At 47.7% G+C, this 205,972-nt stretch overlaps 6 protein-coding genes and 1 long non-coding RNA gene across 13 annotated transcripts; 6 read left to right on the top strand and 1 right to left on the bottom strand.

The window, feature by feature from the left end:
• The first annotated feature begins 3,289 nt into the window (after positions 1 to 3,289).
• LOC137157277 (uncharacterized) lies at positions 3,290 to 10,815 on the top strand. 2 transcript variants are annotated; one of them, XR_010921045.1, is made up of 4 exons: positions 3,311 to 3,367; positions 8,384 to 8,528; positions 8,641 to 8,939; positions 9,676 to 10,815. It is a non-coding gene; the product is annotated as an uncharacterized lncRNA (long non-coding RNA). The 2 variants fall into 2 exon arrangements; XR_010921044.1 differs by lacking the exon at positions 8,384 to 8,528 and having other exon boundaries at positions 3,290 to 3,367.
• Positions 10,816 to 16,994: 6,179 nt separating this feature from the next.
• On the top strand, positions 16,995 to 94,795 carry DNMT3B (DNA methyltransferase 3 beta). 4 transcript variants are annotated; one of them, XM_067553960.1, is made up of 22 exons: positions 50,635 to 50,731; positions 61,420 to 61,564; positions 62,781 to 62,887; positions 64,907 to 65,059; positions 65,342 to 65,533; positions 70,148 to 70,306; positions 71,734 to 71,841; positions 73,217 to 73,358; positions 74,419 to 74,550; positions 75,225 to 75,269; positions 76,983 to 77,062; positions 77,612 to 77,724; positions 78,593 to 78,776; positions 79,110 to 79,194; positions 81,144 to 81,289; positions 81,505 to 81,595; positions 82,060 to 82,208; positions 83,225 to 83,310; positions 86,682 to 86,751; positions 87,656 to 87,774; positions 90,747 to 90,911; positions 94,277 to 94,795. In XM_067553960.1, the coding sequence occupies exons 2-21, from the start codon at positions 61,426 to 61,428 to the stop codon at positions 90,886 to 90,888; spliced, it is 2,442 nt and encodes an 813-aa protein (XP_067410061.1). In that variant the 5' UTR covers positions 50,635 to 50,731; positions 61,420 to 61,425; the 3' UTR covers positions 90,889 to 90,911; positions 94,277 to 94,795. The 4 variants fall into 4 exon arrangements, with proteins under 4 accessions (XP_067410060.1, XP_067410061.1, XP_067410059.1 ...); XM_067553959.1 differs by lacking the exons at positions 50,635 to 50,731; positions 94,277 to 94,795 and adding an exon at positions 16,995 to 17,268 and having other exon boundaries at positions 90,747 to 94,249; XM_067553958.1 differs by lacking the exon at positions 94,277 to 94,795 and having other exon boundaries at positions 90,747 to 94,249.
• On the bottom strand, positions 29,783 to 35,888 carry COMMD7 (COMM domain containing 7). Its single transcript, XM_067553963.1, has 9 exons — positions 35,727 to 35,888; positions 34,512 to 34,565; positions 34,308 to 34,410; positions 32,482 to 32,538; positions 32,366 to 32,403; positions 31,723 to 31,813; positions 31,519 to 31,568; positions 30,973 to 31,021; positions 29,783 to 30,380 (listed from the first exon to the last, which is right to left on the bottom strand). The coding sequence occupies exons 1-9, from the start codon at positions 35,754 to 35,756 to the stop codon at positions 30,304 to 30,306; spliced, it is 549 nt and encodes a 182-aa protein (XP_067410064.1). The 5' UTR covers positions 35,757 to 35,888; the 3' UTR covers positions 29,783 to 30,303.
• Positions 94,796 to 97,090: 2,295 nt separating the features above from the next.
• Positions 97,091 to 108,582, top strand: MAPRE1 (microtubule associated protein RP/EB family member 1). 3 transcript variants are annotated; one of them, XM_067553956.1, is made up of 8 exons: positions 97,091 to 97,270; positions 98,619 to 98,742; positions 101,944 to 102,089; positions 103,114 to 103,321; positions 103,653 to 103,730; positions 103,915 to 104,033; positions 104,823 to 104,975; positions 105,317 to 108,582. In XM_067553956.1, exons 2-8 carry the CDS (start codon positions 98,622 to 98,624, stop codon positions 105,371 to 105,373), a joined length of 882 nt encoding a protein of 293 aa, XP_067410057.1. In that variant the 5' UTR covers positions 97,091 to 97,270; positions 98,619 to 98,621; the 3' UTR covers positions 105,374 to 108,582. The 3 variants fall into 3 exon arrangements, with proteins under 3 accessions (XP_067410057.1, XP_067410056.1, XP_067410058.1); XM_067553955.1 differs by lacking the exon at positions 97,091 to 97,270 and having other exon boundaries at positions 98,038 to 98,742; XM_067553957.1 differs by lacking the exons at positions 97,091 to 97,270; positions 103,653 to 103,730 and having other exon boundaries at positions 98,043 to 98,742.
• Positions 108,583 to 112,399: 3,817 nt separating this feature from the next.
• Positions 112,400 to 144,514, top strand: EFCAB8 (EF-hand calcium binding domain 8). Its single transcript, XM_067554540.1, is given in 29 exon segments — positions 112,400 to 112,416; positions 112,886 to 112,964; positions 112,967 to 113,046; positions 113,669 to 113,726; positions 114,834 to 115,008; positions 116,611 to 116,729; positions 116,950 to 117,053; positions 118,342 to 118,522; positions 119,390 to 119,495; positions 119,769 to 119,853; positions 121,352 to 121,473; positions 122,373 to 122,446; positions 124,929 to 125,059; positions 129,285 to 129,352; positions 130,162 to 130,310; positions 131,404 to 131,541; positions 133,661 to 133,768; positions 133,953 to 134,180; positions 134,661 to 134,731; positions 134,975 to 135,179; positions 137,374 to 137,628; positions 138,060 to 138,203; positions 138,297 to 138,515; positions 138,901 to 139,062; positions 141,112 to 141,280; positions 142,201 to 142,333; positions 143,173 to 143,377; positions 143,500 to 143,598; positions 144,050 to 144,514. Coding segments are annotated over 29 exon segments (3,879 nt in total). The 3' UTR covers positions 144,245 to 144,514.
• Positions 144,515 to 154,429: 9,915 nt separating this feature from the next.
• LOC137157246 (BPI fold-containing family B member 3-like) lies at positions 154,430 to 169,848 on the top strand. The gene is made up of 15 exons (XM_067554539.1): positions 154,430 to 154,457; positions 155,095 to 155,185; positions 155,451 to 155,555; positions 156,359 to 156,514; positions 157,163 to 157,226; positions 158,048 to 158,111; positions 159,083 to 159,168; positions 160,973 to 161,149; positions 162,670 to 162,723; positions 163,827 to 163,997; positions 165,082 to 165,149; positions 165,332 to 165,374; positions 166,828 to 166,891; positions 168,226 to 168,305; positions 169,502 to 169,848. Exons 1-15 carry the CDS (start codon positions 154,430 to 154,432, stop codon positions 169,538 to 169,540), a joined length of 1,290 nt encoding a protein of 429 aa, XP_067410640.1. The 3' UTR covers positions 169,541 to 169,848.
• Positions 169,849 to 185,760: 15,912 nt separating this feature from the next.
• BPIFB2 (BPI fold containing family B member 2) lies at positions 185,761 to 204,557 on the top strand. The gene is made up of 13 exons (XM_067554538.1): positions 185,761 to 185,857; positions 190,701 to 190,806; positions 192,453 to 192,599; positions 193,386 to 193,446; positions 194,095 to 194,155; positions 195,432 to 195,523; positions 196,541 to 196,594; positions 199,186 to 199,356; positions 200,264 to 200,331; positions 201,328 to 201,373; positions 202,135 to 202,198; positions 203,394 to 203,470; positions 204,486 to 204,557. Exons 1-13 carry the CDS (start codon positions 185,761 to 185,763, stop codon positions 204,525 to 204,527), a joined length of 1,086 nt encoding a protein of 361 aa, XP_067410639.1. The 3' UTR covers positions 204,528 to 204,557.
• The last annotated feature ends 1,415 nt before the right edge of the window (positions 204,558 to 205,972 follow it).

The following is a 205,972-nucleotide window of genomic DNA, read 5'->3' as shown; positions in this document are numbered from 1 at the left end:
TCTTCGGCAGGGGCGCACGTGTGCCTGGCCCCGGCCGGGCCCGGGACAGGGTGCGACTGGGAAAGCAGCCACCTGTCGAGCGTCTCTGGCTGGGAGCCTGAGCCCACAGGCAGACACAGTCCCTGGGAGTGTCAGGGGCCCTGAATCCTCGGAAATAATCCTCTCAAAACACCCTCTGACTTCCCTGAACCCTTCGGGGGACCCTCCCTCCAAAAACCACGGGGAGACCCTTAGAATAGCTCGGGACCCCCAAACTGCCCCAAGAGACTCAAAATGGACAAAATCCAAACCCTAATATGTACCTGGGACTGGCCTAAATGGTCCCAGGGCATGGACCCTGGCTTAAATAATCCTGAGATTGCGCTGCAAATCCTGGTTTTTCACCCAGCCCGTGAAACAGTCCAGTCAGCACCTTTTCCCTGCCCCCCTCCCGCCCCTTCCCCCCTCAAAAGTCAAGATCCCTGCTCAAACTATGTCCTTTGAACCCAGTCTCCTTCCACCAGTCATAGTCCCCGAAAGCAAACTGTGCCTGAAATGGTCAGTTTCCCCTTGGTCGGAATTAGCCTTTTTTGATACATTGAGCACATGTACCTTGGTACCTTTGGTACTGGAGCTAAGCTCCCCTCATTATTGTGATCAATGATTTTGCCAATATAATGAAGGTTACCACCATATTCTGCCTGATTCATGTTTCCTGTGTCAACTGGCTGGCCAAGAGACAAAGGTGTTGAAAACCAAGCCTGCGACTTCATGCCATATTGCTCTAGGGAAGACAGATGGTCTTGTGGTTAAGCCCCGGGACAGAGAGTCAGGAGATTTGCTATCTATTGATAGCTCTGCCACAGACTCAGTGAGTGACCATGGGAAAGTCACTTAATCTGTCTATGCCTCAGTTTCCCCATTGGGAAAGTCATGAGTACACCTATCTCAAGATTTGTAAAAGGCTTCAACATGGGTGGAAATGCTGTAAGTGTGTAATTTATTACTGATTATCTGTATAATAGTATAAATAGACTACCCACAACCTTTTCATACATTGAGACATTGTCAGGGTAATTCATAATACAGGTGAGCCAACATAAAATAAGGCCTGGCCCAAATGTAGCACAGCATCAAATTATTATACGTTTGGGTTTTTAGTCTTCTCCCTCCCCATGATCTTCAGCGGGCCACTGATGGTGCTTTTGCTGAAACCCAGCTCTGAGTCTGGGCAGATCTGGCTATCTCTGCTGGGCCACCTGCTGTCTACACATTGGATACATCCTGGGGCAAAAGGGTGCACCTCTGACCCAGAAATAGCCGCCTAAAGCCCTTCACAGGCCCTTTTGTCCCTCTGTTATGCTATTACAACAATCTGCAAGTTCCATAGTTGCCGTTATGCGGCACACCATGGGCATGATGAAGAGGACAGAATTCGGATCTGCTCCGAAAGCTCAGGCCTCCATCACTCGAGCTAAAGAACAGTGCTATTTATTGGACCCATGGCACACATCTGAGCTGTTCTAATGCTCGCCCGTAGGGGTCAGTGGTACACATACACACTAATTAGTCATTGTGTTGTTACCAAAGGGAGGGGTGGGCCAGGGAGACAGGAGCCTGTGTGGAATCTGGGTAAAGAATTTGGAGTATCAGAGAACCATTTGGGGCATAGAGAAATTGATTTGGGGATGAAGGAGCTGGTTGAATTGGGAGGAATGTGGTGAGTAGAAAAGAGGAGAGGAAAGAAGAATTTTGATAAGGTTCAGATAAGCATGAAATACTGATAGGAACTGGGTCCATTCCAGATGTGGTGTGACAGGATAAAAAGCAAAAAGTAATTATAGGTGCTGTCTGGTCTGTGCTTACTAGGAGCTTCTTAAAGCACTGAGAGTCAGTCGTGAAATACATAATGACAAAGGTTGTTGATTGGCACTGTGTGGGTCTCCATGTAGCACTGACTAAACTCCCACAGTCCTGTCCCACCATGCACCAGGCTCAGCAGCATAAAACCTGGAATGGATATTTGGAGCACAGCCTCATCTCTGGTTGCTCCAAAGATGTACAAGATGGGAAGGCTGGAAGGGAAGTCCTCGGTATATCACAATATTTGGGGTGGTCACTACAAAGAAAATGGACACCTTTTCAAGAATCAACAGGCCATGGAAGTACTGCTTTGACCAAATGACAGTGCTGCAGGGGACAGCTAGGATGGTGGAAGTGGCAGGAAGGCATCATGGAAAAAAGTATGTGCATACTCATGATTCAACAACCAACCTCCTTGCAAAGAATGTCTTGCATCCCAAGTCAAGTTCAGCCTGTGAGACACTGAGCAATGAAGCAGCCCAGCTGAACTCCGTGTCAAGGAGTGGCAGGCACAAAAAAGAAAGATAAGAAAGAAAAGAAACCCTTTTTATAAATTGGCCATGGTAGCAGGTATGGGGGTAGCTAGCTGGACAGGAATGTAGAGGAAGGAAATACTGGGGCACTGTAGTCCAGCTGTTTAGCAGAAGGTGTTTATTTGGAAGGGGAGAAAGGAGAAACTTTACTTTTATTAATAAAATTAAGTATGCATTTGCACTATGATGGTAACAGAAGGGGTTTTTCCATTCTTCTTAGCAATGATCAAACCCCTTGATTGAGATAAATCACTTAGTTTTCTGTCTTGCAGTTTAACCACTTAGGAGCGGGACTGTTGCCAAGGGAAAAAAAAACAACACCCCCCCACTCCCACCTTTTATTCCCATAAATTATAAACTCTTGTCTGAATTACCTTTGGGGAAAGGGAGTGAGCAGACATCTTCTCCCACCCCTGTTCACCCACTCCAGAGTGTGTTTAAGAGCTAGCATGACCACAGAATCTGGTCGTTTTCCAATCAACTGAACTAATTTGCGATTTATCACTGCCAGTTCATGGCAAGCATCAAACATATGGGCTCCATCACCAGGAAGTAGACTAATAAGCATTATTATTATTTATTATTAATAGACACCCTTCTTACACCATAGACATGCATGCCACTTTGCAGAATATGGACTAAGGCAGAGGCTGTGCCCTGAAGATCTTAAGACCTAGCTTAGACGGGACAGAGTAACCACACACACATGAGAATTCCCATTGAGTTCAGTGAGATTGTTTGAATGAATAAAGTTGTTTGCATAAATCTTTGGAGGATCGAGCCCTCCGGGCTCTGTCCAGCAACCACTGACACAGGTGAGTAACATTACTCACATGAGTATCCCATTGAACAGATAAGACTAGTCATGTGAACAAAGGTATTCCTATGCATAAAATCAGGGTCTAAATGCATAGGTGAGCATCACAGGAAGCAGGATGTAAGGACCAAGAGCAGAGATGAAGGTGGGGCTGAGATTATTTAAAGCCTTAAAGGTGAGGAGCATAAATCTGAGATGGTGAAGACACGGGAATCCAGGAAATGAATGATTGCAAGGGGGGGGTTGACATGTTCCATATGCTAGCCAATTAGTCACAGATTCCTTTAGCGACCATTCACAGTCAGCAGGCTGTTTGGGTAGCGTGTGTGCTTCGAATGTATCAAGATGGCTCAGTCAGTGCGCCCGGCACACCATGACAGCGGTGGATGGTAAGGAAATATCTTAATGGTCTTCTCCCTGACAAAGATGGACATCGAAAAAATGGAAGATTGCAGGATTTGTAAATTGGTGTCCATGGATCCAATATGCAGTGCTGTCTGGGTTTGGGTTTTTTTAATTGTCTAGATCTTGAGAATCTTGGCCTGTTTGCTTTTTCATTTGACCAGATTTTTCTCCCTTCTTCCATCTGGTCCGATTTGTTAAGGGTTCTGACTAGCTGCTTTTGCCTGCTCTTCCATATGATGATCTGAATCTGTCTGTTGTTTCTAATGAGTGGGTTTGGGGCTTTCTCCAGTAAATGATACAAAGGATCTTTCCCCTGAGAGTTCGGGGCTGAGTTGTTCTGATAAAACAGAGGCAGCACATTAAACAAAAGGAAGGAATACCATTTTCTGGATGAAGATTTTTGAAGGCCATTTCCATTCAGGATCAGCATAAAGATCAATATCTTAGGCCTCAATCAGAATAATACACTCACATATGGGTTTAACTTTGAGCATGTCAGTAATCTCATTAGGACGACATGCTATTCCATAATAATGCATGTCATTGGGACCACTCATATGCTTAAAGTTAAGAATGTGTGTAAGAGTTTGCAAGTGCTGGGTTGTAAACTGTGAGTTTTGGCGGGTAGAGAAATTGATCTTTGTTCAGCACATTTTATTTCTTATATATTGCCATGTGAATTTGCGTAGATGATACATACTATCAAACTAGATGCATTATTATGTACATATATAAATAATCATCATGCTTAATAATATCTAATAAATATAAATTTGACATCAGCTCTTTTCATAATGGCATTCTACAAATTAATTGTACATCTTCACCTGAGATACTGTGTTCAGTTCTGCTCAGTCTCTGTCACAAAGGACGGTGCAGAACCAGGAGAAAATTGGAGATAGATGATGAAAATGTTAGTGTGGAAAGACTGGAACAGTTTAGTACAAGAGGACAAGACAGAGGTTTGCAAAATAATGAATGGTACAGAAAAGGTGAATCAGGCAACTTATTTACCTCTTCTCTTAATGCAAGAACTAGGGGCAACCCATGACATTGAAAGGCAGCAAAACTGATTAAAGCACATTTTTTTTGCACAATGTATAGAGTTCACGTGCAGAATTCAATTCATTGCCATAAGATAACATGGAAGCCAAGAGCTTCATAGGATTAAAAATTTGGATAAGAAAAGTTTTAGGGCTATAAACCATCACACTTCAGGGCATGAGTCATGGGTAGAGAAGGAATTTTCCCCTAGCTGAGATTGGGATTTGTTCCCCTTCCTCTACAGTGTGGGGTGCAAATCACTTGCTAGGATCATCTGGGTATCTCTCACTTAACCAATACCCTGCTGTTTTTTTACACCTTGATTCCTCCTGTTCTCTGCCTGTGGCACACAGTAGTTAAGTATGCTGAGGGCTGTAATACTTTGTTCTAATTCTGGCTGTTGGGTGTGGCGTGCCAATGGCTGGCTGAGGGTAGCCTGTGATATACAGGAGGTCAGACTAGATGATCTGATGGTCCCTTCTGGCCTTTCACTTCTCCCTAAGCCTAAAACTAATTGCCTGGGGCTTGAAAGAAACTTTCTTTGTGAAATGAAATATCCATAATCACCCACTCTGGGGGTTTTTGAACCTTTCTTTGAAATCTCTGGTATTTGCTAGTGCAGAGACCACAGTCTGGACTAGATGGGCTGACTGAGTATGGCAATATGGCAATTCCTATGTTTCCTACAAATGTATATCCACTTCTATATCAGACGACAGCTAAACCGTGTTAGACTAACTGCTAATCCTTGTCAGGGTCCATGCAGTGAATCAGTGCTGGTCTAAGGGCCTGGCCCCGTCTTGTGAGTGTTGAGCATCCTCAACTTCTATACACTGACTTCAGAGGAAGTTGAAAGCACTCAGCTCCCCACGGAATGGGAGCGTCCCAAGCAGTGAGATTAGTTATAATTCTAAACTAGTACCTGAGAGTATTTCTGTTCTGGACAACTGGAAAATTTCCTCTGCTAAAAAGTGTAAAGGAAAAGAGGATCAGGTAAGTTCATTGTGGACATCAGCCTGTTTCATGTTGCCGTCTTCTACAAGCCCCTTGGCTGACTGTCAGGAGCTGCTCAATGAAATCCACTGCTCAGACAGAGAAGTTACAATTTCTCATTTGAGTGAGAATGTTTTTTTTTTTTTGTTTGTTTTGGTTTTTTTTTAAATATTTTGCAGATAAACTGCACCAGGGCTCTAAAACACTTCCCTAACATGGTCCACATCTTAATGGAGATCTCGTCCTGTGGACACTTCCTATCCCACACAAGTTCCTATAACATCCTGTGGCAACTACAACTGTGGCTTACCTGGAAAAGTGATATGAGGAAGGTACCTAAAATATTTGTAGCTGTTTTTAAATGCAGTGTAGCCGCTGGAAATAGGGACAGACAGCATCATCTAAAAGTCCAGCCTCCACTGGCCGACAGCAAGTGCGTCATGGATTTCAGCTTGCGAACAACTGACTTATACAATAAAATAAAAACTAGGGCCCTTGGTGCAGTGGATTATTTTGTTTTTATTGGTCACTATCTGGATTGATATTCAGAGTTGGACCCAAACTGGAACCATTTATCTGAAGCTCTTGACCTTTGCTGGATTTGGGTAAAATAGGAATTTGGTTTCACCCCTGGTTTTGGCAAACTGAATCTAAGCAATGAGGTTTTACAAAAGCAAAACTATTCCCAGGATTTCCCCAAATCTAATGCAAACCGAGGTAAGGTAATGAGTCAGAATAGTTTTGAGTGGAGAGCCAAGAGGGTGGTTTTCTTCTTGTCTCTATTGGACTTCTATCCATATCACAACACCAAAACCCAATTCACTGTGGCTTTCCTCAGGAGAGGCCTAGGACTACAATAGGCAGAGGTGTTGCAGAAAAAATGGAGTCTGAATGGCAGAACTAGCTTAATAGCTGATCCTACTTTTCCTAGACCTAGCTCAGCTTATCATCCTCTTTGCCTGAGAGGTCCAAGACTTGAACAGCTCAAATGCTGGTTTGAGGTGCATTGGAAGAGCTATGTGGGAGCTCCGGACTGGAATAGCTGAGATGCTTTGGTCTGGACTGAAATACCAGTACAATGCCTGAGTTGTGTGGGAGCCTGGGATTGGAACAGCCAAGCCGTTGCAGATCAGGATTGAGTTACATTTCCAGAGCTGCATGGGGGAGCTTGACAGCACCGCCCAGATCATACATGATGTGGGTGATGCCACCCAGCCCTCATTTTCACGATCAGCAGATTTACCCCTTTCTTTTTAAAGCAGAAAAATCTGAGGATCAAAGTCTGAGAGCTTCCCAGGATAGGCTGTGTTGGTGGAGTAAGAGCCGTCATCAGGGAACCCTAAAGAGATAGAATGCCCCCTTGATAGTTAGATTTTTCATAGTCTGAATGGCAAAGAGCAAAAAAGGAAGTAATATGGATCAAAAATAGTTCTACCGTTTGGGAAGTGAAACCTTGTCACTGAGACCTCTTGCATCTGCATTAGTTTGCAGGATGGCAGGTTATTGCACTGACCCCACACAGCGCAGCCACGAGGTTTGCCTCCCTCTATATGTCACTCATCCCTGTCATTACAGAGGTTCGGTTGTCTCCCTTCTAAAGATCCTCTCCTTCCCATCTTCCTCTTTGGAAATCCCCGCCTGCAGCAGCCTTGGTAGCTGCCTCCATCTGGGGGGACTCTCCTTAGAGCGGCTCCTATGTGGTCAGAGGGATTGCCCTAGAGTGCCAAGAGGAACCCCTGTCTCCCCACAGCTTGGCAGGGCTGCCTCTGTACAGCCCCCAGCTATTGCTGGCATGGGAGTGAGAGATCAGACCTTTCCAGGGCCACTTCCTCAGTCGGTGGCACTCTGTTGACGTCACTGGAGCTTTGCTGATTTACACCAGCTGAGGATCTGGCCCTTAGTTTTGAAAGTTTTAAACGCTGCTGCTTGGTTTAATTTTTAGAGTGGACATCAACGGCTGGCTGGGCTGGTGGCCCTGCAGACCTTGTGGCCCCAGGGGGTTGCCTCTTCCCAGGGGGCCTTCAGTGGAAGCAGAGTTTACAGAGGATGGTGTTTTCATTGCTGTGTGCAGGGCACAAAGGCCCTGATGGCCTCCCATCAAGCCAGGCTAGTCCCGGAGCCGCTGCGCAGCCACGCAATGCTGTTTTCTCCTGGGTGAATCCTGCACCCCCATATCTCAAACCCTTTGTGCGGCTTTTTAATTGAACAGTGGGTGCTCCTTCAAGTGATCCTCCCCCCCCCCCTCGCCCCTGTTTGGATGCACAATGGAGTATCTTGTGTGACCACATCGCCACGGAGAATGGAAACCTTCACATGTTATTAAGGGGCATCCCCGAATGGACACCGCTCGGTTCATCCACCTTCCGGTACTTGCTGCCATCCACCCGTGCACCAGACCTCAAGCTGCCTCCTGGCAAATGCTTTACCTTGCTGGAGCTGCTGCTTACTCTCCAGGCCTCACGTCACCTGGGTCTGACTCCTCACAGCCACTGCCCAGGTGCAGACCCTGCATTTCAACCATAGCTTTGAAGTGACTCATTTGGTCTTTCCCCTGTTTCTGGTAAACAGCTCAGACACCAAAACCATCTCCTCCAAGTGCTCCCCGCCGGCCCCCGCCCCCCAGTGTGGCTGCACGGCACAATAGCTTTTGTGACCACCCTGTAGTTAGCGACCACAGGGAATGGAAACCTTCCCATGTTATGAATACACGTCCCAAATGGACACCTCTTGTTTCCTACATAACCTCTAGAATTACACACTCAACACCTGATCCTGCAAGGACCAGCCGCCCCCTGTGAGACACCGAGCATCTGTCGTTCGCGCCAACTTGAGCAAGCGTGCAGGGTCCGCAAGTGGCTCACAGGTTCAGGCCCCACGTCACCTGGTAACCAGAGGTAACCATTAGCTTCCTCTATACCAATGTTTGATGGAGCGATGTGATTGGGTGAATGTGGGGATGTTTTATTTATTTATTTCTCACTTCTTTTGTTGTATCTGTTTTCCCAGGATACACTAGGAGACATCAAAGTCCTCTCCAGTCCAGGACTAAAATGGATTCCTTGAAGGCCTGGGCCTGAAGAGGTTAATTTTTGTGCTTCTTTCCCCAGCTCACTGCAGGCTCTGGCTGGGACAGAACATCTGTCTGTTGCTATGGTTGCAGTATACTTGAAGGGGATGACTGGATAATTATTGCAAACATCCATCCTGCCCGATGCTGCTCCTGGACCCTCTCTTGCCAAAATTAAAGGCCGATGGACAAAAGGTTCGGAGTGGAACTTCTGTCACAGGGATCCTATCCAGAGATGGTGTGTCTGCAACACCTTTCATTTGCATAATTAATGAAGCTGAGACTGCAGGGTTCCTGGGAAATATAACGTAGGCTAGAAACAATAGGATGGCAGCGAGGACTCCAGCTTCTTGTTGGCTGGTTAATACTCTGCACTGTGCTAACACTCAATGGGGCACCTCAGTTTGGTGCTAAAAGGGGGAGCAGCTTCCATTTCCACTGAAAGTAACTGTGAGAGATGAACTAGCTGAACTGATTCCTTAGGGCCCAATCCTGCAAACACTTCCTACCAAGCATGGGACTCAACCCTGCCAGCTGATGAGCTGCCTGGCCTGATCCTGTGACGCATTTAGGCCCGTGCTTAACCTGAAGCACAGGAGTTGTCGCATTGTCTTCAGTCAGATTACTCACATGCTCAAAACGAAGCATGTGCTTCCGTGCTTTGCTCGGTTGGGCCGTCCGCGCTGTTCCCTTCCTTCGCCCAGAAGGTGAAATCCTGTCCTTAGAGCAGCCAGCCAGTGATGAGGGGCGGGTCGCCAGGTGCATTTCCTGCGTGAGGAATCCTGACAGCACAAGGCAGGTTGTTGCAATGCAATGAGAGGCACTTTGCTGGTCCGCTGGGCATGGCGAAATCCAGGCCACTCCTCTGCCAGCTAGTGCTGGCTCAGACACCGGGCGGTAGGCACTGTAGAAATGCCATAGATCGACAGCAAATGTGCTAGTCAGTTAGGGACAAACATCTCCTCTCTCGGCAGACTCCGCCTCCTTGGGATACTGGCAAGTCCCAGCATGTTGCCTCTTGGGCACTCCTGCCTGTGCGTTGGGGAATTATTCTGCACGGCTGGTTGTATGGCAGGAGCTGACTCACAACACCAAAACCACCCCTGATCTAGAATTTGCAGTTGGCCTCTTTTTTTCTATGAGGCTTAAACGAAGACTCTTGATCCAACTCCCTGGGAACTTTGGGATGTTTGAAATCCAGATCTGGACCCCAAATGTACAGCCTGGCTCCCTATCGGCCAATTTCTGCTGTTATTTCCAGCCCACTAGTGCAAAGAATGCACTGGCTACTCTTGCACCATTTGTTTAACTACACAACTGCAGTGCATCCATGGTACAGTTTTTCTGTTTACCCTCAAGTGGTAGGTGGGTGAGTCAGAAAATGGAACCACAATGAATACAGATCTTGCACAGCCACTGACTAATACACAGAGCTACACAGTGAAGGGACCTCAGCCCCAGACAAGCATTAACTCCCAAGAAGTCTGGGTGGGCTGTGGAGGACAAGACTGCTCCTCGCCCTCCAAGCGATCGGTAACAGCAGCAATAAATAACACAGAGCATTTAACATCTGCAAACCCTCTGTGAGGGCTCTTCCCTACACCCCATTTTACAGGCTGGGCAGCAGAAAGGTTGAGTCACTTGCCCAAACCTGGTAGTAGGTGTGGGATTAGAACAGACACGGTCTGACTCACTCCACAAGTGAAGCTGCCTCTTTAAAGAAGAAGAAGTGGACAGTACAGAGAAAAACATGGGCTGCCAAGTGGGTTCCTCCTGAACGTTATCACCCATCCACAGCATTTCATATATGACTCAGGAAGAGCCAAGTCCCGCAGTCCTGCCTTGCACATCGTGCTGATTTCAACAGACTGACTCAGATGCATGAGGTTGTAGGATGGGCCTGGAGAAGCCTTTTTGGACTGGTGAAGGCAGAACCAAGTTCTTCCGTCCCAGTGGCTACTGCACAAGGAGAATGGGATAAACATGGGTGGAACTGCATGCACGGCAGTTACGATACACAGCCAGTATGTAAAGTACAGGTCTCCGTTTGTAAAGCAGGCAGAACGTCTGCTTTGCTCTCTGGTGTGTCTGTCCGGCCACAACCTTCCGCTAGGGCTGTTGCACTCCTGGCCAGCCCCGGAGGAGCTCCGGGAAGTATTGTCCTTGAGTGCCTCCTGGAAGTACAATAGGAGCTCAGCCATGTCTCCTCAAGGTCGGCGCCTCCTGATCTGGCTGCAGTGGGAACTGCAGGTGCTCAGCACCTCTCAGAATCAGGTCACTTATAAGTAGATGCCTAAATATGGTGTGAGACGCCTGCTTTCACTTTGGAAGAAAGTGACTTGCCTGAAGGTCGTTGAGTGAGTCCGCAGTGGAGCCAGGAACAGAATCCAGATTGCCAGGCCATCTGGCTGGTGCTTTGACCACTGGAGTCAGCCCATGCTGCATTCAAGTGATGGCGTCTGAAAAGGGCGCAGGTTCCTTTAAATGGTTTACAGTAGGCTGCCCTTTGTACTCTGACACCACATGGTTTGATCTGAATCAGTCACTGGAAACTCACTCAGGAGCCTTAACCGCTTCTGCTGGGGCTGCAACCTTGGAGAGCTGCAGGAACAGATCCTGGTGTGTCTGTGGAGAGGGTCTCCTGGACAGGTGGGAGGAAAGCGCACCTCACTGATGGCAGGTTTTGAATCTGAAGCCATGGGGCTACTTCCCCTTTCCAGTCATGGGCTGCAGGTACTTTGGGAGACTAATTTTTGCAGCCTCTAGAACAGGACCCAACTCACAGGGGTGTGACTAAGGCTGACTAGTTCATTAAACACTTCGAGATCTTCAGTAAAAAAAGCCAAAATAATCAGACATTGTTATTGGTTACGTTAGGGGGAAAATGAACACCATCCTCTGAACCTTTCCCTGGGCGCAGGTTACCCCACAGCTGCCTGTGGGGGTCCATCACACCTTCTTCTGGAGCAGCTGGTGCCGACCACTGTTGGAGACAGGCCACTGGACTGCATGGACCCGTGCTCGGGTCCTGCCTGGTGATTCCTGTGTTCCAAGCAAAGGCCTGGTAGGATAAAAAGCTCTCAAAGGACAATTCTGGTCTCTGAGCTGTTCACTAGAAATAGGGAAAAGGCCAAATGAGTCACAGCAAAACCACGGCTGAAATGCAGGGGCTGCACCTGTGCACTGGGTGTGAGGAGTCAGACCCAGGTTATGTGACACCTGTAGAGGAAGGAGCAGCTCCAGCCAGGTCATGTATTTACTAGGAGGCACTTCATGCCGGCGTCCAAACCCAGGAGCTTCCAGCAGGGATGGTGGAGGTTTGGGAGTTGCTCTACGTTCTCCTTCTTTTCTTGCTCCCTGAAGTTTCTGCAGATCAGTGAAAAGCAGGACAGGCCCTGCCCATCTGCTTTGGGATCAGGCTTGCCTGTCTAAGGCATTGGTACAGCACCCATCACTGTAGAATCTCAGCACTGCACAATCTTCAATGTATTTGTCCCCATAATACCCTGTGGGGCAGGGCAGTACTCTTATCCCCATTGTTCAGATGGAGAACTGAGGTTCAGAGAAGCTCAGTGACTTGCCCAAGATCACACAGTGAGTCTGTGGCAGAGCAGGGAATTGAGCTCCTCTCCCATATCCTCGGCTAACCCTAACCACTGCGCCATCCTTTCTCACTGCTCCAGAGCAGCCAGCCCTGTAGCATCCCCTGAGGATCACACATGTCGTTCTGGAGCTAAAGCGACAAAGGGTTTGTGTGTAACTTGAAGCAGATCATGAGGGTTACACAGACACCGAAGCAGTCTCCAGTGACGGGACAGAGTCTGGTACGAGGGAAAAGCAGCAGCTTTGGAACGCACAGGCTGCAATCCTGCTACAAGGAGGTTAGAATTGCCCAGGACGAAAACATGCAACTTTTCAATACACTCCACCCAGCCTTGCCCCTGCGGGGGCGAGAGCGAACCTTGTCTGCAATGCCTGCCATCTGGAAGAGCCGCTGCCTGTCTCTAGCTTGACTTTCTCTCCCTTCTGCTGTTCAGCGGATAGCTCTCTGCCATGTAACTCAGCCAAGGGTTTTGGCGTCATTTGCATGAAAGATGCAAAACAAGGGCCCATCCCTGCAAGAGATGTGTGCTTTCTGCCCACCCCCAACCCCAGACAAGTCTGTGGGGAAGTTAACGCTTCTGCTTCCTTCTCAGGATGATGCTTCTGCTGCTGGGACAGCACAAACTGCGAGTTAAAGGGATTGTCACCCTGCCATTTCCACGTGGGGCCTACTGCACTCAGAGCGTTTGCGTTGGCTTGTGGGGTTGGAAATCCCTTGTGCTCTCCTGTATTTAACAGAGAGATTTCTCTTTGTTGCCTTGATACAGACAAGGCTTTCCATGGTACTGACTGAGGGCCAGCACCTGCTCCTTTTTACTCACGTGAGCAGCCCTAGGGGTGAGAAGGATTTGGCCTACAGTACAAACCTGCAGATGTGGGTTTTTATTAGAATTTCCAGCATGTTCCTCGTCTTGTGTATAATTTAGTCACATGAAAAGAAGCTGTGGAAGGAGGGGAGAGTTGCAAAGTCAGCCATGGAGAGGAATCTGTGTCAGAAAGCATTACAAAGAGAGCCGAGGGATTGGCTCCAGTTGCTTCCAGTTGCTGTTTATTTGTGCCAACCCCTTAGGAGATTGCCCAGTGCGATGCAAGGCTCTTTCTTTCCCTGCGTCCCTCTCTCCTTTTATTGCACTGCAGACTCCGGCTGGGACAGCCCATCTCTGTTGCTATGGCTGCAATATGCTGGAAGGGTTTGGCCGGATAGTAAATGCAAGCATCTCTCTCTTTCCTGCCTGGTGGTTCTCCAGTCCCCTCTGTCCAGATCTTGCAGTTAAACGGCATTTGGGAATCACTCCGTCCCCTCCATGGTAAAGCCACAGCCTGGATTTTATACACATTAGGTGAGACAGGACTGTGCACGTTGCTGCCAGAGCTCAGCTTTCTGGCTGGTCTCCTTTTCTAGGAAAATAGGAGCACGAAAGCAGGAGCAGATTAACGGCCGCTCGGAACTGGGAGGCAGTCTCTGAGCTCCCAGAGGGTGGATCTTAGGCTCCTGGGACCGGTAGCTGCTGATTCCCTAAGGTGGGCAGGGAGAGGTGACCCATAAATGCATGTGCAGAGTCACTGCACGCTAGTGAGTAAAGCTCAGACCTTGTCTGCCCTCCCTGCACAGGGATGTAGGTCTTGCCACTGTCCACTGGGACCAGGGAGCAGGAGGGACCAGCTGAAAGCTCTGAGCACAGCTGATCCTGTGCCCCAACACGCAGCTGATCTTGCAGCCCGCCCACCCGCTCCCCGTCAGCTGCTGCAGTGCACGCAGCTGGGTGCTGGCTGAAAGAAGGAGCCACTGTCCAAACCAGCTCCCCCATAGCCTGGCCCACGCTCCACCAGCCCGCAGCGACAGCCAGGGTTTACAGCATCCCTCCTCCGTTCCTCCATCATGGCTCAGGGGCCGACGGGGCTTCCAGCCGGCATTACCCAGCTGGCGGGAGACCAGGCCTAATGTCAGGATCGCACGGAGGGCAGTGACTGTGCTGCTGGGCCCGCTGCCTCGTCTCACCCCAGGCCCCTTCTAGGAAGCCCCACAGCCAGGCCACGCGGCCACAGAAGAAGGCGGAAAATCTCTGCGGGTGAGGGTGTGTGGGGGAGGGAAAGGGGCCTCGGGACTGAGGTGGGGAGGAGAGGCTGGTGAAGAGGAAGAGGCTCTGAGGCAGTGACGGGGGAAGGAGCGGGGCAGAGGAGAGGCCAGATTGCCAGGGTCGCCCGCCCGAAGTGTTCCAGCGTCATGAGTCAGGCCCCCAAAGTCACGAGACTGGCTTCACAATAGCCAGGTTTTTCAAACCAATTCATCCGGGGTCGATTTCTTTGCCTTCGGGTTTTGAGCCCGTTGGGGCCACGGCCGCCAGCTTTTCTCCACGGCCGCAAGGGGGCAGGAGAAATGAGGGCTGAGATTTGCCTGCCTCTAGGAGCCAAACGCCAAGAGCCTGGCGCTGACGGGCGCTGGAGCCCTGGTAGGAGTCGCTTGGGAGGGTGGATCTGGACCCTGCTGGGCTTTGCCCTCTCCCTGTATGAACAGGGGTTAAAGCAGATTGAGACAGGAGGGGAAGCGCTCACTGCAGCAGCCAGCAAGGAGAGGGGAGCTGGGGTTGGTGCCGCTACTCAAGCTCTGCTTTTAGCACAGGAGGGGGGGTTTCCACCCCTTCGGTCCCCCTTCCTTTCACCCTGGATATGAAAGCTTTGCTTTCCCGGTCCTTGCTAGCTGCTCAGCCGCGAGGGTTCGCTCATCACCACCAGGCCACAGCCGGTCTGCAAACGTTTTTAATTTGGCTACAGGTATTCAGCCAAGGCTGCCTGTGCACCTACCAGGGCTGACCCTGGAGTGGGGATTTTTCTCGGGTGCGATAGCTGAAAGCACCAGCCCTCTGGCAGGGCATGTTAAGACCCAGTCGGAGGAAGCCCCTGAGTGCGGGCACGTGTATTTTTATGGAAAGTTTTGGTGCTATGGGGGTGATGCATTGATGGCTCTGGAGCCTGAATTCTGCTGCCCGGGCAGCAGCACCACAAACTCCTTGCCACACTGTTCCATCAGGATGCCTCTGCTCTCTCCTGGAGGGACCATCTGTAACTCGCCTCTCCAGCACACTGCCGGGAGAGCCCTGGTAGCACCCAGGCTCTGACATACTCGTCGGACGGTGTTCACACAGCAGCATTTTTGGCCTGTCCACACTTTCTGCCCTGTCACTGTGTTTGTACTAGAGTAACTGGGCAACTGTCCCACACTCCCTCAGCTGCTGATGCCAGGGCCAGAGGGCTGTGGGTGTTTTTCACACCACACACATGCTGGGACATCCTTCTCTGCCTCTCTGCTGAGTCTGCCTATCTAGCAGGAGCTTTTCTGAGACGAGCAAATCCATTTCATGCGGGGCCCTTATCAGCCACCTGCTGACAAAGACTTTCATTCACTAGCAACCTGAGGAGGCTTTGACCCAGGGACGGTTTCCTAGCCTGTCCCTAATGGCCATCGAGTCCAAAAGAAGAACATTTCTGCTGTTTTGCTGCATCATCTGCCCCAGATGGAATCTGGGGAGTGTAAACTACCCACCATCCTATACTGGTGCCTGGGTTGGAAATGCTCCCACAAGGAAAGGATGCTTTAATGGTGCTGCCAAAATAAGTCCCATTTTTGTCCAAGAGAGACATGTACATTTATAATAACGGGTTCATTTCTGTGTCCCCATCCACACTGGCTGGGAATCGAGTCCAGGAGCTAGGTTCAAACTCAGTGTAAATACAGTTCCAGCTCCGCTGGTTTCTAGCACTGTTTGGAGACCAATGAAGGCAAGGCCAACGCACCTTCAAACCCTGGATCCTTAACTCCATTTCCACTGTAGCTAGGTCCGTGGCCTGATCTGCACTGCAACGCCTGCATTTCTTCCCACGGCTTATGCACAGTCCTGCTCCAGAAGTCTGGCCAGAGCCATGCCAGAACCATGTCAAGGGCCCAGGCGCTGGCTCTGGAAAAAGCCCACACAGCCCAGCCTGGATGACTTTCTGTAGCACGTTTCAGCACTCAGGTGTCGTCCCCTATTGTGCAGTGTGATTGTGGAAGGGTGACGCCTTCCCCCTCTGCTGAGTGTAGTGACAAAGACAAGCTTTTACTGCTATTGACTCTTCACAACCCAGCCAAGTGTGAGGGAGCTGCATTCGGCCCCCTCGTCTGAATGAAGCAAGGAGAGAATTATTTACAAAGCCAGTCAGTCGCACCCGTGCGGCCCTATGTGATGGGCATCCAATATCTCCAGCAAGAACGGGTCTGTATGACCCAGAGTGCTGTGTCAGTCTGCCTGTCACAGGGCGAGTCCACCCGTCACCTCCCGGCTCTGACCTGTACTTCCAAGTCACTGCCAAGCTGCTGCCAGGCCTGCTCGGCGGTGGGGTGGGGGGGATAAAACCCAAGCCACGTTCCTAGTCTGAGGGAAGAGCTCGACCGGTGCTTCTCAACCTAGTTACCATCCTGGGCCGCATCCGCTGCTACCTGTATAGCCCTGACGGGATCACATGGGCCGCAGCTGTGTGCTGATTGGCTGCAGGCTAAGAACCACTCAGCTATAAAGAGCAGCAGCGAAGGGGTGCTGGAGTGAGAGGAGGCTGTGTCTGAGTGGGACCTGTGCTGGGCTCCCTGTGGTGTGAGAGCGGGTGGCCGTGGGGCAGGGCGGAGGCAGGCTGGCCCAGCCAAGTTAGGGTAAGAAGTAGGCTCAGGAAGGCAGAGGGAAGTGCAGCCGCCTTCCTGTGTGGAGCAGGGGCCTGGAGTATGGTCCAACCCCAGAGGAACGAGATGGCCCTAACACCTCCGCTCTGCCACCTGGAGGTGTGGTGCAGAAGCTCCAGCAGTCACGGGGCAAAGGGACTTGCTTTGATTTGTTTGGACTCTGATTCTGCCCCAGGAGGGGAGGACTCTTGGCACAGCCGGACAGCTGAGCCTTCCAACCACCAGGAGACAGGCAGCAGCTGCACCCGAGGGAAAGGTAAGCCAAGCCCTCTCACTGGTCCAGGGAACACCTGCACAGCTGCCCCGCCCGGCCTGCCTTCCACCGCCCGGCCTCAGAGCGCTTCTCCTCCGTCCTGAGGCATCTATTTCCCCCCGCCCCCCCATAGTGCCCCCGTTACAAACATTCTCTCTTTCTTCTCCTGGGGCTGCACTGGCCTGTTGTGGGTTGTGCACAGGGCATCGCTGGGATGATTTGGTCTTCAGCACTTGTTTTATTGGTGGTGATGTCCCAGAAGGAAGGGCCCAGTGTGACTCTCAGATCCTAGGATGAGCTTCTGGAGCTGGCAGGTAGAGGAGGCATGGTTTTGCTCTGAAGCTGAGCATACCAGCTGAGGCCCAGTAAACATGGGCATCCTCCCTTCCCCAGGCCTGTTTTAGGGAGTTGCTTTGCAGAGCAGAGCTGCATTCAGCATGGTGTTCACGCAGCTCTGTGACATTCTCTCGGAGGAAGCCAGCCTGTTCTAACCAGCGCTGTGTAAAAATGGGCTCGTGCTGCATTGTCAGACGCAGCTCTGCAACGCTCCCGAATTCAGCGGTCTATGGCACTAGCATTTTGGCGTGGTCTGTTATAAAGTCAGGGATCATTTGCAGAATCTGAATCCACAGATGGGTTTAGATCTTAACACTTCCCCTCACCTAAAGTTTGGGACCGTGAGAGATGCTTGGGTCTGGGGCTTGCTTCAGATCCATCTCTACTCCTGGGCTTCAGCATTATTTCATAGCATGACAGGCTTTAGATGAGACATGCCCACATAATAGTTCTATGCAATAATCGCACCTGGAGTGCAGTGATCTACTTATGAACCCAGACAGGTCAAGTAAAAGGCCTTTGAAAATGCACATATTTGTCCTTCTCCTGCACTCTGTTAATTTTAGGAACATTTCTGCGCCTCTGGCTCTGCTTCATGTGTGCAAAGTAGCATTCTTTTTCTGTGGCTTGTGGAAGTGAATTTGCAGGCAAGTATCCTGTGATAGGAGTAATGACACTTACTGAGTTCATGAGAGGGGTTGTGAGGCTTAATTAATCAGTGTTAGTGTGAGATCCTGGGGGGCTGGGGAGAAGGTGCTACAGAAAAGCAGAGCAGCATTACTGCTTCTTGTTCTAGCGGCTGTAGGGGGAGTGTCCCACACAGTCTGAATTATGTTGCTGTTTCATGTCCCCTACGACCATACAGGGGAGGCTTCTAAGGTACAAACGAGGGGGGGGGGGGTGCCAAGTCTCTTTGAAAGCCAGTGGGAGCTGGGTGCCTGGCTGCCCTTGGAAATCTCCCCTACATCTGTGGGAGACTCCATTTACAGGTCAAAAAGTGACTCAGGGCCCAGTCCTGCAAGGTTCTGAGCACCTCCAGCTCCTGCTCAGGTCAGTGGGAGGTGGAGCACTTGGCATCTTACAGGATCAGGCTCTGAATAAACAATGGATCGGTAATTTACCTATAAAACCTGGTTCCCTGGCAGTGGAAGAAACTAACAATGTCTCTGCACCTTCCAGCCTGCTGGTGTCTGTAACAGGATGCTTTGAGAGAGCCCCAAATGAACCAATATTTTTTTTTCTCTGCTGTTAACCAACTAGCTGTGACAGGTGAAATACTATGTCATTGGAGGGGCTTAGCCCATTTTTAGGCTGTCATGGGGTGCCCAGAGATGGGGAATGGAATGGAGATGGATTGCCTCAGGCGTCACCCTTGCACTAAAGAGAAATGGGGGCTCTAACTCTTCAGGTTAGTTTAATTTTTAAGAATCCTGTTTAATATACTGGGTGAAATAATGTCAAACAGCTTTGCCTGCCCTCTTTCAGACGGGAAGTCAAACAGCTGCTTTTACCATGAAGGATGCTCAGGTTTAATGGGAGTTTGTTTGTGCAAACACTCGGATGTATTGCTGGAATGAGTGGATGTGGATCATTGGCTGCATCTTCAGCACCACTTCCACCATGCGGCCCCATTCGGGATCTGGCCATGATGGAGATGGGAGAAGAAGCATCCCACGTTGGTGCAGCTTGCTGGAGCCATTGCCAAACGACCATGTTGCCTATGACATTTAAAGGCATCAGGCCAAATTCTTTGCTGCTGTAACTCCACTGATGTCAGGATTAACTTGGCCCATTATGGTCAGTGGCTCACGCGGGGAGTAGCAGGACAAAGTACATGGGCTAAATCCGTAGTTGTGCCTGAGGAGCGCACACCACACCGCTCAGAAGGGGCTGGGTGTGTGCTGCCTTGATCCTGGAGCTGCTTTCTGCAGGACTGCTCTGTAGGTAGAGGTTAGAGCTACCTGAGGGCTGCTCTAACTTATTCCCTGCTAGTAACAGCCCCAAGCTGCCAGGACTGCAGCCAGGAATTGCTGGGGCTCTGGCCACGCCCTGTCCGCTTTGGCCATGCACGTCCCCTAGATTGACAGCAGGGAGGAGGGTGGCACAGGGTGTGGTGCGAACTCTGTGGCACTGCGTACGTCTACACTGCAATGGGGAGTGTGACTGCAGCATATGCTGGCAGCCCTGTACAGCGCTAGCTTTAATCTAGCTAACGCAGCTAAAAGAGGAGTAGAGAGGAGGTGGCACAGACCCGGCGGGGGATAGGAACATGAGTATGTACCCGGGGCTCCGGGCAGGTTTGTATGGCCCACGCTGATGGCTGTGCTGCTGCATCTTCACTGCTATTTTTAACTGCCCTAGCTAGATTAAAGCTGGTGCAAGCTGCAGTCACACCTCTAACTGCAGTGTAGATTGCTTGTTCCTGGAGCGGGATTCTTCAGCTAACACCTAGAGGGGCTGGTAGAATCCTTTAGCTGGTCTGTTTCTAACGGCAGCTGGAGGGATTCCCGCTAGTGGAGCTGTAAGTGCCGGCTCTAAGGGCAAAGCCGGCCATGCACAGGAACGCAGAGGGCTACGTCTCCCCAGGCTAGAAAGCTGCAGCCAGCGAAGGTTTTGTTAGAATGTGGTTAATCACATGGTGATCCTGGTAAATCTGTATCTGGTGGAGCGTGGGGGAGATGTGGGGTTAGGGTGTATCACATGGTGCTGTAACCCCACATGCTCACAGTACTGCCAGGGCCCACAGTTCTGGGAGCCATTGCATGAGAAAAGGCAGCAAGGGAACAGTCACTCAAGTCAGCCACTTTCCTTCTTTGCCTTTGACCTGCCAACGCTGTGCAGAATTCTCTTGGACAACGGTCCTTTGCCACCATCTGCTGCCTGGCTCTCTGCACTGCAAGATGGAATCTCTCCTACGCTCTGAATTATGCTTTGTCCATTAGGGGCAGTTACTGTGCATGAGGGAAATGTCAGGTACGATTGCGCAGCCAGCAAAAATGGTAACGCTCCATACACCAGCCGGAGAGCACTTCAGTCTCCCAGGACACTCTGTAGCTGACTTGAAAGTTGCCATACTTCTACAAAAAAAAAAAACAACTTCAAAAACAGATTGCAAAGAGAAACTGCAGAGCTGGAACTCATCTGCAAACTTGACACAATCAGACTGGGTCTGAACAGGGACTGGGAATGATTCTCTCATTACAAGAAGTAATTGTCACTGTTCACACATTCTCCCCTTCTAATCAGTGGTTGTGCATAGGCCTCATCTACTGTAACTGAATGGACTTTGCTTATACCTACCCTCCCCATTGTTGCTCCTTACCCTTGGATGTGTATATATACCCCCTCTCTGATTTCTATTCCTTCCACCTGACGAAGTGGGTTACAGCCCACGAAAGCTTATGCCTGCAGAAATTAAATTGGTTAGTCTTTAAAGTGCTCAGGACTCTCGTTGTTTGCTGTATACAGACTAACATGGCTACCCCTCTGGAACGCTGGGGAAACACTTCTTTGTCCAGATGGGCCTGCACTAGATCAAATGGCTCCTGTTCTGAGCTCCCTCCCAGTCTGGCTGGTGGGGGTACTTGGTGTGTCCCAGTGCTGATCCATAGAGATCAAGTTCGTACTTATGACTCAAGCTCAAGTTCCCAGAGTCTGAAAGATTTGGTGCTCAGTCCCTGCGTCTCTGCTGTGGAAAGGCACACACTTCTCTCTGGGAGAATACTAAAGACTCCGTAGGAAAAGGGAAGCCGGAGAAACCAGCCTATTGGGTTGGATGAAATGTACAGACTGCGCAGCTGCTAATGGAGGTGCTGCAGCCTACTTGCTAGGACTGCAACTCAGGAGAGCTGGGTTCTGGTCCTGGTCTGCATTGCTTTGCCTTGTGGCCTCAGGCAAATGATTTAGCCTCTCTCTGCCTCCGTTTCCCTATCTGTAAAATGGGAATGGTACTGACCGCCCCCCTCCCCCCCTTTGTAAGAGGCTTTGAAATCTCCAGTTGAAAGGAGCCGTACCCAGTAAGTGCTAAGCGTTGTGTTCAAACTTCTGTGCATTAAGAGTATGAGCATCATGAATAGAAACGCTTGTGGACTGAAGCATGTGTCCCGACTCCTCACGTCTTTAGGCAGTGCGGACGTGACCCAGAAGGAGCAGTCAATGCAGTTCCTGCCCACACTGTGGAACCTGGTGATGGAAAGCGGAGATGCTGACTGCGTCTTTACTCCTGTAGTAGGAGGGAGGCAGGGAAAGTATTGGGGAAAGCTCTGGAGTGAAACAGAGACTAAGGATAGGACTGCCAGTTTGGGTTGGACGTATTCCTGGAGGTTTCTTCACAAGACATCCTCTTTAATTAAAGATTAATCTTTAATTCCTGGAGGGCAGGCAACCCTAAAATCTGAGGAGCTTCAGGGATGACCATATTTTCCCCATTTCCAGTGAAGTCTCTTATTCAGCATTTGAAGAAAGCATCTCTCTGGCTCGCTGCTTGCTTTGTCACATGACATTGAGAAACAGATGTTTGCTTTTAAATGGCAGTAAAAGTTAGCTGGGAGCAGATGACTCTGGGGAGTGTTAACAAGACACATGCGTTCCCCCTCTAGGTGACGGGATGAATTCCACCCTGGGTAGGTAGTGAATGAAAGCTGTTAACTCCGGGGGTCTTAATCCAGTTTCCACTGGTGCTAACTGGCTCCCTTTGGGAATCTCAGCACAGAGGCCAGGACCGCACGGGCCCTGGAGACTGAACTCCAGTGCTTCATTTGTAAAGAAAGAGGGGCCGGGGCTCAAGCAAGTTTCTTACATTCGTAACTGATGCAGCAAACCCAGAGGTGCTGGGGCTATGACCTGCCCAGCCAAGCCCTGGCACAAATGAAGCACTGCTGACCTTCCCGTCCCCCCTTCAGGTCACTGCTGTGGGACTAGGGAGCTTGTTCTGCTGCGGCCTGCGCTGTATTTGTCCTCCAGATGAAGGGAGGAGTTCAGCCTCCATGGCTGTCAAGCTGCCAGCACCTTCCTGAACATCACACTGACACTCCGGAGGGAAAGGGCTAAAACAAAGCGGAGTCCTACCTCTGCTGTACCCAGTCACTGGCAGTAAAAGAGTTAACGCCTGTCCTCTCTTTCTTTGGCTACTAAATCAGGTGGCATGGTCTGGGGATAACCTTATTAGTGACTCAACTGTGTGTTCAATCAATGCCCCTGGGACAGCGCAGACCTATCGAACGGGGCTGTTTGAACTGCAGAGAGAGCCCTGGAACACGGGATCAGTTTTTCCTTTGCTGTTTGTTACATGGAGCTTTCCAGCCACTAAGAAGAGTTAAATATGTGCATTTCCCCAAAGCGATTACAAGATCTGCAATAGGTTTAGTTTATTCTTGCTGAAAAGTCTGTGCAGTTACATTTGGGATGATTCATGACTTGTCAAAGCAGAGCAGCTGCCCCTGAGTGATGGGGGCACTGGATCGGTCACTGCAGGGACTTGGTTTAGTTGCTCTGGGATGTTTTCAGCATGGTGGAGTCTGAGAAGGGGGATGAGCAGTGCTCCAGAAGTGACTATATAATGGGTATTTTGGGGTGAAGTCCCCCGGTCTCCACTGTTGCCACTCTCCCTTCCAGAAATGAAAGGTTGTTCTTTTGTGTTTGGAAAAATCGCAAAAAGCCCAGTGTGTCTGAATTAGATACTAATGTGAGAAGTAATTATTAGAGGTGTGTCTGAGTTGACACTGGAGCTGAACATCCCTGAACTTGGATGGGCTTCTGAAATCCAACCTGGACATGAATTTCTCAAATGGGCCCAGTTGCATAATGGGCCAACACCAAACCCCGCCTTTGCCTTTTGGCTTGAGACACCCAGCCCCTCTCCCACTTGCTGCAGTCCCACCGAGAGACTGAACGGGTTCTTAGGTACGCACTAGCACTGATTATTGTGGACAGAAGAAAACAATGCTGTACGATGGAGTTATAGTTCATAGGCCAAATTCACCCCTAGCGTAACAAGCAGGCATCATTCCCATGCTGGCAGCCAGCTTGGCTTTCAATCCTAGCTTCAGGGGTCTCACTTGCCCTCCTCTCTGCCCTCTGACCTATGGCTTGGATTTCTTCCTTCTCCGATAGACAGTGCACCCAAATTCTGGCAGTGCAGTTACTCTGGACTTACTCTGGTATGATTGAAATCAGAATCTGACCCAGCTGTCTCTTGATGTGTTGTAACAGGCTATTTCTGGGAGCAGCTAGACCGCGACACCTAACATTCAATTGTGAGTGTGTATTGACGCATAAGACATTTGTCTGGGTAACACCCATGTTGGGTATGAGCAAAGGGGCAGTTTCTTCAATTAAGCACCTAGTCAGGGCCCCTGGATGCTAAAGTAGCCTCTCATCCAGACGAGCTGTGCATACAAAATGGTGTCACAGAAGCACCAAAACTTCTCTCCCTCCCCCACCCCCATTTTTCTCACAAACTTTCCACTGGGAAAACAATTTCGTATCCCGTCAAAGTAAAACATGCACCCCTGCAGCACTGCAGCCTGAAGATCTGCTTAGGTAGTTTATGAATCCATAAATCCCCCTCCATGGGTTCACCTTGATATTCAGGGACACTTGCCTGATAGAGTGACTCTTGACTTGATTCAGGGTTTTAGCATTTACTCTCTTGCTATGCTGACTCTGACCAGTACAAATGGGCTGTGCTAACCCAACTGAAAGCCCCAGTGCTGACATCTGGCCAGACCCCTTGCTGGTGGTGTGACATGAATGACATAGGAGGCTGACCACAGCAGGACTAACTGTTTTGCTGATGGAAGTGGATTTGGGACCATAGCGATGGGAGTGGATATGCAGCCTGGAACAGAGACAAGACCGTGCAATGGTTAGACAAGATTGGCAGACTGACTGCCTGCCTGCCTGTCTCACCTGTCTGTCAGACTAGACAGACCATGTATATAGATACTAGTGCATCAATTCCATTGGGAGGAATTTAAGTCCAATGACCTCTGGCTAATGAAGTTCTGAATCCAACCACCTTCTCCTCCACAGAGACTTCTTTCTTAGAAAAGCTTTTGGCACTCCTCCAACAATTCTTTGCACTTATGGGTTGCATTTTGTGTCTAATATTTGTTTTCAGAAAAGACGGGGAGGTGGAATTGGATGGGAACAGAGAAGTGTACTCAGAGTACAGAGCTTTAAAAAGACAAGGCGAGGGAGGTAATATCTTTCATTGGACCAACTTCTGTGGGGAGAGAGCTTTCGAGCTTACACAGAGCTGTTCTTCAGGTCTGGGAAACATACTCAGAGTGTCCATTTGAAATATGAGCTAATTACTTATGCTAAACAATCTGTTCCACCTTGTATTTAGCTGTGATGCTGAGTATGTTTCCCAGCTCTGAAGAACAGCTCTGTGTAAACTCCAAAGCTTGTCTCTCTCTCCAGCAGAAGTCGGTCCAATTAAAGATATTACCTCATCCACCTTGGCTCTCTAATATCCTGGGACCAACACGCGACAACAACAGCGCACGTGAGCTTTAAAACAGCAAGCAGCGTGCTCCCCTTCTGGCCCCCTCTGACTAACCCAGAGTTAGGTCTGTGGTAGCATGGTTGTAAAGTAGTCCGTGTCCCAACGGAACTGGGAATCTGGGCTAGAGCTGGGCTAGCAGCAGGGATATTGTGAATCAGTTCTCCAGCATGAATCAGGATGCCCCCTTCTTGAGCAGGGGCTGTTAGTATCATGGTTCAAGCCATAGCATGGACAGGGTATAAAAGGCTTGGTGCGCGATAGGGATTTGTAATTGTATGTGATAAAGACTGAAGCAAGTCCAGAGCATTATTCAGAGGGCTGGAATGACACCAGAATTACTACTTGGAGAGATGCAGAGGGGTAGCCATGTTGGTCTGTTTTTAGCAAAACAGCAAGAGTCCTGTAGCACCGTAAAGACTAACAAATCTATGCGGGCATGCGCTTTAGTGACAGAAACCCACTTCATCGGATGCGTCTGACTAAGTGGGTTTCTGCCCACAAAAGCTTATGCCCAAATAGATTTTAGTCTTTAAGGTGTCCCAGGACTCTGGGTATTTGGAGAGAGATTCCAGCCAAAGGGCCATCAGCTTGGGTAAGAAGAAGTTCACCTGTACGCGTGCAGAAATCAGCTCAGCTTTGAAAACACAAGTGGTATTTCTGGAATGCTCGGGTGCCGGGGGGTGTGTGTGAATGGGTACATGTTCTCCATTATGAAATGGAAGTGATGAAACTGAGCCTCTGGGAGGTTAATTGACTTGCCTTAGGGCACATAGGTGGGCAGAGGCAGAGATCAGAACAGAACCCAGGGGTTCAGGCTTCCAGTCCCCTGCTCTACCCATTAGCCTTCCTCCCTCCTCCTCAGCCTTATGAACAACGCTTGTTTGAGTTATGGCTTCCCCTTAGAATCAAGCCAAGGAAGCCACATGACTCCTCTGTAAATAGAAACTGAAGAGAGGTTTGTTCAGAGGAGGTGGAAACAAAACCACTGTGTATTGAATGGTTCTGCCATGGTTCCCAGAACTGGTCACTAATTTCCTTCTCCTCCGATCCGCCCTGTGAGCACTAGCTTTGTCCCCTGATGTAATGGCTGGAGAGGTGTGATACTGAATCCCTTTCTCTGAGCACTGTGGCTCCTTCTGTAGTTCACATGACCTTTGTGATACTTGTCTAGTAGGCAAGTGGAAGGACTCTCTGTTGTGTCTCTTGCTCCGGACTTGGGAAAGCCCAGCGAGATTAGCAATAGCACCGCCCTCTACCGTGTAAGTACAGAAAATGCTTGCAGTAATTTACCCACATCTTTTGTTTTGTTTTTTGCTAGCAGGTCAGAGACTCTAGCAGATGTAATTCACATCCATTAGCAAGGCAAGCAGTGATGGCCTCCGGCTGCCCTGGCCGGCTGCTGATGGCCTGGTGTTACTCCCCACATGCCCTCTGTATTTCTCAGGAATTCCAAATGCAGTATTCTCCCCCCTCCCGTTCTAGTGAGAGAGTCACTGAATTACTCCCCCTTCCCCTCCCAACATCACACCTTTCATTGTGAAATGCAAAATAGTCTACCCAGCTGATTTCAGACTCCACAAAGAGGAGCCCCATAGAATGAAATGACTATGCAGCATGAGAGTACGCAGGGCACATCGGACAAACAAAGGGGCTCAGACATTGGGGGAGATCATCGGGGTAAGAAGGCTTCATGCAAGTGGGTTTCAAAGAGAAATCTGGAGCTGCAGGAGGCTGCAGGGTGCATTTGGGACGTGTTCAAACCACAGCGTGAAAGGCTGCAAAGCCACTCCAGGTACTTTTGTCACTTGGGGGTGTGGAAAAAATACACCACTGAGCGGTAAGTTTTGTTGGCATCACTGCTTGTGTGGACAGCGCAGTGTTGGTGGGAGACGCTCTCCCACCTACACAGATCCTGCTGCTCGTTTAGGTGGTTTTGTTATGTTGTGTATCGATACAGCTGTGCCTCTGTAAGTTAAATGTAAACTAGCTCTCTGAAGGATTTGGCAAAACTGTGTGTCCAGCATAACTCACAAGTCTGGCCAACGTGGGAAAAGACGATCATCCTGGCCTAGGTGAAATTCTCTTGTGCAGAGCCTGCACAAAGTCTAAGCACTGCTTGAGCAGCGCATTGTCACGTGCTGGCCCTCTGCACAGGGGAGAACTGCAGTCACAGGACTGCCTCCTATGCTCTAAGTATTTTGGGCAGGGTAAATCCGAAAACTAGGCCAGGCTTACTGCTGTAGCTTTGGCCTGAATTGGAGCAGAATGGCTCAAAGGTCTGGTAGTAGAAGAGTTAGCTCTTCTTCCTTCACTGCTTTCAGACATGCCTTTCCTCAGGGAAGGAGGGAGCAGCCCAGCCATGAAGCGTGAATACGCAGGATTGACCCTGCCCTGCCACTGCTGCACAAGGGAGTTGGGGAAAGCCTCCTGCTTTGGCTGCTTGCTACTGAAAAGGAGTCGAGATCTACCCAAGGGTCCTGTGTCTGTTCTGAACTGTGAAATTGTAACTTTTCAGAACTGTTCATATCAGAGGTCTGCAAAACAAAGCGGGGGGAGGGGGCGGGAGTTGCTGCTGCTACTCCCTAAGGAAATGGGCTGAGAAAACCATCAGGGAACCAAAACCACTAAAGAAATACAGTTAGCTTTCTCCCCAAGCTGTAAGAGGCCCTTATTTCCCCCTAAGGCCGCTATCCTGGAGAGATTAGCTCTCGGCTCACTGGGCTTGACTGGCAGCCGGAAAAGCCGGTCCCACACTGAACACAACAGGAGGCCAGCTGAGTCAGCCTTTGTACCTATCAGGAAATCATTCATAAAACTGACACAGGGACCTGGACACAACAGTACTGCCCTCGCCTGCCCTGCCCCCCACCCCCACTAAGGCTGCTGCAGTGGAGCAGACTGTTTCTTGAATCTCTCTCTCTCACACACAGTCCCCCTTCCCTGCTCAGTGTGGGACTCCAGCATTCCCTTGCCCCCGGCACTCCTAAAGTATTCAGGAATAAAACCCACTCAGCCTTCATTGCTGTGAGTACAGGACCAGCGGGAGGGTGGCCAAATGCCGCTCCCCACGTCACTCTTGGAGCAAGACCTGGGAGTGGCTGTGGAGGTGATGCTTGCTGGGCAGTGAAGACAGTTGTCTCATGAGATTTCTTGTTGCGCTCACTGGAGGCCAGGTCTCCTCCCAGACCTGACTGTCCAACGTAGAGCGATCCAATTCCGAGTGGGTGTTCCTTCATGCTCACAGTCGCAGCATCCAGGGCTCCTCTCAGGCCATCTACCGGAACTCATTTCAAAGAGGCACTGCTAGTTCAGTCATGCGCAATCAAGTGCCCAGGATGAAAAGGGGTATTACTGGGCCAGCAGAGACCTTTGGTAGCACATGAAGGTCACTTCACATTAGAGGCATTGTGGGTGCAGCGGCAGGGCTCTACTGCTGCCAATCATTATCGGAGAGTCCCTCCGGGATAGTCAGGCTGCACAGGAGGGAGCCCTTGGCTGGAGGTCATCAGGCCTCAGTGCTCACCAGGCCAGGAGACCTTAAGAGGAGGGGAGGAACCAGGTTAGAGTGTTCTGGACCTGCAGCTGATAGTGGCACCTTTCACGCATCATCGTATTACCCCTCCCTCTACAACTGACTATCCTGTAATAGTGACAGCCTAGGAACAGTGGAGCAGGGAGAAATAATAGGAACAAGCAGCAGAAAACGTAAGGCAGAAAAGCCCCTCTTCTTGACAAAATGACCCTTTGGATTTTCTATGAGATGGGGTGGGAGTAAAAAAATAACGGAGAAAGAATGTTTTCCTGGAAGGATTTTTATTTCAAAGGGCTTTATTTTCAGTTTACATTATGTGACCAAGCAGGAAGCCTTCTGAATGGACAGACACCAGGAAAGAAAAATGCAAATATTGTCCATGAGTCAACCTGGGACGTTTCATTAGGATTCCCTCATGTTACTCTCCCTGCTCACAAGATACGGTTCTCATTTGTCACTTGGTCCTAGTTACTAAAGGTAATGTGGAATGTTTTGTATTTTCCTGTAACTGATTAAAATTAGCATGTATATAATGGCACTTGGAGGGCAACCTCTCGCAAGTTGTGGTATTTATTTACAACTTCATTGTGCATGGTTTTATGGGGTGGGAATGTTGTAACCGGAAGAGAAGCAATTTAAGAAAGGAAGGTCTTGTGTTTGATCATTCATTGAAACTAGTCAGGAAGGACTATCTGCTTATTGCAGGACTCTGAATTGTTTTAGCTGTTGGCTGCATGCTAGTTCAGGCTCTTATTCCTACACATCACAGTGCATTGGTTCTTCCCATCATGCATGTTGTGACTGGGAGTTGCACAGGAAGATCTCACTTCCTCAGGAACACACTGAGTGTTTGGAAAAAGGGTACTTTGCACAAGGGATCACCTCTCAGAAGGCCTGTCCCAAGAGGTGTGCTTAAAGTGAATTTAGGCTGATAAAAGGTGCTAAAGTGATGATCCTGTATGGTGGTTCTTAGGCCATGGACTCCTCTCCATTAGGAAGTACAAGGAGACTCCTAGGCTCGTTTCATACAGGCCAGTCCTAAGGAGCTTTCCATTAGACTCGTAAGTTTGTTCACATTTGTTCCAAAAACAGGAGGATTTGTTAGCAGGGTGAAATAATTTCTTTTAAAAAAAAAAAAAAAAAAAAAAATCCCAGAGTTCCCCTCTGTCCATCATTTAATAAACACTTTTCCATAATGAGGCATGGAGAGGCGGTACATTATCAGCTCAGTTCTCAACACAAGAATGAGAGCTTTGATGTGGAACATTGCTAAGTAATTCATCTAGTTAAGATTTTTTTTTAAATGCTCTTCACTCACAAGTTTGCTTTATCCTTTTTATGTAAGCCCAATATAACGGAACAGGACATTAAGATGGATTCCTAGCTCGCATACCACTGTAAAGTGCCTCTATAGCTCTGACAATACTTGCTCCTAATGGTTACTACAGAAAAGCAAAATGAGTGCTCCCATGTTTAAGGACAGAAATATAACAATTTTAAAGACCAGTTCCGTTCTGGGTCCAGAACTATTTGACAGTGGTGTTCATTATGCAGTGCAATCTTTATCTAATACATTACAGATCAGCAGAGTTAAGATCAGACACGTTGGCCCCCAAGGAGAAATTGCCCCTCTATGGTATAAATGCAGTCCTTGGGGATCTCAGCTGAAACATTCCAGACTGGTTTTGACTCGTTCCATCTCGTGCAGAAAACTGTAGAACTGGGGCAATGTTAACTCTGAGAAAGGGGAGGAAAAAACCAGCTATATTTAAAGTCACATTTCGAACACAAAGCTATTCACATCCATATCAAGAAGCATTTTTCATCCACACCTGGGCTGGATTGTATTAGAGATTCTAGCTCTTAACATACTTTTCTATACAAATTCACCTGAGGTATCAGGATTCCAGGCAGAGATTTTCATAATGACAGATACTGGGGTTGCTCTCATTTCCTTTAGGATGCTGCTTTCTCTATAATGATTACTCCTAAAGGCTCCGATTGTCAGAGCTAGATGGCATATATTTTGATATGCATAGATATAAAGACCCTCCACACAGCCCGTAATACTAAATCATTTCCTATAGTGCCACCAGCTGGGAGAGGCCAGGGCTGGAATAGTTGTGAGCATCTACAGTCAGTGCTTCTAAAGTCTGCTGCTGGGAGCTGGGTCTGTTTCCAAAGCTCATTGAGACCCAATGAATACATATGACTTTTCTGTAAATACTTGGAATCTTAAATGCAGATCAAAGGCCTCATGAAATATTTCATGAAGGGAGTTCAGAAGTGTTTCTGCTCTAGAACTCCCCTCCAAAGTTAGTTAACTCACCTACATACATGGGCTCCATTTGGTTTCCTTTTTTAACCACCAATTTCAACTGAGAAGAAACCAGAGACATTGAATTGAAACATCCTAGCATCATAAAAATTAAGGCATCAAACTTCAGTTTCAGACAGCACAGACTATTGTAGAGAAACCATTTCTTCAATTGGTTTCCCAAGAAAAGCTACTCTAGGAGTAGATCCTTCTCAGAGATCGTTCTAAGGAGTATCTTTAATGTAAGAAAATCAACCCAACCTCTCACACACACCATCAGGACCTCTGCTAGACTGAAATGTCTGTATGACTCATCAACCCCACTGTTGGCCACAATTCTCCTGAGATAAGTGAAGCATTCAGAAAAAGCAGCAGCAGTGCACTTGTTTTAGCTGACTTCAAGAAATCAGAAGCAGAGCCAAATCCAGAAGTCATATTCTTGGGTACTCTGAGTTCCCACTGGACTCAGCACCAGCAAGTTCAAACCTTCAGCTTGTCCTTTACCAAGTGATGAACTATAACACATTTCCTTAAACTCTCACATTGTTGGACACTTACCTGTAAAAAGATACTGCCTGCTTTTTCCAATTCACTGCTCCCTGCGGTCACTGTGAAACGGAGAGAAGAGATGGCAGATAACTTGCCTGAGGTCTAAAGTCGCTTTAGTTGAGTGAAATTATTTCAAGAGAGTCTATAGATGAGAACTGCTGCTGGATTTCAGCTTTGATATCCTACTGCCTATTCATATCTCACATCCATTACCTCCAAATTTCCACTCCATATCTATCAGCTGGTTAATCATCACCGTCTGTCCAACAGCCAGGCGTGTCAGCGTGGGGGAGTTCAGCTTCCACTATAACAGCAAACAAGGGACACCTAACCAACTGATGCAAAATACTTCTCTTTACCATATTACCTGTAGCTCCAGCAGCAGCATAAAGCAGAGTTACATGCAACATGTATCAAGTGACTGTGCAAATGCTGAAGAATGAAAATAGACTGGGGTATAATTTTAAAAATCACTTGTAATCTAGGCATTTTTTGAAAATTTTGCCATGGGTTCAATTTAACATATTAATGGAAAAAGTCCTGTATTCATTTATCTGGATAACACTGAGATTCAGTGCAAGCAAACGCAGAAACAGAATCAAAGCCACACTTAATTCTCGCAGTCAACAAAACTGTTTAAGGTGCTTATATGCTACAGTGCATATGCCATGCAAAAATCAGAAGTATTGCTTAGACAAAATGTTTCAGACCAGTTGTCATGGCATCTTCAGTTTGACTTTGAACTAGGTATGAAGCAATAGCCTAACTTCTTGGCATCTCTGCCACAAGTTTATTAAACCGCCCCCTCCCAGTGAGATTTTTTTAAAAAGGTTAAGAAGTAAAGGAATTCTAATACCTGCTCCGCAAAATAACTGGCTTTCTCTTCATTGAGTCCTGTAGGAGAAAACCACACAAGATTAACAAAATAAGAACTGATTAATATTTAATATTTAGTAAAGTCAAGTGACCTACCCAGAGCGATGAAATCTGCTCTGACTTGTTCAGATGACAGATTCCTCTTCAGGGCCCCTAGAATAAACATTGTAAAAGGAGTTAATTGTTTTTACTGAAATATAGCATTGCAATGTGTTAATTGAATAGGATTACTTCAAACAAACATAGGGACAGAGATGCTTTAATAGGATGTGTTTGTTCTCCAATTGTACTGAATAGCAACTTGCTACTCACCAAAGCAGGAAATACTGTTGTGTCTCACTGTACCTTTGTCGATGTCAATGCTTTAGTCAGTTGGATGCATGTGCATGCGAGCAAGATGAGGCTGCATTGTTGGTCTCCATGGTAATGCCAGCAGCAGCTTCATTTTGAAGTTACTGCTTTTTCCCCTATAGAAGCTTTGCTTGTTAAAGGCTGGCAAGCTACTAATTTTGGACCTACCTGCTGTGTTTTGCATTGTGGGTGTGAACATGTGCCTATAACATTGTCTCCTGCTGTGCCTGCTGCTTTGTTCTTGGGGAGCAGGCTGCACACTGAAGTTTACAAGGACCCTGTTCTCCGAAGCCAAGAGGAGTCTGGTAAATTTTGATAGACTGCCTGCCCTACATGGCTTTGTTTCCATATTGTATATAAGCATTCAGTGAAGTTCTCAGAACAGATGGCAGGTATCATTGATGGAATCTCAGCCCTTACAAAAATGATACAAGTATTTGAGGCTAATGCACATAAATAGTAACCAAGGCGAGCTAAATGAATGTTGTCTAGAAAAGAAAAACCTCAGGATCGGGAAAATTATTATTTCTGACTGTAAATACCTTCAAGGTAGCTATATAAAAGGAGGAAGGAAATTTTTTCACTGCCTTTTATGCTAGCCAGGACAAGGAGAAATAGCTGAAAGCTACAAAAAGAAAATTTAGGACAAGGAAAATGCTAGAAGAAAACTTTAAGGACTACGGTGAAGGGAACTACAGGAAAATCTAAAACAGAGTAATTGAGTGACAGGATAAACTCCCAAAGGAGGTGGTTGAAGCACAGTCACTGCAGATTGCTGAGAATAAGTTGGCTATGGTGATAACAGGATTGCTGTAGTGAGTAATCTTGTAAAATAAAGTGGTCAGACTGAATTACTTGGTTGATTTTCTGGCTCCAATAACTGTGATTAACATACACCTGTTCTGGTTAGCTGCCCGATAGATAAGTGCTCCTCTAAAAGGAGGCTGCAAGGATAGAAGTCACCTTAACACAACTTTGAATTGTTCTGATTTCCTGTATCCTCTAATGGGGCTTCAATTTGCTCAGTCCTCTCTGTCTGATGAAGCTCATCCTCCTGCTGGAAAGCACAATGCTGCATCATGGAGGTGGCAGTCGCTACGACGTTTTTGTCTAAAGATAAATCTGCACTAGTGTAACCACAGCTGCAAGTAAAACTACTGTAATCAAGTGTTAAAGCTACAGATATGTGTGTCTGCACCATGGATTTGTGTGGGTTGAACTAAAATACTTAACATATTTCAGTTAAACCAGTGGAATTGTGTATAGATGTGCCTTAAGAGAGACAACAGCCCCATTAACTGAACGGGGATACTTCGACAGATGCCTGAAAATTCATTTTTAATTCTTGATTTCTGCTTTCTTAGCAATCATGGGCTCTATCCTGCAAGCTGATCAGCTTAAGTCAGGGGGGCTCTAGGTGTTAAGGTGACAGTTAAGTCAGGGGGGCTCTAGGTGAATTGGTTTGAACACAACAGGTTTGCGCTGCAGCTACAAACAGCAGTTCAGTTTTTCTTTCTGACAGGCCATGCGTGACATTCACACACACAGCCATTTCCAGGCTAGATACTCACCACTAGGTATCAAGAGGATACTTTTGACAATATTTTTCAGAGGACCGAGGCTGATTTCATTCTTGGTGGCAAATTCAGAGAGCTGAGTCAGAAATCTCTCTACCTGCAGACAGCAAAGAGCAGAGACAAAGCCTTAACTCTGCCCTCTTCTCATCTGAATGCTGTAACCCACTCCCTCTCCACATTGTGCTGCAGAGGCCTTACCTCCTTGGGCTCCGTGAGAAAGCAGAAGACTACTTCAGTCAGTGCTGAGAATTGCTGTGAAGAAATAGAATAGCATCACTAAGCCAGGGACTGGCAGGCTATATACTCTTCCCAATTCTCCCCACAGATCCTTGAGAGAGGAACATCTGCTGTTCTGTAACACCCTTATCCCGTTCGGTGCAGTTCTACAGGCCCAGATTAATTTGCCCGCTATACAGTTTACCTCTCAGCACATCCTTGGCCACCTCTCTCCAATGGCAATGAGGAAGCGATGCTTCCCCCCGGCAGGCCGGGCTGGCTTTGTAGAGGTCATTCACTGCTGCTTCTAGAACACGCTGTCTTCAAGAATATTCACCCAGCTAGTAACTGTCACTACAGAGGGGTTCGTGCATGGCTCGGAGCTGAGACAGCAAAAGGTTACACATCCCAAGTTGAGCAGGCAGCAGGGGAGAAGGGATGTGCAGCTACCCTGGTGTTTGCACAGCTTTACAGGGTACCTGGCCCGGTGTTGTACTAGCTAACGCTCATTACCTCTCCATCATCCGAGCATGCTGTAACTTTTACCTGGACATAGAGACTGAGGGCTGGTCTCGATTACAAAATGTTACCATCTTCAGAAAGTAGATGGCCCGTCGCTGCCCTGGGTCTGGGCCTGGAGTAGGCCAACTTAACCCTTGTTTGCTGCGGGGTGTCTGCAGGGGCTTCACCCGGCCCTGGGCTTGTGGTCCCCAGCGGGGCAGAGAAGCAGACCCTAAAGAACTGCCTTCAGCCTGCATGAGGCAGGGGAGGCCGGCAGGCCTGTGAGCCTGGCCCGGCCGAGAGGAGCCCCTCCGTCCACCTCAGCGAAGGGGGGTGAGCGACAGCCGCAGTGGCCTGCGGCGAGATGGGCAGCCCTGCCTGAGGCAGACCGACTCCAGGTCCGGGGCGATCTCCTGCGGCGGGGGGAGCCGCTTCTCCGCGCAGCCACCCCCGGCCCCGCGCCCGGCCTGCCGCCGCCGGGCTAGGAAGCGGGGCGGGAGCCGCTCAGCCTCCCCCCGGCTCTGACCCGGCGCTGCGGGGCTCGTGTGCGGCCTGCCTGAGCTCGGGCCAGGGGCTCCTCATCTCCCGGCCGCACCGGCCCCGGCCCCGGCCGCGGACAGAGCCCAGGGCGCAGCAGGCCCCGGCCGAGGCGCCTCAGGCCCCGCCAGGCCCCGCCTCCCCCCGGCGGCCCCGCACCTCGGCGCGCAGCTGGTTCAGGTTCTGCATGGCCCCGCCGCTCCTCGCCGCCGCCGCCGCCTCCTTCCCTCAGGTCCCGGCCGAGGCGGCGCTGCCGCTGCCCCATGGCCCGGCCCGGCCCCGCCCCGGCCTCCGCGCCGCGCCGCCCGCCTCAGCCTGAGCATTGGCGGCCGCACTTTCCGCGCGACCCGCCGCGCCTCCCGGCGTGGGCAGGAGCCCGGCCAGTGGGCACCCCCCGCTGTGCCCCCCCTACCTGGGCACCCCCCGCTCTGCCCCCCCGGACACCCCCCGCTCTGCCCGCTGCCCCCCCCCACCCGGCACCCCATGTCCCCTCACCTGGGCAGCCCTCACCCAGCCCCCCACCCACCTACCTACCTGGGTACCCCCACCTCACCTGGACACCCCACTCGCTGCTCCCCCCCCCACTTGGGCATGCTGTGCCCACCCCCACCTGGGCACCCCACGTCCCCTTACCTGGACACCTCATGCCCTGTCCCCCGCTCCCCTGGGCAGCCAGTACCAACCCAGCTGTCTGGCATCTAGCACCCTGCCCCCTCACCCAATAGTCTGCCCCCCCAACACACCTGGTACCTGGGCAACCAGTACTTTGTCCCCCACACAGTTGGCACCTGCGTAATCTGCCTCCCACTCACACAAAAATTGCCTCCCTGGCGCCCGTACACGTCTGATACCAGAGCACAAAATAGCCTGCTCCCTCCATGTGCACCTTTACCGTACAAACACCTCCTGCTGCTCCTGTGGAAGCCTGCCTTGAGCCCCGGCAGGCGCGCCCCACGGGGCTGAAGCCCCAAGACCCTCCTCCGCAGTGGGCAGAAGTCCCGAGCTCCCCCGCAGTAGACAGAGAATGCAGGGCATGGGGGGCTCCACGAGCAGCACTTTAATGGTAAAAGAGCCGTATGTGGCTCGCTGTCTGTGGTTTGGCCACCCCGTTATAGACTGTAATCAAGTCACCCCTTAACCTTCTCCTTGTTAAGCTAAGCATATTGAGTTCCTTGAGTCTGTCCTTCTAAGGCATATGTTTTCTAGTCCTTTGACCAGTCTCGTGGCTCTTCTCAGAACCTGCTCCAATTTATAAACATCTTTCTTGAATTGTGGACACAGTATTCCAGCAGTGGTCGCACCTTTGCTAAATATAGAGATACAATAACCTCTCTACTTCTACTAGAGCTTCCTCTGTTTATGCATCCCAGAACTGCATGAGCTCATATGGCCGCAGCGTCACACTGGGAGCTCATGTTCAGTTGATTATCCATCATGACCCCAAATCTTCTTCAGAATCACTGCTTCCCGGGATAGAGTTCCCCATCCTATAAGTATGTCGGCATTCTTTGTTCCTAGATGTATGCATTTACGTTTAGCTGCATTGAAACACACCTTGTCTGCTTGCACCCAATTTACCAAGTCATCCAGATTGCTCTGAATCAGTGACCTGTCCTTTTCATTATTTACCACTTCCTCAATTTTTGTGTTATCTACAAACTTTATCAGTAATGATTTTAAGTTTTCTTTCAGGTCATTGATAAAAATTGTAAGTAGATTAAGGCTAACCCCACTTCTAGTCTCCCTGACGTACACACACCCATTGTTACCAAACAAACCATGCTCCCATGCTCTCCTCTAGAGTCCTGCAGCAGGACTGGGAACCCGTGGGTCCCACAGGACCTGCTACCATGATAGCAGGAGCAGGTAAAACGTACTTTGTTGCGAGTGGAATCGGGTGGGCAAAAAACCCAGACTACGGTAATTTGCGGGAAAACATTAAATCTCTGATCAGTTTACCACATAAAAACGGTGTCTGAATTCCGTTTATATTTGTATATATTTACTATATATATATTATAATATAAACTATATATAGTATACAATATATAATAATATATATATAATAATATAAGCGTATATATTTATTATATATTTATATTAACTGACTTTTTTGTAAGTAGCCTGCAGGAATTTGTCTCTCTTGCGGGATTTGCGGGATTGAAGGTTTTTGTGGGTGGGAGGAGAATAAAAATGCAAGAAACACTGTGTGTGGGAATGGGAGTGGGTATTGCGATGTGGGATTAAAAAAATAGTCCCATGCAGGGCTCTAGTCTCTTTTTCTCTCTAGTGGCATGGTTCAACAGAGCAATAACAAATACGCCACATGCCGTATACTCTCGGCACTTCACTCAAACCTGGGGATTGCAATATATCTGTGATGTCACCTGTGTGCCAACAGCCTGAGCATCCAGTGCCCTGTGCGCTGGGTGGGAATTACTCATTTGCTGCTCTTGCCTTTCAGTGGTTTTGTCCGGTTGTGTGGTTGCTGTCATTTCCCAAACTCTGATAAGTGATTCTGGGAGAAAGACTTTGTGGGTTTTCATGATTATTCCCTCTTGGGTCTTCTACCTCCAACTTGCTTGCTTTAAAGTGACACTGGTTACAATTTGCTCAGTTCAAAGGCCTGAATTTAAATCTGTTCTCAATTTTTTTTTGTAACATGGAGCCATTGCTATTAATGCTAGCATCGACTCTAGTGACACCATCACTGGTCCTAACCATATTAGCCACACCATCAGGAGCTCATTCACCTGCACACCTACTAATGTAATATATGCCATTATGTGCCAGCAATGCCCCTCTGCCATGTACATTGGCCAAACTGGACTGTCACCACGCAAAAGAATAAATGGACACAAATCAGACATAAAAAATGGTAACATCCATAAGCCAGTCGGAGAGCACTTCAATCTCCCAGGACACTCTGTAGCTGACTAGAAAGCTGCCATTCTTCAACAAAAAAACTTCAAAAACAGACTGCAGGGAGAAACTGCAGAGCTGGAACTCATCTGCAAACTTGACATAATCAGACTGGGTCTGAATAGAGACTTGGAATGGTCATCTCATCACAAGAAGTAATTGTCACTGTTCACATATTCTCACCTTCTAATCAGTGGTTGTGCATAGGCCTCATCTACTGTAACTGAATGGACTTTGCTAACACCTACCCTCCCCATTGTTGCTCCTTACCCTTGGATGTATATATATATCTCCCCTATCTGATGTCTATTTCTTGCATCTGAGGAAGTGGGTTGCAGCCCACGAAAGCTTATACCTGCAGAAATTAAATTGGTTAGTCTTTAAAGTGCTACAGGACTCTCGTTTTTTTTCTTTCTTGTTACAGAAACTAAATCTTGACCTTAAAGGACTTGCCAGAGCCCTACCGATGCAGCTGCTTCACTGTAGCGCGTCTGGTGAAGATGCTCTAAGATGACAGGAAAGAGCTCTCCCATTGACTTAATAACTCCACCTCAGTGAGAGGTGGTAGCTATGTTGGTGGAAGACTCCTGCTGTCCTGCTGACATAGGACTGTCTACACCAGCGCTTAGGTCAGTATAACTACATTGCTTAGAGGTGTGGATTATTCACACCCTTGAGTGACGTAGTTAAACCGAAGTAATTCTGTTGCGCAGACCAGAGCTGAGACACACAATCCTGGCCCCTCTAAAATCAATGGCAAAACTCCCATTGACTTCAATAGGGCCAGTTTTTACCCACATGAACTAATCCAACTTCCACTAAAATCAAGGTAAAACTCACTTTGACTTCAGTGGGTGGGAGGATGTGCAGAGAGGGCAGCTATCTGTAATGAGGGTAAGAAGGTGACACTTTTACAATCAAATAGTCACTTTTCCAGTCATAGCTACCATTTAGGGCCTTCTCCAGCAAAGCACCTTAGCATGTGCTTAACTTGATGATGGGGAGTATTCCCACTGAAGACAATGGGACTGATCGTGTGCTTAAATACTTGATTGGGGCCTCCAACTACCACTTTGCAACTTTCCCCGAGCAGGGAACATGGGACTTCCCAAATCTGTTTCACAGTCAATGTGTTATCAGATCCATTTTTGTGTGAAAGTTTCTGAAGGTGCCTGAGCAGCTGGTATGTATGTATTGCCTTTGTGAAGAGTGAAACTGCTGCAGATCACAGTGCTGCCGCCTTATGACTGTCACTTTCAATTGCAAATGAGAACATGGAAAATTTTATAGGGCCTTTCATTCTGAAGAGATCCCAAATGGTTTTACAAAGCAGTGAGTTAAGCAGCAAAGCACCAGTGTTAAAGGTGATGTTTACTGATGGGCTGACTAAAAGAATCACCTGAAGATTTTTTTTTCTATATCTGTTAGTGTAACAACAATTACTTCTTATACAACCTGAACTCAGTGGGTCTGATGATGTGGGAAAAGTTAGTTGCATGTGGTAATGTTTGCAGAAATTTGAGTCCTAAATATATGAAACACCTTAACTATATTGTATCTGAAAAATAAAAGAGACTCCTGTGTGCCGTTTAAATAATGTGAGTTAATGTTTACAGCTATAATCCTCCAAACCCAACAAAAATCCAAGCAAAATTACATCGAAGATTGCACTACAGAAACAACTGTGAAATAATGGACAGATCACTTCCTGTAAGACACTGGATCCTGTGACAAGTTTCACAATATAGCACTTAACCATTGTTGTGCTTGCATCCTTCTCCCTTTCCCTAGGGAATGTTTTAAGAAAGTTAATAAAAGAATTTGGTAATGAGTGGGTGGTCGTATGAAGTATGGGGAGGGTTGGGAAGTTAGCACTGTTCCAATATTTCTGTGCAGCAAATGGAATCCTTGGGAAACTTTGAGTGTCCAAGAATAAAATTTCAAATCAAAGTACGTGTTCATAACATCCTGTTTTAGCAATCAGCAGGAAACTCAGCAATTACACCTCATAGAATGGATCCTGGTCTCTTTGAAGTGAGGTATATTACAGAAATCCATGGTGCTGCACTAGCATTTAATAAAGCAATGGTCAGACCATATTTTGGTTTTGGTTGCGCTCTTAGAAGAAAGACAGTCAAGGAGGAGAGAGTATAAATTGGCCAAATAATGCAATAAATAGAATGGAGCATTTTACATATGAGGAGAGATTGGCACCTTGTGGGATTGTCGTGTGTGGAGCTATGTGACTGAAAGGAGACAGTGTCCCTTGGTTTTCTTTCAATGTAGAAGACTCTCTTAAGTCCCATTCCTGCATTACTTGCATGTCTACAACTTCCTTTGGCTTCAGTAGGTGCATGGAAATTCAGGCTCAGGCTGAAATAAAGTTTCTGTAGTTAGTCATCAGATGTGGGAACATGTGCATGTCCTGAGCCATTCTCATGCAGAATTTGTCACTGATTGACTCATCAAGGTAGTAGATATCAACAGCATGTGCTGTGCTGGAGTGTAGATAAGCCCTTTGTAACATGTAACCATAAATATTCGAGTGAAAACAGCAAGAGGAAATAGGAGGCAAAAAGGAAACAAGGAAGCATAAAAAATGGTTTGCTTCAAAATAAGTCACAGGATAAGCATCTGCTTTGAAAATAAATGTATTATCTTCAGTTCAACATCTATTTTCTGTAAATTGAAAAGTGTCTTCTCAGCCTTTACTTGGTGGGTGGAACCCATTATCCTGTGACAATTCCTTATGCCATTTCTGACAACATCAAAATGCCATACATCAATGCTTTGCACTTTGATAGCACTTTCTATCCAAGGATTTCAAAGCACCTTACAAACATTCATGAATGGAGCCTCACAACACCTCTATAAAGTAGGGAAATGTGATCTCCATTTTTTTGGATGGGAAAACTGAGGCACAGAGAGATTAAGTGACTTGCTCAAAATCACACAGCGAGTCTTGTCAACGAGCCAGGAATAAAACTCCGATTTCCTGATATCCAGACCCATGGACTAGACCACTTATTTTCTGTTTGTGATGTCTGATCTACGGTGAAATCTCACTTGGTGTAGATCTCGGATAATATCTGTGCCCCTACGGGTATGTCTGCGCTGCAGCTGAAAGCGTGTCTCATGTCTCCCAGCCTGTGCACACAGACATGCACTAGCTCTGTTCAAGCGAGTGCGCTAAAAATTGCAGTATGGACGTTGCTCCCCATTTCTCTGAGCCTATACTTGGGCAGCTAGCCTGTGCCACAACATCTACACTGCTATTTTAGACTGCTAGCTGGCGCAGAGCTAGTGTGTATCTGTCTCCTGGGCTTGGGAGGGGAGACAGGGGACGGATACCCCAGCTGTGAAGGAGACAAGTATTTCTAACAGATCTGCTCTAGAAATAGTTTTGGGGCAGGTCTCTGGCCTGTGTCACACAGGAGGTCAGACTAGATGATCACAATGGTCTCTTCTGGCCTTGGAATCTATGAATCCATGAAATCCTTTCCTATTTGTCGTATTGACTGGTTGGTTTAAAGAGCCGGTAATGCCTGATAAATAAGGCCCTATGTGAATTGCGGGATGATTGTCAAAAAATTGCAGCAGCGTTGCTGACAAGCCATGGAAACTTGCAGAAAAGTATTAGTGGACTTTATTATTTATGGTAATAAAGTCCATTATTACTTTTCCACGATTTTCCACTGTCGAGTTCCCGGGGCTGAGAGTGGGGGCTCCTGCTTCCAGCCAGGGTGGCTGGGTCTCCCACTGTCAAAATTGCAGTAGAAACCTAATATTGTGGAATCTGCAATTTCTGCAATATTGCAAGTTAAGTAGGGCCTTACTGATAGAGAAATTGGAAACGACTTTTCTACTCACACCAGGTGACTTATATGAACAAGTTTTTTGTTTCTTAGGATTTCAGCTCCTCCTCCAGGTTATTCCCCTCTGGATCCCATCATCCAGTGTAACATCACAGTCTTCTGCAGAGGCAAATTGGTATGAATACTGCACTGTAGGTGTGCATAACATAGAGAGAGCAATGGCTGGCAGTCAGGACTCCTGGGTTCCATTCCCAGCTGCCACTAACTCACTGTGTGACTTGAGGCTAATCACTTCTCTCCCTGTGATTCAGTTTCTTCATCTGTGCATTGGGGTTAACAATACTTGCCCAGAGTTGTAAGAATTAATTCATGCTGAAAAGGGTGATTGGGTCCTCAGATGAAAGACGTGCTAGACAGGGAGAATATTCTGCCAGTAAATATTATATAAACCCAGAACAGCAGTTCAGGGAGTCCCAGTCACTTTAGTTTAGGCCCCTGGTTGCCGCATTCACATTCCTCTCTCTGGGAAAAAGGTTTTGTGGTCAGCTCTGAGTTGCGTTGACGATTTTCCTTTATATTCCTTTCTCTTTTGAGGTTCTAATACTGGGTGCTACCGTCTTTCGGGAAGCATACAAATTGATTTTTAACCTTTTTTTAAATTAAAGGATTATATGATGTGGTCCTGCCCAGCCCCCCAGGAAGGGCTATTTAGGAGGGGTAACACTTCCTATCTAAGCAGAGCCAGCCCAGCTACGAGCAGAGGCGAGTGGCTGATTCTCACACGCGGTAGCATGAGGGGACTTTTGTAGGAGCAGAACAGAGTTAGATCTAGATTTAACCACAGAGGGACAGTACAGGCACTGTGTAGTGTCCTTCATACAACCTGGGGAGAGAGAGAAGAGAGGCGTGGGGGAGAGATTTTTCAGAGAAGATTTGAAATGGGATGGATGGTCAGTGAGATATACAGAGGGGCTGTCCCACTGCAGAGAAGAAAGCTCTCTCACCAGCAAGATTGTGCAAAAGGAGCGAGTGAAGGGTGAGGCTAGATAAACACTGGGAATGGGGTCCATGTGATAAAGTAGGATAGAAATTCACAAAATATTTTAAATTCTAGAAGGCAGCAGATCTCAACTGGGTCCTGAAATGAGTGGGGAATAATATAATAAATAGTAAATATTATTATTAGATTTTTTTGTGGGGAGGGCCATTATGCTAGGTGCTTTACAAATGCCTCAAAGAAATAGGATGAAATCCTGGTGTCTATAAAATCAGTAAGAGTTTTGCCATTGACTACAGTGGAGCCAGGATTTCTCCCTGTCTCTGTCCCAAAGAGCTTACAGTCACAGAGCAATGTTGGTTGAAGAGAAGAGGATGATGTGATGGAGCACATTGGTGCTTCTTTATACATGTTAGAAGGCAGAAGAAGCCCGCAAAGTCTAAGATAATTCTAGGGTGTATTAACAGGTGTGTTTGTATGTAAGACATGGGAGGCAATTGTCCTCCTCTGCTCCGCACTGGTGAGGCCTCATCTGCAGTATTGTGTCCAATTCTGGGTACCACACTTTGGGAAATATGTGGATAAAGTGGAGAATCCAGCGGTGAACACCAAGACTGATAAAAAGGTTTAGAAAACCTGACTGACGAGGAAAGGTTAAAAAATGAGGCACGTTTAATCTCAAGAAAAGAAGACTGGGGGGGTGTAACCTTTATGTTGAAATGTTCCCAGTTAATATTAAGTTGTTAAAGATAAGGGTGCAAGAAAACCAACTTAGTTTTCAGGTTTGAGCTTTTAGTTGGGTTACAGAAAATGTATTTAGTAGAGGACCATAAGGTGATACTTGGAATGATGCAACCAAACTTCATTTAAAAGGAAAATAATTAGTTAAGAAGGCAGGCATGTAATTACCACTTACACAATAGCACAGTTATACTTACACTCAAAGATGAAATAATGTGTCAATGGGTCAGCCGTCTGCTGACAAAGTCCTGGAACCTAACGGTACCCTTTGCATGTTAATTGGAGCTCTCCTGCAGTTTGGCAGAACTACTCCTTTTATACTCTCTTTTAATACTAATTAACATTAAACTGCTCTTTAATTACACATTATGTAAATTAACATCTGCACCAATGTCCTCCCCATACTATCAACACAGATAGCATTTTAATAAAACATTCACAATTCTCAAAAACACTACAGACCTTGCTTAACCCAGTCATAACCAAGAGATAATGATAACAGAACCCTGGATCATGGCCTTGCTGACGCATACTTTCCTCTAACACTCTGTCTTCAAATTCTTTCTAACTTTTTCATACTAGCACCTTCCATTTACTATACTCCTTTACACCATGGCTAATTTAGGCCCAAAACTTAACTTCTCCTTATATTTTTAACCTGAACTACACTATGGGCTACATGGGGACCTGATAGGTTTCCAGTATGTGAATGGCTGCTATAAAGAGGATGGGGAATCAATTGGTCTCCATGTCCACTGAATGGAGGATAAGAAGTAATGGGCTTTCTCTGCAACAAGGAAGATTTAGGTTAGATGTTTGGAAAAAACAGGGTTTAAATTCTCAGAGATTATTTCCTCGAACCCCCCTATGTTCCCCCCCATTCGGGGCTCCGGAGTTCAGCTGCAGGGTGGGGGGGGGGGGTCTCAGGGTGTTAGTCCCATGGGAGCAGGGGGCGCCCCAAGGCTCTGAGCTTCGGCCCTGCAGAAGGTGCTGGGACTTGGGGTTTCAGCTCTGGGGCTCAGCGCTTCAGCCCATGGGAGGCGCCAGGCTCGGGTTTTCAGCCCTGCGGGGCCACCAGGTCTCAGGGCTTCTGATCCGCAGGAGGTGCTGGGGCTCCCGAGGGTTTGACAATATGTACTGGAGCTCCGTTCTGGATGGCTCTGGCTGAATTTAGGGCTGGAGAAAATCTTTCTACTTATGAGGGTAGTTCAGCTCTGTAATAGGCTTCCAAGGGAGGTTGTAGAATCCCCATCGTGAACAGGTTGGACAAATGCCTGTCAGAGACGCTCTAGGTTTACTTGGTTCTGCCTCAGCACAGAGGGCTGGACTTGATGACCCTTCGAGGTCCCTTCCAGTCCTACATGTCTATTGTTCTGTAGTATTGGTCAGCAAGATGGGCAGTGGTCTCAGCGGAGCAGCAGCCTAAGTGCTGCTAAGTTTTGTGTGGGCACAACAGCAAAGGAGAGTTTGACGAAGGGTTCTGAAAGAAGACAATGGGGTAGATAAAGGCCTATGAGGAGTGCAGCAGAGGTGCTGTTGGTGCAGTGGTGCACACAGGTGATGTTGCAGAAAAGGCAATAGACTGGTCTGCAGGCAGATGAGATCATAGAATCATAGAAGATGAGGGTTGGAAGGAACCCGAGGAGGTAACTAGTCCAACCCCCTGCTCAAAGCAGGACTAACCTCAGCTAAATCATCCCAGCCAGGGCTTTGTCAAGCCACACCTTAAAAACCTCCAAAGATGGAGATTCCACCACCTCCCTAGGTAACCCATTCCAGTGCTTCACCACCCTCCTAGTGAAAAACTTTTTCCTAATGTCCAACCTAGACCTCCCGCCCTGCAACTTGAGACCATTTCTCCTAGTTCTGTCATCTACTACCGTTGAGAACAGCCTAGCTCCATCCTCCCTGGAACCCCCTTTCTGGTAGTTAAAGGCTGCTATCAAATCCTGCCTCATTCTTCTCTTCTGCAGACTAAACAAGCCTACTTCCCTCAGCCTCTCCTCATAAGTCTTGTGCTCCAACCCTGTCATCACTTTTGTTGCCCTCTGGTGGACTCTCTCCAATTTGTCCACATCCTTTCTCTAGTGTGGGACTGGACAAAAATGGACACAATACTCCAACCGCGACCTCACCAATGCCGAATAGAGGGAAATAATCACTTCCCTCAATCTGCTGGCAATGCTCCTACTAATGCAGCCCAATATGCCGTTAGCCTTCTTGTCAATAAGGGCACACTGTTAACTCATATCCAGCTTCTTATCCACTGTAACCCCTAGGTCCTTTTCTGCAGAACTGCTGCCTAGCCCGTCTGTCTCCGGTCTGTAGCTGTGCATGGGATTCTTCCGTCCTAAGTGCAGATGTTGTAAAGAAGGAGTTCAGGGTCAGGGGTGACATAAGAGTGACATGTGGAAGGGCTGAGATGATTACTAGAGAGACAAGGTAAGGGAGGCAATATTTTTTATTGGACCAACTTCTGTTGGTGAAAGAGACAAGCTTTCAAGTGTACACAGAGCTCTTCTTCAGGTCTGGGAAAGGTATTCCGAGTATCACAGCTAAATACAAGGGGAACAGATAGTTTAGCATAAGTAGTTAGCTCATATTCTGAGGGACCATTCAAGGTAGAGTGGCCTATTAACAACTCTGCAGTCATAGGACAAAAAGAGGGGGTTAGTGGGTTACAGATTGATGTAATAAGCCATACATCCAATGTCTCTGTTCCATTCATGACTTTCAGTGTCTCTCAGAGTTATGAATTTAACCTCCTAGGCTCATCTTTCAAAAATGTTGTGCAGGTTTCCTTTGATGATGAGGACTGATAGGTCAGACATAGAGTGATTGCTTTGTGAAAAGTGTTCACACAGAGGTAATAGGATATTTTTGTCTTGTATCATTTTCTTGTGAGTTCATTGGAGTGCATAGTGATTGTCTGGTTTCAGACACACCTAGTTGTTAATGGGGCATCTAGTGCACTAGTTGAAGTACTCCAAATGTTGTGATAGGCATGTGTCGGATCCGTGGATCTTGAAAGGCGTGTTGCGGGAGGTGTTGATCATTGTAGCAGTGGAGATATGTCGCAGGTTTTGCATCTGTTGTTCTGGCAGGGTTTGGTGCATGATTACTAGAAAGCAGCTGCAGTGAAAGCTGATGACATGTCCCTTTCGTTATGAATGAATGTTAGAATCATAGAAGATTAGAGTTGGAAGGGACCTCAGGAGGTCATCTAGTCCAACCCCCTGCTCAAAGCAGGACTAACCTCAGCTATATCATCCCAACCAGGGCTTTGTCAAGCCTCAGCTTAAAAACCTCTAAGGATGGAGATTCCACCACCTCTCTAGGTAACCCATTCCAGTGCTTCACCACCCTCCTAGTAAAAAACTTTTTCCTAATGTCCAACCTAGACCTCCCGCCCTGCAACTTGAGACCGTTGCTCCTTGTTCTGTCATCTGCCACCACTGAGAACAGCCTAGCCTAGCCCATCCTCTCTGGAACCCCCTTTCAGGTAGTTAAAGGCTGCTATCAAATCCCCCCTCATTCTTCTCTTTTGCAGACTAAACAAGCCCAGTTCCCTCAGCCTCTCCTCATAAGTCCTGTGCTCCAGCCCCCTAATCATTTTGGTTGCCCTCCGCTGCACTCTCTCTAACTTGTCCACATCCTTTTTGTAGTGGGGGGCCCAAAACTGGATACAATATTCTAAATGCGGCCTCACCAATGCCAAATAGAGGGGAATAATCACTTCCTGTGATCTGCTGGCAATGCCCCTCCTAATGCAGCCCAATATGCCATTAGCCTTCTTGACAACCAGGGCACACTGCTGACTCATATCCAGCTTTTTATCCACCGTTACCAATTCACTGTAATTTAATTATGATCATTGTGATAAAGACAGTGCCTCTTTCAGCTGAGTGGTTAATGGGTGGCTCCACGTATTTGAAGTGAGGGCTGAGGAAGACTAGCAGAGTGAGAAAACACTTCTCATTACTGGAGAGATCTGTCTGTGCAGACGTAATTCCACTTACCAAACTTCTCTGAATCACCTTGATAAGTATGTGCAGGGAAACTCAGCTCCAAGGCGCCCGTCCTGCAATGTGTTCCAGGCAGCTGGACCCCAGCCAGGGCTCCATGTGGAGCAATGCTGGGACCATACAGAACCTTGGGGTCCGTCTGCTTGGAACAAGTTGCAGGATCAGGACCTTATTTGGCAGGAGTGGCTGAATTAAAGAACCATGCATATTGGAAAGTTTATAAAGAGTTAATTTAAGTACCTAATCCTCTCAATAGGCACATGCTTTCTCCTGTGATCCACAGACAAATGCCCTTTGCTGTAGAGAAATAGAGTCACAGCATCATTGCATTGTACCCAGTAGTGTTGCTATGGGGGGATGGAGGGGAAATGGGGAGTCAGTGTTTACATTATAATCCAGTACAATGCAGCTTTGTTTTGTATTGTGCCTTTCATACAAACGGTCTCCCCCAAAATGCTTTCCCTGAGTTAAATAATAACAAAAGGGGAGAGGATGTGAAAAGGGGCGTTTTCCAATGAGATTTGAGATAGATAGAGAGTCAAGGCAGACGAAAGAAACAGAAAAGATTTTAGCAGAGGAGCAGTTTGTGGCTTCATAAAGCAGAAGAATGTGGCTTGGCCATAATCACTAATTCTGCTCTGAAACATGGCCTAGAATATCTCAAGAGTTTGGCTTATGAAAACATTTTATTTTCCAGATTTGGAAAAACAAACAAAAATAAAACCTATTTGCCTGGTTTTTCTCTTCCTAGCAGAGGGCAAATTAGCTATAGGTTTAGATGGCTTTTTGTTTATTTAAACTGCAATCTCCAGTGTTTCAGAAGACTTATCCAGGACTAGGTTTTTGGACCTTTTCCTTTATTCACTTGCAAATTTTGCATGGGCAACTCCATATTTCATCTTTGTCTTTTGCATTAAGTGGAAGAAAGATCTTGGAGCTAGAGTCCCAGTTCTATTAAAGATTTCTGTATTACCTTGGCTAAATCAATTTTCCTCTGTAAAATAGGGATAATAATATTCCTGTCTCTTACAGGTCTGTAGCAGCCTGCTGGTGAAACAGGAACAGAAAATAATGATAATTAGACACAAGGCATTAAACCCCAAATTCCCTCTGATGCCCTGTTCTGGACAGAAACTGGGCACATTGTGTCTCTCTCTTACACAGATTTCAAAAGTTCTGCCCTTTTTTAAACATTGGCAACCTCAGCATAGCTGTCATGAGACTTTTGAATTTGTCGTGAGGCTTAATTCATTCATGTTTAAAAACTGCTTTGAAATCCTCAGATGCTGTAGATTTGCAAAGTACTGATGGGGAAGCAACGCTCTGTGTTGTGTAGTCTGGTTGATCTGAATGCCAGATCCTTTGGCTCCAGCAGGCCATAGAAGTGGGATGACTGGCTCTTTATTTTGATTGCAATGTGTTTTTGTTATTGTTATTTACCATAAAAACAAAAGAACCGCCATACTGGGTCAGTCCCAATGGTCCATCTAGCCCAGTGTGCTGTCTTCAGACAGTGGCCAGTGCCAGATGCTTCAGAGAGAATGAACAGAACAGGGCAATTATCGTGTGATCCATCCCCTGTTGTCCAGTCCCAGCATCTGACAGTCAGAGGCTTAGGGACACCCAGAGCATGGGGTTGCATCCCTGGCCATCTTGGCTAACCGCCATTGATGGACCTATCCTCCATGAACGTATCTAATTCGTTTTTGAACCCAGTTATACCTTTGGCCTTCACAAAGGTAGGATCCCCTGGCAAAGAGTGCCACGGGTTGACGGTGCGTTGCGTGGACGACTTCCTTTTGTTTATTTTAAACCTGCTGCCTATTAATTCCACTGGGTGACCCCTGGCTCTTGTGAATGGCTAAACAACACTTCCATATTCACCAGAAGTGCACCCCGTATTCCAGGTGTGGGCCTGCCATGGAGTTGCAGAGTGGCATCATGATATTTACGGTGTATTATTTTATTACTGAAGCGCCTTCCCTCTCCCCAGGGCTACGGAGAGTTGAGTTGAGGCTCTAAACTGGGCATCCAGAGGGGCCGTAAAGACCAGCAGAGACGGGGGAGGGGGGGGCAGATCCCAGCTGGGAGCAGCGTGGCTGGGGGCAGCACGTTTCACCGAGGGTGGCGTTCATTGTCCAGCTCTGGGAGACACGGGATGGAAAATAGCAACACCCAGGGCAGGGTCTGCCCCGAGCAGCCTGGCCCGCCCTGCAGCGCCGGCTTCACCCCAGTCCAGGCCGGGGGTGGGGGGACGGGACTGGCCGGGGGGGGGGGGTCTCTCTCTCTCTCTCTCTCTCTCTGCTAGGGCTGGAGGCAGAGATTCCCGCTGTTTAACTCTGCCCAGGGCCGGGCCGGGTGCGTGGGGGGGGAGGGAGCCGCCCCCGCCCCCCGCCGGGGGGGATGTGCCGATCCCCGCTGCCCGCCCCGCCCCGCCCCCGGGGCTGCCCCGGCCGGGCTGGACGGGACTGGCTGGAGCGGCAGCGGCAGGGGCAGGGGCCGGCCGCCGGCGCGGGGAGGGTTAACGCGCCAAGTAAATGTAGCCTTGCGGTTGCCAGTTTCCGATTCGAGACCCGGGAAAAGTCACGCCTGGCTCCGAGCGGCTCCGCCGGGCCGGCTCCGTGGACGCCGCTGGACAGCGCCGGGGGCCCGGGCGGCCGGAGGGTGAGTCGGGGCGGCAGCCCCCCCAGCGGCGCCCGGAGCGGGAGGGCGGCAGAGGCGGGGGGAGGAGCCGGCGCGGCGGCGGCGGCGACAATCGCTGCAACTTTGTATCCAGGAGCGAAACTTGCTGCATCCATGTGAGTGCGCGGGGGGGGGGGCTGGGCCGGCCGGGGGGGGGCAGAACCGGGCACGGAACCTCTGGGGGGAACCGGGCTGGGGGGCAGAACTGGACGGGGGGGAACCGGGCTGGGGGTGCAGAACTGGACATGGGGGGGGACCGGCCGGGGGGACCGGGCTGGGGGGTGCAGAACTGGGGGGGGCCGGCGGGGGGGCAGAACTGGAGTGGGGGGCGGCGGGGGGGGGCAGAGCTGGCGGCGGGGGGAGCCAGGGGGAGTTGCAGAACTGGAGTGGGGGGGGGGGGGCAGAACCGGGCACGGAACCTCTGGGGGGGAACCGAGCTGGGGGGTGCAGAATTGGAGTGGGGCGGCGGGGGGGGGAGTAGAGCTGGTCGCTGGGGGAGGGGGGAGGGGGGAGGAGCTGAGCGGGGGGCGAGATCGGACTCAGGAGCCAACAGCCGCTGGCAGCGCCCCGCCGGGCGCTCGCCTTTGTCTGGGGTCCGCCTGGCTCGGCCGGGGAGGGGAAGGGCAGGGGGCGTCTGGGGTGAGGGCGCTGGGGCGGGTGGGGGTGTTGGAGGCTGTGTTGATTTGGGGGCTGTTTTGGGGGGTCACCGCTGGTCTTCGGAGGGGCTTGGTTTCTGGGCTGGGGGGGCTGGGGTGCGGATGTGCTGGCGTGGGGCTGTTGCAGGGGGAAGGCGATGGAGGCTCACCACAGTATTTGTCTGTGTTCACTACCAGGAATCCTGGCGGATGCTCCATCACGGGCCACTTTTAAATCAAGATTCGGTGTTTTTCCTACAGATCTGCTCTAGGGATTGTTGTAGGGACGTGCCATGGCCTGCGTCAGGCGGGAGCTCAGCCTGGACGATCCCTTGGAGTACTCTAGGAATAAGAATGTAACACTGCAAAAAGAGCTTCAACTGGTGCCCGAGTAACATGTCCAGGAGGGACAGCCCAGCCTTTGGGGGGTTATCCTGAGAGTTTCCTACATCTCCAGCTGTGAATTTATACAGCCCCTGAGCACACAATAGATACATTTGATCATTATTTAGTTCACAGGTTAATACAGGGGCCCTCCTGCTCCTGTATATTAGTACTATATTTGTTTCAACCAGACTTTTAGGTGGGATTTTTCCTTCATGTTCTGGGTGAGAAATGAGCAGAGAGATGGGAATTAGTTGGAACAAAATGCTGCAATGAGTGTGGCTGGGGAGATTAAACGACTTGCCTAAGGAAACCCAATGAATCAGTGGCACTGGCGGAGATAGAACCCAGGAGTCCTGACTCCCAGTCTGCTGCTCTAACCTTTAGGAAACATTATATTAAGTGTTCTCTGAATTCAGGCATAAAGGGCCATATTTTTAAAGGAACCTCAGTTTGGCCTCCTTTTCAGAGTCTTGCATATGCCAATGATTATTTGCAGAATTGTGTGTGCAAATATAGAGTTTTGTAGCCTTAAAGTAAGGGTCAAACAGCTTGATTGTCTCCAGTTTATTTAATGTCAAGTCTCTCTTGGAAGTTTATGCTTCTTTCTGGAAAGAGTTTTTGAGTTTTTACACAGAGACGAAAGCTGGCCCTGGGGATACAACAGTAGGCAAGGACTCAAGGAGATGTGTTCAGTTTTCTGCCTCAGACTGTGTTCCTGCCTCCCATTGCTGGCGTAGTGGGAGCAATGTAGGGCTGCCTATGATGGCACAATGCAGTGTCCATGGCAGGGGAATTCTCTGGCTGCTGGTGGGCTGGTACTGGTTTGGAGTGGGGGGACGGACGACGCAGAATGCCACCTTGGGTAAATTATTTAATCTCTCTGGGCCTCAATTTCCTATCTGTAAAATGGGGATAGTAATCCTTCCTTTGTTTGTCTTGTCTGCTTAGATTGAAATCTCTGCAGGGTAGGGACTGTCTTTCTCCGTGAGTGTGTACAGCACCCAGCACAATCGGGCCTGATCTCAGTTGGGACCCATAGGTGCTACTGAAATACAAATGCATACCGTAATAACAGCTGTAATGGTTCCCCACTGGGACCTGAGTTACGGCGTTTGCGTGCTCAAGTACCTTTGGATACATTCCTAGTTTTTTGACGGGTTGTCTGGAAATACCTTTTTAAAAAAAAAAAAGGAAAAAAGAAAAAAAACAGATCTCGGCTGGTTACTAGGGCATCGGGTTACCCCTGGCCTGGGGAAGGAAGGGGAGAGGCAATTCTTCAGTGTTGAGACATTGCACTGCAGGTTCCAGACACAGACAGAGTCTTCAGGGAGTAGTGACGGAGTTAAAGAGACTGCAGAGAATCTCTCTCTGCCAGGAAAGGCTTATTCTTCCTCATCCTTCCAAAGGCCAATGAGAAAAAACTCCTTTTGATGATATAATGGGGAAGGGGCTGGGTGGGGTCTGAGAAACAAATTCTGAAGCAGCGCCGGTGTTGCACTACGAGTCCCAGGTGGATGGGAAAGGCAGCTGTATGGATATCCATGGGGAAGAGCTGAAAGTTAGGGTCTCTGTGGTTGGTAAATGTGTATTAGAGAAAATGAACCAGGAAAACAGAGACAGTAGGAGACTGGACAGAAGCGAAGGTTCCCCTGGGCCCAGCTGCAGGGCGTACACTGACTTCTCTGCAGGTATACCCAGTTACTTGTTTTCTTCCTAGATGACTGGCTTATTTATTGCTGTGGTTGTTATAGCATTGAAGTCTGAATGAAGGAGAGAAGTTTTTGTCCCCTGCTGCAGGACAGGTGTGGAGGAGAAGGATGGGAACAGTGAGGTTTCATTGCATTATTTCCCTGTGCGCTGTTGCTTGTATGCATTTAGCATAGGTGAAAGGTGAAAAGGTGTCCAGCTGACAGCTCCAGAAACTAACAAACTTTTTTTACAAAGCAGGCGCATCTCCCTGCCACTTCACCAACGGGCCTGAGCACTCCCAGATTCTTCTCTGCATTGGGTATTATCCTTGGTTAGAGAAGTCAGAGAGAACAAATCACATGTGATAGAGCTCCTCATGGTTGCTGAAAGCGTTACTGGAAGATGCTCAGATACTGTGGTGATGAGCGTGGTATAAGAACCTATGTAGAACAGAGTACAGGAGAATAGTGACTGGCCATGTGTGTAGCTGCTTCAGAGCAAAGACTCAGGCCTTGTTTTCACTAGGCAACAAGGTATTCTTTTCACCACTGGTTAGCTAACACAGGGTAACTAACACATTAGTGAAATCTCAGCGTGGACAAGGCAGCTGTAGTTTTAAAATGTGAAAGCAGGTTGGGATGAACACGGGTGGGGATGGGGATGAAATAACCAAAAAAGACAAAGACAGGAGTGATAAAATTGGGGGAAGTCACCAAGCTTGTGATTGTGGAGGAAAGGGGGAAACCAAATGGCAGCAAGGGCAGGGACTGGCCTTTTTAATGAGCACATCTTGCAAGAATTGGTTCCTTTTCTTATTAAACTGCAAATCCCAAGCACCTCTTTACTTGCCTGGATTAGAGGGAAATGTTCTGTTTTAGGGAGAATTAAAGGCCATTTGGGAGGGTGATGGTTCAGAGCAGTGGCAGGCCAGTGCCTGGCTGAGGGTTTTTTGTTATTCAAACGGATTTTGGGTCATGGCTGATGTCCCAGCCATCATGTAAAAATACTTCCCTGTGGCCTTTTGACATGCACACAGTGGTATCTACAGACACAGCCGGTGTTTCCTGTGCAATGTCTACACCTGCAGAGGAAATGTACCTGAGAAGGGTCTCTCTGCTTTCTCTGGAATTAAAACTGAAACTAGCCCAACTGCATTTTCAGTGAGGGTTGGGAGGGTGTGAGCCAGGCTGTGGGAGCTGCAGTAGAGCAATGACCACCAGGTGGCCTAGCGGGGCAAGCAGGTTAGAAGGGAGGAAAGGCATGGGATTGAATAGGGTTTCCATGGGAAGTCCTAGCTCCTCAGGGTTTAGAAGGCAAGGCTGGCTCTGCCTTCCTTGTCATGAATGCAGGCTGTGAGCACTTCAGGGCAGGGGTGCATTAGTGTTGCTCTGTAAGCAATGAATAGCACAGCATGATCTTTACCCAGCATGGCAAACCTTAAATGGCCTGGGCTGCAACGCTGGGCTCTGCATTCGGTCTCGACGGGATGTAACTTTTGGGGGAGGTCGTGGTTCCAGATGCAGAAGCATTTCAGGAGTAGCTGGGCCCAGTCTCTTGGAGGGCCTTGAGTATCGGGACCAAGACCTGGAACTGTTCTGTGCTATAGAGGTTCTCATTGTGCTCAACCCTGTAATATCTGAATGTCTTCCTGTCATGCACTAAGCAATGTGTGTGACTACACATCTGTCACGTGTGGGTTCCCTCCTCCTCCTCCTCTCCCCAGGGAAAGAAGTGTGTGCACCGGAGTGTTTACTTTTGGATTTTTAGAGTAATATTAAATAAGTATATATTATTTTTATTTATAATCTAGCCATTCATTGCTACGTGTCTATACTAGAGGACGCAGGGTGAAGAAATGTGCCTTGTGTTTGGAGCAGAAGATGTGGAAGTTTGGGATGGTGCTTAGCTCCTGGGGGAGTCTGTTCACAGACTGGAACTGGCCCCTGACAAAAGCTGTCTCCTAAATTCACTGGGGAGCAGTGCACTGGGCTGGTGTGTTAATGGCCATGTGTGACGATAAGCAGACGGGCTGTTGGAGATCCTCTTCTGTATCAGTCGGAGCTTTTTCAGGGAGTGCATCTTCATTCCTAGATGTGATGGGCTGCAATAAACCAGGGCTGGCAGCCACAAAAACTTGGGTCACCCTGGCCGGGTCTTGGTTTGTAGACCCTTGCAGTTCAACTTGCTTTGCACTGTTTGGGCTGGTTGATTACAACCCCCTTCCAAGCAGTATTTTCCAAAAGTCAGTTCTGAGGATGTCCCAGTAAAATGTCCATGCAAATACCCCTCTGTTCATGCGTGTATATATTTTGCAGGCCCAGCCTCCAGGCTGTCATTTGAAAATTTGGCCCTGAAACTCATGTGGTGTGTTCTGCCCTGCTTCACCGGCTGGTACAGTTGTGGGGTAGGGGATTCTAGCTCTGTAGGACAACGTTAACTTTCAAACAAAACAGAATTCCTTTCAGTGAAACTCTAATGAAAGGTCAGAGTGCCTTAGTTCGAATGCTCACCGTGCAGGGGAGTCCTTTCTGGAAGGCATGAGGGTCAAAGTAACCTTAGACGCCCTTAGAGAGCTACGCTGTTGGTGGAGACTGACCGAGGTACGCACAAGAAACCACAGCCCTCTTAAAAATAGGAAGGCATTTTACAGCAACCGCCCAGAACATACCCTTGTCTGACTAAGGATGACAGGTTTCAGCTCTTTAATGATTTGGGCCAGAGTTATTGTAGATTGCTGCATTGCACGACTCAGGGCCTGCCTTCGCTGCTGACAAAGCTGTGGTTTTTACCCCGGGGTAGCTATGGCACATGGCCGGAGGTGAAAACACAGTGAAGACGGGCACTGTATTTCGTTTTGCCACTCCCCGAGGCCAGCCCTGTGTACCAACCTGGGGCTGACCTCAGTGTCCTGGTTAAACTCAAGTGCCTGGTCTTCGCTGTGGTTTCCCTCGGGATAGCTCATGCATGTTCGGAAGGTAAAACACAGCTGGGGCAGCAGCAAAGAGAAGCCCTCAGTAGCAGTGGTGGCTGGGGCGGCCCTTACTGCCCACGGCAGACGTCCAACGTTTGTGTACTAATCCGCTGTCGTGGGCTGAGGCAGCAAAAGCCAGCTGCAGATTTTGGACGTTCCCGAGTTCAGGGCCGTTCGGAAGCCGGGAGGTTGGCGTAGCTCTGTTACAAAGATAGAGGTCATTTGCAAAATTTGGACCTGCTTGTGGGGGTGGGTTTCAAGATGTTTGGGGCCAGGCTTCAAGGTCTGGCCTGTGCCTGCCTAGCAATACCTAATATTCAGTAATGAGCTGAAATCTGGCGAGGGATCCTGGCGTCCCTAGAGAGAGAAACTGTGACCGGTGCTGCCTTTGTGTGTGAGGTGTGTGCTTCTGTTACTCTCAGCTTCCGTGTGAGGCATCTCTGGGGAGGAAATGCGGCTCTGCCGAAGCTGCAGCAGTCTCTAAGCCTCTCAGGTCTCTCAGTAGCTGAGGTGAGTCCAGCGAGTCTGGGCAGCTCCCAGTAATTGTTCATTCGGTCTGGGAGCAGATGTGCCGGATCACTGGGATTTCCGCAAACAGCTGTAGGGGTTTACTCAGCTTGAGACGCTCTCTATCTTCTGTCCCTGCGTTAAGAAGCTGTTGTGCTCTGGGGAGAGGATCTGAATGTGCTCTTCGTGGGCACTGTTTGGTTTTGGAAGGTGTGGGCTGGCACCTGGCCTGACTACCTGTGTTCAGAGCTAATGGGACGTCAGGCCAAAGCGCCGCCTCTGAACGTTCAGCCCAGATGGCTCCTTTTTGTTTGTCGGATGAGGTGAAAGAAGATCTGAAAGCAGAAACCTCAGTTGTTTCTGTACTGCCTATAACTCACAGATCGCAGAGGCGTTTGTGTTCCAAGTTTAGAGAGAGAGACAGAAAAGGAAAAGAGAGAATTCTCCCAGCCAGGCTCTGACTCTAAATCCTGGAGAGGACGTCGGTGACGTGGGCCAGTGGGTGCCAGCTCTGATCTGCTCCTAGGGGAGGTTTCACTATGTCCTGAGTCAGGTCAGATACCATTGACATCAGCAGGAGTTTGTGCCAGATTCTGAGCCAGGGGGAACTGCAGGTACTTCGTGCTTCTCAGGATCAGGCCCTTCGAGCTGAGTTATAAATGTCCTTGGAAAACATGAGTTTACAGTGGGAAAAGTTGTGGGCAACGTTCATGCTGCGATATGGCTCCTCGAACACAGCAAAGAGATGGCTTCCTTCATTGGTACGGGGGAAGCTGCTGGACTGCAGCCTTTTGGTCCAGGGTGCTTCTGAGATTGTCTGGGAGCTTCCATCTCCTAAAACAGGGCCAAAGAAAGACACATCTGGGAGGGCAGGAGACACGCGGGCTCAGATGAGATGCCCCTTGTTGCGTAGGAATTGCTGGACCGGTTTAGGAAGCAAACTTTACCTCTTTAAGGAATTGCATCAGAGAGAGAGGAAAAAAACCAACCCGCCCTGTCTTTGTTCTTTGCCTCAAGACCGTATCCCAGCTGACAACCGGCAGCTAAGGAGGCCCCGGGGTGACATTAAGGATGTGAATGTTTGCAAGGATGGTGAGACATTCTGGTGACACAATTCGTGGTATGCTGAGCGCTCAGCATAGCCCACCCCGTTTGGAGAACCAGTGTGGTGTCGTGCTGGCGAGCGAATGCCCTGAGCACCCACTCTCCTGCTTCTGGGGCAGGGGAGATTCTCTGCACTAGTGGGATGGGACAGGCCTCAAATAGCAGAGATGGGGGCCCTCCCCAGAACTCACTGTGGGCCCCCCTTTGTTCCCATCCGTGTGTGTGCTCAGGGAAAGGGCATGCCCTCTTGTGGGGAGCTGACCGGAAATGGAAGGTTCTGGTTTTAGTTTTAGGCAGAAGTGAAGACTTTTAGATCCGATTGTGAATTGAAAAATCACTTGCATGGTAACACTGCTGCCTGCACCCTGCATGAGGCTATGGGATCCGACTCCTCTTTCCTTTGCTGAGGGAGTGTGGAGACTTTTGCGTATTTAAACCACCAGTTTGCCTAAGTTATAAACGTTTCATGATTTCTAAATGGGTGATGGGTCAGCCTGGGCCGTCCGGGAGGCAGCTGCAAGCCCAGTGAATTCACTGGCTATGTCTGTAAGGTAGATGTTATTCCATTTGCTGTTATTAGTTAGTTACTGACGTCTGCAAAACACTTTGAAATGGCAAAGCTCCCCTTGGATTCAATGAGAGAGAGGCTGGGCTCTTGCTAATTATTAATATTTTAGAGCTGGGCCCTGGTAACTTAGTGCTTATTTCAGATATGGGAGCAGGATCAGGCGCAGAGCTGCCCCCCTGTGTCCTTGAGATCCACAGTAGCGGTGTCGTTCTCTGTGAATCTTTGCTGGTTAGGAAAAGGTCACGCTAGTGCTGCTTCTGAATGAGGGGACGTTAGACCGAGGCAGAGGAAATTCACCCTGGTGATTCTAAGACGATGCGAAGGACGTGTGTCTCACCTCTAGAACTGATGTGCTGTGTCCGTCCAGAACGGGTCAGATCCTGCTCCCGCTGAAATGACTTCAGTAGGAGTAGGATGGGGCCCAGCCTCCGCTAGCAGACACAGCTGAGCGGGAACACTGGCCTCCGCTGTGCAGAGGTGACTCTACCTTCCTGCCAGCTCCGAAATGGCTGTATCTCCCTGTGAGCAGTTCACTCGGAGGCAGACGGCGCTGGACTTGGTTAAACAGACGGTTCACGTGGTTTGGCTGAAGAGAAAACCTTTGAAGTTAACAATTAGGCGAACTCTATCAAGATGGGCCCCTGGTTCAGCCGAAGCCGTTCCGCATCATTAAACAGGCATTGCGGTGGAGCCCCTGGACCCCAGCAGCTCACTCCCCTTTGCCTCCCGGGATGCGTGGAAGGGATGCAGAAAAGAGGCCCCGCTTGCTTCTGTGTTGTGGAGTGTACGTGAAACGGGGGGTTTGCTCTGCAGCCAGCGCGCTGCATGACTGCTCTGCTGGGGAGGGGAAGAATGAGGGAGACTTGGGAGCCCTGCTCGCAGTCCCACCACCTGTGTGCGCCCTGCGACTTGAGCGGGCCGGCGCCGGTGTCACAAAGAGCAGATCTGTCCCTGGCTCCTGAATCTCCTGTGGAAAGTGGGACTCGCAGGCCTAGTCTGCTGAGGGAGAGGGGAGTGTAAGCGGCCCTTGAACGGGAGAGAGAACACTTCCACTGCCTCCCTGCCCAGCTTCTCTGGTCGGTTCTTTCTCTGTCCCATGTGGACAACCATGAAAACCATGCACGAGAATGATGCTTGGTTAAGCCAGACATTAGGGAATAGAGTTGGCAGATGGCGAGAACGGATTGGAAGAGGCCTGAGGGAGAGTCAGGGTAGGGCTAGAAGTGTATTTTCTGGACCAGATTCACTCCTCACTTACCGTTAATCCAGCTCTGCACCGATGTGACTGGAGCAGAATTTGGCCCTCTGGTTTTCAGCAGACATATTGTATGGGGTGGCAGTGGATGCTCCCTGGTCATCTTGAAGCATCCCATAGTAAGATCGCTTTTTAATCCCCTTCATGCCACCTTCTGTGAAAAGACCCTCTTCTTTCTGACAGGTTGCCTGCTGCATCTCAGCTAAGGAGAGGAGGCCTGGGCGGCTTAGTGAGAATCAGAAATATTTTAAACGGGGCAGGGTTTGAAAATGCCCCTGCCCTGCGCTGTTCTGTATTTTCCACTCTCTGGCTCATTCTGTCTCCAAAGTAGCTTGGATAAGAATCGCACAATGGCTTTGGTTCAGCTGGCCCTGCTGAGAAGGGCTGTGCAGTATTTTAGGGGGAGATGTATATCTGTTTAACCAGACACTAACAACTGCTTGTCAGTGCATAAAGAGCATTGCTTAAGCTATTGATACTAGTGTAAATACCAATACCTATGAATGTTGGTAATTAATCTTGTGCTGACTTCAGGTTTTGCAGTTGCAGCAGTTGGCTTCCCAAAGTTGCTTGGAGCCAGGCTCCGCTTGTGGAGACCTGATCTGCCAATCTGGTGCATTTATCTGTTTGTCTAAAGAGGGTGGATTTTTGTGCAGAAAGTGCGCTGTTGGTGCAGGTGTTGTCTGGGCTCCCCTGACAAGCTCCTCACATTGGAAATCAAAGTTGTCGGCTTTTTTGTGTTAGAGCTGGAATAAACCGCATGTCCTGGGCCAGCTTCTGCAGCTGTCGCTCGATCTCTGTTACCGCCAAGCCTCCTCGGAATTCATTGGAGCTGTAGCGGAGTGTGTGCTCAGGGCTTTGCCCTGCTGGTTGTCTGGCTGGTGCATTTTGATATCACTGTCCCAGCTCATCCTATTGCTTGGTTTGTTGGGCTGCAGGAAAAATCCCCTCTGTGCATTTTTCAAAGGAAAATAACCAGCCTAAGGGCAACATGGGGACTTGGTTTTCCCTGGTAATCTAGGCTGTTTGGAAACTTCTCTTTGTTCCTCCAAAGTGATTGGGGATGGCAGCTTGAAATCCGGCACAAAAAACTCAGCCTTAGATTAAGGGGTCCAGTCTGAGTTGGACTGGTAATTCTCCTCTCATGCACACCAGTATAAACTGGGAGCAAATCCACTGAAGTCAGTGGGGTTACACCCGTGTGAAACTGGTGTGACTTCAAAATTAAGTGCAGTTCAGATCATTATCAGGCTCCATCCAGAGTGATGCGAGGAGGTAAAGAGTCGGGTGTGAAATACACCATCTGTCCTCAAGGATCTGAGCAGGACAGCGTACAGAAAGGCAGTGATGGAGCATTCATTCAAGTCAGTAGAATCGTCCCATTAAGTTCCTTGGGCATTGGACCAGGCCCTAAGAAAGCTGCTGAGTGGGTGTGAAGTTGTGACTGCGTTTAGTAGCTTACGCAGTCCAGTTTGTCTTTCCCAGACTTCACTTGGTTGTATTTAATGGGTGCCTAAGTTTCCCTCCTGTTGTACTTGCAAATCATTTCCACAGGCTAGCATGAAAGACAAGTGCCAAGGCGATGGGGAGACAGACTGCGGAGAAGAGCTGCTCTTTGTCAACGGAGGCTGCAGTGACTCTGCTGAAGACAAAGCTTCTCCCCCAGCTCTGGAAGCAAATGGGAGGCCCAATATACAAGGTCAGTCTCCTCTTACTGTACTCACGGCATGGGCTGGGCCCTGGATTTCTACAGCTGACCTCCTGAAGGCAGTGCTGGGTGCCTTGGAGATCATTGCACTGGGGGCTTGTATAGGCTGGGCTTCTATAATGTGGCTCTCATCTGTGTAAGGAGGCCTGCTCCTGCTCCGGTTGAAGACAAAGGCAGTTTTGCCTTTGACTTTAGGGGGAGCAGGACTGGGTCCAAGGCAGGCAGTGAGCAACAGCGAGACAGCAGTTTTGCATGCTGGTTTCGGGCACACTCGATGTATTTCACCGATGCTGCACAATGTAATAATAAACTACTGACATCTTCGGAGCAGCAGAGTACATTGCAGGTAGTCACAAATAATAATGGCCACACATGCTACTATTGCAAATCACGTGCTGCCCGGAGCCAGGTGGCAGCTGTGCTCTGCCTCCCCACGTCATCTGACTAGGTCACCCTGAGCCAGGCAAGCAACCCAGAGGAAGAATAAATATGCACCAAAGGTGTGTAGCCAATTCTTGCGATTCTATCGAGAGTCTTGTGATAGTTGATAGATTTTCCCAGTGCCCCAACTCCTGGAGTCATGTGATTAGGTGAGAATCTCAGCTTTGATTAAAAAGAGAAATGAGTAAATTGCTATCCCATATGGCTGTGGAGAAAAGCTTAAAAATAGAAAGGAGGGGAGGCAGCACGGCCTTGGGAATTGAGCACTGGATTGGGATTTAGAAGATACGGGTTCCATTCCTGGCTTTGCTGGTGACCTTGGGTGTTACTTCCCCCTCTGTGCCTCGGTTTCCTCATGTGTAAAATGGGGATAATGAGACTGAGGTCCTCTGTAAAGCGCTTTGAGATCTGCCGCTGAAAAGCTCTGCTTGAGCAAGGTGTTATAATTATTTCACCCTACAGGCCCAAAATTTATCATTTAAAAAAAAACAAAAACAAAAAACCTTTGCAATTTTTAAGGCAATCTCATGATTTGTTGACAACCAATTTAGGATTTTTGAATGCTTGGGGTTCGCAATCCTGCACAAGTGAGGTTTGGGAATGCCAAGATCTTCAGATTTGGGCCAGATTTCTTCCCTGCGGTAGGACGTGGGTGAGCTCTCTCCCTTCCTCCAAATCAGGATTCAGATTACGTGCTGAGATAACGGGATCCCATTCTAGAGTGACTGACTGAGGGCAGGATTGCTTTGGACTTGTTTTCCTGCAGATGCTGTGGACCTAGAGATAGTGTCCACAAGGAGCAAGAAGATCAGCAAGGAAGACCTCTCCAAGGAAGTCCTGTCTTGGCCCGTGAAGCTCAGCGAGGCTCAGGAGGTCAGTTTTTCCTCCCACAGAATGTTGTGCTAGTTTCCAGGTCTAGTTTCTTTGTTCTGTACTGCAGGATGTTCTGATGTGTCTGTATGGTGGTTTAATAGCCCAGTAATTTAAAGAGGCGCGCAGCTCATTTGTGAAGTGCTGCTAATCACGGTGCTCCTCCTTCATTCTTTACTCCCATTGCCTGAGTAGGTACTGCAGGAATTGGCCCTGTGACAAGACTGGCAGCTTCCTAGATGTATTCAATACGGACTGTGCATTTGTCGGCAGACTGGTGGCCAAACTTTCTCGTACCAGAGTAATTCTGAGGGGCAGTTCAATTAAATAAATAAATACAGACATTCCAGCGGTCACGTACCCAAAAGCCAAACAGCGTTCAGCCATCGCTGGGTTATCTGCTGTTTACAGAACGAAGAGCTCGTAGACAATGAGACAGTAAGTCAATAATTCTCTCCCCCCTCGGCCCGCGGAGTGCCTTGGAGCATCGGAGTGCGGTAAAGGAGGTGCAAGCCGTACGTTCCTTTACAAGGCCGCAAGCTCTGAGCTCTAATCCCAGCTCTGCCATGGACGGTGAGACCTTGAGCAAGTCACTTCCCCTCTCTCCACCTTAGATTCTCTGTCTCTGAAATGTAGGGGAAGCACCTCCCTCGCAGGTGCTGAGAGGGCTCTTTCGCTGATGCCAGTCAAGTGTTCTGAGATCCTTGTCTGGAAGGTGCTATGGAGAAGGTCAAAGTGTTGCTGAGAGTGGAAGACTGGAAGAAGGAACTGGAGTCAGCTTGCAAACCTCCGCCTCCCCCAGACAGGAGCTGCAGCAGTGCGTCACTGGGGCTGATTACTTTTGCCTTTCGCGTCCATGTATAAAATGATGAATTCAGAGGCTTTTCTGGCCTCCAGCATGACTGGATTGTGTTGACTCTGAAACCTCAAAGCTAGAGATCTGCCTGGGAGCGTGGACCTTCCGGTGGTAGAAGCCCTAAAATAAACCCAGGGGTTAACATGCTGTCTGCTTGCAGGGCCTGGTGACCCACAAGCAGGCGGCTTGGAAGACTCATTTTGTTTTAAAATCCTGTTACACCAGCTGCAGGAAACATGCCTGGTTTAGTGTTTTATTGAACATGACATCTACAAACCACAGGGGAAAAACTGCCATGGGAGCCTCTGCAGAATCATTGTGCGCCTGTGTGTGTGGGTGTGTGTGTGTGTGTGTGTGTGTGTGTGTGTGGTGGTGGGGGACCGGACCCTACAAAGGGACTGCAGAGAAAGAACTTTCTTCCCCAAATACAGCCCAGTCAATAGCATTCAGAATGGCTGACAAATCTCAGAGCGTCATTTCAGGTCGTTTTCATTGCCTTTTAAACATGCTTTTTAATTGCCTCTCTGCCAAGAAGTGGTGGTGTTAGGAGAGAGATACAGTCCAGTGAGACACGATGACGGAAAACAAACGTTAATGTAAAAGGATGTCCCTCTAAATACAGATCCCTTCTAGGATCTCGGCTGGACTCTCTTGGGACAAGGTCGCAGGGATTTCTCAGGTCACAGCAATGGGGCTCTGTTGGGTGGGATGTCGAGTGGCTTAGAGGCACTAGGCCCATGCAATGAGATGCTGAGTTACCACGTTGTTACTGTGGCACCTGTTGGTTCTAGTCAAGATGAGGGCCCCATTTTGCACTGTACAGTCTACCCATGAGAGAGAGTCTCTCCCCTGCAGTTTTTAGTCGAGGTAACAGGAGAAAGCAGCCCAGAGAGATGCAGGGATTTGCCCGAAATCACCCAGCAGGTTTGTGGCGGAGCTGGGACTAGAACCTAGGTCTTGTCTGCCAGGCTAGCGTCCTGCCCACTGGGCCGTACACATTGTGTAGCCTCGGCTGCTGCTATCGCTCACAATTCAATCTCCTACTGGTATTGGCCGTGCAAGCAGAATGAAACTGGCCTGGGATCACAGCACGTTCTCTGCGTTGGCTCTGTGCTGGGGAAAGAGCATGGAGGATGTCAGGAAGGCCTGTTCTCTCTGGGTTCCAGGTACGACCACGCGGCGCTGCCGGCTGGGAGAGCAGCCTGAGGCAGAAGCCTCCAGCTCGCGTGATATTCCAGGCAGGACTGAATCTCCAGGAGACGAAAGTCACAGAAGAGAATGAGGTGGAGAGTGACAAGGAGTCCCCGGCTCCCGTGCGGGTAGGGCTGTGTCTGGGGTAGGGGGCGCGGACAGGTTGTGCTTTAACTGGGGAGAGCAGGACTTGCTCCTTGCAGGGCTCTGCAGGAAAAGGGGGCTGGGGAGTGTCTGGGTCTCTGGTTCTCAGCCTGGAAACTCCATTTCAGGGTGTTCAGGGGATGCAGTTTGCAGGGACGATGTGACGCAGGATGTTTCTGTGCTGCCTTCCGGGCCCTTCACGCTTTTCCTCTCTCCTCTCCCTCTCCCCCCTCGCTGGCTGCTCCGTGCCCTGCTCCCTCCCCCAGTGCTCTAGGAGGAGGATGGTCGTGTCAGTCCAGGCTCCCCTGATCGACCTCACTGAGGAGGATTCCAAGGAGTCCTCGCAGAGCAGCAGCGCCACATCAGCCAGCGGCGCCCAGGAGGAGCAGAATGGATCCGCCAAGCTCCTCGCCGGGGAGCAGGAGAGCAGCGCGGGGGGAGAAGTGCTGGAGTACCAGGTAAGGGAGCCAGCCACCCCTGAGCAAATCATTGTCTCTGCGCCCCGGAACAGTGTTGAGTCCTCGCTGAGCTCGGGACAGCAAGAGAGTCCCGAGAGCTGGGACAAACTCCACAGAGGGGCAGGTGGCGCCGGGGTTTTCGGTCCCAGACCCACCAGGCGCCCGATGAGGTTTTCATGGCAACCTCCTGCTTCCCTCTGACTCCTCTGCCCTTGCATGTGTCACTGCTCAAGGTTCCTCTTCCAGCCAGGAGGGCAGGAGACACAGGGCTCTACTTATGTGTCTGGGAGCAGCAGGTCGGCCTGGAGGGGGGTTGAGTCAGTGCGAGGTGGCTTGCAAGCCCTGCTCCCGGCCATGGAGGGAACCGAGCCAGGACGCCCAGCGGATGCTCTGGTTAACCCTTCTGCACAGCACGGTACAGCTGCTCTCCCCCAGCAGAAGCTCTGAGGGCAGGCAGTGGGGCGGAGGGTTAGATGTTCCAAAACAGTCCCATGTGCTGTGGGCCAGGGTACCTCTCGTGGAGCTGCAGTTGCATGCACTGATGTTTCCAGCAGAAAGCGCCGAAGAGGGCGAAATGGTTGTTCCCGTGAAGGGGGGAGTCCCAGTGCCGGGGCGTGGTCAGAGGCTCGCTGGAATTGTGGGGTTGCATTTTGCCACACAATCTGGCTGTTTGGAGACCGTCAGTCATTAAAGGCCGTTGTGTAGTTTCTTTATATTGCTCTTCGCACCACTTCACTAATCCACGAACCACGGCGTGTACAGCGTTCGTTTCTCCTCAGCCCTCTGCTGAGCGGAGAAGAGGCGAGACCTCTCCTTCCAGAGACGGTGGTTCTGGTTCCACTAGCCGGCCGGCCTTTCTCCCCAGCACCTCCTTCCTGTGCCGCCTTCTGCGCTCATGGGCTAATCAGCTCCTTAGTCCTCCCTAACCCACCCTAATCTACTAATCAGCCACATTCAGGTTCACTCTGGGGCAATTCATTGGTGTTTAAGTGATCAGGGTGTTGGCTCAGCGGTTGGGTCCCAGCACTTTGTCACACCATCAATGGTCTCTCTGTTGATGTCTGTATTATTCTCTCCTTCACGGATGAGATTGCACTGGCATGGAGTGGTGCAATTCATTTGGAATGAACTCACCTCCCTGGAGTCTTTCTGATGCAGTTATTGCAGCACTGAGTGATGAACTGCTCCAGCCTGTCATAACTGATGCAAAGCCCACGAAGGAGCTGCTGCGAGACCCAAAGTCGTGGTAGAGTTCTGCAGCAAGACTTATGTGCAGTGGTGTGACACTTTCGGAACGGTTAAATACTGTGCACGCTGCACCTTCTGGGAGTATCTTCAGAAGGATGGCACTCATTGCTGGCTGAACTGTATGCCTGCTTATCTATCAAAGAAAGAGCAATCTCCTGCACCAGTTGGGGCACAGAAGTAGCTGACCTCTGTAAACGACAATCCCCTGGCTTGGGATAATATTCTGAGGCTTTCATTCTTGCTATTTCAGACTGAAGGGTTGAAGTGGTATAATATGGAACCACTTGATCATTTGAAAGGAGTTTATTAGGCTTACTTGCCAGAAGAGCGTCCACAAAATGTTTGGATGACTTCAGTTCTTGCTTCAGCTGACTAGCAGCTTGGACAGCATCAGCGAATGTTTTTGTGCTGCATAGCACAGTGGAAGACTTGCCATGGCCATGCTGTGCATGGAATGAAATTGCAGAACCCCATCCTGTTTTTCTACTCTTGCCTGTAATTTGCTATTGGAATAGTTTGCAGTTTCTGCATCTGAGGGAAATAGGGCTTTATATCTTTGTAGCATCTTGGACAGGAGATGAGCCTTTTTTGTTAAACAGAAGACCATTGTGTATCTTTTCAACCAGGTGATTAAAATCCAGTGCTGTAAGGTGACTGTATTGTTGCTTTGATTCATTGTTCTGAAGTAGGAAGAAAGGCATGGGGAGTGATAAACTGCATCCTTAGCAATTAAGTCTTCCACAGATATTCTGCGCAATATATTGTCATCTCGGCTTTGAATTGCTGCTTCCCTTAGATTGAAACATTTCTATTTTATGGAGCGTCTTGTCTTCCATGTATGTTTTCTCTTAAGCAAACACTGCAGCAGGACCAATTGCAGGAGGGCATGTTTGCTCTGGTGGCTATAGAAACAGGTGAATGTGATACTCTCTGATCAGTTTCAATCTGTTTTCCTCCCTGGGTTCAACACAACTCGGACATGTGCCAAGTCTGACTTGCTTGTGTATTTCTGAAAGCAACTCATGGTAGAGCATTGGTGGCACATCACCTAAACTAGAAAACTCACCTAGTGGGCGCTGATACAATTCACCCCTCCTGGCTTCTGCTGTCGGCACCGTGGAATTCTGTCCAGCACTGGTGGCTTTTGACAGTTTTGCATTCTTTTGATTTTCTTGACAAATAACATATTTTTCAACGTTTGGGGAAATTTTTTTTTCTTCTTTGATGTAAGCTTTAAGGGGTTTGTATCCTCCATAGCTTCATATACTGCAACTCCCTGCAAAGGTAAAATTCCCAGTGTTTATTGTTAGCTTTCCCACCATCACTGCCACGATTTTTCATTTCTTAAAAGCGTTCGGACTTGTGCTAAATTAGATTTATGTGTTAGTATCAAAATTGCTCCTTTTGTTTACTGAGCACTTCGACTGAAACCCAGTATAAAGCTGGGTATTGTCTCTAACCCTGGTGCGTAAGTGTCACTGAATTTAAAAGCTCATTTCTAATATTTCAAAGGTTAGTATGGCATGCACAGGGAAGTACACATTAAAACCGTCTGCCAGGCACACTAGATGTGACGTATGTACAAAAGCTCATCAATGGAGAAGCATTACATGGGGAATTCACGTATATTTATCCACTGTGCAGTACAAACTTTGGGCATGCAATCTACTGCGACTGGTACACAACCTTCAGTGTGAGACTCAGCTGGTCAGCAAATTTCAGTTGAAAATGTAGAAAACTCTTCTAGTCACTTGGGAGATACTTTGACAAACTAAGAATATACGACGTGAAAACAGTTCATGTTAGTACAGTGCAAAATGTTGATATTTGCCATTTTTGCCACAGGCTAAACAGCATCATCATTTCTGAAAAAACCCCAACTTGTCCATTGAAAACCCCTCCCGCCCCCCAGTCTTTTAATGCACTGTTGTCTGGTGTTGAAATTAACTTAAAGAGTAAACGCTGTAGTCATTTGTTATGCTGCAGTGTTTCTGGAGCTATGCAGAAAATGACACTGTCTGTCTCCTGTTGGGTACCATTGTTTCACTTTGCCTACAAGCTTCCGGCACCGCTGGAGAGCTCCCCATTATACCTCATTTAAACGTACAGAAAATAAACTTTCAAATGATCTATGATGTGGTGAGTAGGGTGGATCTAGTGCACTCCAAAAATACGGCCTTTTTTGGAGAATTGCTGCGTGCCAAATAATATGGGCATAATTCATCCCTGTGACAGAATCTGGAAAAGAAAAAAAAAAAAAAAGGCCTCTGCTGGGGAAATGGGTGCAGCTCACTCCCCTCACCAATTGCCACCAGCTGAGGACGTGGCCAACAGTAACAACCGATGATAAACCTGTGTGTCGCGGTATCCGTGAAACCAGGAGCTCCTGAGAGCGGCTTGTTTGAATGCAGAGGAAAGGCTGCTCTGGTTTTTGTTGCATAGTGCAAGCAAGGACACAAGCAGGAGGGAGCCTGCACTGTATGTTAATGTGTTCGTGCCCAGGAGGCCTGGTCGGGTGAGTGCAGGAGGAGGCGTGCGCTGTACGTTAGTGCCCAGGAGGCGTGCTTGGGTGTGAAGCTGCCAACAGAAAAAGTTTTCTCTCATTCTTCTGAAAGTCTTACACCACTTTCTACTGACGGTTGCTTGGAACCAAAATTCCCTGTTCGCTGGTGCTGTAGGGCCTGACTCTGGTCTCATCGACACTAACGGCAGTTTTGCCCGTCATTTGGGAGGGAGTAGGATCTAACTTTAGGGCTCAGTCCTGTAAACCAGTGGTTCTCAACCAGGGGTGTGTGTACCCCTGGGGGTATGTAACGCAGAGATCTTCCAGGGGAACATCAACTCCTCTAGATACTTGTCTAGTTTTACAACTGATTACACAAAAGGCACTAGCGAAGTCAGGACAAACTAAAATTTCATACGGACACTGACTTGTTTGCACTGCTCTGTAGACTACATGCTGAAATGCAAGTCCAATATTTATATTCCAGTTGATTTATTTTCTAATTATACGGTAAAAATGAGAGTCAGCAATTTCTCCGTACTCGTGTGCTGTGGCACTTTGGTATTTTTATGTCTGATTTTGTAAGCAAGCAGCTTTTAAGTGCGGTGAACTTGGGGCATGCAAGACAGAGCAGCCTCCTGCAAGGGGGAGAGTGGTCTGTAAACGCTGACACACATGAGTAGCTTTACTCCTGTGAATGGTGCAAAGGGGAGAGCGGTGTGAAGAGAATGCTGCATGCGCACATCGCAGCTGGGCAGTTCTACTGTATCATTCGACCGCTCTCGTTGGCGGCTTTTCTGTGGACTCCTCAGACAAGGTGTGGCTGGTGTTTGATTTCTTCTGCTGATTGTGCTGGTTTTCAGGATGGAAAGGACTTTGGAATTGGGGAGCTCGTGTGGGGGAAGATCAAGGGCTTCTCCTGGTGGCCTGCGGTCATCGTCTCCTACAGAGTCACGTCCAAGCGCCAGGCGATCTCCGGAATGCGCTGGGTGCAGTGGTTTGGTGATGGGAAGTTCTCCGAGGTGAGTCTGAAAGCACAGGGGCTGCTGATGGCCACTGCACCCGCTAGCAGTTTTGCTCAGCCTGGGGCAGAGGTCCGGCTGGGGACTGGTCTCTTGCAGACTTCTCTGACCTCAGCCTCTTTGAAACTCAGCTGCTGTGCGCCCTGTGTGAGGTTTCTGCTGCGCAGCTGCAGCGGCAGCGAGATGGCCAGTAGAGGGTGCAGCAGCCTCGTTTTTCGTCGCCTTGCCCCTGCTTGCAAACCTGGATTGGATTTCTTTGCCTGGTTTTGTTTTCAAAACCAAGACTCTGATAACAGGGAAAAAGAGAAAACCATCCCCTCTGCAGCAGAAGGGCCAGTGGTGACATGCACAAGCCTACGAGAGCGGCGGGAGGGACAGCTTGTGATGAAGGACTCGATTTTCCCATCCCACGTCTCAGGCTATTGAGGTAGAGCAGAATAAAGAGCACTCTGCCACAGCGGCTGGGGCTCCTCAGCCCCCCCTGAACGTGCACAGGTGCAGCTTTCACCTCAGGCCCATGCAGGATGGGCCGGGGAGTGGGCAGGTGCTGAACTGCGAGTGCAGATCGCCTGTTCCGCTCATGGGGAAGGGATGCCCCCGTGAACATTGTGGACGATGCTGCAGAGGCTGGTTGAAAACATGGGCGTGGGCGCCCTTTTATTTAGTTAGCCTGATTAGAGCCTCTGAGACCACTTGGGCGCCTCGAGCGTCAGCCATTGACTCCTGTGTTCTTTACACGCTCCCTGTCAAAGGCTGCCCATTGCACGGACCCTCCCTCCAGCAGAGAGAGGCTGAGCGAGTCTCCCTCCAGATGCCCACTAACCACTCTGCTGATGTTGGCTGTGGGGGGCGGGTGTCACTGGAGAGCAAGGTGAGGCGCTGTGCGCCCTCCCCCCCCCGGGACAGCACATGGTGGGCAAGGTCACTGGCTGCATCTGTGTGGAGCTTTCTAGGGGGAACCAAACCATGTAACACAGGCACCTCTTGTGACCGGATGATTGAGAGTAAACAACAATCTGACTCCCTCGCTGGCTGTTCAAGCACCCTTTGCGCGTGCTGCTGATCGCCTTTCTGTGCGTTCCAGGTTCCTTTTCTTCTGCAGGACTGAATCTTGTAAATACGGATGTGCTCTAGTGGGAGTGACTCCTAGAGCCAGGGACTGGAGCTAAAACACCTGGGCTCTCTTCCTGGCTCTGCCATTAAGTCACTGGTTAGCCTTGGGCAAATCTCTTAGCCTCTTTGCCTCGTTTTCCTTAGGGGGTGAGATAATGCAGCTCACTTTGATGGGGATGTTGCAAGACTAGTTAACGTTTGTAAAGTGCTGAGAGGTCCTTCGATGGAAGGCGCTAGAGAAGTGCCTGGTACTTCTTATTATTATTTTATTAACACTAATATCTGTTATTAAGTATTGATCTCTCTCTTGCTAGGTTTCAGCAGACAAGCTGGTGGGTCTGATGGCTTTTAGGCAGCATTTCAACCACTCCACATTTAATAAGCTGGTCTCCTATCGACGAGCCATACACCATGCCCTGGAGGTAACTGGAGAGCAGGGTTGGGTTGGGTTGTGTTGCAAGATTGCTCACTCAGCGGGAATCTTGGCAACCAGGAATCTGTTGGCAACCCAGGTCGGCATAGCATCTCCCAGGGCTCGGGGCTGCGTGGGGAGCACTGGGAGCTTAGGAAGGGAAGTCGGAAGCTGCCGTGTTCCGCCCACGCTGAAGCTGTAATTAGTGATCTGCCATGCGATGCACACACTTCAGCCTGCCCAAAGGGACTGGTGCAGCTAACACAGCTGGGCTGCGTAGCAGTAAGCAAATACTGAAGAAACTAAAGAGGAAAAAAATGCTTGGGCCAGGAAACTAGACACCCTCACACCGAAAACCAGCCCCGCCACACCCCTCTGGGCAGAGCAGGTGCCTGGGAACAGGAGTCCTGGGTTCCATTCCCTGCTCTGTCACTCACAGCAGGAGAGTTCCTTGCTTCCCAGCGGCGAGGCTTTAGTCAGGTGTGGAAAGCGCTTTGAGATCGGTGGACGACAGGGGCTCTCCCCGCAAAGCGCCAGTGGTTCTGCCCGGCTTTGCTATGGGCTTGGGGATGCCCACCCTGCTCCAGTGCAGGCGGTACGCTGGGGGGATCAGAGGAACTCCGCTGGCTCCTCCAGATTCACGCTGGCCTTGCCGAGTCTGGCTCTGTGTCTGGATCTCTGCTTCCCCCGCAGCAGCTCCCTGATTGCTCGGGGGCGTTATTCAGGGAGCAGTTTCTCCGTGCTGCTGATTGATGAGCAGCGGGCCCTGCTATCGGCCCCGGGGCTCAATGCCTTGTGAAGCTAATATCCGGTGCGCACAGTGGGACACCTTCCACTCTTGGTTACTCACTGCAAACCTGCCGTGACCCCGCTGCTTTTGGAGCTTGGGCCGGTGGCTGTGGGCTGATCTGGGGCTCGCAGTCGTGGCTGGCTGAAGGCGTGCTCTGCCTGGCCGACAGGGAGGGAAAGCCCTGGAGGAAGCAATAGAGGCCTCCCTCCGCAGCTGGGACCCCCACTCCTGGAATTCTTGGCAGTGCTGCCCGCAAGGAAAGGCCTGTGTCCCCCCCGCTCCCCGAGGAGCAGCTGTCGCTGCAGGTGCTGGCATGAATGAGCCCAATGTGCACATATGTGGGGTGGGGTGGGGGGAGGGCTGGCACAGGAGCTGCAGCCAAGCAAGAAAAATCAGGCCATGCAGCGTTGCCTGGTTCAGCCTTTCAGCCTGAGACTAGAACCCAGAGAGCTTCACAGGATTCCCCCCGTGACTCTTGCCCTCACCCTTGAGTGCTTGTTTCGAAGGGAGACTGTCACTGTGGCGCCATCAGGAGACGCTTTGACTTGTCAGCCGGCTGTGTAGAACGTGGTAACTTCTCCCTTCTCTCTGGAAGGTTGCAAGGAACCGGGCAGGGAAGACGTTCCCAGGCACCGCCGGGGAGTCTCTGGAAGAGCAGCTAAAGCCCATGATCGACTGGGCGTTCAGTGGCTTCAAGCCCATGGGATGCAAGGGACTGAAACCGCCAAAAACTCCAGGTTTGCTGCTTTTGTGAGCCGGACAATAGAGCTGGCCTGGCCAGGACTTGCTCCGGCACCTGGCCACTTGCCCTCCTTTCCTTGGCTCTGGGTTTGCATTTGATTAGCTGCTGCTGATCCCACAATATAACCTGCCGGGGGGGAATTCATTTGCTTTGGCCAGCCCCTGTCTGCAGCAGGATCTGCTCGGTCAGACGCACCATTGCACACGGGGGGCCAGAGCCATCTCTGGAGGTTGCCGTGGAGTTGTCCCAGCGATGCATTCGCCCCAGGTTGGGCAGGAGCACAGTGGGTGCCCTTAGACAGATGCCCGGCAGCGCGTAGCAGGAGGCCAGAGGAAAGACATGAAGCACCTTTCAGTTGCCATAAAAATATTGCTCCAGGAACTGAACTGTCGTTTGGTTGTGCTCACCCCGGGCAGCAGGGCTTGGGTCAGGTGCTATGGGAGGGGCTAGGGGGGGACAGGCCTTGCTGGGTGCCCCAGCTTCCCCTTTTTTGGAAATATTTCAATTGTGATGCCCAGCAAAGGCAAAAAGTAAGAATGGCCCTTGAGATGCGTCTCCTAGAGTCATGGCTGGCCGGGAGAGCTTAGGCTGCAAGGAAGAGGGGGGCAAACTGTGCTGGGTGCAAGGAAATCTCCCAGCCCTCGTCCAGGTCCGGCATCGGGATTAGCTCTCCTGGTTGCTTCCTCCTCCGGCTCGAAGTGCACAGCTGGAGTGCTAAGGGTCTTGCCAGAAGCTCAGGCTAAATCCTCGCCTACAGGACGGGGTGGGAGCCACACTGCCAAGCGCTCTGGGGACCATGGCATCGGGTCAGGCATGTCTTAGTGGAAGAACACGTCACACGGTTCTCGTTCAGCGGTGCCCTGGCCGTGTCTGTTTGCATGGGCCTCTCATCAGACCAGGCTCACTCTGGCTGTGGGAGTAGCACACTTACTGTTGGGGAGAAGGAGAGAGAAATTCCACGCCTTTCTTTAAAACTCCGCACACTGTAAAGTGCCGGGGGGGTGCGCCAGGACCAGGCAGAGTCTGGGAAGACTGTGCAGCTGCTCTCTTTTCAGAGAACGGAGTGGCTCCCCTCAAGAACAGCGTCGAGGAGATGTGTGCCCCTGAATACTGTCCCCCGGCCAAGCGGCTAAAGACCAACTTCTGCAACAACAGCAAGGAGCGGGCAGAGGAGGACCAGCGCAGAGGTAAGACGGGGGACGGGGGATGTGGCAGCAAAGGGGGGGGGTGTGTCCCAATTCAGCAAAAACTTACACGTAGAAAGCACCAAAGAGAAACCCCTCTGGGCAGATGACGTGTGACAGGCTGTGATTTCATCCCAGTCCGCACGGAACGGACCACGTTTTGTGGTGTAGCACCAGAAATGTGGGAGCTGGAGTATTTGTCTAGCTGTGTCAGTACAATATCCACACCACTGCATGAAGACACCATGTATCCACACCCACCCTGCACACATCCTAATCTGCACACAAACACACTTACCAGGACACAGCCTGATCTCTGCACAGCCATACGCACACAGGCTCATGCTTCCTGCTAACGCACACACACACGTAGACAGAATGTTTTCTGCCCAAATATATTGAACTGTATCATCCCCCTGGTTCGTTTGGGACTCTCTGGATTGTTGACAGAGCAGTGAAGCCCTAGAGTAAAGCTCCTCAAAGGACACATGGTCTGTATAAGATAAGTACAGAATATGTGACTAGATACAGTTTATCTCCTTCGTGAGACTATTCAGTAATGCTATAATGGTCGAAATTAAGGAACTAGGGTGTTATTAAATAGCCCAGGTGCAAAGTTTGCGACATAAAATAGTTCAAGGACTGAGTATATTTTCCTTGTGTTTTTTATTTGAAAGAGCAAATGGTTTCCGAAGTCACAAACAACAACAGGAGCCTCGAAGGTAATTAGTTTCCTTTCTTCTCTCAGTCAGAAGTCAGTGACTAAGTTGGGTGCTTGGATACAGCCTCAGAGGAGAAATAATTGGTCTCCCCTGTTTCATTGCACGGTGAGATTTTTTGGAAGAGCTCCAGATTGCTGGAGAGGTGACCATCCTTCCCGCAGGGTGAAATGCATGAGGGCTAGTCACCATCAAACGTCTCTTATAGCCCAGACCCTGCACAGTTACGCGTGGTTAACTTGAGACTCTTGAGTTTGGTGAAGCTGCTCTCCTTGTGTAAAGGGAAGCACGTGTGTGCATCCTCGCAGGATTGGGTCCTGACTCCTCTCACCAGGGTTTACGTGGTGCACACACAGAGCTCTGGCTGGCCCTTCTGCACAGCAGTACATTTTCACTCTCGGGGATCAATATAGCGCTTCATGGTGAAGGGCGAAACTCAGGTTGGTCAGAAATTGGTTTGTTCTTGAAATGACGCTATCCCTAAAAATACTGCAAAATATTTGATGGGGGCAAAAAGGCCCTATAACAGTCCATGGAAAATGGACAGAACGAGTGGGGGGAGAATAGTTCGTCCAGTATTAACTGGGATGTAGCAAAGGGGAGAAGTGGCCTGTCTTTATGGGCAGTGTCTCCTTCCATAGTAGACAAAACTGAAAACCAGGAAGGGACAGGAGCTGTGTTAAGTATCAAAATAGAGCGAGAGTTGCCAGGGCCGATGGGGAGTGGGGGTTAGGAATGATCGCAGGGGAATGGGGATCTAAAGCACGCTGGGTTCTATTCTGGTTCTTCCACTGACTCAGACCTGACTCACGCTCCGTGCCTCTCTGCAAAGTACTAATAACGATCACGCCTACGTCACAGAGGCGGCGGCTGGCTCTTCAGCTGCTTCCTTCTGCGGACTAGCAGATAGGGTCCTGTGGCGCTCTGGTGGGGGGTGTGGTTTGGCATGGAGGGAGGTGACATGGCTGGCCTGGGGGGAGGATAAGGATGGCGGGGTGCGTGGGAGAAAGCTCAGGAGGGTGAAGCGCGTGGTGGCTGTGGAAAGGAAGGCGGCGAGCGTGAAGATGAGGAGGACCCTGGTGCTGAGTGTGGGGACGGGGCGTGGAGGAGCACGGTTTGGAGGCAGAGGCGAGGAGAGAGCGAAGGTCCTGCTGAGAGCGCAGTTGGGGGGGACAGAGGAGCAAGTAGCAGTGCTGGCGTGGCTTAGTGCGACCTGGTCTGGGGAGGAGGAGAGTGGGGCCAGGGAGAGGGAGAGGACACTCGGGCAGTTGCAGTGACACTGTCCTGTTGCTAACCGTAGGAGTGACACTGTAACAAAGGAGGGGGCAGTGATGGACAAAGGGCTGCCTTTCGCAAGGAGCTGCGGCCCTGCCATTCGATTCTTAGGGACGTGTTTTCACCCATTACAGCAATGAAGGGAAAAGCTAAATGGGTGCTGAGCTGTCTGGAAAATCTGGCTCGCCTGGTGGGTGCTGAGCACCCGAAACGGGGCCCGTCATCTCTCTGAGCTGCAGCTCCCGTCTGTAACATGGGATAATCCTCCTCTTCGACCCTCCTTTGTCTGTCTCGTCTATGTAGATTGTGAGCTCTTTGGGCCAGGGCTGTCTCACTGGTGCAGTGCCTGGCACCGTGGCATCCCGCTGTTACTCTGGGCCGTTCGGGGCTGCCGGGATCAATAATCCTAGTTCTAAAAGGGGTGTTCGTTGTATTAAACAGAGAGTTGTTTATCGTGCGGGAGAAAAAACCCGGCCACGTTCCACCCGCTGTTTGAGGGGGGCCTTTGCCAGACGTGCAGGGTAAGTCACTCGTCAGCGTGGGGGGCCTGGGGAGAAGTCTGGGTCAGGTCATTGTCAGCGGGCAGTGACTGGCGACTGCAGCCTGTGAGGCGCTGCCAGCAGCAGCCACGTGGAGCGGGGTGGGGGAGAACCAGCTGGCGTGGGAAGCCCCAGGGGCGCCGCAAACCTTTCCATGCTGGGGTTACACTTAGCTCTGCCGGGAGGGGTCCTGCTGCGACCATTCGCTGAGGCCGGGATGGGGTGGAAGGAGGTGGAGCCATGGTGCAAGACTCTTGTCCTGGCCGTCGGATCCAAAGCCCGTTGAGACTTTCCATTGGCTCCCCTGGGCGTCGCATCAGGCCCGTACGTGAATGTGACGATGCAGCGCCTGCTGCCCCGGCACCGAGGAGGTGCAGCTCCATGCTGCCTCTCAGTATGAGCCAGAGCCTGCCCAGCACGGTGGAGCCTCGGGGGTTCTGGCGAGTGCCGTGTGCCCCCTGCGTTCTCTCCAGCTGGCCTGGGGCTGGCTCCAGGATTCTGACTCTTTCTGTTTGGCGTGCTTCCTGCTAGGATAGATTCCTGGAGCTCTTCTACATGTACGACGAGGACGGCTACCAGTCCTACTGCACCGTCTGCTGCGAAGGCAAGGAGCTGCTGCTGTGTAGCAATGCTAGCTGCTGCAGGTGGGCACCCCCACCTGGGCACCCTCCCCTGGTGTGTCTCGTTTTCCAGCAGATCCTGGGGCAAAGACGCCTCAGAGCCGGGGGAGGGGGCTCAGCACTGCTGGAAAATCCAGCCAGTTGGGTTTTGGTGCCTAAATACAGGTGTAGAAGCCATGGGATAAGCACTCAGACCTGAAAACGTTGGCCTCCAACCGTAACGCGTCCCATAGTCCTGGCCAGGGCTAGGCTGACACGTGCAGATGGGAGCTCAGAGCAGTCGTGGGGCTGAGGTTGTCAAAGGAGACTGAGGGAGTTGGATGACTCCGTCCCATTGAAATTCAGTAGGGGCTGGCTGGCTGGCTCCTGGGAAAACCCCAGCCCGCGAAAGGGAGAAGCCACTTAGACAGAAGATGCTATTTTAAACCTCCGTAATATTTTCCTAGTGGCTCCTGACCCTCGTAATCCAAACTAAAAGCCCTGGCTGACCTTGCTGTGTGTGCAGTGTTATCTCAGAGTCCAGCTGGTCAGACGTGGCTTGTGGACAGGTGAAAGCTCTGTTCTCTGGGCCTGGCCGTGGTGCCTCGCACCTGAGCAGGTCTCTGCACATAGCCCTTAATGCCTCGCCTGGGATGCCGGGCCCGAGTCTCCTGGCTGAACTCATAGCTGGGGTCATCCGCTCGAAGCACCTAGAGAAACATGGATTTCACAATGGTGCCAGAGGAGACCCAGGGGCCGCCTGCCTTCCTGCAAGATGAGAGAACTGGGCTCCGAGGTAATGACCTGTCCTGGGAAAACTTACAAGCATAACCTTGGAGGTGGAAGGTGGCTCCTGCAGTGAGGGGCTTGAGCGGAGGAGCCTGTGGAGTTAGTGTTCTCCTGGTTTGTGCAGGTGCTTCTGTGTCGAATGCTTGGAGGTCCTGGTAGGGCGAGGTACTTCAGCAAAGGCCAAAGAGCAGGAACCCTGGAGCTGCTACATGTGTCAACCCCAGAAGTGCTACGGGGTGTTACAGCGCCGCCAGGACTGGAATACCCGGCTGCAGGACTTCTTCACTAGCGACAAAGGACAGGAATATGTAAGGAAACGGTCCTGGGGTAGGCGTGCAGCCAATCATACGTGGGGGTGGGGAAGAGTGTGATGCTGCGTAGGACGCTGGGGGTGGGGATTTGCACAGAAATCCGTAGCCCCGTGGCGTGGGGAAGCCGCAGGCCATACAGCAGGAGGGTGAGCAGCAGAGAGGAAATGTTAGCTAAGCATGTGGACGTGAAGATGGAGGGGCATTGGGGCGCAGGGCCTGCCTCGTGGAGCATCGAGTTGTTACCCAGAGCAGGGGAGTTCTGCTGCAATAGAAGCATGCGCCCCGGCCGAATGTGCTGCCTGCTTCATTTCTCTCTCGGTTTAATTGCAGGATGCACCTAAAATCTACCCGGCAGTCCCTGCAACAGAAAGGAGGCCAATTAGAGTGCTGTCCCTATTTGATGGCATAGCAACAGGTGAGGAGCCAAGAGAGCTTATTTATGAATGATTAACATTATTAAATATTTCTGATTAATACTGCTGTAGCACCTGCCATCCAGGGAGCTCCAAGCACCTCGTAAGCTGGAATGAACTCAGCCTCATGGCGTCCCATTGTCATTGTACCCATTTCACAGATGGGCAGACTGAGACACAGAGCCAGGATTCTCAGTTCTGCGCTTTATCCACAAAACCATCTCTTAAAACTACATGGGGAGGGCACAGAGTCCAGAATCTGTAGTTGTTCTTTCTGCTGGGCAGGGGGAGGTTGCGGTGCGACAATTGCTGTTGTCACAGCCATTTGCCAGGTGAGCCTGAGTGCAGACACAGCTTGCTTGTTAACTGATCTGGAGAATGTGAAAGAAAACAAATCAAAACCCGAGGCTGATGCCAGCATTGTGTCCCAGGGAGAGCTGGCTGGAAACCCAGAATTCCATTTCGCAAAAAAGAATTTGAAGTGTCAAAATGTTGCTTTAGTTTTGCATTGGAATGAAAATGAGAACTTGTGAAATTTTTCACAAAAAACCCCAAGAGAAAGAGACCAACTCCCTGCAGAACAGCCACTAGCCTGGTGGTGAGGACATGCCCCTTGGATCAGGGAAAGTGAGGTTCAAATCCCTTCTGTGAATCTGGCAGAGTGGGGACTTGAACTTGAGTTTCCTACATCCTAGGTGAGTGCCCAACCTCTGGACTGTTTTGGGGATCGGTCTCCTCATTCTCTCTCGCTCTCTCTCCTTCTGACCAGAAATGCCATCCTGGGCTTGACAAACCTTCCCCTGGGAAGTTTGACAGAAACGGACCCTTTCCCGCAAAAAGCTTCTGTTTTGACGAATCAGCATTTTCCATCAAAAAATTCCCAGCTAACTCTAGTCCCAGGGCACTTGGAGCCTGGAATTAATAATACACCAAGGGGCAAATTCAGTTCTGCTGTATGTCAGGTGTAACTCAGGTGGACAGGAATCCAAAACTCCCACCATAAATGGCATTAATATGTTGGCACCTGCTGCAGGCAGGTCCAGGACGGAAGTCAGTGGAGTTGTTTGTTGACACCAGGGCTGGATTTGACCCTGTAATTCAGCATCAAGATAAAGAACCATCAGCTTGTTGAAATGCGCCCAGTTTGGTTAAAAGGCTAGTTCATGCTCACTCAGCGCTCCCAGGCCCTCGCACATGATGTGTCCTATGCCACACCGGGGATGAATTTGGAAGAACCTATAGAGTGTGTCCCTGACAAAGTCCTGGTCTGGATCTGGGTGGGGAATGGACTCTATGTAACCGACTTGGGAGATAAATGCTGTGTTTGGGTGTTAATCTCAGCTGATGACATGTCTTCAGCAAAGGCTAAATTAATGCTAACCAGAGCGGCGTAGAACGTTCCTGGAGTCCCTACTCAATGAGAAACTTTGCCCTGGCAATACTGAGAGGGGGGCTGTGGGGTGGTGTGTCCACGTTTGGTTTTGGCGAGGAAGGTGGAAAAGTTGGGCCCAATTTTCTGAGATGCTGAGCACCCTCTTTGCCCACTGACTTCAGGAAGAGGTGAGGGAGCTCTGGGGGTGCTCCCTGGAAGATGGAGCCCCACCTGGGGGAAATATTTCAGTGCAGGTGGTTTGACTATGGAAGATCCAGTTCTGCACACATCTCCCTGGCTCTGCTTCCTCGCCCTGGAGGGAATGAATGGCTGCTCCTGGGAGAAGTCCAATGTGTCCTTTGAAGTTCTTTCTCCATGGAGAGGAGCTTGAAGGGCTGAGGGTGGGGTCGGGGGAGAGCTTAGAGGAACAGATTCTGCCACCCTTACTGACATACAGAAGATCCTTAGCCTGCACTTGCTCGTCATGCACAGAGTGTGTGTTATGGGCTGGCAGAGGAGGATGAGGGACTGATCAGAATACACGACCAGAACGCAATCTGGGTATCTTTTCCCCAACAGGTTACTTGGTGCTGAAGGACCTCGGCATTAAAGTGGAGAAATACATTGCCTCCGAGATTTGTGAAGATTCCATCGCTGTGGGGACTGTCCGGCACGAAGGGAACATTACATACGTGCATGATGTCAGGAACATAACCAAGAGAAATGTGAGCATGATGAGTTCCACAGAAGGGCTGGCGAATCCACTCGCCACACCCGGCGGGATTTTCTTTTTTCTCTTTATTGTTGAAGAGGGAGAATGTAAGATGGGAATGCAGACCTGGGATATGATTGTTGTCGGGCCACCTGTGGCACATACTTTAATGGGAGCGAACTTGGTTACCGGTTGCTCACTGACATTGCGTCTGACTGTCTGTCCTAGATTGAGGAGTGGGGTCCCTTCGACTTGGTGATCGGTGGAAGCCCCTGTAACGATCTCTCTATTGTGAATCCTGCCAGGAAGGGTCTGTATGGTAAGACTGTTTGTTTGTTTCTGGCGGGGCTGGGTGGCTAGTGGGGTATGGAGCATTTCACCTCCACCCCACTGGGTTCAAATCCAGCCGGGGTTGGTGCTGGCCAAAAGATTCTACCATCTGGTCTGGGGGCTGTTCGGTGGCTTCTGGGAAATACCTTGGTGTCTCATTCCAGTTCCTGGTGGACAGGAATCCAAAACTACCACCGTAAATGGCATTAATATGTTCCCCAGTTGGCACCTGCCACAGGGAAGTCCAGGACTGAATGAACCACGGAGATTGAGCTTGTCTTACCTCTGGAAGTGGTCCCACTGCTAGGTCAGGGTGGAGGCACGTTTGCAGTGCTGTGTGCAGGAAGCTCTTGTTATTCCTACTGGTGCCGTCACTGTCCCGGGAGACAGGAGTCTGTCCCTTCTCTCTGGGCTGTGGCGAGCCCTCACCATCTTATCCGTTCCCTATTGCAGAGGGAACTGGGAGGCTGTTCTTCGAGTTTTACCATCTCCTCAATTACGCACGTCCCAAGGCGGGGGAAGAGCGCCCCTTCTTCTGGATGTTTGAGAATGTCGTGGCCATGAGAGTTAATGACAAAAGGGACATTTCTCGATTTTTGGAGGTAGGAGTCACTGGGGGCCATTCCCTGCATTTCTTCTCCCCAGACGAGGGCCTAGAACTGGCAGGCTCTTGCATCCTTGATGTGCTTTATCATGCTCAGCCACCGCCTCTAACTCAGCAGTGGGATGAAGCTGGGGTGTAAGAGTATATATGGCTGGTGGATGTACATGGACCTGAGGTTAAAAAGCTCAAGCAAAAGAACTGGGGAGGAAGGATGTTCTTGAGGATGGTACACAGAGCTGGGGTTTGGTGGATATATGTTCTATTTCTGGCCCTGCTGCAGATTTCCTCTCTGACTTTGGGCAAGTGGCTTCTCTGTGCCTCAGTTTTCCCATCTGTAAAATGGGATTAATAGTTCTTACCAGCCTGGCAGGAGGACTGTGCGCTTCCGTTCATCAATGCAAAGTGCTTTGATATTTCCAGCTGGAAGGTTTTTGGGAAGTGCAAAGCATTAACTCTCACAATAACAAAACAGTGCTACAGATGAGGCTGTAACTTCTCTGACATCATTTGCAGCCTGTCTATTGCATGATGTCAGCGTCTCTACCTAGGAAGATGGTGCTGTCCGTGGCCCAACGTAATAAACAGCGAGGCACTGGAATTTTATCAGTGTGTATAATTATTTTTTATTTGCGTTGCATTGGTGCCTAGGATGGATGAGGACCTTACTGTAGCAGGCACTGTACGGACACAGAACAAAAGCACACTTACGCTGGATCCCTCTGAGAGGATCTACAGAGGTTAAATGGCATGTCCTAGAGAACGCACTTCCCGTGCTGGGCATGGGCAATAGGGACGTCAGTTGGTTAGAGGAAGCGGTGGCAGCCCTTGGAAGTGTCAGGTCCTAGACAGAATGCTTTTTAAGGCTTTGTTCCTTGATCACCTGATGAGCAGGAACATTTGCCAGCCCTCTCCACGTGGTGGGCTGATGTGGAATGCCGCTGGAGGTGGCTGCGGTTTATGCTGGGCCCTGGCCTGTCTCTTTAACCGTTTCCCTTTTTCTCTCTCGGAATGCAGTGCAACCCGGTTATGATCGACGCCATCAAGGTGTCAGCGGCACACCGAGCGCGCTATTTCTGGGGCAATCTTCCTGGGATGGACAGGTAACGGTTCTATTTGTGACGCTCTGCTGGGTCTTTCCTCCTCTGCACCAGCTACAGCTCCGGAGACTCATTAGCCTGCGATCCCACAGCCCTTTGTGGAGCTCAGTTATCTTAGTAACAATGTTTCTGTTTCTGCTTTGCACCCTACCATTAGCAATTATGTGAATCTGGAAAAATTGTCGAGTCGGGGCCTGATCCAAAGCCTACTGAAGTCAATAGACCGCTCCCTTGATAGCAGGGCGTGCTGGCTTAGGCCCTGCGTGCAGTTCGCTGGAGCTGTAATAGGAATTTCAAACTCCTTTATCCTCCATCCTAACGGGTTGCTCCAGCAAACTTCCACTGATCTGACGGGACAGTGAGTAATCTGAAACCGCCCCTGCCGCAGCACAGGGTGCTTGGTTTCTCTTGCACAGTGCTGTGAGACTGGGATACGGGCGCAGTCAGCACCCTGGGCTTGATGCATTTAACAAGACCTTGTGATAAACGTACCCAATTCCCTTCAGCAAAACACTCTCCTGCTGCCATGAGGCAGAGATTTTCTCGCCTCTACAGATACCAGTTCAGTGTTTGTAATCACACATGCACATTTGCCTTTTTAGAAGGACACTGACAGTCCACTTCCATATGGACCAAAACCCACCACTGGGAGTGGCAGTGACGGGCCTTCCCCCTGTTGACAGCCTCAGCACAGGGAACAAGGGTTTAGATAGGCGGTAGAGATCAAAGTAATCTCTCCATCCTGGAGAAGGTCCATCCAGGGCAATGGTGAGGTCCATTTGCAGGGCAACGTAGCGGAAAGCTGGCATTGTTGCAGTCTATCAGTAGCTTTCTGAGGCTGAACAGAGGCTCCCGAAGCCTCTGTCCAGCCCCTTTCACCACCCGAATTCACAGGATAAAATTATAAAAAAGTGGCCCTGCAGTTAAATAAAATGATGCTAATCGTGACCCTTAGCAATGGCAGATGGAATTTTCACATATCAAAAGCCTCACTAAGGAAATACAGGCGACCCGAAATCAGTGGAATGTCGTATGGATTTCTGAACTCTATATGCTCGTCTGTGCTTCAGTTGCAGATCATTGTAGGAGTTAAAAATAATTAAAGCTGAACCTGATGGAAGCAGACCTTTGAAAAGTGAAAGCAGTTGCAGAGCCTCTGTTATGTCATGCATTTGGAATATTGTAGGGGCACTTTAATTTGGCTGTAACTGAGCATAAAATGAAAGCGTGAGGTCTCAGAGGTATTCCACTAAGGCGAATTTGGGGTAAAATTTTCAAAAGTGAGTAAGTCCCGTTTTCAAAATCGATAGGCACCTAGACTCCTAAATCCCACTGACTTTTAAGGAGATGTGGGATCCTAAACGGCTAAGTGTCTTTTGAAAAAGGGACTTAGGTGCTCTTGAAAATATTACCCACAAAAGCCTATCCAGGGCATTGCAGAAAATGGGTTGCCAGCTGCACATCCCAGTATAGAACATGTACCTGTGGACAGTGGCTAATTAAAAGAGGCTGACTGTACTGCTGTTATTGCTACTTGACCGGCTTCTAGTAATTTAAAATTCCCAGCTCTCTAGGACAGTTGTAACGGGATAAAACCTACAATCACTGTTGCTGTGTGGCTGTAGCCATGTTGATCGCAGGATATTGGAGAGACAAGGTGGGTGAGGTAATATCTTTTATTGGACCAATTTCTCAAAAGCTTGTTTCTCTCACCAACAGAAGTGGGTTCAATTAAAAATATTACATCCCCCGCCTTGTGTCTCTAATCACTTCTGCTATTGTTTTTGAAAATGTTTCCTTCAGGCTATTCAAAGAGACTGTCCATGACTCACCAGATTTTATTGTTGTGGATCATTCCCTGAACCTTTAATAATTTCTGATCACATCATGATGTGTCTGATGGACAAGGGCAGCCCCTGTAAATTGCATAACCATTGTACGTGGGCTGAAACGAAGTGAACTCCGCCAAGAGACAGCACCAGCAGCCTGCAAAAGAGATTGGGTTGGTTTTGTAATACGGTTCACCACAGCCAGTGAAGTTGAACAAGGGCATGTGCAGTGTCATTACAATATGGTTGCAGAGGAGGTATGGTCTGGAGAGGGAGGGGGGCACTGGTCCTCTCTGGAAAGCGTGGTATGAGAGAGACCCACAGACGACCTAGGATCTATGTATTCAGAGGGCTGGCAGCTCGTTATAGGAAGGGATAAGCTGTAGCTCCCTTCTGCGTTACGGGTGAGGATGCTCTAGCACTTTGGAAAGGAAGGGAGCAGGCAGTGAGATGGGGCATGGGCACCGCAAGCGACATAGATCCCAACGATTCCCTGTATGCAGTGGGAGATTGTAAAGTCCCATAGGACAGCAGCAGTGAGAGCAGCCCTTGGGCTGGGTTCCTGGGTGTGAAGGAAGCAGCTGATTTGTTCTCTTGGGAGATGCGCTGGGTTGTTACACTTACTTTAAACAACCCTGTGGCCCAAAGCTCCATGCTGCGGGGGTGTGATTAGGAGAAATTGGTAAGTTGTTTTTTGCTTCGGATATGGTCTTGCATCATCTAGTGAATAGGCATGTTCATTAAAGCCTTTTAAGTAATCAAGGAATGTCAGTCTAAGTCTGAGCATCAGTGGGTTGTATCTTATCACGGGAACACTCATTTTTCTGTTTATATTTCTCAAGTCGGCTGAGGTTTGGTTTCCATCTGTCACTGACATTGTAGGAAGAAGGAGTCTCACAACCCCTCTGCTCACCTTTGCCTGCCATTTTAAGGTGGGAAATGAAAGGAAACAGCAGGCCAGGGTTACAGTTGCTAGGCGTGACACAGAAAGGACGCGCACAAATCCTAGAAATCAGTTGCCAGATTTTTTGTGCAGGTTATTTCCATTCACAAATACATCTCCACCAGTCACACTCACTCTCATTGGAAAAAATCCAAGAAACCCCCCACTGATCTCTTGGTTTTGTTTGTTTTGGGTTTTTTTAAAGCCATAAACATTTTTCTTAAAACTGTAATTAATAAACAGACCCAGAAGCCCCCGCCAGCCGTTAATTTCATGTTTCTCCCATGACCTCTGTTAGCTAGTCTCTTTTGGGAGGTTTCTGGATTCCATCGCCTCTTTTGTGTAAAGCCTGCTTCTGCCGAGCGGGACGGTGTGCGGCTAACGGCTGTTCATGCGTATGACATTCTAATGGTGAGGCTTTATTTTCACTTGGATTCCAGGCTGGGATTATATTTGATTTTCACTTTTTCTTTAAATTATGCCGCATTCCCTGCTACAGCGGAGGAAGCAATGGATTTTGCACAAGAGTTAAGCTTGGTGGAGGACTAGAGAACGGAGTTAACTGTGGCTTTTAGAATGTAATGAGCTTTGCCTGTTCTCAGGCCTCTGGTAGCTGCAAGGACTGATAGAGTTGAGCTTCAGGACTGCCTGGAGTACAGTAGGATAGCAAAGGTAAGACTCACTGTTCAAGCCTTTCCCTTTCCTTCCTCGGGGCAGTCTGGTATTTCTCATCTTGCCATGAATAGCCCTTAGCAGGAGCTCGGGCACCTCTCAGGGCTACGTCACGTAATGCTGCAGGATGTGATCAGGGACGTTCTGTCCGGTGGACACTCTAGTTGATTTACTCCCTAGGATTCTCTGCCTTCTCCTGGGCTTGAGGATATTCTGGGACTCTCTCTCTTTTCATCCTTAATGAGGTACTTCTTTGTGGTTCCAACCTCTCTCTCTCCCTCCCTCCCCCACACCTCCCTGACCTTCCCCTCTGCTCTGCTTTGTGGATCTGCTGAGACAGGATGCTGGGCTTTTCTGTTGAGGTGTTGTCCGCACTGAGCCAAAAATGGGACTGTACCAATGAGGCCCAAAGCTGAGTGTTTGGCTGTGTGTGTGGGGATGTAATGCCCTGTGACACAGGCCTGGTTAATGGGCACACACCCTGGCCTGCTACCTTTCCTTGTTCCCAAGAGGCCAGCACTGTTCCTGCAAGAGCCACAAATTGCTGCTCTCTCTCTGGATCTCTGTACAGATACGTTTAATTCTTGGGAGCTATGGATTTCAGAGCCCAGGAAGGGCAGCTCCATCTGTTTCCATATTTTTTAAAAAATACCCTCTTCTGGGAGTTCAACCGCTTCTCTTAAGAGCTGAGGTAGCGGCGGTTGCATCTGATGCATATTGTTGTAAATACTAAAAATGCTGGCATGCAGAATCCTCACCCCCCTCCCTCCTTTCATCATTCCCTGCCAAGACCAGCCCTATTCTCAGTACCAGGGCTTTGTGGGATAGCCCTCAGCACGTTCGTTTGATTCCCCAAGACTAAAGCCCAAAAGTTCACATCATCTCTTGTTGTTTTGTTCTTCAGTTGAGGAAAGTGCAAACCATAACGACTAAATCCAACTCCCTCAGGCAGGGGAAAAGCCTGCAGCTCCCAGTTCTCATGAATGGGAAAGAAGACAGTTTGTGGTGCACTGAGTTAGAAAGGTGAGCGTCACTAGCAAGGGGCGGCTCAGAGAGAGGTGGAGGGATGGGAGAGGAAAAAAGTGGGGACTAGAATAGAACCATGCGCTCAGGGCATGTCTGTATGGAGAGTTAGTGCGCCGCCGGCTGGGGTGTAAATCCACTGTGCTGTGCACTAACTGGCTCTGTAGGTCCTGTTCCTGTATGCTAGAAGAACCGTGGTGCGCTTTGATCGACTGCTGTTCAGATCAGAGAATGCGATGGAACTTTTGGTGCACCGTCCACATAGCCAGTCAGACACAGCAGGCTAGAGCACTGTAGATTTACAGCCTAGCTGCTGGGCACTAAATCTCTCTCTAGACAAGCCCTTCAAGACCTGTGGGAGGAGCTGCATGGATCTGCCCGCTCTTTTTCCATGGGGAGTCTGAGATGGAGTTTACTGGCTCATCAGGGTGAGTCTCCAAAAGGGCAAGGCCCTGGTCCTGAAGCCCCTTGCCTGAAACTGGTTCCTGGAAAGGAAACTCGCTTCTCCAGCACACACTGGAGGGGGGTGTTAGGTGTGCATGGGGGTGGCCTTTACTAATCTGGCAGTTCCTCAGAAAGAAGCAGAACCTGCTGATTCTCCTTGGAAGGAGCCTAGGAGTTCACCGAGACAAGCCAGAGAGTCTGCAGTAAGGGCAGTGGCCAGGAAGCCAACAAGGGGGACTTCTCGATGGTCTGGGGACTCCATAGGTTTTCTTTTTGCTTTTGCCTGCCTCAGTTTAGTGACTGGAGGAGCCATAGGGCAGAGAGGTCTTTGGTGTGTCTTCTGGTTCTTTGACTTCCCCCTTCCCTGGTCAAGTTTTAAATAAAGCTGGCACCCCAGGCAAGGGGGATTTGGTGTTAATCAGAGTGAGCGTCTAGGGTCTCTCTGTCAGCAGAGAAAGCTGGCTCTGTTATGGGGTGCTCCCAGTGGAATTAGTCCATGCACTTGTTGGCGGAATACAGTTCTTCTTTAGTGTAGGGGGATTCCAAAAGTTCAGTTCTTGTGGAAACTGGTTTTCACGTTAAGCCATGATTCTCCAGGACTGGACACATCTGTTCGAACTCTTCAGGCAAGAGATTGCATAGATTCATTTGCCTTGTATTTCAGTGGACAGCAGCAGTAATGATGATGATAATAATACAAGAGCCTGCCATTAAGATGAATTCATGACTGCATTTCGGTCAAGTGCGACACAGTCGCTGCATTCCCCTTCCTGATTGCTCATCAGGGCTTTTCAGTACGACAGGATCCCAGTGCTGTGTTTCAGAAGACAGAGATTATCTCTGCATTTTAGTAATACAAGAGAAGCAAGATCATAGATGCATGGAGGAAGAAATACTTTAATAGTAGTGTGGATCGCTAGATTTCAGCACCTGAATGCATTGATGGCAGCTGGAAAAACCCCTTAAATCTGAGTTAGATTTGTGAAAACCGTAAGTATGAAAGAGCAGGATACCCATGTGCAAACATAAAAGCCATACCAGAATAATGTGTCTAGACAAGCTTTTACAGAAGGGGGCAGGAGTGATTTTTCAGGATACAGATCTCTATGGGAAAGAAAAAATATGGAGCAAATATGGAACACTGCCCTAAATGTGAAGTAAAGAGCCTACTTCTCCCGTTGGCTTCAGTTAGAACAGGGTCAGGGTCTTGGGACCGGATTTGTAAAGGGGGGGCTTCTTTAATGTGAGTGCAGCATGCACCTGCAATGGAACTGTGGGCACGAATCAGAGAGAGGTTTCAGTACAGAAGAATCCCATGCACAGCTACAGACTGGAGACGGACGAGCTAGGCAGCAGTTCTGCAGAAAAGGACCTGGGGGTTACAGTGGATAAGAAGCTGGATATGAGTCAGCAGTGTGCCCTGGTTGCCAAGAAGGCTAATGGCATGTTGGGCTGCGTTAGTAGGAGCATTGCCAGCAGATCAAGGGAAGTGATTATTCCCCTTGATTCGGCATTGGTGAGGCCGCATTTGGAGTATTGTGTCCAGTTTTGGGCCCCCCACTACAACAAGAATGTGGAGAAGTTGGAGAGAACCCAGCGGAGGGCAACAAAAATTCTTAGGGGGCTGGAGCACAGGACTTATGAGGAGAGGCTGAGGGAACAAGGCTTGTTTAGTCTGCAGAAGAGAAGAATGAGGGGGGATTTGATAGCAGCCTTCAACTACCTGAAAGGGGGTTCCAGGGAGGATGGAGCTAGGCTGTTCTCGGTGGTGGCAGATGACAGAACAAGGAGCAACGGTCTCAAGTTGCAGTGCGGGAGGTCTAGGTTGGACATTAGGAAAAGGTTTTTCACTAGACGGGTGGTGAAGCACTGGAATGGGTTACCTGGGGAGGTGGTGGAATCTCCATCTTTAGAGGTTTTTAAGGCCCGGCTTGACAAAGCCCTGGCTGGGATGATTTAGCTGAGGTTTGTCCTGCTTCCAGCCGGGGGTTGGACTAGATACCTCCTGAGGTCCCTTCCAACCCTAATCTTCTATGATACCCTCACCTATACTGCCAGGGCAGAAACTGGGCCCACAAAGTGGGGGTCTGGACCATGGCCCTTTGTAAATATGCTCCTTCGTGAGACAACACAGTGACCAGCACAAGAGTCAGCAGAGTAGAAATAATGCCTTGAGGCTATGCAAGGGGACTCCATACAGATTGTGTATCATACTCTGGGGGTTGTCTCCATGACCACACAGAAGTGGGCATAGGTGAGGGCATGATGGACATTGGCTGTGCAACTGCAAAGAGCCACAGGCCAAAACCCCTTCAGTGCAGGAGCTGTGGAGTTGCTCAGCTGTCTGTGGGTGAGGAAGTCCTTCCCCTGGAACATCCAGAGAACCCACGCACAAAGCCCAGTGACTTGGGTGATGCAGAGGGTCAGGGCTCTGGCCCTCAGGAATAACCCAGTGACTAAAAGGACAAGACATCGTCAAAGTGTAATGTCTGTTCTAAAGGTTCCACTTTTCTTCTTTCCCCCTGCAGGATTTTTGGCTTCCCCCTCCACTACACGGACGTGTCCAACATGGGGCGTGGAGCTCGTCAGAAACTACTTGGGAGATCGTGGAGCGTCCCAGTCATCCGGCACCTGTTCGCCCCGCTCAAGGATTATTTTGCCTGTGAATAGCAGGGATTCTCTCGTATCTTCTGGTAAAGATGCACTAGCTCAACTGCCTGTGTGGAAGAGGGAAGGAAGAGAAAAGCCCACAAGCTCCATTACTTCGTAGGAATGGTTCCCCGAGCCACACGCTTTGGGAAGGAAGTGTGGCCCTGCAGGGAGAGTTTAGGAAACTTTCTTTAACCAAAGAACCTGTTAGGGTGACTTTTTCAAAGGGACAGAAGACAACAATCTTTAGAAAATACTGAACACAGAACCTAGCTTACCCACCCAGGAGACCGTAGACTGTTGTGTCTCACCCAGAGCATTAAGCATTCTATTTTACTGTACCGTTGAAAAGTAGCGATTCAGAGGCTGAGTGGTGAAAGCCGCTGTTTGGCGTGCTGCAAACAAACTTGAAATAGGTAGAAACGATGCTTTTCTTAAAAACAAACCTCTCAAAACAATTGCTAAGAAATCAAACCTCTAGCCACAGGTATAAAGAACCCTGTCAGGTTCCATACACTGAACGAACAAACGGGATACAAAAACCAAATAGCTTTTTACATTATTTTTTTTTAAGTTTAATTTTGTTTTTAAACTTGTGTTGCTGCTTTAAGGCATTACATGAGAATATGGAAATTCCTAGACCTGAATGTAGCTGAAACCGAACTGTGAGGTGATAGAATTACTTTTCTAGTTAGAGCTAAAGAAATGTTGTTGTATGTGTTTGGCTGTAGGTTACTGAGATTCACTCCTTCCTTTTTAAAACATTCTTTTCATTTTTACATTAAGAACTCCTGCTGAACAGCTTCACAGGTAAACTATTCATCAGATCGTGGCGAGCTGGGGCTCCAGGTCTAAAAAGAAAACGTTCTCTTCGCATTTTGGAAGTGAATGCGCTGAAATGGGCACAAAGGACAGCACTCAGGGTTAAGGCTGTTTTTTAAAACCTCACAAACTATTTTTTATTAACTGTTTTATAAAGCTGAACAATGCTGCCAATGCAAATGAAAAATGACACACAGTCCAGCTGCAGAGAAGCAGTGAGAGAAACCAAAATTGTGCAATGAATCTTCAGTCTGTGAGAAATATGCCAACCTGGCATCGTAGCGACCTCATCCAACGTAGCTAGGCCCAGTCCTGATGCCACTGAGTCACTGGGGTGAAATCCTGGCTCCACTGAAGACTCCCATCGACTTCAGTGTAGCCAAGATTTCACTCTAGGAATTTTGCCCGTGGCTTTGGCCTGATTCTTCTCCTGGTTTCGTCAGTGGTGCTTTCGCTGCTGGCTGCAGTGGGGCAGGAGCTGGCTGTGTAAATGGAAAAGGGAACTCTCCTGCCATGGAGTAAACTCTCAAATCCTCGCCTCTTCCTCCCTGCCCCTGAGAGTCAGTTTTTATTATAAGGCCTATCAGACTTCCACTGTTCTTAACTCATCCGCCCTCCCTCCCTCCCTGCACATTTAGCTAGTGTCAGTTAAGAAGCAGAGAGACATTTTTACTAAGTGTCACTACATCTGATCTGACTGAAAACAAACGCCACTGCATCTAAGAAAAGGCTCGAGCAACAGCCAACGTATGGATTTGGATAGCAGTTGGAAGGGCTTGCATTTCTTCCCTAGCCTTCAAGCATCTTTTGCTTTTCCAAGTTAAGAGAAGACTCTGTTTCCTATGGCAAAGTCAAGTATTGCCTGGCCCTCAAACCAATCTTGCAGGCTATGTGAAAACCTAGGCAAACAGAAGTCTTTCTGCATTGTCCTCCGCATTCATAAAGGCAACCTCCACTTTAACAAGGATCCATGAGAAATGAGAGCTTCCCTATCTCTGCTCCGTCTGCCTCTCCTTGATAACAGAAGACTTCTGGGCATCTCCTTGCCAGGTACTGGAAGAGGGCATCTTCCCCAGTGGATGAAGACCCTCCTGTTTCCCACCCCTCTCATGGTGTAGCTTGCCCTGCGTTGAGTTGGTTTTGATCTACATGCGGGTTGTTTCCCATCTCCAACCGCAGCTGCAGCCTGCCTCCTCTTGATGCCCAGACTGAGAGTTCGTTGGGAACTGACAGCAAGGGGCAGCAGGTCACAGCCATGTGAGGCAGGGTTTCCCCACAGAGAAGAGACTGAAGGGCTCTCGTCTCAGTCCTGCGTGGCACTTCCTCCCCAGTTGCACTTGGAAACCCTGTCAGTTAGCATGTTCCCAAGTGACAGCCACTTGAGAATGCACTGATTTCGAAAATGCTGAAGAAAAGCCAAGCAGCGCTCTCCTGTGTGCTACCTCCATTCTCTCTAAGCAACTCAGGGACAAGAAGCAGCGATCATCTCCCTTAGTCATCTCACACACACAGACTACAAAGATGGGACTCAGGAGACACATGGGGCCAGATTTCCCAGTGATGTAGGTGTTCAAAGTGCTCCTCTAACATGAGCATGCAACTGACAAGACTGCATGCATTAATGCACATACAGCTGGCTAATTGGCTGCCTCTGTGTAAAAAATTGGAGTAACTCCACATGCATTTGCGTGCCTAGCTCGTCTGAAACGCTAAAGCTAAACTCTGAACCCTAAACCTATTCTGGATCCGGATCAGAACACTAATTCCTCCACCCTACTCTTGTTTACTGTTACGCGAAAGCATTTTATAGTCCCTGAGCCTGCAGTGAGCTCCTAGTGGGTGGAACACAGAACCCCACAGAGAAGAATAGGGGTTTGCATGTTTGTAGGAGTCTGCCCACATGGAGCTCATGGCTGAGCTGAGGCTTTAGATTCAAATGGGGTAAGGAGATTACAAAATCTCCATGCGAATCCTCCATATCTTTGAGCCTTTGACCTTTTTCCAGACTCAGCTTCATCTTTGAATTCTCTGCCCTGGTTTTCGTATCCTTCCCTTCCTCATCTAAAGAAAAATAAATAAATACAATGGAGAAAAGATTTGGAAAGCAAACAAAGATCAGAAGAATAAGAATAAGAGTTGCCTTGGCATTAAAGGTACATGGAAAAAGTGGTAATCTTCCACAAAATATTTTTCCCTGTAAAATCTGCCTTTTATGACGTGTTTATAAAGATGTTTTAAGGAGAGAGCTGCATTTCAGGAATGCCGTTTTAATGATTCTTAAAGGCCCTTTACTCTCATTGGTGCTATTTTTTTAGACTAAGAATTTTAATGTCTAAACTTTTGTGGGTTTTTATATGATCTTTTAAAATCACGACAAACTCGTATTTTGTTTTGTTGCAATATTTCACATGTTTTCTGTAGGAGGGCCCAGTACCAAAGTATGAAAAATCAAAACTGTGCCTTGTCTAAACAGTTATTTTCTTATGGAAAAGAAAAAGGATCAATGCCAAGAGTTTACCTTAACCTTTATCACAGTTTAATTAAAATCAGTATTTCTATATGACTGGACATTTTTTTTTTTTAACAGAAAGAAGTAAAAACACAGAAACATGCTTAAAATGAACTAGCTGTCCACTGAGCATACCCTGCATGTGCTTACAAGCATTATTACCACACCCACCCCTACCAGGTTCTCTACCCAGCATCTTCAACACCTAGCTGAGGTTTGATTTAGACTGAAGATTCTTACTTAGGGTGAAATCTGCCTGGGGCCAGCACATAGGCCCACAGACCATTTGCATCCTGCTGAGGGCTTAAAATAGACAAGGGATGCCTTGAGGTCATGCTGGCCCTCAGTGAAGGGGTGTGTGTCACAGTCTGAGTCAGTGGGACTGCCCACACCTGTAAGGGGAGCAGGACTCAATCGACAGCCTGATCCTGCAAGTGCTGAATGTCTCACCTTAAAATTCAGGATGTTCTGTTCCTTGCAGGACTGAGCCAGAAGCATGAGCTACTGTCCAAAGGACTTTTGTCTATGCACTAAGGATATTCTTGCTGATGAAATCATGTGGCAAGGAGCATCATCACTATAACTATAGTGTCTAGTAATCACCATGGATCAGCCTCATAATGGAGCCTGTGTTGTTCTGTGCTATAAGCCATGGAGAGCTTGTGTTTAATTATTAAATTGTTCCTTATTTCACACATTACATAACACAGCAATGCCAGCCGTCCCATTGGCTGCAGCCTGCCACACAGTTCTGCCCCTGCAAGCCAAAGCCTTGCCAGTGACAATCAAGTCTAACCTTTGGCCTCTGCACCTCACCCCACATCCTTGCATAACAGTAACAGCTGCTCAGTACTCCTGGAGTGCAACCTTAACTATGGAGCAACTGTTGTCTTTTCAGATGTATTTAACTAACAGGACCCCTCAGTGTTTAGGTCAAGGAATCGGAATTGGTGGCCTTTGATACCCAGGAGGTCAGAGTGGGTGAGCTGGTGGTTCTTTCTGGCCTTAAACGCTATGCCTCAACACGTATCTAGTTATTCACACTGGGCAAAACTCCTACTGAGGTCAGGAGCAACAGGGTCAGGACCTTGGTATTCAAGTAGTCCTAAGAACTATCCTTCCCATCAGCTGTCAGGGTACATGAGCAGGAGCACTATACCAATGAATATCCACATTGTTCCTCACTCTGAAGGTGATACAAAACCAATGGTATTTTATTAGTTACAGCTGGACTTTTCTTCATACTGATGTATTTGGTCACCTGGAAGCCTTTGGTCCTGGCTGTGAATTCTCTGCCAGAGAATTTGGTCTGGCCTCACTGAAAACTTTCCTTATTTTCTTAAAGCCTGTGATACTAATTAGAAGTTTTAACTGTTTTTCTGAACTGGTTTTAGAGGTGTGTGACGCCCTTAGAGAAAGCTGTTGCAAAAGGAACTATATATAAATTATAATTGGCTGAACCATCTGCTCTGCAAAGCATTAGAAATTCACATGACTGGGCAGGAATTTCTAAATAGTTATTGCTAAGGGAACAGTCCCTGTTTGTGTTCACCATGCTCCTTATATTACACTGCTACATATCACATGAGCAAAACCAAGTCTTCAGGATAAACAAAAAAGGAAACTAACAGCAAGATATGTTAAAATATATATATATGCATCAAGGAGCAGCAGGAACTTTGTATTTTTGTTGTTTACTTTTGCACATTGTAGTCATAAAGATGAAGTATTTTCTATTTTATGTCTCCAACTATGTGCAATGGAGAGACGAGGAGACACAATTCTCCGCTGCCTGACATCTTGTGTCATCATCTACATCTGTACAAAGTGAGTGCAAAGCACAGGTGAAAATTACAAGACAGGATGCAGAACAAAGAATCAGGCCCTTGGTTATTAATACATACCCCTGGTACCGTGGTCTACAACGCTATAAGAAGTTCGTGAATAAATGCAGGGAAGACAGAGTCATTGAGTGATGGGAATGAGGTAGAGTACTTGCAGATTTTAAGAATTTACACTTTCATCTCATGGGAGAATCTCTCTCAGCCCTGGATGGAGGATGAGCAATGGCTACCCATTTGTCGTACCCACTGATGAGGACTCGTGATGCCACATTTTCCTGTTGGCGAATCGGGGAAAACTTCTCGTACCCTGGGGAGTCGAAATGGCAGATGCTGTGTTCCCAAAGGGTGGGGCAGGCCCTGCCGCTTTTCTCCTGGCCTAGTGGGAAAGGGCTGAAATGGGGAGAGGTGACCTGTGCTCCTGGGGGTGGGGGTGGACGACCATGGTCCTACATGGGGTATTGGGGGATGCCAAGGTCTGGACTGGGCAGTGGGGATGGGCCACAGGGCCCCTGGGCACAAGCCAGGCCTGGGACTGTGGAGACCCATTTCAAGCATGGCTGATTATTTGACCGTCCCCTGCCCCTCCTGCTGTCAGGGGAGCAGCCCAGCCCTGTCTGCCAGGCTCCCTGGGCAGCGCCAGCGCCAAGAAAAGGGCTGCCAAGGAACAGCTGGCCCAACCCCTGGAGGGGTCTGGGTGCAGGCTGCAGGGTCTGCAGGGGGCTGGGGTGAGGAGGAGGAAATGGGCCTGGGGGGGTGAGCAGGTGGGGGGGGGCTGAGGAGTGGGGGGAGGGGCTGAGGAGGGGGGAGGGAGCCTGGGGGCAGTAGGGCCTGGAGGAGCACGGGGTTGGGGGCGGGGCCGGACACCACAGGAAGGGGGCGGAGTCTGTCAAGGTAACCCCCGACCCCACCAATCCCTTAGCGGCATCGGGGCTACAGATCGTCACGTGACTCCGGGGGGGGCGTGCCCCGCCCTAGCAACAAGGCCTCGGCCCCCCGCCCCTTGGTGACTACTTCCCCCCTAGCCCCGCCCCAGTTCGGGGAAAGGTGACAGGCGACGCTCGCCGGCTGTAACGGAAGCGGACGCTGGGCCGTGACGTGAGCACGTACGGTGCGTGCGGGTGACTGGCTGGCTGACGCGATCCCCAGGCGGGCGGGGCCGGTTTGAACGCGGAGGAGGAGGAGGAGGCGACGGCGCAGAGCGGAGCGGAGCGGAGCGGAGCGGGGGCAGGTAACGGACGCGGGGGAGGGGCCGGGCCGGGCCGCGCCGCCCCGCTGAGGCAATGCCTCGGGTGCCGGGGGGCTGGCCAGGGCCGGGGGCCGGCGGGCTGTGAGGGGACCGGCACGAGGCCCGGGGCGGGGCGGGGCGGTGTGGCGGGCCCCACGGGCGCTGAGCCCCGAGCGGCCGGGCTGTGGTAACAGGTGCCCCCGGGGCGCTCCCCTCTCCGGGCAGCCGCCCGGCCAGCCCGCGGGGTGACCCTCCCTCCATGCCCTCCCCTTCCCGCCCAGCCCAGCAGCTGCGGGGAGAGGCCGGCCCGGCCCGGCCCTGCCCTGCCCTGCCCTGCGGGGGGGCTGCGGCCGCGTGCAGCGCGCCGTCCGCGGGGGGTGGAGGGGCTGCCATGGCCGGGTGCTGCGGGGCGCTGGAGGCGGCCCTGGGGCGGTGTGCGGCCCGGCCCGGCCCGGCCGGCGCCCTGGGCTCTGCTGCTTCCTCTCCGGGCGGCCTGGGTGTGTGTGTGGGGGGGGGGGGGAGGACCCGGCGCGGGCTGTTAGCGGGGAGGAAAGCGACGGGCCGCGGGGGTGGGCGGAGACGCTGCCCCGGCTCTGGAGCCCTGCGCTCCCCGGGGCGGGGGGCGGGTATTTCTGTGGCGAGCTCTGCCCGGGGGAGAGTCAGTCGCTGGGACCGACGGTCCCCAACCGCCCGAGCGGTGGGGTTGTGTCTGCCAAGGGTGTCCGGCCTCGCCAGTGGCTAGCGCCAGGGAGATGCCTGCTCCCTTTGAAACACAGACTCCCCGCGGCTCTCGCCTTGAGGTGTCTTCCCATGTGGTTTGTAGTAGGGAGCTGGATGGTGGCGGCTACTTGGAAATGGTGCTGGCGGCCGGTGTCTCTGACCCAGCTCTTCAATATCCTGTGGAATGGTTGGGTGGCCTCAGCCCTCTGTGACCTGCACCAGATATAGTCCGTCAGGAAATCTGCCTGGCAGTGTAGTGGACTGTCCGTCTTGGCAGTCTTAATGGAGATGGACAAGAGGACTGAATCAGCTTATCCTAGAAGTGGTTCCTTTAGGTTAGGGTGGAAATATACGAAGGGACTTTGGGTTGCCACTTCCTGATGCGTCTCCCATGTCTTTCACAAAATACTGAATCAACTCCTCTCTGTTTCTGACAGCGTGAGGGTACTTTCAACAGCTGGTTTTGTTACCTGGCAGTGTTGACTCCATTGCTTGTTGTGTGTCATCTTAAAGCTTTCTGTAGGTAAAGAAGGCTGTAAATCAGGGCGTACACTATTGTTCTAATGAGCCAGATCTTCTAACCAGAAACAACTTTACTATGAAACTTCCATCTGTGGTTTCTATCTTTCAGAAAATGGCAGTTAATGTGTATTCTACTTCAGTGACCAGTGATAACTTGAGTCGACATGACATGCTTGCCTGGATCAATGAGTCTCTGCAGTTGAACCTGACAAAAATTGAACACCTGTGTTCGGGTAAGAGCCATGATGATGGCATTACTATGGGTTTTAAGAGCATCTCTCTGGGGGTGACTGCACAATTATTAACCTTTTAATAAAGTGACAGACTGCAAGTGTACAAGATAGTAGTCTGTCACTGGATCTTGCTTGATTTGAGACTTACTAACCTTGAACCCCAAACTAAAGTTGCAAAGGATCTCTTCTATAGCTTTGTGGAAGCTGAAGACTTGTACATTCCTACTCTAGCCTTAGAACATAGGCAATGAGATGGAAGTTCAAGGCTGTTTCTTTTGACCACAAGAGTAAAGCTGGACATTGTAAAATATGGTTATGATAGGCCTCTACACTGGTATAGCTACATGGTTGGCTAAAATCCCACTATAGACAAATCCATAGTCAGAGTTAAACTGTCCTCTTGCATTATAACTTGGCTGTGAAACTGTCACTAAACATCATTTATGTAATACCATAAGTTTAATGTAAAAGGTGTATTTCTCTTCTAAGATATTACAGTTTAAGATATAGGACAAAAGTTCAGGGAAGAGAGAATGAAGTAAAATCAATGGTGTGGAGCAGAGAAGATTCCTGGAAGAAACTAAGTTCTTAAGAAGTGGCTTTCATAGACAGGAAGTAGACTTTCCAAGCATTTTTTCCATGTCCGCATGAAAGAAAGACGGAGAAACTAGATGGTGGCCACTGCTTATAAATGTTGGTGGTGCCCAGCTTCTCTGAACAGTTGGTTATTAAAGAGATGAAGAGAAGAGTAAGGTGGGAGGCCTGGGAGGAGTTTAAGGATGGAACTGGGACAGCAGGCAGGCAGGTGAAAAAATATACTGGTAGGACCTTGATGGTGAGGTTAGGGAGCTCTAACTTGATGTGGTAAGGAGGCGCAGCCAACAAGAGGATTTGAGGTGACATAGTTGGAGTTGAGAGGATTTTGGCATGGTGGTATTTTATATAGACGTGGAAAGGGAGAGAAGGGAAGTGCCTCGGGTTATGGTACTGAAGAGTCCCATGTTATGGGCGTTAGGTCTGGAGACTGAAATGAAAGGTTCCTTTTGATGCTGGTAAAAATGAAGCAACAGGCTATTGGGAAGGAGAAAAGAGTTGAAGACTAAACAAAGGTTTTGAACATGGGATACAGGAAAGGAGTGGAAGGTGGAAAGGACTGGGAGAAAATAGTTCAGTTTTAGAAGGTGAATTTGAGACCGTGGCAGGACATCCAGTAGGTGGGTGACATGGAATTTCAAGACTGGACAAAGGAGGGGGAGAAGTTGAGATTGGTTTGGGAATTGTCAGCAAAGCTTGTGGCTGATTCCATGGAAACAAACTAGTTCAACAGGACTATAAAGAAGCAGGATTCTTAGGACAGAAAGTTGAGGGGAACTAAAGGAAAAAGGAGGAATGAGGTGCTTTTAATAAGATGCTGCAGAAACGGTCAGCAAGGGTGGAAAGAACCAAAAGTGCAGTGTTACAGGAATCGAAGAATTGAGATGAGTTACCCAGTGTCCTAGGTGTTAGATCAAAATAAGCATTAAAACTTTTGTATTGCTAGTGACTTTCATTTAGGACCAGAGGATTTTGAACTCCATGAGAACCTTGCCCTGGGGAGTGAGAGAACCTACATCAGCTTCTGCAGAATCTTGATTAAGTTTTAAAGGTCTTAGATCCTACCACTCACAGTTGCAAATAAAAGCTTTCCAGTTCACTCTTGGTATAAACTGAGCAGTGTCACTTTCCAGTGTCTGCAGACAGACCTTTCTAGTGCTGCTGCTCATTTCTCTATAGACTGAAATAAGCAAGATGGAACAGCTTCACTGCTGTTCAGTGAAAACTGATTGGTCATGCCAGTTTCCTCCTGGAAAATGTCATGAATAGTAGAGGCAAGCACTGAAGTCATTCAGTGAATAGGAGAAAAAGATGTTAGAAGGTTCAGTTGCAGACATTTCTTTCCTAGCTTCATTTGCACTATCAGGAGGCTATGAAGAAGGGAGAAGAAGTGTCTTTTCCAATAACAGGAGGAGACAGTGGGAGCCCCCAAGCAGGAACAGTGCCCTTACTGATATTCCTTCATTCTGTCCCTTCCTAACAGCTGTGGGTGGCATGAATAGATCACACATTAGGACAAAAGGCAACTTAGAATTCTATGTTCTTGGCAGTTAAACAGACTTCTTACAAAGTTTCCACAAACGTGTACCACCTGTCTTGGTGTGATAGGTCAGGGTGTTTGGCTGCTGTTGCCACCAGTGAATGTGGACTTAGATTCCTCTGGTATATTAGGAAAAAAAAATACCCCCTTCCCCAGATAGGCACTTACCGTGTATGTGTCATGAACTGTTGTAGCTAGTTAACCTTCCAAACATATTACCTCTGCAGCCATCCATAAGGGCTGGAAACTATATTTTTAAATGAAAACGTTTGCAGAATCTAAGTTAACACTTGCTGGGAAAAGATTTCTACTTCTGGGCGATAGGAATTTCCTTCCAAGTTCTAATTATAGTTAGGGTGGGATTGGATGGGAATGAGAGATCTTTGACGTGGATGGAATGAAGCATCGTCTTGTTTTTGTTACTTTTATTATGGCTGAATTTTTGTTAGGGAGTCAGGCTGGTTGACTCTTGAAAAACATAGTGTGATATGTCCTTTTACCTTCCAGGGCACCAAGAGCTATGGATAAATGCTGTTTATTTTAGAAATTAGAATAAATAAGTAAAACAATGTCTAATCTATTCACTAGTTAGAGAACCAAGTTTTCTTGCCTAGCAGAATATAACGTTATCTGTCATGCGCAACCCCACTGAGTTTATTGTTGTGGGAATGTCATAATGCAGATCTTCGTTACAAGTACAACTTGTTTGCTCAGTGAGTTATGGAGGCTCTGTTGCAAGGGTTCAAATCAAAACAGGGACCAACCTTATAACCTTCATATTTTCTCTGTCTTGCAGTAAATAGTGTGCCAAGAAGTCTCTGCTTCTGACTGACCTTTGAATAAGATGATGTTGTAGCCATCACAAGTTGGGTGAGGTAATATCTTTTATTGGACCAACTTGTGTTGGTGAAAGAGACAAGCTTCTGAGCTACATTTGAAGAAGAGTTCTGTGTAGCTTGAAAGAGTCTCTCTTGAACCAACAGAAGTTGGTCCAGTAAAAGATATTAAATCACCCAACTTCTCTTTGAATAAGATGGCTTATGGAAACTTTCTGTTTTTCTTGGCAGGTGCTGCCTACTGTCAGTTCATGGACATGCTCTTCCCTGGTTCTGTAGCACTCAAGAAAGTGAAATTCCAAGCAAAGCTGGAACATGAATACATTCAAAACTTCAAGATTTTACAAGCGGGTTTTAAGCGAATGGGTGTTGACAAAGTAAGCTGGAATTGTAGTTGGTTCTCCTTGCACTTGGGTGCACACGGTTAAGTTTCAAATTATCAGAATGGCCAACGGCACTGCTGTATGAACCCAATAGCTCAGAATTTGGTTTCTGTTTACATCTGGGTGTCTGTCCGTCATCATCTTAGATGGCAGCACCTACCCTTCCAACTTCTGGCTCTTGCTAACCGAATGAGTTTCACTACCTGAAACATACATGCTTCTTTCAGACTGCTGCTGCAACTTTTCTGAAGTATAGCAATTGAGCTTCCTGCTCTGTTTGTGCCAGACATGTAGCCACAACCAATTTGTGTGGTAGTCACAAGGATTGCCTCTTCCCACAGATTCCAAGCTGCTGTAGAGTAGACGTGAAAGTGGAGCTTCATAGTTTAAGTAACTTTTGTGTTCATGGAAAATGCAATGTATTCATGTAACGGGTACTGTATAGGAGTATCAGTACAAGGTTTCAATATTAACATTCCAGTGTTCTCTTATTTTGAGGGAACCTCATCTCAGGGAGAATGGATAGCCCATTCTCTATATCCATTCAGTCCTCCTAAGACTACTACTTAGTGTGACAACTGTATTAGTTTGTGCAATTCTTGTCCAACCCAGTTCTTACTAGTCTGCTATGTCTCAGATCACTGAATAACATCAGATGATTCTCAACCTCTGTTCTCCCCAGGCGGGTGGGGAAATCACCCCAAAGCTTAAACAGTGCTGCGTGTCATGGAGTATTTGTGAAGATGGGCCAACAGGTCAGACTTGGAATGAAGTTAAGGTGTTAGCATGTGGAGAGATGGCCAAACTTCAGAAGAGAAGGACTATCTCTCCATTCCAACTTGTGGAGAAAAATCTTTGATTATTCCTGTGTATTAAACACACAAGAGAAATCCTCCCTAGACTTGGACTACAAATTGCATGTACACAGTCCTGACCACAATCTATGACTTTGTAGAGCTTGCTCTTCACTGTAAGAATGTTTCCCTTCTGTTTAACAAGCTTTAATTTTTTCCCTCAGATAATCCCTGTGGACAAACTAGTGAAAGGAAAATTTCAGGACAATTTTGAATTTGTTCAGTGGTTCAAAAAATTTTTTGATGCAAACTATGATGGGAAAGACTATGACCCCGTTGCAGCTCGACAAGGCCAAGAAACAACAGTAGCACCTCCCCTTGTTGCTCCAGTTCTGAACAAACCCAAGAAAACTCTCAGTTCCAGCAGTGCAGGTAACAGAAATATTGAAGGGATTCTGAAAGTCTTTCTAAGTATTAAGAGCATTATTAACCTAAATTAGCAAAAGTGACTCATTGCTTAATTTCAGTGCAATAAATTATGGTAGTTCATAGCTTTTCCTCTATTTCACAAAGATTCCAATCTCTCAAAACACAGAATCAAACCATGATATATATGCCTCAGATCATACTGTAATACTGAACCTCTTATTTCATGGTAGATAGTGTCTCACACGGAAAAGAGATTCCTATCTGTACATTTGGCATGACAGGCGTCTTCAGGTCAGATAGTGTGTAACCACTAGAATTGCTATACCTCTTATAGATGACAGTTACCTGGGAGCCACAGAAATGAAGGCTGCAAGAACAGATGCTTCTTCCTTAAAGAAAATGGCGATGATTGGTACCAGCATCTTTTCCAGGGAGAAGGGATTCTTCACATGGGGAGCTTGGGGCATTTCTTGCTGCATTACACTGGCTTTCAAATTCTTCACTGTTCTGTCTAAGCATGGATGGAAATAACCCCTGAGGGAAGTTGATTCTAAAAACTAATAGGCTAAGAATTAACACTGAATCTTACCTTGTAGCTCCACAAAGGCCCATTGTCACTCAAAGAACCACAACAGCTCCTAAAACTGGCTCTGGAATGATTAAAAAGGCTCCAGTAGGAATAGTAGAGGATGAATCAGCAGAGTTGATCCAACAGGTGAGTATTAAACTTGTAGACTGTGCCAGGTGAAGTGGCATATTAATTCAAATTCATCTACATGAATCTTTACTTAAGGACTGACTGGGTCTTGAAAATATAGTAAAACAATTCAATTGCTTGATGTAGCAAACTGTCAGAATAAAACTTTTCACTCCAGGACTAAAATTTCTTTTGCAACGTGGCATACACAAACACTACCTTAAATCTACTACATGCTGATACTTCCTCCTGCAGTACTGTTGCAGGCAACTAGCAGAATTCCAGTTAAAGTATGAACGTCTGTTGCTACACTCCAGTCAGTGTGAGATACCATGTCACACTGTTATAAGCTAAACTGATCTCATGTAGGGTGACCGGATGGCAAGTGTGAAAAATTGGGATGGGGGTGGAGGATAATAGGCATCTACATGAGATAGAGTCCCTATGAGATTGGATATCTGGTTACCCTAACTAACCTCATATAAATGGTAATTTAGCCTCTAAAAGAATAAGTCCTGTAAAGGAAAACTGCAGATAGTTGGTTTTTTACCTATGTGAAGTAGCCCTTTGTATTTGCAAAGAGAATGACCCTCATGTGAATTGGATGTCTAGCACAGAAATAGAACATAAGAACTAAACCGACTGTCAGTAATAGATCAGTGCAGGTCTTGATTATGCCCAAAGTGCTTTTATACATTGCAACAAGCTGCTTTATTTTGTGAACTGTGAGAATCTTGCTTTCTCAGTAAATGCTCTGAGGACTTGTTTCTGGTTGAGAAATTGTCATGTGTGACTACTTTTTGGCAGATCAATGTCTTGAAACTTACTGTTGAAGATCTGGAGAAGGAGAGGGACTTCTACTTTGGCAAACTGAGAAATATCGAATTGATCTGCCAAGAGAATGAAGGGGATAGTGATCCAGTGTTGCAGAGGATTGTTGAAATTCTTTATGCAACAGATGTAAGTCTGCCTGTGCCCAATGTCAGCGCTTGCTTTCTTCTATGTGCTTTGGGTCAGGCATCCTTTGTACTAAAGCTCTAGATGTTATCCTTGTGGTTGCGCAGCAAATTCAGTTTGAATGCAAAACTACTTATGCTCTTGAAATTTCGTGTCAACTAGATCCAAGATTTAAGGGAGGGAATATCTTTCCAGTATTGTCACTGGTCTCTCCTAAGTGAGTGTACACCTCCTTGACAGTATCCCACGTAAAACTGCAAGGAAAGATATGTGCAACCAGCAGGATCGGTGGGCCTGATTGGATATCCACATCCATTAATGCATTCTTTCTTTTCCCTCTTCAGGAAGGCTTTGTGATACCTGACGAAGGAGCGCCACAAGAGGAACAAGAAGAGTATTAATAGTCCACATACTGTACCAGCAGAGCAGCAACATCAGAATTCTTTGCCCCAAATCATGTGCTTAACTGTAAAATCCTCCACTTTATTATTCTTAGAGGACTCACTGCACTTTGCAGAAGTTTTACTCTTTTCCAATGGGTTTGAGTTAGGAGCTCTTTCTCACTTCATAGAAGAGCAGTATTAACATCTAGTTGGTATATTTAGGGAGCAAGAGGTTGAATATTTGGAGTTTGTTGCAGAATTGTTTTTTTGCTGGTAAAACAGTGGTTTGTGGAAAGACTTTTCTTCTGTACCATACTGGGGTGGAGTGTGTAGTAGAGAAACTGAAGACTGACTCACGGAAAGATTCAGTTAATGTGAAATTGCAGCAGAGAACTTTTTAATAAAAATGCCTTAAGAGTATTTAAAATATGCTTCCATATGCCAAATTATAAAGTAATGTGACAGGAGATTTTATGTGCTTCAAACCGGGGTTAGAAAGTGTCTAACTCTTACACTGCTGTCTGGGAGACCTTGTGCAGCAAAAGGGACTAGTAAAATAAAACTCCATCCCTGTGTAAAGACGCTCACTAAGTGGTGAGTTCTCAATGACAAAATAGGCCTTAATGTTGCCTGTCACAAGATCGGAAGGAATATGAAGAGCTCAGACAAACATGTACAAATTATCTTGAAGAGCGCTAAATCCTTCTCTGGCATTGTGGCTAACAACTTTGCCACACTCGTGTACTGTATTTTCTGAGAAATAATATGGATCTAATTGTATTGCCTAAAAGGTTCTTTAAAAGTTTCTCACTTCACTCTCTGGATCTTGTTTCTACTTGTCCTGTCTCCCTCTTCGTTGTTGTTGTTGTTGTTGTTGTTTTCTTTCTGTTTTCCCTTCTCTCCCCCATCCCAAAGAGTACTGGTTTAAACCAATGGATCTAACAGAACTTGTATAAAAGAGAGTGAATGGGATGAGGACATACCTCTTTTGTGCATGTTGGGTAGTCTTTCTCAGCCCTTGGTGTATCTTAATAGTGATACTTGCCAGTACAGTAACTTTCTGGGGACAAAACTAATAGCTGTTAGCTAATAGAGAAGCTAATGTTGCAGAAAATACAGTACCCAGACTAACTTTAATATTAATATTTAAAATACTTTATTCTCGAACTGTCCCTTCCTTTGCTATCAAGCTCCTCTTGTTGCTGTCTGTTTGGCAAGATCCCACAGGACATCTGATCTACCCACACTGAGGTTGATCAGTCCTGATGTGCTTGTATGCATTTGTTTCTGGTCGTAGCTTGTCCTAAAATGTGTGTAGAAGGCAAGCATTTTATGGTAACTGTTGTGTAGTGCATGAATCTTTGTGAAATTCAGAGGAAAACCCAATTTCAGTGAATGCCAAAAAATGCAAGTAACTAGCCATTGTTTAAAATTGCAGTGGTGCTATTTCTCTTGTGGCCTTCTAGACTTCTGTTGCCCTAAAATTCCATTTTACTGAAAAACCATATTTCCACCTGGATTTTTCTTGTCAGGTTTTTTCTACTTTAAGCCGTTTTTAAATAAAGTTCTGTATTTCAAGAGTGTCATGTCTGCTGGAGTCTGTCATGTTCTGGGGATATGATTAGACTAAGCAAAAGATCCTGGTATCTTCAGTCTGAATCTACACAACTTGCCACATTGGTCTTCATCCTCAAATCATAGCTCCATTCCTTGCTCAAATTACTGCTGCCTAGATTTTCCTTGGAGCTCCCTTGTATTCTGTTGGGAGATAACTTCTTTCGGTATTTGCTTACAGTGAATCCAAACCACAGTTGGACTGTAGGCTTCCCCTTCCTTGGGTGTAATGTAGTGGTGCAGCGTAACAGCAACATTTGGTCTGTTTCTCTGTATCTGACTCATGAAGTCTAATGCACTGCATTACTAGAACACCAAAGTTAAAAGAATACCATGGTTCTTTACCTTAGATTTTTTTAGGTTTTCTCACCAGCCTCTCTGAGCAGACATAATCTCTTGTAATTTAGTCATCTTGTTAAACTTGCAGTAAGTTTCAGTGAGCCCAGCCTTAATGGTAGACTTGCACAGGGACAAGAACAAACTAGCTTCTGCAGAAACAAATGCTAATGTGGCATATTTCGCCTTCTAAAAGTTCTGACCAATCCCCAAAAGCCTTGCCAGTATTCAAGCTGGCAAACTTGGAATGGTCTATAGATGCCTTATTCTAAGGAATAGGCATTGATGGCAACAAAACTAGTACTGTGGTGTGAAAGTGCATTGGTAAAACAGGGTTTTTGATGCACATAAAATCTTCTCTGCCATTACTTATTTGGTATGAGGTCAAAAGCTTACTGTCTTTCAACTTCTGATAGCTGTGTACGTCACGTTATCCTCTCTTCGTACTCAAGGCAAAGTAGCAAAATGTGGCTTGTGTGACCTGCCATGGGAAATTTATTTAGGCTTTCCACATTTTGTGAAGGGTTATCTGCGTGCTATGGATCATTGTAGTTTCACCTCTATGTTGCAAGATCACAACTGGTAAGGAGCAAGGACGGGTCCAGATTTGCCAAGACACTAGATGAGTTGCACTGTGATCAATTTGATCTCTGCTTCTGCCGAGAGCAAATCAATCTCTTATGCTAAAGGGAAAGGAATGATGGGAATCAGAAATACTAGTGGTGCTCCTTGACCGCATAAAACAGTCAAATGTACAATTGGTGTCCAACTCAATGTGGAAACTTCCAATCTTGCATGTCAAACTCCTGTGAAATTCCGGATTGCTTCATCATCCCCAATATACCAAGAAATTGAGTCATAAATAGAATTGGGAAATTCATAATACAGGTAACTTATTTACAAATCTATATCATAGACTTTTTGGCAGTCTTTTATAATTTCCTTGTTGGATACAAATAACCAGAAATAAACATAAAACTCAAGTGGCTACTCTGCTGACTTGGTACAGTATTTGTTGATAGATGTTAAGTGCTCGCCTGCTGAAATGATTCAGAAAACAATCAGCCTTTCTTAAATTTAGTTTTATCAGACATCTGAAACAAACTAAGTGGAACATCCAAAAGCTTACATCTATCTTTCTGTACCCAACATATCTTACAGGTGCGCGTGCAAATTTTTAACTTAATTGTTCAATCTTTTCAAAATTCCTGGTTTGCAATGACAATTCTTACTGTAACTGTTAAAAGGCTCCAAATAAAGGCCAAGAATTTACATCACTCATTTATCTGCTATTAATATTTAATGTGACCACTGTTGCATTGACAAATGATATCTTCTTGTTTTTTGCTTTTGATGTTAGCACTCAAGAACACTATACACAGAATTGGCTGACGTTAAACTAATATTTGGGAATCTTCTTAGCCTAGTGATCTGAGCAACACTGGGAGGTAGGAACTAGTTCTGATCATAGCTCTCTCCTGCCTCTATTGTGCTTACTAAGATGGGGCAATATCTCACAGGATTGGGGATTAGCTGGGAGTTGTTTGTACCATGCTCTGAGCAGAGCTATACAAGTCTTAGGAACCCAATTTAAAGAAAAATGGCACTGTGCAATGCTCTATGAATTTGTGAGTTTAGTAATGACAGTTATGCAGCTACTCCCATCATTAGTGTAAACAGCCCATCTACATTTGTGCAATTGAGAAAAGAACTTGGCCTCGTGTGGGAAATTCTTAGTCAAACTGCTTCCACAGCACTGAAGGCATAATGTGGAAGTACTGAAGTCCTCTAATACTGCCCACTCCTGGTCTGCAATACATCTATTCTGACAGAATGGGGCTCTTAAGCAGGTACATTATAGTTTGTGATACAGAGAACTGCCAAGTACATTATAGTCTGTGATACAGAGCAGAGGATGATAGCAGCCCACCTAGTCATATGTAAGATAAACTACTGCATTTAGATGAAAGGAGGGTGCCAGTCCCTTGTTTTTGGAAATTGACTGACTTTCCAGAGCGGCTTCATTACTTTGTTATAAAAGATGGCAGCAGTTTGTCAGTAGCTAAGAGCAAACTGAAGTCTTAAATATCAGAGACCTAAACAAACGGTGTGGTATGGGTTCCAGAGCAGCATAGCTTAGATATGATGATTTAAGCTAAGAATTGCCGGGTATAAAATCATGGCTGAGTGTTTTTCCCCTTCGTCTGCTTTTTCTTACAAGTTGGGTGGTATAATGGATTCAAAAGTTAATTTTCAGAGTTCCATCTGTGAAAGACAACTTGATTTTTCCCTTTGCAGATCATCGTTGGGTTTTGATATATGAAGATTTGAAAGGACTTAAAAGCAAACCCTGAGCTCTTGTCAAGATAAATTAGGTGTTGGTGGAGGATCATTAATGGCCTGTGTGCATTCTGCTTTTCTCCCTTCCCTGATTATAGGACTCTTCTCCGCATTAGTGCGGTATCTGTGTCTTGTTCTCCCTGTGTTATGGTGGAAGACCTTTATGAAAGAGGAGGGTGGTCTAGCAGTATGTCCTAATGTGGATAATATACTGGGCTATCTTAGAATCTCTGCCTCAGCAAGTTCCTCTTGCTCATTAACCGCTCCTGTAGAGTTAGGATGGGAGTTCCTTGTATCACTGGTACTTGGGACACATGATGGGATTCTGCAGCCACTGTTTTATTAGGGAGGGTAGTTCTGCCAGCTGATGACGATGGAGTAGAAGGTTCTCTGCTTCCTTAACTGCCATGGTGTATTCCTAAGAGAAGCCTTTGTATTGTTGTCAGATGGGTTCAAAAAGCATGCCTTGGGCCCTGGCATTCTAGCTTTCCACTTATGCCAGCGGTTCTCAAACTTTTTTTGCTGGGACCCCCTTTAAAAATATTTCAAATGTCCCAACCTCCCCTCCCCCCAACAAAAGTGATGACCCCCATCCCATCCTTACTGGCATGTACGGGAGCTGATAGCTCGCGACTCCCCCATAATAACCTCAGAGTCACGACCCCCAGTTTGAGCACCCCTGACTTATGGGCTTCATTTCCTGATGCTCAATGGTGAACTTTGGTGATCTTCCTGCCCTGAGAGGGGTCATCTGGTGATCCTACTGTTCTATTAGCTTGTTAGTCCCTTGGCCTCACAAGTGGACAGTTCTGCCTAGTGTGTATTGAAAACTTAGGATACAAACCTTTTCACAGGGCAGTCTGCTTTAGTGGTTCCCAAGAATGGTCTGACTCAGTATGGTCAATGATCCAGCTAGCCCAGTATCCTGTCTTCTGATAGTGGCTGATGCCACATGCTTCAGAGGGAATGAACAGAACGGGGCAATTTAATCGAGTGATCCACCCTCTATCATCCAGTCCCAGCTTCTGGCAGCCAGAGGTTTAGGGATACCTGGCACATGGGGTTGAGTCCCTGTCTATTTGGCTAATGATGGATCTATCCTCCATGGCCTTATCTAATTCTTTTTTGAACCCAGTTATATTTTTTTGCTTTCACAAATTCTCTAGCAATGAATTCCATAGGTTTTGTGAAGAAGTACTTCCTTATTTTTGTTTTTAAACCTGCAGCCTATTAATTTTATTGGGTGACCCTTGGTTCTTGTGTTATGTAAAAGGGTAAATCACACTTTCTCTACATCATTCATGGAATTTGTAGACCTCTATCTTATCCCCCCTTTAGTCATTGTCTTTTCCAAGCTGAACAGTCCCAGTCTTTTAAACTGCTCCTCATATGGAACCTGTTTCATGCCCCTAATCATTTTTGTTACCCTTCTCTGTACTTTTTCTAATTCTAATATATCTTTCTTGAGATGGGGTGACCAGAACTGCACACAGTATTCAAGGTGTGGGTGTACCATGGATTTACATAGTGGCATATTTTCTGTCTTACCTATACCTTTCCTAAAGATTCCTATGTTCTGTTAGCTTTTTTGACTGCCACTGCACGTTAAGCAGATGTTTTCAGAGAACTATCCAAAATGACTCCAAGATCTTCCCTGAGTGATAACAGCTAATTTAGATCCCATCATTTTGTATATATTGTTGGGATTATGTTTTCCAATGTTCATTACTTTGCATTTATCAACACAGAATTTCATCTGTCACTTTGTTGTCCAGTCACTGTTTTGTGAGATCCCTTTGTAACTCTTTGCAATCAGTAGCTACTCAAGATAGTAGTTTATCATCATCTGTAAACTTTGCCACCTTATTTTCTACCGCCTTTCCCAGATTACTTATGAATGTTGAACAGTATATTCTCCAGATAGGATGGGAGAAGACCTTGCTATTTAAATGGTGGCTGGAACTGGAAAGTAGGATATGTGTGATGTCCCCAGTAGCAACAGTACCAAGAATTGGAGAGCGCCTGGTTAAAACCTATGGCTTTCATGTTGGACAAGGGAATGGGATGTTTAAAACTCATTTTGGAAACACCTACTTTGCTCAAATGGCTGAATTAATAGTTGGAAGAGAAAAATTAAAGGTTCAACACCCTCTTCTTTTTTCTCAAGACTAAGAGCCTCTGGTGCACAAGTCCCAGAAAGGCTTCAGCCAAGACTGGTAAAAAGCTTAAGCTTAACATTCCTGAAGTTACTAAGGGTAAGGAAGAAAACCTCTGTTTAAGGATGAAGCAACCACCTTATTTTTACACCATATAGAAGCAAAATAATGGCACAAACCCCTTCTTTCTCTGCAGACCATATTTAACTGATCTGGAAGACACTGGTGTTTGTCAGAAGATATGTTTGTCCTTTTAAAGCAAATTTTGGTCAGTCATTTAGTGAGCTGGGCTAACTTGTAAACAGCAGCCTTTTAAAAATCTCTGGCTGACCTGTCAGGAAATGTAGAAAACAGGAACTAAGCGTGTTTCTTCTAAGGTCTGCAAGAAATTTCAGCAAGGCCGGAAGAGTGACGTCCTTTTACAAAGTAATTTTGTAAATGGTTACCTCTTTATCTTCCAGCATCTATCTGAATCTACTGCTGTTTCAATAGAACAGTCATCCAGAAAGCTTTCAATAATGTGGGATGACTGTTGCTTAACCTCAGTTTCGTGGTTCAGTATTTTATATCGAATAAACAAGAAGCGGGTTGGCTTAAAATGGAGGGACAGCTGAGGTCAGAGCACCTCAACAAATCTTGCAACTTCAAAATCTAAATACAAACCCCATTTCAACTTGGCTTTCTCTCAATCAGTCTGTCACTGGGAGGAGAGGGGAAGGTTTAATGACACAGACTGATTGGGGTTCTGATTGTGGAACCATTGCAGAGACTGCTTTCCTAGCAGTCCTTGGAAAGGGTGGGAAAGCCATAAATCCCTGCCTGTGCCATGTCCCTCTCTTGAGTTCCATGGATCCTTTGTAGAACCCTTGTCTTCAGTCATCTCTGGTATGTGCGTTAGCTTTGTAGAGCAATTGAAGAGGAACTTCCCCCGCACCCAGCTGCTCTGAGTGAAAGGGATAGAAATGGACTGCTCCATGGCTTCTTGCCATGGAGGGAGACCTCTTTCAAAGGAAGAGAACCCCTTCCAACAGAGACCGGGGAAAGAAGTCTGCCTGAAGTTCTGTGGGTGATGTCACAAATCCAGAGGTGACATCATAGTTAAGTTGGCTGATGGCCTACTGCTGGAAGTCCCCAGTGGGTATGCAGCAGCAGGAACAGGGAGAACATGTCTACCTCTGAGAGGCTGAGCAGATTTTTGGTGGGCTCAGAGTCTCCCAGGATCAGTATCCATCCCTCTATAGCCTGGTGAGTGATGAAAGATGGGAAACCCAAGGAATTTTGCTCCTCACAATACCTAGGTTACTGCTGCTTCTCTGAACCATCGTCCAGTATAGTAACCCCTTGTCTTAATCCATCCTAGCTCCTTGCTGGGATGTGTGGTGAGTTAATGTGTAAGTGCTTTGAAATCCTGTCTTAGTTTCCCCATCTGTGAAATGGGAATAAAAAAACCACTGCCCCATGGAGGTAGAGAGAGGGTCAGTTCAACCTTGTAAAATACTAACGGTCCACACGCTGCACCCATTGACTTTAGCTGAACTTTAAAAGCTGCATATGCCTGAAAATCAGGCTTCATTTCATGACTTCAATGTGAGGTCAAGGACCTTAACACCTCTCATGGACAAACCCTTCTGTAGCTACTAGGAAATGAGTTCAGGATTACATAGCTCTACATACCTAAGGAAGAACAGAATGGGTCAGGTCCCACTCCCAGTAACACTAATTTATACTGGAATTACTTAATTAGTATGAATTTAATACCTGAATAGCCATCTTAAGGCTTGAAAAGCTTACGGCCTCTGTAATGTTTACAATCTCTTTCCCACACTCAGTGCAAATACAGCTACATTTTATCTGTTCAAAATTTCAGGGTGGACAACGAATCTGAAGATGAAGACAGTCTTAAACAGTACCAAACGGGGCAAAAGGTAAATGAGCAATAATGGTTTTGATAGACACAGTGTGAGGTGAAAAAAGGCTGTTATCCAGTGCTGCTAAAATGCAAATTGAATAGGATTGCTGTGGGGTTCATTCTTTTCTTACAAACACACACCTCAATCTTTGGGAAGGTTGAATGATATCCTTGCTTCTCTCAAGTGCAGTATTTCACATCTCCTTTAATAGCTGCATCCAGATATATATTTTTTCTCAGATTTAAATGTCCTTCAGAACTGCTGCTTATGTTTTTCATTAAAAATAAACAAACAAAAAAACTTACTTACCTCTGAATGTATCAGATGGGGAAGGAAACTATTCTGTTTTAAAGTTGAAACTTACCACAGTGCTTCCTGATTTGAAACCACCAGGTGGCCAGTTCATCCCTGCTGAGCTCTGTGCAGACAGTGGGTGCAGGGAACATTGGCTTTATGCTCATTTTGCACCTTTCCTATCCTGGACCAATGAGGGGTCAATTCAGCTCGCTGCACAGATTGAAATAGCCTGAGTGCTGCGCTAATTTGCACCCAGCTCCCTGTGACACAAGTGGGCTGCCATAGCAGCTGGGAACAGACAGAATTTAGTTTTGGGGAATGCCTTTGATGCACCCCTTGTGCCAGGGTTTCCTGCAGTGGATGGCAGAGAGCTAGCTATGCCAGCTTTACCCCAGCCAATGAAGCCCTCTTTATAAAGTTAATTGCTGGGTGGCAGCTATAAATCGGGTCCTGTATTCCTAAGTGAGTTAAAATTAATTCTAGAGTAGTAATGAAATAGGGCTTACGTGAGACTTGTAGTGCATCAGACTTTGTGTGAAGTCTCTGCACTGTCCTGGATTTACCCCCATTGAAGTCTCTGGGAATACTATCAAGGGTGTGGACTACTTCCATGGATTAGAGTTTATAGCACTGGACCTTCACTTTCTTCACTTAGGGCAGGGGCCATTCTCTCTCTCATCCGTATATGCTCTCATGAGGTTACTGTTTATAAGAGGTTTCCTGTCCTGCTCCTGCCCTGTGGAGGTAAGATGTGTTTGAAGAGGACTCTCCTGGGTGTAATAGAAACTCTGCACATGGTGTTCTTGATCCCAACTGTTTTTGCAGCTCACTGGACTTCTGAGCAAAGCTGGCTTGTGCTGCTCGTCTCACAACCAAATACTGAGGTTCCCAGAATTCACTGATACATCCCGTGCACAGCAAGTTGAGGACCAGATCAATTCTGAGCATTTGCAAAAACTGGAGCGATTATTCCGGGAAGCGGATTTAGACAAGGGTGGAGGTGATGATGCATCTATTTCCCAAAGCATTTCAGTTTCTAGATAGCAGTGCTCTTTTGGTCACTTGTTTAGTTTCAGAGCTGTCTCTGCTGTTAAGCATGTAGTCTACACAACAGCATCCACCAGATTAGCCCCTTCAAGTCTCATCAATATTTTGGACCTGCTTTTTCCACTGAAGAGATCTCCAGTTTACCTCTCACAGGGAGTTTATAGGCACAGATTCTCACTCATTCTTTGTGATGACTTTGGGTTTCTAAAGGGTGAGGCAGACACAATTTCCTCTCCCTCAGTTGTTAAACGTAGGTTTCTGTCCCCTAGTTCTATGGTGCAGATGTCAGGGTTCATGTTTAGGAAGCGAAGAGAATAAATTTACCACTCTCTAGGTTAGATTTGGGTTAAATTAGGGTAAAACCACACATTGTAATAATGACACTAATACGTCTATAGTATCTTCCAGCTGAATATCTTGACTTTATGAACAGGAGTTAAGCTTCACGCTCTCCCAGTGTAGCAGCATGGTATTATCTGTATTTTACAGATGGGAAAATGTGGCACAGGGTATGTAACTAATTGAAGGTCACCCAGCAGGTCAGAGGCAGGGCGAAAACCCAGCTCTCTGGTTCCCAGTCCTGTACTTATCTAGACGTGTCTAGATATTAACCTTCCTCAGTGTTTTGGCTTTTTCCCCATGGCTGAGACTTTTTTTGTTTTTGTTTCTTTGAGAAAAGGTGTTCTGTAGCCCGACTTTCAGATATGCTGATTTGGCCCTGCGTGCTCCTGGGTGTAGTTCTCTGAGTATTGGCGAAAAGCAGCCTAAGTTTAAATACTGGATGACTTAGACATTGTACGTAGCGTGTCTCAGATCCGCATACTTAGCCACCCCCAGCAGGATGGTTTTCCTGCAGTAATAAAATGTAGCTTTCAATGGGATTATATTAACAGCGGTCACAACGGGGTACACGTGAAAATAGAGCAGTCTGGAAAACGTCAGTTGAAGTGAAAAGTTGATGAAAACAGAAAAGCATATCCTCTTATTTTTCTCCTGTTTTATGACCTGCTCCCCATGAAAATCTGTAAGGCAGCTTCACTTCCTTCCTTAGGCACTGAACCATAACTTGTAGGCAATAAAACTTGGGCTAACACTTTGTAGAGGCAAGAGCATTGCTGTGAGTTGTGACTCAGATTTAGACACACAAGGAAAGTCTTAGTTAGGGGCCCCTGTTCAAAAATCTATTTCAATGCCTAAGAGCAGGCTTTCAAAGAACTTCTGCACATATTAGGTGTCGACCAGTGTGCACAATAACTGCAGATTTGCATGCAAATTGGGAAATTGCCTATGTAAACAGCTAATTTATAAGCATTTGCACACACCAATGTCTGTTACTTACACAGTTGCAGTAAATTGTGTAAGCAAATTAGACACCCAGCTGCATGCATTTTTGCATGCATAAACTATCGAATAAGTTGCCCCTGTTGTTTTTTTGGGGGGGGATTGCTTTTGAAACTTAATTGCCATTTTAATGTGCTCTGTTCAGTCTATTTTTTCAAGAGTCATAATTGTCTGGAAAAGTTTAGGGCTGAACATATTGTGCTTGTTTTCCCAGGGCTGGATATTAAGGCGTTCCGCAAGGCAATGAAGAAGATAATGGACAATATTACTGAAGAAGATATTGATGTCATATTTATGAAAATTGACGCTGATTGTGATGGCTCCATGGGCTGGGTAGTATTTTATGCTCTAATCAAAGATGATCGTGGCTGTGTAGCAGTTGCAAAAATAATTTCCTGATTTTTATTTAGCTTGCTTTAATGTTGGGGGAAGGCCGTGTTTCTGTTATCTTTTCCATAATTCTTACAGTATCTGTCAGCACCATAGAACTTAAGATAATTAATTCTGCTCTCCCTTTTATACTGTGCTAATGCAATTGTTCTCTCTCTCACAGGAAGAGTATCTGAACTATATATTGCGAGAGTACAGAGGGAAGGATGATATGCTGAAAAGCAAATCGCCTCTGCTATTTCAGATACCCATGAAAACCATTCCAGTGTAAGATGTTAGTTATTACTCGCCGAGGAGGAGGGATCTACATTAAAGCTGCTTGTATTTGCCATCCAGTTTAGTGTGCTCTTGTGACATCCTAGCTGTGAAAAATGTCTTTTTTTTTAAATCAGGTATTTAACAGCAAATGGCAAACATGAGCATCTTCCCATATGATATTGGCTTAATAAACTAGCCTCTAATTATTTAAGGAGCAACCTCTATTAAGGATAATAGCCTAGGTGAAATGGCTGCTTGAGATGGTTCCCTTCAGTGTTTAATCAATCTCAGTAGGATATTGTGAGTATAACTAGGGATGCAGCAGATTATTGCTGTGATAGCAGCAAACCAGAACATGAGAAACAACAACTCTCACCTTTCTCCCGGGATCACTTGAAAGTGAGATGTTGCCTCTTCCTCAGACCTGCCGGTGTGATGCCTCTTGGGGCTGCTGGTAGGATGAATAGCAGAGATAGGTGTGGTGACATACGGCTAACTTCTCCTGCACATTTGCATCTGACTCCGTTTTGTTTAAACTCAAATCCTCCCCAAACTAGCTAAATCTCTCCCCCCTTTTCCCTACCCAGATAGAGCCAGGGAATGGATGAGCTTTGCAGCATGAACTGGTTAGCAAATTCTGTGACCGAGAAACCAATGGGGGAAGCATGCTCCAGAGCCATGGAGACTTTGGGGACTGTTGGTTGACAGCCCAGGTTGTCTTCAGTTTCTAGGGTGTTACACAAAGGGATAGATGTCCCTTTATGTTGTCCAGGCCTCACAGAAATGGGTGCACTGAACATGCTGCAGACATTGGTCAGAAGAGACACTGTGATCATCTAATCTGTCCTGTGTAATACAGGGTTTTTAAAGCTGCACACACAATCTCAGCCCACCTGCACTCCCAATCTGTGGCCAGCTTGAAAAAAAAGTCCCATAGGAATGTGTCTAGGTTCCAGTTTATTTCCACACAGGCCAGTCCCTCCAACAGGTATTTTCTTCTCTGTATCTTCGTGCTAATGGGTTGGAGGCATCACAATGTGAATACCGATTACCGTACAGTGCGAAAATCTCCTTCTCCCTCCACCACTTTGCAGGCTGTCTTTTCTGACTCCCAGAGCCGTGCTGAGACTTACTTAACTTGCATCAAAAGCTCCTTACCTCAGGAACTCCCCATTAGGCTGTATCAGGCCATCACCTTTCAGTCCTTGTCTTCCCACCTCCTCATTCCTGTCCTTTTACAGGCCTATGTTACCCTTCTGCGCCGTTTCCCCTATCTCACTCCTTTTCCCTTGCTCAGGATCCAAGGCCAGGAAATCATCAAGGTGCAGTTTTTCCCAAGCCAGGGCCGGGCAATGGACAGGAACGAAAAGGCCAAGAAAAGTAGCGGTTGGAATCTGTCCGGGCGATTCCTGACAGTCAGCAGGGATGGAATCCTACTCTACTGGAGTGACGCATTCAAACTGCTCCGCACTGTCCAGGTACGCAGCTCCTGAACCGGATCGAAACGAAGGGCTGGATTCTCTCCACTCAACCTTTCCCATGCCATGACCCCCTCCCATTTAGCCATCTAGGAAGAAGAGCTCGATGTGGCCTCCCTCGGGGTCTCAGCCTATGCCCAGTGGAGCTCGTATGCACAGTGCAGGTGTCTGCCTATTTAGTGCTTGTTCTGCACATGCAGCATCCCATTGCCATGAGTGAGAGACCTGGAGAGGAGCATTTTGCCCATCACATCAAGTATTTCTAAGCCACCAAATCACCTTCCATCTGTTGGGAAGCAGTGCTGTGCTCCACTGCAGAATGCGAACTTAGCTCTGAGGGTAGCCTCAATGCCTCTTCTTTTGGATTGCTAGCACGTGCAAAAACCTAATACTGAGGGCGTACAAGGGGAAAATGAACCATTTCTCATAGAAGGAATATTTTGCACTAATTTCCCTGGAGAATTTAAACAGAAGCACCTGATCTCAGCTCAAGTTATGATCTATCTGCTAAGTTTTCTCTTCTTATAAATTGAACATAAGATAATGAATCGGGGCTGAGCACAATGGGACAAGACAAGTTAGACCCTTGAATCACTGCATCTTTCTACTATGTCAACAGTAAAACTCTTCCTGTTTAAAAATAAGTGCTGGTCTAGGGCTCCCATTCAGGATGGAAAATGCCAGAGCTGCTGCTTGTTTGGGGTGAAATTCTCAGGTTAGACAGCGAGTGCAAGGCCTATGCATCGCTTACATCCTGCTTTAGTTCATAGACTGATGGACGGTAATGCCGTATGTGAGCTTTGAGCAGGATTTGCACCTAGTTTTGAGTTATTTGAGTTTTCAGTGCATGCTTCCTCTTCCTTGCAGCTTGACCAGTCCGGACGACGGCCTGGTCAGCAGATGTGGGTTACCGACATGGTGTGTCTGTCTAATATCAACCTATTGGCGATAGCATGTACTGACCAGATTATTGGTAAGTAGAGACACATCCCATTGTGAAGCTGTGGATCCTAACCTGTGCCACTGATGTCAATGGAAGCTGTGCCGTTGATTTCAGCGCGCATGAGGTCCTACTGTGCGTGTGTGTCATAGTATCAGTCCGTTGCAGGACATGTTCAGCATCAGGCATGCGTGCACGGCAGACTGTCTGAATAAACACAAGTGCATGCGACAGGTTCAAAAGGTCTGTCTTTGAATGAACACCAAACGCTCATCCAGAGGATTTCTCTTTTTTTCTGTTACACAGAATTCTTTGACATCAGTGGCAACAAATGCGACAGGCTCTTTTCCCTCATTGAGCTGGACAGCTGTGTTACAGCCTTGGATTACTGGTAGGTTACCTGCTTCTCTGAAGGGGCTGTTACCTATTTAAAACAGATCCTGGCATCACAGACCCATGTCTCCTTTGCTGTGCGGGTTGGGTGACCAGATAGCAAGTGCGAAAACTCGGGACAGGAGGTGGGGAGTCATAGGCACCTATGTAAGACAAAGCCCCAAAAATATCGGGACTGTCCTTATAAAGTCGGGACATCCGGTCACCCTATGTGCAGGTACTCCAGAAATGAGTCCCTGCATATTGTAATGAGCAAGGTGATGTTTCTGTGCACAGATACCCTCTACTGGAGGGAGAGAGAACTGCTCCCTGAATCACAGCCCGGGTTCTGGTTAACACCTGTGCTCGTTGGAGTAGACGAGATCTGAGTGCTGTACCTACTGCTGCTGTGAAGCTCTGAGTGGCCACTGTATATGTTGTAGAAACACTGGCAAGTCATGAGAAGCCACAGATTTGTCACATATGTACACTGTTCATTCTCTTACTGTACATTGTGAGACTCTCCTCTTCGATTTGCGTACTAAATAATGCAGTGACAGGAGTATAGGGATGTTTGTGTGTGTCTGTGGGTTTGTGGTTTTTTTTATACAGACGCACACCTTTTTTGATTGCTTGTGAACCTTTTTAAAAACAAGAATGTGTTTTGTAAGGGGCCTGTCTCTTGTGTGATTCCTCTGGTTGGCCTGACACTTCTATGTCCCTCCAAGAACTCCGTGACTTTCCCAGAGGACTCAAAGTCTTTTATCTCCGTGTCGCTGTCTCCAGGATACTGCTTGTGCTATCACGTATCTCAAAGGGACAGTGAATATCAAGGACACCAAATTATTCTTGAATGTTTTTCTTTTAGTTGTTCATGGGACTTTAATGAGTATTGGAGTCTACCGAAAGCGTGACCAAGTGGAAAATCTGTTGGATTCTCCCTCCTCACCATATTTAGGTTGCTTAAGTGTAGTGTTGTCATTGGGTAATTGCTGGAGTCTGTTTTATGATATGTATCCTTAAAACTTTGTCAAAGGGCCCTGAATTTGGGATGGACACTTTTATTTATTCAGATTCATACTATAATAAGTAAATACTGTTGTATCTGAATTGCAGCTGTGCGTAATGGAGCAATATTTCAGCTTTCAGATACTACCTTGGCTGAAATTTTTTTCCTATCTGAAAAAACCTGTTTATAGAGACATGACAGGCCTGGTTTCTTACACCTGTCTTGTGCCTAGTGCACATCTATGGTATCTAGGGATTCGGTTTCCAAAGATACAGGTTCTCCATGCCCTGCATATGCATGCTCAGATAGGCATTAGGTGTGTGAGATGATGGACATTTACTGCATGTGTCTCTGAGCCAGTTGGAGCGCACATGTTCAGTTAAGACGGCTTTGTTTGAAAACTGGGTTGTCTGTTTATATACCCGCACTAGTGTCCTGCTTTAATACCTGCCTGAAATGGCAGTGTACACGGAGCTGATCTGTTTTCTTTCCTCTCTCCCTGAGTCAGGACGGATGGGTACAAAGGAGTGTTTTGTGTTGGCGATGTGAAAGGAAACATTCTGGTCTTCACCTCCCTGGATGTTCTAGCAAATGGGATCTTCAACGTTCGTCGCTACATAACTAAGCCAGGTACAAATACTTCATAGCTATGGCTGGATGGTAGGCATGTTCTCTGACTGGCCAAAAGACGCTAATCTCGAGTGCATAGGGTGCACGTGCTCCAAGAGTGGACTCAGATGGACAAGCACTTGAAGGAAGAAAAGTTACTTGCAGTCACAGCAGTTCTTTGAGATGTACAGTTCATATATCATATACACTCATTCCACCACCCATCCTCCTTCCCCATTAATGGAGGCCATTTACACCTGGATTCTGCAGTGGGGAAGGAACTGAGTGACAGTTGGGCCTGCTTCACCCTCATGCTCTTGGTAAAGGAGCATGAGGATGCTCCAGGCACAGGTGTAGCCCCAGTGACCGCTGCTGGCTAAAAGACTGATCTCGCGCGCATGGGGCATGTGTGCTCCAAGAAAGGAATATACAGAGACCGCACATCTCACAGAGCCAGTTACTGTAGAGTAAGTAACTCTTTTCCTTTTTGGCCCATCTTTGTTTGAAACACTGGTGGGACCAAACTGGAACCATTTCTCTGGACCTCTGTGAACTTTGAGGGGATGGATAAAATGCAACCTGGATCCAAATCCACCCCGTTTTTGCCCATGTCCTGTTGGAATGCATTTGCTAATGTTAAGCATAAATTGTAGCTAACACTTTAAACCTTTTAGTGCCATGCTCGCGTCTCGACATTTAAGGTGGATCTTTGAAAATACCATGTAATCCTTCTAGGCATTAATGAATGTCCCTTGTGCCCAGCTATACTGTACACTATACATCCTAGGGCACTGACGGGGTCAGACTGCTACTATTGCTTTAGCTGTTCTTCAGCACAATAAAAACACTTTCTTTTGAAAAATGTGGCAATTGCTGGGTCAGGATTAATATATTGCTTTTACTTGGCCTCTTTCTGTCAGGTGTCTTAGCCAGAATTCCAGTGCAACTTCTCCTGAGAGGAAAGGCCAGCCTATACAGAAACTTCCGAGTGCCTGTGAGTTTCTCTGTCTAAAGTTATGGTTACATTTTGGGACAAACCCCACTCTCCCTACTGAGATTCCTGCTGCTCCTCTAGCCTGAAGAAAGTTGGGGAAGGTGGATATTTATTAAATTACAAACTAAAAAACTCGAAAGCAAACATGTACACTGTCAGAATTGTCTCTTTCCCATACCCTTTGTGTGTTGTTCGCCTTCTTAATCTGTAAGCTCTTCGGGACAGAGGCCTTATCTACCTCTGTGTGCACAGCACCTGGCGCACAGTGGGGTTTCAAGGTACTGCCATGATATAAATATTACTAATAGGTCTGTGGGCCGCCCATTGCTCTCATTCCTTCCATCTTCCTACATAAAAAGGAAAAGTGTACTTTGTTGCTGATGCTCATCGATGAAGAACCCTGGCCTTTCAGGTCATGTCTACACAGTGGGCAGCAGCCCACGGTGGCGAGTCTCAGAGCCCAGGTCAACAGAGTCAGGCTTGCAGCCTGGAGAACGGGGTGGGCTTCAGAGCCCAAGCTCCAGCCAGAGCTTGAACTCCTCCACAGCTATTTGTAGTGCCGTAGCGCAAGTCCCGTGAGCTCGGATCTGCACCGAGACCTGCTGCCTTCACTGTGTGGACTCACCTTCAGGGCATGGCGTGTGGGCTGTGGAGTGCCAGGAAGGGGCCTCACTGTGTACACGTCCTGAGGGTGGCCCTGCAAACAGAAATGACTTTCCCACGGACACAGGGGCCCTCTTGTATCATCCCACGTGTGTTTCTGGAACACAGCCGGCCGTGCAGCTCAGCAAGCCGCCAGTTCACACCATTCTGGATGGCTAATGCACTGGCAAAGCACCACTGCTTCCTGGATCCTGGAAGAGCCTGGTCTGCAAGAATCCCTTGGTCCGAACCCGCTCAGCCCTCGTGTCTGAGTTCTGACCCTCTTCCGATGCCTTGATGTACATAATGAACAATCTTCTCTGAACGCAGAACTCCCTCAGCCACACCCAATGGTATTCAAAGAACAAATATCACAGGATCTTTTCCAGGGGATAAGGCAACAAGCCACGTTTATTGTGAACACAGACATTTGGAAAATAGTATCAATAAAAAAAATCAACACTGTTACAACATCAATATTGTTCTTTACCTGGTGAAATAGGATCAGTAATGTAAACACTGGGAAAACAGGATCAACATTGTATCAATATTACAATTGCAGAGATTCTTGTTAATAAAATATACTGCGTTGACACGTTTCAATTGGCACTTTCATTCACACTCACACACACTGACAGGCATACACAGACGGAGACAGACAAACATACACAGGGGTCTCACACATGTTATAGCTACCAGCCTCTTGGTGCTCGTGGTAGTCACTGGCCAGGTGACTGTAGCACGAGGGTGAGGAGCAAAGTTCTGCCGATGTGCATCGGTACTTCTGGCTGGTGTGGTGATGTAGACCCGAACCTCCAGCCTTCATCTTTCTGTCCCATTTTATAGGGAAAAGATCCCATGTAACTCTATGGGTTTTTGCTCTGTCATGCTGCATCTGCATTTGGTGTGATCCTTAATCACCCACATTGTTGCAAGCCTGATCAGATTTTGTCCTTTGAAGTGGGCTGACTCCAAAGTTATCAGGGTGGGCTCCTCTTCAGCCAGTTGAGTGGTAAAAGTTATTATCTTCGCTCCTTTCTTCCTCGCTCAAACGTTTTAGGTGAGGCTGGTGTTTTCTTCCTCTGTTTCGACATTCCTTACTCAGACCAATTGTTCAATCACTCTCCCTGTCTACACCCACCTCAATTGCTCAGCCATTCACACTTCAATCACTCAATGCCAACTCCTAGCTGAAGAATTCACATATTATTTTTAAAGCAAACATTATTTCATTTTTGCCAGTGTCTTTCACAATTAGATAGGTATATTATATTTTACAGTGTGGCTTTTTATACTTAAAATCGGGTTTTTACAAATATATTGAAAGTGTGTAAAATTAACAGATAAAATGGTCAGTGGAGTGGTTTTACAAACAATCTTAAAACAAACAGAATTATAGAAAGTACAGACAGACTTGAATGTTGTGCAGTAAATGGATATTTTAAAAAGGCTGAAGTGAAGTGCCTCTCAGTAGGAAGAGGGGGTGTGTGTTTGTGGTTCTGTTCTTTCATGCATTTCATGAAAACAGGATTGGGCCAACAATGAGGCCCGTCCCTTTCAAGGGTTCTGCTGTGTGTGTCACCCTGATGTTTCTCTTCTCCTTTCTGCTGCTCCTTGTCCCGCTTTCCCCACTTTTATCATTCCTCAGCTTCACATTTCACCTTGATTTTTCACTGGAGTTGTTCTGTCTTCTTCAAACTGTACGTGAACTCAGGAATGTCTGAATGGGAGTCGCACTGTTGAACCCGTACTGATGATTGTAATGAAGCACCAGGAGCTCCCTGTGCCCTGGTTTATGACCTGCAATGCCATTAAGCAAAGTCTTTCCTCTCTCTTCCAGGCTCTCCACGGGGACTGGTGCCACCAGATAAAATTCATTCCTCAGCTCAATCTTGTTGCCTCCTGCTCAGCAGCTGATAAGAGAGCCCTGATGCTTACTTCACTTCCACTACATATCATGGGTAAACCCCAGTAAGACAGGTCTCTTTGTCTGTTCTGTAAATTATCCATCATTCAACAGTAGCAGGCAATGTTACAGGTCTCTTAAAATTCCCTTTCCTCCAGGAAAAACCTACCAGGGACTCAACTTTCAGGCAGGGTTCAGGAAACAAATAACAGAAAGTGGGTAAGGGGCCCGTCATTTACACTGTTCAGTGACCTGTAAATAGATGAAGTTTCCAAGAGACTTCTCAGGCTGTAAGTACAGTCAATACTGGGAAAATTTCTTGAGGAAAATTGCAGAAAAGATGGGCGGACACTGCTCCAGCTGTATTCTTCCTAGATTTTATGGAGTTGAGCCTGACCTGAGAAGTCTAGTCTAGATCCAAATGTCCTCAAAGATGATTGGGTTGCGGGGTTTGGTTCAATCTGTCACAGAGCAAAGATCTAGCTGGGAAGTCCCAATCCTGGAGTCTGAGGCTAATAGTTTGGTTGGGTGGGGCTTTATTTCTAGTGTCTTGTAAACCTCACCTACTGCCTGGCATGTTTACTCCATGGAGAAAGTGAACACCAAGCGGAGGTCTTTTAGACTTTTTCCTTTTTAGCTACAAAGAAATTATTAGATTTGCTGAAATGGAAAATAAGCAAGATACAGCCATGGGGGGGGGGGGGGGGGACACAGTATTCTGGGTGTGGATGCTCCTCCGGCTGCTGCTATTGCTGCTTCTGGTCTGCTGGGTCCAAGTGTGCTGTGCTCGTTTGCAGACTGTGGTGCGGAGTCCCAGTGTTGCTGGAGCTGAGCTGCCAGTGAGGGAGCAGCACAAGTAGGACTCTCGGTGAAGTGCGGAGCCAAGGGGTGGGAGTAGGGCAGGCTCAGCAGATCATGGGGGAAGTAGGGGAATGAGCAGACGAGTGTGTAAATTGGATGGAGCTGGGCAGCAAAATTGTGATCCAAAGTTCAGCACGTCCCAGCGTTCACCTCAGATGAGGAGGGGTGTATGTACGCAGTGTTTCCAGTTTGGGCCCATCCCCGCTTAAAATGTTTCAGGGGTTGGATCTAGAGCAATACGCGTCCGGCAGGACAAGGACAGGCTGGGGCCATGTTTCTGCAAATGCCTGAGGAAGGGGAAGTCTAGCTCCCAAGGAAGGATTGAGGTCGTCCTGAGTACACGGCAAGCGTTTACCAGTGGGATACACTGGGTACCCCACTGCCATGCACCTCCCTCATTTCTCTTTACCGTGCACTCCTTCCTCTGGTTATCTTCTTTGCAGCCTTTGCTCATCTCCCTGTCCTTTCATTCCCCTTCCCTGCTTCTTTCTCTCCCCTTCTGGTTTCCGTATCTCTCACGCTCCTTCTTCCCTTTTGGTCTTTTCTTCCTCAGTCCTTTCTGCCTCTTCCATTCCCTCACTCCTACCCCTTTTCATCTCTGTATTCTGTCCCTTCCCCTTTTCTGCTTTCAAAGTGCATTAGGCCTGGCAGCAGTCCACCGCCTCCTGAAAGCTAATGGGGTGCAGCAGAAAGCTCCGTAGCTGCTCTCTAGTATCCTGGCAATAGGCCAAATACATATTTCAGCAGTTGGCAGCACTGTAAATTGTGCAGATAGCTGACAGTGATTTGGATCCACAATTGTATTATCTCTGCAATTTTCCCTGCCCCCTGGTAATCACCATTTCCTATCCCGGGTTACCAATACATGTGACACTTTGCTCTGGAACGTCACACTGCCCAGATCTGTATTTCATTTCCTTCTCAAAACCCATTCCCTTTGACAATGGTGGCTATTGTTCTTGAAAAGACTGAATTATGCGTTGGCCTGGAAATTGCTGGCCTCAGCATCTGCAACCTGTCTGAAGGGTCATGGAATAACAAAAGATGTGAATGCTAAATAACCATCTCCAGGAGTGGAGTCTAAACTCTCAATCACATGCTGCTGACACCTGGGTGTTTAAACTCACTATTTTTGGAGCCCATGGAGACAGTAATGTCAAATCTTCTGTTGATGATTCATATAATTTAGCTGTCTGTCTGTCTGTCTCTTCGGTCCTGGTGTTCTTACTGGAGAAATCTGTTCCTCTAGTATCCGTTCCATGACCGATGACTTTAAAGAAAAGGAGCCCATTGATTTGTGAATTTAAAGAGTGGCCCGTGGACTACACGATTGGGTTTGTCTGCATTTAATATTACACAGACTCACTTTATTAATGGATTTGTCTGCAGTTCTGGTAATCGTGCATTCTTAAATCCAGAGACTTTGTCCCACACGCTGTCTGTGTGTTAGGTAATTTCTGAAGAGCGGTGGTGCTTTGTCTTTCTCGCTTAATTCAAGAAAACCTGGATTATTGCTAAAATAGCGATTTCAGAATTTCACTGCCTCTGGTTGCAGTGTGAGGGATTTCCCAGCAGGTGGTATTATTGGGCTTTCCTTGACCTGCGAAGAGAGAATTACTGGGTTTTGTTCTTTTATGTAGATTAAAGCTGTGTGAGCAATTCGCTTTCGCCTGGGTCATTTCAGCATTTTTGTTGCTATTTGTGTGAATAAGTTCCAGGCTGTGGGTCACTTGTTAGCTGTTCTCTACTCCCTGAGCGTTCAGAGCTTGGTATTTGAATTGTGCTGCTGGTCAGCTAAGTTTCCTGGTATTGTTTTGGTTCCTTGGCAGGGGTCTAACCCTGGTGAGCTCTATTCCAGCTTTCTTTCAAACCGTAGCTTCGTTAGTGATGGAATGAACCTTGGGACACACGGCAGGCTTAGAATTTGCTCTGTGACCATTTGTATATGCAAATCTTTGCTCACGTGAATGCTCATGAGGGGGGGATAAAAGAGACAGTCCAGAGGCGATTCATCTAATTGTTTGCATGCTGCTTTCCTCTAGTGAAGACAGACGTCTTCATTTCTAATGATCTCCGCTTGTGAGCTAGGTATTGTGGTTACTGCTCTACCCCAGCTGCACCTCTTGCTATGCACCCATCCCGTTTGTATCCCGTTCACCTTTGTGCTCTCCCCACACAAACCCATTATTTTAACCACTGCTGCTTTAACTTTTAGAAATGGGTTTGTGTCCCTTGAAATGGGTTGATGGAGGCCACTGAATTGACGGCTGTCAGTGGGGTGAATTGACATGCCTGGGGTCCGAATATCAACTGAGAAGGAGCTTCAAGTACTCAAAAAGAAAACTAGAACAGCACATGCCCCGATATTTATTTCGTTCCCTGCTCAGAAACCAGCCCTCTGACAGTGGTGGCTGTACGTGAGCCGAAGCTTCTCTTCAGGTGTTTTCTCTGCGTGACCAGGCAGTTATTCTTTTGTTGTGACCCTTTGCTCTCAGGGTATAAATCACTGCATATTCCCAGCCAGGGCCTTGTCCTGACCATTGTACTGTCCATAAGAGTGGGTTAGGGGATGGTTATATTCAACTCCTTCCTTACAGCCCTTCCAGTTCTTCTCTTTATATGAATGCTGTGGCCTTTCCTCTTTCCAGCAGGTGGCTTCCCAAGGGGAAGATTCTCTGTGATCCTGCCTCTCCTGGTTCCCTTCTCTTCCCATCACACTTCTCCCCCTTCCTCCCCTTGTGTCTTCACACTAGCAGGACTCACGCACCAGTCACCTCTATTTCCCTTGTCATCTTCACCCTGTTCTTCCTCTCTCCTCTCCGTGCAACTTCTTTCTTGCTCGGTCACCCTAACAATATGCAGAAACCCAATGCAAGAGCTCCTAGAAGTCGAGAAGTGAGTCTGCCTCCCCTTTCTGTCTTATTCTCGCAGAGAGGGAAGGGACCTGCAGAGGGGTATTTTTCCACTGGGCTCCTTCTGGTGGGGGTAGCAAGTTACAGAGCTTGTATGGGATGTGGAGATCCAAGCAGTCCCTTGCTTTGCTTGTGTTGAAGACCAGCCCTGGCCCCTTCTCTTCCATAACCATTTCTTCCTAAAGATGGGTCTGAGCTGCACTCTTTGGATGAGAACTTTTCCAAAGTTTGGGGATATTTTAGATGGGGTGTGTGTGTGTTTCAGTTTGAGCCCATCATAAGGCCAGTTCCAGAGTTTCTCTAATTTTACAGAGATCTCTTGCTGTTCATTCTGCTTCTCTACACTTCTGTCTGTGTTCCCACCTATTCCGGAGCTCCCCTGCTTAATTAGCAGAGAGTGTCCTTCAGACAAGCAGATGTATTTTCCACAGCCTTGCCCACCAAATCTGCATCACTTTTAAAAAGGACCAGCTGTAGGTCTTGCACAAGTCTGTTCATTTTATTTTCTCTCTTCTAGATCATCAACGATTGCTTTAAAGAAAGGCATTCTTTGCTTTGATTACTCACCTGAGATGAATGTGCTTGGTAAGTTGCCATCATCAAAGCCCATTTTTTCACCCCACTGATCTCTGCACTCATCTATAGTTGCTGTGTTGAAAGCTTTGATAAAAAAGACACGTGTCCAGAAAGTATAACAGTTAAAATACAGAGAGCCATGTGTTAAGCAGCCTTGTAGGAGATCATCAGAAACTGGTTACTTTAATGGCAGTGGCCTCCTAATATAGGTGGTGCAGAATTAATATAAGAACATAAGAACGGCCACACTGGGTCAGACCAATGATCCATCTAGCCAGGAGTCATGTCTTCCAACAGTGGCCAATGCCAGGTGCTCCAGAGAGAACGAGCAGAACAGACAATCATCAAATGATCCATCCCCTGTCGTCAACTCCCAGCTTCTAGCAACAGAGACTAGGGACACCTGGAGCATGGTGTTCCATCCCTGGCCATCCTGGCTAATAGCCATTGATGGGCCTGTCCTCCATGAACTTATCTAGTTCTTTTTTGGACCCGCTTTAGTTTTGGCCTTTACAACATCCCCTGGCAACAAGTTCCACAGATTGATTGTACTTTGTATGGGTGAAATTTACCCCTGTGTAAAAGCCAGCACACAGCCTATGTAGTATTCCGTGTAAGTCTCATTGAAACTCTCAAATAGGGGGTTAAGTGGAGCATGGGCAATGAGAATTTTCTTCTCCCTCCTGCTCTTAGTGGTGTTAGTATAATTTTCGTTGAAGTATCAACCAGCAAAAAACTTCATTAATACATATTCCTTACGTCGTCATCTGTAGAGAAATGCCTTCTTTTGTAACCCAAATGTATTTTCTTTTCATTAGTGACCGGGGGGTTGGATCCACTGGTTAGAATATGGAATCCCTTCGTTACCAACAGCCCCATCACGCTGATGAAAGGCCATGTTACTGCTGTGACTCACATAATAGTGAATGGCAAGAGAAACACCATCCTCAGCATCTCCAAAGACAAAGTACGAAGTCTGGGTTAAAGGAAAAATGGATTGTTGCATTTGCAGCCCTACGTTTCTGGGCTCGGGGACTTGGAAAGCTTCATTGTCTAAATATCAGTAGTACTTAATAGATGATACTTCTGGGGGTCTGGTGTGTGCAGGAGCTGCTGTGCTGAACAACCAGCTTGATTTGTATTAGTTTTGAGAGAGATTCTTTTAATGCTTGACCCAGAAACGGGAGTGAGGGAGGAGCTTTTGGTATCATTAGTGTGTGTTCCTCAAAAAGAAGTTAAACGTTGGTGAAACTGTCCTGGGTGAATGGAAAATTACATCTTTGCGCTACTGAGGGGCACCAGAATCAGTTAGTCAAATATTATAGCTGCCATGAGGTTGGGAAGCTCCTACGTCTGTTTAGTTAGGGGCTTCCAGTATATGAAAGTGCGATTAGCTTCTCCTTGCCATCCTCTGGTCCTGTTAGTCTTAACCCCGCCAAAACCCAGAGGGAAGCAGTGTCACTGTCCAGTCCTTATCCATCTTCAGTGATGCCATTCTACCTTTGTTTGTAGCTACATCTTCAGTATATGTCGGGTACAAGGAGACTTTTTTTATTGTGTCCTGGTTTCTTGTGCTCAGCTCACTAGCACTGGTCGGGGGAAGGACCCAGGGCAGTACAAAAGGCTGAAACATTAGGACTTTAGCTTTAGTTTTGAATCTCCTGGTAGGTTGTGGGTTTGAATCAAATCCCCTAAGCATTCCAATCACACGGCTTGTATTTTAATGTAAAGCTAGCGCAGTGTCATCCGTTAATGCAATCTTCTCTGGAATTCTGCAACCAAAACAAACATTTCTCTGAGAATGTTGGTATTTAGTTTCCTTGGTGAAGGCTGTTCCTATCTGGCAGGTCCTTGCCTCGATTCCTGGGCTATTGCAGTGAACAGAATTCTGTAGGGAATGCATTGGGATTGTGCATGTTTGGACATTAGCATATGGGAAGTGAGCATATGGGAAGTGTTTATTTCCTCTGGTTTGAGCAGTTAATCAGCATGATCTCTGTAATGTGCTTCACAAATGCCTTAATCCCTTTGACTTCTGTTTTTTTCCCTGCATCCTTCAGAATATCCGTGTTTGGGATTTGCTGGATCATTTTTGTCTCCAGTCCATTCCTGGCAGGAGTATCTCATTAGGAAATTGCCCGATTGTTGATGCCTATTACAGCATGTTAAACAACATCCTGATCTGCACCACCTTCTCCGTGAGTTAGTTATTTTATCTTTTAAGAGAAGACATAATTAATTTTTTTTTTCACAAAAGGAAAACACATTTTTGGGACGACAGATCTCCTTTCTTTGCTCATCTTTCCTGACTGTCATCAGTGAGTGAGTAATTCTTGACTGGCGTTCAAAGACTTTAATCTTGTTGATTTTAAATTCACTCTTGTGCAAAAGCCCAGCGCCAGGCTTCTACATCCTTTAAACCATTAGGACCTCCATGGGACTGGAGCTGGGTAGGATGGGTCTTTCCCAACCTGCGAGTGTTTTTGAGAATTTGAGTATTTTCACCATCGGAATGGAAGTGAAAGATTGACATCACGAGAATGTTCACAAGTAAAAAAAACCTGAAACTACGTCTATGTTTGAGCTGGGAGACGTGATTCTCAGCTGACGTAGCCATACCTGTGCTAGCTCTGCTCGAACTAACACGTAAAAATAGCAGTGAAGCTGGGGCTAGTGTGGGCTGGGGCATGAGCTAGTTGTTCGGGTACAAATCCAGGGAATCCCAAGATGCTGCCCATGCTACCCTGGCGTCGCTGCTATTTTTAGGTACTAGCTTGAGCAGAACTAGAACGTTTTTTTCCCTACACGAGCAGGAAATCACCCCACCCAGCTCAAAGGCAGACACAGCACAAGTGCTTGGCTTGGGTTGATTGAAACGTTTCCTTTTGATGATGACGACGTTTTCGATTTCGCCCTTTTTTCTTGTTAGCCTATTTTCAGTCTGACTAGCTTAAATTTCAAAAAGAAAAGTTGTTTTGAACTGGAAAACCGGCGTTTTTCATTCTGAAAATATTGAAATGAAATGTTTTGACTGCTTTCAAACTTTTTTCTCTACGTTTTGTTGAGCTGGGGAATTGGTTGACGCTGACCCTGTTTCACCAGCAGGTTGGGTTTCACCAAATTGACATTTCTTCTGAAAAAGGATTAAACAAATCCCAATCCAGTCTTACATGGAACCTTGTGCATGGGATGGATGTCCATCCTCTGAGACATAGCATGGCTTAGTGGAGACAGCATGAGACAGGTGCTATCTTTCTAGTTCCATCTCTGCCGCTGGCTTGCTGTGTGGCCTACCGCAGGTCAACTAATTTCCGCCTGTGTACCCATCTGCAAAACTGGGACAGTGATACTTCAGCTACCTCCCAGGGATGTTGTCAGCAAGATTTGGATGAAAATTCTCACTGTACTCATGTGAACAAACAGAGAGTCAGTGGGGCTGCTTGCATGAGTCAGGGGAGCAGGGTTTGGCCTGATCCTGCAGAGTTCTGCGGGCTTCCCGTAAGGTGCTGAGCACCATCAGTTCCTATTGAAGTGAGTGGGGATTGCATGAACACAGCACTTTGCTAGGTCCTGCCCCTTAAATGTTTTTACGGAGCTTTGGTGACATAAAGTGCTAAATACTGTAAGTGATACATGGTGGTGGTATTAGTCAATGCTGGATTTTGGTTCAGTAGTAGGTTCTGACTAGAGATGAAAGCTACGCAAGTGAAAAAGGTTTATTTAAACAGCTGAGTCAGAGACCCACCGTGGGGAATTTGAGCACTCAACCAACTAATGAATCTTGGGGTGCAACTGTCTAAAACTGTCCCTAGAACTGCCCCCTCTTCCCCCAAGTAGTTGTTTAGAAGGTGCTGTTTAGAGGTTGCTGGCTGAGCCAGTACAAACCGGCTGATACTGTGACATCAGTTCCCGATATCCCAGCCCTGAAAGAAGCAACATCTGGATGTAATCTAAAAATAGGGTGGAAAATTCCTCCTAGTGTATCTGCAGAAGGATGGTCATTCTGAAAGACTATTACAGGTTGGGTATTTCAGTGGACTTTAGTGGTACTTTGATGTCAGTAACACAGCAGTGCAAATATTCTTGAGATACTGATTTATTTTTCCTTGGGAGCTTTAGTAATATTGTGGGGCTATCTTTGCTGACAGTCTCCCTATTCTTGAAGCATCTAGTTACCTTTAGACCATGTTCCATTTACTGCCTGGAGGTAGCCGCGCTGATTCATATATTTCATCTTTCATTCCAATCCTGATTATTCTTTTTGCAGAAATATTTATTTTTGCAGTTTGTGGTTTGTAAAAATCTATTTCAATCCAGATTGGAATTCTGTATGGAGAGACGGAATTCATGGATACCTTTAACTCAGAAGTCACATCCCATGACCAGCCCCTATGTACAGCACTGTATAACAGGAACTTCAAACAGGTGAGTGTCAGGAGTACAAGCAGGATTATAAACTGTCTTAATATCTGTGGTCACTAATAAACTGCAGTAATGACATATCAATGTCTAATGCAGTGATCTGTTCCCTCCATTATGTCTTATGACCTAGGAATGCTGAGAGCTCAATACACTAACAGTGTCTCTTCCTTCCTGGTGTTCTATGCAGGTGGTGAGTGGTTGCCATCACGGGATGGTCAGAGTCTGGGATATCATGACTGGGCAAAAGATGATGCAGTTTATGACCTCGGAGGGGAAGCATACCGAAATAACAGCAATGACTTTTGATGGGCCAGAGAGACGCCTCATCACCGCTTTGAAAGATGGGATGATCAAGTTCTGGAACTTCAACAATGGAGCCTGTTTGCTTGAGATGCCTCACTTGGATAAAACGGAGGTCAGCACCTCGTGAGAGGAGAGAGGTGTTTTATTAGCACTTGTCATGTCCATCTCTCCTCTGCCCCAGCCTGGAGTAGAAGCACCATTTCATTATGCTCTGATTCAGCCTGCCAGGAAGCAGGGGGTGATGATATCATAGCGGTTTTTGTCCTAGGATAAGTAAAAGGGAATAGATTGACAAATTGAAGTACCAGTAACATTCTTACTTGCTAATGGGATCCTCTCAGGGCCAGACTTTCAAACTGTTTGAAAAAAACCCTGCAAACATTGCAGAGGCATCCATTGTGCTGCGAAGGCAGGTTCTCTATGCACAAATTGTTTTGTTTGGCCAAGTGTGACACCAGTGATAGGTAACTGGGTGCACAATTACCTGATTTGTGCAAATTTTGAGCAAAAGAAGTGTGGATTTTGCACGTGTGAGCACTTTTTCCAGGCAGTTGCTTGTTACACCTTAGCATCGTTTCTGTCTTTCCCATAGATCAGCGGAATTCTGTATATCAATCTGAAGATATATGTGGCTGGGTGGAATAAAAGAGTTACATGGTACCAGTAAGTAGGAAGTGGACAGGGGTTATGTGATCCATTGTAAAAATGTATCTCCTTGGTTCCCATTGCTGGCTCATTAACTCTAACCCAGATGTGTACCAAATGTCTCCATGAATGTACCAATGGTAAAACGTGAAGCTGATTATGCTCTTAAGAGAGGGATTTGTTGTACTTTACAGTCCACTTCCTTCTAACTTCATTAAATGCACTGTTCTTCCTGGATGACTGTTCGATCTTGCTCACCAGAGATGTTAAAGAAGATGAGGTAATTGAATACAAACACTGGAAATCTTATCACTCAGAAGACATCTTATCTATAGCCAAATATAACGATGAACTCTTTGCTACTGCTTCCTGCGATGGAGATGTAGTGATCTGGAACATAGATTCGGGACAGGCCGTCTGCAGGTTTAATGCATCCCAGAGTCCTTTGACACTTACACCAAACAGGGTAAGTTCAAGAACAGTTGCCCAGCTCCGTTTCCTACACAATACAGTGCTACAGTATGTTAAATGTGCCATCTGGTTAATGTTACATTGAAGGGATGTGTGCACCAAATTATAACAAGGTCAGCTAATCAGATTGCTCTGTCACTACATACAAAATGATGGGATATAAGCTATTGCCATTCAAGAGAGAGCTCTTCGAATCATTGTGAATAGTTCTCTGAAACGATCTGCTCAATGTGCAGCAGCAATCAAAAAAAGCTAACCGAATGTTAGGAATCATTCAGAAAGGGATAGACAGGATGACGGAAAAGATCGTGATGCCACTATATAAAGCCGTGGTATGCCCACACCTTGAATCCTGTGTGCAGTTCTGGTCACCCCATCTCAAAAAGTTATATTAGAATTGGAAGAAGTACAGAGGAGGGCAGCAGAGATGATTAGGGGTATGGAACAGCTTCCATATGAGAGATTAAAAAGACTGGGACTGTACGGCTTGGAAAAGAGGCAACTAAAGAGGGATGTGATGGAGGGCTCTAATGTCATGAATGGTGTGGAGAAAGTGAATAAGGAAATGTTATTTACCTCTTCACATCACACAAGAACCAGGGGTCACCCAATGAAATTAATAGGCAGCAAGTTTAAAACAAACAAAAGAGGAAGTGCTTCTTCATGCAACACAGTCAACCTGTGGAAGTCGTTAACAGTGGCTGTTGTGAAGGTATAACTGAGTTCAAAAAGAATTATAGACTTTAAAGCCAGAAGGGACAGTCATGATCATCTAGTCTGACTTCCTGCACATGGCAGGCCACAGAACCACACCCACCCGCTCCTGAAATAGACCCATAACCTCTGGCTGATTTACTGAAGTCCTCAAATCATGGCATAAAGACTTCAAGTTAGAGAGAATCCACCATTTACACTCGTTTAAACCTACGAGTGACCTGTGCCCCAGGGTCTCTGCCAATCAGTTCATGGAGAATAGGTCCATCAACGGCTGTTAGCCAAGATTTCCAGGGACACACTCCATGCTCTGGATCTCTCTAAACCTCTGACAACAAGAAACTGGGCCTGGACAACAGAGGATGGACCACTTGACAAATTGCTCTGTTCTGTTAATTCCCTCCAAAGCACCTGGCATTGGCCACTGTTGGAGGACAGGATAGTGGGCTAGAAGGACCATTGGTCTGACCCAGTGTGGCCATTCTTATGATTTACACTTAAAAATATTTTTTATCTAAAAAAAAAGTTTCATTTGTTGCTTGTTAAAATTAGGTATGGATGTGAGCTGGAGCCAGGCTGTGTGCCTTTAGTTCTGCCAGTGTTCCTCCATCCTGCTTTAGAATGTCCCTGTTCTTCCCGTTTTATGGTTTTGGACAGGCATCCTCTAGACACTAAGCTGGGAGTGATGGAGAAATTATCCAAATAAAATAATTATGAATATTAATAGTACTCCAGCCAATCAGAAACAAGATATTTAAAGTACAGCCAACTGTGTTTTTATTAAATATCTTGTTTCTAGTTGGTTGTGGCACAGGACAAGGCTGTTCCTGTCCAGGTCAGAGTGCGCATAACTCGTTGTGAGACAGCAGCTGCCATACCACTGCACCAAATTTAGATTGAAATCGTGGAGTCTGAAGAGTCACTTGGTGTTTCATTTGCATGTCAGTACCCAGAATTCTCTTGTCGCTCCTATAGAACAGAGCTAGCACCTGCACACTGGGGGACAGAGTATAGATTTGTGCTGTGCTTTATAAGTGAATTATGTTTTGCTCCAATGCTTTACAAGGCTGGACTGTGGGACGTTTTGACCACTATGAACCTCCAAAGCTTTTATTGGCAATCTATTTGCATGTGGTATTTGTTCCACGTATTAAAGGCTCAGTCCTTCTCTCACTGAAGTCAACAGAAGTTTTGCCATTGACACAAATGGGAGGTGGATCAGACCCTAATTTAGTCACACTGGCAGCTACTTCTCAATACAAACAGGGATTCTACCTCTCCTTAAGCTACTGCACCAGAAAAGTGGTGCTACTGGCCTGAATGGCTGGGTCTGGTTTGCAAGTGAAGAACTCATGGCCGTTTCAGTAATGCAGCCCAGCAGGTGGGATGGGATGTAGCAATGTGAAAAAGGAAGATGGGAAAAGTCTCTAGGGATCTTTTCACATTGAAATGCGATTTTTGTTCCCATTGCTTAGGTCTTTACTGAGAGTAAAGAGGATCCCAGCAGAGGAAATATCCCAAAGAAACCATCATTAGCAGTAAAGCCCAGCAGCCATGCTGAGTCTGGGAAAAAGCGCTGGGCAGACTCGAGGACTAGCGTCTCAACTAGGCTTTTAACTGCTGAGGATCCTTCTATTTCCTCTTCTGGCCAACGCGGAAATTTGGCTCCTGTGCCATCTGTTATAAGACAGTCCAGAGAAAAGCAACAGGATCAAACTAAAGAGCAGCAGGTATGGTTCTGTGAAGGCTCTTGGGATTTTTGGCTAAACCCATAACAGTCTCTGGCTTGTTCCAAGATGGGGTGAAGACATATCACTGCATAAGCATGGTCATCTTTTACACAGTGAAACCTACCCTCAGCATCCAATGGTAAAAATTCAGTGTGGCCTCCTGGTGCTCTTGCTTCTTTCCCTCCCCCTTGCATGCTTCTGACATAACTCTCCACCTCTTTTGGTCCTTATTCACCTCTGTAAAAGGGTCTCAGGACCTGGCCTTATAACAGAACTTCCTATAGTTAAGGTTGAAAGAGCAGTTGGCCCCTCAGAAAAGCACCGTCACGTCTTACCACCCTGTGGAGTCTGCTGCTGAGAAGAACAGAATCTAACCAGACTTCAGCGTGAGGCCTGGTTATAGGTATGTGGTGGTGCTTTTGACTCTGTAGGCAGCCCAGCCTCCAGGAGGGCAAAGCAGTGAGATGGAAAGTGATTCTCCCAAAGACCAAGATGCTGCTGAAACCAGCAACCAAGAGAAACACTGTCCAAATTGGCAGGAAGAGTTGAAGGGCCTCCCAGCTGCCGTGGAAAAGGTTAGACAAGACGTTTCTCGCTGACCTATCCAGCAATCAAAGTGGAAGTGAGAGTAGGCAGGGCATGTGTTGCTATGGCTTTCTCTTTTGCAGGTTCTTTTCCTGCACACACGTGAGCAATCTCCTGACACAGCCATTCTGCTAACCAGCTCTGCAGGTGGCTATATCTATGCCTGGTCAGTCAGTAGCAAAGGAGGGATGTTGGGCAAATTTCGGGCAGTGCATGGTGATGTGAATGCAGTAGTCGGTACCATGTCCACGGATCCAGAGGACTTCATCTTGCTGACTGGAGATTCCCTAGGCTACATTAAGGTGATTGCTTTATTGTGTCTGAGTAACAGCCTCTTTGAAGGTCTGACTCTGGAGATAAGGAGTAAAGTCATCAGATTGGTAACTTGTGCGCAGTTCAAAACAGACCCAAACCAACCAGGCTGGGAAAGTAATGAGTTGTGTGAAAACTTGAGATCTTAATTGAAAACCCAGTGAATGAATGAATAAAACTGGAGAGAAAATGGAACTATCTCTTGTCTCCAGAGATGTCACACAATGAAAACTGGGGGATGAGTTACGTGCACCGCTCAGACTCTGGTGAACGGGGGAGGTATGACTGGTCACTTCCTGGGCGGCCTTGGGGAATGTACAACATGGTGGTTCTGAAAATGAAAATGGAACAGTTACTAACCACATCTTTCCTTAGATCTGGGATATCGAGAGTTATTGCACAGCAAAAGAGGTAAAGAAACTTCCCAGAGCAGGAAAGACGGAAACATCGCGTAGAAATGAGAACACGTTTCGTGACTTAATCCCAAAGTACTGCAGAGTTCGTGCCAGAAAAAATCCATCTATGGGAACTAATGAGGTAGAAGCATTGCAGAATCTGTGCTGAAAAGAGTTTTACATATTGTTAATTAGCAGTAGCAGAGCCTTGTTTCACTAAGCTTTCCTCATCACATTCGGGTTGGGTTGGCATTTCAAAAATTGTATGGTATGGGCTGAATTTTCAGCGGGCCTCTAAGATGTACCTGCGTAATAAGTGGGATTTATGTTCCTAAATAACATAGGTGCTTTGGAAAATCCCACCCTAAGCCCATAAATATTGCCTCTGTATTTTTAGAAGCTTATTGGAAGTGTGACTGTCACGCTGTCTGGAGTGGCTCACGAGCCTGAGTACCAACTTCAGGGCAGACTGTGTAGAAGCAGGGCACAAACCTCAAACTGGTTGTGAATTCTATACTTCGATTTCACCAGCCATGTGTCAAGTGTGAACTCCTCAATCACTTATTAACAGCCTTACTATGGAGTCACAGACAGTCCCCTCGGGTGCTATCTTGCCACCCAGGATAGCTTGCCTTACACCAAAAATCGCAACAATATTCAGGTTATTCCCAATCCCAAAGGACCAGACACTTACCCTAGGTCAGTCGCACCTTTGATCCTACACCAAAGACCACACTTGTAGCCAATCCTGTAATAAATTAACTAAAGATTTATTAACTAAGGAAAAGAAATGAGTTCTTTACAATGTTAAAGTAGGTAAACGTACACACACAAATGAGTTATTCTTAGGTTCCAAAGGTCATATTAGCTGCTGTAATACGCAAGCTCTATAACTCTTCTAAGGCTAATCCAGGCCAAACAGCTGGAGATCCCTTGCTTATGCTTCGAGATCTTTGCACTCAAAGACACATCAATCAGCATAGACATATCAATTTCTTCTTGACAAGGATTTTTATTCCATTCCTCTCAGAGCTCACGCTGATGGGATAAGTGCTTGTGCACATCTCCTTTTCATGGGTGTGGGGGGGAGCAATCAGCAAGATCTTCAGACAATGGCTTGTCTAGTGTCCACGCTCCTTCTTTTGCTGGGCAGGAAGTGACACCCCTCTAGTATTTCACACTTGGTAATGATTCTTTCCTGACAGGGGGGATTTCCACTTTCAGAGCAAACACTTACAGACTGCCTTATAACGTGGGATACAGATATTATACATGAGATTAATGCATGCAGCAACTCACAAGCATTTCATAAAGTCTAAACACCATTTTATAAATCTGATACCTATTTTAACAACATTAACACACAGGTGAGCTAGACTGGCTTCCAGACATGCCTTTGTCATTGTACAATGAGGCTTAGGGAGCTTGGCGTGAGCTGGCACCCGGTCCGCCAGTGTCTCAGTGACCACATCTTGAAACTCTTGGTAGATTAACTAAGCTGTGTATCTGGGTTGCTCTCATTGCTTTTGGGAAGGTATCCATAGATGTGCTGATGCATGAAATTATTTTCAATATAACTACCATGATTATTTCTCTTTCTGGAGTGGCATTATGAAAACTTACCCTTTTCCCCACCCTTGGAGGTGACCTGTATTAAACTGACACCACCTGCATGAGGAAGGGGGGGGGGGGCGGGACAGGTTCTTCAGCCCTTCCTGGCTCAGTGAGATGTGATTTCATAGCAAGAGGGAACACAAAAACAATTGTCGTCTTCGAATTGAGAAATAGGGGCAAATAGGATCCTGACTCCCTTGTGTTGTATTGGGTGCAACCCATTTGGAGATTCCCAGTGGAACTGGGGTACAAAAGGAAGACTTTGCCAGCTGATCCATACAGCTATCAACATAATTACGATTATGGTCAAAAAGGTGTCAGAACTATAGAACCCTACGAGCTTTGTACTATTATCATTGCTGTCCACAAACCTGAAGGGACGGCAGTTTTTTTTCTTAGTAGATTATGTTCTCATGGTATTTAAATTCCACGGTGATAGCTGCCATAAAAATAGCTTAGACGGGGAGTGGAGATGATTATAGGTTAAAAATGACCCAAACCTTTATAAATGAAGCTTCTGGGCTTTTCCCAAGTGAGCATCTTCACAAATTAATTTCTCACGTCATCTGTTCTGCAGGTCCTGGATGGCTGGAGTACCACCCTCGTCCCCCCAGATCTTCTAAACTCTTGGAGGGGTCATCTGAAGAATGTATCCCACATCGTGTACGTGGAAAAGCTCAGACTGATTGTCACGTCCAGCTATGACTGCAACGTCAAACTCTGGATGCTGTCGGGAAGGCACATAGGTACGCTCATTTGGAATGCTAAGCCGTTTGCACCAGTGGGCGTTGTCTAGAGACTGGCCTTGGTTATGAGGCAGAATAGTCCAATCTTAGTGAAGTGTATCACTCTCGCTGTCTCACTAGATAAAACTGGCTTCCTAACTTCAGTGCAATTTAACTCTAAAGGCTTTTATTTGGGTGGGATGGCTGGCTCTCGGCTCAGTTTAAATTGATCCCGCCAAAAATTACATCCTTAGAAATATTCTGAGTCCATCAATACAGTTTTGGTTATGGTGTGAGGCAAGTGCTGCAGAAGGGACTTGACAAAGACTGAATCTAAAACTACAAGGATGTCGCCTCATGGCTCAGGACCCAGATGAAAATGTTCAGGGAGAACACTGCACCCTGACCTCTCCAGCTGAGCTACAGTGTCCGCCTCCTGTCTGAGGCCATCCCATGGGCAGAGTGCCCATTTCTTACTGAACATGTGCAGCCCTTGGGAAGATAAGGTTGATATATATATATATAGTAAAGCCTTGATGGGGAGCTCGCATTTTGTGGAAAAGACGCTTACAGCACGAGGGGCAGAGTCCTGTTCCTGCTATGGCTCTGAAGCCTGGCCTGGCCATGGTGTGTAGGGGCTGGCCAGAAACCAAGATTCACTTCTGATGAATTGGCATATTCTGAAGGAAAAAATTTTTTGTCCAAAAATTCCCGCCCAGCTCGAGTGACATGTAGTCTAGTGATAGCCACAGAGTCCTGGGTGGCTACAGGCTGTTATCTGCTTAGCTTGTAGAAACCTGCCTTTCTGCAGAGATGGGGGAGGCAGTTCTAACGGCAAACAAGAGTGACAGATTTGCTTGTAGGAAGCTGTTAATTGCTCTGTCTGGGCCATGCATTCAGCCCTCATTCTGACCTTTCTTTTCTGCTGGTTTAAATGACAGGGACTTTTGGGCAGTCATTATGGAACGTTGGGTTGCAGTATCTGATGCCAACTGAGGTGCCGTCGGATATCCGAAGAGTTGCGTCCACTCAGACCCTGAAAGTGCTAAATGAGGGCAAATTCCCTCATTGGGAGTGAGTGAACTGGAGTGTGTCTTTGAAGAGTCACATTTAAGCAAATGCCTTTCTGGTGTGGAATAGAAAATACGTTAGCTTTTCCCTTGGTCATGTCTGTTTTCAATATGCTTGTGCAGTACTTTGTATCTGAACTCCAAATAATGGACGGTGATCGTTAAAGGAACTGATTAGCTAATTAAATTTTGTGTTGGCAGGAGTTGGGGGTAAACCCAATAGCTACCATGATCCGTTATAAATCTCTGTTCAGCAGATGTTAAATATCTTTCTCCACGGTTCTGAGTTGCATTTTTAAGGCTGTCTGTCTTGTACTTTTGGGGGTCTGTCATATTTAAACTTCAGATAAATTTGTGGGGCCTTATCTAAAGTGTCTGATACGCTTGTGTTTTTAGGGCTGCTCTGAGAAGATTTGTCCTAGGTCTGATTAGACACTAAATGCCGTAGGTCTAACCAGCCCTCATGTACATCCATGCAACTCTGATCGAAACCCCTGAGAGTAGTGAGGGCAGAGCTGGGCCTCAGGAGAGGTGGCCAGTGTTAGAAGCAGAAGTGCCAAGTTCCACCATGAACTAGGAATTGCAGAGATCTGAGATAATGATAGATAGGGGGGTTGGGAGGGAAGAATGGGAAACGATGCTGACTTCTTCAGAACCCAGAGGAGGTCCAGTTCAAGTCCTCTCTTATTCTAATTATTTTACATAGCCCTAATACTGTATCTGTGTTAAATATTTCCTAGTTCAATGAGTAGACTGTTCTCCATTCTGCTGCACTAGGAAGAAGGGGAAGGGCTAGTAGTTTGCTTTGGAAGTTTAATCCTCTCCTCCTGCTTTTGTACCCAGAGGTACTCGAAGCATTATGCACACGCTTAGCCAGCAGAAGAGGCAGTCTCCCACGGCGACAAATTTCATGCAAGAAAAATCAGGCACAATCTCAGATTTTAGTCTGAGTTTCCAAAAAATGGTCCAGAAAGAGAAGAGACTCACCCGTTACATGGATGAACAAATGGAGGCTGAGTGGCAGCAGTGGGAAGAGAAGGGAAAGCAGGTGAGGAAAACAGTATTGTTGTCTGAGATGCTGTTTAAAAAGGACAATGTACAGAGGGCTGGAGGGAGAATCCTGAAGAGGGAAACAAACATAGCAAACTGCTTTCTTTTCAATTATCACAGAAGAGTGAGATCCTGGGCTGCTCCTACAAGCAAAGAGTGAGGCGTCATTTATCTGAATTCCTCCCGGATGTAAAAACCTGTGTTACTAACAAAGAGCAGGTAAGTTAGTCTTCCCACTGGAAGCTACACCCTCAGGGCCTGAGTGTCCAAGGGAGATGTCTTTAGTCCTTGACAATGAAAAGGCTGTTTCAGATGTAGGTGCTGTAGAGGAGAAGGATCTTGCACCACAAATGCTAAGATGGAGTGGGAGGGGGGGCAGAAAGGAGGCAGATGATAGGTATGTGGAAAGAAAAGTCAGTTGGGTAGAGACAGGCAGGACTTAGGATGGAGCAGAAGTTTTAAAGCAAGGCAGGCAATTTTTGGATCTTGAAATGAGCAGAAGGCTGATGGTGGGGGAGGAGGAGGGAGTGTCAAAGGTAGGGGGGCAGTATAGTTGTTTTTTGGGGCTACTGCTGTTTTTTTCCCTTCTACGACTGCTACAAAATAAGGCATAAAAATACAAAATGAGCCTCTAAAAATTTCCAAACAAGACTCATTTTGTCTGGTCCAGGCCAGGGTCTATCACTGCATCCAGTATGCTGACCTGCAGAGTGTCACTCCTCCACCAGTGCCTGAGCTGTTGGTAGAGATGCAACAATTTCAAGCAAACTTGAGGAGAAAATCAAAGTCAGGAAAGAGGTTATCTACTGCCATTTCTCACAAAACCCATCCACAAAGCAAACTGTCTTCACGCACAAAAGACTGAACTTTGCTGAAAGAAGCTCATCTGGCCTTTGGAAATAGATTGACCTGTAACAAGGAAAAAATGTGTAGGATATGTTAAAAAGCTTACTCTGTTTTCTTAACAGATGCTAGAATTCATAAAATATACATTTATAGCTTGTAATAGTCACAGACATTCTAGCCATCTGTTTTTATAAGGATTAGAAACAATTTTTGAAGATAATATACTTGAGAAACTGAAGGATCTTGCAAATAAAGATAACATTTATTTTATGTGCTGGCTTGGAGTTTAAAGCACCGCATGTTTTTCTTAGGGTATGTCTGCACTGCGGAGTGAAGTCGATTTATTTTCAATCGACTTTCACCCGCCGAATTTTATAAGTCGCAGGAGCATGGTCACACCACGCTCATTGTGTCAGGGTATTGCGTCCCCGCTAGCCGTGTGTGGGTTGACAATCAAAGCAGTGCACCATGGATAGCTATCCCTTTGGAAAGGTTGTCATCCTCCCATGATGCAACGTGCTCCCGCCCCCTCCCTTCTTGTCCCAAACAAACGGAAAAACATTTTTTCTTGCCGTTTTTCTAAACCCTTCAGTCTCTGCTGTACTCATGCCATTGCCAGATAGGCATGGCGCCTGCTCAGCTCTGCACTATCATTGTGAGCATCACGAAAACCTCACGACTTATCCTGCAGTACTTTCAAGGTTGAGACAGGAGCCCCAGCTTGGAAAATTGTGATATTGCTGAGGCCGCCCTGCTACAAGCCATAGAACAAAACAATTCCTGTTTGCTGCAGACTGTTATGCAGCATCTTCAGTCAGTGGAGCACCACTTCTGGTCCTGGGAAACAAACACTGACTGGTGGGAGCGCATCGTTATGAAGGTGTAAGATGATGGTCAGTGGCTGCAGAACTTTTGTATGTGAAAGGCTACTTTCCTTGAGCTTTGCGCAGAGCTCTCCCCAGCCCTGAAGCACATGAATACTCGTTTGAGACCTGCTCTGACAGTGGAGAAGTGAGTGGCCATTGCTCTGTGGAAGCTGGCAACACCAGACTGCTACCGGTCAGTTTGGAATCCATTCGGAGTCAGTAAATCCACCATGGGAGCTGCTGTGATGCAAGTGTGCTGGGCCATTAATAGACTTCTGCTAAGAAGGGTAGTGACTTTGGGAAACGTGCAGGACATGGAGGACAGGTTTGCCGCAATGGGGTTCACAAATTGTGGGGGGCGATAGATGGCATGCATATCCCTACCTTAGCACCGGACCACCTTGCCACAGAGTACATAAACTGGAAGGGATACTTCTCAATGGTGTGGCTGGCCCTTGTGGATCGCAGGGGACATTTCACAAACATCAATGTGGGATGGTCTGGAAGGGTGTATGATGCTCGCATCTTTAGGAACTCAGGTCTGTTAAAAAAGATGCAGGCAGGCACTTTCTTCCCTGACCAAAAAATAAATATACAGTGATGCTGAAATGCCAATAGTGAACCTGAGGGATCCTGCCTACCCCTTGCTCCCCTGGCTAATGAAGCCCTACACTGGGCACCTGGACAGTGAGAAGGAGTGTTTTAGTAATAGGCTCAGCAAGTGCAGAATGGTGGTGGAATGTGCATTTGGCTGCTTAAAGGCATGATGGCGTAGTTTGCTCACTAGGTTCGACCTCTGTGAATGCAACATCCCAACTGTTATTTCTGCCTGCTGTGTGCTCCATAATGTGTGTGAAACAAAGGGGGAAAAGTTCCCCCAGGGTTGGGTCATGGAGACTGATAGGCTGGCAGCTAATTTTGAGCAGCCAGATTCCAGTGTTACGCTAAGAGCCAACTGTGGAGCACTGCGCCTCAGGGAAGCGTTGAAAACCCGTTTTTGGAATGAACTGCAGTAATGTACATCTCTGTCAATGCTGTGCTTTCCCTTCCTATCCCCTATCCTTGCACCATCTGCCCCTTTCCCTCCTTTCCCTGCCAACAATCCCCAATCTCTCAATGAAAGAGTAATGTTTTTAAAGCAGCACAGTGTTTTTCATGACCTGTTTCAGTGGGGGGAAAGGAAGATAATTTAACATTCTCATCAGGCTGCTTGGCCATCCAGAGCAAAGTATGACTGCAAACAGCAAAGCATGCACATTCCCAGTTCTTAAAAGGGCTGTCACCTCTTTCTGCTCCCCTCCACCAGCATGGAGTGAAGCACATACTGCACCCTGTTAAACCTCCTTTTAGAGTGCTTGGGGGTGGGGGCTAGTAAGAAAGTGCTTGTTGGTTGAGTGTTTTGGAGGAGCCACAGAGGGAGTCTGTCCTACCGCTGCTTTTCCTGGAGCTCTACCAGATGCCTCAGCATGTCAGACTGATCCCTCATAACATGCAACATCTGTTGCGCTGAACACTCCTGTGCTGATTTTCTGTGTTCCATATCCATGTTTAGTTTTTCTGAAAAGGACATCTTCCAGACTCTGAGCTCTGTCAGCAACCATGGAGGCATTCATTAGTTTGTTGAACATGTCATCCTGAGTTTTTGTATTTTCTGCTTCCTAATCCGGGAAAGGCACTCTGTGAGAGTAGAAGATGGGGTGTACGCCGAGGTGTCCACTGTAAGGCAAGCAAAGCACAAAGTTGCTATTGTTCGCTGACCTCATGGAGTAAAAGAAATGTTACAATGTAAAAAGAACTCCCTTCATATTCACAAGGCAAAGCCAGATCCGCATACCAATCTGTACCTATCGCACGGGTTGGAGTGGCGTTCCAGACATGGTAAGTAAGGGGCCCTTGCATCCATTACAGGGAAATTTTTATAGCACTAAATTCCCCAATCCACACACAACCAAGGAGAAAGATCACTGGGCTCCCCTTTACCATCCCAAAGACTGGTTTAGGAGGAGGTGGTCAAAAGGGATTGGAGGAGCGTGTGGGTGAAGTGTCGCTGTAGGGGAAAAAAAAGGGGCACCATTTCCCAGATCCATAACACCCATGCCAACAGTATCATGGCTAGGAATTGTCTGTGTAGGGGCCTAGGGACACCGTCCACAGCAGGGGAATAACACGCAGTGACTATATTGGTTGGGTACTGTAAACTTGCATCATCTTCCCTAGATGACCATGTGTGATATCAGTCTCCTGAGGGTAACTCAGGTGGAAAGGGAAAATTTCCTGCAAGCCCCGGGGTACAGGCCTGGCCCTTATGCTGCTATGCTGTGTTTCGCAATGATGCCTGCTCATTTAATAGTAGAGTGGCGGGAGAAAGTGTCCTACCGTGGTGGAAGAAATAAGGCCGCCCTTCCCATAAACCTTCTGCAAAGGATTGCATAGTACCTACATAAAAATTTCCCGGAGAAATCCATGGAGGATTCTCGGAGCATCCTCATGCACATAAAAAGTCTGTTCAGGGAATGACCCTCTGCTGAAGTTTACCAACCCCCAGGAAGCCCATCCCCACAAAAACACAAACTCCTTTATTCCCAAAATTAAGAAACATTCCCAAAAAACATAAGCTGGGTTACATCGACCTCCATTATCAGTGTAGACCAGGCCTTAGTGAATGGGACAATGGAGCCTTGAAATGTTGCCAGTTGGAGTTATTCTAACATTTTCCTGCACCTTGTTGAAGAGCTGCAGGAAACGAGGATGGTATGTTTCAACAGAGCCCTCAGCACCAGAATGCAGTGGGCTGCAGAAAGAAGTTAGAGTTGGTAGCTTCTAGTTACAGTAAATGTCAGTGGCAGGGCTGTCCCGGGTGTGTAAGGAAGTGCTCCTCTGCTCCCAACAGTTAATGTAATACATAATCATGAGGAAAAAGTCCGCACTGTTGTCATATGTCAAAAGTATTTAATACTGATTCCTTACCTATGGCAGTTGTTCTAAGAGCTGTGTAAACTATTACAACATCTTTGAAAGAGTGGCAAATGTTTCCACTTTCTAGATGGGTAGAGGGTAAGTGACTTGCCCAGTGCTGCAGTGTTCCAAAGGCAGAGTTGAGAATGGTCTCACCTACTAGCCATTAGAAAACACTTTCTCTTAATTAGCTCCTTCTACAAAGAAGTGTGATATCCTGCTGCTGCTGTTTACCAGACACAGTGGTAAAAAAGGCTTTAAAGGGATCTTTATGATTCAGAGAGCAGATGTCTCAGTGCCTATAAGTAATGAAGGTGGTGTCCTCACTAAAGCACGAGATAAAAACAGCTCTGGAATAAAGCTGGTAAACAAAAGAATACAATAGGGCATTGCTGGGCATTGAAGGTCAGCAACTCACATGATCCATAGGTGCTGAATCTCGTGAACTTGCTCAATATTTTAACTTCAGAGCCGCTTGTCACTTCTCCCCCTGGCTATTGCTGCTGCGTGTCTGAGCTCTTCTATAGGTGTGTGCAGAAATATGTGCACACTAGGAAAAATCAGGTTATTTATGTCTCAAAGTCTCAGTGAGCCAAGCCAAACCAGTTTAGCTCAAAAACTGACTGGGGAAAATCCCTCTTTTTCCATTAAACATTTGTAAGTGACGTCAATATTTCCAGGTTCCTGTGCCAAGTCATTTTCCAATCTTAAAAAAAAATTCTTACTGAACTCTAAAGAGGAGGTCACATGAACAGAATTATTTTTATACTCCCCATGGACCCAGCTGTCAGACGAAGGGTTGTTCTTGCACATAAGTGAAGAGTTTCTTTTTGGTTACTTTGCTGCTGTCATTCCATTTTAGGTGTGAGTTCTGCAGACTACAAAAGGAAAAGCCATGGGATAGGTGCTATCACCATTACAGACACTGACTAACTGTAACTCCATTCCCATGTGGAGTGTGTGTGAATCATCACAACCATTTTCCAGATGGAGGGGACGGAGGCCAAAGAGGTGAAGTCATTGTCCCACAGTCAGATAGCAAGTCAACAGCGGAGCCAAGAACGGACCCCAGCAGTCCTGGCTCTTCAGTTGATGATCAAACCACTAGCCAACACGCACTTCTGAATCTCACTGCTTTGGTCATTCCTTTTCAGGACATGGATCACCAAGACGTCTATGGTATTAGCCTTGTCCAATCAAAGCACACCTGGGGTATTTAGGGAGCTCATTAGACCCTTCTTGTGCACGCCTCCCGTTCCCTGACTAGTGCTCTTTGCGGTTTGGCTGCCCTGGAGATACTGGTTCTACGCTTTCTGTCCAGCTGGGGCCAAAACATAGCTGGGGTTCAGCATACAGCAGGATGCCATCTCCACTAGCAGATGGAAATGCCTGGTTTACAGGCACAAAAGTAGGGTTTGACAGGCTCCATGGACTCCCTGTCCTTCCTTTGAGAATTTGGTCCTTAAAGTGTTGGTAGAATTTTATTTTACAGGATAAAACCCTGAGCAGAAACCTGTTAGTGGCTTCTGGATAGAGAGGAACCAGAGCTGTGTGCGTGCATCCTAATATATGTAAGACAATGGGACCAGTGTAACTATCCTCAGCAAGAGAGAGCTGAGTGACCGATGAGCCTTCTGTGACGATGCTGGACTCCTGATGTTCAGGCTCATTATCTGGTAATGATACTAAAGGATCCCCCAGGGAACAGTTACGAAACTTTTATAAAATGTGGCAGCTTCCACTACATCATCCATACACACCTCAGGTAAGTCTGACGGCAAGCGTGAAAACCCCTCTGTGCTTGACTTGAACCCGAGGCTCCTTTCACGTTTCAGGACTTGCCAGTGGGCGAATTCCTTCTCAGTGATGTGTGACTATTCAAAAAGGTTGCTGGTGTCAGTTAAAATTTTAAGGCTTCAGTTTTCTGTTGTAAAAAAGAAGGGATGAGGAGAGAGAGAGAGAGAAGACTCTTGAAATACTTCCCCTGCCCCTGGTTTTCAAAGAGGAGCTCTGTTGTGGAAGGAAATATCCAATGATATTCTATAAAAAGAACACGCTTTTCAAAATAAATAATTAAAAACAAATTCTTATCCAGATCAAAGATCTGCAGGGCATGTGATAGTGTAATGTACAGAGGCAGACACAAGGTGTAAATAGAACAATGCACAGGCCTTATGCTACACCGTGCTCCTTGGCACTTTATTAGCTCACAATTATAACTCCTAGAAGAGTCTGATTATTGACAGAAGTGGCTTTGAACTCAGGAACTAAATGGAGCTTTGACAATGGCTGCTGATAACATCACGGCCATCAGCCCGTTTGGGGGTTGATTGGGATCTACAGATGCACGGGGCATGTCGCCTGTATCATGTACATTTGGCTGCGGTGTTTGTACAGGTACTCAAAGCTGACTGTATCAGATGCAAAGTGGGCACACTCAGGAATGGGAGGGAGGAGCAGGAACAAGCCCTAAGGTTTGATTGTTTTCCACTGAGAACAGCTCACGACCCCCCCATAATAACTTTGCGACCCCCCCACTTTGAGAACCCCTGGCCTAGTGTGTGTGTGTGCATGCTTTCAGACCTCAAATTAGGCCTTGCCGGCTGCACTGGGGATTTCAGCCTTTGACGGTTGCCCAAAGCAAGACCCCCTAATGGAGACACTGCAGTCGCCTGAAGACAGGGTAAGCTATACTACAGCCACAGTGGATGCTGGACCGCTGACTGAAATCCCGCCAGGCCCTGTTCTCCGACAGTGCAGCCCCTACTGCCTTCGTGTCAGCCTTTTTCATGCTCCCAGAGCTTGGACGGGAATGTAAAACAAACGGAGCTAACCAGGCAGGTTCTTCCAGTGTGCCAAAGTAAATATAGAACTGGCCTTTTGGAAAAGCTTGTCTGTGCTCCAGCCATTAACCCGCCCAGTGGCTCTGTTGAAGGGGGTGCTAGGAGGAGGAGGCTAGCAGTGAGAGTCACCGCAGGACATTGCCAAGGGGAGAGAGTGCATTGCACTGTGTAGCATCCTGCCCCCAGATCCAGGAGTGGGAAATAAGGATAAATGGAACCAGGGGATAAAACCAGGCGCACACTGCATACCTCTATCCTGGGCGGATGGCACCTCCTGGTGACGGATGCCTGAGGCCTCTTCCTTTTCGCACACTTTTTGGTAACACTCGTATAGGCTGTCATGCAAATAGTCACTCTGAGCTGACCCGCAAACCATCCCGTCCAGGATAATGGTACTATCGCACCTTCTGTCGGAGGCTCTGAACGTGATGTCCAAACGTTCATGGATTTAGCTTCATGACTCCCTTTGAGGTTGCTCCTCCTCTTCCGGATGAGGGAGACTGAGCTATAGTGACGTTAACAGGGTTGCTCAGTGTTATGCAGAAAGCCTGTGGCAGGGACAGCAATAGAACTTGGGTCTCCTGGTTCCCAGCCCTGTGCCTTAACCACACTTACCTACTTCCTAGAGTGAACTCAGCTGCCATTGACTTAATTGTGTCTTCTCCTCCTCCCTGGGCGTCTGTGCAAAGCCCAGAAACCATCTAGCCCATGGCACCAAGCCTGAACTGGGATTGTCCTCAAATCTCAGCACTGGTCTGTGCACAAAGTTGCACTGGTTTAACTAAAGCTCTGATTTTAAAATGCAGTTAAACGAATGCAGTCAGTGTGCGGACTCTCTTAAATCGATTTCAACCTGTCTTGAACCCTGCAAGAATCGGTGACAGTTAGGCATAGGCGGGATGGGAGCACCTAAAGAGAGGCCTGAGTTGAAGGTGAGGCCCAGGCAACATGGAAAATTGAAGTTACTGAGGATGAGTGCAGGAGGCTGATGAGCAGAAAAGGGAGACAGGAGTTGAAATCGGAGAAGTAGGCTGACGGGGAAGATGACTGTTTGAAAAGTTTAGCAGTGTTGCAAAGGAAAACGCTGCTACTGGAGTTTTCTTCTGGCTCAACCATTGTTATCCTCTTCAGCCGCTTTCAGAACTGCAAAATATTTATCATCGTGATGGTGTGAGGTGCAGAAAGAGCATCGCTTGATACTCCGAGCCCAGGGGACTGGGCAGGTACAGCAGATGGAAAACCATCTGTTTTTTTAAAGCTATTGTTGATTGGCCTTTTCTTTTTCTTTAATGCAAACAGAGCATGTGTGGTGTGCATTGGCCAGAGTGGTGCCAGATGTGTGCTGACTCCTTCCTTAGAGGATACGGCCCCCACATTAGATCAAGCAAAACTCATTTCAAATGTAATAAAGCTGCAGAGCAATTGTTTTCCTGCACAGTAGGGCAGACGACATGCAGTGACTCTTCCTGAGATGCAGGCACTGTCAGCCTCCCCTGCAAATGGCTTTTTGACCCACTTTGACCAAATCCAAACAATGGCAATGCATCTTGCCCATCTCTTGAAATGGCGCCTCTGTCTATTGGCACTGCTTTAGTGACTGCTTGTTCTGGACGTGTTGGTCTGGGAGGTTAGTATGACCCGAGGTGATTGTGTAGTAAGAGATTATCAGCAGTTTGGTCACTGATTGGACACTCCGCATAGAGCAGTTCCTATTTAAGTGAGTTAGCTAGCAAGTGCTGGGTAACTGCTGGGTTCGGCAGGAAGGAGAAGGATCTGGGCTGTTCCCTCTGCACTTCGTCTGCTATCAGTAACAAATTGTGTGTGTCGGGCTGTTGCTGAGTCTGGGTGGGCTGCGCACTCTACCTTGGGGGTGGTTGGCAAAGCCAGTAGAGAACAGAGTCGTCAGTGATGGAGCAATGTCACTGTCAATCCATCTGAAGGGCAGGTGGATGAGAGTGCAGTGTAATGATGGGATGGGGAGGAGGGAGGATTTTGATTGCCTGCGGTTCCAGGTTTAGTAAGATTTTTAGGGTAGATTCCTGCCCTTCATAGTCCTGTCCTGTTGCGTCATGGCGCCCTGTTGATTATCCAGCTCTTGTGGGTTCAGTTGTGGTTGTATTTTTCTGGTCACCGTGAATTACAGGAGACCACCAGTGCAGGATAATTACTTTTACTAACCGTTAACTTTGATTGATTGATTGATTGATTGATTATGAATACTGTGTTCAAGAAAGATCCTTTGATTCTTCCTGGCAGGGAAATGATGAGTCAAGAGCACATGAATGATCCATTCACATAAATGTGTCTTGTTGGTTGCACTATGTGTGGCATGCCAAGAATGCTGGGCTTAGCTGCCAAATGAGTAGTTATTAGAGCTACATTCTGCAGTTATTACTCAGGAAAAACACACGTTGTTCTGGATGCATGAGGACTTCAAGATTGGGCCAATTAATTTTTTTATGAATCAGTAAAAAGGCTCCATGTTCTTCCAAGCTGATTTTCAATATGCCTCTAGTTTGTCTGTGAAACTTTTTCAGATCCTGAAATGGATGTTATTGGGGAGGATTATTCTGGATACAGAATGAACTGTGCCATGTGTTCTTATCCAACAAAACGTTTAATGTGCGCGGCTCAGTTTCACCTCTGAGAGACCCTGAGAACTTCCATCTTTCTATTCACATCACTCAGTGACTGCGGAGCTGTGCACAAGGAGCAATGGACAAGGAGGAAGGAGGAAGTCTATTTACGGAGATGTAATTTGGTGATATCTAAAGGTGTCAGACAGGAGCTGAAATATAAACCGGTAAATTCATGTTGCAGGCAAAGAAGCTGCTTTGGTGTGATCTTCTGTGTGTTTTCTCAACCTTCCCAGGTGATTCTCTGTAGTAGCTGCACTGGGCCCAATGTACCCACCCTGCCACTTGGGTAGCGTTAACCCCGTGCAGAGTGAGTGTGAAATGCCATCCACCTGCATGGGTATAAAGCCTCCAGGAGATATAGCACAGTGGAGAATCAGGCCTGCGGTTCCTTTGCTTTGGTCCTTAATTCGTAAGGACCTTCTCAGTATTCCTATTTGGGCTGAGCTGTCATTCAGGCAGCTCTCTAGCCTGCTTCCTTCTGTTCCCTCTTTCCTATGGGACTTGTCTACACTGGGGAAATGAGATACGTTTAACATGTTTTTAAACACCACTTAGCACATAGTATAGACAAGGACAGAGGTGTTTAAAGATGTGTTAGCTGGTTGTGGTCAATGCTAGGGTCCCCCACAACTGATGTAAGTGCCAGTCTGCACTGGTGCAGCATGACTGTGTTGGGGGTTCATTGCTGTAACTCTGTTGATGGAGCATGAGTTTCTGTAGTGTAGACAGGCCTGTCTCCTAGGATACCTGGTCTTCTCTCTGTGCGGGTCCCCCTTTGCTCTGTGATGTTGCACTGACTGAATGCTCTCTGCAGGTACAAGGACTGAAGATGATGAAGGTTTTGGGCCTTGTTCTCTGTGGCCTGCTGATGCCAACGCAGGTTTCGGGCACAGGACGCTGCATGGTCCCTCGAGAAGCATACGAAAAGGGTAAGTGACTTGGGTTGTCATTCTGCACCGTGTGGCAGGATAACGGGGGATGAAATCTGCTTCAACAGCCCCTTTTTCTTCTCTTATTGAATATTTCTGCTGTTTGTTCTTGCATTTGCTGATTCATCTTGTGGCAGTCCCAGGTCCCAACTGTTACGTCAGACTGCGAGGAACAGCGCCTGGATGGGCTGCTTTGAGTGACTGCTGGCTTTGTGCCATTTTTGGACTGAGCAAACCTCTGGGCTAGATTCTCCAGTCTGCTAAATTCAGTTTGACTGCGTAAGCATCATAAAGCAGCTGGAGAAGCCCAGTAGAGAAGTCGCTATGTGCAAGGAAACTCGCACCTGGAAAGCTAGAGAAAGTCTACTTACAGTTTTACACCTGCAGTCACATATCGGGCATAATAACAGGTGCAGGTGATTGCTTCCTTTGATACACCCATAAATCAATTAATTAGACATCTACATTCTGTGGTCTGCAGCCACAATTGGCTGAGAGCACAAGATTGGAGGCTGGGCTAAAATTCCTTTGCCTATTTGGCCTAGTAGACTGGAGAGGTGACTTAGATGGCCTTCTCTCATAGCCGACTTTGCTAGTGTCTGAAACAGTGGGTCTCATGGAAAGTTTGTCTTTACAGCTTGTGAAAAGTCAGTAACTGGCCTCTTCCAGTCTGAAATGGAAAGACTCAAATTCCCAGGATTAACCATTACCTTAGTCGCTATCAATGGGTGAGTAACAAAACATAGAATGAAGGCTTCTGCACTATTAATCTTCTGTATCAGGGTAACATGTAGAGGACCTGCTCTTAGACCAGGACTGGAACTGGGGAGGAGGAGAAGGATGACTCCCCTGTAACTTTTAGCCCTAGCCACTGGGCTCTGGGCTATTCTGAGTCAGGTCAGCAGATAATATTTATGAAAGAGGCTCTGAAGCAGCCTTCCTGGACATCTGGGCCTGGTTTCTGTTCTGACCGACTCTGATTTCATTTTGCAGGTTGCATGTTGCTAAAGTTATTATGCTCCCAGTAAAATCAGAATACGTTCCTGGAGTTGGAGTCAAGGTGGGATTTTCTGCTAAACTCAAGATCCTTGGCACTTGGTGAGTGGGCCTGGGGAGCCTGTGACTTTCTTAGTTCATTTCCACAGTCTAAGGGAATTGAATGAGAGAAGATGGGGGAGGAGGCAGGAAATGTCGTGTTGCTTCTTCCGAAAACTTAGCAAAAGTTAAAATTCTGCACCTGGGACCCCTGTCCATGATGAGAACTTGGTGAGGCTCACACCCGGTAGTGCTCAAAGGCTCAGAGAACACCAGACGAAGAGCAAAGACATTTCTTTGAAGATACTAGACTCTCTGATACCAAATGGCTTTCGGCCAAACCCCCACAACCCCCGTGCTCTACCCGTTGGCCGGCTGACTTTGCAGGTCACTAATAGGGTAGTGGGATGTCTCCTGACATACGGGACTTCTGGTCACTTCGCTAATGGACACTGCAGCATTAGTGGCTACAGGGAATTGTCGTGCTTTGTACTCGGACTCTGTTGAGAATAGGCCCTGAGTAAGAAGGATACCACAGCCATCTGATAACCTTATCTCCTCCTCTACGCTCCTGCAGCCTCCCATCAGATAGCCAGCATACCTGGAGATGAGGCAACTTTCAGTGTGAGTCAGGGGGTCGGAGTCTGGCACTTGGTGGTTATTGCACAGAATGGGGTTTGAGGAACCCTTGGAGGGTGGCCAGTGAGTGACCTGGCTGGTGCGAAGAGCAGTAGAGATGGAAGGAAGCTGGTTTGAATCAAAGTACATACCCTGTGTTTGGAGACAAGCCTCCATTTACGATGAGAAGAATACCAGAGTTGCCATGCTGTCTGAGCATCTCTTTAACGTGAGTTTTGTCTCTGCAGTTGGTCTGTCCTCTTATCTGGCCTCACCACCATCAACGTGCATGTCGACTGTAATGCCCTTGTTCTGCTGCCTAAGTATTTGCCGCTTACCTCCAGTGTCGTCGTCAAGGATTGCCAGTGTGCCGTGGTTCTCAATGACATCAGTATCAACTTGCTGTGAGTGCCAGTGATTTTCTGTTGAACATGCCGGTGTTCTGTGCTGGGCCTGTCAATAATCACCCTTTCACTCTTCACGGTCTGCATTTCCTGTGTCCTACCTGGCATCTTTACGTCTTGCATTAGTCTTTTGGTAGCAGAATGGTTGAATTCTGTTGAGTTCAAGTAGTCAGGGAAGTAGATTCCCACATGCTCCAGTATATTATAGTGTCCTAGATTTAGATTAGAGTGCGAGCTCTTGTTCTGTGCTTGTGCATTGCCTAGCACAACGGGACCTGTTCTCAGTTAGTCTCAGGACGCCATAATAAAGACGACAAATAATGGACTTTGTAGAACCAGGATCACAGCACATTGTGGAGCAGCTACACGGTACAATCCACATGGACCAAGCGTTAATTTACAAAACTCCGCTGGCCAGGGGACAGCAGTGAAATTAAAGCTGTTTAGTTTATTTGGTCTCTGTCTACAGTAAGTGCCCCAAACTCACCAGCACGCCAACCTTTTCTGTCCTGAAGGAGGGGCCCATCTAGGCACCCTTGAAAAACATGAAATCTGCCTCCGACTTTTTCCTGCTGATCGTGTCTCTCTCGTTTTTCTCGTGATGCTGTTTGGTTTTTGTTATTTCATCCTCTCTAATTTTGCATGCAGCGATATCCGGGCAAGTGTGACAGCCAGCCTCGGGAGCAACATCGTGCTAGCGTTACAAGTCAAGGTGAGTCTCCTAACCAGTCCTGTCAGGTGCTCATGTGTGGAGGAGTAAGGGTGATGTAAAGCGCCCCCCAGCCCCAGCACCGTCCAGGCATCCTCTCCTATCTCCCAATCGACCATGAGCTAGTGGGGGCGGAGCGCTGGTTGTGCACCTCCACCCCATTCGCTGGCCCGTGTGAAGGGAGAAGTCAGTGGCACCCTGCAGTGGGTCATTTCTCCCTTCAGAGCAGAGATGCTGCTTCCTCGTACTCAGGGCTTAGAGGCTCACTCTAGCGTCATCCGCTGGTCGGTGTGTGTTACGCAGCTTCCTGTGTGCCCGATCTATAAAGGGGGTGAGTCCATCACCCCCCAGATATGAAACCCGGCTCTGTAGCTACAACTGTGGAGACTCGTGCGTCTAATCCCCACGGTTGACCATGATGGCAGCTGTCACGCCAGCTCTTGGTATGAGATGGCAAATGAATTCCTGAGGCCAGTTATTCCCCTTCCTGACTAAAAGGGGGGAAGGCATCTGAACCAATATCTTTGTTAACACGGAGGCTGTAAGCTGCTGGGGGAGTTCCCCTCCATGCCCTGAGTACAGTGCAGAGCTCAGTGATTAACAGAGCCTCTGTGCCCAGTGATAACGATGCTATACAGGGGTGTGGGGCTCCAACCAATCCTTGCCTCCTTTTAAAAAAAATCCCGTCCTAAGATTTCACTGACCTCTCTACAAATTTCAGCAACAGCAACACTCCTGTTAGTAAACGTCACCTGTGCGATTATTCACCCGGGCCGTTGCAGTGATTCCTCCTCCCTGACTGTCTCTCTCATTTTGTGTTGCAGACACCTGTCATACTTTCTGCGTGCATGTCCTTTGGGCATTCAAAGATACTAAGTGACATGAACTGTAAGTGCCATATACCATCTTCCGATTTATTTTCTGTGTGTCCAGGAAGTTTGATGCAGGGAGCTTTGTGCTTTTGCCGGCCCATCCAGAAGTCAGACATGTGTAGAGACCTGCTCCCGGATTGCTCACTGAGTAAGATGAGCAATGAAACCGTAACTCCCAGAAGTTTGAACTGTCCCCTTCATTTCAGGGGGTGGTTGACTCAGAAACCTAAAGACGACAATCTGCCTCATATCAAACCCTGAATATGAGGGAAGATCATAAAACCAAGTGAATTCAATCACTCACTAATAATGTGACACGGGGCCTGCTGCTCCGACTTTACTTCTCAGCTTCTCATTTAAGTTTATACAGGATTTTACAGAATTGTCTCAAGCTGCCATAGACTTCTCACTAAACTGCAGCACAATCTACGGACCTTTCTGCAGAGTACATAGGGGCCTGATGATGACATGTATTTATATGCTACATTTTGTCTCAAATTATCCCCACGGCCTTCCTTGCCTCGGTCCTTGTCCAGTGTCTTGGCTTGTCTTGTTTTCTGCTTTGTCTGACTTTGATCATATGCTCTTAGGGGCATGGAACCTATCTTGATCTGTGTTTGAAAATGACTCTATGATGCATGTTCTCTCAGTCCGGGACATGGGTACAAGATGGCTCTCTTGGGGGAGGGGGTACTTGTGTCTTGGTGTCATTATATTTAATTCTGACAAGTTTATTGGAGAACATGTTACAAAGATTGGGACTGGCCTCTCCTATCTTTAAATTCATCTGGAATTTTGCTGAAAATCTCCACCTTAGAAAGCTATTTCTACAGCGGAATAGTCTGTTTTTAATCCCTAAATGAATAGATTTCAGTGAGCTAACTGGGACAAGACGAAACCCCAGCTAAAGGTTCTGCATCTTCCATCTGCAGTGATTCTGCTCCCTGCTTTTGATACACGTTCTAAAGGTTTCTCCATTCCGTGCAGGTGTACTCCCATTGGAAAAGGGAAAGCTCTTGTATGTGGCTCAAACTCCAAAAGTAAATGACCGGTTCATTGAAATTCCTATACAGGTAAGTGTAGACTCTAGATAACATTGCTGAGACTGAGATTTCACAGCTTTCTTAAGTTGGATCAGTCCAGAGAGGTGTGTCAGCTTTCTTACCACCTGGGGTGATGGTCAGAAAAATGAGTGGCAGAAAAACCTCAGGGTAACTGATCAGCTGTCAGGATAGCCAGAGTCTCACATGGAGTCCCGTTCTGCTGCCCTTACTCAAGTCAGTTAGCACTTCCGCATCTAAGCTGTCATATCAAAGACTTACTCACTTCCTCGACTCGTTACAGTACAGTACAGTGGTGTCTAGCAATGGGGAAGTTCACGTGAGTAAGTTCAGTGTGAGTAACCAGAGTGGGATGAGGACTTCACTACTCAGTGTAATGTAAGACGCAGGATGAAGATGTGAAAGAAAAGATTCACTTAGCGACAGAAACGAGGGGCTTGCCCCACTGCGCTGTTTTTGTCACTGGACTATGATAACGGGCTTTCTTGGTCAGCAACTTTTCTTTCCTGATGTTAACTGATGTGGAGAGGACTGAAGGAAAAGGGGAGAACAACCTTGAAATGTCTGAGCTACTTGGCAGCCTCCTGACACCCATACTAATGAACTATCTACGATTGCAGGATTGTTGCTCTTTGCATCCGAGTCAGGGTAAAGCAACGGCAACCCCAGTGAGCAAGGCTGAGAGCTTTTTGTTCAGAATGTTATTTAAAACCGAACAACCTTCCACCGCCGCTGCAGGACAGCAGAATTGGTCATCAAATCCACGGCAGCCCAGCCGAGCGAAAACGAGAGGGTTGCTCTGCAGATTTGTAATTAACAAAACTAGTTGATTCACGGCTGGCAATTACCCAGCCAGGCAAATTCAACGTGGAAATAAAGTACCGATTTTTAACAGCAAGGCTAATTAACCACTGGAACAGCTTCCAAATGGATATAGCAGACGCGCCGTCACTTGAATGGATTGGGTGTCTTTCTAAGAGATGCTGGAGCTCAATCAAAAGTTATGGACTTCCAGGCAGGAAGCACTAGGTGAAATTATCTGGCCTGTGCAATGCAGGAGGTCAGAACAGGTTATCGTCACAGTCCCTTCTGGTCTTGCTGTCTGTGAATCTATCTGAAATGGTTTGACCAGCTATACAGGACTCAGCATGTCCCCTGCCCATCTCTCTCATTGTAACCCATGCTTACACAGGGTGGCTCTCTGTTCCCCTCTCATGGCTGGACCACATAGAGATTTAGGCGTCTGAGCTGGGTCTTTTAGCTCAGGCAGTAGAGGCCCATGCTTTTCGATCCAGAGGTCATAGGTTCAATCCTCTCTCCCATCTAGCCTCAACTGCAATTAAAGCTGAACTCCCAGTCACACACTTCACTCTCTCTGGGGGGGTCAAATCTGCCTGGAGTAGCCTTCACTGGCTCAGGGTTGTGGAATTTGTGCCTCCCTTACCAGCAAAGGTGAACCGAGTGTTTGGCAAGTGATTTCGAATCATCTGGTGGAGGGTGAATCCTCTGGTTCTGCTCCGTGTGCCAGGCATACCTCCCAAATGGCCCACGCTGTGCGGCTTTGCTCCTTTCCACACCTGTCACTTTGATTGCTGGAAATTATTTACATCCATACTGAAGGACTGTGTCCTGAGACTATGGAGCGGGTTACCTGCACTGGAGGCGTGAATCCCTCCTGCAGTACTGTAAGTTCCCTGCATGGATAGTTTCTTTGTTCCTCATTTTGTGCCTTTGCCAAGTAGAATAATAATTATTTCAGCCGCATAATTAAGGGGCTTTTCATTGTGTTAATGACTTTAATTGTCTCTGCTGTCAGACAGAGTACCTGGCCGACAATGGAAAGAAAATCCCCATTCTACCCCTTCCGGAGGACTTTGTGGTGTCACCAGAACTGAATTCCACATCTTTAGCCATAGGAGAGAATGTAATAACCAGTATCCTCTCCTACATCGTCTTCAAGAAACCTCATTCCTTCTCTTGTACCCCTCAAACGGTGAGTCATACTGTCCCTGTCCTGGAATGTCAGTGCATTGCCGTGGAGTCAGGGTCCTTGGTCTCCTGAATCAGCCCGAGTGACTCCTGATTTTAGGAGACGTTTCCTAAGCACCTGCTTCTCTCCGGTTTGCACTGGTACAACTGGGGGAGCTATGTAGAAAGAGGTGCGTTAGAGCACAGCACCCAACTTTCCTGCAGCTTGAAGTTATATCCTGGATCCAAGCCAGGGTAGCTGGGCTTAAGCCTCTGCCGGTGCCGCAAAGTCCACACAGCCTTTCCAGCACACTGGCGTGTGTCCTGCTAGCGCACGTCTGTCTGCCTGGGCTGGGAGGCTTGCTCCAAGCTGCAGGGTAGACATCTCTGTAGAGACAGGGCTAGAGCAGTGGGCAGTAGAGCGGTACTGTGTTTGTCACTCCAGCCATAGTTGTGTGGCTGCCGCTGGTTCAAAGACGTGCTTGAAGGATCTCTGAATGAAGGGTTTTTTTGGGTGGAGGGTAAAGGATAAATTGACATGGAGAGAACCAGAGACATGGGCATAGACAAAAGGGAAATGGCCAGCCAGGGAGAGGGGGTACAAATGGGAAAATTAAGGGGGAAATTAGAGGGAAGGACCAGGGAGGATTAAGTTGGGAGTTCAGGTAAGAGGCTGCATTTATGCAAATGAGGCAGTGCATGCTCATTAAATATGCACTTTAGGATATTTCAGTATTTGCATAAAATCTCCGGCTTTTGGGGCCTGGAGCCTGATCAGGTATGGTGCTGTCTCCGTGTGGTTTGGAAATCACTGGTCAAAGCTATATCCTTACTGATGTGGCCATTTGTTCTTCATTCGCCTGAAACAGGTTGGATTTAGTTACTTAAAAGCCATAGAAAGCCTGGACTAGGCAGAAGAACATCTAGAATATGGTTAGATTAAAAACAAACAAATAGGCTTATGGAGAAGAGCCAAATAGCACTGAAGACCTTGACTGACCCTGTCAGGTTGGATTTCATTCACTGAAACTCAGCACCACACACAGAACTTCAGAGGGAGCAATAGCAGAGATCTATTCAGCTAAATCCTACCGTCACCCGCTCGGTAATTCTGGCTGAAAAAATAGGTTGGTTCCAAAACTCACCACGCTTACTGTGAATGGTGAAGGAGAACATCCGTGCAAAGTCTGGCGAGATGAGGCCAAACTGTACTTGAGCTGTGGTTGATTTTAAAATTACCCTGGTTCCCTCTAACTCAAAATAGCTGGTACTCAAATTCTCTTTGGAGCTGGGACTGTTAACGTTTGCATGCAGTGTTGCGGTCGACGTGTTGGTCCCAGTATGTCAGAAAGGCAAGGTGGGTGAGGTCATATCTTTTACTGGACCAGCTTCTGTTGGTGAGAGAGACAAGCCCGGGAGCTTACACAGTGCATACCCTGAAGAAGAGCTCTGTGCAAGCCTGAAAGCTTGTGTCTCACCAAGAAGTGCTGGCCCAGTAAAATTTATGACCTCACTCACCTTCTCGCTCATGCATTTTTGTTTCAGTTTATTGACACTCTCTCCCTGGAGCTGATCGTCTCTGAACTGATTGTTTCCAAGGTGAGTCCACCTCAGTCACACACTGAGCACTTCTCTGTCTGACCAACTGTGCATTGTGTGTCCCGCTGCACAACAGACCGTGCTGATGTCTGAAGTGTTGATTCCATGCCTGACCTCAGAGGGACAGTGGCACTTGGGGCGCTGGCTCTTGCTTCTGGTGCTGCAGTTTATGACTTGCTGTCCCGGCTGCAGGGTCTGATGCTTTTCCACCCCCCTGAGAGAAAAGCAGCCCCTCCTGGGACAGGAGGAGTATTGTCCTAATGCAGCCTGGGTCAGGGCTGCCCAAATGGAAAGCTGCAGGCTCTCAAAGGACATTGGGTCATCTTTATGTGATGGGAAGAAACAGCTGGACGGGAGAGGACACGGCCTTTGTCAACAGCAAAAGTGGTAAAGAGAGTTGAAGAGAACAAATCTCCATCTCCATGATGAGGGGGCTGGAGCACAGGACTTATGAGGAGAGGCTGAGGGAACTAGGCTTGTTTAGTCTGCAGAAGAGAAGAATGAGGGGGGATTTGACAGCAGCCTTCAACTACCTGAAAGGGGGTTCCAGGGAGGATGGAGCTAGGCTGTTCTCAGTGGTGGCAGATGACAGAACAAGGAGCAATGGTCTCAAGTTGCAGTGGGGGAGGTCGAGGTTGGATATTAGGAAAGTATTTCACTAGGAGGGTGGTGAAGCACTGGAATGGGTTACCTAGGGAGGTGGTGGAATCTCCATCATTAGAGGTTTTTAAGGCCCGGCTTGACAAAGCCCTGGCTGGGATGATTTAGCTGAGGTTCGTCCTGCTTTGAGCAGGGGGTTGGACTAAATACCTCCTGAGGTCCCTTCCAATCCTCATCTATGATTCTATGAGGTGTTGAGGGTTGACAAGAATTCTGAGATCACATGAGCAGGGGGGGTCAATATCCTGCATTTGCTGCTGTCTCTCTGGGGGCTTACACAGCATCTACTGCAGGGGCTCAGCATATCTCCTCATGTCCGTTACTGTCCCCTGTCTGTGTTGTGTCCTTGTCTTTCCTCCCCAAGGTCCGTGGGAGGGCCCATGTCAGTGTCATTGTGCCTGTGTTTCAGGTTGAGCCTAGTCCTGACCCCTCTGTTCTTACAGTGCCCAGCCTGCACGCCAATCTCTTCTTCGCTGCTCATCGTTACCAAACTGGTCAAACCTCTGAAGGTCGGTCTGGATGTGAACCGGTGTGCCATGAATCTCTCTGTCCGCCTGGAGATAATGGATAAAAAGGGCACCAAGAAACCCCTTCTCCTCATTGCTTTGAAAGCAGTAAGTACTGAGATAGAAAGCCCAGGTTTAATCTCGAAGGGTGAGAAATGAAGGAGCTGGTGCCCGAAGGATACTGGCTTTATGTATCCAGAGGCCCAACCGATGGGCTTGGATTTTCAGCAAAATGATTCCTCTCCCTTGAGTAGGTGCTGTCTGTGTGTGTGACGAGTTTCAATGTTTCTGCAACTAGCAAAGCAGCATTCTCGCTAATAACTGAGACCTGAGCATCAAGCAATGGTTTTCAGTAGATTCCAGCCCTGGTTAAAAAGGGCCTTTGAGAAACGCATTCTGCTCCAGACCATATTGAATAACCACAGTCCAGCTTCCAGAGCATCGTCCCATCCTTGGGAATGAAATGTTTTTGCTTTACAGCCTTAAACTTCATGCACACTGTCAGAAAACAACCCACCATGCTGCATGAGTTGAGATTTGAACCATGTGGCTCTGGAGGGACCAATATCTCGGTAGGAAACGTTTGTCCGTAGCTCTTTGTGCCACTGGTGTGCAGGCGGAGTGAGTTGGCCCTCAGTAGTTTGCTGAAGCAGCGCTTTTCTAGTGGCTCCAAGCTTGTGTGTTTTCAAATGGATTAGTCTAGCCCTCCCGGCTGCAGAGAAGACCCTCTGCACATGAGCCAAGTGTGAACTGACACAGGGCTGGTGCCATTTGATTGCATATTCTGATGGAATCCATGGGGGCGTCTTAGCCCAATTGCTATGAGAGGAGCAAACTGCCTCTCTTCAGTTCAATAGGTGTTGACAGTGAAGCCCCATGTCAGCATTTTAAACTATCCCCTCCCTCCCTGGTCAAATTAGCAGAATTATCCAGCTACCCTGGGGTTGTGGGGAAGATGTTGGGCCACTTTATTTTCCCTTTCTGACCCTTGAGGAAAGGTGGCAAGAAAAGGCTTTTGCTTATAGTAATGAGTCTTTGCATTGTATCAGTGAATTCACAGAGTGCCATTGTCGGTTTCCTTCCTCTGAGCAAGTTACCCCAAGCAGGGAGGAGGTGTCTGCTGTATTCTTCAGCTGATGGGCTGTTCTCAGAGCTCAGGTGCCTGACACTCAGATCAGCTGTTTCATTGCAGGAACTTGCTTTGACTGCCACTCTTCAGCTTGTTGAAGGGAAAGTGCAATTCACCGCCTTCCTGGACAGGTATCAAGCCTTTCAAGTATTTTATCCAGAAGGGGTTAATATTAAAGAATATGTTCCCAAGCAGAAGTGACAAGCAAGGTGGCTCCCTTACCTGGATTTTAGGTGTTTAGAAATTTTGGGACCTAAACTGTGAGCTAGTGATTTTGTGACTGATAAGTCCGAACTGGTTTCTTTTTCCACAGATTGCATTTCAAGCTGCTTTCCTCTATCGTTGGCCCTGTTGATGTAAGTCCCTGCTTGTATTAATGTCTGTGTTATGCTAGGAAGCAGAAACAAACATTTCCTAGAAATGATGGGCCTGATTCTCTACAGCTGCTTTATATCATTCCAGCAGGGTACTGGCCCCTGGGGGAAGCCCCAGAATAGGAGGGTGCTTCTCACAGCTCGGAGATGATAGGAAGACTCTATTATAGTCACTAATGTAAGGCCTGGGAGAGGAAGGAAGAGGGCATGGCCAGGGTTCCCTGTGCTCCAGCTATTCTCAGCCACCCATGGCCCCAGGGGCCTGTATCTGTGGAGGAGTGGCCTGTATGTTCTTACAAAACTTTATTGTGGTCTTAAATAAAGATTTCTTGTTGGAAGGTGGAGGGGAGTAACCACCTGCTGCAGGTTTGTTACCTAGTCTCAGGCAATTTACTCTTGCTCACAAGACACATGTTTTGCTATTCCAGCTACCTAGCAGCGGGAGCCTGGCATTTCTGCATCCAGAACAAAAGGCTTTACATGGAATTTTGAATTTTTGTGTCAGTTTCCCTCTGTGTCTAATGGAAAATAGCACTGCAATAGCATGCCTGGGCTCTGTGGCTTTGATGGCAGAAAGTGTCATTTGGAGCTGGAAGGGAAAGGAAGAGGGACATTGGCCCTAGCTGGGAAGGATACTCATTAGAATACCGGACAAGAAATTGCTGCATTCACTCAAGTGCTTCTCCTTTGAAAATCACAAACCCCGCATGGCTTTGACGGATTGATCGCTGTGTCTTAGTGCTTTATCCTGCTGCCTGTCACTGTAGTATCTGAGCACCTTTCAGGTAAAATTAATAGCAATAGCAAAGTCCCTAAGGGACTTCCTGAAGTCACTGGCACTTCTTCCTTTTTGGGGTAAAACCCTCTTCTTGGGGGAGGTTTTTTGGGAGGTGTTTGGGGAGTAGGAGGAGGTCAATGCTGCCATGGTGTCAGTCTGTCGTGGGAGAAAGGCTTTCTGAAGAGGAAGGCTTGGCAGCATCTCCTGAAGATGGCCAGACTCTGGATTAGCTTGTTCTCTGGAAACTGATTCCACAAGTGGAACCCCTCGAGCCAGGCTGTGTCCCCCCAGCTCTCGCGTGCTTTGAGCTGAGCTTTGTGATCTCCATTGTCCTAATGGGGTGCAAATGTCTTTATGGTTCACAGATGGAAATTTGGTCCTTAATGGAGCTGGGGCTCGATCCGTTAGTTGTTTGACGCTTAGGGCTTAGGCCTTAAACTGGTTTCTGAAACTGATCGGGAGCCAGTGTGTGGACAGGAGTCTGGGTCTGAAGTGCTCACAGAAGCCTAGACGGGTCTCTTAACTGCCCTTCTAGAAAACAAATGTTTGATGTTTTTCCAGGCCTGGCTGAAATCCAGTTGCTGCTAGATAGTTTGGGTGATGTCTGTAGATGTTGCATGCTATTGAGGTATTTACTAAGTCATCTCTGTGTTTCAGATTGCACGTCTTCATAAGCCTCTGAGATCTTTCACCCGGAAAATTATATTAAAGGAGATCAACTGTAAGTCCAGTTAGATGTGTTCTTCAAGAACCAAGTACATAGCCTACATCTCTGTGTGCTGTGGTTGCCTGATCCCATATGCCTCATGCATTAGTTTAAAAAGGCGCGTCCTGTCTTCTGAAGGCAGATAGGGCACATGCTGCTGCCTTCATGAGACAGTGGCAGTAAGAGAAAGGGTTTATGAAATGGAGACTGGGTTATTTTTAAAGGGCATTTATGGGAGTGAAATTCCCTTCTCATTTGACCACCATTTGGAAATTCCCTTTTACAGGACTGTCAGACAGAGCCCGAAGTCCCCCAGGAAAACCACTAGAGAAATTTAAAGGCTCTTGCAATCATGCTTCTTACTGAAATTCCCTATAAAGCTTTACTCTATCAAATGGCTTACAGAAATCCACCCACTAAAAACTAACAAACAGTGGTGTACATTACCTGGATTCTGTCCCCTCCCCTCTTCCATCCCAGTCCTGTCTTGGCCTCTCTGTTTATCTTGTCCTCCTGTTATGTTTTGTCTTTAAGATGCAGGCTTTTGGGGCAGGGAATACCACTCACTGCGTGTTTGTGCGGTGTCTGGCCTGGTTGTGTACTTTGGTTCTTGGGACCTGGTTCTTCGTGTCCTTTGCGACTGCAGTATAAATATTCAGTAACGGGGAGCGTATGGTACCGAACCCTGAGGCCCAAAGTTCACTTCTGCACATACCTGATTTCTACTTGTGTGACCCCAGACGCCTGCACCAAGTCAGGATCATGCACGAGTGCCCCTTTGAGCCTATCGGGGAAGCAGAAACACTGAATAGAAAAACCTAGGTGCAGCATCTAAATACACGTCCCGGCTGGAGGCTGCACGTGTGCATGTCCTGGATGAAGGGCACTGGCCAGTGCCAGCCTAGCTTCCTTTCTGCCATGGGGTTGGATTCTTCTCCTCCTGACACAGCCCTAGGTACCCTTCAACTAGAACGCCCAAGTCTCTGCCCTGCCTCGGGGTGGGATGAGATGGATGTAAATGACCAGGCAAATGTGACTGAACTCTGGGGGGTTGACCCTATGAGCTCTCTCAGCCCACCTGGATCTCCCTGGGAAGCCGGCACAGGGAAGCTCATTCACGCTGAGAGCCCCATGAGTCCAGAGGAGGATGTGCCCGGTTTTTCAGCTGCTCCTAGTGTGGTCGGTCACCAGTCGGATCTGACTGAGAATCAAACAAAGGGAGCGTGTCTCCGGTTGTAGACACTGGCATGATTAAATTCAAGCCCTGAAAGGGAGGCGTGGCAGGTACGTGAATTCCTGCCTCCGGCTCCCTGCTGCTGTGGGCGCTGAGATGTGTGTGTTTCTTCCAGTTTACCTTCACTTAGGAAAAATCCCAATCTCTAGCGCTCCGGGACTGAAGCCCAGCATCGCCCATTGCCACCCTTCCAAGGTAAGGCTTCTGAAAGGGGCGAAGAACGTTCCTTCAGCACCAGATCACTGCCCCTGGATACCCCTCTGCACCATCTGCAATGGGGAGGTTTCTTTTTTTTTAAATATCTGGTTACAAAAAAACGTCCACTTGAAGATTTGCAGCTGTCACGTCTTTTAGAAAACCACCTCCTGCCCCAAGCTATAGCTGGCCCTTGGCGTTATTGCATTGGGAAAATTCCCAAATGATTCCACGTCCATGTGTGGCTCTGATTGTCCATAGCGAGAGAGTACAACATTGTCGCAGACATATTTTAAAGGGACCTCAGTCCAGCCAGCTTTGTATGTGCAGTACCTTTTCCCTGCTGCTTTCTGCATGAGAATGCAAGCGTGAGAGATTTTTCACATCACCTGCTTTGTTAGGTGAAGTCTGCCACTTGCTTGTGGATCTGACAGAGCAGAAAAATTGCATCCCTGCAAAGTCTGGGAACAACATCTTGGAAATGCTGATTTCCTGAATGTCTAACTCAGTGAAAAGTGCCCATAATGCCCATGAAGATGCAGGGTAACATCTTCAAAGGCACAGTGTAGTCCCACACATAGGCTACTGCAGAGCTTAAATTCTTATAGCGTATTTCCTGGAGCCCTTCCACTCTTCCCCCTGCCCCCAGTACACTATAAAAACTCCAATGGGGTTGAAAATATTGACCAGAGCTCTGCTCCGGACAGCTCCAGCTACTGCATGAGCTCCTAATGTGACTTCAGAGGTGCTAGCCTGCATTGAAATGGGTGTTAAGACTCTTCAGTTGTATTAAGCTAACACAACTGAGAGAGCCTGAGTAGACATGGCTTGGTGACTTCTGCGTTTCCTTTAAAAGCTGTGGCATTAGTTACAAATTCAGCTTTGTTAAAGTGCTTTGGACTTCCAGGACTCTGAAGGGTGCTTATTTTGTAAAAAGAAAATTTTATTCTCCTTCCTAAAAGTCTTTTAATAAAAATCACTGGATTCTTAGCTCTCTCAAATTGCTTTGTTCCAATAGTCACTTCTCACCCTAATCAGAATCATGTCTTGACATGTTTCCAACTCTCACCACATTGCTCTGATGCTAAATCCATAACAGGGCAGCCCACTTCCTGAACAGCTGGGGAAGAACTTATCGGGGTGAATGAAATCCACCCTTTGGAAATGAGTTGAGAATTTTTCATTTGTTCTTCTAGCGCTGTCTTGTGTGCCATAACAAAGGCAAGAAAGGGTGATGTACCAGACCAGTTTGGTGCTGACACTGAAGAGAAAGGAAGAAAGAGTGGCACAAATGCGGAGTTTTAATTCCTGTTGTTCTTTTTTCCAAAATTTTGATTCAAGCTTTTTACTCTGGGGAGAAAATTGCTACATCTGCTATTGAATTTCAGCTGAAGAACTGCAGGAGATTTGAACTGTCTCCTTGTTTGAAAAAAAAAAAAATTACTGGATTTACTATTTTTCAAATCAAATCTGTCTTGAGTGGTGAGTTTCAGGGAGGGTTTGGGACGTTGTGGACACTCTTATATTACTTTCCTTTGGTTACTCTGTTAATAAACCATTCTTCTTAGCATGTGTCCTGTGTTCATTTCACCCCACTGCAGGATTCTGTTCCCTATTTGATAACGCATGCACAGATCTTATGTTTGGGATCGGGGCAGTATTAGTAATTAATTCTATCCGCTGGTCTTTGCTGTCCAATGCCATATAAGTTATACAGGCCCCCCCCACTACATTAATAGGTACCATGTGCATGGAATTAATATGTTGTGTGTGTTGCGTGATCATACTAAATTGTATTAGGTTGTTCTTGCTCACTTATGCGAGGGCATATGTCCCACAATGCCCTGGGACAAGTACGGCTCAGCACTTGGTTTAGGAAAATACAAAAACTGGGCCAGGAATCGTTCCATCTTCTGCACCGTGTTTTCACTAGAAAAAGCAAGTTTACTCCTTGTTCTATAAGCTGTCCTAGTAAATCTGGTTCTCTCACAGAGACTCTGCTTTTACCATGCTGAAGCAGAAGTCTGGATGCTGTATTTGAGGAAACCACAGCAGACACACTAGGGTAACCCTTCCTGGGTCGCAGCTGGGTACCAATACAACTCAGGCAATCTGGACTCTGAGCTCTACCTGTCATTTTGTAACCATTTGTCCATAAAAGGAATCTGAGCAGGAGCAAATGAGGGCCATCATTTGTGTGGATTAGCTGCTGCTTACATGCCCTGAAATGAGGGATGCTCAAGGACTGAGAAATGCCTTTAGGGCTGGGAATACTTCTAGTAATATTTTAAAGAGAGCCCAGAAGTGCTGTCTGTCAGGTGGAGTTGCAGAGCCTCATGCTCATCAATAGCTTCCACTTTTACAAGTTCAGCCTGTTTTCTTGTATTCATCTTGCCGCGTGCTCCCTGGAATGGTGCTGACCTTGGCATCTAGCGTTCTCACAATACTGCCAAGGCTGGTGAATCTGCAGACAGCTCTGATCAGTTGCTGACTTAGCAGGAGACAGATCCTGAAAAATAAGCTCCCTTCCATTGGACTCAGCCTTTCTGCCTCCATAGATATGACCGAGAAAAGCCCTGGAGTCCATTTGTTTGTTGTGAAGTTGCAACCCTACATCCCAGCTCAGTCAGAGCTGCTGTCCGGATCCCAGATCTGACACAGAAATAGTCTCTGATGTGGTTATTCCCCGTTGCCAGGCAGTAACGGGTTATTTTACTGAGATTTTTTTTCTTGTGTGTGTATTGATTTGCAGATGTGTTCAGTGGTTAATAATGTCCGTAACCTGGCCATTGCGCAAATGATGGGAACCACCAACAGTGAGGCTGCGGATGCGGCTGGCTTTGCTCTAGGAAACTTAACCTTGTGCTTCCTGATTTTTTATTACACATTTTTAGTCTTAACGTTGCATGAACTCTGATTTTCTTTGCATTTGTGCTTTTAGCTTTTGATATCTGGAAACCTGGTCCCTGGATGAGGTACCTGTGAGTCTTTCCAAATATTCTTAGTCCGATTGGAGGATCTACTACCCCATCTGAATATGCTGTGCTGCTTTTAAAGCCTCGTTTTTTCTTACCTAAACGTATTTGAATATAGGCAACGCGTTCCACGTAGAAACCCAGCCAGGCTGCACTCAGCATTCATGCTATCATACTGGGATCCCTGCCTTGTGGGATGCTTCGGCTCCTGTTGGTTTCTCTGCTCTGCTCGGCTGGGATGCGTCACCTTTCCAGACACAGCTCTCTAAGTCCCTCAGCAACTAGAAGGAAGATCATGAAGCTTTAGGAGTGGTTAGAAAAGTGAATGTCACTGCGCTGACAGGGGGGAAGGGGGGCAGAGCCACCATGCAAGGCTGTCTGTGTTTCAGCTGCTGTCATCTTTCTCTCCCTGTTTGTTTAATGCCGTAACGACTCTTTCTATTCCTGCCCAGCACTGGTTCCATTTGGCACACTTGTAACAGTCTGATACCAGCTGGGCTGCCTTCCAATCATTTCTCCCCAGTCCATTGGGCTGAATTTAAAAGTAAGTCTTGTCTTGGGTGAGAGGCGTCAGAGGCCGAGATACTTAAATAGCCTGATTAGAACTAGGCAAACTAGTCGACAGAAACAAGGCACTTAATGAATCTGAGTATTTTTTTCCTGTTCACAAACCTATCCATGAGCCCATGAGGATTTCCCTCAACTTGTTCACTCATTTTAATTGTCTGTCAAGCCATTTTTCTGAACAAAATGGCCCCTGTGGGTTCTCTCTGATCTGAATGCTGTGATCATTTGCTAGGTGTGATTGGACACCGAAATCTCGGCTGGGTAATTGAAACTTTGTAAATGGGAAAATAAAGAATGACACGTGGGGTGGGATTTTCCGAAGCACCTTGGTGACTTGGGAACATAGTTGTGTGGGTGTTTTTGAGAATACCACTGCCTGTGAATGGCAAGTGATTGCTCTTGCTCATAATGATAGGTTATTTGTGCAAATAACATTTTCCACACATGAACTGCAACTGCGAGTCTGTACAATGCATGCTGCCTGTTGCACATACTTAGTTATAACCTGGCTGAGCTGCTTTATGTACATGCGTTGTGTTTGTAGTGGGGGGAAAAGCTAATAAAATGGTTGATGCCAAAACTTGCAGCTATTCAGACTCTGCCTTGATCCCCCCTTCTCTCTTCACTGGGTCATTGTGAACACAAGCTTTTTCTGACTGGCGTCAGCACCTGACTTAAGCTATTCAGTATTCATCCAGTCAGTAAATCATGCGAGGAGCAGCTGCCACTCTGCGGAGCCAAGACCCAGCTGATAAAATGTGACTCACTTATTTGGTTTCACAGAAATAAAGTCACTGGAATGGAACCCAGGCTGTCGCTAATTCTCCTCTGGGCTTTTTCAAATGGTAGGACACCATTCTCCTGTGATGATGAGTGAGCAAGATGGGTATTTTGATGTTACTCTGGTTCCTGAAACTCTGGTTATAGTCCAAGCTTCAAAAAAGAAAGAAATAGTCTCTGCTCCTGGGAAAGGGCTCTGTTGTCCTATCGACGCCACAGCTAATGCAGGTCTTGGCCTTAGTTCTTTGGGGGCTCACAGAGAACTTCCAGGCTGCCCTAATATCTCAGGGACTCTCTTTATTCCAACTTGCTGCATGTCTGGACAGTACACAGCAAAATGGGGCTGGACCAGGAGCCACTCGAGCTGCTGTAATGTATACAGCAGCTAGGTGATGTGGTGACTGATTCTCTGCAGTTGGAGTCTCCCCCAAGACTTGTGGGGACTATCCGAGGTGCTTGAGCAGAAGTGAAAAGCTTTGTGAAAATGTTACAGATCAGAGGCCAGTCTTAATCTTACCCCCATGCGATGCTGTTCCTGTAATAGGCAGCATTGCTTTGGGATGCCGGTGAACACCGTGTCCTAGATATTTTACCCTTCGATGTGTGATAGGATGACTTGGGCGTGTGGCTTCTATTAGAAAAATAAAACTAATGAAGGGTGGGCAGCGTCCCAGAAGAGCTATGTACTGCAGAACTTTGCTTACGTCGTACACACTTGCATTCTCCCCGGGACCCTGCTTATTTCCTCACACTGCCCGTCCCTCTTCCCACTGACATGACACGAGTGAGACGTGCAAACTACTGTGTGGTGTGCAGCTAAGTAACTGGTCTGCTTTGTTTTCTGTGAGATTCACCATTGCATCTCCGCTTGTCTGCTTGGAGACAGCTGCCATTTTTGTGTTCACGTGGGGCGCAGCGGGCTCCAGAGGATGGAGACAGACACGCCGCCTCCCCATCCCCTTTCTCCGAGGGAGGCTTTACATTTGTCCTTTATTTCTTTTTGCTGTTCTCTTAATATAAAATAAAGATAACTCGGGCTGAAACATCTGGTTGCTTTTTGTGTAGGGAAAACATAACAGCTGGCACCCCCACCAGTGATAATGTCAGCGCTGAAATGGAAGTGCCTGGTTCACTTGAGCGCATGCTGTTTTGAAACCCCTCTACCCAAGGACCATTGGCAGAGCTCTCCCCGCCAACGCCATTTAGTGGAGGTGCCGCTTTGACTCTGAAGCTCTGGGTCCATAATCACAAGCTTCTTAAATGCTGAGTCTCCAGGCCACTGTGTTACAGAGAGAGGTGGAAAAGTCAGGGCTAGCTGACAAAACATCCAAAGGGAAGGGGGTATCTGAAAGAAACGAGCAACAAGTGAAAATTACGCAGTTTGCTGGTCTAGTGGAGTCCACCCCGGGTGGAATTAGCGTGTCTGTTGGCATCAGTAAAGGTCCTGTGCGGAGAACTTGGCCTCTGTACGCACCACACAGATGTCCCTTCTGAGCCATAACTCGAGCAAGAAAATCCTATAAGCTGTAACAGCAGCTCTAAAGATGTACCTCGAGGATCCGGGGAACATGGCTCTCTCGTTCAGATTCCCAGGCTGGTAGAAACATTCTTGATTTCCATGAATGAGGCCTGAGAAGTATCAAACGCTCTTGTTTTACAAGTCTATTTATTCTGTGCTGTTGTAGATGCTCAAAGGAACCTCTCGATCTTGTCTATGTGTAGGTAACTTTATATGGCAAGCAGAACTTTGGAAACGAATGCTGATGGGAACCAAGTAATCCTCAGAGCACACACCTCCCATGAATAAACGTTTCAGGAAATACTAGTGATGGAACTGTTTAGTTCAGCTCTATTTTCATGCGATAAGTGACTGCTAAACAGCAGCTCCCTGCAGACAGCTGTCTCCTCGATGCTAGTTAGTGTATGGCATGTTAAATAGCCTTAACTCAGTTTCTAAAGTCTCACTAAAAACCCTGCTGGGACTTTCATGTTGGGAAGGTTCTACTCAAAGCACCCAAACCCACTGACGCTTGGCTGGCTCTTATCATGGGGGCAGAACAAATGGCCGCTGAAGGCAATGAAATATCAGGGGCAGCAAAATGTATAGTGATTCTTTATGGGCTAAGCATCTGCAGCCACAAGCTGCTTGGTGATGGCTTGAGGAATCGAATTCTTTGTTTCGGAGACAGCATTAACTGCTGAATGTCATGATCCTGCAGTTTCACTGTATGTGGTGCTCCAGCTGAAACGTCTAACACACAGCATGATGATCACAGCTGGAAAATCTTATATGCACCCCTAGGCGCTTCCTTACATTTCCTAATGTTTCCAAAAGGTTCATTCCATTAAACATCCTAGAAACAGGACAAAAATATATTGAAACTCTGCTTACGTTCGGCTCGGCGCTTGTGCACATGCGGAAATTGGCCCGTTGGGTAAAGGTACCTATTGTTAGCAGAATAATGTTGCTGTGGCTATGCTGGTATAACTCCCCTGTGTGGACGTTCTATTGCAGAGTAATTACTGCGCATCCAATAACGATTCCACTACACCAATGCAAGTCAATTTCCCTTAACAGACAAGTCCTAAGTGATCCTAACTGGACTGCTGCAAGTTTTTTTTAAAACAATGACCCCAATCCTACAACCACCCCTGAGCAGCACAGCATGGGAGGGCCATCTCCGGGTCAGTGGGACCCACTGCCTCACAGGCATGCAGTTTTGTAGGACTGGGGACTATAACTGTAATTCTTCTTTACACGGAAGGGGGTTCTGAGAGATATTGATTTAATTGCTAGGGGATTTAGTTAAAGGTCAAATACTCTATTGTGCCACTCGCTGCCAATGCATTGTCTTAATCTGAGTGACTGAGAACAGAATTTGTCCTATAAAATTCTTCGGTTTATTCCACATTTTAAATATTAGGACACACTGTGTCACTGGTGTGCTGAATCATGGGCATGTCGGGCTGGAGGCGACCTCACGAGGTCATCAAGTCCAACCCCAGAGCTGAGGCAGGAGCAAGTAAACCTAGACCATCCATGACAGGTGTTTGTCCAACCTGTTTCTTAAAAACCTCTGCTGGTGGGGATTCCACCACCTGCCTTGGAAGCTGCTCCAGAGTAACACTACCCTTAGCGTTACAAAGCTTTTTTCCTAATATCTAACCTAAGTCTCCCTTGTTGCAGGTTAAACCCATCACTTCTTGTCCTATCTTCTATGGACGTAGAGAACAACTCATCGCTGCCTTTGTTACAGCCGCTGTTAACATATTTGAAGACTATCGGGTCCTTCCGTAGTTTTCTTTTCTCAAGACTAAATATGCCCAGTTTTTTTAACTTTTCCTCATAGGTCAGGTGTAGGAAGGCGCAGTGGCCTTCCTAAAGGGCCGCCAGGACTGAACCGGGCAAGAGCCCGTCCTACATCAGGATTTCTAAACCTTGTATCGTTTTTGTTGCTCTCCTCTGGACTCTCTCCAATTTGACCACATCTTTCTTAAAGTGCAGTGCCCAGAATTGGACACAGCTCTACAGTGCCGAGTAGAGCAGGGCAATTACCTCCCATGTCTTACATACTCTATGCCTGTTAATACATCCCAGAATGATATCAGCCTTTTTCGCAACTCCCTCACATCGTTAACGCTCATTCAAATTGTGATCCCCTATGACCCCAGATCCTTTTCAGCAGTACAGCACGACCACCCAGCCAGTTATTCCACATTTTGTAGCTCTGCATTTGATTTTTCCCTCCTAAGTGAACTACTTGGGATTTGTCTTTGCTGAATTTCATCTTGCTGGTTTCAGACCAATTCTCCAATGTATCAAGGTCATTTTGAATTCTAATTCTGTCCTCCAAAGCGTTTGCAACCCTCCCAGCTTGATGTCTTCTGTGCATTTTATAATCATACGCTCCACTCCATTAGCCAAGTCATTTAATGAAAATATCGATTCGTACTGGACCCAGCACTGACCCTGCCAGGACCCACTAAATGCACGCTCCCAGTTTGACAGCGAACCATTGATAAATCATTGCCTGTGGTCTTTTAACCAGTCGTGCACCCACCTTGAAGCTATTGTGTATGGGAGAAATGCAGCCCTGTGCAGAATGTCAGCGCAAGGTTTATGTACCACTTGAGTCCCACTTCAGCTGTGTTTGAGTGTTTGAGTGGAATTAGGTGATGCCTATGCCTTGTGCAGGCCCCCTGCAGACAAATATTTTCCTTCAGTGCGTGAGGGTGACTTTCATCCTGTATATGTTTAAAGTGCTGGCAGGAAACTCTCCGATGCATTAGAGGAGATGCTGTGCCCTGGTCACAGTAAAATGAATTAATGGGAGTGGGGAGCTTGCACTGGATCTGGATTTCCTCATCTGAGGATGCAAGTCAATCCCATGGTAGCAAAACACGTGTGTGTCTGTCTTACTGAGGCTCTCTGTCCAGGCTTTGCTGTATTTTACCGCCATCAGGGGGCAGAAGAACCTAAGACAATAGCATTTTCCTGATGTGCTTTTGTTCTTCATGCGTCATGCTGTGGGGTTTGCCTTCTGAATGTCAGAGAGCAGCTCAGAGGGGAGACTTAGGGTGCAGTGTAGGAACAATCAGCCTGGATGCAGGACTCGGATCTATTTCTCCCCCGCCCCCTCTTTTTTTTGTTCATGCTACAACCCACCCGTGCTCCACAGAGGCACCTTTGCTGACGTTAGGTTGACACGGCTCCGTTTTCAGAGGCTCCGTTTTCATTCTGTCATGGAGAATGAATAGATCTAATTTAATTGTATCATCTCCAAATTAGATTGTCACATCTTTGGAGCAGAGCCTGTGTCTTTGTACGTGTGTGTACAGCACCTGATCCTGATTCAGGCACTAATGCAATAGAGAGAAGTGATAGCGGCACCGATTGTAGGGTGATCAGTTTGTAGATCAGGATGTATAGCCGATCCTGCAGCAGTGCCTGCTTGTTTTTCTCTCCTGCACCATATGAACCTTTCTCCATCTTTGGAGCCTAACAATGCAATGGCTCCTGGGAACAGCGGCAGTCGCCTGCCATGGGAACATGTGCCCTCTATGGAAGGAAAGAGGCTGCCAGGTCCTGAGAAGGAATACAAGTGTGTGGCTGGGCTAGGCCACTTTCCATCTCACCTGCTCTCCTTTCCTTCTTATAGGCTGCCTACCACAACTGTTCAGCGTCCCACGGTCACCCTGATGCTCTTGCGTGGAGTCAGGACTCAGCCGGCAAGCAACACCAAACCAACAGGAATGGCAAACGGTGAGGAGGGGCCTGGGCATATGTTGCCTGTAGCTTTTTTCAGTGGCCAGGGGAATGGGGAAAACCAGAGTTGTTCAGCTTCTCCTACTCTTGCATTCCCCCAGAATCTCTAGCTCCATGGGCCTGGGTGGCAGCCTTTCTCCGGAGGACAGTGGGGTGTTGGCGCCACTCCCCAGATCTTTTTTGCTGCTCTTTTTTGCTGCGCTTTCCCGGCTTGTGTGTCTTTTGTTGCATGGTGCAGTGAAGGGGAAGGGAGGGCCACGGGCAGACTTGCCTGTGTTTGGATGAGCCAGTCAGCAGGAGCTGTAACACAAGGTCAATTCAGCATGACTTCGTCTCTGGTCTCATCATCAGCCTCTCTAGGGGGGGTCGATAGCTCCATAAAAATCAGAGCAGCTTGCTGTACAGCAATTGCTGTGCTACTCATCAGTGAGGGCTACCAATGCCGGGCTGACTCCATTACCTCCGACTTGTTTCCGGGTGGGTGCCGCTGATTTCTACCTCCCATTAGCTGGCTAGCTGGTGCCTGTGTTCTGTTGTGTGCGTGCATCAATATTCATGGCAGATTCCTGCACCACTCCCCCGCACTCTGGAGTAAAGGGTTCAATATTGGTTGAGTCAGGGGGCAAGTAAGTGTAAATGGTGAAGGATTAAATCACCATCTGTGGTTTCTGTAGAGGATCTTTGTTTCTGCAAGGTTTAATCTGTTCTACTACTTTGCAGAATGCAAAAAAATTTAAAAAAATACAGTGTCTGTGTTGGTGCCTTAGCAGCTTTGTAAAACATCCCCAAGGTGGTGAATCTGCAGACAGTCCCTGCATGCTGTTCGTTTAGCAGGAGAGACCTGCTGGAAATAAATGGCAGCAGCTCTTTCTCTTCTGGGATTAAAAGGACACTGTCAAGGTGCATTTGGCTCAGTATTAAGCATTTTTTTTTCCAAACAAGGTTTTACCGAGCCTGAGGCCAACAGAAACATCCCCTTGACTTTGTGGCTCTCGTTCAGTCCTATGAACGTTCTACAAATTCCCCTGAAATATTCACAGCCCAACCATGGAGTTCGAAAGTGAGACTGGCTAATTTATTTCCCAGTGCAGGCGGAGAGCAGCGCACAAAGTCAAGGTTGGAGCAGGAAGAGCGATGAGGAAGGGGGGGTTTAACCCGGTTCAGTTTCACTGCTCTGTGGTGGTGGGTGGGAATGCAAGCCAGGCGTTTGCTGGTTTAAAACACAGGATCAGATTCATCCCTTGCAGGTGGGTCTCCGCGGGGGCTCCACTCTCACAGGCTGCCTTTGGTACAATTCACCAAGACACGTCAAGAGCGGTCGGTGTTTGCACATCCTTGGCCCTAGATCTTCGTGCCCCCGCTGTGGCTCGCCTTGTACTTTGATGACAAGCTCTTTGGAGAAGGGGCCCTCTTTTCAAAAGAGCATATTGGGGCCTGGTCCCCAACTGTGGTCTGTAGGCACCAGTGCAAAACACATAATGCTGCCTGTCCGTCTGTCTGTCTCTGTCAGTTCTTCTACTGGAGCCCACCCCTGTTATGTTTGCTAGAGTGTAGTTCACCCCTTTTCCTCAGAAGGACTATTCCACTCACTTCACTTCATTTAGCACCTCGGGCACAGCAAGGCGCTCCAGTCTGTAAAACTCCCAGGGACGTTTGTTGGCTGTGAGCGCATTACCCGGGTTTGACTCGGCGTTTCACCATGTGACAGGTGAACGTTCTCACCCCGGCCAGCGTACAGCGTCTGCAAGGTTTGTGTCGATGTGGGTCACGGATTGTATGCGGCTCCTCCAGGAGCTAAGAACCGTGGGGAGGGGTGGTTAAGGTGCATCACTCAGGTTGTACCCTAGGTCGCACCCCTGGGGAGGCTTGCCTGGCTGGGTTCAGATGGGGTTTTCCAGAGACCAACAGACAAAGAAGGGACTTTTGGATAAATAGCCTGAGTTTAAACTGACTCAGGGCCTTTTTCCTGAGCCAGCAAATGGACGGGACCCTCTGTCCAAGGGGGGGGTGCCCCCTTTGTGGGCGAGTTGGAAAGACTTTGGCCTGCTGGGCCCCCGTTAGACTGAGGCGTGATCCTCTGGGGACGTTTATTGTTTGGATGTGTTTTCTCTGTAATGCTTTTACCGTAAGAATTAAGGTGCTTACTTAGAAAGAGCTGGGTGGTAACTTGTAACCAATGGCAACCCACTGCTTTTAGCCTGCAGAGAGAACGCAGCAGATCCTGGCCTCAGGCAGTCTGGCTTGCAGGGGATATCTCAGTGCAAGGTGGGGGCTGTGCAGCCTTCACAGCCTGGTCAGAAGGGAGAGGCAAGGACCTCTGCCCAAGAGAGGTAATGCCTGGGAACCTAAAACCTTCAGTTGCTGCCCTTGGGAGAGCAGGGATAGGCAATACAGTTGCGGTTGCCCTGAAACGGGGATCCAGGGATCTGTATGTGTGCATGATCAGACACATGGTGCCCACAAAAGGATGTGGTTTTGACTGCATGCTTGTGCACTATTAAAGATGCAGCTCACAGGCTGAGATAATCAGGAGCTGTTGCTGTGTCTTCGATCAATGTGAGCCTGGAATTAATGCGCCAAGGCTCCGTAATGATGTAAAGAACCATTGGCTTTATTGAACTGATCCACTCTTGTTGGATGTCTACAATGGAAGCTACTAAAAATGAACATTTCCCTCCTCCTCTCCCCCTATTGTTAACTGTATAGTGGGATTACCCGGTGACCATATAGGGACAGCCACAAATCCAGTGGGTAAATCCAATCCCAGAGCGTGGGAAATGCTGATTTCTTAATGGTTGGCACTAAAATTCTCACGCTCCGGTCCCAGCATGTGATCATTAGGATGGGTGTTGTGAGGAAGCGAACTGCTGGAGGTTGGGGACTGGCTTGTCAAGTCCCTCTCATCCCATTCCAAACATACATGCTGTTGACTTGTCAATGTTGCGTTGTCATCTGCTCAGAGAGTGATTGGTAGATACAAACACTTGGATCCGCATTTGATCCGCATCTGCGATAATTAACTTGTATTCGACCTGCAATCCCGAACTCCACCTTTATACACGTATCTGCATCCGCACCAACACCCTATTTCACTGGTAGAGCCCTTCCCACAAACAAAAGTGTGGAGTCGTATCTGATCCGCAAAGATGGTAAACAGTACATCCACATTCGCGGATATCTACGGAGTTGCAGGGCTCTGGCCAGCGGTTCCTGTAAATCAGCTTTTTATAGCGAATCAGGGAATTTACAGCGGGGCTCACGCTCCTAATTTTCTGAGCAATTTAACAAGCACAAGAGGGACAACATCTCTGCTGTGTACTGGAGCTGGCAGTGGGGCTGCGATGGCATAGGCGATAGGACCAATTTCATATGCACTTCCTCTCACTTTCCTGTTACCGGACCTGTTTTCTGTTTCTGGAGGCAATTGCAGATTAGTGTATTCTGGCCAGGTATCAAACCTTGTTGCATTGTGTATCGTCTGTGCAAAACCAGTGCAGTCCCCAGCCTAAGTCTCAGGGAGAGGAGAGGATTTTCGGGTTTGGACATTCTGGGGCCAGACTGAAATTCACAACCTGAATCCCGTCAGAGTGATTCGCTTCAGTGTAATTAATTTTCTCATTCCCTCCCTTCTCTGGACTGGAGTTTGTGTTAGCAGTATCATTTGCTTTGGAATCTGCCAAGAAGCATTTTCTTACCTGGATGGTTTATTTTTTCTGTAGTGCGGCTCTCTTCGTATCTTGGCATCACTGAAATACGTTTGTGAGCAATTTCACCCGCGTTTGTGATGTACCTCCAGCAGCAATCAGTGACTAGACATTGTGTGCGTGCGAGAAGGGGCTGAATGGTTGTTTAAAAGAACTCGCTGCAGCAGATGCTGGCGCTCTTTATGCCAATTTTGTTTTTGTTTTTTCACTTCTGGTGATGGGATTCGGTTCAGGGATATTCTTAATCAGTAGCGGCCTTGCTTTGCAGATTGTTCCTTTGCTCTCTCTCCCGTGTTCACCAAATAACAAAAAACACCAGGGTTGCTTCCTGCAGTATGCACTTCTCGAAAAACAAATATTGAAGTACGTTCAGATGAGCGAACCCTGGAATCTTGAATATGTACACACCCCACCTCCTTTGCCCATTTCTCCCACCACCGATGCAATGCGTTTCTATCGCACTTTCTGTCTCAGAGTCTCAAAGGGCTTTACAGACACTGATACATTAAGCTTCACAGCACCCTGTGCAATGGCATTATCCCCAAGTTCATGGATGGGGAAACTCAAGGTACAAGAATGCCCATCCAGTCAGGACATTTGTCCCTGAGCAGAGGGCCTGCCCATGCCCAAACACCACTTAAATCCAACATAAGCTCTCGAATGTTGAATGTTCTTATGCACCACTTGGTGGGAGGGCTTGTCGGGGAGGGGAGTGGGGGTTCGGGAACTCCTGTTTCATGGGTTTCATTTTCTCTGCATGTCTTTACCCCTCATGGCAGAAAGCAGCAGTGCACGTGTTGCTAGAGAGAGGGCAGCTCACGCTCCAAGAGGGTCAAAGTAGCAGAAACCCAGAGAAAAATGTTTTGTTAATGTACAAATATCTCCTACACACACACACACACACACACACACACACACACACACACACACACACACACACACACACACACACACACACACACACACACACACACACAGCCCAGTGCTTCAGTGACTGATCTGGCTGCCCATCTGTCTTGCACCATTCTATTGTGTGTGAGATGGGCCCAGCATTACACATTACACGCGACTCTCATCCCGCTTGCCTCCCTTCAGAAGAGTTCTCACTCTGCTGCTAGTCCTGACCTTCCCCCATGCTGCCAACCATCTGGCCTCTGCATTTCCATTGCTCTGGGTGAGGTAAGCCCCGTCTACATGAGACAGTTGTACCGGGTGAAAGCCTTGCCTGTATGAAAACTGGACCTGAAATAAATACATGGAATATTTTCAAAATAATGGCACCCCTCTATTTTGCTCTAACATGAGTAGACTGATATAGTTTAAGCTGATCAAATATTTACTGAAATAAATGTTGAAATACAAACTTGCACTGACATAACAAAAGGTGTGGAGTACAGCTCCAGGAGTTATTTTTGGTGCCAGTTTCCTAATTTAAACCTAATTTAAATTGGTTTTTAAACCAGTTTAGTTAAAAATGATGCAAACCTGTGTGTGGACACTTAGTTGGGTTTAGAGTGGCATGTTTCAGTTTAGTTTAACCTAATTCCTGTTTGTATTAAGCCAAACCAGAACAAGTGTGTCCACACAGGTTTTTGCACTGGTTTAACAACATCTGTTTAAAATCACACCTTTAGTTGAACTGGGGTAACGTTTCGAGATAACAAAGGCCTTATTTGTCACTCTCTGTTGCTAGTGCTGCCCTGCTTCATGCTCTGCCTACGTGTCTCTCATGCCCTCCTGGCCGTGCGTGGCTGCCATGTGGATGTTTCCAATCTTTGCCTTTTTGGGGCCAGTTTCAGTTCCTGGTTATGTAGCTCATGCAGCTCCAGCAGACAGAGTGGCTGGCACTAGCTGTGGTAATGCTCCAGTAGCAGAGAGGTGACCAGGTCTCTGCTGGTTTCTACTTGCTGATTATTTTATGCAGAAATGATCCAGATTTTATACGGTGACTGAGCTCTGCTATCTAAGGGTTATCAAACGGAGCAAAGTCTAGACATTTTGCCAGCTGGATCCATTCTCGATACTAATGGGCTAGCAGGAAGGACTTCATAAATGGGTAGGGAGGGGGGAAACCCTTGTCCTGATTCCAAAATAAATATCTTTGGTATAATATGAGAAGTTCAGCCTTTTAAAATTGCTTTGCACACCCTTTTAGCAAGTATGTCTGTGTACTCTGCGGTTGGCAAGGAGGAGTTAATTTTGTTTGCCTTGGAGTATCTTTGCCTTTGACATACTAAATAAACTAGGTCTGTGTGCTGTTATTGTCCTGGTGCTGTTTGATCTGATGACGGTTCTATGGGGAGAAGTTTGATTAGAGAATATAGGTTCCCACAGGATCTGGAGTGAGGGATTCACTTAGTTTGTGAAATCCTGGAAGGAAGCAATGAGCATCCTTTCCATGGGTTTCCAAGGCCTGAAGACAGCAGCACTATTGGGGATGAATCTACTCATCCATCTTTGGTAGCAGCTGCAACTTCAATACACAACAGCAATTTGATCTGGAGTTAAGCCTGAGCATAGCTCATCTTCCCCAGCATTGCATAGACATATGCAAGGTTGTTGCAACCGTGTTAGTCCCAGGATATTAGGGAGACAAGATGGGTGAGGGCACAGCTTTTATTAGACCAACTTCCGTTGGTGACACACAAGCTTTCAAGTGACACAGAGCTCTTCTTCTTCTGACCTGAAGAAGATTACTGTGTAAGCTCGAAAGCTTCTCTCTCACCAACAGAAGTTGGTCCAATAAAAGATATTCCCTCCCCCACCTTGCCTAGACATAGGAAGATAGGTCATCCTGCTTGAAGATAACTTGTGCCTCAGATCTTCATCTGGTGTAAATAGGTGTAACTCTACTGGCTTCAGTGGAGCAATGCTGATTTACATCGGGACCTGTGTGTCTCGCCTGAGCACAGAACATCAGTCCAATAATTCACTAAAGTTCAGTGAGCTGGCTGATCCTTCCCAAGGGGGACTCTGCTTCCGAATCACAGGGCCAACGATTAAAAACAAGCCTCTAAATTTGAGTTTGGAGGCATGTGCCGGGTGGCAGGTGGACATGTCAGGCGGAGGTTGGATGTCTTTGCAGGTCAGGTGGGTGGCAGGTATCGATGCTGTTTGCACATTTAACGTAAAATCCACATCCAAAATTGGAGGTGTCAATTGCAAGGGCCAGTTGAGAGCCTTTGGGAAATGTGGCCCCTCATTTGCCCCCCTAAAGTGAAGCCTGGCCCTGGTGACACGTTCAATTGGAGGCCATGAAGACCCAGTGCCTTGTGCTATGTAAACACTCTCTGATTTGCTACCACATGGGAAATCACTGCCTGACAATGAAGATGACTTATTTGCCCTGGACAGGGAAGGTTAGAGGCTTAAGGGGAGATTCTTGACCCCGTGTTTCTAGGATTCTGGCTGCTCCAGAGGAAATACATGGGACGAGGTGTCAAGGGGGCTCAGAGAAATTTCCCTTCAATGCATCTGTGCGAAGGCAGTTAGAATTCTTCTACTCACACTTGCAAGCTGAGAAGAGGTGTCCAGCATCACCAGCATTGCTCCACCCGAAGGAGACTGGGTCAGGCAGGCCAGGGTCTAACTCGCTGAGAGCTGGACTCAGCAAACCCAGTGGGCATTGGCCTGCATGGCTGAGGACATGTGCTGAAAGGGAGGTGACGCTGCTGCGTCTGAGTGCGGGCTCCACTGTTGGCACGTGGACTGTCTCCAGCCACTGCCTCTTGAGTGCTGAGCCCCCATTTCCTCCAACACAGGATTAGCTCGGTAGCCTGCAGCGCTGCAGCAGTGTCTCAGAGACGGGAGAAGGGGGCACGGTGGCTGTGCTTCCTCTGCTGGCTGAGGTTCTGGGCAGTCCGGAATAACGAACTGAGTGACTCATCCGCCAGCCTCCCCGCCCCTTCGTGGGATTAGTTATCCTGGGAAGTGAGGCCTCCTGCCTCCTATGGCTTGTGCCCATCAAGAGTGGTACTGAAGGCATCCCAGGGCTCCAGAAGTGAACCACGTAGCATCTTGTTAACATAGCCGTGCAGACATTCTACTTGCTTTCCCGCCCGAGGCAAGACATTGCTCATTTCTGTTCCAGTTATTATCACCCTGCTGCGGGGCAGGAGAGCAGTGTGTCCCGCCTGCGCGCCTACGTTTGCAGGACAGTCTGCATGGCTGTATTAAGCCAGCGCCGCGCTCGGCCTGCCTGCATCTCTGCAGGAGCTGCAGTGGAGATCTTCGGCTCCCAGGAGGAGATCTGCTCACCCGGTAAGGGCAGTGATGGAGATGAGACTGGGACGGGGGAAATGGAGCTGTGGAGAAGAGAACCAAGTAGGTTCCTAAGCTGATGGCTCTCTCTGTGTCCCTGAGCTGTCAGACAGAACAGCAGGACACATGCAGCTGTTGAACCAGATAAGGGGGAAAACGTGCGATTCCCTGACACGGCTGGTCTGTGTCGCACTCCGGCAGTCCAAGGGCTCTGTTCCAGCCTGCATAACCTAGCATCGTAAAGGTGACTTAGTTCCCCTCTCCCTCAGACCTATTCTAGGACCTGTGCAGAGCACACTGTGACTGCCTCCAGGAAACTAATCCACGGTTTGGTTCCATTCCAGACCCATCAATGTTTGCATCCGCACTGTCAGGACCCAAGTGTCCTGCGGGATTGCTGGGTTCTGTTTCTTATCGTGTTTATGAATCCTTACAATAGAGGGACTTATCTCCTGAAGGCTCCAAGCCTGGAACATGGATAAGTAAATCGTTAGGGAAGCAATGTGAACTCAGCATGTCAGAATCAGGGTGTATTAGAGGTGGGGTAAGTGACCTTTAAACCTCATTGGAACAGTCAAATGTGTCAGTGAATCACTTTGACAGGAGAGTGCGATCTCCAAATATTACCCTGGCTCCCCTCTGGGCCAGTCATAAATCGTCCTTTGTCAAATGGATTTGGTGTGTTTGCTGGGTTTGCTTTCCTGGTCAGAATGTCATTGCATGAGAACAGGCTAAGCAGCTTGTGACTGCTATTGGGTGTGAAGTCAAATGGCTATTATCTCTTAGGAGAAATGTTGATAAACATACGGAGTCGGTATGTTTCTGAGGTTCAGCACAAGGATTTCCTTCAGTCCGCAATAGCATGTACGTGAAATACATGGAACTGGGGTGGCTGGAGGTATGCCGAACACGAAGTTCTCCCAAATAGTTTGAGAGCGTTCCATGGTGCATAAATTGGGGTTACATTGTTTACAATAAGAACAATTTGGTTCCAAGGCAAATAATTTCAATTAATAATAATTGGCTGTACACTCACTGTTGTAAGCATATGATATATTTGTGGATGATATATTTGTGATACAGTGGGCCAAATGGGAAATTATTTGGCGAGCAAATAAAGTGGTTGTTAAAGGAATGATTTAACTATTTGTAAAAGACAAAATAAATGACCTTGTTAATATCATGCATTGTTATAGTGCAGGGATAGTGTACATGTATGTACTGTTATAGTGCCTTTCATCCAGAACTCTCCAAGTGCTTTACAAATGTTCATTTGTTCATTACAAAATTTGGAGCAGGAAGGTGCCCTTCAGCTTCCCGGAGAGCTGGGCAAATCAAGGCACAGAAATCTTAGGTGACTTTAAAAAGTGAATGTGAATCGACAGAAGCAGGAATACAACTTGAGAACTTTGATGTGCAAGTTCCTGCTCTAGGCACTAGACAATTCCCTCTAGCATGGGACAGACGCTTCAAACAAAATGTCTATTAAAACACATCCTCGTTATGCTGGTTAAAAAGCAGACAGCCCATGTTGCCCTACAGCTGATTTTTGGAGAAGGACTTCTGGTTTTGAAACATTTGTTTGCATCCGCAGATAACCATGCTTTATCGCAGATGCAAACATTAGGAGTTAGTTGCCCAACTATGGTGCCTTTTTGCACCGATTAAGCAGGTAGTTAGATGTTTAACGGTATTTGATCCACGATTTATCATTCACACAGTTATTTCTGGATGCAAAGCTGCCAGATAGACAGCATGCCTGAAAACTAGGCTGAGAGTAACCAAGGATATGTCAACACTGCCATCAGAGATGGGATTGCATCTTGGATAGCCGGACCTGTGCTCGTTTTAATCTAGCTAGCAAGGATGAAACTAGCAGCGTGGGGGGGGGGGGATAGCCTGCCTGGGGACCCTACATACTTGGGGTTGCCTGTGCTGAGGCGTCCACATTGCTATTTTTAGCAGGGTAGTCAGATTAAAGCTAGCCACGCGTCTGCTCACACGAGCTGCAATCACGCCACTGACTGCAGTGTAGACGCACTGTGAAACAAATGAGGAAGGGTGAAAATGAGCCTTTGGAAAGGGGTTCCTGTCTCCTGGCTTGTGCTATCAGATCAAGGGAAGAACTCTCTCCTGGGGTAGAGAGCAGTTTATTGCTGCTTCTTGTTGCACTTAACCGAGCGAGTTGAACATTGGGGCGTGGAGGAAGCAGATTTGGAATTATATTAATGGGCTGACTTGCCTCTGCTCTTGGGAGGCTCAGGTAATCCATGTTTGCCAGCAGGTTTTATGATCTCTGGATATTTCTCAAAATGTTCGTTTGTGACTCAAGGAAGTTTCACAAATAATTTTGCATCTGGAAAAATGTAGTTGGAGCCTGTTTTTTACTTTCAGCTTTGCTACAGCCCACAGAGCTCTCTCCATCTTCAAAGTGCTTGTAAACACGAATTGAGTAATTAATCAATCACTTCATTACAAATGACAACAGACAGGACCAGGATATTTCATTTCTTGTCTGTGGGTAAATTGGCCTTTTTTGCATTTTTCCCGGGGGCAAACATTTTGAATAGGCCCCTTTGTTGAAAATTCTGGTACTGGGTAGCCAGAGACGTCAACATTTAATAGGCTAGCACAGAATATTTGTGCCTGGTTTTATACCTCACTTAATTACTATGTGGGCAAACTTGCTTATTTGCCTGGTACACAGAAACAATCTAAACCAAAGTAAATGACCTACACCCAAACTAATCCTTTGACTTTTAATCACCCCTTCATATTCCCAGCCTTCCATCCACCCTGGTTAGGTTTATAAAGCCCCATTGCCTGTCATCTATCGACCAAGGAGCTCGCAGCGCGCGGAGGGGCCAGGCAACAACCGGAGACTCATCACCGACCAAGGACTGATTCAGGTATGTCCCAAGGCCATGCTAGAAAGGTAGAGAAGCCAGCAAAGAGTGACGAGAGAGCGCCAGTGCCTTGCTGTACATAGCAATGGTTGTGCTGGGGACTGAACACTTGCGGCTCTGGATTCAGACAGTGTGTGTATGTGTGTAGAAGCTGGCTATGCCTCAAAGGGCTTGTCTACACACACACACGTTGCAGCACTTAACTATACTAGTGTACTTACACCTCCCAGTGTGGCCCCAGTAATAACGGTGCATGGAAAGGAGAATAAGCTGTGCTAATTCAAGGCACCTTTATACCAGTATAACTGTGTCTATGCTAGGGGATGTGTGTCGTTTTGGTAAATAAATAAATAAAACCCACCCCCCAACCAGCGTAGTTATACTGTACAAAGACTGTGCAGACCAGGCCTAAGTGAGGGATCTCTCCATTGCTTGTCGCTGTTCGCACCCATAGGGCCAGAAATCAGCACGCTCCATGAGCTCAATGCTCCATGCCATGCTCCTTCATGCCAGCTGACGATCTGTCCGTGTGTTCAGGCACCAAGTGTAACTGGACAAGACCCAAATTCCCCATATATGTTTTTTTAATTCTGTCTGCAGCTGGTTCAGTAGCTTCCCTTTGAAAGGATCTTTCACGCGGCTTATTCCATTCGCTCAACCCCTTTCCTGGTACGGTGTTCCTCTGAGCACAGCCCATGGGAGAACCCGCATTTCGCTCACTCTCTTCTATCATTCACAGTGTCAGGACCCCCCCCCCATTCCCCAGAATCTGCCTGTCAGTGGCTGGCTCCTGCACGTGAAGTCACAGACCTGGAGATGGGGGTCCTTTTCCCCAGGATCTAGAGTCTCAGTGGCCTCTGAGGCCTGCGTGATGATTCATTCTGTCTCACTGTCCCTAGGTGGCTGCGCAGTCCAGAGGGAAAGATGTTTAAGTTTTGTATCTTGAGCCTTTTACTTTGTCTTCTCCTTCCCTCTCATGGGACCACCTCTGGGACTGTGGTGAGAGTCAATCAAGAGGCACTGGAGTACGGTGAGTGAAGCTTCCTTCTGCTTGCTTCAAACCAAAAGCAAATCATGCTTTATTAAGGGCTCCCACAAACCATCTGGTGCTGCTCCCATCTTTACATCATTTGTTACATTCCCCGGGAGCAGCCCGTCCGCGGTGTCCTGTGAAGGGCTGTGATCGCTGACCTCGCTGCACTCTGACATCTGCGCCGTTTTTGAACACCGCCGATTCATGGAAGTACTGGCAAAGTCGACCCTGGATTTGACTCACGACGATTGGGGAGGTGGTGTTCGGGGTTATAGGGAGCATTTGGGCGGCCAGTGACTATCTGGGAAAGTGTTTGCAAATCCCGACTCTTTCACAGATTTTAGCATGAGGGATAGATCCCTTTGTGAAGTGCGCCCTTACCGTTATCCATTAGTCTCTTGTTTAAAACATTGCAGTCATCTATTCAAGGAACAGAAGCAACCTTAGAGGACCAAGGCCACTCCTCCTAGAACAGTGAGCAGTTCACACACAGATGATTGCCTAAAAATTAGGGGCCGGTTCCTCACCCAGTGTGATTGGCATTGTTTTAATGACGTCACTGGGTAAGGCTCTGATTTGTATCTGGGCATGTTTGTCTCCAACTGCTTGGCAAATATTTACGGATGATGACCCTAGTCAAAGAAATTAGAATCGATTTGCAAGCGATTCTCAGCCAGAGGAAGGGAATGCATTTCTAGCAGATACTGATACCAGGAAAAATGTAACCATTGCTCTTCTGTATCCACCAGGCTGGGTTTGCTTCCTAGTGCGTGCTGCCCTAGGACTGCTCTCGTTGTATCTTTGTTGTCAGCAGATCTAACGTGTGCATACAGTAAATGGTACCCTACGCAACTCCTCCTCTGTTCCAGGGGGTGTCCTTCTGAAGTGTTTGATGTTTCCACAGTGTGCCAGACTGGTCGGACCCCCCTGCAGCAGGCTATAAGGATCATAGATGTCCCGGATTTCACTGGCCGAAAAGGCCTGTTCAGATCAGCCTTGAATATTTCAGGGTAAGTCGAGCTCCTGAGCAGCTAATTCCAGGTTTGCTCACGAAAGGGGAAATCACTCCTGTGCAGGGGCACAAACACAAGGCCTCGGCATCCCTTAATTCCTAGCTGGAGGCCTTCCCATGGGGCTGAAGTGGTGCATAGGCTTTGCACTGGCGCCGTGGTGCCAAGGTGAGTGTCACTGTCAGCGTGACAGGGGTACCTTGGATGAGTCCCTGAACAGCGTCTGCTTCTCCTTCGCCAGGGGAGGTTCTCGTCAGTTCATCTTGCTGCCCTTTGAGCCCCTCTGCCTTCCCGGCACATTTGATGTGTCTGAGTGGGATGAAGAATAAGTATTTGGGAGGTGGACAAAATGCAGAGCCACCACTTTTGGAGCGTCTCCTTCTCTGAGTCTCGGCTGCTGTTACTACTGCCCGGGAGAATCAAGGCTTTTCATTCCAAAGACACTAATGCAATTACGGGCTCTTCTGGCATGTACTCTGAGCTGGCTGAACCCGGAAGGAATGTCAGGAAAACCTGCTTCTCTCAGATGATTTCCAGCCCATTTCTAGGCCAATTTGGATGCACTAAGAATAAGCACACCTCCCAAAACCTCTAAAATGGAGGGTCATCCCCTGCCAAACCCAGCCATGCAAAGAGCATGACTCAGGCCTAAAAATCAGGAGGTTTTCAATAAGAATACACTTTGGGTGGTTTTTATTTGCCTTCTGACTTTTGAGCGGTTAAGGGGCAGGTTTTCAAATGCTTTTCTGCAGCCCCGAGGGCTAGAAATGTATGTATGGTTTTAAGTGAAAGCTGAGATTTCCATGACTCCAGGAGATGGAGTTTTAAGAAAGCTCAGGCATCCCAAGACTCATGATGTACTCGTGGAGTGGTTGTGCATCCCCCATTACTAGCTGGGAGCTTTTCTTTTTAAATTCACCTTAATTTACACCCGACACCAGAGTCCATCCAGGATGTGGATTTCCTTCTAATAACTCCAGTCTCATCCCTGCAGGATAAATATTCTGAATGTGCAGCTCCCCCAGCTCTCAGTGAAACTCGTCCCGCAAACCGGGGTCCAGCTGTCTCTCAGCACTGATCTTCGCCTCAGAGCCAAAGTGTGAGTGTGGTGCCTTCGAGTCATTGCAGGGCTGTTCCGTTGGGTGGGAAGTGGAGAGGGCTGGAGGGTTCCGCTATTGTTTTTGGGATTGTGCCCAGGAACCCGGGTCATGGATTAGAGCCGCGTTGTGCTAGGTGCGGTACTAGCACGGAAGTAAACGATGGTCCCTGCCCTTTAGGGTGCATATTAATTAATTTCAAGAGACTGATACACTGTGCGAAGGTCCTCGGAATGGATCTCTAAATCGAAGATCTTTTAGTGCTGAATGTCGACAGCTTTCCCACATCTGAGACAGCCAGGGCCTATCGGTTACAAATAACTCCCACTAACTTCACTGGAAGTTCCTGGTCTCCAGTGGCATGAAAACACGATCAGAAGGTTAATGGCCAATGGAGGCTGTTTAAGACTCTTCTGTCAGTGACGTCTAATCAAATATTAAGTGGAATAGAAGCAATTCACTCCTTCCTGGTGTCAGTGGCTCACATTCTGGGCTGTCTGGGAAAGCCACGAGTCACTCAGCCAGGGTGTTTCTTTTCTGTTTGTTTAGCAGCCTTGTTCCAGTAGAACTGACAGTGGGATCATCCATCCAGCTGGACATCCGAGTTCTTCGAAGTGCCAAAGGCTTCCTAGAGCTGAGCATTTCTGCCTGCAAGTCCGTTCTAAGCGATGTACAGATTACCCTAGGAATCCTCAAGTAGGTGTCGGCAGGTTTTCTACTGACCTTGTATAACCCTCAGCCTTTATTGCTGGTAAAACCCAGCCTCCTGCCCTCAAAAGCATTTGGTAACCGTCATCCTAAAACCGGAGCACCTTTCATTTATTTTTGTTGATTGGCTGCTGGTGCATGGATTTTAAGGCAAGACGGGACCCATCATAATCAGACTCTTGATTTTCAGCTGGTGGTTCCCTCATTGAGACTAGGCACTTGTGATTGACCGAGAGAGTATTTTGTAGAAAAAGACATCCAGTCCCAGCTCACCGTTGCTGAGGCTCCACTCTGGTGTCAGCTGTTGTTCTGTTGCTGCAAAGACCGACATTCCACTCAGGGAAATCTTCCATTAGCTTCAATGGGAGTTTTGTCTGAGTAAGGACTGCAGAGCACCCACTGAACCCAAGTGAGAAACTCCAAGATTATGAATAGCAGATCGAGCTGAATTTGGTGAATAGCTTCTGCTGACTAAAAAGTTGGAAAAATATCGGAACGGTTCATGTAAAACTATGTTGAAATGAACAGGTCTGAAAATGTCATTTTGAATCAGCATTTGAAAGTTTCATTTGACCCAAACACATTTTTTTTTCAGATTTTTATTCCACTGAGGGGGAAAAAAAATTAGCCTTGGATTGAAACAAAATGATTTTTTCCAGATTTTTCAGTTTGGCCACCAAACCGTAAAATCAACTCTTCGCTCAGCTCTCCCTGGGTTTAGTCTGGACGCTAACCTGTGCTAGTATCTCACGTTTTCTTATCTTACTCCTGTAGTATGCCAAACAACTTCCTCATGCACTTGCGGAACCACCTTTGTGCTATCCTGGTGGATAAGGTGAGTGGCTTGAAACCCTTTCCCTGTACAAACAGACCTGTTTGTTCCCTTCGGTGGCCAAGCCTGGGGCCCGATCCTGCAAACACTTACACACGTACATAACGTTAACTCCGTGATGCTTCTGTGTGGGCAGGGGTGCGGCAGGACTAGATGACTGAGCAGGCTGGTTCTCTCTCTAATTCTGAGATTCATTTCTAGTGTTCATTGCTGACCCAGGGTTTAGTTTTCACCAACAGGCTGCATGCACCGTGTGCAGCACGGTGGTGGTGGGCTACTTGGAATTGCCCTCAGTTTTTGGGCTTCATTCTAGTGAGCAGGTGATGCAGGGAAGCTGCTTTGTACCTGCGAAGGGCCCGATTCGGCCAGTGTTTATCCATGTACAACACTTCACTCACCTGGGCCAACGCTCGAAGGGCAGGCACTGCTGATTAGCTCTGGGGCTTTGGTAAATGAAAAATCAGACGTCCATTCTATTTAAAATTACAATGATAAAGGACAGAGACGACACCAAATGACCCCAGCATAAAGGGCCCCATGCCGTTGGATCTACTACGCCATCATCTCACTCTGCAGCCATGAGCCACGTAGGGCCATGCTCATACACGAGTCACCAACCCTCTGTCTCCTCTTGTCTCCTGCTGGGTACAGCTGTGCGTGAGTGTCTCCAGCGTGGTGCTGACACTGAATGGCAAGCTGCGCACTTTGGTTGGTAAGTTCTCATTTAAAGCAGTGTCTCGGTTCCTTCTTTACCCAGCACCCGGCTGTCTCGACTATACAGCACCGAGCACGTTGTCCAGGCCTGACAACTCGGTAACTTCTCGCAGTAGTAGTAATGTGATTGAGGGGAATTGCAATAGGACACCCTAGGGGACGAATTCTTTCCTGTTACTCTCTAGCTTTCGCTTGCCCGTGTTTCATCTCCTTAGTCTGGTGCAGCTTGTGGCAAGTTCACAAAGGCTGTTCCCCCCCCAAATGACCTGTCGCTTTTATCTGAATACCAGGATCGTGATTCCGTTGGCAACTGCCCACGTCACGTATCGGGAACTGAAGCAAATGGAGTTGTGTCCATAGGCACTTCCTTTGGAGGCAGATTCCATAGTTTCCCTAGCAATCAGGGGCTGTTCTCACGCCTGTGCAGAGAAACCCTTTATGGTAATCGCCATCCAAAAGGGCGTAACCTTTTTGATTCATGCATCGGATGCCCTGTGGAGGGCCCAGGACACATCTGCGCCAATAAATGAGTGTGAAATCTGTACATTTCAAGGGAGAGCTAGGAGGTGAGATTAGAACCTGAGGCATTGTCTACATGGGAACATTTTACTGGAGTCCTTAAACTGGTGTAAACCCTGTATGAACACACTTACTTTGCTATAAGAGTGTGTGGGGGTTTTGTTTTTTTTCCATTATAACTTGAGCTTTTTCCCGAGTGATAAAAACTGAACCGAGAAAGGCATTCATCATGATAAGGGTGCTCCCACCGGGAGTTATACTGGAATGACTCTAACACATTAAATTCCCATCTCAGGTTATATCAAAAGAGTTTTCCTGTGTAGAGTCCCTTATGCAGGCCTCCATCCCCTTGACATCATCTGTGGCCCCAGCAACACAGGAACCACAGGGATAGAAATTGGAATCAACTTTGCATCCACCTTCCAAGTCAGGAGTAAGGATCAGAGGAACTTTACTCTTTCGTACACGCTTCCGTCTTCACACAGTAAAGTCCATTGTCCTTTGTGGTGTTTGTCATTGAAACAGGTGGAGAAATGTTAATTTCAAATCGAAGTACAGCTTTATATGTGAGGGGAAATATTTCATCATCATCCAGAGACTGTGAAAAAGGGTGCAGCTTTCCTAAAAGACCCTGGGCAGAGTCCCACGGTTGCCTGGGGGATGTATCAGGAGAGAATCCTTTTGGGGATATAGTTACCGAACTCAGTTTTTCCCTTATTTATGTTTATACAAAATCTGATGTGTGTTTCTTATAGGGCACAAGGCCATCAATCCCGTATCACAGCTCCAGTACTCTATGATAGACCCACCAGTGATCACCAAAGACTACATTGATCTGGATTTAAATGTAAGCACTCAAGAGACCCCTGGGGGCTAGTGACGTGCTCCATAGAGTTTGTCTGGTTGATGCTCTGCTCAAGAGTCAGGTTCTCATGGCGGGCAGTGGGTGCGGAAGGATCCGGTGGGAACACCAGAGCTAATGCCTTGGGAATAGGGAATTTCTTGTGCAAAGTAAGATTAGATTCTTTTGCAGAGCCTGAACTGCTCTTGAGCGGATTGCTCTTTAGAGAGAGCATGGTTTGTGCTGTATAAACACGTATTTCCTTTCCTTCTTTTGTTCTGGTCTCAAGGCTGCATTTGCACTGATGGGGAAGCCTCTTGAGTTTTCTGGCCCCTTGCCCCCTCTCTCCCTGCCACCCACTCTTGGCTCCGGTCACTCCATGGTCAATATGGGACTGTCAGAGGATTTTCTCACCACACTGTTTGCTCTGCTGGAGCAGTCCGGGGCCCTCAATCTCGACACTGCAGGTCAGCTGGTGAGTAGAGCAGGCATGGCCACCTGGCGGTGTGTTTCTTTGGGAACAGTCATCTCCTGCGTGGGAACGCCGTGTCTCTCATTCCCGTACGTTGGGCCACGTCCTGAAGTCTTCACTCAGGCTTAACTCTCCTTGGCTTTCCTGCAAGTTTTGCTTGAGTAAAGACTTGTTAAAATCTGACTAAGGATTTCAGGGTTTGTCCCAAAGGCAGCTGGAGACTTGCAGGTGAATGACAGGTAATGAGCTCTCAAACACCGGGGCTAACGCCAGCCCAGATGGGAGTGTAAGGGCGTGTGCATCTACTGCGGTAGGACTGGGTCATTCAAAGGAGCAGATATCTTGGCCAGCTCTAGTCTTGAGCCTTTGGCAGCCTGGCCTGGTCAGATAAATGGGAAGCTACTGACCAAATGGGAAGCAATAGGGTTTTCCTTTGCTCTGGGAAAAATAGTAAAATAATGTCAAGTGTCTGCTTTGGCCCACAGAAGATCTAAAATCAGCTTTTCATGCCAATAGTGAATGTTTAATGGTGGACTTCCCCCCCTTTCCAGAACTCTACCACTGATGACTTCACGACGTCCTTGCTGGGGTCGGCGATTCCCACGGTTAGTAATGGTTCATTTCTTCCTCTGCTGCTCATGGGATGGAGCCTGTAGTTGACTGGGGAAGGGGGGTGGTTGCATGAGAGGGGATTGCAGGAGCTGGCCCAGTGTGTTTATTTTCACCATGTCCCGTCTGATAGAATCATAGAGTTGGAAGAAGGGACTTCAGGAGGTCATCTAGTCCAACCCCCTGCTCAAAGCAGGACGAACCTCAGATAAATCATCCCAGCCAGGGCTTTGTCACGCTGCAGCTTAAAAACCTCTAAAGATGGAGATTCCACCCCTCCCCTAGGTAACCCATTCCAGTGCTTCACCACCCTCCTACTGAAAAACTTTTTCCTAATGTCCAACCTAGACCTCCCCAACTGCAACTTGAGACCGTTGCTCCTTGTTCTGTCATCTGCCACCACTGAGAACAGCCTAGCCCCATCCTCCCTGGAACCCCTTTCAGGTAGTTGAAGGCTGCTATCAAATCCCCCCTCATTCTTCTTTCTGCAGACTAAACAAGCCCAGTTCCCTCAGTCTCTCCTCATAAGTCCTGTGCTCCAGCCCCCTAATCATTTTTGTTGCCCTCCACTGGACTCTCTCCAACTTGTCCACATCATTTTTGTAGCGGAGGGCCCAAAACTGGACACAATACTCCAAATGCGGCCTGACCAATGCCGAATAGAGGGGAATAATCACTTCCCTTGATCTGCTGGCAATGCTCCTACTAATGCAGCCCAATATGCCATTAGCCTTCTTGGCAACCAGGGCACACTGCTGACTCATATCCAGCTTCTTATCTACTGTAACCCGCAAGTCCTTTTCTGCAAAACTGCTGCCTAGCTCGTCGGTCCCCAGTCTATAGCTGTGCATGGGATTCTTCCTTCCTAAGTGCAGGACTCTGCACTTGTCCTTGTTGAACCTCATCAGATTTCTTTTGGCCCAATCCTCCAGTTTGTTTAGGTCCTTCTGTATCTTATCCCTACCTTCCCGGGTATCTACCACTCCCCCCAGCTTAGTGTCATCTTCAAACTTGCTGAGGGTACAATCTACCCCATCCTTCAGATCATTAATGAAGATGTTGAACAAAACGGGCCCCAGGACCGACCCCAGGACCGACCCCTGGGGCACTTCGCTTGTGTCTGGCTGCCAGCTAGACATGGAGCCATTGATCACTACTCGTTGAGCCCTATGCTCTAGCAAGCTCTCTATCCTGATATTACCAGTGGCTCTGTGACTTGTAGAAAGTGGCTCCTGCTGGTTTCTTCTCTGCTCCTTTCGGCTGTGCCTGGAATGGGCAGGATGCTGGAGAATGTTTAAAAGAAACAAGACAGCAGAGCAATAGACATGCCACAGTTAGTTAATGGAGATGATGAGAGGGAAAGGAGGACACATCTCTCCTGTCTAAAGGGTGGGGGTGCCTCTAATAATGTGAGAATGGGAGATTCAGGACCTTCGTCTTGGGGTTTGATGGAATCAGGGTAGTCTCTAACCCTGTCCACATGTAAGCTGTAGTTGGATCAGGGGACCTGTGCATATGGGTAGGACCTAGCCATGTCCCTGTAACTGGGCTGGAGCTTTGGGGAGTCTGTGGAGACACAGCGAGGTCTCCTCTATGACACAGATTTTAGTCAATGGATCACCGGGCTTGGACAGAGCTGTTCTATAGTCAAGCCCTCTATGGCAATAGAAGAGTCCCTCCCCGGACCCTGGCCAGAGCTCAGCCATTTACAAGGAATAGGCCCTAGAGCCCAAAGGATGCGCAATATCAGCCAAAAGGTGAAGCGCATTTCGGACTTGTCCTATTGCTGGGCTTAGCCAGGAGCAATTCTTCGCTTGTGTCCCCTGACCTCTGGCCTGTGTCCAGTGATTCCGAGAAGCGGGGCTTAAACCGAGGGGGAAAACACTGGCCCTTTTTTAAAATAAAGGTGCTGGCTTACTAAGTGGGTGGGGGAATGGCAAAAGGGGCAGGAGAACGATGCTTGGCAGATATTTACCGGGTGAGCGTGACTGGCGTCGTGAGGGTGACAGAACTCTTGTCGGCCTGTGTAGAGGGCAGTGGGTGAGAGAGCTTTTCTGGCGGAGTGTCTGTCTGGGAGCTTGCCTGGGATAGCACTGGTCTGCATTTCAACTCCCACTCCCCTCCCTCCGGACTGTGGCCCAGCTACTGAGATAGGCCATGGTAGGAGATGTTCAACTGCCTCATGACACACGCCACCTCCATTTTCTGAAGCAGCCAGTGCCCAGCTGGGTGCCCAGCCAATGAGACCGTAAAGGAATGGGGCTGCCAGGAAGTGCTGAGCACCCACCCCGTGGCAATCAGGCCCTTCGAAGGGGTCTCACGTGGGGGACCTAAAGCCAGAGGCCCCTGCAATCGCTGGCCATTCTTGAAAAGGCAGGTACACGCCTAAAGAGATGCCCCAGAAAACAGGCGCTGGTGGGGGGGAGGCTGTTTAAAGGCACTGCTGTGTCTTGGGAGTGAAGACTCCACATTTACAGGGCAATGGCCTGTGTACGTTTGTCCCCAAACAAAGCTTCGGAGGCTGAGGCAATGGGGTGTGATGGTGTAAATAGCTAACCCTCTTGTTCCCCTGCGGAACTCCCTGCAGCTCACTCACCTGTTCCCCAAGTCTGTACCGGTGGGAATGAAGGTGGTGGTTCGCAAAGTGCCCGTCGTCACGCTGGATGAAGGCAGGGCCATCCTGCGACTCAGTCTCTTTGTCTGGCTAGTGGCCCCGGTACCAGCCTGCGGCTTAAAGCCCCTCTTTGCCCTGGATGTTGTAAGTAGCGCTGTGCAAACAGCTGCTTCCTAATGTCATTGTGTTCTGTGACCAGCACTTCCCTTCCTGGGATGGGCTGTAGAGCCGCCAGCGAGCTGCTTCCTAATGTCATTGCGTTCTGTGACCACCGGTTCCCTTCCTGGGGTGGGCTGTAGAGCCGCCAGCCAAAGCCTGGCCTGTCCTCAGCCAGTTTCCAAAAGTACTTCGAGAACCAGGTTTAAACAGGTCGTGCTGGAGGGGCACTGACGTGATTTGAAAGGTCAGACAGGGTCAGCCCCACAGGTTGGTTCTACCAGCCTTGACTGATGTCAGGGTGCAAGAGCCCAGCTGGCCGCTGTGTTCTCCTGACCACCCTTTGCCCGCCCTGCTGTGATCCATGTGGACCCAGCAACCGTGATTCGTACTGGCGCTGATGTAGCGGGGGCAAGCAGCCTGAACTCAGACAGGCCTAATCCAGGATCGAGCCAGGCCTGGCCGTGCAGATTGAGCCCTTCTCTAATAAAAAGTCACATTCACTGTAGCTGCTGTTCTTCATGGCCGCACCGCCTAACCCATGGCAGCCGATGCGCCAGACACCGTCTTGCTGTCCTGAACCAGCCTTTAACTGACGGAGGAAACTTCCCGTCACTGCCCACTGCAGGGTCTCACGCCTCTCCCTGAAGCGGCTGGTATAGGCCACGGCCAGAGACAGGCGGCTGGCCTGGAAGGACCCAGGCTGGTGATGTGTGTGCTCTGACACCATTCCTGCTAGCCATTCCTTGCTGAGTCAGTCAGACAATGCTGGTATGAAGCAGTGACAGAGATGGACAGGCTGGCTCTGTTCCCTCTGCTCCCGGAAACAGACAAGACCTCAGAGTGGATGGAGCTCGCTTTCACTTGACCGCTGCCTTGTCTTTTCTCTTTGCAGGATGTGAGCTTGGCTCTCAGGCTTGCTGTCATGAAAGTGAACCTGCAGGCGTCTGTCTCTCTGATAGGGTCAGTCTCCTGACCTTTTGTTCGTGTGGGTGATTAACCTAGATGTGCCGTGGTGTTTTGGAGACCACCCTGGCCAGGGAGGGGTTCTGTCACCAACTGCCCTGTAACGTAGGGTGTCTTAATGCTACACTGCCGTGGCTCTGAGATCCGCCCCCAGCAGCCAGCCCACAGGCGTCACGTTGGATACAACCAGTTGATTCAATCACTTGTTGTGTGGGGTTCACACCCCTTGTTGTCTCCTTGGGGTGTCTGGGCCTTGTCACACATTCCTGAAGACCAGAGTCGGAGAATGATGAGTGGTCCCAAGAATGCTTTGCAATCTGATGGATTGGAGGAATTTCAGGTCTCTGAGGCTTTGACTCCTGAAGAGTAATCGGACTCCAGCAGAACCGTTTGAGAGCAGAGTAATAATAAATCCACCCACTTCTCTCCAGCCCAAGCTCACACTGCAAACATCTGGAGGCGTGCGCACAAGATGCACGTGTGCCGCATCCACCCAACACTCCCTTCCCGGCCCACTGTGTAATAATCCATCCTGTGCCTTGTGCATTGCCCCTCAGAACAACCTTGTCTAAAGGCCGGGGCAGAAATGTTTTTGCCTTTTATTGCTGCTTTTACCTTTGTTCTGGGGGACGTGTGCTGGTGGGAAGGGGAGGGTGGCTTTGGATGGAGGAGATAGGAAATAGAGCAATTTTCTGCCCCCAGTCTGTCTGCCCCTTTCCACCTCCCTCCTTTCCTTGACTTTTAAACAAAAGTGATTTAACTCCTTCTGATGACACTTTTAATGCACCTCCTAGTCCCGGAAGCCAGCAGAACTGAGCAAACTGTCTGAGCAAACTAAATGTCTTCAATCTGGGAATAGTTTTAAACTTTCATTTATCAAGCAGATCCCCTGAGTTAGAACATGGTAGATCACTAGAGATGTGCCGTAACAATCCACCCCCGAGGGCTCTGGGTGAGTGCTCCTTGTTCAAATCATTTTGGTTTCTTTTTCAGTGAAGTTGGGCTTGCGTTGGCTTTTTCCAGCGTTGGACCTGTGGATGTAAGTGTCGGGTTATTCTCCTACTTTCTCTGATGCACAGCAGCGTAGCAGGTCTGGCATTACTGGATTTCATTCTTATCATCTTAGCGTATGCGCAACGTTCCTCAGGTGGTACATGACCATGGCACATGAATTTGGTCAGCAGGTTGGATTCTTTGCTTCCCTGGCTTGGGCTGGGGACTGCCATGGAACGTGACGTGAACACTGCTCCATGCCCCCCTTTCATTCTCACAGGAGGTGTGAACTAGATCTTTGCTTTGCTAACCGGTGATGGATCCGTTTTAAGGGCTGATCCACAGTCTTTAATTTGTATTTTCTGTTTGGAGGTTGAATCTTTCCTGCAGTGTTTGTCTCACATTTTCCTCTTCTTCCATGTGTGATGTCTTGGGTTTCCCTATGCTGAAATTGGAACCTTGATATCCATGCTGCAGTTTACCCCCAGAATAATATCCTATCCTAGTCCATGCAGTGATGTCATTTCTAGAGAGATTGCCTCATGCAGGGGCTGGTATCTCTGAGGATGATACTCCAGAGAACCCAGTTAGATGGGAACCCATAGTGCAAGGGTTTCATCATCTGCTCACCTCTGGTTTGGCTCTCGATAACTTGGATGGACACAAAATACATTCGTGTGTGTAGAATTCAGAAATCCCAGACTGGACGAGACCTGCACACACATGTGGTCTGTCTATCTTCTGTAACATTAACATTCTCTGCTATGTAAAGTAGTTGTATTGATCATATTGATTTTCCTTTGGCAGGTCTCACATGTAAAGTATCTGATTGTCCCTGTGTTTGAAAAGATATTTTTGGATCACTTGAATGGTAAGGGCTGTGGGCTGTTGGGTCGATGACTGACCCTCCAGCATCCGCTGCACTGCAGAGCCCCATTTTCTGCCATGGACTTCCATCCTCACGTCAGTGCATTTTTGCAATGCAAATGACTTTTTTTTGGGCTCTCCTAGGAAGGGAAAAGCGTGTGTGCATGTGCGTGAGTGTGAATGAGAAAGAGAGAGAGGGATTCCTGTATCCCAGAACCCTGTGGGCCTGGATGCTACATCACCAAGACAGCCTCAACCTGTATCTTGCTGAATTTCACAAACATTCTAAATGGCATGGGGCCCGTAGTTAAAGCACAAGGCAGGAAGTCATGAGAAATGGGTTCTCTTCCCAGCCATGCCAAAGAACTAGCTGTGGGACCTGGGCAATCTCTTTAACCCTTCTGTGCCTCAGTTTCTCCATCTGTAGCATGGGAATGATAAATATTTCCTGACCAAAAAGGTGGAATATTTACAATATGCTTTTAGATCCTTGGGTGGGAGGTGCTGTGCGATAGGAAGCTCCGTACACATTTGTCTTTTCCCTTTTATAAAATAGATCGAACTATATCATCTTAAAACCAGAAAGTAAACAGAGAAACCCTTTCCTTTGCTCTTAGAGCCAAACTCTGCTCTGTATCCCCATTGAAGTCAATGGAGCTGTCATTCAGGGAGGAATCGGATTCCAAATGATGTTTCGGATTATAGTTAAACGTAGTTCAGCTGACAGAAATCCACACAAATTACTGAACTTCCATTATTCCTTTGCAACAACTGTATGCTCGTCACACGACACGCATGGCAATACTGTGATAATGTAACCTTTGTACCATGCCTGCCACCTCAATGAATATTACACCGCACAGTTTGACGCCCATTGGGTCAGCAAAACCCCTTCTAATTCATACACCTCAAAATTCCTTGGTTTTGTAACGAGCATAAATATTGGCGGGATAAATGTCAGCTGGTCTCTGAGCTACCCTGCTCTGTAAAACTGCTTCATGGCAGGCTCCCAGGGTGAATGTGGTAAGTCTGCTGAGCTTCTCTAGAGCGCTGTCATGACTGACTTGAGCACAGCAGAGAAGAATTAGCAGCAGTCCATTTCCCAGGGAGATGAGTGGCCCTTCTACCTTAAACACCGGGGATGATTTCTGCAGGTTTAAATGTTTCTTGCAGTTGATTGTGTGCATCTCATTTTCCAGCCACGCTGAGTGTAGGGCTGACTTTGCCAACCCTGAATAACCTTGAGTATGTCGAGCCCAGCGTCAAGATTCACAAGGTGAGAATTTGCAAACCAAAGGTGTATTTTCTAGTAACATTTTCCTTCAGTTCCCTTGGGGCAGAGCCTTTGGTGACGCTTTTCCTAGTGGAGATTTAGAGCCTCCCCTACCTGGAGAATGCTGTGGAGAGCTACTGGCCTTGGTAAAACCATTTTTCTCTGCTGTGCTGATCAGCAGTGCCACCTCCTTGGAGGCTGAGTTTATGGACACGAAGCTGCAGCCCAGAAAATGCAGAGCGGCTAGTGCTGACACTTTTCATCCTGATTGGTGGTAGCTTCCAGGGGGAAGATATCTCTGCATGGAGATATGTCTGGAAGTTAGGGGGTGCAGATCTGCACAGTTGAGTGGTTGAGCTCATCATTGACTGACACTTTGCAGTAATCTTTGGCGAAAGGTTTCTGATTGGTACAGAAGCCCTGATGCTTCAGTAGAAGGGTCAGGATTTGCGAAGGGGAAGCTGGTAACTTTCTCTTTTAGCTCATGAAGTTCCCGAAAAGATTTCAAGTGGACTGAAACGGTGTGCTCTGGTGCTCTGTGGGGGAAGGCTTTGCTGGAGCATATCTCAGGATGTCTTCCTCTGTGGCTCAGCCCTGGTCCCTTGTTATCTCTGACACTTGGAATTATTTCATATTGCCAGCTCAATGGGCCACTCATGAGTTACATGGGGCTTCTGGCAAAACACACCCACCTGCTAGATGAGCGCATGCTGTACTGCTACGCTCGATGGACTCCCACACAAGAGTGGCTCTGCCACGGAGGGAAGGTGCTGATACTCTCACAACCAAACATAAGGCTTGTTAGGCTTCATCTACAGGAGGGAAATCTTCTTAAAACTGCCCACTGGTTCTAGCAGTTCAACTCCACCTGTTGTAACAGCACCAGGAGTCCGAGTGTAGCCCTATTTCAGATATTTAAAGCGCGGTGTCGTTTACCCCTGCTCAGGGCTGGTCTAACTGAAGTAACAGAGGCAGGAGCATTGTTTAACCCTTGTCACTTCACTTCTTCATCCACCAGGGTTATGCCGTGGTTAACTCTGGCCTTAGCTATCAGCAATGAACTGAAAAGAAGAACAAAGAGGAACAAAGCAGGCAAGACTGTCTGTTTGACTTGGCAAAATAATAGTTCTGCTGCGCCATGGATTGGCTTGACAAGTGAAGTGGGATCTGTGTTTCTTTGTTGTTTGAGTTGTAGAAAACAGGTTTGGCATTTTCTCAGGACGGTGTGTCTGGCTCTGTAGAGGACATTGTGTCCTGGGTTATGTTGTTGCAGAGACACATGGATTATCGGGTTGCTTTACTCTGTTATTAAAGCATTCTTGTGCTGCACTCCCTGTTGCCTTAATGGTGTCTTATTGATTTTGATATTTGACTGGCTGCTGATTTCTGGCGGGAAAAGTTACCTAGCCAGAATAGTCTGATCATTCCCTAAGTCAGTGGCGGGAAAAGGACCTTTTCCACTTCCCGGTCCATCGTCAGTATCTTCATGGAGAAGGCAGACACTGCAAAAAGCCGCTCTGCACATCGGCCTCGTCGTGATGTGGCTGGATGAAAGCGAGCAGGTTTCTCTGCTGTTTGGGTTACAAAAAGAAGACAGCTTGAGGGACAGAGGATCAGCTATTGACCTGAATGGGGCTGTGTCCATTCACACCTAGCTGTAGTATATTCTGTTCTTGATTAACACCGAACCAGTCTCAAATTCCTGATTTTTTGCCGTTAGAAGCATTTTTACCTTCTTGTTGCCAATGCTTCCTGCCCACAGAGGGATCAGGCTGCTGCGCCCACAGGAGAAATGCACAAGGCGCACACATGCACAGTGCTAATCCATGCTGCGAACTTACGTTAAGCACGCGGCTGCGGTATCTGCCTCTGAGATAGGATGAGGGACAGTGCCCCCCTCCAATGCAACAGGCTCCAGGTTTATAAGCAGAAATAGAAATAAGCTTCCAAGGCTGCCTCTTTCCCTTCCCCTGCCCCAGCTTGGTTGCTGGGAGAGGAGGGCGGCTGTAGCAGTGGAAGGGGCCAGCACAAATCAGAGGAGAAAAGCACTTGAGGGTGGGGAAGCTGCCTGGCTCCTGCCCCCTGGCAGAGGGTGAAGGTGAAGAACAGAGAGGGGCCTGGCTGGCTCCCCTTTGCACCCGGAGTGCCAGTCCCTCATGGGCACCATGGGGTCCGGCCCCTTCCCCAGGAAGTGATGGGAGAGGCAGAGAAGCGGAAGCAGCTGGTGTATTTGTCAATAGGCTCGGCCTGGCTGGGACGGTCCCAGAAATCTGCTGTCCCCCTCTCACCCCCAGCACCTTTCAGCTGCATCCAGCTGGCGCCAGCTCCTTGCTGCTGCTTGCGGGACTGCGCTTGGCTCGGGGAGTGGGAGATCCGGGAGCCAGATACATCCGGGAAGGAGAGGCAGGGAGCAGGGCAGGAGGCAGCTGGGAGAGCACGCCACTCTCTTTATGGGTGGGGAGCTGGTGCATGGGACGGGATGGGGAGGAGCCACAGAGAAGCTGG

This window comes from Emydura macquarii, unplaced genomic scaffold, assembly GCF_026122565.2.
Source record: "Emydura macquarii macquarii isolate MOO-44397 ecotype Brisbane River unplaced genomic scaffold, CSIRO-AGI_Emac_v2 contig_1483, whole genome shotgun sequence".
NCBI classification, from domain to species: Eukaryota; Metazoa; Chordata; order Testudines; family Chelidae; genus Emydura; species Emydura macquarii.
Note: the sequence above shows the minus strand (reverse complement) of the source record. Positions and strands in the feature narration are given on the sequence as shown.

Excerpts from the sequence above, each read along its gene's own strand:
- LOC137157246 (XM_067554539.1), top strand. The coding sequence starts at position 154,430 with ATGGTCCCTCGAGAAGCATACGAAAAGG. Across the intron at positions 156,515-157,162 it reads GACATCAGTATCAACTTGCT|CGATATCCGGGCAAGTGTGA; the intron begins GTGAGTGCCAGT and ends TTTTGCATGCAG. Across the intron at positions 163,998-165,081 it reads TCCTCATTGCTTTGAAAGCA|GAACTTGCTTTGACTGCCAC; the intron begins GTAAGTACTGAG and ends GTTTCATTGCAG.
- COMMD7 (XM_067553963.1), bottom strand. The coding sequence starts at position 35,756 with ATGCAGAACCTGAACCAGCTGCGCGCCGAG. Across the intron at positions 34,411-34,511 it reads TTCTCACGGAGCCCAAGGAG|GTAGAGAGATTTCTGACTCA; the intron begins GTAAGGCCTCTG and ends TGCTGTCTGCAG. Across the intron at positions 31,022-31,518 it reads CAGGCAGTATCTTTTTACAG|TTGAAATTGGTGGTTAAAAA; the intron begins GTAAGTGTCCAA and ends GTTTCTTCTCAG.
- MAPRE1 (XM_067553955.1), top strand. The coding sequence starts at position 98,586 with ATGAAACTTCCATCTGTGGTTTCTATCTTTCAGAAAATGGCAGTTAAT. Across the intron at positions 102,090-103,113 it reads AGCGAATGGGTGTTGACAAA|ATAATCCCTGTGGACAAACT; the intron begins GTAAGCTGGAAT and ends TTTTTCCCTCAG. Across the intron at positions 104,034-104,822 it reads CAGCAGAGTTGATCCAACAG|ATCAATGTCTTGAAACTTAC; the intron begins GTGAGTATTAAA and ends ACTTTTTGGCAG.
- BPIFB2 (XM_067554538.1), top strand. The coding sequence starts at position 185,761 with ATGGCTGTATTAAGCCAGCGCCGCGCTCGGCCTGCCTGCATCTCTGCA. Across the intron at positions 200,332-201,327 it reads GCGTCTGTCTCTCTGATAGG|TGAAGTTGGGCTTGCGTTGG; the intron begins GTCAGTCTCCTG and ends TTTCTTTTTCAG. Across the intron at positions 203,471-204,485 it reads CCAGCGTCAAGATTCACAAG|GGTTATGCCGTGGTTAACTC; the intron begins GTGAGAATTTGC and ends TTCATCCACCAG.
- DNMT3B (XM_067553960.1), top strand. The coding sequence starts at position 61,426 with ATGAAAGACAAGTGCCAAGGCGATGGGGAGACAGACTGCGGAGAAGAG. Across the intron at positions 78,777-79,109 it reads GCGACAAAGGACAGGAATAT|GATGCACCTAAAATCTACCC; the intron begins GTAAGGAAACGG and ends GTTTAATTGCAG. Across the intron at positions 82,209-83,224 it reads ACATTTCTCGATTTTTGGAG|TGCAACCCGGTTATGATCGA; the intron begins GTAGGAGTCACT and ends CTCGGAATGCAG.